Raw genomic sequence first — 288,358 nt, forward strand, 5'->3', positions numbered from 1 at the left:
CGCTATATTATGGTACCCTCTGTATGCACTGTTTCCCTCCCCCTCCCCCCGGTGAAACGCACGCCGCGCTCCGAGCTGCATCCAATCAGAGCTGCAGCAATGAGCGCGTCATCCTGTTCTTCCCCAGTGATTTGCTTGCTGGCGCCATTGAGAGCAGTGCCGCGGAGGAGAGCTGAGGCAGGACAACATAAAAACCCGGTATATAAGCGGGAGTGAGGGGGCATGATGGAGGATAAAAGGGGCACTCAGGGAGCATTGCTGTCAATGTTCATTAAAATAAGCCCTCCCCTGAAAATAAGCCTTCTGGTGTTTTTCTGTCCAAAAAAATAATAAGACAGTGTCTTATTATCGGGGAAACATGGTAAGAGTCACGCAATGCTATGGGGTTTCACAAAGGCAGAAGGCAAGGGACATGTTATACGATACCTAGATATGGGACGACCGCTCGCCACCATTGGCCAGCGGGTTATTGGGATGACTTGGGTTAAAAAGTCTGTGTCATTGTGGAGATTGTGGAAGTACGTGGTATGTTTCCCAGCTTACAATGTGGTAGTAGCTTCAGAGGCCCTGGAAAGGGACTTAGCATACTGCATTCTACCTCTACTGACTCATGGAGGCAATCATCAAATAAATAGCTCAGGAAATATTGCTAAAGATCAGGACAGCTCGGGCAGTAAACTGAAGACTTTGGGGGTACAGGAGGTACTTTCATTATTGCTGCTGGTGGAAAATCAGTGCTTTGAAAGAGAAAGGAAGAGCTGGGAAGTGAATAATTGGTTAACAAGGTGGTGTTTGAGAAATCAGATTTGGGGACCACAGCTTAATATATAGGAATGATGGCCTCCGGGGCCAGGAGAGAGTACACCTAACAAGTTAAGGCAACTAAGAAAGTATCTGCCTAGAGTTTGGTAAACCCAATTTTTTAAAAAAGAGCTTTAAGCTAAAAGGAAAGGAAGAGGGAGAAAAAGGCCCACATATTTCAACCAAGTTAGCCAACACAGGGAATTGCTACAATATAGGAAGAAGGAAAGCAGGACATATCCAGAAATCCACAGGAGACAAAAACCAATAAAGGACCCCGCAATAAAAGCATGACCTCAGATGTCAATCAATCAACAAGTACCTATTAAGTATCTATAGGCCAGGCACTATATGGGGAGGGGGAATATGCATACAAAGGACAGACCAATCCCCACACATAAGGAGTTTATGGTATTTACATATATATATATATATACATATATATATATACATATATCTATATATACATATATCTATATACATATAAAATATGTAGCACAAATATCAAGTGAATAAATATAAATATATATAGTAGTTAAATACAGAGGGAAAGCAATAGCAGTTGGGAAGTACAGGAAAAGGCTTCATACAGAAGACTTTGTGCTCTTAAAGAAAGAGAGGATTGTATGAGGACATATTTTGATGGAAGTGGATTTCTTTGACAAAGAGACCTGAGTTTCAATTGATAAATGACGGACAAAAGCAGCTACACCCAAAGAAAGAACACTGGGAAACGAATGTGAACTATCTGCATTTTTGTTTTTCTTCCTGGGTTATTTATACCTTCTGAATCCAATTCTCCCTATGCAACAAGAGAACTGTTCGGTTCTGCAAACATATATTGTATCTAGGATATACTGCAACATATCCAACATATAAAGGACTGCTTGCCATCTAGGGGAGGGGGTGGAGGGAGGGAGGGAAAAAAAATCGGAACAGAAACGAGTGTCAATATAAAGTAATCATTAAATAAAAATTAAAAAAAAAAAAAGAGAGGGACTCTATAAGGGCCAGTATGGAGAAAATGTATTCCAGATACATGGGATAGTCAGTAGAAAGTTATAGAGATGGAAATGGTGGGTGAGGTATGAGGAGTAGAGAGAAAGTCAGTGAAGGAGGAATAACGTCCAAGGAGAATGCCGACATAGGCCGTGTGGGGCTTTAACAGCTAAAGAGAGAAGCTTATATTATATCATGAAGGCCAGAGAAAGCCACTGGAAATGACTGGGTAGGGGAGTCCCATAGTGAGATATGTGTTTAAGGAAAATCACTTTGCTGGCAGAATGTAGGAGAGAGGAGAATACCTGGAGCAGGGAAACCAATTGGGAGGCTAAGGCAATGAGCTGGGGAAAAAGTGATCAGGCCTAAACTAAGATGGCACTTGGAGAGAGAAATAGGATCACATCTGAGAGATGCGGTAGAGGAAGAAATGGCCAAATATGACAAGTGATTGGATATGGGATGAAAGAGGATGAGAAGCCAAGGAGAACACCAAAGTTATGCATATGGAACACCAAAAAAATAGTGGTGTCTTTGACAGAAATAGGAAGTTTGAAGTATGAAAGGTCTAAGGGAAGGAGGGAAGAGACGATTTCAGTCTTGGACATGTTGGATTTAAAATGTCTTAAAGGATATCCAGTTCTAAGTGTTTAGTAGGCAAGCTGGGATGTGGGCCTACAGCTCAGGGGAGAGACAGAGGCTGAAAACCATATATATTGAGATGATCGTTGATCCCGTGGGAGGTGATGAGATCACCAAGTTAGACAGTATAAAAGGAGAAGAGGGTCAAAAATAGAGCCTTGAAGGATGTTTAAGGTTAGCATGATGAAGAAGAAGATCCAGCCTAGGGGACTTAGAAGGTGTGGGCAGACAGGTGAGTAGAGAACCATGTTTAAAAAAAAACCTCCAGGAGAAGAGGCTCATCAACAGTGCCAAAGATTCAGCAAGGGAGGTCAAGGTTGACGATTGAGACAAAACTTTGAGACTTGGTGGACTAAGATCCCACTGGTAACTTTGAAGGGAGAGTAGAAGCTTGTAAGCCAGATTACAGAGGGTGAAGGAATGAATGACAGAAGTGGGGGCAGAGCACAGGCTCCCAACAACAGTCTTTGGGAACGTGGGGTCATCTTCAGTCCAGAGAAGGGCTTTGTAGTGATCAGCCTGATAATGACTGAAAGTGGTATCAATGCCACAAGTCACTTATGTGGGATGGATTCTTCCTTTCAAACTACATAAAATTTACAAGCCTCTGAAGCCATCTATTGTTATTCCTATCACAGTTTTTTCCCTTAATAATATGTATTTATATTTTTCTATTTATGTATTACTTATGATATATTGTTAATTATATAATATATATTTCTATTATATATAATATTTCTATGGAGTCCCATTGATATGTATCACTCCAGTGTTTGAAGATCTTCGGTCTCCTGTCTCGAATCTGTATCTATTCACTGGTTTTCTAACTTACTTTATTTTATTTTTTTAAACATGACTTGGATTTGATTTGATTTGATTTTTTGTTTTTTATTATAGCTTTTTATTTACAAGATATATGCCTGGGTAATTTTTCAGCATTGACAATTGCAAAACCTTTTATTACAATTTCCCCCTCCTTCCCCCCACCCCCTTCCCCAGATGGCAGGTTGACCAATACATGTTATATATAGTAAAGTATATGTCTAACTTATTTTACAAGGAAATTTCAAGGTCCTCGAATTAAGGGTGGCATTTAAGTAGTAATGCATTGGATAAAGCGCCAGGCCTGGAATCTAGGCACTCCTAAGTTCAAAATAGCCCATTGCCTGGCATATAGTATCTTAATAAATGCCTGTTGTAGTAGCTGTGTGACCCTGAACAAGTCACAACCCTATTTGCCTGTCGTCCCATTTATAAAATGAGCTGGAGAAGGAAATGGCAAACTACTCCATATCTTTGCCAAGAAAACCCCAAGTGGGATCACCAAGACGCAACTGAAAAACAGTTGAACAACCACAACTACAACAACATACAAGTGTGAGATGAGGTCACTGAAGGACTAGCAGATGATTTACTGAAGGAAGTAGCATTTATGCTAGGCTGAAAAGGCTGTATAGGAATTAAGGAAGAGAAGGCACAGAGAACAGAGTGAGCATAAGAGAGCGTAACACATGTTTGCCAATTGGTGAAGGGGAGTAACACAAGCTAAGGCTGAAAGGTGTGATGGGACTACACTGTGGAAAGTATGGATGTCAAGCAAGGGGATTTAAACTTTACTTGGCAGGCAATGGGGAGCCACTGAAGATGTCTGAACAGATCAGGAGAGGAATGATTTGACCCAATCTATCCATGAGAAAGATTCTTCTGTCAGTGGCTTGAAGAAAGGGTATGAAAGAATATAAAGAACACCTGCACAAAGGCTACTGCAGCAACCCAGATGAATGACAAGGAGGGCCAGACAAGATTGGTGACAGGAGAAAGAAAGATGCAAGAGATGTTGAAGATGTAAAACCAACAGAACCAGGTAAATGAATGGCAACGAATGGTAAGGGAGGAAAAAAGTCACAATCAATCCCAATGTTTCAAGTGTAAGAAAGGCAGATTGTGGGTATAAATACACATGTCAGAGGGGGTGAAGGTGAATAAAGAGGAAGAGACTATGAATATGGGATGAGCTGAGTTTGAAGGGTCAATGAGACATCCAAGACAAGATGGTCTCAGTGCAGCTGAAGATGAAACTATAAGTTCCAGACTTGGAGACTGATAGGGGACAGACTAGGAATATGTTCAAACTAGACCAAAGAATAATGGCCAGTTAATAATGACTGTGACATGGACTAGGAATCTGTTAAGACCCAAATCATCTTGCCCACAGTCCAGTAAGTGGACTAGAATTGTGTATGCCTCACATGCCTCAATGCCTCAGTGCCAGGTCCAATACCCTTTCCATGATGGCAAGCTGTCCCCCTGCTGTCTGCCACTGAGAGGCACCCAAGGCCCAAAAAGAACAATTCTCAAAACAATCAGATTTTAGAGGATTTTAGAGGATGAAGAGTAATTTGGAGCAATTGTTTAGGTGGCTCACTGTTTAGGTGGCATTCAGAGTGAAGCTTTGGGAGGCCAGGGAGCAGTTAAGGGGTCTCTGAGGTTCTGTAAAATAGATGAAGATCTGCAAAACCAACCAGATCTGTTGAAGAATTTTGCCAAGGGTTAGCCCTGGCTAGGTTGAAAGCTGCCCGAGAAGGAATCTTAGTATTAAATGTAACCAACTCATCAAACTGGACCTGTTTATTCCCTCACTTCCCAAACCATTGGAAGAGCTGACTTGACCTTGCTCATCCCATCCTACCATTGCCCTTCCCCTGATCAATAGTGAAAAGAGTTCCCCCTTAACAGAATCCAACCTACTGAGAGGTTATAGTCAAAATAAGTAGAGAGTCCATAGAAAGCTCTTAGCTGTCTTTGACAAATGCCAGGAGGCCGATCCAGATGAATTCTATCACGGGGTGCCGAAAGAAACTGGCAATACGATTTCTAAGTCACTTCAACTGATCTTTGAAAGCTTGAGGAGAAGTAAAGAGGCATCATGGGAATGGAGGAGCACAATGCTGATCTGCTGTTTCCAAAAAAGATGATCCAAGTATATAGACTCTAGGCCAGTGGGCTAGACTTCAATTCCTAGCAAAACTGTAGAGCACATTATTAAAAGGATGGTTAGATATCAAGAAGATAAGGAAGCAGGGATCTCTCAGAGCCAGCAGGGCTTTACAGCCAGCAGATAATGCCAGACTAATCTCATTTTTTAAAACTGGGAATACTAGACTGGTAGATCAAAAGAATGCTATAAATGGAGTTAACCTAGCTCTCCGCAAAGAATTTAATGAAGATTTTCATGCTATTCTTGAGAAGAAGATGAAGAGATACATACTAACGTATAGCACAAATAAGGAGAATCATAACCTACTAAGTGACTAGATGCAAAGAATAGTTGTTACCGGTTCAATGAAAACCGAGAGACCTCCAAGGAGCTGTGCTTTGCTTTGTGCTATTTTCTAAAAATCAATGAGCAAGCCATAGATGAATTTATCAAATTTACAGATGACATGAAGCTAAGGGTGCAGCTAACAAGTTAAATGACTGAGTTAGGATTCCAAAAGACCTCAAGGTAGAATACTGAACAGAATGTAATAAAACGAAAGCTAATGGAGCTAATTAAAAGTCTTGCTTTGGGGTTTACAAAAATCCGTTTCACGAGTACAAAATGAAAGAGACATTCATTTGAAAGGACCCAGAGGTCTTAGTGGTACTGTAAGCTCAATCTGAGTACAATGTGGCAGCCAGAAAAGCTGATATCACTTTGAGCTTTATCAAGAGAGGAATTCTAACTGGGAATAGGACAGTGAGAGTACCAATGTTCTCTGATCATCTTTGGAGTGTTGAGCTCGGTTCTGGGCACAAATGTGAATAAGGAATGGGACCAGGCACTGATCCTATGATCATTAGGATAGGAAATTTCTGGGCCAGGAAATTTCATTCATCAATTGAAATTTCATTCAAACACCAGATTGGTAGCTTTTCTGAAACTTCTCCCTCCTATTTCTTAAGAGGTTAAGGGATTTGTCCAGTGTCACCCACCCATGTATATGAATCAAGTTCTTGCTGGTTTGAAGATCAGCTTTCTATTATGGGATATTGATGCCAATGCTCTGATTTTGAAAGAAGAAGCATGTTGATAAGCTGAAGTATATCCACTGAAAGGCAACTGGAATGATGAACAATATCTAGAAAAGATCTTATTTTAGCCTGGAGAAGAGGCAACTTGGGGCAGAGGAACAAGATGGTTGGCTTCGAGTGTTTGGAGGATATCAAGTAGAAAAGGGATTGAACTTGTTCTGTTGGGCCCCAAAGCAGAAAGAAAGGGGGTAGAAGGGGCAGGAAAAAAGATACAATAAGGATTGATGTAAGGCAGAGAATTCTAAACAATTGGGAATTTCCAAAAGGGAAGGGCCTGCTTTGGCAGGCATTGTGTAGAGAGGTTCCTATTCAGGTACAGGTTGGACTACATGGGCTCTGATATCTCTGCTAACTTGGAGGTGCTAGAATTCTGTTATGGAGCCAGAGTATTTGGAGTTTGAAAAAAACAGTGCTTAATCCTATGGAATGAACCTTATACTTTGCTCATATTCATCCCAGGGCTTGGCACAGTGCCTGGCACATAGTAGGCACTTAATAAATGCTTCTTTTCTGACTGTTTCCAGCAAGGCTCAGAGGCAGAGGGATACACAAAGGGCTTCTTCAACTTTTTCCATTCACAGCCCCTTTTTGCTGGAGAAATTTTTACTCGACCCAAATATAGAGGGATATAAAATGGGGGCACAAGTTAAACATCTACTGATAATAAATTGTAATTTGGTGACTTCCACATTCAGTTATGGGACCCTCATATAGGGTGGTGACCCACAATTTAAGAAGCTGAGATATAAAGCACTGGCTTTCTATGTGTGGGGAGTTAGGGGGTGGGGAGAGGCAGTGTTAAAACAAGTAGTCAACAAAGCAATTCAATTAAATAAGCATTTATCAAGTGTCTGTCACACGCAAGGTGCCAAATGGTCTTGGGGTTACAAAGACAGCTGAAAGGGCTCTTTTCTTCGAGGAGCACTGCTTCTTCTCCCAGAAGGGAAAGGAAGAGCTGGGGTGAAGATATGACCTTGTACAGAAACGAGTATAATACAAGGAAAACTAGGGAGAGAAGATTTATTAACAAGTAGAGGACCAGAGAAGGCTTATGGAAGGGGCACCTAAACAGAACATTTGGCACACTGGGGCAAATGGATACTCTGCTACTTGGAGGAAGGTATTTTGGAAAAAGTCCACAAGTCCTTGAAATCACATCCCAAAGGTGACTACCTACTCTGCCTATACCAAAGCTACCTCTAGAATAGTGCTTTCCTGATCCCCTCACCACAGAATTTAACATTCTCTGGCTATTTATCTGTATGCAACTTTGCAAGAGAGCTGCACTAATCAGAGTACTTAGGGGCCCAATTTATAGTTAAGCTCCTTCCCTCCTCACCTAAATCCCAATTCCTAAACATCCACAACACATTAATTTCTTTATAAAGCTCAGATACCTGTCCAGGATTTCCCCTTTCACCCAAATTGGCTCCATGAACTGCCAGGGGATAACATGAAACTCGGGGTGGGGGTGGGAAGGAGGCCTGGAAAGACAAGGGGGTAGAAGGAAGATGGGGAAGCAAGGAGGATGTTTTTCTTTTCAATCAAACATGGAGGATGAGACTACACAGGATAAAATATTTGAGGAAATGGTTTTAAATAGAACCCATCTGCAGCTCAGGTTTTCTTCCTCAAGAAATAAAATATTTCTAAATGAAGGCACATTCATTCTCCAAAACAGTTTCCTGTGAAATATTTTCATAGCAGTCATCACCCATAGAGAAGCAAGCGAGACCAAGACGATAACAGGAACTGATTTTTAGGGGAAAATATGAATAAATAGCGAAACTAGGGGATATTGCAGAGAATAGAGTGCCAGGCCAGGGGTCAGAAAGATTCTCCTTTCTGAGTTGAAATCTGGTTTCTCATACTTAGTAACTGTGTGACCCTGGACAAATCACTTCACCTTGCATGCCTCAGTTCCCTTATCTAGAAAATGAACTGGAGCAGGAAATGGCAAACTGATCCAGTATCTTGCCAAGAAAACCCCACATGGGTCACGAAGAGTCAGACGTGATTGACCAACAACACGACTTTAGAGTAGATTAATAAACTTGTTTTGTTTTGAACATCGGAATCACTATTTCAATCTAATTGGTTTCCTTTGTAATCTTCTATATTTTTAATGCATTTAAAAGCATGATCCAGAGAAGAGCTCCCTAGGCTTCTTTCTGTGTCTGACACAGAAAACAGAAAGCCCTGATTTATCAAATGTTGTCTTCTCAAATAGTTTCCATTGGCCGTTTTTAGATAGAACTTTAAAAACCATACTGGAACAAAATAGAAAAGTCTTCACAATCAGCATTGTGGGGATAGTAGAATAAATATAATCTCCATTTTACAGATAAGGATGCTAAAGCTCTGAGAAGTATCCAGACTTGCTCAGAGTTGTCCATACTTGTGCCAAGTCAGTCTTCAGACTCCAATGGCACTGGCTTGAGGGTCCTGAAGCTGTGGCTTCAAGTCCCGGCTTATTAAACGAAGTGACGTTAAATAGGCCACTTCTCTCTCTGGGTCCCACTTTTCTCACCTGTAAAAGGAGGGGATTGGCCTAGGTGATTTCTCAGGTCCTATCTGGCTCCAAGACAGTCAGCAATTCGGGGGAGTTTAGAGCTTGCTTCACTAAAAAAAATGTTATTTCATTAAGAAAGGCAACTTTCCTTCCTTTCATCTCTGTCTTCAAACAAGTAATAACCCTGATCAAAGCAACTCGTTGTGCAAAGCATTATCTTGTCCAAAGAAATGGGTCTTAAAGAGCCCATCCCCTAAAGCTGCAGCAAAGCTCTTGGCTACAGGCAGCCCTTATGAGTATCTGAAAGATCTGCCCCAAGAGCCAGCTGCCCTGGGCTAGCTATGGAGGGGCCTTCCAGTAGGAGGGGCCCTCCAGTATGGGAGGGAGGGCAAAAGCTTCCTTTTCCATATACTCCTTATTAAAATGCCAAATCCCAAATCCTCACCTATGTCTAGCGCTAAGCTGGTCCCCCAGCACACTGGCAGGCGAGGTGAGCAAGTCGATGGGAACATGGCAACCACGGGCCTGCCGAGCACCCTGTTCAATCCGTTGGTGCTTTAGTCTGGGGCAACACACTCTCGCCTAAGGCTCTGAGCGGCTGCCCCTCCAGTAGAGTGTGATGCAGTGCAGACGGCTCCGGCTCCTTTTCAGCCAAGATCTTGGCAGTGAGAAACAGAGTGTTAATCATAATGAACTATCAGAAAAAGCTCCCTTTAAAAAGCTGGTGGGTGTTCCATGGTGCTTAAGAGGTAGTAGCCACCAGTGAAAAGAAAATGGCAATTAGAACCCAGGAGATCTAGGCCCTAGTGCCAACTGTGTGACTCTAAGGCCCCTTCTCTTCTTCCTCTTGAAAAATGGGAGATTTCGATTCCACTGTGTCTAAGGTTGCTATGATTCTATGACTCAAGGGCAGCCTCAAGGCCCACAGATATCACAATACATCCAGTTGTATCTGAGAGAGGTCATTCAGAATGCCCAGGTTAGGACTCTGTCCCTTGCTAGATGTAGTGACAGTTTGGGGAAGGGAGGAAGAGTCGTATCCAAATAGCCATTTGGAATCCCCACCAGACTGACTGGGAGGGGCTGGATGAGTGGGAAGTATGGGGCTCAGTTAACCAGGAAAAGAAATAAAATGAAGAGAGGCTTGGTTGGTGTCTCTGGATCTGGATGATTAGGTACTGGAAGTACTCATATCAACCTAAGAAGACCCTTTATATAGAACAAGAGTTGGGAACCTTTCTTCTGCCAAGGGCTATTGGATATTTATAACATTGTTTGTGGGCCATATGAAATTATCTACTTATAAAACTCAAACGGGGGAAGTTGCCATACCCAGCTTTCAGCTCGTCATTGCCTGAATTTGCCTTGGTAGGGCCAGACCAAATGATTTTGAGGATCCAGGCATCTCCCACTCTGATACTGAAGGTGGGACTGTAGAACCCACGTGTTAAAAAAAAAAGTACGGGAGGGAGACATTAGTATTCCAGAACCATCATGCCAGCAGACATTTGAAAAAACAACTAGAAATCAGGGGGGAAAAAAACCACCATCTGAGATTCCAGAATATTTTACCAAGGGACTCAAGTCAGTATCTCCAAACAGTAGGAAATCAAGAAGCCAAACCATGAGAACATTAGTGAAAAAGACTCATGTCTTCTAGGAAAGAAAGTCAGATGCATCAAGACTGGATGACAGCCAGGAAGGGAGGATTACAAAGGGGAGCTTCAGATGCTTTGCAGGAATAGCGCTACACTGGTGAATGGAGGGGAGAAGCAATGTGTGGTCCTTCCGAGTCATAACTCCACCCAAGGTGGTACTATGAGTGACATGGATTAGAGAGCTCCGGGGGAGAGCTGGCCTATGAGAAGACGAGCAGTAGCTTGACTTTCTTGAGAAGTGCTAGTACATAGTTGAGCTAGGATTAGTACCAGATTTTCCTGCTATTCAGCTTTCTTCAAATAGAGCCCCTCCCTGAAAAGGGGAAAGAGGAAGTTCTGAAAGGGAGTCAATGATATATAGTTATCCTGATGGTGAGAAGTAAAGGAATAGGTATGGATGGACAACAGGGATTTGTAATGGCAAGAACACAAGATTCGGATGGAATCAAAAGATAGGTTTGCAGTTTCACTTGTTCAGCGATGAAGAGAGCCACCTACACTCAAAGAGAGGACCATGGGAGCTGAGTGTGGACCACAACAGCATTTTCACTCTTTCTGTTATTGTTTACTTGCATTTTTGTTTTCCTTCTCAGGTTGTTTTCTTTCTTTCTAGATCCATTTGTGTGTGTGTGTGTGTGTGTGTGTGTGTGTGTGTGTGTGCGTGCGCAGCAAGATAATTGTATAAATATATATACATATTAAAAAAACGATGGATTTGAATCCTGATCTACTAATTTTGTGATCTTAGTCATCATTTAACTCTTTGCAAGTCAGCTTCTTCCTCAGTTAAATGAGGTGTTCAAATAGATTCTAAGATCCCTCCTGAAGTTCAATTCAAAGATACCCATGATTCCTGTCTGGTTGCTTTTCTTGGTCACAATTTCCAAACCAGAGAAAAGGATGTGGTCAGTGGCCAATAATCTACCCACCCTACCAGGTAGAGAAGAGATTTTGGGAGGTTCAGGAAGAAGAATTTTCCCATCTAGCTATTGCAAGGCAAACGGTCTATGTAAATCAGAGAACCCAGCTAAATAAACCATTCATGCCCAATATGATATGTAGCCAGAAAAGAGAAAAAATCACAGCACAGTGAAAGAAAGCTGATCTTAGAGTTAGACATATCTGAGTTCAAGTGTGATCCCTGACCCAAATTAGACTGTATAATCCTGGAAAATTCATTTGACCCCATGACAAACTGCAGAACAGCCAGGAATTTCATTGGGAGTTCCCTATACCAATGGAATCATAGCTCTAGAGTACCATCACTGCCCTATATACACAGAAGATGTCTTGAGCTGTGACGAGGGCCAGCAGAGGTAGAATGAATGGTTTCTATTTGAGAAGTGCTAGGAAGGCTCTCAAACATAGTCACCATTAATCTAGGAGTAGGGTGACATGTTCTAATCCTAGCTCTTTGACTATCTTCCTGTGTACCATCAAACATTTTCCATTTCTGTGCCTCATTTTCCTTATTTATAAAATTAAGGGGTTGGATTAGATAATTGCCAAGGTCCCTTACACTTCTAAGACTATAGGATCTTCTTCAGAATATTGCTGAATTTGTCACTTAGCGTGGCAGTTTTCAAAGAGAGAAATCCAAGCTATAAACGGGCATATGAAAAAATGCTTCAAATCACTAATAATTAGAGAAAACCAACTCTGAGATTACGTCTCTCATTCATCAGGTTGGCAAAGATGACAGAAGAAGAAAATGACAAATGTTGGAAGGACTTTGGGAAAAAAGGACACTAATGCATTGTTAGTGGAGCTGTGGATTCGTCCAGGCATTCTGGGAAACAAATCATAAAATCTGGCCACATCTTCTGAGCCAGCAATATCACTATGAGGCCCATAAGCCAAGAAGATCAAATAAAGAGGAGAAGGAGCCACATATATGAGAATAATAATCACAGCTCTTGTCTTACGGTCAAAAACCGTAAACTCAGGACACATCCTTTTTGGGGGGAATGGCTAAGCAAGTTATGGAATCTGAATGTTAGGAAATATAATTATGTCATAAGAGATCACAAAATGGATAGTTTCAGAGAAACCTGGAAGACTTTTGTGAACCGATGAATGAAGTAGGAAAACAATGTATACAATGACATAGAGAAAAACACTCTGACAGGGGGCAGAACTCTGATCACAGTTTCAGAAGGCTGAAGATGAAACAGGCTGTCCACATCCTTGCCGGTGCAGTTATGGAGCTAAAACACAACATGAAACATGGCCAATACGGACATTTGTTTTGCTGAACTAAATACAGTTGTCATGAGGTGTTTTTTGTAGTTGAAAAAAGTATTCAAAGGGGGGATGGGGCAGTGGGAAAAATGGGAATAAATGCTTACAAAACATACATACATTTCCAAAGAATTTGTAACTGAGGCTAGGCCCACCTGCCCAGCATGATATAAAATGTATTTCCTAATTTTTGCCTTCCTTTACCATCTGAGCTTCTGTCATACAAGGAAGGTGGGGCATCTAGTGCTAACCATGAGGCAGAGCCCAGCACAGTGATTCCTGGGAATATGAAAAAAGAAAAGAGAAAAAAAAAGGAATAAAAGGAGGGGGGAAGCAACTGGCAAAACCCCAAATTAGGCCAAATTTGTCTGTGGTTGACTCACCTTTCACTCTCTTTCTGCTCTCCTAGGTGATCAATTCATTTCAACAAACATTCAGCTTTAATCAACTAGGTGTTAATTCGGTGCTTATCTAATTAAGGTAATTCACACTAAGGTGTGAATGGATTGGGGCTCCAAAGAAGTCTATTTGTGCATTTTTGAAAAACACAGCTTTTATGGGTTAACCCAAATTAATCTAATTGCCAGAATGTGGAGGGGATGGAAAGAGGAATTTAAATGGGGGGCAAACTAGCCCCTCAATTACTGAGAAGTAGCTTCCTTCATTTCCTTCAGAAATAGAACAGTATATCCCTTCTGAAAGACTGCAAAACCCTCTAGCTACAGATTGCTCCAGAAATGTTGTAGACTCCAGTGTTTAAAGTAAAAGGTGAGGGAGAGAAAAAAACTGTCTTGTGGGTAAGCACAGGAAACCCCTGGGGAGAGAAAGGCTCTTGAAAAGCACCTTACAAGCAGCTTTGTTGACTTTAGCATCCAGGTCTCATACTAGGAAAGTGGATGGAAAAATTCAGCCTAATGGCTCTACTGATAATTGGGCCTGATTCCTCTCTCAAATGACCCCGGCAGAACTACGTGCCTCCCATGCAGGTTACACTGCATTTGAGAATTTGATAATTCATTCATTTGATAAATATGTATTGAGCCTACTATGTATATTATCAGCAATGAATTAGGCCTAGAACTGGATAGAAGATGGCCATAGCTCATTTGGAGCACCTTGGGGGATTCTACTCTGCTGCCTTCCCTAAGCCTGTATTCCCAGGGATATTATGTGGCTTTGAATTATAGACCACCCCTATCTCTGGTGGAATCAAAACCGCAGGTGAACGAAAGGACACTGGAGAGATACCCAGTGGGTGTGTAAGAAGGCAGCAGCATATTGCCAATGACAAATGAGGAAATAAATGTATTATCCAAAGGGGAGGTGGAGTGAAAGCAAGAGATAAAAGCCTGACAGCTCCAGGCCTACGCTGGTTTCCAGGGAATATGAAAAAAAGAAAAGAAAAAAAGAAAATCCAAAGACCTTGAGCAAGGCTTCCTTACCTTACCTATGCTGTGCAATCTGCTCACGCCCACGGATCGCCTTTGCAAAATAATGGTTTGTTTGGTTGTTTACGTTAATAATCGAAGGAAATGCTAAATTTCAGTTAGAGGTTCGTACATCTTTCCCCATCTGAGGTTATAGGCAAACCCCTTGGGTTCCCGGGGACCCCAAGTTAAGAAATCCTGGCCAAGAGGAAGGCTTCTGGCCTGTTACATGAATTGCTTCTGGAGGATGGCTGAGAGAATATGGACCAGAATCACCCAAGATGAGAAGGCCCGCACTGTTAGAGTGATGGGGAGTCTTATCAATATCTAGCCACATGGAGCTCGGATAAGCGTGCTTCCAGAAATAGAGAATGGAAAAGCCCTGCTCCCTGATTGAGAGCAAGCTCAGTTATTTTTGTTCACTTACCCTGTATTAAAGAAAAGCCTTTCGGATGGTTGCTAAGCCTAAACCCAAGGAGGTGTTAAACGCAATAGTAGATGAGCAATGGTGAAGAGTCAGAGTGGCCCTGAGAAGGGACATGAATGAGCCAGCCAGTCCAAAAACCAAAATGGAAGTGAGGGAACAATTCATCGGTTAGCTAAGCTGCTTTTGGAAGTAAACTTGGCAGCAAATGGCAACCATGGAAGTCAGATATCCACAAGGACCTAGATTTAGTGTTTTCCCCCCCCCCCCGGGGGGGGGAGCTCTTATTCAGGTCTTACTATATCTTCTCAGTCAATATCCCTTTGTAAAACTGAATGGGTTTTAATTCCTTATTGATGACACAGGAAATGCTTACTGATTAAATGACGTCTGGGGCATGCTAACTGGCTCTTGCAAAGGATACTAGGGCAATAATTATCACTGGTGATTGATATTGAGGGAAAAGATAACAGTACAGGGGTTTAAGTTATTAGCTCCTAAGTCCTAGGAGCTTTCCCTAGAACCCTGAGGGGCAACTGTAGCTGAGCTCTGGAGAGCTGACTTTGCAGTTCAAGGGTCAGATCCCCATCTTTTTCTGCCACCCCCTCTATAAGGCTACAAGAGGATTCGTGGGGATGGGAAAACCAAACTCCCCCCAATATAGGGGGCTGAGATTCTGACCCATTCTTTGGTTCGACATATTTAAAGACAAGGAAGCATAAAGCAGCTCGTTCAAGGACAGATCCGTGTGTATTAAAAGAAGGACCTTGTAAATTTGACAGTACCAACCTCAAACTGCAGGCATCATTGACTATGAGAGCACTGGGGTTTTATGCAAGAATGCTGTACTAATGGAAGCCCAGAAAGAGTGATGGGGCACATAACAGCTAAGCGCCTGGGGTGAGGTGCAGCGAAATATTCCATTGTGGTTAAGGCTTGACTGGCACTCAATCAACAAGTATCTATTAAGCATCTACTATGTGCTCTGTACCATACTAGGTGATAAGGATACAAATAGAAGAATGAAACAACCTCCTGCTCCCAAGGAAGTTACATTATAATAGGAAAATGACAAGTACATAAATAAGCATATACAGAATAAACAGAAGGTTGTTCAGGGAGGGAGGGCCGGAGCAACTGGAGGGGGACCAGCCAGGGAATGAGGAGAGGCTTTTTTTTTTTCATAGATGGTGGCACTTGAAAGAAGGGAGAGATTCTAGGAGGTAGCGGCGAGGAAGAAAGGCATTCCAGCCACGGGGCCGGCCAACGCCAAAGAACCAGGACAGAAGATGAAATGCAGGACGGAAAGCTGTGATGCGAGCTGGCACACAGAGTACAAGGGAGAACAGCGCATGTGTGTGCACCAAGTACACCGAGGCTTTTGGGACATCCTCTATAACGAGACGGGAAAACGAGCTTGAGACCATGTGGTGGTACTGTTTTACAAGCTAAACAGAAGGGTTTGTGGTTGATCCTAGAGGCAGCGGGGAGCCATGGCAGGCTATGATTAGGGAACAATACGGGAATTTGGTAGGAAAATTCTTCCTGTAGTTGTGTGGAGGACTCATTGAAGAGAGGAAAATCTGGGGGCAGGGAGGCCATTACAATAGTCCAGAAGAAAGGCCATGAGGGCTTGAACTAGGGTGAGGACTATGGGAGTTATAAGGGGAAAGGTATGAGATGCCGTGGAGGAAGAAACGATAAGCTTTGGTGAATTATTTGGTGACGTGGAATGAAAATGAGGAGTCAAAGAAATTGGAGGCCACCTAGTGAGCTCTCCATCTCCTCCCCTATCCCACACTTTCAAACCTTTGAGCCGGCATCCATTCTCTCCTTTCTTCCTCCCATACCAGAGGCTGAAATGATTCTCCTTCTTGCTAAGGCTATCTCCATCATTTGTGCCTAAATTGGGCACTCTTCCCCCTGTGACCCCTTTTAGACTGAGAAATGTTTCTGTGATCCGGAGCATAGAAGTAGAGAAAATTGGCATACAAATCAAACATTGGCCAAGTAGAAATCCAAATTTCGTGACTTCCACATTCGAGGATTTTGACCCATAATTTAAGAAGCTGGATTATAGATCACATCTCCTCCAGAACCTTGCTCCACTGATCATCTTGCTCTTCATCTTGGGTCCCTCCCCATTCACTTAGTGCTCTTCAACATCACACTCACCACCTCCATGCCTACAAACTTGCTCAGGCATCCCTTAGCCTGTGCACACGTTCATCGAGCGTGCTTATGTCTCTCCTGTTCTTCCCGGTCAAAGTCCCCGACCGGTCATCTACATTCTCTGCCTCTACTTTCTCACCATCCCTGGAGCCTGGATTTTCATCTACTATCACTTTTGGTCTTGTGGTCACCAATGGTGTCTCAGTTTTAAATCTTTTGATTGTTCTGAGTTCTTACACTTCCCCCTTCCTTGCTGCAGTTTTGATACTGATGTCCGCTTCCTCCTTCTGGACCGTTCCTCTCCAAATTCTCCTTCTACCTGTCTGCTCACTACTGCTCAGTCTCTTTCAGCCTCTTCTCCTCACCCTATGAATACTTCCCATGGTTCTATGCTGGGCCCTTTTCTCTTCTCCTCAGAAAGAAAAAAGATCCCAGGATTGCAGAGTAAGAGTTGTTAGGGGCTTTAGAGCTCAGCAAGTTCAACTCCGTCATTTTATAGATGGGAAAATTGAGGCTCAGAGCTGGGAAGTGACTGACAAGTTCACGCAAATACAAGCAGCAGCTTCTCTGACTGAAGATCCACTGAACGTCCATCTCTCATGCAATCTCCCCGAGACTTTGGAGATTCAGAAAATGATACTCTGATTTTCATAAAGGCCTTTGGAGACAAGCTGCTAGCCAGACGCCTTGATAATGAAGAACTCAGATGATGGAAAACCACGGATCTGAATCTCTCGAACTTGTTAGCAGCTAAGTCAGGCGCATCACATTGGTGCCATCTAGCGGCCATTTTACCACATTGCAGGCGCAACGCATTCGTCTAAGGCTTCTGTTATTGGTGGCTGTGCCAGGGAGGGAGAGGATGAAGCATCTGGCTAATGAACTGAAAGGTCAGGACTTCAGGCTTTCTAGGAGCCCTGGAGACTGACTCACTCACAGTCGGCAGTGTTCCAGCTGTGCCACTGCCTGGCTGTATGACCCTGGGCAAGTCACTGTGCACCTGTTTCCTCATCTGAAAAATGCTAATCAGGCTGAATTCAACCCAGGGTTACCCACCTGGCAGATCTGTTGTGAGAAAAACACCTCGGAAACATAAAAAACACCATAGCACTGTGTTCCTTCTGACCGTTCCCTAGTCCAGAATATTTTTCACTTAGATTATCACCCTAAGGTTTTAGTTATCTGAAAGCTCAACTCCATGTGAGTGCTGACGTGTCTTTTCTTCTGTTCCACGAACCACTTCCCGAATGTTCTCAGACAGAAACCTCCTTCCCCTTCCACCCCACTGGAGTTACAGAGAGCCTTACATAAGGATTTGCAAGATGGGGCCATCAACTTTTGACGCCTGTATTTAGGAAGAAAAAAGAGTCCAATGAGAGAGCCCCAGGACCTCTTGTTGGTATCCCATCGGGAGCCTGTTCATGTCCACCAGCCCCCTTTTTTGCTTCCTCTCCTCTGTAGATTTTGTCTTTATTAATGCCTTTAAAAAGTTGTATCTCGCATATCTCTTTAATGCCTGAGATCAGTGTTCAGAAAAGAATGGTGAGTGGAGCATGTCAACAAAGGCAAGCCAAAACTGAAAGCGGATGAGAGAAACATGGTAGGACAGAAAGAAGAAATGTGTTGATTCCGATTCTTGTGAATCAGTGTGAATTTTTGTGTGTGTTTTTTAAAGTGTATTCTCCATAAGAAAAAAGATTTAAGTACTTGGATGGAATGACCAGCCTATAGGCTGCCTGTAGGAAAAGATGATCACTCTGGAATGTTTTCAGCCTTGAAATGGACTCTTCTGTGATTCCAGCTGAGGGGGAAAGCTTGGAAAGCAGACCCAAGGCCATGAGAGCTAAGTAGCCTGATAAGGTAAAGGGTGAAGACTGCAGATTTTCCAGGTGCCGTTTCCAAAGAAAGAGCTAGGAGAGAGTTGGGAAATTACATCTGGGACCTCGAGCCCTCAGACCAAGTAAAAGAACAGAGGTAGCTTGGTGCAAAAGCCATCTTCACTATCAGAAAGGAAACTCCAAGAAGAGATCCTGCTGCTGCTGAGGCTGAGCATTAACTTTTGTGGCATCAGAGTGCCATGTAGCACATGGCTGGGGAGGAATATCATCCAATTTTCTCCTCAGATATCCAATATCTCAGCTAGTCAGATATACCTCAGAAAACCACTTTCCTTTTATACTAATCATTCCGTTAATATATTAATATATTTATGAACCGATTTTTTAAGTGTTAAGAATATTCCTAGTTCCTCCAAGCAGCCATCTAGGGCTCCATGAACCTGTCCAGCTTGTTCCGGATCCAGTTTGACCATCTACACTGCCCCAAATCCAGACAAAACCCATTAAGAACTTTCAAATGTTTAATGCTGAACTGCGGCATTATCCTATAGGACAAGTTCAGGGTTTGCAAAAGATCAGAAGTGCAAGAAAAGATATCACACTGAGTCTATCCTTGAAATATCTCTCTAGCCATCTGTGGTCATAGCGCTGATCAGTAGCAAATGCAGAACGTGAGGAAAACACCCATGACCCTACTAATAAAACGCATGGATAGGTAGGAGATATGCCCCAAAAGCCAAAAGGCTCTTACTTTCAATTAATGGGTTTGCAGCAGGACCCCGAGATGTTTCTCAATTGTAAGTTTCAGCATTACTGTTCCAACTAGAACTAGAAAATCCTGAAACCCTCAGAGAGCATGAAGGAACCAGAATCTGGGTACTTCTGACAGCAGCATTCATGCTTACATGCTGAGGATGCAAATCAGCAGGTACCCACAAGATTATTACCGTGGCAAATGTTTGTCTTCAAGGTTGACATTAGATTTAATCAAGGTTCTATCTTTGAACTGTCAAAAAAAGGCCAACTTAATGAAGTGAAGATGAGAGCCAGAGATCTGCAGGATAGTGCGCTCGTGCTCTCTCTCTCTCTCTCTGTATATATATATCTTTTTTATACATATATGCTCTCTCTCTATATATATATAAATTATCTTATATATAAGTATATATCTATATATCTTTTATCTATATATGCTCTCTTTCTATATATAAATTATCTTTTATATATATATACACTCTCTCTCTCTCTCTCTCTCTCTCTCTCTCTCTCTCTCTATATATATATATATATATATAGAGAGAGAGAGAGAGAGAGAGAGAGAAAGCTATAAAGCTATATATCACAGACATTAACCAGTAAGAATTACAACTCACCTGTCTCTAGGATGGGGCTCCTCCGCCTTTTCTGTCTTGAATTCCAGTCTTGAAGCCAATGGACACCTTCTCACAATCATGCTATTAAATGAAGAAAATAAAACATGATTACAAAGAAAAATGATTGTTGAAACAATTCTCAAAATATTAAAAAATAATTCCTGATTTCAGTTGTAAAACCCTGCTCTAGCACATGAAGATTTTTGTTGTGTTCCCCTTACAACAATCCAATAAGACAAGCAATATAGATTCTATCCCCCAACCTTCGTAGGGTATTGGATGTGAATGGAGGGAAAACAAGACTTTTAAGGGAGCTGTGAAGAGGGAACTCTCAACTATTAGGTCCCTTGAGATCCAACTCTTTCATTTTATATATGTGGAAAACGGGGTCCCAAGAGGATATGAGCCTCCCCCAAGACCACACAGCTAGTAAGTGGCAGAGCTGGAACTACAGCCCAGGTCTAATGGTCCACTGCTTTCTCCCCTCATAATAACTCCCATGAACATAGTAATTTGGGTTTACAAAATGCTTTGCTCACAATACTCTTCTGACCTGGGTTAGGGAAGGATCTCTATTCTTAGATAAAGTGAGGCTCAAAAGGTCAAAGAAGATTAATAAGTGTTAGAAATGAGACAAACTCAAATCTTTTGATTCCTGGGCCTGTGCTCTTTCCATCCTACCATATGTTGCTTCATTCAACTCTGTGTAGCATACCATCAGCGTTCTCAATTTCCATGAGCTACAAATAACTGTTTTTGTTTTTTAATGCTGTCATTTCAAGTTAAAAGAAACCTTAGGGTTCATCTAGTTCAAACATCTCATTCAGAGCTGAGAAAATGGAGAGTGTCCGGTTAAGGGACTTCATTAAGACCCCACCATCCCATTGGTGGCAGAGCTGGGATTGGCACCCAGGCCTAGTTTAAGGCTCAACCCACCATACCAAGCATAGGACACACTCAGAGGCCCAAAGAAGGAACAGCAAAACCTTGACTGGCAGGGGGACTCTGGGGCTCCTAAGACTAGAGCTGAAAGAGATCCCTGAGGCCATCAAGCCTAGTTTACACTGGTTTTACAGAGGAGAAAATATAAAGGAACCAGAAATGCTACTGAAATGTGGCTGTATTTATTACAGTCCTTAACCATGGAAAACAGCAAATTTTGGCTAAAGTCAGATTCTTACCTGTGGAAATTCTAAGAGAAAAGAATCTCTACATGGAAATGGGAAGATCTGGGACTTCATCAAAGACCTTACAAGTTTTTAGGCATATTCTCTTGTTTCACAGATGAGAAAACTGAGGCCCTGGAAGTTAATTTGCGTTAAGGTCAGACAAGTAAAAAGGAGCAAATCTAGGATAGAAGCATCCCATCTCTGATTTAGTAGGCACCAAAAAAGGGGTAGCCTAAGGCACACAGAGATTAAGTGACTTGTTCAGGGTCATTAACTTAGAAGTGTAAAAGACAGGATATGAAGCCAGGTTTTCCTGGTTTGCAGTCCATTGGATCCATTATGCCATTATGGCTCCAAAGAAATCATTTGTCAAAGGTGCACAGTAAAGAGGATTTCTAAGCATATTGGATCTGGGTGGATAGCTCAATCTTTTCATGTCAAAGATGCCTATCTCATGAAGGGCCCAAGACACTTTTAGGGGATGTCTCACTTTAAATTGCCTCTTGTACTCTCCCAGAGGTAATGGTGAGAAAGGGGCCCTACCAGATAGGCTGGTACTTTCCAGAATGCAAGCCCGGTATCCACAAGGTGCCCTTTCCCAAATAATAATGTAATAATATACGTAATGATATATAATAATAAAAATAACAGAGAGGAAATCCAAGGTGACACTAGCAATGATGACATGTAAACATTTTGCCCTTCAATGTGGCCAAATCATTTACACCTTTCCCGGAAAACCAGGTTGCAGCAGGAGGGCTCAAAAGGATTGTAGAATACATTTAGTCCAACACTTCAATTTGCAGATGAAGAGAAGAAAATCAGAGAGGTAAGGGACTTGGCTGCAGCCATGAAGCTAGGAAGGGTGAGGAGTCCCATCCATGCTCACCGATTCCAAATTCAGCACCCTGTCCACTCACCCCAATGCTGCATCCATCCTGAAGCTGCTCTGATGGAGTCAGTACCATTGGCCTCTGCTGGTGGCCTCGGGTTTCACCCAGTCTTTTGCCTTCTCTTGCCTTCCTAAAGCTTGCAAGTCTTCCCTAGCGTTCTTGTGATTAACAGGAAAACAACCAGAATTACCCCCCCCCCCTTTTTTTAGCAGAATATACGGTTCCTAGCAAAGGATTCCACTCCCTCCCTCACCACGCACGGGGGGCTTCCAATGCAGCTCACTGGACTGCACCTTGATCGTCTGTAGGGGTCTCATGCTGATCATGTTAAATTCAAGGCCTTTTTGTCTATCCAAAAGCAAGAGGTACCCCTCTCCTGGAATCTTCTGTACTGACTTGGTTATGGGGAAAGGGAATGTGGGTCACTGACCCTATCTATATTCAAGTAACTGTTGTCTCGTCCAGTTCTGGAATCCTTCCGATGTCCCTGAGGATAGGGTGGGGTGTCCTTCCCTAAGGGAACATATCCTAACTATTCAGGGATCAGTCACTCCACCTCTTCTTCAGTTCTTTCCCATAGTTTAGGAACACTTTGCAAATAACTCCCCCCCTCCCAGCCAAATAAGAACAACTCCAGATCACCTAACGTAAGAAATCACCCTTATCCACATCCCTAGGCTACGTCTAATAAATCTGCCATTTCGGCAGAACTGAAAGTTGGTTCGATTTAATAAGTTGTCACTTCCATCCCCAGATATTAGAAAAACGATTCTTCTCTCCACATCTAAGCTTTCAGGCCCTTTTAAAAGTCCAGCTATACAACAAAGTAACCGTGATCAAAGCAGGGATATAGGCTTCCCTCCCTGATTTTAGAGAACTCCCAGAATGGGATTCTCTCTACAGACATTTTCAGCAGCAAAGACTTATTAGAGAATAACAGCTTCCATTTATATAACACTTGAAGGCCTGCAAAGCACTTGTCCCACCACAATACAAGAGAGGTAGGTAGCACCATCCCCTTTGACAGATGATGAAAGCGATTTGCCAATAGTTACACAGTTGGGAAGCGTGGGAGCCAGGATGTGAAGTGAGGTGCCTCGACTCAAGATCTAGCGCTCTATCCATAATACCACTTTTCCTAAATTATGAGAATCTGGCTCAACACAAGGGTTCTAAGTCTCTAGGGCAAAGAATGCCACTGAGAAAGAACATTCTAGAAGAAAAAGGCTTCCCCCCCCCCTCCTTCTATCTCTGGGCATCTGCCTCTTGGACCAATGGGAGATTAACATCCAAATACTGTGAGAAAGTCCTAACTAATCTACTTTCTACAATAGAAGGTGAAAAAAGTCCCATGGTATCATGGGAGAGGGAAGCCAAGGAAAAAAATGAGGCAAGTAGGAGAGGACAGAGCTTTTCCCTTCACTTTCTACTCTGAATTAAAAATAAACCCTTAACTATCATCCATACATTCATGTCTCAAATGAGCTTTTTAGAAAAGTATATCTCCAACCCCTCCCCAAAAAATCTCTTAACTAGAGACTTCAAGTTATAAATGGAAAATAATCATTTCAATTATTTCACGTCAAAGAGGATGAAAAGGGAAAGAGTTTTTTTCAAGATATTCAAATGTTGTTTGGGTAATAAAGAGGACGTCTTAACTTATGAATGAGAATCTTCATGAAAAGGATATTTTGAATACTTATTATTTGGAGGTTAGGGGTAAGCACAGCCCTTTCTTTGTGAGCACTGGCCAATGTTTTTGAAATTACACATTGGGAATCATCTCAGAGACACAGTTTCACAATATTTTGCATTCATTTAAAACTGAAGGGTATTTTATTTGTCTACTTGCCAACATTTTGAAGTTTCCCTCCCAGGCTCCTGTCCTTCTTTAAGAGCCCCTTAGGATTGCTTTGACGCTCCTGGAATGAAAGATTCCACACCCCAGAAACACAAGAGATTGTCGGAATTGGACTGCTTCCCAGAGTGAAGGAGATGGCTGGAGAGGGAACCATTTAAATTGAAATATATCCACCTCATCCTGAGCTGGTGTTTCAAACCATCAATATTTCTTAAAAAGTGCTTGGAAAGGACAATATTTATCAGTACCCAACTTGTATTATTATAGCTCCCATGAAGGAAAACATCTCGTTCTTTTAAACAAATCCTTCCCCCATCCCTGGCCCCCACACTGGGAGTGGCACACTTATGTCCCAGGCCTATTAGTGAAGATATATAATGCACGAGGTGGTAATTAGATATTTTTTTACAATGCCCCAGGGCCAGGGAAAACTCCAATTTTGTATGTGTTTTTTTTTTTAACGTGTGCCATGTAAATGTCAAACGCCCATTGTTCGTCCTTTAAGGCTGAGGTAGCTCAAACATCAGAGGATTCAGAGCTGCAAGGGAGCTGGGAGATCGTCTAGTCCAAACCACTCCCCCACCCCCATCCTCGTTTTCTAGCTGAGTACACTGAAGTGATCTGTCCAACATCACAGAGCCCCAGTGTGAGCCTTAAGCTGGCGCCAAAGACAGTGGTCGTCTTACTCGGCTCTACTCCCAACAAACACCTCACCAGAGGACAACTTCAAAGAAGACAAGGAATATGCAAAATGGTTGGCGGAGCTTCCCACCCAATGCAACTGACTTTCATCCTCTAAGGAGGCCCAGGGAAGGAAAGGTTTAGGCTATTCCTGCAGGACTCTGCAACAACCTACTTGAAAGTGAAAAAGTGAGGTGACCCACTTATACAGGAAATCCAAAGTCCTCTGGTTGGTCCTCAGAGCAGTGGTTGCTTGTGTGCAAATGATGCCATAAAACCAGGTGGAAGAGATCAAATACAATATACTGATGTGGTGGAAAGGAAACTGGATGGAAATCTTGACTCTGCCACATTCTGTCACTGATTAACCCCGTTTTTTCAGAGCCTGCACTCAGTAAAGCACCAAGGGTGTTTCACATTAATATGTTTGGCTGAGATCTCTCAGGCCCATTCCAGCACAACAGCTAAGATCCTACCTATGATGCCAAAGAAGAAACGTGATGGATTTCCTCCCTTATTTATGTTCTAGGCTACCTCTGGTGTTCCTTTTCCTCTCCCCAGCTTCCTATGTGTATTGTCTTTCTCCACGAAATTGGAAGCTCCTAGAGAACCAGAACTATCTCCCTTTTTGAAACTTGTATCACACAACAAGGAACACACAAGATAGATTAAATATAGGGCCATCACAGAGGAAAGACATCAGCATTGAAGGAAACTGGGAAAGAGCTCATTCAGAGGAGTGATTTGGCACTAGTGGCTGGTCAGATCAAGTGTGGATTTGAGCAGTCAGTAGATAGAGACAACATTAGTGAAAGAATAAAAATTATAATGGGCAATGTGTTAGAGAAGAGAGGATGGAATAAGTTCAAGAGTGAAGATTTTGAAGGATGCTAGTGAAGCTAAGAAGCAGAGTGAAGAGATAGAGTATTCTAGGAGAAAAACAATAGCCAAGAAAAAGAAACACAGCTAGTAAGGAGCATTGTGGGGGAGGAATAGCCAGGCCAGTATCACTAGTTCCCAGAATATGTGTAGCTCAGTAAAGAGTAAGAAGACCGGATAGATAGGAAAGGGTCAGGTTGTGAAGGGCTTTCTGTGGCAAAAGAGATGATTTTATATTTGATCCTGAAGGTAATAGAGAGCCACTAAAGTTTAATGAGTTGGGGCTGGGGAAAGGAGAATGAAATAGTCCAAAAATACATTTTTAATGACTTTGGCAACTGAGTAAAGGATAGGCTAGAGAGGGGGAGACCACCCAGAAGGCCATTGCAAGAGTTCAGGTGTGAGTTGGTGAGGGCCACACTGGAATGCAGATTCGTCAATGAAGAGAAGGGAATATCTACAATGTAGTGTACAGTACAGAAATGTTGTGAAGATAGAATTCGTGGGACTTACTAACACACTGGATATTGGGGCAGGAGCTGCCATTGGATACTGGGGGGAGTGAGGATTTGAGGGTGACACCTGGGTTGCAAGCCCGTGTATCTGGGGAGATGATGCAGAAATAGGAACGTTCAGAAGAGGGAAACAATTAGGGAGCAAGATTGTGAGTTCTACTTTGGATTGTGTGAGTTTAAATTGTCTAGAGGACATCCACTTAGGATGTCTAAAAAGTAGTTGATGAGAAAAGATACATGTTAAGAAAGAGTTTAGGGTTGAGTAAACAGATCAGGGAATCGTGTGAATAGAGGTGATCCCCCCCATGAGGGAGTATAGAAGAAACAAAGAATGTGCGGGACAGTCTTGGGACAGACCCACGGTCAGTGGGTGCAGAGGAGGCTGGATGAGAAGAGAGAAAAGGTCATTAGATCGGCAATTAAGAGATCTTCCGTCACGTTGGAGAGAGGTGTTTCAGTTGAATGACTGCAACTGGAAGTCAGAGCTGAGAGGAAAGGAAATAGAGGCAGCAAGTGGAGTGGGCTTTCTTATGGAGTTTAACCATGAAAGGGGAGGAGATCTAGAACTAGTGAGTTGGTCAGATCAAGAATGGATTTGAGCAGTCAGTAGATATTGAACATTAGTGAAAGAATGAAAATTATAATGGGTGATCTGTTAGAGAAGAGAGGGTGGAATAGGCTCAAGAGTGATGGTGGTACAGGAGAAATGGACAGGAAAGAGGTTATGACTCCCCTGCAGCGACCCAGGGAGATGAGTACAAGTTCAACTTGTACTGAAAAGGGCAGCCAGGAGTGCTGTGTTTTTAGGAGGAGTCATGGCTCAGAGATATGGGAGGGATAGGAAAGAAAAAAGTTTACGATGAAAGTCAGTTTGTTCACTAGGAAGCAGGCCTACTGGAGAGCACAGTGGAAGGGGAGGAGAAATTCTGAGAGGGGTCTGGCATTGTGGGGAGGGACATGCCTCAAAGGGGATGGGAGCTGACTTAGAAGAGATGGAAAATGGGGTTTGTAATTAACAAGCAGGAGTTCAGAAGAACATAACCAGGTGGTTTATGCTAAACACTGAGGAATTAATGCAGGAAGAGTATCGGGGCTGGAGAAGATGCCATTGAGAGAGGCAATCTGGAACGGTGACCACCTGAAATCACCAAACAACTAAGAAGGGATCCAGAGAAATTTCACCGACAGGCCCGTACCCAAGGAGTTCAGTAATGAACATAAGAAAGGCCTCACGTATGCCCCAAATACTTACAAGAGCACTCTGGGACAGCTATTGCTGGAAAGAAAGTAGATGCGTGGGCTGGAAGAAACGGCTGACCAAACTGGGTTTAGGAATATGTTTCTTACTCTAAGAAACAATGAATATGATGGATGTAGAGAGGCACAGAGAGACTCAAACGAACTGATACATAATGAAGCCAAACTAGAAAACAATGTACACAATGACAACAATGTAAAGGGGAACGACCACAAAATAACTGAAAATAAAGGTTAGAAAACAACAAAGGACAAACTGGCTCTCAAACAGATGCCAGTTCATTTGTGGAGGGAGGTATTTTCCATAAGTGTGGAACATAGCATACATTGTCAGATTTTTAGAAAAATGTTATTGATCACTTATGCTGATTTTTTTCTTTTCCTCTTTTTCCTCTCTTTTTCAAATTTGTTTGTAATATGAAATGGCTCTCTGGGAGGGTGGGAAAGAAGAGATACATGGGATGGAGGTAGATTTAGTAGATGCAAAAAACAAAAGATAATGATAAAATGTATTTTGAAAAACTGATTCATTTAATCAGTGCTCTGGGAGTGTTCCAAATGGAGAGTAAGTTTGAAGAGCATTTTCAAAATTAATCATTGTTACCATTTTGTAGACAAAGGCTTAGATTATTATTTATAATGCATTTTACAATTTTTTCCAATTCTCAGCTTTCTTTTTTCATGCAAAATAAACTGACAAAGTGTTAGAATGCCATCTACAGTTCACAGGCTGGTATCACATGTAGATGATTCCTTACAAACAGGAAAATTTCTCTCTCTGTGTCTCTGTCTCTGTCTCTTTGTCTCTCTCTTTCTCTCTGTCTTTCTCTCTCTGTCTGTCTCTGTCTCTGTCTCTCTCTGTCTCTCTGTCTCTCTGTCTCTCTCTCTCTCTCTCTCTCTCTCTGTGTGTGTGTGTGTGTGTGTATTAGAGAAATCTATTTGAATTAAACCCTGGAAAAATGGCATGGGCCAATTCAGAGGATTAAGCATTTGTTACCCACCTTTTCACAGAGCTTCATACACATAGAAGGTACATGATTCAATATTAAACAGCAATATCTTTTCTACTTTAAGATCAAGAAAATCTGCTTCAATTTCTGCTAGTTTGCTTTGAAACCTCAAAATAAGCAGACTATTTGCTTTATACCCTCAAGTAAAAGAATCAGGATTGTCTTGATTTTGTATTTATACAGTACTTGGTATATAATCAGGGTTTGGTAAGTGTTTCTTAATTGATTAGAACTAGAAGAGGCTCCAAGAAATCATCTGGCTCAGCTCCTTTCTCTTCAGATCAGTACAGTATTACATCTACTTTACAATTATTTTAATTATTTTTACAGTTATCGTTATGCTTATAAGTGAAGCAACTGAGTCTCACGGAAGTTAAAATGACTTGTCTGGTTCAATTCAGTTTAATTTGACAACTACTTCTAGGACACCTACTCTGTGTGAGGCCCTTCTCCCACACTCACAACAGCTAGCTGGTGGGAAAGCGAGATCCTCAGCCTAGAGATCTTTCCATTATACTATATTGACTCTGTTTGATTAAACAGGATATTAGGGAAATATTTATTAAATGTTAAGATAGGTATACCAAACTGTCTGTTGTAACCTGACAGTAACTGCAGGCAAAATATAGTACATTATAGAGTGAAGCACTTCATATATATTATTTCATTTGCTCCCCAAATTATAGTCCCCATTTTACAGGTGAGAACAAAGAGATTCAGAGAAATTAAGGAACATGTCCAAAGTCATATACCTAGTAAATATCTGAAGTGGGATAATACGTCTAGGGTCCTCTATGCTATATCACACAAGAGATTAATAAAATCAAAAGTTTTTAAACCCAAGAATCCTAGTTCAATTTTTTAAAGTCATTATTCACTTAAAATCAGGAAATTTAAAGAAGAATGATTTGCTCTGTTCGTATTTATTGGGCTAAGGTCAAAGGAAGTTACAAAATCTAGTAAGTTCCTAAACCTATTATCACACTATTTTAAAGGAAGAAAAACTCATTCATTCAACATCAACAAGCATTCTTAAATGCTTCCTATGAGTAGACATAATGGGGTCCAGAATCCCAGAGTTTCCAAGTTGGAAAGGACCTTGTAGACCCCTACTCCATTCAGAAAGATCCCTCCTTCAACATTTTAGGGTAGTAATCACTTAGTCTCTCTACTTCAAAATCTCCAAGAAGACTGGGTAACTCCAAAAGCAGTCCATCCCATGGATGGATACTTCTAACCATTCACAAATAGAATCAGTAGCCCCCACCCCCGCCAAAGATTCATACTTCCCCTTTCACTTTCTCTCCACCCTCCATGACTCTAACATATTTGCAAAAATGTTTTTCTTTATAAGTGTGAACTTAACCTAAAATATGATATAGATTAGGAAGGAAGGGCTAAATATGGAGCTTGTCTTTCTGACGCTCTTGCCATTTAGGGATTCATTCAACAAACGTTAGTCATAAGATAATCAAGTGATTAGCACATTTTAACAAATCTCTGATATATACATTATAATATATTGAAATGAAAGGCTCTTTGCCATTGGCTTTCTTTACATAAAAAAGGTCTCCAGGATCAAAAATCAAGGACTTATAAATGAAGGCCTCTATCATAGCCACTAGGTACAGACCCACTTTCCATGTTGGAGTCCAGTTTCATTTTATTGAATTCACTGTCATTTAAAAGCGAATCTGTCAGGGGCAGGGGGAAATGAAGAAATGTCTAGTAGCATTAAATATGTCACAAATGGGAAACATCTGTATCACTGAATACACAAGATTGGGAAACGAAAAGAACAAAGCCCACCTCTCCTCAGAAGTGTTAGCTGGGCAAGTAAAAAGAATTGAAAACAATTTGGCTTTCAGTTTTGGTGATTCCTAATGAAAGCACTCCTTCTCAGTTCACCATAATTACCACCCTCTTTTTGATAAAAGAATATCCTAATTGATCCTGGTGAGAGGATAAATGTTGGTTCAGGGTTTCTTGGAGGCAGGGCGAGTGGAAAGGATTGCAGGTTAAGATTCCCCAAATTTTCCTTCCCATACCAACTTAGGAGCACTCACCTGTTTCATGTAGAAGAGGACCACTTAATGAATATCATTCTTATTATTCTTAATGATTTCATGAAATTTCCTTAGGAGGGCCAGGAAATCTCATTTTTGTGTTTGACTAATCAGTGGTACCTCTCTGCCTCATTGTGCAATCCCCAGATAGCAAAAAACAAAACAAAACAAACAAAAAAACCTGGGGTCACAGGAATCACACTGGGACTTGCGAAGGTAAAGTCTCCCATCAGTCCTCACTGCCAAGTGAGTAGTCAAAGAAATGAGTACATTTGCATAAAGAATCAATCTGTCAACAAGCATTTGTAAGCACTGTGAGCCAATCACTATTAAATTGGGAATATAAAGAAAAGCCAAGATGCTGCACACGCCCTGAAGGAGCTGACATCTCGATGGAGGAGATGACATGGGAACAACTTTATGGGCATGAGGTAAACACAGTATAAAAAGGAAGGATTGTCAAAAGGGAAGGCCATCTGGAAAGATGGAGAAAGGCCTCCCACAGAAGGTAACATTTGAAATGAATCTTGAATAAAGTCAGGAAAGCCAAGAAACTGAGGCAAGAAGGAAGAACCTTTCCAGCATAGGGAACAGCTGTGCAAATGCATGGAGATGGGAAATGGAATGTGTTGCATGCAAGGAACATCAAGTTGACCCAGGTACCTCGATTTCAGAGCTAGACTGGTAAGGTAGAAGGACATTAAATGCCCAACAAGTCTTTATATTTGATCATGTAGTTAACACAGAGTCACTGGATCTTACTGAGCATGGGGTGGGGGAAAGGGTGTCATTGTCAGACCTATGCTTTAGGACTGAGGTTGAGAGAGACTTGAATCAGGAAAATAAATCAGAAGATTTCTGCAACAGTCAAAGTAAGAGGTGAAGGAAGGCCTGAATAAGAATGTTGGCTGGATGAAGGGAGACCACGGGACATATACATAAGAAGTTGGGAAAATAGAAGCAACAAGATTTGACAACAGATTGGATATGTGCAATGAGAGGGTGAGAAGGTAAGGGTGACACTGAGAGTATGAGCCTGAGTGATTGGGAGGATGGTGGTGCCTTTGACAGAGATAGGAAAGCTGGGAAGAGAAGAGTTTAGAGGGAAACATGAGCCATTTGGGGACTGCTGTGGCTGAGATACCTATGATACATTCAATTTGAGATATTCCCAACAAAGTTGGTGATACAAGACTGGATAAACAAACAGATCTGGCAATCATCTTTAGTGAAATCCTAATTGAACCCAAGGGGGGTGAGATGACAAAGCTAGATGATATAGAAGGGGGCCCACAACAAAGCCTTGGGGGACAGTTAGTAGGCATGACCCAAATGTAGATCTACAAAGGAGATTGACTAAAGCATCAATTTTTTAAATGACACACAAGGTGTACTTCTCAGACTAGAGGGAGGCTAGAGAGGCATAGTGGGAGGCTTGAAGAGGAATGAAAAGATTTGAAACAGTTTGCTAATAATTAACAGTGAATGGATTAGAAAGATTAGACCAGAGTTGCTTTGCTGAAGTGAGGGCTCAGTTGAGATTATGTACTATAAATTTGTAATGGATTCAAACTATGTGATTTCATAATTTTCTCCAGTTCTGTGCAACACTGCATCAAAAGAAGCAAAAGAAGTGGAAGATGGGAACAATCCGGAGTTGAGGTTTAGCAAGGCATGACTGGCGAGAGAACAAGGGATTGAGGGATTTAATAATAGAACACAGTACATATACAACTGAATCAGCTCATGAAGGGGTCCAGGGGAGAGAGAGCAGCAAGTACAAAGGTAATGGTCTGAGAAAAAAAAATCAAAGCGTGAAGAGAGAATAGAGATCCCAGTGAAGAGAAAGAACACAGTTAAGACCATTTGGTATTGGATAAGAAATAGAGTGATGGATCAGTGGAATAGGTTAGGTAGACACAATAGTCAACAGCTATGGTAATTTGCTGTTTGATAAACCATAAACTCCTGCTTCTGGGATAGGACTCACTATTTGATGAAAATTGCTGGGAAAACTGGAAAATAGTATGGCAGAAACTAGGCGCAGACCAACATCTTTCACCCTATACCAAGATAAGGTCGAAATGGGCTCATGATTTAGACATAAAGGGCGATACTATGAGCCAATTAGGAGAACAAGGGATAGTTTACCTCTCAGATCTTTAGAGAACAAAGGAATTTATGACGAAACAAGAAATAGAGAACATTATGAAAAAAGCAAGTTGGATAATTTTGATTACATTAAATTAAAAGTTTTTGCACAAACAAAACAATGCAGCTAAGATTAGAAGGGAAGTAGAAATCTGGGAAACAATTTTGACAGCCAGTGTTTCTGATAGAGTACTCTTTTCTAAAATACAGAGAGAAGTGAGTCAAATTTATAAGAAAACAAGTCATATCCCAATTGAAACATAATCAAAGGACATGAACAGATAATTTTCAGATGAAGAAATTAAGGCCAACTTCAGTCATGAAAAATGCTCTAAATCACTCTTGATTAGAGAAATGCAAATTAAAATAACTCTGAGGTACCATCTCACACCTATCAGATTGGTTAAAATGACAAGAAAAAATAACGATAAATGTTGGAGTGTATGTGGGAAAACTGGGACACTAATGCATTGTTAGTGGATTTGTGAACTGATCCAGCCATTCTGGAGAGGACTTTGGAGCCATGCCCCAGGAGAATATTGTATACAGTAACAAGATGAAGTGATGATCATCTATGACAGACTAAGCTTTTCTCAGCAATACAATGATCCAAGACAATTCCAATAGACCTGGGATGGGAAATGCTATTCACATGCAGAGAAAGAACTATGGAGATTGAATGCAGATTGAAGCATACTTTATTTTTTGTCTTTTATTTCTTGTGGTGTCCCCCTTTTGTTCTGATTTTTCTTTCTCAACATGACTCATATGGAAATATGTTTAACATGATTGTACATACATAACCTATATCAGATTGCTTTCTGTCTTGGGAAGGAGGAAGGGAAGGAAGAGAGGGAGAAACAAAATTTGGAACTCAAAATTTTAGAAAAGTGAATGTTGAAAATTATCTTTACATATAATTGGGAAAAAATACTGTTAAGTGAAAAAAGAACATGGTTAAGGAGTACAGGCATAGGGAGAAAATACTATGATCTAATAAAGGGATATCAGAGTTCATAACATAGAAATAGAATACCTTTAGCTCACAGAAAGATCAAGAATGTGATCATCTCTAGGTATACCTGAGGTGGGTGGGGCAATGGATCACAGGAAATGAGCAACTTGAGGAACTGGGAAGTTGGGGTGTTTGAAGGAGTGTCAATTTGTCTGTACTTATTAGTTAAGAGAAAGGGCTTTCATTTTGTGGGAGAGGGAGGAAGCCATGCATGAGAGGAGGAATAGTGATAGTGATGTCTTCCAAAATGAATAAAAGAAAAAAGCATCAATAAAAAATTAAAAAATACAAAAGAGGAGAGTAAGAGGAAGTTCATAAAGGAATATAGATGAGCAAAGTGGAAAATACAAAATTAAAGTTAACATATACTTTTTTAAAATTCAATTTTATTTTATTTTCAGTTTCAAATCCTCTCCTTTCCACCTTCCCTCCCCCAACCCAGTGAGAAAGCAAGAAAAACCAAACTTGCTAACAATTATGTCAGACAATACAAATTCCCATATTCGTCATGTCCAAAATGAAATATGCTTCAATCTGCACTGTGTCTAGCACCTCTGTCTCTGGAGGTGGAGAACAACAACAAATTTTTCTAAAAATCTTTGCATAACAGAGATTCTCATATACGATATTTTTTCCTATACTTCTTAGTTTACGGAAATACTTATGGTTGTTAATGTTTGTCAAGATCAAAATGGGAAAAAATGATAAAAAAAAGAAAAGTGGTTGCATTAGCCATAATCACTAACTTAGCATTTCCACCTATGGATCATGTGCATGAATTGCTTCTCTATACAGTGTAATGGGGAACTGAAATTCTCCTTTCCCCGCCACCCAGCCCCATCTTCACCATTGCAATATGGCAGTCTGACACAGGAAGAAACATTCAGGGATATAACACCATAATGAGTCTGCATAGCTTTCTCCTGGCACTTCTTATTTTGGTACTTGCCATAGACTTCCATGGGAATCATTCACTAGTAAAAAGTAGGGCAAGTAGGATAGTGGCCACCAAAAACACTCCATTATTTTCTCTTAAAATTCTCCTCTGCAGAGCTACAAAGAATTCCCTGATGAAGAATGAGAAGGCTGCATTTAACTGTAGGAAATGTCTTTTCATCTGGTACAACTTCATAGATATTGTTGTTCAGAGAATTCTAAGAAATGACCTTTGAGATTTATTACTGGGCCAATGGGACTTCTCGGTAGGTTCCTTCCTTCCTCAACAAAAATATTTCCCGGGGTGCAGGTCATGGTGTCAGTCAATCAATCAGCAGGTATCTAAACTGTGTCAGGCACTGTGCTAGGCAATGGGTTAAACAAAATACATACACAGGTATAGAAATATATGTATATTTCAAAAAGTTAAAAATGAGTCCCTGCCCTTAAGGAGCTTATTTTCATTCCACTGGGGAAAAAAAATAAAACTAGCTTCAAGATAAAATTAAACAAAATTAATAGGATAGGGCTGGTTAGAGACTAGACTTAAGTACCCTCATTAGCATAAGAAATCTCAAATAAGCAAATGACCTGATATCCTAGAACACTGAAAAGGTTAAGTGTCCAGGTTCACAAAGCCAGGAGGTTTCCGAGGCAGAACTTGAACCCAGAGCTTCTTGGCTCACTCTACCCACGAGACAAAGTTACCACTCAGAATACACAAAAGACAATCTTTTTGGTGGGAAGCGTTAGTATCTGGGTAGGGGATGGGTCAGGAAATGTCTCATTTGAGCTGAGCTTTGAATAAAACTACAGATTGTAAACAAAGAATTTTAAGCAACTGAAGTAAGAAGGCAGTGTATTCTAAATATAGGGAACAGCTTGTACAAGAGCATGGAGGTGTGGATAGAGTATAATTTATGAGAGAAAACCAGTTTGGATAAAAACCATAGAGTACACAATAGGGAATAATGAATAACAAACTTGAAAAAGTAGCACTAGGACTGATTTAAAGCAGTCTATATTTGACCTTAGAGGAAAATGGAGGGACATGGTTAGATCTACACTTTAAGAAAATCCCTCAAAAGGACCCATATGTACAAAAATATTTATAACAGCTCTTTTTGAGGGGACAAAGAATTGAAAAAGGAGATGTCCATCCACTGTAATAGAATACTAATGTGCTATGAGAAATGATGAGCCCGCAGATTTCAGAAAAACCTGGAAAGACTTACATGAACCGATGCTGAATGAAATAAGCAGAACCAGGAAAATATCATACACACTAATGGCAAGACTGTGTAATAAGCAACTATGACAGACTTAGTTCTTCTCAGTTCATTAGTTCAGGAAAATTCCAAAAGACTCATGATAGAAAATGCTATCCACATCGAGAAAAAGAACTATGCAGTCGGAATGCAGATTGAAGCCTACTCTTTTTACTTTTTGTTTGTTTTTGCGGTTCGTCCCTTTTATTCTGATTTTTCTTTCAAAATATGATTAATATGATTGTACACGTATAACTTGTATCATACTGCTTACTGTTTTGGGGAGGGGGGAAGAGAGAACAATTTGGAACTCAAAATAATATAAAAATGAATGTTGAAAACTCTCTTTACATGTAAATGAAAAAATAAAATATTATTGGTGGGGAGAGAAAAGCCCTCTGGAAATTCTGTGGAGAATGGAGTGTAAAAGGGCAGGGATTAGGGCAGGGAGACCACTTAGGGCAATTTCAAAAAGTACTGCAATAATCCAAGCAAGAGTGACAAGAGTTATAGACACATACAGGGATGGAAAAAAGAGATGTCACGGAGGGAGAATCAACGAGGTTTGTCAACTGATCGGCTGTGTCCGAGGAGGTCGAGGTAGAACTAGGGTTGTAAAACGGCACTGGGCTAAGTGTGGGGGATACAAAGAAAGATGAAAACAGAACCTAATCTAAAGAAGCCTTCACTATAATGAGGTAGACACTATGCAACCAACTAGGTTAATGCAAGCTACCTACATGGCAAATGGAAATCACTAGGAGTCAATGGAAGGTACAGAGGGGGCCCAAGAAAGGGCCAAGTGGGGTTTGAACTGAATCTTGAAGGGAGGCAGGAGACAGAGGGGAAGAAGGAGCAAATTCTAGCAGTTAAAAGGCAGTCAGGAGAGAGAGTGCTGCCAAGTGTAAGGAACAGTTAAAGGCCAGTTTTGCCATATAGTAGAGGATGGGGAGCAGTGTGGATGATAAGAAGCCCAGGAAGAAAGGAGGGCGAGCAGATTGTCAAGGGCTTTAAAAAGGCAAACGGTGGGGTTCATATGTGATCCTGGAACTAACAGGGAGCCAATGGATTTGCTGAGTAGGTGAGGGACAGGGTAGTACTGGTATTTAACAGGTTCACTTTGGTAACTGAGTGAAGGGTGGACTGAAATGGAAGGGACTTAAGATGGGAAGACCAAAAGAAGGCTAATGTAGTAGTCTAGGCTTGAGATGATAAGGCGGGAGATGTGTGAGTGAAGAAGGAGACATAGGAAAGATGGCGTAAAGGCAGAATCAATTACACCTAGCAACAGACTAGCTATGTGGTACGAGTGTAAAGATTTGAAAATGACGCTGAGGTTCCAAGCCTGGCTGTCTACAAGGATGGTGATGTCCTCAGGAGTAACAGGGAACTTGGAAGAGGGGACAATTTGGGGGGAGAAATGATTGAGTTCTATTTTGGATATATTGAGTTTGATACATTTACAGGTTATCTAGTCTTAGCGGCAGTTTCAAGACTGGAGGTCAAGTAGAGGTAAGGGCTAAGTAAAAAGATCTGCTAATAATTATCTGAGAAATGATCATTGAAGCCATGGGAACTGATGATAGAGGAATGAGAGAAAAGAGCCACGTAGACCCTTGAGGGATTTCCACGGTTAGTGGGCACGACCTGAAGGAGACGCAGCAAAGGAAAATGGAAGGATGGTGGGGGCCAAGATAGACACAGAGCGGTTTAGAAGAAAGTGAGTTTAAAGAGAGGTAAAGAGCCTGTGTTACATTCTGAACATACTGAGTTTGAGATAACCATGAGATCTCCATTATAAAATATCTAACACGCAGTTGATGATGCTGGACGAGGGCTTGGGAAAAGAATAGGACCAAAAAGAAAGATCAGTGAATTATCTTCATAAGATAATTAAATTCCATGAGTTCTCATAGAGAGCAAAGAGGAGTAGAGAGGAGATAAGACAATCCACTGGGTAGTAAAGGGTTGAAATAAGGAACATAATCCAGCAAAGGAGAATGAAAAGAAATGTAATGAAAACCAGGGAGGTAATGCTGCCAAGAGGTCAAAAAGGATAAGGATGGAGAAAGAGATCACGATTAAGAGATCGGTGGTAATTGGCAATAGTTTTAGTTGAGTGAGGATGTGAGAAGCCATACTGTAATAGGTTGAAAAGTGAGTAGGAAGAAAGAAAGGTGAAGCACCTTGTAGGACAGTTCCCCCCACCCTAGGTATTTGGGAGAAAAAGGGAAGATAGGTACCATTTGATAAGTTGAGGGGATGGCAGGGTCTAGTTGTTGTTGTTTGCCCTTCCTTTGGAAAAGGATCAATGATATCAAGGGATAATGCCTTAATTTGCCCGTGAATTAGATTTAAGTGAGGCAGAAATGCACAAAGTCATCAGCCTCGCTCATTCTCTCTTCCAAAGTCATCAAAGTCCAATGGCAGGATAAAAGTCAAGAAGACTGGCATCGGCATGATCGTAGCATCTTCCATGTCTGACTAGGCTCCAACCCCCTCCCTCCCCAAGCCTGCTTCAGCTACCTTGGTGGCTATTGGAGCAAAATGTTCTCATCTGCCCATCATGTGCAAACATCCCTCTATGGTAGACATCCCCCTAACTCACTGACAGCTTTGAGGACTGCTGGTTACCCTCACCCTGCATTATTTAGCCCATCTGCTAAGATGGTTTTGCTGGGGTGTGGCTACTGCACGTGCTACAGCTTCTTGGAGCCCCAAGTGGGAGATGGGTGCCAGGCGGACATCCAAAGGTAGATGAGCAATCTGAGAGGGTCCAGGCAAGCCCTCCCACAGAGGCTGGTCTAGTGATGGATTAAGGATACAGAAGACTTAGATGTGCTTGTTTGCAGGAGAGAAGAAGCCTACTAAAAGAAAGATTAGGAAGAATTGAAGATAAAAGGAAAGATAACAGTAGAGAGGAGATACATAAGGGGATTGTCTTCCAAAGAAGACCAGAGGCACAAAATCAAAAGTACACGAATGAATGAAATATTTGCACTGCCTACTTTGTGTAAAGCACTAGGTTTATAAATAGAAAAGTCAGACAGTCTGCTCTCAAGGAGCTCCCATGCTAATGGAAGGAACAACACATATGAAAGCTCCCAGATGCACGTCAGACGGAAAAGCTACCAAAGCAGCTGCCAATACCTCATTTGAAAGGCCATTTCCATTGATAAAATGGTATTAACTGCTGATGCCGAAGCATGAGACAGTACCAGACTTTGGTGCTACGAACTTTTTCTCTGGGTCTTTAGAAGGTGCAGCCGTAACACATGCAGGGATGTGGCCAGGCTGTGTTTTCACAGACCCTGCTCACCACAGGGATGGCTGAAGGCAACAAGCTGGAGGCATTGCTATTTCAAAGGTTCTTGGCTTCAGGGTCTTGGGTGGTCTCCATCAGGATCTGAGATGAAGTTGTCAAGGTGATGGTCACGGCCAGGCTTCACTTGGCACATGTCACCTCCCATCTCTCCCTTAGGGCACATTGCTGTCCTGTGGGTGAGAGTTGGTTGGCAGTAGTTGGGGATGGCTGACCCCTTCTTCATAGGAGTTGTTTTCTTGCATGATGGTTGGCTGTGAGGGCTGGTAATCTTGACTCTTGCTAGATTTTCAAAGGTCTTAAGATCTGGCTCCAACCTTATACATACTTTTTCTTTTCCCATCAAGCAGGACTAAAGGCTATTCCCCCTTCTATCATGACCTTTTGTTGTAACTATGTACACTGTCTCCCCCAGAAGCTGCTAGGTGGCACATAAGACAGAACATGGGTTTTATTTTATTTTTCCCAATAGTGAAGGGAGGAGAGAGAGAGACAGGTGGGAAAAAAAACTCCATATTTGTTCATTTAAAACAAATTTTAATTTTAAAAAGTTATTTTATTTTTAGAATTAAAAGGTGATGTATATAATAGTGCTTAATGTTTGTTGGATCTAAGCTGAATCAAAGAGAAGGAACTGGATTTGAATAAAAATGAATTATTTATGACTCCTTGCCAGACAAAGTATTTATTAAGCATTTGTTATGCATCAGTTACTGTGCAAAGTGCTGAGAATAAGAATATAAGTAAGGAAACCAATTCATTTCAACACAGATCATAGTCTAGTCACACTTAAAGGATGGGCAGAAAATAAAACAATGGCATTGAAGAATAAGAAAAAAGGAAATCCCAAAAGGAGCACGTTTACCTAGAATATTCTTTTACAATCTTATTCATAAATGAAGATAAAAGATAGCTACGTAGCGCTGCAGTGGATAGAGCACCAGTCTTGGAGTCAGGAGGACCCAAGTTCAAATCTGGTTTCAGACACTTAACACCAGGCTTTGCACCCACCAACAATGACTTCCCAGCAAAATGTGAAGATGGCTTCACTGACAAATGGTCAACATCGGTAACCCTGGGCAAGTCGCTTAACCCTGCTCGCCTTGCAAAAATAGACAATTCTATTTCTATACTGTGCATAGATGGACCCATGAACTTGAAGTTACATAACCCATATTAAAATCCTAGATTTACTACTTATTATCTTTTGGACCTAGGCGAGTTATTTTACTTCAATGGGCCTTGGTTTCCTTGTCTGAAAGACTGTTGACCTAGATGACTTGCAAGGGTTATTCTAGCTCCAGGTCTGCGATGCTATTATAATAGCTAGTCATCTCCCAGTGCTCCATGCAGATGGGAAGAAATATAAAGTCACATCATCAAAAAGAGCAGATAATCTAAAAAGAGTTTTTATTTGACTTTTAGAATGGACAGTGAGGTCTCTGCAAAAGGTAACTGAGTATACAAAGCATCCAAAGGGTTTTTCTATCAAGAGCATTTTTTCACATTTTAAGAACAAAAAAGCATTTATACCTTTAGCAAAGTGGCAGAATACAAAATAAATGCCCATACATCCTCAGCATTTTTATACATCACCACCAAAATCCAACCACAAGAGATACAAAGAGAAATTCCATTCAAAATAACTGTTGACCCCATACAATATTTGGGAATCTATCTACCAAAGGCAAGTCAGCAATTACATGAGCAAAATTACAAAAAAAAAACTTTCCACACAAATAAAGTCAGATTTAAATAATTGGAAAAATATTAAGTGCTCTTGGATAGGCTGAGCGAATATAATAAAGATGGCAATACTCCCTAAACTAATCTATTTACTTAGTGCTATACCAATCGGATTTCCAGGAAAATATTTTAATGATCTAGAAAAAATAGCCACAAAATTCTTATGGAAGAACAAAAGGTCGAGAATCTCAAGGGAATTAATGAAAAAAAAAATCAAATGAAGGTGGCCTAGCTGTACCTGATCTAAAACTATATTATAAAGCAACAGTCACCAAAACCATTCGCTAGTGGCTAAGAAATAGACTAGTTGATCAGTGGAATAGGTTAGGTTCACAAGACAGAATAGTCCACTATAGCAATCTAGTGTTTGACAAACCCAAAGATCCTAACTTTTGGGATAAGAATTCATTATTTGACAAAAACTGCTGGGATAACTAGAAATTAGTACGGCAGAAATTAGGCATGGACCCACACTTAACACCGTATACCAAGATAAGATCAAAATGGGTCCATGATTTAGGCATAAAGAATGAGATGATAAATAAATTGGAAGAGCATAGGATAGTTTATCTCTCAGACTTGTGGAGGAGGAAGAAATCTGTGACCCAAGATGAACTAGAGACCATTATTGATCACAAAATAAAGTTTTGGATTATATCAAATTAAAAAGTCTTTGTACAAACAAAAGTAATGTGAACAAGATCAGAAGGGAAGCGACAGACTGGGAAAACATCTTCACAGGTAAAGGTCCTGATCAAGGCCTCATTTCCAAAATATATAGAGAATTGACTCTAATTTATAAGAAATCAAGCCATCCTCCAGTTGATAAATGGTCAAAGGATATGCATAAACAGACAATTTTCAGATGATGAAATTGAAACCATTTCCATTCATATGGAAGAATCTTCCAAATCACTATTGATCAGAGAAATGCAGATTAAGACAACTCTGAGATACCACTCCACACCTGTCAGACTGGCTAAGATGACAGGAAAAAAATAATGATGAATGTCGGAGGGGATGCGGGAAAACTGGGACACTGATGCACCGTTGCTGGAGTTGTGAACGAATCCAACCATTCTAGAGAACAATCTGGAATTATGCCCCAAGAGTTATCAAACTCTGCACACCCTTTGATCCGGCAGTGCTACTACTAGGCTCATACCCCAAAGCGATACTAAAGAAGGGAAAGGGACCTGTACGTGCCAAAATGTTTGTGGCGGCCCTGTTTGTAGTGGCTAGAAACTGGAAAACGAATGGATGCCCATCAGTTGGAGAATGGTTGGGTAAATTGTGGTATAGCAATGTTATGGAATATTACTGTTGTGTAAGAAACGACCAACAGGATGAATACAGAGAGGCTTGGAGAGATTTACAGGAATTGATGCTGAGGCAAAAGAGCAGGACCAGGAGGTCATTATATACTTCAACAACTGTATGAGGATCTATTCTGACGCAAGTGGATTTCTTTGACACAGAGAAGATCTAACTCAGTTTCAACTGATCAAGGATGGACAGAAGCAGCTACACCCAAAGAAAGAACACTGGGGAATGAATGGAAACGGTTTGCATGTTTGTTTTTTTCTCCCCGGGTTATTTTTACCTTCTGAATCCAATTCTTCCTGTGCGCCAAGAGAACTGTTCGGTTCTGCACACATATATTGTATCTAGGATATATTGTGACATATTTAACACGTATAGGACTGCTTGCCATCTGGGGTAGGGGGTGGAGGGAGGGAGGGGAAAAATCGGAACAGAAGTGCGTGCAAGGGATAATGTAAAAAATTACCCTGGCATGGGTTCTGTCAATAAAAAGTTATAATCATTAAAACAAACAAACAAACAATGCACCCAAGATAAAAAAGGAAAGGAAAAAAAAATTCCTATGCCACAATTTATTCAGCCATTCTCCAATTGATGGGCATCCACTCAGTTTCCAGTTTCTGGCCACTACCAAGAGGGCTGCCACAAACATCCTTTGTGCCAGGCATTTTGAAACAAAACAAAACAAAACAAAACTTTCCAGATATTTAGAGTAAGGGCTAACAGTTATAGTCCCAATTACGTTCCAGTCATTGATCCAAGCATTGTACGCAATTTAGTGATCACAGCTACCCTGTTATAGCACCTACTATGTGCCATTCGCCATGTGAAAAACACTATATTAGTAATAGTTAGTATTTCCATGTTGCCAAATAGGTGCCTGTCCCAGTTCTAAGCTCTTTCCATAGAGCTGACATTTGCAAACTGCCTACTTTGTGAAAGTCACCATCCTAAGTTAGGCTGCATATTTATTAATAACAATAAGTAGCCTTCATCGTACCTATTTTGTGCTAGTCATTGTAGAAAGGAACTCACCAAAATTCCTAAAAAGAGTCTGCAGTTATACCACCTGCGTGTGTGAAGGTCATCGTACAAGACACTATACTTTTACTGATCATGGCTGGGATTTATGGCCCCTACTCTGTGCCAACCCTTATTCTAGGCAAAGTCCATATATTAATAGTAATCCTTTGCATTTCTTAACACCTACTATGTGCCAGTCATTTTGCAAAAAAATTTTCCAGATTTTAATAATATGAGTTAGCCTTTATAGCCCCTATTATGTTCCAGTCCCGGATCCAAGCAATATACACCACTTAAAATTCATAGCTACCACTTTATACCCCCTACTATGTGTCGCTCACCATGGGAAACACTCTCTCTATTAGTAATGACTAGTATTTACATCCTGCCAGGTAGGTGCCTGTCCTAATTCTAAGCAATTTCCATCGGTAAATAAGAGCTGACATGTATATGCTGCCTACTGTGGGAAAGTTGCAGTACTATGGGCTGTCTATTGATTAATATGAATAAGCAGCACTGATGGTACCTCTTATGGACCAGTCCATGTAGAAAGGAATTCACAGAAAGTCCTAAAACATATGAACATGTCTACACCTGCTGTAGGCCAGTCACTGTGTAAAGCACTTTCCATTGATTGGTCATCACTGGGATTTATGGCCCCTACTGTGTGCCAGTCATTGTCCTACTCAGTATACTTTTATTAATAGGAACAGATTCCTGTTCTACTCCATACTCTGGGCCATTCTTTTTACAAAATCTTTCCAGATATGAATAATAACAGCTAGCATACAGCCCCTACTACGTTCCAGTTACTCTTGCAAGTAATCTGCAGAAAGGACTACTGGGAGGTAGCATTGGATACCCCCTGCTGTGTGCCAGGAAGCATGGGAAACGCTCTCTCTCTAGTCCAAGAGCTAGTAGTTCCATCCTGCCAAGTAGGTGCTTGTGCCTCTTGGAAGGCCTTTCCCTAGAAAAAGAAGAGCTAACCTTGACATCCTGCTGTGGTGGTCCGGGAGCCTCCTGCCAGTGGCTGCTGGAGGTGGAACTCGGCCTGTAGAATGGACCTCTTGCTTTGAGGGGATGATGATGATGCAAGGAGCCTGAGAGGCAGTGGCTGTTCTCTGAAGTCTCCACACAGCGGCAGTTGCGGTCTCTCTGACCTCCCGACCCGGGGGCAGTTGCCCTTCTCTCCCCTCTCCACGAGGCGGCAGGTGTGGTCTCTCTGCCCTCTACGCCCTCTCCGACCTCCCCACCCCGGGGGTAGTTGCCCATCTCCTACCTCTCCACAAGGCGGCAGTTGCGGTCTCTCCCACCTCCCCCCCACCCCCGGGGGCAGTTGCCCTTCTCTCCCCTCCCCACAGAGCCGCAGCTGTGTTCAATCACCTCCCCACTGGGAGGCAGCTCCACTTCTCTGACCCCTTCCCAGAGAGTCCCTTGCATTCCCTTAGCTCCCCACCGAGAGACCTTTGCGTTCTCTCGCCTCTCTCCTCTTCTCTCTGCCTCCACTGGATTTCCTTCCCAGGCCACAAGCCCCACTGCCTCAGGAAAGGCTGCCCCACAGCTCCCTCAAGGCTCACACCCCACAGCTGCTGAGGCTCTCGGGGAACTGACCTGCTCTTTCCTCCAGCTAGGGCCCAGGACATTCATAGCCTTTTTGATTTTCTGGGCACTCTTCCAATCGTTGTACACAACTGACTCCTCACACCTAGCACTCTCTCCTCCCTACTATGTGCCAGTAACCCCGTGAAACCATATGCCTAGATTCCCAGATCTAGTCTTTCCCTACTGCCCCATTTGTGCCTGTCACTCTTCTCAAGACTTTCCTTAGAGAAATAATAGCTCACATGGACATCCTGCCTCCCGTGTGGCAGTCCTTGTGCCACGGGCTCGCTATTTAGGAATGATAATCACTACCTTTTAGGGTACCTACTATGTGCGGTCCCTCTAGAAGGGAATTCAGAGAAAGTCGTGGAAAGAGTTGGCCTTTATACCACCTGCTGTGAGCATTTTCAGACATTTTCAATGTGTTGCTTAAGACTGGGATTGATGGCACCAACTGTGTGCCAACAAATGTCCTTGGAAATGGATGTTTATTCATACAAATGGTTTACATTTATAGCACCTACTAAGTGCCAACCATTTTGCAACAAACATTCCAGATATTAATCAAAATAGCTAGCAACTGTAGCCATTATTTCCAGTGATTGTGCCAAGCATTATACAGAAAAGAAAAATCATAACTAGAATTTGATACCACCTACTATAGGAAAGGCACCACGTGAAACACACTCTCTCTATTTGTGATACCTAGTCTTTATATACTGCCAAAGAGGTGCCTTTCCCTGTTCCAAGCAATTTCCATAGAGAAATAATGCCTTACATTGAAATACTGCCTACGGTGTGCCAGTCATGGGGCTAATGGCTTTCTATTGATTAATAATAATAACTAGCATTTATGGTCCCTACTAGGGACATTGTAGTCTTTGTAGAAGGGAATTCACAGAAATTCATCAAAAAGGTTAGCATTTATGCCCCCTGCTGTGAGCCATTCACTGCGTAAAGCTCTTTACATTGATGGATCATAACTGGGATTTATGGCACCTACTATGTGCCAATAATTGTCCTACTCTACAGACATTCACCACAGTAACAGTTTGCAATGATCACACCTAGTATGTGCCAGTCATTTTGTTTTTTTCTTTTGTTTTTATAGTTCTGTGTGTGTGTGTGTGGGGGGGGTTATAGTTTTTCTTTTTTATTTACAAGATATATGCATAGGTAGTTTTTCAGCACTGACAGTTGCAAATCCTGTTGTCCCAACTTTTTCCCTCCTTCCCCCACCCCTTCCCCCAGACGGCAGGTTGACCAATACACGTTAAATATGTTAAAGTAGAAGTTAAATACAATCTATGTATACATGTCCAAACAGTTATTTTGCTGTAGAAAAAGAGTCGGACTTTGAAACAGTGTACAATTAGCCCGTGAAGGAAATCAGAAATGCAGGCGGACAGAAATAGAGGGATTGGGAATTCTGTGTAGTGGTTCCTAGTCAGCTCCCAGAGTTCTTTCCCTGGGTGTAGCTGGTTCAGTTCATTACTGCTCTATTGGAACTGATTTGGTTCATCTCATTGTTGAAGAAGGCCATGTCCATCAGAATGGATCATCATATAGTCTTGTTGTTGAAGTACATAATGATCTTCTGGTCCTGCTCATTTCACTCAGCATCAGTTCATGTAAGTCTCTGCAGGCCTTTCTGAAATCATCCTGCTGGTCATTTCTTCCAGAACAATAATATTCCATAATATTCATATGCCACATTTGATAAAATCCAACATCCATTCCTAATAAAAACACTTGAGAGGATGGGAATGAATGGACTTTCCCTTAAAATAGTCAGGAGCATGTATTTAAAACCGTCAGTAAGCATCCTATGCAATGGGGAAAACCGGGAACCTTTCCCAGCAAGATCTGGAGTGAAGCAAGGTCGCCCCCTATCACCATTATTATTCAATATTGCATTAGAAACGCTGGCCTCGGCAATAAGAGTCGAGAAAGAGAGTAAAGGAGAGATTTAGAGTAGGCAATGAGGAAACCAAATTATCACTCTTTGCGGATGATACGATGGTATACTTAGAGAACCCTAGAGACTCTACTAAAAAGCTATTAGAAATAATTCATAACTTTAGCAAAGTTGCAGGATATAAAATAAATGCCCATACATCCTCAGCATTTTCATACATCACCACCAAAATCCAACCGCAAGAGATACAAAGAGAAATTCCATTCAAAATAACTGTTGACCCCATACAATATTTGGGAATCTATCTACCAAAGGCAAGTCAGCAATTACATGTGCAAAATTACAAAAAAAAAAAAAAAAAAAAAAAAAAAAAACAACAACTTTCCACACAAATAAAGTCAGATTTAAATAATTGGAAAAATATAAAGTGCTCTTGGATAGGCCGAGCGAATATAATAAAGATGGCAATGCTCCCTAAACTAATCTATTTATTTAGTGCTATACCAATCGGACTGCCAGGAAAACATTTTAATGATCTAGAAAAAATAGCCACAAAATTTTTATGGAAGAACAAAAGATCGAGAATCTCAAGGGAATTAATGAAAAAAAAATCAAATGAAGGTGGCCTAGCTGTACCTGATCTAAAACTATATTATAAAGCAGCAGTCACCAAAACCATTCACTAGTGGCTAAGAAATAGATTAGTTGATCAGTGGAATAGGTTAGGTTCACAAGACAGAATAGTCCACTGTAGCAATCTGGCGTTTGACAAACCCAAAGATCCTAACTTTTGGGATAAGAATTCATTATTTGACAAAAACTGCTGGGATAACTAGAAATTAGTACGGCAGAAATTAGGCTCTGACCCACACTTAACACCGTACACCAAGATAAGATCAAAATGGGTCCATGATTTAGGCATACAGAACTAGGTTATAAATAAATTAAAGGAACATAGGATAGTTTATCTCTCAGACTTGTGGAGGAGGAAGAAATCTGTGACCCAAGATGAACTAGAGACCATTATTGATCACAAAATAGAAAGTTTGTGATTACATCAAATTAAAAAGCCTTTGTACAAACAAAAGTAATGCGAACAAGATCAGAAGGAAAGCGACAGACTGGGAAAACATCTTCACAGGTAAAGGTCCTGATCAAGGCCTCATTTCCAAAATATATAGAGAATTGACTCTAATTTATAAGAAATCAAGCCATCCTCCAGTTGATAAATGGTCAAAGGATATGCATAAACAGACAATTTTCAGATGATGAAATTGAAACCATTTCCACTCATATGAAAGAATCTTCCAAATCACTATTGATCAGAGAAATGCAGATTAAGACAACTCTGAGATACCACTCCACACCTGTCAGACTGGCTAAGATGACAGGAAAAAAATAATGATGAATGTCGGAGGGGATGCGGGAAAACTGGGACACTGATGCACCGTTGCTGGAGTTGTGAACGAATCCAACCATTCTAGAGAGCAATCTGGAATTATGCCCCAAGAGTTATCAAACTCTGCACACCCTTTGATCCGGCAGTGCTACTACTGGGCTCATACCCCAAAGCGATACTAAAGAAGTGAAAGGGTCCTGTATATGCCAAAATGTTTGTGGCGGCCCTCTTTGTAGTGGCTAGAAACTGGAAAACGAATGGATGCCCATCAGTTGGAGAATGGTTGGGTAAATTGTGGTATAGCAATGTTATGGAATATTACTGTTGTGTAAGAAACGACCAACAGGATGAATACAGAGAGGCATGGAGAGATTTATAGGAACTGATGCTGAGGCAAAAGAGCAGGACCAGGAGATCATTATATACTTCAACAACTGTATGAGGATCTATTCTGACGCAAGTGGATTTCTTTGACACAGAGAAGATCTAACTCAGTTTCAACTGATCAAGGATGGACAGAAGCAGCTACACCCAAAGAAAGAACCCTGGGAAATGAATGGAAACGGTTTGCATGTTTGTTTTTTTCTCCCCAGGTTATTTTTCCTTCTGAATCCAATTCTTCCTGTGCGCCAAGAGAACTGCTCGGTTCTGCACACATATATTGTATCTAGGATATACTGTGACATATTTAACACGTATACGACTGCTTGCCATCTGGGGTAGGGGGTGGAGGGAGGGAGGGGAAAAATCGGAACAGAAGTGTGTGCAAGGGATAATGTTGTAAAAAATTACCCTGGCATGGGTTTTGTCAATAAAAAGTCATAATTATTAAAACAAACAAACAAACAAACAAAAAATGCATCCAAGATAAAAAAGGAAAGGAAAAAAAATCCTATGCCACAATTTATTCAGCCATTCTCCAATTGATGGGCATCCACTCAGTTTCCAGTTTCTGGCCACTACCAAGAAGGCTGCCACAAACATCCTTTGTGCCAGGCATTTTGAAACAAAACAAAACAAAACAAAACTTTCCAGATATTAAGAGTAAGGGCTAGCAGTTATAGTCCCAATTACGTTCCAGTCACTGATCCAAGCATTGTACACAATTTAGTGATCACAGCTACCCTTTTATGGCACCTACAATGTGCCACTCGCCATGTGAAAAACATTATATTAGTAATAGCTAGTATTTCCATGTTGCCAAATAGGTGCCTGTCCCAGTTCTAAGCTCTGTCCATAGAGCTGACATTTGCAAACTGCCTACTTTGTGAAAGTCACCGTCCTAAGTTAGGCTGCATATTTATTAATAATAATAAGTAGCCTTCATCGTACCTATTTTGTGCTAGTCATTGTAGAAAGGAACTCACCAAAATTCCTAAAAAGAGTCTGCAGTTACACCACCTGCGTGTGTGAAGGTCATCGTACAAGACACTATACTTTTACTGATCATGGCTGGGACTTATGGCCCCTACTCTGTGCCGACCCTTATTCTAGGCAAAGTCCATATATTAATAGTAATCCTTTGCATTTCTTAACACCTACTATGTGCCAGTCATTTTGCAAAAAATTTTCCAGATTTTAATAATATGAGTTAGCCTTTATAGTCCCTATTATGTTCCAGTCCCGGATCCAAGCAATATACACCACTTAAAATTCATAGCTACCACTTTATACCCCCTACTATGTGTCGCTCACCATGGGAAACACTCTATTAGTAATGACTAGTATTTACATCCTGCCAAGTAGGTGCCTGTCCTAATTCTAAGCAATTTCCGTTGGTAAATAAGAGCTGACATGTATATGCTGCCTACTGTGGGAAAGTCGCAGTACTATGGGCTGTCTATTGATTAATATGAGTAAGCAGCATTGATGGTCCCTCTTATGGACCAGTCCGTGTAGAACGGAATTCACAGAAAGTCCTAAAACATGTGAACATGTCTACACCTGCTGTAGGCCAGTCACTGTGTAAAGCACTTTCCATTGATTGGTCATCACTGGGATTTATGGCCCCTGCTGTGTGCCAGTCATTGTCCTACTCCATGTACTTTTATTAATAGGAACAGATTCCTGTTCTACTCCATACTCTGGGCCATTCCTTTTACAAAATCTTTCCAGATATGAATAATAATAGCTAGCGTACAGCCCCTACTATGTTCCAGTTACTCTTGCAAGTAACCTGCAGAAAGGACTACTGGGAGGTAGCATTGGATACTCCCTGCTGTGTGCCAGGAAGCATGGGAAACGCTCTCTCTCTGGTCCAAGAGCTAGTAGTTCCATCCTGCCAAGTAGGTGCTTGTGCCTCTTGGAAGGCCTTTCCCTAGAAGAAGAAGAGCTAACCTTGACATCCTGCTGTGGTGGTCCGGGAGCCTCCTGCCAGTGGCTGCTGGAGGTGGAACTCGGGCCCGTAGAATGGACCTCTTGCTTTGAGGGGATGATGATGATGCAAGGAGCCTGAGAGGCAGTGGCTGTTCTCTGAAGTCTCCACACAGCGGCGGTTGCGGTCTCTCTGACCTCCCGACCCGGGGGTAAGTTGCCGTTCTCTCCCCGCTCCACAAGGCGGCAGGTGTGGACTCTCTGCCCTCTCCGACCTCCCCACCCCGGGGGCAGTTGCCCATCTCCTACCTCTCCACAAGGCGGCAGTTGCGGTCTCTCCCACCTCCCCCCACCCCCGGGGGCAGTTGCCCTTCTCTCCCCTCCCCACAGAGCCGCAGCTGTGTTCAATCACCTCCCCACTGGGAGGCAGCTCCACTTCTCTGACCTCTTCCCAGAGAGTCCCTTGCGTTCCCTTAGCTCCCCACCGAGAGGCCTTTGCGTTCTCTCGCCTCTCTCCTCTTCTCTCTGCCTCCACAGGATTCCCTTCCCAGGCCACAAGCCCCACTGCCTCAGGAAAGGCTGCCCCACAGCTCCCTCAAGGCTCACACCCCACAGCTGCTGAGCCTCTCGGGGAATTGACCTGCTCTTTCCTCCAGCTAGGGCCCAGGACATTGATAGCCTTTTTGATTTTCCGGGCACTCTTCCAATCGTTGTACACAACTGACTCCTCATACCTAGCACTCTCTCCTCCCTACTATGTGCCAGTAACCCCGTGAAACCCTATGCCTAGATTCCCAGATCTAGTCTTTCCCTACTGCCCCATTTGTGCCTGTCACTCTTCTCAAGACTTTCCTTAGAGAAATAATAGCTCACATGGACATCCTGCCTCCCGTGTGGCAGTCCTTGTGCCACGGGCTCGCTATTTAGGAATGATAATCACTACCGTTTAGGGTACCTACTATGTGCGGTCCTTCTAGAAGGGAATTCAGAGAAAGTCGTGGAAAGAGTTGGCCTTTATACCACCTGCTGTGAGCATTTTCAGACATTTTCAATGTGTTGCTTATGACTGGGATTGATGGCACCAACTGTGTGCCAACAAATGTCCTTGGAAATGGATGTTTATTCATACAAATGGTTTACATTTATAGCACCTACTAAGTGCCAACCTTTTTGCAACAAACATTCCAGATATTAATCAAAATAGCTAGCATCTGTAGCCATTATTTTCAGTGATTGTGCCAAGCGTTATACAGAAAAGAAAAATCATAACTAGAATTTGATACCACCTACTATAGGAAAGGCACCACGTGAAATACTCTCTCTCTCTATTTGTGATACCTAGTCTTTATATACTGTCAAAGAGGTGCCTTTCCCTGTTCCAAGCAATTTCCATAGAGAAATAATGCCTTACATTGAAATACTGCCTACTGTGCGCCAGTCATGGGGCTAACGGCTTTCTACTGATTAATAATAATAACTAGCATTTATCGTCCCTACTAGGGACCTTGTAGTCCTTGTAGAAGGGAATTCACAGAAATTCATCAAAAAGGTTAGCTTTTATGCCCCCTGCTGTGAGCCATTCATTGCACAAAGCTCTTTACATTGATGGATCATAACTGGGATTTATGGCACCTACTATGTGCGAATAATTGTCCTACTCTACGGACATTCATTCACAGTAACAGTTTGCAATGATCACACCTAGTATGTGCCAGTCATTTTGTTTTTTTCTTTTGTTTTTATAGTTCTGTGTGTGTGTGTGTGGGGGGGGGTGTTAAAATTTTTTTTTTATTTACAAGATATATGTATAGGTAGTTTTTCAGCACTGACAGTTGCAAATCCTGTTGTTCCAACTTTTTCCCTCCTTCCCCCCACCCCTTCCCCCAGACGGCAGGTTGACCAATACACGTTAAATATGTTAAAGTAGAAGTTAAATACAATCTATGTATACATGTCCAAACAGTTATTTTGCTGTAGAAAAAGAGTCGGACTTTGAAACAGTGTACAATTAGCCCGTGAAGGAAATCAGAAATGCAGGCGGACAGAAATAGAGGGATTGGGAATTCTGTGTAGTGGTTCCTAGTCAGCTCCCAGAGTTCTTTCACTGGGTGTAGCTGGTTCAGTTCATTACTGCTCTATTGGAACTGATTTGGTTCATCTCATTGTTGAAGAGGGCCACGTCCATCAGAATTGATCATCATATAGTATTGTTGTTGAAGTACATAATGATCTTCTGGTCCTGCTCATTTCACTCAGCATCAGTTCATGTAAGTCTCTGCAGGCCTTTCTGAAATCATCCTGCTGGTCATTTCTTCCAGAACAATAATATTCCATAATATTCATATGCCACATTTGATAAAATCCAACATCCATTCCTAATAAAAACACTTGAGAGGATGGGAATGAATGGACTTTCCCTTAAAATAGTCAGGAGCATGTATTTAAAACCGTCAGTAAGCATCCTATGCAATGGGGAAAACCGGGAACCTTTCCCAGCAAGATCTGGAGTGAAGCAAGGTCGCCCCCTATCACCATTATTATTCAATATTGCATTAGAAATGCTGGCCTCGGCAATAAGAGTCGAGAAAGAGAGTAAAGGAGAGATTCAGAGTAGGCAATGAGGAAACCAAACTAGCACTCTTTGCGGATGATATGATGGTATACTTAGAGAATGCCAGAGATTCTACTAAAAAGCTATTAGAAATAATTCATAACTTTAGCAAAGTTGCAGGATACAAAATAAATGCCCATACATCCTCAGCATTTTCATACATCACCACCAAAATCCAACCGCAAGAGATACAAAGAGAAATTCCATTCAAAATAACTGTTGACCCCATACAATATTTGGGAATCTATCTACCAAAGGCAAGACAGCAATTACATGTGCAAAATTACAAAAAAAAAAAAAAAACTTTCCACACAAATAAAGTCAGATTTAAATAATTGGAAAAATATAAAGTGCTCTTGGATAGGCCGAGCGAATATAATAAAGATGGCAATGCTCCCTAAACTAATCTATTTATTTAGTGCTATACCAATCAGACTTCCAAGAAAATATTTTAATGATTTAGAAAAAATAACAACAAAATTCATATGGAACAATAAAAAGTCGAGAATCTCAAGGGAATTAATGAAAAAAAATCAAATGAAGGTGGTCTAGCTGTACCTCATCTAAAATTATATTATAAAGCAGCAGTCACCAAAACCATTTGGTATTGGCTTAGAAATAGATTAGTGGATCAGTGGAAAAGGTTAGGTTCACAAGACAGAATAGTCAACTATAGCAATCTAGTGTTTGACAAACCCAAAGATTCTAAATTTTGGGATAAGATTTCATTATTTGATAAAAACTGCTGGGATAGCTGGAAATTAATATGGCAGAAATTAGGCAAGGACCCACACTTAACACCACATACCAAGGTAAGATCAAAATGGGTCCATGACCTAGGCATAAAGAACGAGATTATAAATAAATTAGAGGAACATAGGATAGTTTATCTCTCAGACTTGTGGAGGAGAAAGAAATTTGTGACCAAAGATGAACTAGAGACCATTACTGATCACAAAATAGAAAATTTTGATTATATCAAATTAAAAAGCCTTTGTACAAACAGAACGAATGCAAACAAGATTAGTAGGGAAGCAACAAACTGGGAAAACATCTTTACAATTAAAGGTTCTGATAAAGGCCTCATTTCCAAAATATATAGAGAACTGACTCAAATTTATAAAAAATCAAGCCATTCTCCAATTGATAAATGGTCAAAGGATATGAACAGACAATTTTCAGATGAAGAAATTGAAACTATTACCACTCACATGAAAGAGTGTTCCAAATCACTATTGATCAGAGAAATGCAAATTAAGACAACTCTGAGATATCACTACACACCCGTCAGATTGGCTAAGATAACAGGAAATAATAATGATGAATGTTGGAGGGGATGCGGGAAAACTGGGACACTGATGCATTGTTGGTGGAGTTGTGAACGAATCCAGCCATTCTGGAGAGCAATCTGGAATTATGCCCAAAAAGTTATCAAACTGTGCATACCCTTTGATCCAGCAGTGTTTCTATTGGGCTTATACCCCAAAGAGATACTAAAAAAGGAAAAGGACCTGTATGTGCCAAAATGTTTGTAGCAGCCCTGTTTGTAGTGGCTAGAAACTGGAAAATGAATGGATGCCCATCAATTGGAGAATGGCTGGGTAAATTGTGGTATATGAATGTTATGGAATATTATTGCTCTGTAAGGAATGACCAGCAGGATGAATACAGAGAGGCTTGGAGAGACCTACATGGACTGATGCTAAGTGAGATGAGCAGAACCAGGAGATCATTATACACTTCGACAACGATATTGTATGAGGATGTATTCTGATGGAAGTGGATTTCTCTGACAAAGAGACTTAACTGAGTTTCATTGGATAAATGATGGACAGAAACAGCTACACCCAAAGAAGGAATACTGGGAAATGAATGTGAACTATTTGATTTTTGATTTTCTTCCCGAGTTATTTTTACCTTCTGAATCCAATTATCCCGGTGCAGCGGGAGAACTGTTCGGTTCTGCAAATATGTATTGTATCTAGGATATACTGCAACATATTTAACATATATAGGACTGCTTGCCATCTTGGGGGGGGGAGGAGGGAGGGAGGGGAAAAAAACGAAACATAAGTGATTGCAAGGGATAATGCTGTGTAAAAATTATCCTGGCATGGATTCTGTCAATACAAAGTTATTATTAAATAAAATTAAATTAAAAAAAAAAGAGAGAGAAACAATGCCTTACATTGAAATACTGCCTACTGTGCGCCAGTCATGGGGCTAACGGCTTTCTACTGATTAATAATAATAACTAGCATTTATGGTCCCTACTAGGGACCTTGTAGTCCTTGTAGAAGGGAATTCACAGAAATTCATCAAAAAGGTTAGCTTTTATACCCCCTGCTGTGAGCCATTCATTGCGCAAAGCTCTTTACATTGATGGATCATAACTGGGATTTATGGCACCTACTATGTGCCAATAATTGTCCTACTCTACGGACATTCATTCACAGTAACAGTTTGCAATGATCACACCTAGTATGTGCCAGTCATTTTGTTTTTTTCTTTTGTTTTTATAGTTCTGTATGTGTGTGGGGGGGTGTTAAAAATTTTTTTTTTTACAAGATATATGTATAGGTAGTTTTTCAGCACTGACAGTTGCAAATCCTGTTGTTCCAACTTTTTCCCTCCTTCCCCCACCCCTTCCCCCAGACGGCAGGTTGACCAATACACGTTAAATATGTTAAAGTAGAAGTTAAATACAATCTATGTATACATGTCCAAACAGTTATTTTGCTGTAGAAAAAGAGTCGGACTTTGAAACAGTGTACAATTAGCCCGTGAAGGAAATCAGAAATGCAGGCGGACAGAAATAGAGGGATTGGGAATTCTGTGTAGTGGTTCCTAGTCAGCTCCCAGAGTTCTTTCCCTGGGTGTAGCTGGTTCAGTTCATTACTGCTCTATTGGAACTGATTTGGTTCATCTCATTGTTGAAGAGGGCCACCTCCATCAGAATGGATCATCATATAGTCTTGTTGTTGAAGTACATAATGATCTTCTGATCCTGCTCATTTCACTCAGCATCAGTTCATGTAAGTCTCTGCAGGCCTTTCTGAAATCATCCTGCTGGTCATTTCTTCCAGAACAATAATATTCCATAATATTCATATGCCACATTTGATAAAATCCAACATCCATTCCTAATAAAAACACTTGAGAGGATGGGAATGAATGGACTTTCCCTTAAAATAGTCAGGAGCATGTATTTAAAACCGTCAGTAAGCATCCTATGCAATGGGGAAAACCGGGAACCTTTCCCAGCAAGATCTGGAGTGAAGCAAGGTCGCCCCCTATCACCATTATTATTCAATATTGCATTAGAAACGCTGGCCTCGGCAATAAGAGTCGAGAAAGAGAGTAAAGGAGAGATTTAGAGTAGGCAATGAGGAAACCAAACTAGCACTCTTTGCGGATGATACGATGGTATACTTAGAGAACCCCAGAGACTCTACTAAAAAGCTATTAGAAATAATTCATAACTTTAGCAAAGTTGCAGGATACAAAATAAATGCCCATACATCCTCAGCATTTTCATACATCACCACCAAAATCCAACCGCAAGAGATACAAAGAGAAATTCCATTCAAAATAACTGTTGACCCCATACAATATTTGGGAATCTATCTACCAAAGGCAAGTCAGCAATTACATGTGCAAAATTACAAAAAAAAAAAAAAAACAACTTTCCACACAAATAAAGTCAGATTTAAATAATTGGAAAAATATAAAGTGCTCTTGGATAGGCCGAGCAAATATAATAAAGATGGCAATGCTCCCTAAACTAATCTATTTATTTAGTGCTATACCAATCGGACTGCCAGGAAAATATTTTAATGATCTAGAAAAAATAGCCACAAAATTTTTATGGAAGAACAAAAGATCGAGAATCTCAAGGGAATTAATGAAAAAAAATCAAATGAAGGTGGCCTAGCTGTATCTGATCTAAAACTATTATAAAGCAGCAGTCACCAAAACCATTCACTAGTGGCTAAGAAATAGATTAGTTGATCAGTGGAATAGGTTAGGTTCACAAGACAGAATAGTCCATTATAGCAATCTGGCGTTTGACAAACCCAAAGATCCTAACTTTTGGGATAAGAATTCATTATTTGACAAAAACTGCTGGGATAACTAGAAATTAGTATAGCAGAAATTAGGCACTGACCCACACTTAACACCGTACACCAAGATAAGATCAAAATGGGTCCATGATTTAGGCATACAGAACGAGGTTATAAATAAATTAAAGGAACATAGGATAGTTTATCTCTCAGACTTGTGGAGGAGGAAGAAATCTGTGACCCAAGATGAACTAGAGACCATTATTGATCACAAAATAGAAAGTTTGTGATTACATCAAATTAAAAAGCCTTTGTACAAACAAAAGTAATGCAAACAAGATCAGAAGGGAAGCGACAGACTGGGAAACCATCTTCACAGGTAAAGGTCCTGATCAAGGCCTCATTTCCAAAATATATAGAGAATTGACTCTAATTTATAAGAAATCAAGCCATCCTCCAGTTGATAAATGGTCAAAGGATATGCATAAACAGACAATTTTCAGATGATGAAATTGAAACAATTTCCACTCATATGAAAGAATCTTCCAAATCACTATTGATCAGAGAAATGCAGATTAAGACAACTCTGAGATACCACTCCACACCTGTCAGACTGGCTAAGATGACAGGAAAAAAATAATGATGAATGTCGGAGGGGATGCGGGAAAACTGGGACACTGATGCACCGTTGTTGGAGTTGTGAACGAATCCAACCATTCTGGAGAGCAATCTGGAATTATGCCCCAAGAGTTATCAAACTCTGCACACCCTTTGATCCGGCAGTGCTACTACTAGGCTCATACCCCAAAGAGATACTAAAGAAGGGAAAGGGACCTGTAGGTGCCAAAATGTTTGTGGCGGCCCTGTTTGTAGTGGCTAGAAACTGGAAAACGAATGGATGCCCATCAGTTGGAGAATGGCTGAATAAATTGTGGTATAGCAATGTTATGGAATATTACTGTTGTGTAAGAAACGACCAACAGGATAAATACAGAGAGGCTTGGAGAGATTTATAGGAACTGATGCTGAGGCAAAAGAGCAGGACCAGGAGATCATTATATACTTCAACAACTGTATGAGGATCTATTCTGACGCAAGTGGATTTCTTTGACACAGAGAAGATCTAACTCAGTTTCAACTGATCAAGGATGGACAGAAGCAGCTACACCCAAAGAAAGAACCCTGGGAAAAGAATGGAAACGGTTTGCATGTTTGTTTTTTTCTCCCCGGGTTATTTTTACCTTCTGAATCCAATTCTTCCTGTGCGCCAAGAGAATGGTTCGGTTCTGCACACATATATTGTATCTAGGATATACTGTGACATATTTAACACGTATAGGACTGCTTGCCATCTGGGGCAGGGGGTGGAGGGAGGGAGGGGAAAAATCGGAACAGAAGTGTGTGCAAGGGATAATGTTGTAAAAAATTACCCTGGCATGGGTTTTGTCAATAAAAAGTCATAATTATTAAAACAAACAAACAAACAAACAAACAATGCATCCAAGATAAAAAAGGAAAGGAAAAAAAATTCCTATGCCACAATTTATTCAGCCATTCTCCAATTGATGGGCATCCACTCAGTTTCCAGTTTCTGGCCACTACCAAGAAGGCTGCCACAAACATCTTTTGTGCCAGTCATTTTGAAACAAAACAAAACAAAACAAAACAAAACAAAACAAAACAAAACTTTCCAGATATTAAGAGTAAGGGCTAGCAGTTATAGTCCCAATTACCTTCCAGTCATTGATCCAAGCATTGTACACAATTTAGTGATCACAGCTACCCTGTTACAGCACCTACTATGTGCCACTCGCCATGTGAAAAACATTATATTAGTAATAGCTAGTATTTACATGTTGCCAAATAGGTGCCTGTCCCAGTTCTAAGCTCTGTCCATAGAGCTGACATTTGCAAACTGCCTACTTTGTGAAAGTCACCGTCCTAAGTTAGGCTGCATATTTATTAATAATAATAAGTAGCCTTCATCGTACCTACTTTGTGCTAGTCATTGTAGAAAGGAACTCACCAAAATTCCTAAAAAGAGTCTGCAGTTACACCACCTGCGTGTGTGAAGGTCATCGTACAAGACTCTATACTTTTACTGATCATGGCTGGGACTTATGGCCCCTACTCTGTGCCAACCCTTATTCTAGGCAATGTCCATATATTAATAGTAATCCTTTGCATTTCTTAACACCTACTATGTGCCAGTCATTTTGCAAAATATGTTCCAGATTTTAATAATACGAGTTAGCCTTTATAGCCCCTATTATGTTCCAGTCCCGGATCCAAGCAATATACACCACTCAAAATTCATAACTACCACTTTATACCCCCTACTATGTGTCGCTCACCATGGGAAACACTCTCTCTATTAGTAATGACTAGTATTTACATCCTGCCAATTATGTGCTTGTCCTAATTCTAAGCAATTTCCATCAGTAAATAAGATCTGACATGTACATACTGCCTCCTGTGTGAAAGTCGCAATACTATAGTCTGTATATTGATTAATATGAATAAGCAGCATTGGTGGTACCACTTATGGACCAGTCCGTGTAGAATGGAATTCACAGAAAGTCCTGAAACATGTGAGCATTTCTACACCTGCTGTAGGCCAGTCACTGTGTAAAGCACTTTCCATTGATTGGTCATAACTGGCATTTATGGCCCCTATTATGTGCTAGTCATTGTCCTACTCAATGTACATTTATTAATAGCAACAGTTTCCAATTATACCCCATACTATGTGCAGTTCTTTTGACAAAATCTTTCTAGATATTAACCCATCTTGGGGTTGCGGATCACTTTGGGAAGGCCCATCTTGGTGTTCCAGGCCGCCCCCTGCCTACTGTCTGGTGTCTTCGTGTCCTAGGTGCCAGGGCCTGGTGTCCTGTGTGAGCTCGTCATCTGCGGCCTGTTTTCCTGTGTTGCCTCGTGACTTTGAAAAGCTAGCCCAAAGGCGTTTCCCCTTCAGACGGGACAAGCGCCAGCCGGGGGTCTTTCTTCAGAGAGTCTCTTCTATGAGGTAAACCCCTCTTCTGCCCCAAGGCCTCTAGATTTGTTAGAAGTCTGTGTTCAGCCTGAGGTAGAAATTTGATCTCGATGTCGGGGAAGTCCAGGGGAGCTTGGAACTTACCCATCTTCTCCGCCATCTTTCCAGAATCCTCCCCTGGTCCTGTGTGATAAAGAACATTTGAGACACAATGGTCCCTATTCTCTAGGAATTCATTGCCTACAACCCCAAAGCCACCAAAATACTCTTCCACAGTTTTACGTCTACCGTGTTTCCCCGATAATAAGACCTATCCCGAAAATAAGCCCTCACCTTACTGTGTAAGATTCTTCTAAAATAAGCCTTCCCCCGAAAATAAGCCCTATTGAGATTGCTACTGTAGTGAAGGTGATCCCCTGCGCTACACGCTACATTATGGTACCCTCTGTATGCACCGCCCCCCCCCCCCCGTTCCCCCTGGTGAAATGCCCGCCGCGCTCCAAACTGCATCCAATCAGAGCTGCAGCAGTGAGCGCGTCATCCTGTTCTTCCCCAGTGATTTGCTTGCTGGCGCCATTGAGAGCAGTGCCGCGGAGGAGAGCTGAGGCAGGACAACATAAAAACCCGGTATGTAAGCGGGAGTGAGGGGGCATGATGGAGGATAAAAGGGGCATCATGGAGGATAAAAGAACTCAGGGGGCATGATGGAGGATAAAAGAAGAACTCAGCCAGCACTCACCGCGCTAAAGAAATGAAGAACTTCCTTGCAGAGAGAAGAATAGATCAAGTAATGATTCCTGCAGGAATGACTGCCTATCTCCAGACCCTTGATATTGCAATAAACAAGCCATTCAAGGACCATTTGCGCATGGAAGTCAATGACTACATTGAAAATAGAATGGAAAGAAATCAGCGTGGAAACTTTGTGAAGCCCTGTCTGCAAGAAGTCGTGACTTGGGTGAAGAAGTCATGGGATAAAATTGCTGACAGCTGTGTCGCCAAGGCACTACGAGCAGGTTACCCGGACAAGACGTGTTCATTTAAGGAGAGCTATATTGCTGGACATGACAGATTGGGTCCACTTCTTCTGAAGGAAATAGAGGTGCAAGATATCCAGGACGGAATTCAGGGTATGGACACTTATGACAATGTTGTTGAAGAAGATGACATGATCATTATTGAATAAAGGTACTTTTTTTTGTTCACATTTACCTGTTTATTAAAATTGCTGTCAATATTCATTAAAATAAGCCCCTCCCCCCGAAAATAAGCCCTCTGGTGTTTTTCTGTCCAAAAAATTAATAAGACAGTGTCTTATTATCGGGGAAACACGGTATGTCATTTCATTATCACCCCACACCCCTCCCCCCCAATTTCCCAAACTGTTCACGATCCTCTTCTTCCTCAATGGTAAATGCCAATCTGTATACATTGCATTTAAAGCTATCTAGAATGGGGCTCAAATATAGCTCCCCAAACTTATTTGCTATACATTGCTAATAATAAGAATGCCTCGTATGTTCTTTACTAATGTTCAACATTGCCAATAATCACAGTACTTGAGAGGTCACAGCCCAAGCTCAAAACCCAGACACAGAGATTCCAGGGTCTTGGTGTCCTGTTTGGGATGGCCTGGTATCAGGTGTGGCCTCGTGATCTGGGACACTTCTCCACACTTTTGGGGTTGCAGATCCCTTGGTGCCCCCCCACCTTGGAGTTCTGGATCACTGTGGAGCCCCCCCATCTTGGAGTTCCGGACCACTGTAGAGACCCCCCCATCTTGGAGTTCCGGATCACTTTGGAGACCTCCGTCTTGGGGGGGCCTGAACTCTGAATATGAAACAAAGATGCTTTCAAGGTACTAAGTGGAATCGAGGAGATGATGGTTATCTAGTTGAGCATGGTTCGGTAGGACTGATTTAATCTGACAACAAATCCTGGTTCCCTAGTGATAGAATGATTGGTTTATACTCAGGGTAGAGCATAGAAGTGAGGAGTCTTAACCAGGATGCAGTCGGAGAGATTCAGGGAGCCAGAGAAGATGAGCAGATAGAAGGCTGTAGCCCTTGGACTGAAACCCATTCATCCCATCTCACGGCACCTTGGGGGCAGGCTCTCCTCCTCCATTTCTCCACAAAGACCGAGGCCAGACTGAAAGGCTCTCCAGAAAGCTGCCCAGCCCCAGCAAGGAGATAACAAAGGATTTGCACTTGACACCCTGGCTACTCTTCTGGCGATGACTGAACTGAAAGGAAGGCTGCCTCAAAGACCCCCAAGAAACAGAAACAAAGAACACTACAAGTACATACTGTCTGACGTGTACATACTGCCTACTGTGTGAAAGTCGCCGTACTAAGGGCCATGTGTTGATTAATAATAATAAGTAGCATTTATCATACCTACTATGTACCAGTCAGTGTAGTATTAAATTTAGAGAAATTCATCAAAAATGTTAGCATTTCTACCACCTGCTGTAAGCCAGTCGTTGTGTAAAGGTCTTTACATATATTGATTACAACTGGCATTTATGGCACCTACTATGTCCCAGTAATTGTCCTACTCAGTGTTCATTTATTAATAGGAACAGTTTCTAATTATACCACATATTATGTGCTGTTCATTTCACAAAATCTTTCCAGATATGAATAATAATAACATATAGCCCCTATTCCTTTTATAGTTATTCTTGCAAATATTAGACAGAAATGACTACTTGCGGGTTGGTAGATAAGGTTCTTTCAGTTAACCATAAGCAGACTGGAGGCCGAGGAGCACGTCTTCTCCAGGTTGTGCTGAACTCCATATTCTCCCTCAACCATCCCATAGGCGGCTCAAGGTCTCAGGTGCTGGATTCTGCCCTGAAATATTTGCCAGCTACAAGATCCTGGGCGGGTCCCTTTACTGCTCTCATCCTCAATTTCCTCATCTATAAAGTGCGGGTAATTATGGCACTTACTTGCCAGGGTTGCTCTCAGGATCAAATGCGATCATTTGTTTGGCCAACCTTAAAGCGCTATATAAAAAGTAGCTGTTAATGATGAGGAAAAGGGGGAAGAAGGTCAGTAGTAATACTGTTGAACAAGTCATTCCCCCTCAGCGGGCCTCGGAGCTCATAAGAGTAGCAGCTCCTGCACTACAGGACCACTGCGAGGTGTGGAAAGCACTTAGCAAGCTGGTGTCAGTTAGTATTGGTAAGAGGAAACTGGGATGTCCATGTGGCACATCCCCCCTTTTCCTCCTACTTTCTTCAGGAGAAGGCACCCCCTGAGGTGACAAGTGTGGATCCCATCAACATACATGCAGCCTCAAGGGGTGATAGAGCCAAAATTGTGGGAACTATTGCCGCAAAGTCAGCACTGAGCAGTGGATTGAGGCCTCACAGAGCCAGCTAATTCAATTAACAATAACGACAACTAACCTTCACTGGGGGACTAGAGGCTGCAAAGGACTTACAGAACTTGTCTCATTTGGGCCTCATGACAACCCTGTTAAGCTGTTAGGCTAGAGGTTTATTCCCATTTTACAGATGAGGGGGCAGCTAGGTGGCACTGAGGTTAACAGAGCACCAGCCCTGAGGCAGGAGGACAGGAGTTCAAATCCAGCCTCAGAAACTCAACACTTACTAGCTGTGCGACCTTGGACAAGTCACTTAATCCCAACTGTCTTGCCAAAAAAAACCCAAAAGACAGAAAAAAAAAAAGAAAAGCAACAACACAAACCCATTTTATAGATGAGGAAACAGAGGCTGAGAGATGCTGAGGAACTTGCACAGCGACCAGGGAGCCCCTCACACAGCCCTGGGCAAACCCCCTCACTTCTCAGGGTTCTGAGCAGCTCTCTAAGGCTGGAAGTTAGAAGAAAGGTGCCTAACAGCATTGGAGGACGGTGTTTGTTCACTTGGGAGCTCTCTATACTAACTAAATCACGGGCCCGGTTCCTGGGACTATCCCCTCAATCACTGCTACCGGTGCTGCTTAGGTAGGCTATCCAGAATATGCTTCACTCTCTCTACTGAAAGTGTAGAATTGTAATATTCAGAATAACAGGCTGCATTTATATAGGATTTTGAGGTTTGTTAAGACCTTTACAAATATTATTTCATTTGATCTTCACAACAACCTGGGTGGGGGCGTGCTATTATCATCCTCACATTACAGATGAAGAAACTGAGGAAGCCAGGGGCTAAGTGCCTTGCCCAGGGTCCCCCAGCCAATCAGGGTCTGAGACTGCATTTGAACTCAGAGCTTCCCGAATCTTGACCTGGAGTTCTGCCCGCTGGGTCACCTGACTTGGAGTTAGGATTCTGGGCTTTCAGTCCTGACTGTGCCATCTAGGAGAGAAGTAACCATGGACACATGACATGATTTGCCAGCTGGAGCTTCCGCAACTCGTGTGGAAAGTATTTCATCAACTTTAAATGGTTCCATGCGGCGACCGCTTCCTTTTGGGGCCAGCTCCGACATAGGAAAGATCTTCCTTGTTCTCAAGTCCAAATCTGCCATATGTAACATTCCCCAGGGCACCGGTCTCCCCTGTTCCCTTTCTAGGATACACTGAAGCATGGCACCCAGTAGGTATGATGAGCACCACTCTTCTCAGAAACCCAATGGAGAAGGCGCAGGAAGTGTAGCTCTGGACCTGAGTGAAAAGCACATATGCCAGTTAGCAGTTTCCTGATGAGGGGTATGGAGCAAATATGGGAGGATGTCATTGGTCTTGCCAGTGTGAACGATGGGAAGGAGCTGCAGGGATTTACTGCCCCCATTCTCAATCATACCCCAAAACCACAGGGAGGAGCCTGGGCAAAGCTCCCAGGGAGGAGGGCAGCAAAGGCAAATGATTCCACCGCTGCCATCATAGCAGCCTGCCCTCCTCCCAAAATCTTCCATGGCTGTCCACTGCCCCCAGGACAGGCCCCAAACTTTTAATGAGGCTAGCCTTCTCGCTGGCTCCAACACACCTCACCGAGTTTACCCTCCTCCCACTGCTCTGTTGTATGCAGCATGGCCAGGGGAGGCATCAACTCTTTTTGCTCCGCTCTGCACAGTCCCCAGTACCCAGCATCAAGTGGGTAGACTCAGTATCCAGCACCCAGCACCCAGAATCTCAGCCCCAAGCACCTACCACCCGGGACCCAGAGCCCAGTGCCCAACACCCAAAGTTCAGCACCTAGGCCCCTAGGAGTAGGGCCTAGCACCCAGCAGTCCAAACTCAGCCCCCAGAGCGGAGCAACCACTATGTAAAGGATTGTGGGAGTGAACCTGCCATGCAAATTTTTTATGCCAATCTCACCACCCCATTCTGTCCATCTACCACTTTTCACTGATCTTTCCCTAATCGTCCTTCAAGGACTAGCTTGACGTCTGTTCCGAGAAGTCTCACTCCTTCTCTCCGGTCACAGATGAACTCCCCCTCATCTAGATGGCAACAAGAGTAGATATTAAAATGGGCCGAAGGCCAACAGAACCCTTTACACACATTGTTTCATAAATGCTCACGAGGATGACACTGATAGGAACTGTCATTCTAGGAATAAAGAAACTGAGACTCAGAGAGGTTGACTTTGTCTTGGTCATACCACCAGTCAATGTAAGAAGAAAGATTTCCATCCCGGGTCTAAAGGCCACCCTCAATGTCTTTCTTATCGCCTGGCCCACTTATTGACCCACCTAGCCACACAGGCGGCAGTTTGCCCTTTGCTGGCCTCTCGATGCCCAGGGCCTAGCACACACTCAAAGGCTCTCGGGGTATTGCTCTTGGTGCTACTTCCCTCACAGAAGCACAAAGGGAGAAGAGCACCAAGGTCACGGCAGACACTCAGCCTATAGGGGTCTGTGACTCCTCAGGGGATCATTTCTGCCCACTTTCCTACAGAAGCCCAGACCCCGGAGCTAAACCATGAAGTGTCCAGAGGCACGGGAGGTGGCACAGAGGTTTGGAAGTTGGCCTTTGATCAGAATTCTGCCCTTGATGGCCTTGCAGGCTGTGGGTAAGCCTTCCCCTCTCTGGTCCTATAACATGAAAGTTCCTCTTCTAGCTCTCTCCCCCACTGCCCTTGGCAAAGCTCAACATCCTCCCTTGGCAGCATAATGGGTGGATTTCAAGCCCCCTGCCAGGTGTCCTGCATAAGAGGCCACATCACATGTGCTCCAGATGCCGGGTGGCACCCCCAGCTCATTCACTGATCAGAGGAGGAGGAGCCAGCAAAGCTGAAGCCTGCGCCTGATGAGGCGAATGGCCTCCCCCTCAGCTTTCATTTCTCAAAGGACTTTCAAATCCCTTTCCCAAGCACCACGGACATTCAGAGATATCCGTTTCGTTTCCTGTACTTGGAAGGTCATGTGGCACGGTGGTTAAGCCAGGCCTGGTGAGGCCTGAGGCCAAATCTGGCGTCCGACATTTACTAGCTGTGTGACCCTGGGTGAGTCGCTTAACCCTGTCTGCCTCAGTTTCTCCTTCTGTAAAATGAGCCCCAAACAGGGGTCACAGAGAGGTGAATACAAACACAAAATGACTGGCCAACAGCACCGCTCGGAAATCAGATGTTCCCTGGAGAATTTGAGATCAGTTCTACTGATGTGGGGGAGGGGGGAAGAAGGGGGTGGCATGCCAAACCTGCCAGGCCGGGCCGGATATTACAGAGTGACAGTAGCTAAATTATCTCTTCTTGGTCTCTTGCACTCTTAGTCCTGACTTGGCCGCTGCGTGGCTTTAGGCTAAGAGCCGCCTCAGCTTCCTGACTTTCTGGAATGTTCAAGCAGGACCCCCACTGCCCAGACAGGGCATTCCGAAGAATTACTGGTCAGGCCTTGATGGGGACTCAGGCCTCCTGGCTTCCTGCACAGCACCCTCACTGTACCACTGCCTTCAGGTAGGAAGCTGTTTTCATTCTGCTTTGTTTGCTTCTTTAGACCGTTTCCTTAAGCTGAACACCATTCCCGAGTCTGGGAATCTGGCACCACACTCAAGGCACGGACCCGTAGTCTTATCTCACCCCTTCACATGCCACTCCAGCCCATTTTCCTCTTTATATATTCAAGGACTCTCTATCTTTCAAAGATTATCCCAAGGTCCATGTTCCGAGAAATCTTATCTACCTCCTCTCAGGTCCAGTGAACTCTCCCTTTTCTCAATCCCTGTGGCCCTTAGCATCCGTCCTGCTCCCTGACCCGTTACTGTACACTGGCTGCTCTGGGAACTCAGTGGGGAGTGTGGCCATATCAGGGAGGAGAAGAGTTAACTGTAAACATCTTATCTTCCAGACATGAAAAACTCCTTTAAAAAGTAGCCGCAGATGTGACACCTTTGCTTTGTGACTCTAAATGGCATCCTATCATCCCCACATCAGAGATTTTTAGGAAGGAAATCTTTAATGTTGGAAATGAGGACAGTTCCATCAGATGCCAGAAAGGGGCAAATTCCCTATTTCCAGGTACCAGACTGACCTCAGGAACTTAGCCTTAGGTATAAAAAATCCCTGCAGAGAACAGGTTTTTGGTGGCCCTGCCTCAGCCAGACAGAATCTTTCTCACTTGATTCCAACTGGAGTAATGAATCTAGCAATAGCACTAGGGAGAAAACCATCAACCAATCAAATGAGGCTGGGGGAGGGGGCAAGCCCAAGGACCACAGCCTCCTGATGTAATAATGGTGATCAGAAGCAATAAAACCCCACCCAAACAGACAGCTGGTGGTATCAGAGCCAAGATAACTAACTCAGTAGGTTCAAAGGCCATGGATAATACCGGAGAGTATGAAGAATATCGAGGGTGCCGAGGATACCGATGGTATGGAGGCTTTCAAAGGTATCACGGGTACCAAAGGTACCGAATATTTGAAGGACAAGATGGGCTTGAAGTATTTGAAGTGTTTGATGGCTATGAAAGGTAAGGACAGTCTAAAGACAGAAATAACTATACAAAGAGATAGAGATATACATAGTATGTATAAGTATACATATATGTATACTTATGCATATATATGTATACTTATACATATATATATATGTAAAATAAGCATATATATAGTCAGATGGCCTGAGTTCCTGGCCCTAGGTATGGGGATAAAGTGAAAAGGATTTAGGACCTGGATTGAATTTCATTTACCAGGTATACAACCTCTCATCTTAACTCTAGGCCTCTGTTTCCTTGGATCTCTGTACATTACAAGGGTTATTTCTAGGATCTATTATTCAAGGACCTGTTTATCCTTAAAAACTATCATTATAGCTGCTAGTGTTAATTTCCTCAATTGAAATAGGGGTCACAGTCTTTGTAATGCTTCCACCACCACCCCCCGCTCCCCCCAACCATGGTACGAGGACTAAATTGGAAGAAGTCCTCAATGAAGTATTTTACTAGCCTACTCATCCTACTTCCCTACAGATTTGTACAAAGAGCTTCCTTTGGGAGAGAAGTCAGGACGCTGTTCATTAGGTTCAAAGACACAGGAACCAAGAAAGCCTTAGGGAAAGACTGAAATGTAATGAAACAAATCCATCAGGAGCATACTCTTTTAACCTCCTTTTTCTAGATCTGAAGACAAAATGTCTGAAAAGGGGGAACAAGTTTATATTTCAGAAGCAGAAGTTCCTGAGCCTGCAGAGGAATTTGAGGAGGAAGAGGAGGAGGTGGTAGAGGAGGAGGAGGAGGAGGAGGAGGAGGAGGAAGAAGAAGAAGAGGAGGAGGAGGAGGAGGAGGAGGAGGAGGAGGAAGAGGAGGAGGAATACTTCGAAGGGACAGCCATCTTAGACAATGAAGAGGCAACTGACTTTCTGAACACAAAGAACAACCTTCCAGAAAAGAACGAAAGCACAGCATGTATATGCACCAACCCTCTATAATATAGTATTTAAAGACACTTGAAGAGTTGGGGGGGCAATATTTCTTCCATCTTATCATGCTAGAAATCCGATTCAAATCATTAAAGGTCATAGTTGAACATTAAGACAGAGGGAAGTAATTATGAAATGGTGTGAGACTGTCCAAACATCATGTCACTGCATGTGATGATTGATTTCTAAGGGCTAAATTCCAAATATCTGATTATCCTTATCTTGCCATATTTTGGGGGCTAAATTGTACCAGCCACGATGGTACAAATAAAGAGAAACTGATAACCAGAGGGAAGGGGTAGGCTATTAGCTGATTTTTAAACATGCGCATCTCCTAATCTCAGTTTCCCCAAAGATGGAATCAAATATCCTATCTGAATGGCTATATGTGGCCTTTGATAATCATTGCCACTAATTTCAGTCACCAACTGTTCTATACAAAACATCTGCTGTTAGGCCGATGAGTTTCTGGACCTCCCAGCAACAAGCAAAAAATATTGCCTGTAATGATGGGAAAAGACCACCAAATCCTAATGTATGCTTATTCCTATTCCTTCTTTTTAGTTCTAGATTCCATATTTGGTGAGTTGCCTCCCAAATCCATAATCAAGGTAAAACTCCTCTTCGAAAAACCTGCATATCCCAATCGAAGAGCAAAGTCCAACAAAAAATGCTTCGAATGTACTGAAGTAAGTAACTGAATTCACCTAAGACACTGTATGTTCCCGCAGTTAAGCTCTAAAACATTCTGAAATCCAGGGAAAATTATTCTGAGCCACTTCTCTAATACTCTTTTTCTGTCTTTCAAGGAAAATGAAGAAAGATGCTGATTTAAGAAAGCCACAGCTGTACATTCAACATCATCCACCTTACAATTCTGGACAACTTGCCAGTGAAACTGTTTCACATTCCTCCGTACCTTTAAAATGAGGATCAAAACCTGACATCCTGACCTTATGTATTTTACCCAATGTTTTGCTGAAATATAATCTAGTCTAGCAAAGCTCTTTGTGTGTGTGTTACCTCTCTGCTACCCATCTGTCAGTTACCCAAAACTCCTTTTCCACTTCGTATCAACCCTTGGCTCCGGTCTTAAGGGGTGTCAAGGCCACTAGCGTCCCCCATCCTTTGCTTTTTCTTCCTTTCATCTCCTCTGCCTTTTCTATGAATCGGGTACTTCCTGCATCTTACACTTCACCAAGGTTCAAGAGTAGTTGCCCTAAAAGAGTAGGAGAAGAAGAAGGTCCTCTGGATCCCATTGGCACCTTCTCACATGTATGTGTGTGAAGGGAAACTCAAATTTCACTATTAAAAAACAATGATAGGGTCACTTGGGAGAAAAGAGGTTCTGAGGTCTTCTGGGAAAGTATAAGGTCAACTGGGATCAATCCCACTTTACTCTGGTTTGTTACCCAGGGCAAGTAACTTACTTGGCTTCTCAAGTTCTTCACTAAAAATGGAATAATCCTCCTACCCTGATATATATCACCACGTTCGGCTCAAATGATAAAGTGCTCTGTATAGCAATTCGGCTTCTTCTCCCAGCTATCTTGTTTTTGAAGCATTAAGAAAATTCACTGAGCAAGTACTATTCTCATATGATGCTAACAACTCTTTGAGGGAATCGGTACCACAGAGGGGGTCAGTATTATTTCCATTTTAGGCATGGAAAGAGACAAGATTTGAAGCTAGATCTGACTTCAAAACTTTTTTTTTTTCTACTTCTCATAGTACTTTTAAAACAGCATAGCAGTAACATTTATTTCCAGGTTGCTAGGAGATGGATGGCTTGATCCTTGCATTTGTCCTATGCCCAGATAAAGGCTTCTCCATCTCAATTGATGGTTTCCCCTCCCTCTTAGCATGGGGAAAGGGGCTGTCTGGACCCCTGAATTCTGGAACACCCAACTGTAACTCTATGAGAGGCAGGCACATTGTTCTTCTCCCTTTTTCCGCACTTAAAACTCCGTTAATTCCATCTCAGATCATTTCTTTTACAACAGCAACTTACATTATTTTTCTCCCAATTCTTGCCCAATTACTTCAGGAAACTCTCTCCCTCCCCTTCCATCTTCATTCCATTTGTAAGCCAAAACAATGACCCTAATCATGGCTACGGAACATAAGTAGTTGGAGCTGGATACACCTGTTGAAGGAAAAGAGGCGGAACGGAGACAATGCTTTGAAGTGAAATGAAACATACTATGTAACTAGGGCCATTAGTCTCTAAAGCCCTTGAAATGTCCAGTGACTAGAGTCCTTCACAATCTCCATTAAAACCTCTCTCTCTCTCTGTCTCTCTCTCTCTGTCTCTCTCTCTCTCTCTCTCCATCTCTCCATCCTCCTCTAATTAAACTTGCTTTCCAGGAGCACTAGCAATCAAGATAAATTAAACCCTATTTTTTATTCAACATTGTTTCCTGTTTTGTGTAATTACTAGGACTGAACACAGTATTTTCTACATTTCATTGCAAATGCAAAGTATTTCAACTATATTATGGGTTAAATAGGTTTTGTGGGCCGGCCTGGGAATCAAGCCACCAATTTAGATATCATCTTTTCTATGGGGAATGCAAGTGAGTTCCAAACATGCCAACCCACAAATGAACTTTGGGAACCTGACCTATTTGCAATCTGGGGCCTGCCTCTCTATATGGCTGCTTTGTAAGGCCTCTAAATGGGACGCCAGATTTTCCCAGGTCATTATCACTAAGCTAGGCAGGCAACCTTCCAGATTCAGCATTAGGGCTTTCAGGTTACTTACTAAAGAGGAGCCGGGAAGGGGAGGGTTCTCTCTAGGTGGCCCAATTAGGGCAGCTTCTGATGCCCTGGAAGAATCCATGCCAATGGGGCTGATTTTCTTGCCTTGCTTGCTCAAAGGCAGACATTTCCGTCTCCCCAGTGACTTCCGGGATTTCTTCTGACTTTTGGTTTCCTCCATCAAATAAGGGAACTGGATGACAATCTCGTCAATCCGAGTGACGGCTAAGGGCCGTGGCATCCCATCCAGCTCTAATGGAAGATGCGGCGATGCTACGGACTGTCGGAAAGGGCCCATCCATCGGACGAGAGTGCCACCCAGGGAGGTCTGAGATTACAATCCAGAGCGACGGGATCCAGGGAGGTGCACGGAGGGGGTGGGGGACACAAACCGGGGAGCCCAGCCCCGGTGGGCTCAGAACGTCAGGCCGCTGGGTGACTTGAGGCAGAAATGCCTCCCTCTCTGGCCCGGAGGCCTCAGAAGCTAAGGCGGAGCAGAGAGCGCGAGCCAAGCAGACAGAAGGGAGAAGCGGAGGTACTGACGTCACTTACGGGGCAGGCCTCGAGAAGGTCCATGGCCGCTCCAGCCGCGGAAGTTCCAAGGCGTTACTCACTCTTTCTAGGTGGCGGTTAGCCGCGAGCGCGCGCCCTGCGCAGACGCAGAAGCGAGAGAACTCTGGCCCCGCCCCCCCCGCCCGGGGAAGCGCTTCCTCCAGCCCCGCCCGGGAGCGGCTCGCGACAATTTTGTAGGCTTGGCGGCGGCGGAAGTAACCCTCCCTCTTGCCCTCATGGAGCTTACGTTCCGTGCCGCCTTCAACGCCCCCTGGCACCCGGAACTGGCCATTCGATCCGTTGAGTTCCTTGCAGATTTTTGCATTTACTTTCCTTGCACGTTGTAAACTGGGACTAGGCCTTTGGGTTCCTCGGGCAAAATGCCACTCCTGAACCCCACAATGGAAAAGGCTAAATGACAAATGATCGCCAGTAGGTCTGCCCGACCCAATCACTGGGCAGATTCCTGAAAGTCCCAGATCGGTTAGCCACCCCAGGATCTCTTTGATGAATAAGCAATAAAGAATTTTCTTTTTGGCATACATACCCCCTCAACCCTTCTTCCTTCTCCAAGTACCCAGGGCTACCTAGGTTCTGTGTGATCTCATGCAAGTCTCCTCTCTCCTTGGACCTCAGTTTCCTTTTCTGCAAAATCAGGAGGTTTGACTCTCCAAAGTCCTTTTCAGCTTGAAATTGGACTTGTTCTGATCCTGTCTACTTGCTCAATTGAACCAGTTCCTTTCTTTTAGACATCTTCCTTCTTCCCAACTATGGTCCTGGATGTATAATTGCATTTGTAAATATCCAGGTGTCCTTCAGATACTCGGCCCAAGAATATTAAAGGCCAAAGGAACCGAACACCCCAGATAGTATTCATTACCAAAAATATTGTCGACTCACATGCAATAGGCTTGACCTTTAAATTAACATGAGAAATGAGAGTGAACATAAAAGCTCTCATCAGTTGGAAAAATGATTCATTATGAATGAGTCTCCATGGACATAACCTTCTAAATTAAAACTGCAGCGGTTTGCCTGCAAAACCCAATTCGTCTGTGAAAATATCACAGTGGTATTGCCAAGATGATTGAAAATGGTGAGTTTTTATATCACACTCTGCCATTTGCAGGGACAGGGGAAACATGAATTTTCAAGTTAAAAAAAAATTTGAAAAGATACAGGGAGAAAAAAAGTAGAAGGAAAAACTATGAGATTCAAACAAGAGGAAAAAAACAACAAATATTACACTCAGATTGCATATATGTAGTGACTCTTCCCAGAGTAGTAAATGGGGAACCTAATCTATTACTCTATAAGCAGTTCGCTAAGCTGGCCACATGGTACAGAACTAATGAGGCCCAAGGCTAGCTTTCAATCCCCCATGGGCCACTGTTTCACCCATAGTCCCATTTGCCTTCTGTTCCAACACTGCAACCCAGACACCAGGGGGCTGGGGGTGGGGTAGGGGAAGGGAGGACAGGAAGTAGAAAAAGGTTTTTTTCCCTTTAAGAATCACTTAGCAGGCTAGGGTCCTTTGTGATATCACATCTTACATCATTTGTTTGACCTAACGATGTCAATGCCTTGGCTGTAGCTAGGTTGAAAAATGTCCGTCCCTCGCTTGTAAGTTGTCTTTTAATAAGAAAATTTGTCATATTGATAAGGGTCTATTACAGAGAAACTTTTTAAGGTTATTTACCTTAGGTTGTCCAGCAGAGGGAATGGTTTGAAGCACCATTTTGCTGTTTTGGTCAGAAAACAAAATCTGAGTCCTTTTCAGTATTTGGGGGAGTAAGCTGGGTGATCTTGATCAGTTATTAGGGACTTTGGGCCTCAGTTTCCCTTTCTGTTAAATGAGGTCCATTAATCCTCAGTAGTTTTTGAGAGTAACAATATATTGTTTTTAAAAAGTGTTTTGAAAAAGTACAAAGTATACAAAGGTTCCAGAGAGGTGAGGTTGAATTATAATTCTCTGACCTTTAACAGTCACAGTGTTCATTTCATGTTAAAATAGATATGGGGGGTGGGAGGAACAATTATAAAATGAACTGTTTTGATTGGATATTCTCTATTAGTACTTCTTAGGGAGCTGATTAATAGCTTGTTTTATTTCCTTTTCAAAAAATGGGGCAATTAAGTGATTTATTTCCTCTTCCACTAACCTGGGCAATCTATATTTTATAGGTATTTCTCCAGTCCACTTAGATTATCAAATTTATTGGCATAAAGTTGGGCAATCTATTAGTACTTCTTAAGGCATATTTGGCATTTGTATAAAATGATAGATGATCTAGGCAATAAGCTGTTGGGTCAAGTGTTTAATAGAAGAAACCAATGTGATCTTTTCTGACCAAAAGTGGAAGAGAAAAAACATCTGAGGACATAAATGGCTGGTCTGGGTGTGGGGATGTATTGCCAGGGAAAGAAATGGTTTCACATTGTTTCAATATAGCAAAAAAGGACATAAAAAGGAAGCCAAAGGTTATGTGATTGTAAAAACGAATCTTGGTATACATAAAAGTTAAAAAATTTATTGGTTTTTTCCCCTTTATCTTGAGTTAGAGGGGGAATGTAGGTATAGAATGTTACATACACTGACAGGCAACGGTTGCTATGTTGGATTCAGCTGTTTTTGTTGCCCAGAGGGATTGAGGAAATAGAACCTTCAGAAGTAACTACGTTGTGAAAACAAAAGGCAGACCAATAAATGTTTCTGAAAGGATTCAAATCGAGGGGGGCCCCAACTGAACTTCCCACTTGTCATAAAAATATATTTGCCATTCCCCTAAACCTTAAATACCTCAGATTCTTGCTATGCCACTCAGAAATATTACAGAGGTGACAAAGGCTGGGCATATGCCCAGGGTTAGCCCTTCAAGGCCTCAGAGACATGGCACCTTTAGCCTTTCTATCAAAAATGCTTTTCTAGTGGCTTTTCAGGAATTGATTCCACAAAGGCCTAATATAAGTAGTACAGAGGCTACGAGGAATTATGAGCAAGCTGAGGCTAGTATAAGAAAGAAGAGGGCTTCTTTCGCCAGTCACCGGGAGGGCAAAGGACATTCAGTATATGGGTAACGGAGATCATGAAGGATCAAGCTCAGCGCTAATGGGGCCAGGAAGATGGAACCATGGTTTGTCAGAAGTGAGGCCTAGTGAGAGCAAGGCAGAAGATGGGGTTGGACTTCAGTTTAGTGAGTAACCCTTGACTGACTATAAAACATGACCTGAGGGTGAAAAGAACTTGGCAAATAGAGGGAAAAACCAGGCCAGGCAATCATTCTAAGGTGGCCTTAAATCCTGAAAGAACCCCTGGAGCTTTCAGAAGTACAGATGGTACTCCTTCTACCTAGCACCAAGCATTCAGTTCCCCCAGAGAGACCTCTGCTCCTCTGGACGGGCTTTCTCTCTCTCCCCTTTCCCAAATCAGGGCAGATCTTAAAGACTTTGTGTATGTTCAGTTTCGAAGACATGGGCCCATACAGGAAGATACCACACAAGCAGAAAGTTAGGAGAATGTCAATGAAGGCCATATCTAAGAGGAACAATAGCTTGTTCCAGAAGACAGGTATGAGGTACTCTTAGCAGCAGGACCAGAGTGTGCCTTAGTATTCATATTCCTAAGGGGCTAGAGTTAGAACCAGACTAGAATCTTCTAGGCCCAACTACTCAGAATGGTCCGAATGGGCTTATGGCCCTTTGGATGATAGAACTCGGAACTTAATGTTCCACAGGAAGCCTGGAACTTTGCACTAAGGCAACTCATCAACTGAATCCACACAGTTGGCTGTTTTGGGATTCATCCTATACTTGTGTAGTAGGTTTTTTTTTTTAATCAATTGCAGGATCAGACCTTTACCTTTCTTAAATATCAACTCATTAAATTCCAGTCTACTTAATTTGTTTGGGATGCTAATTCTGACATGTCATGTGTTAATGATCCCTCTCAGCTTTTTGTCACCTACACATCTGTCTGACAGACATCTATTGTGTTCATCTAAATCATTCATTAAAACGTTGATCAAATGTTGCCTAAGACCAGCCTAAGGGGAGAGTATAGTACAAAGAGTGGTGGATCTGGATCTAGACAACCTTGGCGGGCCCACCTCTGCCACTTCCGAGTTCAGCGAGCTGGGAGAAAGCCATTTAACTGCTTTGCATCTCAGCTCCCTCCTTGGTCAAATGGGATCTCTTCCAGCCATAGGCCTTTGATCCCATGATCCCCTGGCATGGTATTAGAGTTCTTTCTCCAGATTGATACTGAAACATTGAGTCAACATCCTTTGGATACAGTTATTCAGCCACATATTAATCCCTGGAACTGCACTAACATCCAGACCGTTTCTCCAACTTCAAGTCAGTAACAGTGCCTATTTTGACATCTGTATGTATACAGTGGCAGTTGGAACACTAGGTAGAACCATGGGCTGGAAACCATGGTGGAACCATGTAACAGGGGCTGACAACCTGGTACACATAACCTCAAAGGGGTATGAGAAACCTGGCAAAGGGGATTATTGCTAACTATATTTATTTCTTCTGGACATCTATAGGGTAACCATATTGAATAGAGAGTATGGGAATATTTACTTAAAGCTAAGTGGTACAGGGACTGAAAGTTGAAAACCTCTCCTCTAAAAGGAAAAAAAAGGCAAAGTAGGCCATGGAGGAGAAGAGGAAACAAACAAACAAAAAACAAATCAGATTAGAGAAAAGAGGGAGGAAGGAAAGCCAATTGCAGCTTTTTGTTCCTAAGTTGCTGAGACTTTGGACTAAATTTCTGGGCCTCAGTCTAGGGCTACTCCCTTCCCTACCTCTACTTCCTAAAGTATAGTTTAACTCAAAAATTCCAGGGCCAGAATTCTGGTAGCCAACTATGACCTATTTGGCTAGGCCAGTCCTAGGACTGGTCCTCTAATTCAAATCCTTTTCAACTTGGCTCAACGGTATTTTAAATTATCTGAGGTTAGAGCCAATTCAAATTGGTTCTTTAAAAAGTACTTGGGTTCTTCTCAAGCTTTCCTAAAATAATTACCTTTAGGGTTCAGTTCAGAAGTTGGCAAATTCATCTACTTGTAGCAAATTTATGGTATACACAGGTTTGGATTAAGGGTTTAGTAAAACCTCACAAATATTGATCCCTAGCTTAGTCATAATGGAGAAGAGGTAGACTCAATGAAATAGAATGCTGGTTTGCTGGAGATCTGGCCATCAACAGCAAAACATAACGGCAAGAAGTTACTGTTGGACAAATGTAATTTTTTTAAAATTTCTTTTTCTTTTATAGTCGAAGAGTGAACTTTGGAGCCTACGATAATTATGTTCCAGGTAAGAATTTGAACAAAGTTCATAGGATCATACAAATCTAGAGTTGGTCACATCATCAGAAACCAAATCTTTTCCCCAATATGTGATTATTTGCTATAATAAGTTCAACAAGTGATTATCCATCCTCTACTTGGACACTTCCAGTGGTAAGAAACTCACTATCTCCCAAGAGCACCCTTCTTTATCATAATCCCTTTTTGCCTTTTTTTGCTTTAATTTTTTTTGGGGGGAATTGGGGTTAACAGACTTGCCCAGGATTACACAGCTAGTCAGTATTAAGTATCTGAGGCCGAATTTGAAGGTCTCCTGACTCCAGGGACGCTGCTCTATTTACTATGCCATCTAGCTTCCCCTCTTTATGACAATCTCAAACCTGTCTCAATGTAACTTCCACCCATCAAAAAAAAAATTCTAGATTGTCCCTCTGAAGCTACGGAGCACTAGTCTAACTAACCCCTTTTCTGTGTGAGAGTCTTTTAAATATTTGAAGACAGCTCTCATGTCTCTCCCTTTCTTATTATCCCTGGCTGCCCAAACTACCCAGGGGGTGTGCTGGACCTGTCTTCAATCTACTAGCAAAAGTAAATTGAAGAAGATGTCAATAATGGAAATTAAAAAGTGTGTTGTGGGTACTTTTTTGCAGGGGAGGGCTGGTTTTTAAAACATTCACCAGCATGTACCTCTGAAGCTATCAGCAAGTCTCTTCTTTAGATTAAATATCCCCCTTGCCTTCCTTTATTATATTTAACTATTTAGATATACTGTAATATAATACATAAATAGCATATATTTATTAACAATTTAATATTTTACTATTAATCAATTAATATATTGATTAGATTATTTATAAATATAAAATTAAAATAAATATTAAATGTATTAATTAAAAATAAATGTTATATATTATATATAAAATATACATAATGTTACATTATATAGAATATACAAATAATATTTATATCTTCTTGCCTCAAATTACATGACATGATTTTGAATGCCCTCGTCGTCTTGGTCACTCTCCTCTGAGCAGTCTGTTAGCTTGTCAATATCTTTAAAACAAGGCCCCAAGTGAGTTAAGCAACAGTTTCCAGATGTGCTCTCACTAGAGGAGAATCCAGTGGTGCGAGGGCCTTCCTCATTCTCGATGTTGTGTTTCTTAGCAAGGCAATGGAAGACTTCATTTGTTTTTCAGTAGACATATTAGATGTTTCTGAATCACAAGAACTAATTGCAGATACTCTCTGTGGTGTGAAGGATCGTGAAGGACATATGGTCCAAGCCACCTTTGAGCAGGAGGTCAACTACCAGTCCAGAAGTCCACTCCATTTTCCTTAAAAACCTCCCGGGGTGGGGGGTGGGGGTGGGAGAGAAAGGGGGGAGGGGTCTAATCCACGCTCCAAGGCAGTAACTGCCTGTATTAATGGGTAGCAGTGGGAATGAGAGGAGGGGCCAAATTGCCACCTACTGTGAAGTTAGAACATGTAAGCCATTTGGATGGGAAATGAGAGGGAAGAGACAAAAGTCACTCCAGGGCTTGGAACATGGCAGACTAGATGAATGGGGGTGCTACTTGCAGAAATACTTAGGTCAGAATGAGGAGTAGGATAAGGGAGCAGGAAGTTGAGCTCAGTTTCAGAAGGACTGGTTTTGAGGTGCTAGTGAGATACCCAGGTAGAGAAGGTCCTTTTCCTACTAGAGATGCAAGGATGAAGCTTGGAAGAAAGGTCTAGGCTGAAGTTTGGAAGTCAGATTCCCTACTGAAGCTATTGGAGTGCAATATGGTATAACGGAAAATATGGTGGATTTGAAATCAGGATCTGGGTTTGGATACTACCTCTGTTATCTACAACCCATATGTCCTTGGTAAGTAAGTCACTTAACCTCTCTGGGCCTCAGTTTCCCCATCTGTAAAATGAGGAGATTAGACTAGATGACCACTAAGGGCTCTTCTAGTTCTTGCCCAGGGTCCCACAGCTAGGAATGTTAAGTATTTGAACTAAAGTCCTCCTGACTTCAGGACTGATCCTTTCTTAATACAGACTAAGATAACGTTAATGTCTTTGTCTACTCTGTCACACTGATGTCAATCAATGCATATTGAACTTTGGAGCAGTAAAACCCCCACATCAATTTCAGAAAAAGCTTCCTTGGATAGAGTACCAGGCCTGGAATCAGGAGAACCTAAGTTCAAATCTGGCCTCAGATGCTTAACCCTGATTGCCTACCGCCCCCCCCCCCCCAAAAAAAAAGAAAAGAAATAAAAAGAGCTTTCAGGCCATAGCTTTACCATCTCATATATATCAGACAACCCCTTCCATTGTTGAACATCTCTATTAGGAAATGCCTTACCTTTGAGTAAATCCAAATCTGTGTGCTTGTAACATCTTGATCTTAGTTCTCACAGAATTTCAGTCTCTGAAGCTATGGAGAATAAATTCATTCTCTCAGATGACAGCCCTTTAGATATTTAAATACAAAAGGCATGCTTTCCTTCTTAAGGTAAGGAAATTCCTCATATGATCTAGGTCCCAATAAAGGTGAATAATGAATCCTGTTGAAGTTGCTGCATTATCTAAATTTGTACTGCAGATTTTCATTGGGCTGGAACTCCTTATTACATTTGACATAATTATAACTTGAAATTGGGTCAATTCAAACACACACACCACCACTACAGGAGATTCACAGATCACATTTGAGACCTTGCACCACGTGGGCCCCCTTCTTCTCCATGAGCTCTAGCTGTTTAACATATCTCCTACCATGTAGCAGATAGTACCAGCAGCCTGTATGCAAGCCAAATTATTTCAACTACATTAGTAAATGTAAAAAAATAAAATAAAAAAAGAGAAGTTCCTCTTATAGTTACCATTTGTTAAATCGTTAGTTTTTCTGGACTTCACGTACCTCATCCATTAAAGGGTTTGCCCCCGATGGCCTTTTGGGTTCCTTCCAGTTCAAGATCTGTGATTCTCTGGTCCTTTTAGCCTATGGTAGTACTATAGGACTATTCCATGCTCATATATATATATATATATATATATAATATATATATATATATATATATATATATATATACACACACACACACACACACACACACATATAAGGTCATCATATCATACTGTTAGTCATCTTTCTATCTCAAGTACCTGAGAAGCAGTGTACCCTTGTGGATAGAGAGCTGTTGCCCTTGTGGATAGAGAGCTGTCCTTGTAAGAAAAACCAGGATTCAAGTGAGACTGTAGTATCACTGCCTTCCGGCCCCAGGCAACTCTTTAAGATTGGATGTATAAAATAGTAATAACAGTCATTTATAGAGCAACTTTCAAGCACATTAAATCCATTACCTCACTCAAATCTGTTCCAGAAGAGAGACTTTACATCTCTGGAGCTCCCCAAATCAGTTAAACCACAGTTCCCAACAATAACAACAACAAAATATGAATCCCAGTACCTTGCCCAATGTAGGTACTTTATCTATCTATCTATCTATGTATCTATCTATCTATCTTCTGAAATGAACAGATTTGAACTTGACCCAGTGCTTAGTTCTGGCTCCTGTTTCCCAGAGTTTAAAGTAAATGGAAATTTAAGCACTTAAAATCAGTATTTCCTAAGTACTTACTATATGTTAGATGGCTGTCAGGGTTATGGAATTGTCAGACTTGATTCCTATCTTCAGAGATCTAATAGTCAAACTGAAAGGCAAATGAAGTCCCCAAAGGGAGCTTAAGGAGCTAAACAAGAATGTGTGTGTGTGTGTGTGTGTGTGTGTGTGTGTGTGTGTGTGTGTGTGAGAGAGAGAGAGAGAGAGAGAGAGAGAGAGAGAGAGAAGGAGAGAGACAAAGACAGAGACAGAGACAGAGAGAGAAATCAGAGGTCTGATTGTTGTATCTAGCTATCATGCTAAAATTCACTGACTAAAGAAAGATTAATGCCAACTTCCATCTTTGACCGATTTTTAGTGATTGATTTTTAGACCACAGGAATTCTTGAAGACCACTGAGCTATGGAGGGGTGATCTGCATCTGTAGAGAGAGCTCCCACACACATAGAATTACACATAGTGAAATTGGCTAGCTCCCTCAGGGTCACTTCCACTTTGATTCAGATTTAAATTTTGATTCCAAAGTATGTGATTTTTTTTTTCAGTTGAGGATGTTAGCAAAAAATCCTGGAATCAACAACACTTTTCTTTGATGTTTTCTAAACCAAATCGACCAGGGAAAAAATGGAGATCAACCCCTTCCGAATTAAGAGAAAATTCTGCTGTAAGTACTGATATTGATTTTAAGCTAATGATAAAAGGCCACATTAAGCAAATGAGTATTTACTAGGTACCTAATATGTGCTGGGCACTGTTTTAAGCACTGCGGATACCAAGAAAGGCAAATCCAGTCCTTGCTCTCAAGGTGCTTACAATTTAATTGGGGAGACACCATACAAACAGCTAAGTCCATATGAGATACAGAGATTTAGCTCTATGTACATCTATGTGTGTGTATGGATAGAAATAGTCATATATTGGAAGTGATTGTGAAAGGAAAGCACTAGTACTAAGGAGGTTTGAGAAAGACTTCTTTCAGAGAGTGGGATTTTAGCTGAACCTTTCAAGAAGCCAAGGAAGGTAGAACATAGGCATGAAGAGCAAGGGCATTTCAGGCTTAAGGGGCAGCCAATGAAAATGGAAAGTTGGGAGAGGGAGGGTCTTGTGAAAAGAATAGAAAGGAGGCCAGTGCCATTGCATAGAAGTGTAAGAAGACAGGAAAGGTGGGAAAAGGTTAGCTTGTGAAGGGCTTGGTGAACCAGAGGATTTTATGTTTGATCGTGCAGCTAATAAAGCGCCACCAGAGTTTTTTGAAGAGGGGGAAGAGCTGCCGTGGTTAGGTAGCTGAGTGTAAGAAAGATGAGTGGTGAGAAAATTGAGGCAGGAACAACAACCAGCTATTGTGATAGTCCAGATGGGAGGCGATGGACAAATATATAAGCCAGCTGTGGGGCATTCCTGCCTGATCTCAGCTGAAAGACAATCTGTTCCATTTATAATTCACTGGATGGCAGACTGGGTCACCTATTGCCAGAAGATCATTCAGGAAAAATGTCCAACAGCTGCAGAAATAGCTCAAGTTGTAACTTTGGAGGCGCAAGAGTGAGTGTTAGGGCAGACTTTCATCTCCTTTAGTGTGAGATTTAAGAAGTGTACACTGTGACAGATTCATGCCCTCTTTTGCTCTCCAAAGGCAGGATTATGATATGTCACTTAATGGGATTTCCTAGCTCTGGTAAAGAGAGAATCTGTCAAAATTGACCCAAGAGACTCAGACAATGTTACTTACTGTTTTCCATAAAGACTTCCTCTAGATCCAAGACTATTTGTTATTCCAGAACTGATTACCTAGTGTAAGTTATACCCTAAGTATCTTGCTTCTTCTAGTGTGCCTTCCTATTACACAGAGTGTCGAGCTCAGCTCTGCCAGGAGGTGAACAATAGAAAGGAGAGGTGGTGAAACTTCAGTCTGGTAGTGTGGCTCTTTAGGAATTTCAGTACTCCCCATGTAGTTCCCAGTCTCTCTCCACCTATGTTGATCGCTCCTCGGGGGACTCAAAGAATCACCATCTCGGGGCTCACATCCTAATAGCTCCTGTGTGAAGTGTAGTTCCTATCGTGGCTCGGTTCGTCCTCAGCAAGTAGGCAGAGTTGAGGTTCCTGGACTGTGCACTTAAATGTGTACTTAAAATCTTTTCAAATCAGTAGGCCCCACCAGAATTTATAATCTCTGAGTATAGTTTGAGAACTCTGAATTATACCTACTCACCAGGGCAGGATTTCAGAGGAAATCTATAGTTACATTTCTACCCAAAGGCGTCCCTTAGTTGGACCATGCTGGGGATTGAAGGGAATAGTTCAAGAACTAAAGTACCATGAAGGTGTATGAATCAGTGTGTGTACCCATTATGTTTATTGGTTGTTATTTTCCGTACCTATTGGGCGCATAATCATTTTGTCTTCCAGAAGTTGTCAGTTCGGGGCAGCTCCAGTTCTTGGCCTTTACCGGGAATTCCAAGATAGCTCTGGAGACAGAGTTAGAAATAGGATAGCATGGGTTTGGAAATCTCGAATTCCTCTTTAGGGATGGGCCTTGTGCTTGGGCCAGCATATCGGGCAGACGTACCTCTATAGAGATGAATTTCTTCAGACTCAGAGTGGGACTGTGGGGAGTGTGTGACAGGGAGCATCATCCAGACAGAGGTCCCCAAATTGCCCATTCTCGGATTTTCAGGACCAGCCCAGCTATCTGATAGAACGGTACAACCGGGGCAAGGTTAATGGCCTATCCTAATCCTCATCTGGATTCCCAGAGAGTAATGATATCAGAGGCACCTAAAGCCAACCTACGCTTTAGAGTATTCGATCTTCTGAATTCTCAGAATTATCATCATTTCATTTCAAAATAGTGACCTTGAAAGAGGAAGGTAAAATTAAGAATGAGCTTCAGTTACAGCTGTGCTCTATATCAATGCACAGAACTCTTTTTCATGCTGCAGAATAAAAAGTACTTAACTTTTCAGAATTATGACAAATTAAACAACTCTGAGTCTTTGTATTGTTTGAATTAATTTCTCAGATGGGGGATGTAGTCAAAGATGAACAGAAAGCGACTCCTATGTGGATGACACGTTCTTTACTAAAAATTTCTGAGAAACCTTCTGCTTATTTAGCTGCCAGAAGAAGACCCCCATTTTTCACAGGCCCACAAAAAACATCAGAATCTACCGAACTATCCCCTGGAGAGAAAAATCAAATGTACAAGAAAGAGAGAAATCAAGCGGAGAAAACAACAAAGAAGAAGGTGGCAGGCTTACCCAGAGGGTCCAAAACGAAACAACCAGATACAGCCGACATTTCATCCAGAGAATCTGACAGCGAGTCCAAAGGTTCAGGAGAGTCAAAACCAAAGGAGGGCAAGGATTCACATGAAGACAAGGAGCCAGATGCTGAAACCAAGGATAGTGATGTCAGTGAGAAAGACACAGAGAAGAAGAGAAAGCCGAAGGAGTCTGATGCTGAATCTACTGATTCCAAGAATGAAAAGAAGAGCGATAAGGATTCAAGAAAAAAACCTGGGGATTTAGACAAGACTTTCAAGAGAAAGACCAAGAGCTCAGACTTTGAATTTAAGGATATTCTGAAGAAAGACAAGGATATAAAGAAAAAAACCAAGGATTTAGTCATTGAAGCCACAGGTTTAAAGAAATCAGACAAAGATCTAAGGAAAAAATGCAAGGATTTCAGTATTGACTACAAGAATGAAAAGAGAGAAAAGGCCTTAAAGAAGAAATCCAAAGATTCTGTTGTCGAATTCAAGGACACAAAGAAGAAAGATGAAAGTTCAAAGAAGAGATCCAAGGACTTGAACAATAAGTCCCAGAATCTAAAAACAGAAGACAAGAAACCTAATGAAGGGGATGTCGAGTCTGAGTATTCATATGATTCTAAGATGAAATCCCAAAAGGCAAATATACCCAAAGATTCAAAGAAGTCCAAGGATGGGAAGATAACTTTCAAAGGATCCGACACCGAACCCACCAAGAGAGAATCGGAATTGGATTTGGAAACACCTAAAATTTCACGTGGTGCGGCCTCCATAAAGTCCCCTATGGCTCCACAGGCACTGCCTCAGCTTGTAAAGTCTGAGATAAGAAAGGCCCCTCTGGTAAGTTAATTTCCTTGTTTGTAGTTCAACTAGCTAAGATGGAATTACAAGCAATAAGGTCAAAGTCAGAGTTTCCCTTTCCCAAGGATCCTATAACTTGGTGTGATAGAAAGACAGCTGGACTGAGTCAGGAGCAAGGGATTTGAACTCTGTCTCTGTCTCTTTGCCACGTCCTAGCCAGGTGAGCATGAGCAAGCTGTTGAAGCTCTCAAAGACCATTTCCTCCTTACATTTCCATGTAAAATGGAGGTGTACAGGGTCTTACGGTGAGGGTTCAATGGGATGATTTCTCTAGTGCCTTACAAGCCTAAAATTCTATACTTACAAATTATTTCTATAATCATATTCTATATTCATTCCATAATCACAATCATCATCAAGGAGCATTATTAAGCCCCTATTATATACCAGGCACTGTGCTAAGCGTGGGAAATGCAAAGAAAGGCAAAAACACTATCCCTGCCCTCAGTGGGGGAGATAGCATACGGACACCCATGTATATATTATCTGGGGAATGAAAGGGAACGAATTTCCGAGGGAAGTCACTAGCAATGAGGAGCGTAAAAGTTAGAATCTGAACAGTCTTAAAGGAAGCCAGAGGAGCCAAGAGTCAGGCCACCAGGATTCTTCATCAGTGTTCTGCTCCTAATTAACAAAAAGGACAACACATCATTTTGATCCCTTGAACTGCCCCCTTTCCTACCCTTCCCCTCCTTTCTATTCAGACTTGGGTCAAACTTAGGTTGAAGTTCATTCATTCAGAAAAACCCAGGCTCACTCTCAAACAATCAGGAATCCTTCTGGTTAATGGGTGTGTGTGTGTGGGGACCTTAGAGATCTCATACCTTGTGATCTTTTCCTTTTTCTTTTTCCTGCAGCCGGAAGCCCAATGGATCCAGAAACTGATCTGAAGAACTGTGAGTTTGGTCCTACTGGATAGCTTTAGCCCAGATAGGACAACCAGTAGGTAGCTACTTTCAAAAAATGTTTCTAATTGTAATAAAGAAAACCTTTTGTCCTCGTTGAATCCCAGTGACTTGATTTCATGATGTGCAGGGGGGGCTAGTTGATTCAAGATTGATTAGGTGGCAGGGGCAATAGCACACTGCACTTGGAGTCAGGAAAATCTGAGTTTAATTCCCGCTTCAGACACTAGCTGGATGACTCTGGGCAAGTCATTTTGTTTCTTTTTGCCTCAGTTTTTCTCTCTGTAAAATAGAGATCATAATAGTATCTACATACCAGGCTTGTGAGGAAATATAAATCCCTTTGCCAGCCTTAAAGCAATTATTATTTGGTTCTTGCTAGAAAGGCTCCAGAAAGGTCAGAAATGGAGGATCAATTGACATACATATGTCCCAGGCATTCCATCATGGAGGATGATGGAGGAATATGTGAGTGAGACCTGTTCGCTAAAGCCAAATATTTCTAGTTTCCATCTAGGACAAAAGGACTATGTAGGGGAGTGGAAATTAAAAAGTTTCCAAGGTAATCCCAATAGACTTTGGATAGAAAACGCCATCTGCATCCAGAAAGAGAACCCTGGAGCTTGAACGTAAATCGACATGTGCTACATTCACTTCTTTTGTTGTTGTTGTTGTTTTTCTCCCTGGTGATTTTTTTCCTTATGTTCTGATTTTTCCCTCTCAACATAAACAAATATGTATCAACAAGTATATATGTATGTATGTATGTATGTATATATATATATATATATATATATATATATATATATATATATATATATATGTAACTAGAAAAAAAAAGACTGGTAAAAAGGACATCAGCTAGGGACCCAAAAGACTTATGTTTTAATCCCATGTTCAGCTCCTTACTACTTGTAGGATCTTTGCCACGATTCCTGATCTATGTGGGTTTTAGTTTTCCCACCTGGAAACTTAGATGGATATACCGGACATTCTCCAAGGTCCCTTCTGGCTCTGAGATGACCAGACCCATGTCCTCTCACCCCCCCCCCCCCCCAGTCTCCCTTAACCTCACATAGAGGCTATAGAGAGGTAAATAGAGAACAGTGAATTACTTGAGCATCATTATTCCCAGCATGCACGTTTAGGCTTGATCAGGTGCCCTGACAGCCAAGCACCAGCAGACTAAGCTAAGGTCTAGGCGTCATTAAGGTTTCAGAGTGCTCTGCTCGGCTAACATCATTTTCCAGGCTAAAGCTGTCTCTGGAGCACGCTCAACAAAGCCACAAAGGCCTCTTGGGTCCATACCATCGACGCCTACTCACCCCTGCTCCCTCCTTACAACCAGGTTCATTATGCCCTTGACCTGGCCTGATGTACCTTCCATCTCCTAGCCAATTCCAGTTTGTTTGTTGGGATTGTGTGCCCTTCTCAGCGTGAGCTCTGCCGGCAAATATGGATCTATTTACTTGGAAATAAATTACTTATGTTATAAAGCAAAACTAGAAATCAAAACAGGTTGTAATAAAGGTGAAATGTTTAATCTGAGAGTAATAGGGAGCCACAGGAGTTTATTGAGTAGAGAGTGGACGTGGGCAGATCTAGACTTTAGGCATTGGGGCAGACAATAGAATGGAATGAGGAGAGACTGGAGTGAGAGCAGCCAATTCCATGGCTGTGTGGGGAAGGGGGCGGGCAAGAGAGACTGGAAAGGCACAGACGAAGGAGATCTGACCACTGAGCCAGTCAGCATCGCCTTGAAGACTGGAAGACTCCATCCCACAGAGGCAAAAGCTCCTCTCCTATCCTGTCCTATCCTGTCCTGTGCTGTGCTCTGTGTTGTCCTGTCCTATGCTGTGCTGTACTGTGTGCTGTGTTCTCTCCTGTCTTGTGCCGGGCTGTGTGCTGTCCCATCTGCCAGGCACTGTGCTGAACACTGGCAATGCAAAGAAAAGCAAAAGTACCATCCTTGCTCCCGAGGGCCTTCTGTTCTAATGGGAGATAGGACACACAGACGCCCGCGGACGCCCAAGTTATCTGTGGCAGAAATGGGCTGTGGTCTTAGGGGAAAGTCTCCAGCAGGAGGGAGGGACAGGGACAGGTGGAATGCCTGGAGGCTTTCACTAAGATTCCCACCTTTGACAACTGCTGGCTGTAGGTCTGGAGGCGAGTCACTTAACCACTGAAAACCTTGCTTTACCCATCTGAAAAGTGAGGGGCTGTGACTAGATGACCTTTGGGGTCCCTTCCAGCAGGAAATCCCTTATCCTCTGAGGCTGCTACTGAGAGTGAGCTTCCTCAGCTGGTGACCCTGCCTGACCAGCAGGCTAGACATTCCCTGGAGATAATGGGCCCAAGCCGTAGTAAGGCTGGCTCGCTTGAGGCGTGGGGACAAGCCGACGAGATCTGCCTCACAGAGTGGTCCGTCAAGCTAGCTCATCTGGGCAGAATGGGCCCCAGTGGGGCCTCCGTTTGTATGAGGGCCGGGGGCAGAAAAACAAGTCATCATAGCCCACCGGGTTGGGGGAGCCACAGGGGGTTTGGGTTGTGGGAAACGGGAAGCAGGCGCAAGGATGACAGGATGCCAGGAAGCTTGGGCCCTGCTACGTGTTTCTATGCCTTGTTTTTCTCCAAATTTGGCCAGTGGTTAAGAAGCAAATATCTTCCTTGAGAGGGTTTAACCAATGAGCAGAGAGCATCTTCCCCCCTCCCCCATATTTCCTTTTAAAATACCCATCTGGAACCAAGAGAACTGTTGTATGGAGCAACAAGATCACGTGCAGCTCAACTCTGATGGCCGTGGCTCTTCGCAGCAAGAAGGTGATTCAGGCCAACTCCAGAGGGCTCCTGCTGGAGAGAGCCATCTGTCCCCAGAGAGAGGACCGTGGGGACTGAGCGTGGCCCACAATGCAGCATTTTTACCTTGTTCGCAGTTTTTCTTTTTCTCGTTTTTTTCCCTTTTTGATCGGGTTTTTCTTGTGCAGCATGCTTGACGTGGAGGTATGTTTGGATGAGCTGCACATGTTTAGCCTATATTGGATCACTTGCTTTCTGGGGGAAGGGGGAGAAAGATATGGAGCATGGGGTTTTGAAGGGGTAGATGTTGAAGGCTACCTTTGCATGTAATTTTTAAAATTTATTCTTTATTTTTAAAACTTTTTTCTTTACATGTATTTTGAAAGCTATTTTTTACATTTTATTTTTATCTTATTTTGAAAGCTATTATAAAAAAAATAAAAATACCCAGCCTAGAGAACCACCTTAGACCAACCGGTCCCCTGACGCTGCAACAATAAAGGCTTTTCCTTTGAGAAAGCAGTCTGGCCTCCACGTAATTCTTATCTATTGAACCTGCTCTCCCCTGCAATGGGAGACCAACTCTGTCCCATTAAAAAATAAAGGAGGAGGGAAGGAGCAGGATCTCAGCCTCCAGCTCCCCCCTAGGGGGGCAAATGACAATGACAAGGTCATCTTGTCACTAAGTGTGGCTAGGCTTTGGGAGTAGGCGAGAGTTAGGACAAATTAGGTCAGGTGCCAACCTTGCACTTATGGATACTGCTGACTGTGTAGTTAGGAAGCCTCAGAAACTCCCTAGTGATGTGATTTTAAGCAAGTCACAACCTCCATTTCTTCAGCTCTAAAATGAGGCTAGCAAGAGCAGCCCTTCCCCATCTCCACCTCGATATAAGGCTCAAAGAAGGTAATGCACGTAAAACCCTTAAAAGGTCAGAAACTCCATTATGCTAGCTGTTCCTATTAATACTGGTGGCACTAGCAGGGGGCCTGACACATAAATAGCCTAGGAAGAAGCCTTACAACCAGGTGGCAGATTCTAGGTCTGTCTGTGTGACTCTAGGCAAGTCAACATTTCTAGTGACAATTTCTTCATCAGGGTTTGACTAGAGGGTTCCTAATGTCCCCAGGATGCATGGGGGTTCAGGACAAGCAACTCTGGCTGAGGATTACTGAGCCTTTTCGGAGCTCTTGATTCACCTCTGGTTCCAGAAGTTGTAGCATGTTCAGTGGCCACATCCAAGTAAGACCATCTCAGTAAGGAAATGTCTAACCCCCCCCCCAAAAAAATACTCCAGAGGAATGGGTGGATGAAAAGTTTGTTCTGATGGTCATCAAGGCAGGTGAATTAGGTTCTGTGGAGCTCTTAAAGCTTGGTCAGACATTGAACTTTTTTTTTTTTTTGACTGAGGCAATTGGGGTTAAGTGACTTGCCCAGGGTCAGCTAGTAAGTGTTAAATGTCTGAAGCCAGATTTGAACTCAACTCCTCCTGACTCCAGAGATGCCATTGCCAATCCCCTTGACTTTTGTCCTGACACTGAACTTGAATGAGTCAGGAAGAGAGTGTGAGGGTGATGACTTTGTGCAATTCTATCTCACTTGAATCTAATTCATGTGGAAGTGAAGATAGCCCCCCCCCCAATGATGTCACTGGCCCTCTCTAAAAAATCAAATACAAACAAGGCCCCCGCCAAGGCTCTAGATCTATGTCCCCAAATCCCCCCACCCTGGTTCTTGTTTCACAAAATCTAACTATTAGAGAATCGTTACTTTGTCGGTATCTGTTAAAATGCAGAGTTAACATATTTAATCTTATCATAGACTTATACCTCAGTGTGAGTGATTTTATTAGATCCTTTTCTGAGAGAAGGTGTTGATGTTGGGTAGCAGGATCCCAGATCTTTAATATAGATACACCCAAAGGTTCCACTGACCCGGTGATACTAATTTATCGTAGTCAAGTCCCTTTGTCGATCTTCATGCCAGAACTCCAGGAACACGTATTGTTCTATTTCTGTGAATCTCTGCCTGGCTAGCTCTTTCTCCCTTCTCAAGCACTCGAACTTCTCCAGGGGCAATGTAATGAAGGTTACTTTCAAAAGACAGGAAATTATCTACTCAGGATATTGCGTGCAATCAGCCTCAATTCAAGAATGAGAAAGAGAAACTTCGGAGAAACTGTGCCAAGGGGAAGGTGGTTCAGGATGAGAACCAAATCGGGGCCTTTGGGAATATCTGGATCCCTGAGCTAGAAGTTCCCAACACCAAGATCCCAGCCTCCTTCCACCTGCTAGTTATAAAGATCCCTTTCCAGCTATCCTTTTTTCTTTCTTTTTGAGGTAGAAGTGGAAGCAGAGGATGGAATATAGAATTATTTAATAAAAAAAAAATCATTGAACTGGAATTTTGGAGATGCAGGTTCTAGCTGCAAAACCGGGCAAATCGCTTCCTTCCATTCAGCCTTACTCTCCTACTAGACAACATTGAAGGTCCCTTCTAGTTCTCCATGGCTTCACATGGTTCTGGGTTCTTGAAGCCTGTTCTTAGGGCTACCCAGTGAGTCCATTACTGGTGCCATGTGACATTCCAAGGACACTGATTCTGTTAATTTGATTTTTCAAGAACTCCTTTTCCTGGGATGCAGAGAATACACACACACACACACACACACACACACATGCGCACACACACACACACACGCACACATGCATATATATAGTACAGACACTGGTTGATGTCACTTAGTGACAAGGAAAACTGGAAGAAGTGAGGAGCATTAAGGAGAGGGAAACAATGGTGGCTGGCCAGGAGCCACAGAAAGGCAAGTCAGTGTTGGGGAAGGGAAGATGGCAAAGAAAAAGAGGAAAGATAAGTGAAGACTGAGAAAAGGGAATGGTTAAAGGGAGAAGTCCGAGGAATAGTCATAATTCACATTTCTATAACTGTGGTTTTCCAAATGGTTTCTTTATAACATTAACACTATACAAGAACAAAGATTACCATTTCTGTTTTTACAGAAAAACAAAGTGAGATTCAGAAGAGTTGTGCCTTACGGATGGTCACATGGCTAGTGTCATTTCAAGAACTCCAACCTAGACTTCCTGACTCTTTTTACACTATAATAAGCCATTTCACGGGTACTACAAACATGTGGTCTATAAGCCAAATTCAATTTTAGTACAGTTAGATTTTGCACCCAGTTTTCAAGGCGGAACATAGTTGGGCCTGTTCATACAGTGTAGCTTTTGAGTTGGATAGGGTGTCTCTGGAGAAAAATGAAGAGCTTGATTTCCCAGGTTACCTCTGCTGTCCTTGAATCTTCCTCGAGTGAGCCCACCACAATGAACTGGCCTCACTGGGAAATGCTTGCAATATGGGGAGCAGAGTAAAAAAAGCTTGGGAGATTTTTTTTTCCAGCTCTAATTAAACTAAAGCTAAACAAAATAAGCTGTTAGCCCTTCACTTTGTTTAAATGGCTCACTTTTCCATGTTGAATGAGTATGTGTGCACTCATTATAGAACAAGTCTTCCATTCACATAGACCTGACACGATGATTTTGGCTAAATGCCTGCAGATTGTTCAATGTCTGTCTGCCCGCCTATACATCAAGACCGGAGCTCTACGCCATACTTAGTTATTTGAATTGAGAGCAAGTATGTGAAGTGGCCTGTTGTTTGTGTGATAGGAAGAAAATGAAAAGGTAAGAGAATGCAATGTTTTGTAATGAATGTAACTTCAATGGTCGGGGTAATTTCACATCGGAGGCCCGAGCACATCTGCGGGCAAGTGACCTCCCTGTCCTCCAGCCCCAACGCTAGTTCCAGACTTGAGTGTAGGCATCTGTCAGGAGATGCGCTTTACTAATCTATATTCCTGTGAAGGTCCACATTCAAGAGGGCTCAAGCTTCCTTTCTTCCTCTTTTGAGGATTTCTATGGATGGCACCAGCACCTGACTAGAGAGCCTGGGCTTTTGACCAAGGCATAAGAATTTAGAGGGCAGCCGGTACTTACACTGAATATAAACTGAGCTCGGCACCTAGTTATCAGAAAGGTAGCTACAAGAGGAAATAATTGGCTGCCTGGGTCTGGCATTTTTACTTCTCTAATTCTATTTCATCTGACCAGTTCTGCCACCGGACTAGGTCAGGGATTCGTCTCATTTCACTTAGGTAGCTTTCTAACTGATGTTTAGATGAAAGGAGTTAGAGCTATTAGTGACTTTAAAGCACCTTCATTTTCCAGGATAAAAAGACGACCCAGAGAAGTGAAATACTTAGCTCGGGAATAAACATCTGGTTAAGTGGCAGAGCTGAAACTAGGTTTTTTCTCTCCAAGTTGTTGATCATGAAATTTCTATGCTGTATTTTATAAACTTAATTTTCTATCCTCAGTTATACATTATTCCCAGTGCCAGTTCTTTGTTCTTACTATCCCATACGCCTGAAATGGTTCCTCCCCATGCTGAAGTACCTACTTACCTTCAAGTCCCAACCCAGGTCCCATCTATTCCCCAAAGCCAGTCCTGTATGATCACCATACCACTGGTGGGACCTTTTTGCACTTCATTTCCCCCAACCTTCCCCTATTTCGATCGAAACGTCCCAATACACAGAACCTTTACCCCCCGATTTCATTTTCCTTCCAAGCCCTACCACTCAAATCCATCTCATTGTAACCACAGTACCTCCTACTAGCCCACCCTCCTATCTCCACAGTAGACTAAAGTAAAATCAGTCTTATTTTTAACTTTATATTTTTTTATTTCTTAAACATTGCAAGAAAAAACATGACATCAAGAGTCATTTAACTTTATCAATCAGAGAACTGAAGCGACTGGATCATTTACTGTAAGATGAACTGATGCTAAGATAACTAAGCTTGATGCTCGAGAGACTGTGTTACTGATGAGAATATACTAATCTCAAGAAATGCTACTGCCAAACAGAAATCGCTTAAAAGTTTTCCAAGATGTCACTGATACTGTATTTGGATTTAGCTTCTAGGTCTTTCACTTGTTGCTGAATCTTCTCTAACTCTTTCAGCAGCTCACTCGTTTTTTCAGATTCTTTTTCTACTTCTAATATGTTTTCGGTGATCTTGGTTTCCATGGCACTAAGTCTTTCGTTGGCTACATCAATTAGTTCTTTCACAGTTTCGATTCTGCATTCCATATCTGTCATCTTTGAAAGAAGTTCTTGATGACCTTTCTTGGCATCTTCAAATTCAAGCACCAGTTCTTCCCGGGACTCTTTCATTTCTGCCAGCTCTTCTTTTATTTGCACGTGGCATTTTCTCACTAATTTCAATTCTTGCTCAAATTCCTTCACTGAATCCTTTATCCAGGTGATGCCATCTCTTGAGATCTCGGGTCTTATTTCTTCTTCCACATGAGCTACTGCCTGCATGTCAGCAGCTGCTTCGGCCACTTGAGGATGATTCTGTGGCTCTTCAATGGTGCTGGTTACAAATTCACTCGGCTGGATTGTTCCGCTCATGTTCTGTTTTTGCTGCTTTGAATTATGTTGTATAATTTCGGGGTTTCTTCTTTTTGGTTCTTCTCTTGCTGTTTTTCTTGGGTGGCAGATTAGGCTCTCCTCTCCCTTGGAACCACTGGCTACTTCACCCAGTCTGCAAAACAATATGCACAACATAAGTAAATATTAACCTTCGATAACCCAGGGAAGGCGGAATGGAAAACAACAGATTTTGATATACAAAAGGAATGAAGAATAAAACAACCCTAATCATCCCGGGTGCAAACAATACTCCTGGATGATAAGTATCCTTCAATGTGCTGCTGAAAAATCAACCACAGAGAGTATATATTGCCATCTTCTACCATCCCCGTTTCTTCCCCCTGCCTTCCCTACTTCCTTCAGAGCATAGAGGGTTTCCATCTGGATTTTATAAGGGCTTTCATGTACAAGACTTCAGTCTTTACTGAAGACCACAAGGAAGGGAAGGGGAATGGACTAGGAGTTTGGGTGAGTTCAAGTAGGTTTTTTTTTTTTTTTTCTGGGAGAAAATGGGTCCCTTCCTCCTAATCTTCCCCTCCCCAACATCTTCAAAATGGCCACAGTCTCAAAATGGCTGCACAGTTCTATCAGATCCCTTAAGCCAAGAGCTTGTGGGGAAGAAACAAAAGGTACAAAGACTCAGCCTTGCATTGTGCAAAGGATCACTATAACTCTAGGAGTAGCGATAGAACCATGAGGGAGAAGGAGTCTTTCTGAGTCTCTGGATTGCTTGGGATCCCAGAGAATTATCTAAAATTTGCAGAGTTGTATCAAAGAAGGGACTTTGTACACTCTACAGTGTAACCTACAACCAAGAAATCACAGCACAGATCATCAGAAACAAGCACACAAAGAGATAATTAAAGAAACACACAGGTAAATGAACAAATAAATCAATATAGAGGTCTATGGTCAGAAGGAACTTTTGAGATCACTTTACTCCAAGCCAATCCTCCATGCTACCCTCCATATTGTTCTCTGCCTCTGACCCTCAGTGAAACTCCCAGCATACTAGGGACTAACCTAGTTGTCTGGGCAGTAAGTACCAAAGGGCTGGAACTTCCCCTTAGCAGGCCAGGTCAGGCTAGGCCAGGGGGAATGACAGCTAACCTCAAAAAAGCTACCCGAAGCCTTGCCCCAGCTAAGCTAAGAGATTTCCTGACTTGAAGTAAGGCTCCCTGTGCCCTTCCTTACTTCTTTGCGCTCGGCTTGCTTGACTGAAAGTAGGACTCCCGTCCCTCCCCCATCTTCTACCTCAATCTTTTGGGCCCAGCTAAAATCAAGGGTCCTGACCAGACCCTACTAAGGAGCTGTGCCTAACTCCATTTGAACAAGATTCTAGCATTTTCTCTCTGCCCTCCTAATTGAAAAGGAGGCTCTTTTCCCTCCTCATTGCACCACTCCAACCTCCAGTTTGAAAGTAAAGTCCATTACCACCTCCAAGAATTTGGGGGTACTGCTTCAACCTGCTATAGAAAATTCCAGAAGGAGTAGTGAATTCATTAGAAAATATTATCAAGTCTGCAGTAAAAACCATGTAATGTTTAATAATTGTGGTTTAGGGCAGTTCTCATTCAAAAAAATTTCAAACAGCCCTGAGCTCAAAAAAAAAATCATAATAAAACTTCCCTCCCCTTCTTGTTTAGACATGATAGGTGCACACCAGGAATAAAAAAAAATCATAGTATGGTAAAATGCTGTCAAGTTATGATTATATCATCGGTGGAAAGCAATGAAAACAAAGTCTCTGCTGCAACTACTTATTTCTGCCACGGTAGTGGGAAAGCAGTCTTAAGCACACTTAAATGAATAAGTTGTTGTATTCCAATAAAATTTTGCTTAAAAATATAAAAGCCATTCTTAGTTCACGGGCTATACAAAAACTGGTGCCTGCAGGCCACAGTTTGTCAATCCTTGAACTAGATGAGTTCGGAGGTCCCTTCCAGTTCTAGAAGTATCCAATGATATGTTTATATCGAACTGCCAAAGTAATTTTCCTAAAGCACGGATCTGATCATGCTATCCCCTTGATCAAACAGCTTTACCCCTAGACTAAAGTATGAACTATTCACCATGGCTTTTGAAACCCCTCATGATCTGGCTCCACCTTCTCTTTCTAAGCTTATTCACTCTATATTCCCTGACATATTCCAGTAAATATTTCTTTTGTATCTGTAAGTATCTAACTCTGTGCAAAGGAGTCATCAAAGGTACAGGAAGTCTAAGACAGTCTCTGACAATCAAAGTAAAGAAATTATTCTACACACATGAAAAGATACATAATAATCGACTCGCAGAATTGGAGAGATGAAATGGACCTATGGTGTCCTTCTAGACCAGGAGTTCATAAACTTATTATGTCATATCCCCTAAAGGTTCTACTAATGCTGGATTCAAATCCTACATTGGATATGACCAAAAAGCCATCTGGATTTCCATATGGAATATGCAAAGCTATAGCCCAAGATGACTAATGTCTAAGCCAGGGCAAATTGTAGGAAGGCTATTTCTTTACTGTCTTGTACACAGCCTTCTCTTCCCTTTTTGGATGTTGGAACACTGGACACTCCCTAGACCTGGAACACCTCTCTTATTCTTCTGGGCCTTTCAGATAGCCATAAGAGAGACATGGCTGTCATCTACCAGAAAGTGACTGGCTGGGTCTTGGTGACCTAAGTTTATCAGGAACAGCTAGCCAGGGGCTCTTTTACCAGTTCCCTAATTATCTTGGATTCCTGCTTCCTAGTAGTCATTACTGTTTTGTTCTGTCCCAGAAGATCGTTTTCCCTAGAAGAGACACCAGAGACAAAATGAAGGGGGGTACATTTTTTCTCTTCTGCATATACCATTGGATCCATGTGCAAAATTTTAACAGGCAAGGGAGGATGGGGTGCCTAGAGGCTGCTTCTCTGGGTACCCGTTCACATGTCTATAGCACTTAGAAAGCTTATAAGGCCTTTTGTATATGGGAATACTTTGAGGCATTATCAACTCCCTTCCCCATTTTACAGTTGAGTCTTTTCCCAAGGTCGCAGGAGTGATCTTTGCACCTGTGGTCAGAGACTTGAGCCAAGTCACGGGGATTGTTTAACCTTTCCTATGTCGTGGACTACTCTGACAGTCTGATGAAGCCTATGGACCCATTCTCAAAAATAATAGTTTTTCAAATGCAGACAATAAAGTGCACAGGCTTACAAAGGAAGCAAATTATATTGATATATCATGAATGATCAAAATTAAAAAAAAAAACCAAACTACAATCCTCTCTCCACTAAGTTTATGAACTCCTGGTCTAGAAGAACAGCTCAGGTCCATTTCATCTCTCCGGTTCTGTGAATCTATGAATCTATAAATTATTTTGCACCTTTTTATGTGTGTATAGACTCTCCACTTTGATTGTAAGAGACTATTTAAGGCTTTTTGTACCTCTGACAGCTCCTTTACATAGGATTAGATATAGGTACAAGAGAAATATTTACTAAATGAATGAAGAGAATTGAACCAGTTACAGGTCTACTGAAATAGACCAGAGGGATGCATTTTCCAAAGGCAGTGTTCTTAGCATCTCTGTGGCACTAAAACGCAGATGCTAAATGACAAATTAACAAGCGCATTCAGAATCGACCACAGAAGATGTTTTGTTTCTCTCTTAATTATATACAATGCATTATGAGGGCCAAAGAAAAGAGGAGAAAGGAGATGGTGAACTCTGTTTAGTAAGGGGAACAGGGGGAGGGAAGAACCATGGAAGAAGCTTCCCCGTCTTTCTTAGTACTTGGGAAAAATGAACAAGATAAGCCATTTTCCTCTCTCTGCAGCAGCCAATTCTGTATTATGGGAGATAAGTTTTTTTTTTTTTTCTTTGTACTCAGAAATGAATGGGAGATAAGTTTTTTTTTTTCTTTGTCCTCAGAAATGAACCTCATTCAGGTCAAGGTGTACCCTTGAAAAACGAAGCATTGAGTATATTGTGCCCCCAGATTCATGAAAACATCTTTCTGAAGTCCTGTTACTCAACAAAGAGCTCACTGAGAGCCTGCTGCTAGTCTAGATTTCAATAGAGTCATAAACCCATTAATGATTTAATAAGAGTTAATCAAATCTTTGGTTGAATCATTTTGTTATACTTTCAAATGATTTAGGGCCACATTTTGAACAAAACACAGCAAACACAACTACGTGTTTTAGAAAATAAATTATATCCTGGCACTTATTGGCATTTCTTTTTAAGAAACATTGTATAATTCATGAAACTTTCAAAAAAAGGTGTTATTTTTTCTTCTCTAAAGCTTATAATGTGTTTGGGTAAGAAAATTATGCTCCCTATGAAATGCTGATGTATCAGGAAATATGTATGTGGCCATGGGGTTTTCTTGGCAGAAATATGGCAGTGGTTTGCCATTTCCTTCTCCAGCTGATTTTACAAATGAGGAAACTGAGGCAAACAGGGTAAAGTGACCTGGTCAACGTCACACAACTAACAGCTGTCTCAGGCCAGAACTCCGGTCCTCCTGACTCTAGGCCTGAAGTTCTAACGTGCCCCTAGCTGTGAATGTTTATCTTCACACACACTGTTATGTCTGGTACTATATACACTCATGTATGTGTATATGTATATGTTGTTTTGGACTGAGTTTTATCTGCCTAGTAGAGTATAAGCTCTGTGACAGCAAGGATTGTGTATCATGTAAATTCGCTAAGTCCTTATCAAAGAATCCTGGGCCCAGTTACCCCTCACTAAAAGTTGGTTTACTGTACCACTACAGCATAGAGAGGTATTCACTAAGGAATGAGAAGTGATTTTATCTTGGTCACCTGGAGGAAACTCAATCATTACTCAAATTACTCCCAATCTTCCTTGTATTTGTTTTTGGAGACAGCTTGCTGGGTGAAGTGGAAAGAGCTTCAGATTTAGTCAGTGGGCCTGGATCTGACTCCCTCCTCTGTCAGCCGCTACTTTCATCCCTCTTGGTGCCTCAATTCCTTCATGTATAAACTGAAGGGGGACTGACTTGGACGGTGTCCAAAGCGCTTTCCTGCTATTCTATCCTGGCTATTCCCACGTCTTCTGAGGCCCCTTTTCATGGAAGAAAAAAGCTTTTAGCTGGATACATTCTGGAGCTGATTGGTGAGAAATCAATCACGCAACATGTTTGATGAGAATAACATGACTTACTTACATGATCTTCACTGATGATAAGCCCATTTCCTTTCCTGGACATACCCATCATGGAAGAGAACCTTGATGCTACTTCTTGCCCTTAAGTCATCACTGGTCACTGGCTGCCACCCGCTGCCACTCCCGCACAGCTCAATATCGACTTTTGTGTTCCTTGCAATTTTTGATTCTTGGCAGATTATGGTAATTACTATGATTTGCACAAGTGTAGCATCACTAGGAGAAGATCAGCATTAAAATGATGGGCTTTGGGGGCCAATAAGTAACTGAAGATCAGTGAAAATAAAATACTAGGCAAGTTTCCAAGTAAGATTTGGCCTAACTTTTTCCTCCTATTGGAATCTGGGCCCAGCTCATTGTGCCCCTGCAGTGCTGATAAAATGATTAACATAATGATGATGATGATGATGATGATGATGATAACAGTAACTAGCACTGATGTGGAGCTTTAAGGCTTGTGAATCACTTTACAAATATTATCTCCTTTGATTTCACAACAATCCTATGAGGCAGCTGCTGTGATTACCTCCATTTTATAGATGTTGAAATTGAGGCAGAAGTTAAGTAACTTGCCCAATCACACAGCTAGTAAGTATCCGAGGCTGAATTTGAACTCAGGTCTTTTCAGGTTTATTGCTGAAGCACATATATACACACATATATGAAGCACACATACTTTATTTATATATGTATATATATATATATATACACATATACATATATATATATATATAAAAACAGACACATGGAAATATACTTATCTACCGCACCACACACACACAGATAAATTAACTCTGTAAATTGGCTAAGTGAATGTCATAATTGGACAATATGAATGTTTTGATGCTCTTGCTTTTCTACATGTGCATTCCCAGGCCGATTTCTTTGGAGCGGCCACGGACTATCCCATCAGAGTGGCTTGGCAACATCCCAGAGCTTGATGTAATCTGCACGATGGTATCCACAAACAGGGACAACTGAAGGACCTCCACCATCTACAGGAATCCCTCTTTCATGGGTTCAGATGCTCTTTGTTCAGACCATCTCTTGTGATGGGACAAACACCTTTGGCCTATTTTATTCCTTACTCGATAACATTAGAATAGAACCGAACAAAGTTATGTTTGACTTTGGACCTCTGAAAGAGTCTGGTGTATTTTGAACACACTCATGGAAGCCAGCTAGTTGCAGGAGAAGCATGAGAGACATCTCCCATTCGTCCATGCCACAACGTAGGCGTCGTCCCCTGTGCCTCACTTGCCCTGGTTCGCTACATCCAGTGTCCTGCCGAGACTCGTTGCACTTACCTTCGTCACATCTCTCGTCTGCGTGCCCTTCTGTCCTCTGTCACCGCCACCACCGTGTCACAAGGCTTCATCACCTCATATATGGACAAACGCAATATTCGGCCGGTTGGTCTCCTTGACTCAACTCTTCCCCTGTTCCCGTCCATCCTCCTCTAAGCCACCAAGTAATCTTTCTAAAGCATGTGACTGTGACCACGACTCCCCTGCCCTTTCCCTCATTCAGTAAAGTACATTGGCTTCCCATTGCCTCTGGGATCAAACACAAGCCCTTCTATTTGGCATTCAAAGCCATTCGTGACTGGCCGCCCCTTACCTTTGCACTCTTCTGACATATCACACTCCTCAGCAAGTCTGGACTCCTTTATTGTTCCTTCCATCATACACCCAATCTCTCTATAGCAGGAATTTTTTTAATGTAACTTTTATATTACAAGTACAGGTCTGACCATGTCACTCCCTTACCCAATAAAAACTTCAGGGACTCCCTAACATCTCCAGAATTGAATATAAGTTCCTCTAACATTCAAAGCCCTTCACAATTTATACATACACATCCCCCCTTCCCCTTTCTAATTTTCTCCCACTTGATTTTCCTCTCCACCCTTATTCTGGGTTCCAGTTATACTGACCTCCTTCCGGTTCCTCATCCAGGATACTCCACCTTTCTACTGTAGACATTTCGACTGGTGGTTGCCATGTCTGAAATTCTCTCCCTCCCAATCTCTGCTTCCTAGTTCCCCTGATTTTCTTCAAGTCCCAGCTAAAATTCAACCTCCAAGAGTAGGTTCTTGTCATCCCTTACCTCTAGTGCCTCCCCCTCTGCTGATTACCTCCAGTTTAACTTGTGTGTGTTTTGTGTTTGTCTCTCATTAGACCATGAGCTCCTTGGGAGCAGGGATAATTTTTGCCTTTCTTTGTATCCCCCAAAGTTTAGCAGTGTCTGGAATGTACATAGTGAATACATAATAAATGTTTCTTGAGTGCCAAACTGAAAACTGCAGTTTTCTCTAAGAGACAAACACATCTTTACAATCAACAGTCTATAGAATAGGAGACTGCATTCTCTAGTTTTGGCAAGCTGCGTGGTAGGGAAGACAAGGCCTGCTGTTGAGCAGCGTCTGGGAAAGGCTACCTGTTTCCTTCTCAGATTTCTATCAGGGATACCTTAAATGTGTACATAGACCACTGCAAGGATTTCAGAGAAATGAAAAAGTAGGCATAGCTTATGGGTCAGTAGGTGCTCAGTTTTCCTGGGTCACGCCTTTTATTTGTGATTTTTTTCTTGATATTTTTTGAAATCTTCTCTTCGAGATATCTTGAAAACCAATCAGTGTGCACCAAGTACTAGTAATGCCTTTTGTTTTTACAGTGCTGTCATTTCTGGAAGTTCCTCAACTCCCTAGCAATTACAACAAAATCAAGCAAAACAACACCATCACTGCATCTGACAGTGATTCTGCCCTATGTGAGATAACATGTGAAGTACCTGGCATACGGTAGACACTTAAAAATGCTTTTTCCCTTCCCTTTCCTAGGAGACCCCTAGCTCCCTCCATTGTCACAATCCCTTAACCAGACTCGTTATTGGTTTTTTAATTACTCAGAGTTCAGCTCCCCTTTAACAATCTTTTTCATTTACCTTTCTGTTGTCATCAGTTCCAATTTTCCATAACTGGATTGCACACCCTTTCTTGCTTCTTCCCTGCTTCTCTCTTAGTCTTTCTGAGTTATATTACTTACTAAACAGCCTCCTGTTGTTTGGGGGTTAATTGGGGACAGAGTGGAATTCATGGAGCCCAACATTAGCAGAAGCATCTGTGCCATTAGGGAAAAAGGAGGAGGCCTTGGGCTTGACTCCAGTTCCACCACTCCCTTACTTGTGCTCCTTCTAGGTCAATTTCTCCCCATGGTCCTTCATTTTCTTCTCTGTAAAATGAAGGGATCAGACTAAATAATCTCTAAGGTCTCTTTCCGATAGAAAATTCCAAAGAAAGGGAGATGTGCAAAGAGCACTGTATTTGGCATCAGGAGACCAGCCTTTAAATCCTAGTTCCAGCTGTGTGATCTTGAGGAAATGATTTACAGCATCATCTCCATGATAAAGAAAATAAAACTTGTACCACCTACATTACAGGGGCATTATGGGGAAAAATGAAGAATGACCTTTTCCCTATAGTTTCAAAGTTATCATATGCTTTGCAAAACCATTAAGAATTACTCTCATTTCTTAAATGTTACTGTTCCATGACACTTCTAACTGGTCCTACATGTCTCTGCTAATTTTCTGCCATCTCCTTGGTCGGGCTCCAACCAACTTTACTATGCCAGACTTCCCAAACTTGATTCTATTTCCTCTGTCACTATGTCACTATGCCCCCATGTTCACATCCAAAGTGTCAGAATGGAGTTCAGCTGTTTGTTCTACCAGGTTTCAGCTTTACTATAGAGTCTTGGGGCCTTATTAGTTTTGTATACAAACTTAGCAGATGTTAGTGACAAAAACTTAGCAGATGCTAGTGACAAAAGCCGGTGGCCTTCACCCATAACAGCTATCCTTTTCCTGGTTCCATTTACTCAATCGATTAATCAGTTAGTAAATGGCTGCTTTGTGCCGGGCACCCTGACAGATGCTGAAGGTACTCCCTGCCTTTTTAATGTAGCCAGGGGAGAGAGACAACATGAACCTACCTCCAGATATACATACATAGCTACATATCTATCTATAGCTATCTCCATCTAGTTATCATCTATGGATCTACTCGAGACCTATAGTTGAAACAAGATGATGATGGAGGAAAGACCCCAGCACCTGGAGAGATCAGGAAAATCTCCATGAAAAAGGTTATGCTCAGGCTGACCTTTAAAAGGAACTAGGGAATCTAAGTGGCTCAAGTGAGGAAAGAGTAGATTCAAGGAACGGAGACGACTAGCATGAGAGCCTGCAAATGGAAGATGGGAGGCTACACGTGAGAAAGAGCAGAAAGGTCAGATTGGCTAAACCCCTGTGTGTACAAAGGGAGTAATGGGTAACAAGGTTGGAAAGGTAGGTTGAGATCAAATTATAAGGATGTCAACTGTCGTTGTTGTTTAGTGATTAATCATGTACTGTTCTTGAGGTTTTCTTAGCAGATACTTGAGAGGTTAGCCATTTCTCCAGCTCATTTGACAGAAGATGGGGTTTAAAGACTTGCCCAGAGTCATACAGCTAGGAAGTCACTGAGGCTGGATTTGAACTCAGGAGTTTTCCTGACTCCAGGTCTGGCGCTCTATCCACTACTGTACCTAGCTGCCCTAGATGTCAAGTAGAAGAATTTATTTATATTTGCTATGAGAGGTAATGGGAAGTTGCCGAAATAGTCACAATCATTCATTTGTATGAATTTTAGAGTTTGATGGAAACTTCAAGGCCTGATTTCTTTCCAAATTATATTAATCATTTAGTCCTAAAATTGAAACATCATGAATGATTTCTGATGCAAAAGGAAAAGGCTGTCAATGTTTTTTTTTTTTAATTCTACCTTATTCCTGCTTCATTCAATTAACCTTTGAAAGAAAACAGAATGCTGACTCACTTCCACCTCATTTCCTAGTAATCAATCCTAGTCCTAAGGAACTAAGATAATGACAAATTCAGTCTTTTTCTGACTTAGAAAAGTGAACAAGCTGGGGTCATTTTGACCTAAGTATACTAAGAAATTTCATGCCTTGTTATTCCTGGGGGGGTTACCTCGGGTCTTTCTATAATGAAGTCTCTTTGCTCTCAAGTCTCCTGTTACTTTGGAGAAGACTTCTTTGACTCTGGATAGGGAGGGTTGGGGGAAGTGGTGGGAGGGGAGGCCAGATAAACAAATACATGTGAGAGAGAGCAAGGTTTGAGTAGCTTTTCACCAGGAAATCTAGCTGGCTCCAGGGTTCCCGCCTTTCCTCCTACTCTCTGATTCTATCTTTTATAGGGTGTGGTGGTGAAGAAAGAGCCCTAGATTTGCATCTGATGCTCAACTCAATGTAATCCAACTCAATGAACATTTATTAAGTTCCTATATATATTAGTCACCGTGCTAGAATCTAGAGATGCAAAAAGAAGAAACTGTCCCTGATTACATTCTATTAGGGAGATACAGCATATGCTTAGACAAGTAGATGCAAGGTAGAGAATGACAAGTGCAAGGCGGGGAATAAATTAAATATTCTACAAAAACTTGAAGTGGCAAAGAACACTAATATGGAGGTGATGGTGGGTAAAATCAAGGGAGGCTTCATGGGGGAGCTGAGTCTGAGATGAAGATAAGTTTTCTGAATCACAGATGAGAAGGAAGTACTTTCCGAGCATGGAAAAGAGATTCTGCAAATGTACAGAAGTAGGAAATATAGTATTAAGTCCAATTTGACTGGAAAGTAGTTTTATAATTTAGGAGTAGTATGAAATAAGGAATAAAGGTAGATGGAAAACAGGTTGTACCTGAAATGCCAGGCTAAGAAATTGCTATTTTATCTTATTGGCAGTGGAGAACCACTGACAATTTTTGAGCAAAGGAGTTCCATGGTTGGATCTTTGCCTTAAGAAGATCTATGTTGAGGGTAGATTGGAGAAAAAGGAGGGATTTATGAGAGGAAAGGAGGGAATGGATTCGAGATAAAATGTGTAAACAGCATTGACAAAACTTAGCAACGATTGGATGTACAGAGTGAGAAAGAGGAAGAAGGAAGAAGTAAAGATGAGCCTGGATAACCGGAAAGATGCCGGTGCTCTCGACACAGACAGGGAAATTCAAGATAGAGCAGGTTTCCAAATCGAGTTGAGTTTGGGACCCTCTTGGTTTGAAGTGACAGCAAATATAAAAGTGAAGATAGCTATGGATCACTAAGTATTTATTGTTTACCGTGGACCTGACGCTGCGCTTGGAGACAAAGAGCACCATAGGGTGCTCTTTGGAAGGCCTGGGGGCAGAGATGGGTATGTGAGAGTGCCAGAATTTCTAAGCTGTAAGTGATCTCGACACACTCCGTTATTTCATCCAATTGCTTTCCAGGCTAAGGTACCCTGGCCTGCCTTCTCTCTCTTTTGGAAATCTCATCATCTTTCATGGGTTCACTTACTAACTCTGCTTAAAGGATTCCCAAATCTCCACAGCACAAGAGAATCTGGATCTTTCTCTTGAGCTCCCATCCCAAATCTCCAACTTCCTGCTAGAATCTCCACGGGGGGCCTCAAGGGCACCTCAATATGTTTAGAACAAAACCCATCCTTTCTAAGCCCGCTGCTCCTCTTAACTTCCCAATTTCACTTAAAGGCAACAAAATCCTTCTAGTGAAGCAGGTTCACATCCTCGAAGTTATCTTGGACTCGACTAGCTCTTACTTCCACCCTATTTCTAATCTGTTGCCAAATCTTGTCATTTTTACCACTTTCTCATGCTCATCCCTTTTTTTCTCCTGACAAGGTCACTCTCCTAATTGGGCACCTTCTCATGGCTCACCTGAATTTCTGTAATATTCTTCTTCACTGCCCAGCCCATCTTCCTCTAAACTATTACCTTGCTTGTCAATAGCAAAGACACTCAATTGTTTCATGTGTCTTCTCTCTCCAAGTGGAGGCTGGGTGGAGATGGGACCTGCATTGTCCCCTTCCTCTCTAGCCTCCACATGGCCTAGCACGGAGTTGGAAACTTTGAGAGATGCTTAAAATCTGTTTGTTGCTCAATTCATAAAGGAGCATCATTTTTTTTTTACTTTGTGTGTGAGACAGCTGAAGAGAGAAAGAGGGAAAGGGAGGGGGGAGGAAAGAAGTGGGGAAGAGAGAAGGGGGGAGGGAGGAGAGACAGAGACAGAAGAAGAAGAGAGGAGGAAGAGGAAGAGGAAGGGAGAGAGACAGAGAAAGCAGCAGTAGCAGCAGCAGCAGGAAGAAGAGGAGGGACAGAGGCAGAGAGAGAAAAAGGAGGAGAGGGAGAAGAAAGAAGGAGGAAGGGAGAGAGACAGAGACAAAGACAAAGACAGACAGAAAGAGAAAAAGGAGGAGGAGAAGAAAGAGGAGAAGAGGAAGAAAGGAGGAAGATGAAGAGAGACAGAGATCGAGAGACAAAGAGAGGCAGGGAGAAAAAGGAGAAGAAAGAAGACAAGGAGCATGGGCAGAGACAGAGAAGAGAAGAAGAAAAAGGGGAAGGAGGAGGAGGAAGAAGAAAAGGAAGGGGATATAGAGAAAAAAAGACAAAAAGAAAGAAGAGAGGAAGAGGAGGAGGAAGGAGGAAAGAGAGAGTAGAAGAAGAAAAAAGAGGAGGAGGAAGGGCAGAGACAAAGAGAGACAGAGAGTCAGACACAGAGACAGAGAAAGACAGAGAGACTTCCTGGGGACCAAGGCAGGTTGAAAAACTTGCTCAGTCTCTTGGTTGTTTCTGATGAGCTAAGAGGCAGATGGTGTTTCTACCAGTTCTGCCAGCTGGCTTCCATTTTAAAAAAGGTTTTATTAATGTCTTTCATTTTTATATCAATCATTTCCGAAATTACTCCTTCCCTTGTGCCCCTCCTCTCCTTCCAATTGATCCTACTCTGATTACAAAGAAAAACAGAGACAAGCCAAGCAGTGACCGAGGTGGACACCTCCCCGCCTCTCACCCCAGCAGAATCCCATCTCTCTGGTGATGGGAGGGAATCTTGTTTCATTATCTGTTCTCTGGGACCTTCCCAGCCCAAAGTGAGTTAAGGGTTGATGGCTATATTTCTTTCTCTGTAAAACGAGGGAGGACTTTCAGCCCGGACAGTCCGATGCTACTAAAACAGTACCCAGGAATCCTGGCTCTTGGGAGGTGAGGGGTTGGTTAGCTTTGGGTACCACCCAGAGACTAGTCAATGTTTGGTGAATGAATGAATGGATGGAAACGTACTGAAATTTTCAATTTTACCTAATGGCTGCTAAGAGTGTGGCAAAGCTTGTTCCAATTACGCGTGGCTTGGGAAATTAATATCCCTGGGGCTCCATAAGGAGAGATGTCAGAAATATGTGGGTGTCAAAGGGATGGAAACTAGTTCTGTTCTTAGAGTACCTTTAGGCTTTTAGTGTTTTTCTGATAATTACTCTCTGAGGACAAAGATTACAGATTATGAAACAGACTCACAGAACAGAGAAGACCCAGGTCACCTGGTAGAACAAGGATTAGTATCCCCATGTTTACAGAGGAGGAAACAGAAGCTTAGAAGAGGGAAATGCCTTGCCTAGGGTCACCGAGCCAATCTGTGCCAGTGGGTAAGGTGTGAAGAAGATCTCGTTTCCTCCTGCCACCCCAGACTATGGGGAAGACACTGGCCCACTCTAAGGCCCTGGAGATGGGACAGCCCCCTGTCCAGGGCCACAGTGATAGGCAGGGATGGAGCAAATGGCAACGTTTTCAACCCACTTATTCCTATTGTAATCGCATTCCAATTACAATTAGCTTTAGAATCCGGCCTTTTGCTCCAGCCCCATTCCCCAGGAGCTCTATGTCCCCCTTCGTTAAGGAAACATTCAGAGACAATGGGCTAATTTAGCTGGGAAAGAGGGTCTGTGGGGACCCCATATGCCTTGCTGGCCCTTGGTGCGTTTCCCAAACACTCCAGGAATTTGGAGGTACAGGAGAGCAAATCCCAGGAATAGCATCTAAATCTGGACATTGTCTCAAGGGAGCCTCTGCACTGCCCTGGAGGCTTTGCCCAGACCCAGAGCCACAGCAGGGAAGCCTCTGTCCAACTTTAGAACTGGAGGAAAAGAGGTCCAAGCTTTCCCAGAAGTCCATCTGTAAAGCTTTCCTAGTTTAGACAGGTCCTCCAAATGCCAGGCCTTCTACGTTCCTAAGCCAATCTGGAAAAGTCTCAGGAGGGGTCAGCTATGGGAAAATGCAAACCATACAAACTTTTGTACAAGAATTGTCCTGGGCATCCCAAGCTTGCCCTGGGAATCTGTGAGGAAATGCTACCATCTTATGGCCAACGAGGGGAAGGCACATACAGGGAAAGGGATGAAGGGATATAGGGAGGAAAGAAATGTGTTTGGGCATTCGCTGTAGAAGAAAGAGGTCCAAAGGAAGGAAGTTGGGGATGGGTCACGGGGAGAGGAAGAGCAGGGCAAAGAACAAAGTCATGGTTGGGGAGAACAGTCTCGGTCCGGCCCCTGAATTTTTAAACTTGCTCTATTTCCCAGGAATATTCCAGTCAGTAGAAACAATATAGATCCAAGTCCAGCTCTGCCATACTCTGCCTGTGTGACCCTGGGTAAGTCATCTAAACTCTCTCTGCCTCAGTTTCCTCACCTGTCTAATAAGGGAGTTGCACTCAACGGGGATCTAAGATACACTGGGAACCAGTTGGGCAAGCATCAGGGGATCATTTATAACCTATGGCATCAGGTTGTCCAGTATAGAGGTCAGCTGACTCCCGAGGGCTCCATTAGAACCAAGATATTTTATACAGAATCTAGACAACAGCTCTAACCTGGACTCTATCCGCATTACTGTTCGAATCACCTGGTGGAGCCTCTTCCCAGAAGGCATAAAATGGCCATTCCCATACTCCTTCCCATCAGGAGCTGGCACTATTCTCCTTACCACAAACCATGAATGTGAATAGCCCTGGCAGATGGACAAATCCCTTTAAGGACATTTCTCCTCTGATCTTTACAACAGCCTTGTGAGGATGTTGCTATCATTGGACCCATTTTACCAGGGATGTTAGGTGATTTGCCTAAGACCACCCAGCCGGAACCGGAATGCAGGCCTATGGCTCTGAGTACCGGTCCCAGCAGCTATACTTTGTCCTCTTGGATTCTCTAACTCAATTGCCACCAAACGGGACGGCTCACCTTTCTCTTAATGCTGCCCCTCAACCTTCCCCCTCTGCCCATACTCCCTGCCAATAGCACCGCAACGTTCTTCCTTCCTGTTTTGATTTGTTGAAATACTACCCCTCCTTCCAAGCCAGGTCCGGATGCCTTTACTGATCTTTCTAGCCAAAAATCAGGGCTCCCTCCTTTAGTACTTCAATTAGCCTTGACAGCATCCTATCTTTCAGGAGTTATTTGTGCATCTTGAGTCTCTTACTAGATTGCAAGCTCACTGAGGACAGGGACTAAGTTTTATTTATCTATCTCTAATGGCACCTAGCACAAGGCCTTGAAATGGGGACATCTAGTTCCCAACAACCATGTCTAAGTTCCCCTCTTTTCAGTATGACTAGAGGGAGGAGGAAGATCAGAATAACGCTCTGAGACTTCGAGTCTTTGTCTTGTGATGTTCACAGTGAGAGGATGGGAAAAAGACCAGGTTGTGTGGAATATTAGTAATGAATAGAAGGAAAAGGTGTCTAAAATAGAAAATCTCAGTGGAGGTGCTCATCAAAGCATATTCGGAACCATAAAAAATATAACTTATAAACAAAAGAAACTTTCAGAGAATGACAAGCACAATTAATTAGTAGACAGTCTCTAGGCAAGAGAAACAGCTAAGAATATCAGAAATGCCACAATAGGCTCATCGTCCAATTAATTTAACTAATAGGATCATAGATTTTGAGCTGGAATGGGGCCTCTGACATCATCCCATCCGACCTTCTCATTTGATAGATAAGGAAACTGAAGGCCAGAGAGGTGAAGTCATCTAAGACCACTCGGGTAGTTAAAGGGCTCAAGGAAGTATTTGAACCCAGATCTCACAGACGGCAATCTAGTTCTCTTCCTGTTGTGCTAATGCTGCCAACGGTTATCGAGCTTGATACCTATCACCCAACTACCCTATCAGACACTGTGCTAGGTGTTGGCAATACGACACAATGACAAAAAATTGGGACCATCCCTGCCTGCACAAAGGTTTCGTTCTACTGGCCTTACTCTATGTAAGACACAGGTTTCACAGCCTCATTGAGCTACTCGTTTTGTCTCTGGCAAAGGCACTGAGGTGTTTACTGTGGACTATGGAGAGAGCTGCACTGCATGACAGAGAGCTCTCATACGGTGGCTGTGCCCTCACTATCCCCATCGACTATAGACTTACAGCTGCCCCGGCAGTATCATAGCTGGAGCCACAATTCATCAGTCTCAAGATAAAGGTTGAATTAAAAAAAAACAACAACAACTCTAAAGCATCATAGAAAATCCCAGCTCCTCAAATCAGCTTTCTTTTGGAGAAAGCTAGTCCTGCCCTGGTATCTCTGTTAGTGGTTTAGTGCTAAGGGCAGCAACTGACTCCCCGTGCCATCACTTTTGGTGCCAAGCACCAAGTATGAGAGAGAAATGGGGCCGACTAATAACTAGAGGGCAAAGGAGACGTCCTTGGCAAATGAATAATGTGACGGGGAATAAAGTACCTTATTTTCCTAGGGCACAAGGGTAATTCTGTCCTTGGACACTGCAACTCTGGAGGGTAAGTTGGCTCTGCCTTCGTCACTGTCTGGAAGGAAGGCAAGATGCAGATGATACATCCCTATGGCAACCCAGCACAGGGAGTTTGGCTTGAATGGTCTGGTAATGAGGGAAGAAATGGGTTTGAAATCAGAGGAGAGGGAGAAGACCCCCCATCCAGGATCCCTGCCTCAGTCCTGAAGGGAGCAAAATGCAGAGGATGATGAGTCTGACATGACTTTCAAAGAATCAGGAGCCCTTGCCCAATGCCTGACTCAGTTTCTTAGTTTCTAGAGAACAGAGACCCCACTTCTAGTCATCGGATATGTGGTTCCTTTCAGATAAGCAGCATTTTACTTCTGTGAAATACTTTACAATTTTCAAAGCTCACAGTATTTGAGGTAGGCAGGGCCAATGTTGTTAAACGTCATTTTACAAATTTGGAAATTGAGTCTACCGAAGTAAAAATGATACAAATTGTTATTGGGATAGAAATGTTGGGAACTTTGCAGCGAAGCAACAGTTCTCTTTTTGAGTTTGGGAGCGGGGGAGGAAGTGGGCATCATTTGCAAAGCACTCTGGGTTTGGGAAAAGCAAATTCCAAAGGGTTCAGAGAAAGGCTAAGGAGAATCCCATGCAATAAAAAGCCATTGCTTAAGTCAGCCCAGAAGAGATGTATTTTCCAGAATGGAAATATAAGGGGGAAAAACAGTTTTTTTTTTTCGGGGGGGGGGGGCGGAACATGAATTGCTTGAAGTAGGGAGTCTATTCTTCTTTTATGTCCTGGACCCTTAAAATAAAATCCTATAGACCTCTCCCTACTTTTTCTGAAAAATGTTTTTAAATGTACAAAATAAAACATGGAGGATTACAAAGGAACATGATTATATGGAAATACAATTAACAAAATATTTTTGTAAAGGGCTGGTGATCCCAGGTGAGGAAAACCTAGACTCTAAAAAGGATTGTTATGGATGCACAGGAAATTCAACAAGATAAATGTGAAAGGAGGTGTTCAGAAGATGGAAGCAAGCATTGACCTAAAAGCATGACAGCTGAGAAAAAGGAGCATCAGGAGTGCCAAAGAGTGCTAAAGCTTGGAATAAGTTTAGTGAAGAAGATAATGGAAAGGGGCTTTCAGAAGTATCTGGGGAAAACAGGAAGATCCAAGAAAAGAGAGGATCACTCACTGTGCAGGGTCCTCAAGTTCCATGGCATTTGATGACAGAGAGAAGGCAAGGTGGTTTTTTATCCATCATGAGCTGTTGTTTCCTATGCCAATTTACAGACTCATGCTTGGGATGGAAAGGATCAAACAAGAATGGCTGATGGACTTGAAACCCAAGGTAAAAAGGGAAAGAATAAGAGAGAACTAAGTTTCCCTTGGTAATTTCAAGGCCTCAGGCCCAGATGAACCATATCCCAAGGTAGTAGGGAAACTGGCAGACAAGAAAGCTGAGCCCCTGTCTGTGGTCTCTGAGAGAACATGGAGAAAGAGGTTCTATTGAAATGGAAAGGTCAAAAGAGTGTCTCCATTGTCAAAAAAAAGGAAAAGCAGAGGAGTGTACAAATTATAGGCCAAAAAACTTGAAGAATTCGTGGCAAAATCCTCTAACACATTATTTATTCTGGAAAGGCAGTTGGGGTTAAGTGCTCTACCCACTGCACTACCTAACTGCCCCTGTGATCTGTTCTTAATGAAGTCATCCCTTTCATAATATATTAGAGGGGCAGCTAGATGGCGTAGTGGATAGAGCACTAGCCCTGAAGTCAAGAGGACCCGAGTTTGAATCCAGCCTTAGATGTGTAACACATCCTGCCTGTGTGATCCTGGGCAAGTCACTTAACCCCAGTTGCCTGGGGTGGGGGTGGGGGGACCAGATCATGCTAGGATCTCATTTTCTTTTCTTTTTTACAGTTTTAGTGCATTAATAGAGTAGAGGATGCTACAGATATGGGTTTCTTTAATTTTAGACAGGATTTGCCATTTCTCATGATGTTCTCTCAGATAACCTGGCAGATTTGGAACTACCTATTAACTTGGATGGCAGTCTCTAATGGAGTGCCTCAGGATCTCTACTTGTCTGAGTGCTGTTTATCATTTTGATTAATGATCTAGGTAAAAGAATCGATAGTATTCTTATCATATAGGAAGATGACACAAAGACAGAGAGGATAACTAACTCTGACATCTGTCAGGATCCAAAAGATCAACAAGGTTGACCAATAGACTGAATCTAATACCCTTAAATCTAATCTGGACCAAGTAAAGTTCAGAAAAATCACCTTCAAAAGTACAATATGAAGAAAGCATGCTCAACAATTAGTTCATCTAAAGAAGGTCTGAAGATTTTCTAATAATCATAACTAGCATTTAGTTTTCAACACATTACAAATCTCATTTTATCCTCATGAGTCTGAGAAGAAAGTGCTACCATTATTCTTATTTTTATAGATGAAAAACTGAGACAAACAGATGGCTAAGTCATTTGCCCAGGTCATATCACCAGTTAAGTGCCTGAGGTTGGATTTGAACCCAGGTCCAGCGCCTGATCCATTGTGACATTTCACTGCCTTGAATATGAGGGAGCTAAAAGCTTATTGTATATTTTTTGTTTTGTTTTTGGATCTCATTAGCACGGGGAACACAGTAAGGAAACTCCCTTTGCACTTAATTTGCAACTTTTTTAGAGAGTTCCTGGGGTTAAAGGACTTGTCCAGAGTCACATCCTAGTACCAAATGTGTCGTGCTTCCTCTGGAGCTAGCTCTGTATTCCTTATGCTACGCTGCCTCTTGAGAGAAGTTAGGCAGCCAAAATCCTAAAGTGAACTCGGGCCACGCTGAGAGACATCCTTTCCAGAAACAAGATGGGGAGTTGTCTGCCCTGGTCAGACAACATATGGAGTACTCAAGTAAGGATTTCGGGGAAGGGGTACCAAATTTTAGGTAAGCATATCAATAGCCTGCAGCGATCGGGAGAATGATAGACATTATTCTGTCATAGGAAGATTGGCTGGAAGAACTGGACCTGTTTCGTATGGAGAAGAGAAGAACTAAGAGGGATGTGAGAGCTGTGTCCACGTATACAAAGGACTATCATTGGAAAGAAGGATTTAAATGATTCTGTTTGACTCCAGGAAGCAGTAGAAGAAAGCTTCCAAGAGGCAGCTTTCAGCACAATTCTGAGAAAACCTAAACTCTGAGTATCCAAAAGTAGAAGGGCCTGCTCTGGAAGAGATGACCTCCCCGGAGATCTTCAAGCAAGAAACAGAGGACTGCTGTCTAGAGGGGATTCTGTTAGAGAAGGTCCTCCTTCGGGTACAGGGTGGACTAAATCACTTAGGCACTCTCCTCTCAGATGTGACACGTCTTTGTTAAGCTAAGAAACTTGCTCACGATGAATCAGAGAATAAGTGTCAGAACCGGGATTCAAACTCAGACCTAACTCCGCTTTTAAAAACTAAGAAGCTGATTACATAAGAGGCTACGTATCTCGCCGCAGGAGCACACATCTCCTACAAATAAGTTGTTGTTTTATCATCACAACAAGCCCTTCAAGTCGGTATTGCTGTTATTCATATTTTACAGAAGAGAAAATGGAGGCCTCAAAAGGTTAGGTAATTTGCTCAAGATCCTATGGTTAGTAAGGGCCAGAAGGGGGATGTGAATCCCACCTAGCCCCTTAATATAAACCCAGTGCTTTGGTCACTAGACTAGCCTGAGTTTGCTCAAATAAAATCAGCCATGAAAAGCAACAGTTCCTTCAGATGGCTGCCAGGTGGCATACTTGACCCAGCAGAAGCTTGCTGATCCAAGCCTCCCAGAGCCTAAATCTCACCTAGCTGTCTGCCAGTATGAGCTGGGTAGCCCTGCCTCTAACCCATCAACCTTTGCTAGCGTGATCCTGCCTCACACCACACCCTGTGTTGCCCAAGGCATGCTGGCCCTATAGAACTTTGGTTCTGCTCAGTCTCTGCTTATACACTGATCTGTGCCCCCGTGGCAGCAGCAGGACAAGGCTGGTATAGGGGGAGGGAGGGCGGAGAGAGGCCACCAGACACACTTCTCTGGAAGGCTCTGAAAGCCTCATTATCTTTCATTTTAAATTGTTGCCTCAGGCATATGTATCTGGGACTGGGGATAACTGAGACCCATTTTAGAGCCGCTTTAATTCGATTCTCTTAGGGACAAATTTACTAACGTGAGGCCCTGAAGAGCTACAGGGATGAAAAATGACTTGGCTCCTGTTTTGGCTTCTTTATTTCTAGCCAACTTCCAGCTAAGGAGACAGTCGACATGTAATGTCCCATGGCTGAAGTCTGCCCGTGAGCTATCCAGAAAGGAAGGGGGAAAAATGGGTCTGCTAGCTTAGGAATGGTGGGGCAGACTTACAAAGCACAGCGCTGCTTGGCAGGCACCTGCTGCCGGCCATGGGGTGGGGCTGGCCCGCCCAGGGAATATTCTGGCTGCAACTTTCTGCCCTCTCGCAAACCACAGGCATTTGTGGTAACCCATCCTTTGAGGGAAGGCCTTGGCTCGGCTTGTTTTTCATCAGGGAGAGTCTGGAAGCACAGGCTCTGCTCTCGGAACTAATTGGGAGGGAGACCTCGGGCAAAGCCGGTACCTCCCTGGGCCTCAACTCCCTCCTCTGTCAAACCAGAGGAGACGGGTTCCCTCCACCATCATCTCCTTTGGCCAAACCATACATCTCTCTAGGGTTCAGAAGGTATCATCCTCATTATTCCTCCTGAGGAAGCTGCGGTGGTTAAAGCCGTGCTGAACAACTGCCCTGACAGTCCTTTCCCTCCCCCCTGCCAGGATTGATTTCCTAATAGAATGGGAAATGAGTCAAACCTGCTGCTGTTGCTAATTAAAATGATCTTCAAGCTGAAGGAACACAGTGGCCACCCATGGTTGGGGGCGGTATGTGTGAGGGGGGAGAGTGTCAATTCATTGTGCAGAAAAAAAAGCAATTTCCTGGAACTCCTGAAGCCTCTGAGGCTCCTTTTGTCCCAGCAGTGGTGCAACTTACTTCTGGTTTGCAAAGGTTGTCACTTAAGAACTCAGGGGAGAAGAATTTTCAGAACTTTATAGCATAAAGATGTCTGCAGGGGATCTCCTTGCAGATCAATCAATGCACTGGGGTTCGAAATTCTTCACTGGCCAGGAAACCAGAACAAGAATGTCCCCACCTTAGTTTTAACTCCCTCTAATCTGAATGGGGACTCAGCATGGAGGTAGATGGGCAAATTTTCATGTATTCCCTTTCCACCCTTCTTTTGTGAGGGAAAAGGAATAAAAATTCCCAATATAATTACTCCCTAGCCTCACCCTTATTCTCTTTACCAGTAGCAGCTTCTATATCCTCTCAGTACCTTAGCTAAGAGCCCACCTGCCTTGGGACCAGGAGAATTTGTAAGGAGAATGAAAAAAAAATGGCCCACTTTGCATCTGATGGGGTGTGGGTAGAGGGGTGGAACTAAGGCAGGTCATTGGGAGAGAAGCCGCAAGTGTCACTAATGACGGAAGGGGAGTACTTTAGGAGAAGGGAGGAGAGAGAAGAGAAGAGGAGAGAAGAAAAGAGACGCAGCGCTGGAGGTGGAGGCTGAGGACCCAAAAAGTGATGGATGGGGACAGAGATGTGTGAATGGCTGTGGTCCAAATAAAACAAAAGTCCAAAATGTGGGTGTTTAATTTTCCCATATCCATTCTGGAGCAAAAATGGGGAAAGTTTTTGGCTAAAGACGATGTGATTGGATATTTTATTTAAATTGTTCCCATCTCGTAACTGACAGCAAGGAAAGGGTGAAGGAGAAAGACAGCCTCTCTCCATGACAGGGGGAAACACAAATAAACATGGCAGATCTCACTTTTTCTAAGGGCAGCTGACTACCTCGAACTGAGTTAGGAGGAACTTAAGTGGTATATGTAACCACGAACATCTGTTACTCAATTTTTTGGTGTCTTAATTTTTTTTTGAAAGGTTGGATGTACAGGGGAAGGAATGATGACTGTTTTAATATGGAGAACCTTATTTGTTCTCTGGGGATTCTTTCTATACAACTGCAGATCACAGGGTACCACAGTATCCAAAGAATTAAAACTACGGGTCATCTAAAGGGCAGTGGAAAAGATATGGTAGCTGTGAGTAGGCTACAGCACATTACCAACAGTGACTCACACACAGGAGGGGCATAAAATCCATCATCCAGAAAATGCACAATCAAAAAAGGTGTCAAATCAGGAATAAGTTATGAACAGTCTGATTATTGCACCTATGCCCATAGACTATTAAAGGATACAGAAGAAGGACTGCAGCACATCGGGCACATCCGTCATAGAGAATTTATGGATAAGGCCAAAGTAGACATGCTCGGCCCTACTGTAGAGAGTACTCACGCTGAGATCACAGATCCAATATGGTAGAGAATTCCAAGATTTGAATGAATGCAATGCGAATTCTTCACTGACTATTAACAGAGCCCTTAAGGAATGCTCAATTTCTAGGAGGATACTTGATTCAAAGCTTTAAAGAACACAAACAGATGCCTCAACATTAACTTAATTAGTATTTACTGCAGAAAAGACCAATCCTCCAACACAAAGGCCCATTGATGCCCCCCACCTAAGTCCTAAACATTTTTATATGGTCTCGCACTCAAAACTCAGTAATTTGAGTTTTCTTGCTTTACCAAAAAAAAAAAAAAAAAAAAAAAAAAAAAAAAAAAAAAAAAAAAAAAAAAAAGGAAATCAGCGGAACGATCTTACAGCAGAAAGATCTTTAAGAATGAGAGTAAACAGATATATTCTGAAACACTTTCACAATTAAAATTTGAACACAGTGAAAAGTAGAGAATCATACAATAAGTAGTACAAGGTTAATAAAAACAGCCATCTCAAAGTTTTATACCCATACACCCCATAAATGATCGAGTGTGGTCAATTATAAGGTATTATAAAGTTACAGCCTTTTTATTCTAGTACCCAGAGAATGCCAGTTATTGAACATGGTATCTCCATAACTGTTGATCACAGAGTTTCAACAAGAACAAAAATAAATACAATTTCTATGTTGTCTTTGGCATGTTGTAGATTCAAAGTGAGAGCTGTTTATCAGCAGCACTGCACAAGGAAACACAAACTGTAGAATGCACTACTGGAGTCAGCCTTACAAGGAGAAGAAGGTAGTACAATGCAAACTTGAATGTCAACATGTACAGTGCTTTAAAGAAAACATTTAAAAATTAAGCAAAATAAATATGATATTAAACGCCACCATATATTTATCAAACGAAATAAGTACTACAATATCTAAACACTGGGGACCTTTTATTCCATAGCAGTTTTTAAGTACCATAGCATGTACATTAAATTGCATACAACTTCCACTTAATGCCCTTTACTGTATTGAGAATTGCAGTAAGAACATGCTAGTACAATACTTAGTCGAATCAGAGGATCGGTGCAAAAATGCCAAAGTGCCCATCAACAAAGCAACATAAAGATACTAATGTGGTTAGAGAGCCTACTGAACTCCTGGATAACAGAATGCTTCCTCTGGCAAAGAACACATTCTCCTTAAACTTTTGTACTCTGTGATTTAGCTGAAAAATCATTTTTGTTTTGGAAAGGTCAGCATGAAAACATTTACTTGAAGGTTTGTAAAATAATGCAAGTGACATCCTTAAAACTTGTTTCTGTGGAGAATTATTTTCATCAATTTCGGGTGCCCAATAAAGATTTGCTAAATTAGGTGAATTCCTGAGGTTTAAAAACAACAAGATGTCACACGATGCAAAAAACTCACACTTCTGTTCGACTTTTTTTTTTTAAAACTTTGGAAGGATGATTGGAGAAAAGACTCAAATGTTCAGAACACAATCTAAATAATACTAACATAGAGGGTAGAAAGAGGCAATTACATCTAAAAGGCCATCGGATATGACAGATACTTGATTTTAAGATGTTAATATACATTAGCAGTTAGTACAATGCTTACTAGTATGACATCACACAATTAGCTACTTAATAAATGTCTTCGATTACTGAATTAGTTCATGTAATTAGACTAGAAGGGAAGAACCATAGTCACCAAAATAAGCCTTGTGTGTGTGTTTGCATGGGTATCTGCTTCTTGGGGTTAGTGAGCTTAGTGCATAATCCTAACTAGGACATTACATAAATATTTATAAGCATTTAGCTAAAAACCTGCTTGCTCTCAAGTAAACTTGGAGGGGACATCTTGCATATATGATGAAAGCAAACTTAACTTTCAGAGGATTTTGGTTTTGTCTTAATTGTGTTTTGTTTCAAGTCTAGGAAATCCTATGACATTAAGTTGAAGTGTCAGGAACACTTCATATATTGAGGAAACACTATTTCTTTAATATCCATGGTAATCAGTCACCCCATGGAATTTGGGTGGTCAAAGTCACAGGATGGTGTTAAGCATCATCACTTTATTTTTAATTATATAATGCACTTTTATAAATTATATTAACACTAAAACCAGAAACAGTGCATCCTCAAAAGTATGTTGTGGGCTAACATTCTCCTGCAAGGGCTGGCAAGTACCACTACACATATATACACATATGTAATGTGTATAATATATAATTAAATGTGGCATTTAATTATTTTATATATATATATATATATATATATATATATATATATATCAAATCAAAAATATATGCATATATATATAGTTATTCCACAAATGCATGAATCAACTGAAATTTAGGATGCATTTTTAAAATGGTAGTTGGTCCACCTAGGCTTAATATTGTTTGTAACCTCACTGAAAAAATACTATCATCATAATAGGACCTCTATGGCCCACAGAATCACTTAGAGGACAGAGCATTACACTCAAGAAAATAAAAAGATGAGAGCCTACACTAAAGTTTAAGAAGCACTTCTGGAAACTTAAGCCTTCAGTGCCAATTCACGATGGTGTAACCTCTCCGGCCTGTTTGTAAAATAGGAAGCATTGTAAGGAATCAGAACACGAGCAATCTTCAGCTTACATTTCTCTAATCACAGAAAAGCTCTCAAATAATCTGTAGGTTCAAAAACAGAAGAAGGGAAGAAGCTGACAAAAGGAAAAGAACCTTAGGGCAGCTGACTAGGGACACACTCCCATGTAAGGCTGGCCTTCTCTGTGGGGCAAGCCTTTATACTGAAAAACATCTCCCTCTTCTCAAGCAATATTTTTTGATTTTCACTCGAGAGTTAAATGATCTAATAAGTTTTTTTTTAATCATTTAAAAATGCAAATTCTTTGTGATGGTTAGTCACTCACATACTAATGTGAATTTGTTCAAAAAGATTGCATGCCTCCCACTATTGGCTGCATTGCTAGAATGGTAATTTTGACTGAGGGGATGGGAAGTAGAAAATTTTGCACCGTGGAACCCTTTTTAGGGGTAAGGTAAACCCAAATAGGGGCATCCCTAAGGGAATATGTTGGACCACATGAGAACACCAGCAGAAAAGCACTCAGAGGTGGTTGAGAAGTACAGACAGTGAAATGGATGACAAAGGTAACCTTTGTCGATTTATTTATTTATTTTTTTTGCCTAAAACTTAGCTTGTGTCCAGAAAAGGAGGCAGAGAGGAGGGACAGGAAGAAGATGATTCTTTTCTTTTGCCATCTCACCGTGTCACATGGCCTTCTGCTCCTAGAATGTAAAACTCAAGACCAGTACTGTAATTCAACTACATTAGAAGTTAAAGAGACTTTTGAGAGCTAGTCTGGGGATCTAACTACCATCTACAGAATACTGTGTGGATGGAAAATGTATTTGAATCTTTAACTACCTTATAAATGAACTCTGGGAGCACAACCTGGTTTTTAGGCTGGGGAATACTTGTACATGTGAAAGCTCTTTGATCTCAGTAGAAGAAAGCTGCTATCAAATCTACATGTAAACTGTGGAAAATGTTTTACTGTTTTGATATCGACCATAAGAAAGTATAGGAATTCAATGCATAAGCATTCCTGGGTCTAACAAAAGAGGCTGAAGCTTAATCTTCACAGAAGGACAGAAGTTGTCATTTCTCCCCCCCCTTACAAACTGACTATCACCAGCACTAGACTTACATACAATTTAACTTGTAAATGTTTTCCTGAGACTTTCATGGGAAGATGTGCTTTAGGACTTAAAGATAGTTGTTTTGAGCAAACCTGATCGTCTTGGTTTGAGAAAGATGAATTAAATGTTTACTCTATATATCACTTCACCCACTCCAGTAACTAAGCTGTCATTAAATACTGTCAAGAACTTGTATTTTTGTTGACTTGAAGGAAAATCTCACAAAAAGTGAATCCATCAAAGATATCGCAAAAGATATCACAAGAGGATCACAGTGAATTTTGTAGAAGATTAGTTCAACAACAACAACAGAAACCATGTCCTGTCAAACCCATACCAGTCAAGTGCCATCTTTCAATTCCTATTTGTGGAAGTAAAATAAATGATATCCCTGCCTGGCTCTCCTTCTACAAAATGAGTTCTGTTTTAAGTGAAATCTTAGCTCAGACTTCATACTGTGAGGCTAGCATGTCTGAATTGACAAGGAAACTTTTGGCAATCTAACGGGTAGAAAATGGCACATCCATCAGGTTATCTTTCTGTCCTTTACAAAGTGTCAACAGGGATTGTGTACCTTAAAAAACAGAAGGATTGTATGACATGGTCCTTCTGGATATGAAATAAAATTTCATAAAGTCACATTTTTCCCCTTTTCCTTTTGAAAGAAAAGAATGCCTATGGAAAACTGACAAGTTTTAACACAATTTCCATTCCTTTCCCAATCTCACTTCCCCAGATTTTATTACTAGAGAAATATGTATGACAACAGATCTTGAAAAGTTCTGAAAATCCAACACCAAAACTGTACTTTTGAATTTTTGTTATCAATTCTGACAGGACGATGACCTAACAGGACAAATAAGATGATGACAAGGTAGATAATAAGTCGGAAGATATGAACAGACAGTTGTCACATGCAAGCACTTCCAGTAACAAAACAAAATGAGAGAAGAAAAAGCCAAAGTGGGACAGGAAAAGCCACCAGATAAGACACCAGTATAACTATTTCTAAATGATGTATTCCATGTGGCATTAGATGCTCTTTAATGTCTTTCAAGTATTTCAAATAGACAATTCAATATAAGAGATACAAACGTTCACACATCACACTCAAGAAAGAGATCTTGGTGCACTGGGTATATATCAATTATATAATGAAAAGAATATGTTTTCTTTTATTAAATACCAAACCTCCGAGTCTCCCAACCTAAATGGCATATTTCTGCACGCAGAAATAGATTTCCTGCTCTCAACTGAATAAAATTAACACACACAGCAAACAGTACTCCTAGCACACACGAGTAGTTCACAGATATTCACAAAGCAAAATCTGAATATCCCCCAGTTTACATTCATGAGTTCCTTCTGCCAGTAGTTTATAGTAATTATGGCATTACCTTAAAATGTTTCTTTTAATTATTTTTTCCATTATTTATAGAGTCCATCACTTAGAGAAAACAATACCTACTATAGAAGTGGTTCTGAATCACCAATTCAATGATCTCAGACTAGTTTGGCTTTTTGATGAAATCTGACTTTAAAATATGCTCAAATTTAGATGTTGACCGTTAATGTTATTTCTTATTTAATATGCTATTCACCCTACTAAATTTAAACGATTACATAATATTTTCTAAAGTTTACTGAAATGCACACTATATCACATGTGCTCAGTGCACAAGTACTACACTAAAATGTCAGTTCAATTACCATACATTTCAGGGGAGATCCCCATGGAGTACAGCAATCCAAAGCACAGGGCCGTCAGAAGAACAGCAGTGTGATTCATGTGTAAAGGGGGCAGGTAATGATTGAATCTGACTGGTTAAGAAGGAGTGACATATAACCAAGTCAATGGCAATATTAGACTCATATTCTCAAAGTGTGAATCGTATTTAATATATTACACTATGGATGACAGACTCTGGGTAGGGGGAGGAGAAAAGGAGGAGAGGGAAAGAAAAGGAGTCTCTGATTTTCCTAGAAAGCCCCCAATTAGATTTAAATTTGACAAAAATCTGATGGACACCCTTACATCTAGATGAAATCATTCACCGACTTGACTTGACCAGATAACATGCAGAGATCTAAACTGCATGTCCTGTCTTAGCTGATCCTTGTGTTAAGCCTTCGCACTGGGTCTACTGGGAGATTCTCACACTAGCACTAATGTGGTTTGAGCAGGCACCAAATTGCCAAGTCTATACTTTGGCAGCTACAGAGAGTTAAATGGAGCCCATTGATTATGGAAAATGACAAGTTTCTATACTTGTTTAAAATGACTTGTTTAAAATAAATCCATATATATGGATACTGCCTGGCATTATACATCTTTAAGTGCAACCTGGTCACTGGAAATGGTTGCCCCCAAACCAGAGAAGTCATTAATAACATATCCACAGCTGGAACAAATTTTTAAGCGGTCAGTTTGCAGGGATTCTTTAGGGTCTCATCATACCCTAGTGTTTAAGGTAAACACACAGACACTGCTGCAAAACAACATCGTATGAATTTTGTGGACCTGTGGTGATTTTTAAAAATTTTTTTCTAAAAAAAGGACTCATACAGAATTTTCAAGTAGTGTAGCAGAAAACTATATATATGCTTTTGATCACTGATTAGGTAGAGAGAAGAGAGAGCCATTCCTCAGATTTTCCCTTCCTCCAGTTTGGCAATCTTACAAGTCTGTGGATGTTAGCTTTTTCATGCTCCTCCGTTGAGCTAAACTCGAAGCGGCGACAGGCTCTAAGACTGGCTGAAAGGTCTTGTGATTCAATGCAGAGTATGTAGCAGCCATCGCTCCCTGAAATAACAGAAAAACATCACAATCTGAAAGAATGCTGAGACAAAGAAGTAACTTTTGTATTAGATTATTTATGATACTTGAGTGAGAACAATAGCTCTTCCATTGCCCTGGTCTGCTCTTTCCCTCCATCTCCTGCTGTTATCCTCACCAAGTCTGACACTTGCACATTGGTCACCCACCCCACATGAATTCCACCATTTTTTGGCTAACGTCCCTATTTGACTTTAGTTGCCCACCAACCAGCACTTAGGTACCTTCGGTCTCATCACTTCTTCACCTCCAACATCCTGAGTTGTCAAAAATTTCCTCTCTGACCACATCATTTCCCTTTATTCTTCTGAACTTGCTCTTCCATCTCCCCCACGACCGTTCAGTCCCTCCACATTGCCCTGTTAACTTAATCACCACCGTTCTTGCTTCACTTAGATTCCTATTTAATAGCAATCCCACAGTTAAATAATTTCAGTGATATGCACCCTATCACCTCAGAATCCTGTGACATCTTGATCTACAGTCATCCTCAACTTGCTAAAGCACAACTTTGCTCTTTCTCCCCTCATTCTCCCAAGAGTTGTACAAAGTTCACATACTTTGCTGGGACCATTACAAATTCATGCTAATAACTTCAGATACCGAACATTTGTTTTATTCCTATCTCCTACACAGCAATTATTCCAAGCCTGTTCTCTACTTTTCTTTAAGAACCTCATCATGCTGCTGAATGAAATGAGCAGGGCCAGGAGATCATTATATACTTCAACAACAATATTATATGATGATCAATTCTGATGGAATTGGCCATCCTCAGCCATGAGATGAACCAAATCAGTTCCAACGGAGCAGTAATGAACTGAACCAGCTACACCCAGTGAAAGAACTCTGGGAGCTGACTAAGAACCATTACATTGAATTCCCAATCCCTCTATTTTTGCCCGCCTGCATTTTGGATTTCCTTCACAGGCTAATTGTACAATATTTCAGTGTCCGACTCTTTATACAGCAAAATAACGGTTTGGTCATGTATACTTATTATGTATCTAATTTATACTTTAAAATATTTAACATCTACTGGTCATCCTGCCATCTAGGGGAGGAGATGGGGGGAAGGAGGGGAAAAATTGAAACAAAAGGTTTGGCAATTATCAATGCTGTAAAATTACCCATGCACATAACTCGTAAATAAAAAGCTATTAAAAATAATAAAATAAAATAAAATAAAATGCAAAAATAAAAAATAAAAAAAAGTTTCTCTTAAAAAAAAAAAAGAACCTCATCATACTCCTCTCGCTCTGGTAATAACCTCACTGGCTCTGAGGAGATCGACCTCCCTCAACTTCACTCTGTCTCACAATTTTTCCATGTCTTTACTAACTCCCTCCTCTTTTCAACATATCTCTGAAAATGTTTCCTTCATTGTCAAGGCTACTCCCTCTTTCCACCCGAGCTCTTGATCACATTCCCTATTACCTTGTCAAGTCGGTTTCTCTTTCATCACTCTAACCTCAAAGGCAACTTCATTCTCATGACTTCAGTGACCATTTCCATTTGTATGACTACCCCAAATACTGATCTTGTGAATTGTGCTTTCTCCTAAGCCTTGAATTTCGTTCTGCTTGCTGAATGTCATCCTCTAGATGTCTTGTCACTCTTGCAAACTTAATATGTCCAAAGCTGAAATAATTCTTTTTTTTTAATTTAATTTTTAAATTTTTCCTTTCTTCCCCACATTGCTCTAGAGAAGGCCATCATTTGAGACACGGATTTATAACTATATATAAAACCATATCATGTATACTTCTACTACTTATCAGTTCTATCTTGGGAAGTGGACAGCATCTTCTTTCATAGGTACTCAAGTATTTATAATACTCAAAAAAGTTCATATTTACAATATTCAGAATTACTTGGTCATTCACAATTGTTCTTTGACTACTTTTGTTATTGTATACAACATTCTCTTGGTTCTGTTTATTTTACTTTTCATTATTCAATGAAAGACTCTCTATGTCTTTCTAAAATCAACCAGCTCATGATTTCTTATAGCACAGTAGTATTCTATAGCACAATAATATATCACAACTTGTTTAGTCATCACTCAAATGATGGGCCTCTCAATTCCCAGTTCTTTGCCACCACAAAGGGAACTGCTAAAAATATTTTAGAAAATATAGGTTCTTTTCTTTTTTAATTTTTTTTGGGGAAACACAACTAATAGTGGTATTGCTGAGTCAAAGGGTATATACACAGTTTTAAGACTGTAATTATAACTATAATTTCAGATTGTTCTCCAAAGTAGTTGGATAAATTTACAGTTCCACATCCCTTCCAAAACTGTTTTTTTCTCTCCTTTTTCTTACATAGCATGATGAATAGGAAAATATGTTTAAAAGAACTGCTCATGTTCTAACTATATTGGATTGCTTGTGGTCTGGGAGAGGGGTGAAGGAAGAAGGAAGAAAAATTTGAAATACAAAACTTTGCAAAGGCAAAGATTGAAAGCTATAACTATTAAAAAAAGACAGTTCTATTATGTCATTTGTCCATTCTGATCCCTTCCATTTATCTTTTCTTATATTGTTATTGTTTGCATTTCTAATATAATACTGAATAATACTGATAATGGGCATCCTAAGGGTTTCCCTCCTGTTTGGGAAGACTACTAGCTTACAAATAATGCTTTCTGATGGTTTTGAGTAGACTATCATCTTAAGGAAAAATCCATTTATACTGATTCTTTCAAGTGTTTTAAGGAGTGATGTACTTTGTCAAAAGTTTTTTGTGCATCTATTGATATAATCCTTTAATTTTTGTTACATGGTCAAATATGCTTTTCTTATATAAAACCACCCCTTAATTCCTGATATAAATCCCACTTGATTACCATGTATAATCTTTGTGATATATTACTGTAGTTTCCTAGCTAGCACTTTTTATTTAGGAATTTTGCATACGTGTACATTAATGAAACTGGTTTATAATTTTCTTTCTCTGTTTTTTTTTTCTTCCTGGATCAGGCATCAGTATCATATTTATTTTATAAAAGGACTTTGGAAGAACTCAGTCTTTGCCTATTATTCCAAATAATTTAATACTGGAAATAGTCGATCTTTAAATTTTTGGTAGAATTTACTTGTAAATTTATCTGGTCTTGGTACTTTTTTCTTAGGTAGCTCATTTGTGGCTTTTTTAATTTCTTTTTTCTAAAATAAGTCTATTTAGATATTCTATTTTCTCTTTTATTAATATAGGCAGTTTATATTTTTGTAAGTATTGTTCCATTCCACTTAGATTGCTAAATTTATTGGCATATAATTAGGTAAAATAATCCCTATGAATTGCTTTGATTTCATCCTCCCTTAGTGCTATATTTACCCTTTTTATTTTTGATACTAGTAATTTCGTTCCCTCCTTACCTTTTTTAATTATATTAATCAATGGTTTATCTATTTTATTCTTTTTTTCCCATAAAGCCAACTTCTAGTTGTATTTATTATTCAATAGTTTTCTTACATTCAGTTTTATTAATCTTATCTTTAATTTTTCTGCTTTCCAATTTGGTGTATAATTGGAAGCTTTTAATTTATTCTTTTTCCAGTTTTCCTAACTGCATACCCAATTTATTGTTCTGCTGAAACTAAAATAATTCAATTTAATTCAATAAGCAATAGCCTATTATATGAAAAGTAAACCATATCCTCCTTTGACATCTCTATTTCTGTTAATTCATCAAAACTCTAGTTATCTTAGGTTCCTTCTTTCCCTTTATCCTAACATCCAATAAATTTATCAAGTCCTGTCAAATCCACCTTTACAATGTTTCTCAAATTAATTCCCTCTTATCCATTCCCACTTTTTGACTCTAGGATTGGCCTTCAACTCTTGTATAGGACTACTGCCATCATTTTTTCTGAAAAGAAAGAAATAAAGTTATCAAACTTTTTAAAATCACAGTTTCCAGGTTAGGAACCCAAGCCCTGGTGATGATCTTATAAATTGAATTAAGATGGTGCTAACACTATCTGTTATCAAGCCTGTATTTGAACCCTTGGAATGGAATCTAACCTTAGTGTACATGAACAGAAATATAATATCCAAAAGAATTCAATTCAACAAGCACTTAATAAGCACCTACTGCATGTAAAGAACCAAAAGATGCTGGGAGAAAAACTATATAAAGAATTGGAATGATGGAAAGGACGATTTAATCTGGTGAAAAGAACCCTGGGAACATGAACATTGTTTTAAACGTTTGAAAGATTGCTTTTTGGAAGAGGAATTAGGTATTTTCTTTGCTGCTACACAGCAAAAAATTAGGAACAGTTAGTGTTAACAGGAAGGTTTATTTAAAACTCATGTAAATGGTCAAAAGATATGAACAATTTTCAGATGAAGAACTTGAAACCATTTCTAGTCATATAAAAAGGTGCTCTAAATCACTATTGATCAGAGAAATGCAAATTAAGACAACTCATGAGAAACCACTACACACCTCTCAGAATAGCTAAGAATAGCAGGAAAAGATAATGATGAATGTTGGCGGGGATATAGGAAAACTGGGACGCTGATGCATTGTTGGTGGAACTGTGAATGGATCCAACCATTCTGGAGAGAAGTATGGAACTATGCTCAAAAGGTTATCAAATTGTGCATACCCTTTGATCCAGCAGTGTTACTACTGGGCTTATATCCCAAAGAGATCTTAAAGGAGGGAAAGGGACCCACATGTGCAAGAATGTTTGTGGCGGCCCTTTTTATAGTGGCAAGAAACTGGAAACTGAGCGGATGCCCATCAGCTAGGGAATGGCTGAATAAGTTATGGTATATGAAGGTTATAGAATATTGTTGTTCTGTAAGAAATGACCAGCAGGATGATTTCAGAAAGGCCTGGAGAGACTTACAGGAACTGATGCTGAGTGAAATGAGCAGGACCAGGAGATAATTGTACACGGCAACAGCAAGACTATATGAGGATCAATTCTGATGGACATGGCCCTCTTCAACAATGAGGTGATTCAGGCCAGTTCCAATGATCTTGTGATGATGAGAGCCATCTCCACCCAGAGAGAGAACTGTGGGAATGGAGTGTGGGTCACAACATAGCATTTTCACTCTTTTTGTTGTGGTTTGCTTGAATTTTATTTTCTTTCTCATTTTTTTTCTTTTTGATCTGATTCTTCTTGCACAGCATGATAACTGTATAATTCTGTATGCATATACTGTATTTACATATATTTTTATCATGCTTAACATATATTGGATTACTTTCCATCTAGGGGAAGGGGTAGAGGGAAAAGTGGGATTGGAATACAAGGTTTTGCAAGAGTCAATAGTGAAAAATTATCCCTGCATATGTTTTGAAAATAAAAAGCTTCAATTAAAAAACCTGTACTTCATAAACTCTGAAATTCTCCTTTCTGAACACAATCTATTGTCATCCTACTTCTCTCTCTGCCTTGCAACCACTAATTCTGTTATTCGTCCTCACTGTGACCTCCAATCCTTTCAGTCCTTAATTCTTTTCCAGGCCATCATTCTTAGTCTCTTCCTCATTATGGCCTATTGATGACCCATTCAACTCTACTCTGTCCTCTTAAGTTCTGTGTCCCCTTATCCTACTACAGATCTTGCCAAATTTCGGCCTTAGATTATTACCACTGTCCTCTGCGTACGTTACTTCTCATGTACTGCTGGATAAAGCTGGCAAGAAAAAAATCACAAACAATATTGCTTTGAATCCATTATGGAGGCTCTTCCAAACTTTTTCCTCCCCCCTCAAATGTCCTTTGGTTCCTTCCCACCCTGTCAGTGGACAACCCTGCCTAACATATTTTTAAAATTTCATTTATTTTAAAAAATATTCAACATTTTTATTTTCCCCAATTACATATAAAAGAGGCTCCCTTTCATCTCCAGGATCAAATCTATCTTCTGTTTGGCATTCAAAGCATTTCATAATCTGGGTCCCTTCTACTTTTCTAGTCTTTTTATACCTTACTCCCCTCATGTATTCGGTGATCTAGTGATATGGGCCTCCTTACGGCTCCTGGCCCAAAATACCTGTATTTCCTGGCTGAGTATTTTCACTGGCTGTCCTTCATGCCTGAATTCTCTCCCTCTTCATCTCCGCCTCCAGGATTCATGTCCCAGCTAAAATCTCCCCTTCTGGAAGACACCTTTCCTGATTCCCCTTAATACTTGTGTCTTCTCTCCATTGATTATATTCAATTTATCCTGTGCATATCATGTTTCTATATAGTTGTACACATGTTGTCTACCCATTAGACTGTTAGTTCAAGGGTAGGAAATGTTTTGCCTTTCTTTGGATCCCTGGAACTTAGCAGAGTAATTGGCACATAGTAAGCACTTAATAAATGCTTGCTGATGGAGTATATAGCAGCAATTCCTAATCATGGAATTATCTAAAAATGTAACGTGATACTCAAGAAGGTATTAAGCTCCCCATTACTGGAGATCTTCAAATAGAAACTGATCTACTCCAAGGGATTTTTTAGAAAAGATTTACTCACTGGGTAGGAGGAAGGAGGCAGGTTACAGTTGAACTCAGTAGACTTGGGTTCCTATCAAATTTTGAAATTATAAGATTCTATGACCTTAGAGACAATATAACACAAGCCCTTAATTTTACAGATGAGATAACTGAGGTACAGAGAAATTAAATAATTTATTCAAGTTTCCACAAACACTGGAGGTTTTCTGATTCTCAGTCTACAATTGTTTCCATTACATCATCCTTCATCAAACATTTGAAGACCTATTATGTGGGAAAGGACTTAGTGGGCTTCTTTGTGGCTCAACAGAACAAAACTAGACTGAACATAATAGAAGGAAGTACATTTCATTTTAAGATAAAGAAGAACTTACCAATATTTAGGGTTATCTCTTAAGATGAGTGAATCTTTTTTGCACTTTTTCAAGGAGAGATGAGATGGTCAAGCTTTGTAGAGGGATGCAAATGTTTAATGGGAGTGAGATTGAATGACTCCTAAGGTTTGTTTTTTCCCCACAATCCTTAAAATGGATTATTTGCTTAAATGAAGCCCAAAACTTGTAAAAATAATTTCTCCAGCATTTCAAGAAAGTTTTGATTTTTGTAGCTACCTAAATCCAATAATTTGTGATCAAGATTAATCAAGCGCAGCATTTATTTCCACTGGGTTTACAGAGAATTGATTCTGTGTCTTTATTACAGTCTGACTTCGATAAATATATTTTACTAGTCTTAAGAGCAGTTTCACGTTTTTATGATGAGACACCTAGTCTTTGGGAGAATCAGATTTTAAAAATCTGCTTCCTCTGTATATTTCTGCGGTTCTTTAATTCCTTTTTATTCTTCTACTGACTCCTCCTGGGTTTGCATGTAAATTTTCTACTCAACTCTTGTCTTTGCATCAAGAATGCTTGGAAGTCCTTTCATTGTTAAAGGCCCATTTTTTCCTCTGTAGAATTAGCAATAAGTTTTCTAGATAAATTACTGTTGGTTTTGAGCCTAGATCTTTTTGTCTTTTGAAATATTGATGTGAGTGAACTCTGTAAAAATTGTGTATAATAATCACTGAAACTATGTCCCCTTTGACCTGCAAAAGAAGAGAGATTGGGGTCTCCCAGGCTCCAGAGAGTCTAAGAAGAGGCATATTTGCCAGACCGGTATCATTCAATTGGAAATCTTGGGCAAAACACTTCCCCACTGATCTTTTGGGGAGTTGCATCCTCATTCAGGAAACCCTAAAACCTTCAAAGTGATTTTCATTCAATTGCGAGATCTGGGCCTGATATTGATAAATATCTAGCCCTGGGGACATTGGCTTTCTTTTAAACTGGGTACTTCAGGGTCAGATTTCCTATTAAAGGGCAATTTTAAACTCATTTCTTTGCAGAATGTCCAAAGCTGGACTATGCCTTGCCTTGGCATAGCTGTCTGCCAGGACTCCTGCCCGCTGTGAAGACATCCTCTTCTCAGTGAATAACCTTTTGTTATTTCTCTGCTAGGACCTTGCCACTGAGGAAGTCAGTCTCCTAGCAAAGCTGACTTCTGCAATGCCAATAAACTTCCCTTTGCCACAAACAGATTTCGGGTTCATGAATTCTTTCACGAAGGACCTGCGCCTCCAACCAAAAGGGGATTTCCACAACTCTATTCTGCCACTAGAATATCATCAGTATCGTATCCCAACTTCCCAACTGATACCTAGGCTGAGCAGTATACTTCAAAAGGCATGACAAGACACAAAAACAGAGTCAAAATGAAGAGTGATTTTTGAAAAAAACAAAACAACAAGCTAAAAATAAAGTTCAATTTTGGAACAAATACATAAAAGAATCATAGGGAAGATTTTTTTGTTTTTAGGCAGGTCACTCCACTACTTTTGTGTCATTAACACTGTAGATTTTTGCCATGACATCCTTTATTCTAATACTGTATTCAATGGAAGATAGTCTACAATTATACTAGAAGGAAGAAGCACTAGATGTCAGTTGTGTCAATAACAGTGTTACCATTCTGTCACTACCACCAATGATATATTTAAAATAAAACAAAAGCATATTTTTTTTAGGTGAGGCAGGGGAAGATAGGAAATTTTGCTTTCATCATATGGAAAAGCAAAACTAAAGAATGTTAGGAAGTAGCTAAGGTTTATGGTTTGAAAATAACAGTGTGAAATTTTTAAAATTTCTCAATTTTTTGTTTAGCTATTTTAGTTATTAAAATATCAATTTAAGATAATTACCTTACTGTATAGTCAGTGTGTTGACAGTACAGATATCAAATATTAAAAGTTTTAAAATAGTTATTTTACCTTTACTAGATGGGGTGCATCTTGTCTGTTGAGCTGATAATGCGGTAGCTGGTCCCTACAGGCTATCCATGAGTGTTTTAATACTTGTTCAGCAGTATACCGTTGATGTGGGTCGACGTGAAGCATGTGGGATAGCAAATCCTAAATAAAAATGAAAAAAATTTAGTTAAATCAAATATGAAGTAAAAGATATTTCATATTTTGCTTAGATATAAATATCTGTAATTTTATCTGTAATTTCTTTGGACATCAGCTCGGTGAATTATCACATATTGAAAATAGTAAAATGGTAAAAGAAACAATTTCCAAAAATATACCAATTTTGACTATTCCCATTAATTAGGAAAATCCATATGTGTGAAGTTACAACATAGTAAGGAAGAAGAATGGAAAGAAGTTTTCAGAAAATGGCTATAAAGCAGCAATAACCTACTCTGAAACATGGAAAGTAGTCAAGAAGAAAGGAACTATAGAACTATACTATTACTATGACTCTAAAAGTAAATGCCTAAACCATTTGGGGATAAGGGAGAAGAAGTGTTCCATGTGGCTAATTTAGTTGACAAGTGGATATTACAGTATGAAACACTTAAGAAAGAAATAGAAGCAGATATCTCAATCTAATATCTATTCTCCTGATCACTCTGTTATAATGTTTGAACTGCTGCAATGCTAAGGACCCCAAGGTGACAAAATCCAGCTGCTCTTAAGCTTCTGACTATAAGTCTGAGGGCAAGATTATCAAGAAAGGGTTAGAAAGGACCCTGGCAGTCATTTAAACCATTCTTTAGATGAAGAAACAGAAGCTTTCTGCCACTCTCTTCTCCTTCACTCACCTCCCATAATGAGGTAGTCTTATTCATTACCAAGGAATGATGTCAGAAAATGTTTGTGGACTGCTGATGTTAAGTGACTTACACAAAGTCTATTCATTATACCATGTTACATCAAGAGAGATCTCGATGGTTTCAATGTATCTGTAACAGTAACAGATCCCCGAGCCTAACTAAAAATTGGACACTGAAATTTTTGTAGGTCAGAATGAAAATAAAAAGTCCCAAATCTAAGAAGAACCTGTCAGGAACAAACCAGTACCTCAGGGAAGAGCAGTTGCGTGCGCAGTCAAATTGCAGAATTTTCCTTACTACCCTAAAAGTAGTCTTATGGTTCTAACCATTGGTATACAGGATATTTTCATTCAAATGTCTCTCACTGACATAATACTCATTAAACTTGATAAGCACTGGTAAACGCTCATTGTTCTCTGTTTAAAGGCACTGATCATTTTGTACTTATTCAGAAAGTACTACCATGGGCCCTAGGGTTTTGCACAGGAAACAGTACTTGGTGTTATTGAGAGAAGAAACTAATAGTTAATGAAGGAAGGAAATAATTACTTTCAAGTCAAAATATAGTTAGGTGTCTAGGATTAATGTACTTTTATCAGTGTCCCACAGGAGCCTTGGGTGGGAGACAACGAACAGTCATAAAACCTAGTCAATTAATATCTGGAAATAAGGATTGATTTTTCAACACCAAAGGTTTCTCCTGAGGTGTGGAACAAAAAATAACTAATAAATAGTGCCATCCCAGTAACTGTTACATGATTCTATGGTCAATATTTGTTCACTTGGAAAGGTTTGAATAGAATGCTCTTTACTTTGTGATAAATGGCTTCACAGGAGAAATTTAATATAAAGTTTTATAACTTTCTTCTCAGAATTCACAGTATTTTATATGAGACCTCAATAATCTTATAATTCTTCAGAATTTCTTTCAAATAAGAGGTAAGTTTTCCTTGACAGTGGCAAGATGAAGACAGATAACAAATACAAGTGTCATTAACTTAATATTCGCTGAGTTTTCATAATAGCTGAGATTAGAGGGAAATGAGCTCATCGATGGGTCACAAAACAAAATCTCCTCACCTCCATCTGAATATTTTTAAGTTTTACAGAGTGGTCTTGGCAGATCTGATTATGAAAAAGAAAGGACCTAAAATTGTGCCACTGTAAGAAGATAATCAATGGGGAAGCCATTTGGAAGATACATTAAGGGGAAAAAAAAACATTATTAACTCGGTCATTAAACTTAATTCAACATGATTCTCAGAACTTTGTTATTCTTATATTCAATAAAAGTCAAGAAAACCCCAAGTATTTAGGCTGAATGTAAATTAGCATCCCCTTGGCTACACTGCTCAAAGTACTGAAAGAAGTATCATCTTATTTGCAAACAGGTACGATCAACTGGAAATTTAATCAATTAGGGTCCTAACACTTCTACTGCCTAATGCTAATAATTCTTTGACTTATTTATCATGATTCCAATTAGTGACGATGCATATGAGGACAGTATTTTTGAATTTTCACAAGGGCCATATAATTCTAGGTTTTAGCACTTGGGAACCAGGTGGAAATATTTTCACAGATTGACCATTTAAGCAAGACACTATGCCTCGATTGCAGACAAAAGTATGTGATCATTCTTCATAAATAGAAATCTAACATTAAAACTCTAATTAATACATTTTCTAAGCTAGCTTCCCAACTAGGCTCACCGAGAATCAAACTCAGAAGAAAAATACAGTATTCAGTAGAACCTGTTGAATGCTAGGGTTTCTGTAAACTTTAAGAGGTCTTCATAACAATCTATAAATGGCCAAGCAACAGGGACAATTCCAGAATAAGGCTTGTGAAAGTCTCTAATATATTCAAATTACACACTATAGAAACTAAATAGGACAATGTAAAAAGCTTTGCTTTGTTTCAGTCTTTTACTACTTGGCTATCAAAGTTGAAAATGTCTGAATGAGAAAAAAAAATTGGAACAAACTTTTAAAACTTGACTAACTTTGACTCCATTAATTTAGTCATTCAGACAAGGAAATGGACTGACATTTACCTTTCTTCTCATCTATGAAAAAGAGCACCAGGTACAAATGAAAATATAAACCAGACTTCAGGAAAGGTTTAAAGTGCTTAGGAAAAATATGTCCCAACACTTTTGAAGTATCATTTTCATACAGTTGATGGACTCATTGTAAATTATGCTCCCATGATGACTACTGGTAGACAATATTATGTATGTAATTGAAATAATAAGTATGCTTTTTAAAATCTTGTAAAGCTCCTTGAGAATAGGGACTGCTTCCTTTTTGGTGTCTGTATGTCAAGCATATCGCTTGGTACCCGGGAGGTGCTACAAATACAAAAAAATTAAACAGTTTCTGCTTTCAATGTCCTTATCTTCTAATGGGGGAGAAGATAAGTGCACATCAAATATACACAGCATAAATATAAGATAAATGCAAACTTATACAAAGTTACTGGGACTAACAGTTCTAGCAGGTGAGGGGAATGAGAAAAGACCATGCAGAAGGTGGTGCCTGAATTAGTCCAATTAGTGACGATCAACATGAGGACACCATATTTGAATTTTCACTAGGGCTGTACAATTCCAGGTTTTGGCATTTGGGAACAAGGAGGAAATATTTTCATAGACTGACCATTTAAGCAAGACACTATGCCTTGATTTCAGGTACAAATACATGATCATTCTTCATGAATAGTACACTCCAATAAAGTTTCTAAGCTAGCTTCCCAACTGGGCTGACCACTCTTACACTCCTGAATTCAACAGATTATACTGGATATCAAATTCTTCTTCTGAGTTTAAAGAAGAGGAGACATTTAAAGAGATACATTCTATGAGATAGAAGTGTGGAGGAAGAACATTCCAGGCATCAGGGATGGCCAGTAAGAAGAAAATAGAAAAAGAGGGGAAATAATAAGAGGGAAAACAAGAAGTAACTGAGAAGGGTGCCTCTGGAAGGAAAAGAGAGGCTATTTTGTCTGGATGGTAGAATGTGGCAAGAGGAATAATGTTCAATGAGGCTAAAATGCTAGATCAGAAACAGAGTATGAAACTTTAAAGGTTAAAGGGAGTTCATATTTTATCCTAGAATCGACGATACTGTCAATTAGGCTGACTGTATTGACTTGCATTTCTTCTGGATTAATACTGTTATTTTCATCCATTCTTCTGATTTCATGTTTTCCCTCCCTGACTTTATGAGAAGAATAAAAGTGGTAAGCTGCTTTGGGACTGGGGAAAAGAAATCAACAGCAATTAATCATGCAGATCCAAGTGGTGCTCTAGTCATTCCTGTCTGCGTCATCCACTCCACATTACTTTGTGGTTATGGCAGTTCGGGTCCAGAACTTCTCTCAATTTCTTAAGTCAGAAAAACTGCCAATTCGTACAGCTCTTATAGTCTAGTCTAAATGGTCACTATTCCTTTACTCTCCCCAAAACATGTCATCTTGTCAGAAAATCAGTTTCCATCTGTGCTCAAGTATGTTGTATAAAGCATTCTAGATCTTTTGGAAAAATCCATGAAGAATTCTCTTCTCAGAGGCAGATGATAAAAGATGCTTAAATAACTACAAGAGCATGGTGAAAAGAAATACTATTCTATGTTACTATATGTAAAATCACTTAAATCTGCTTGGAGATAAAAAGTTGAAGGCTGGAGAGCTGTATCATTTTTTAATTCACCCAACAAAGACTTGGTGAATGTCTAGCCTTTATGGAACAATCATTTCTTTAAAAAGAGAGATTTTCTTTATTCTGTTTGGAGAAACCCTAGTCGTCTTGGGATGGGTGAGAGTGGTGGGTTTTATACAGTGTTCCCTCCCTTCCCTGCTTCTTTCAGGAAGGGAGGGGAAATGTTGCTTAGAGAAAAGAGCTGGAAGCATCTTTCCTAACAGAGCAGTCCCAGAAATAATTTTCTAAGCTAAAGTATCTACATACTGTCTTTCAAGTTCATCATTTATAGCCTTCCTCACTTCCTTGCCATAACATCAACAAAAAAATCTAAAAAGAAATAGTGATGAAACTTATTTTTTTTAAAAAGAAAAAAAATGGTATCTGACTAGTTACTTCCCACTCAAAATTATTATAGTAATATAATAAATCTAGATTCGACTGACAAATGGGCCTGTATATTTTTAAACAATAAATCAACACTAGAAAAAACAACTAAGAAGGAACAGTAAAAACCAAATATAGAACAACTGATTGGCTTAAGATTGGAAAGGGAGTACAACAAGGATTTATATTGTCCCATTATTTAACTTATATGCAGAATCCATCCTACAGAATATCAAGCTGGATAAATCAAAAACTAGAATCAGGGTTGCTGAGAGAAATATCTCAGATATGCAGGTGATGCAATTCTGATGGCAGAAAAAGAAGAGGAATTAAGAAGCCTCTTGACAAGGGTGAAAGAGGGCAGAGTAAACAATGGCCTGAAGCTCAACACTAAATAATTAAGACCTTGGCAACTGATTCTATTACTTCTGGGAGAAGAGAAGGAAGCAGTGTTAGATTTTTATATTCTGTGCAAGGGACTCAAAGATGGGATGGTGCCCGCAGCCATGAAATTAAAGACATTTGCATCTTGGGAGGAAAGCTCTGACCAATCTGGACAACAGACTAAAAAGCAGAGACATCATCACCTTGCCAACAAAGGTCTATAAAGTCAAAGCTACGGTTCTGCCAGTTGCAATGTCTGGCTGTGAGAACTGGACTACAAGGAAAACTGAGTGAACCGATCCTTTCAAATAATGGTGCTGGAGTAGACTTTTGAGAGTCCCTTGCACAGTAAAGAGATCAAATCACTCAATACTTACAGAGATTAATTTATGCTCACTGGAAAGTCAAATACTGAATCTGAAGCTTAAATACTTTGGCCACATAATGAGAAAACAAGACTCAATGATGTTGAGAAAGACTGAAAACAATTCTGTCAATATAAAGTTATTATTAAATAAAAAAAAGACTGAAAACAAGAAGAAAAAGGGACAGCAGAGGATGAGAAGGATAGAAAGTGCCATGGGAGCAACAAATATGAGCTTAGACAGACTTCCAGAGACAGCAGAGGAAAAGGGCCTGGCGTGCTATGATCCATGGAGTTATGAAGAGTCCGATTTGACTCAACAATGACCACCGAGGCTAATAGAAGGAGCCAGGATGTGGGAAAATATCAATCCTATTTCCAAATGAGTTTTTCCCCAAGTTGATCTCTCTTGCTAATTACACTTGGCTTAGTTAGTATTGAAATCTGGTTACATTCCAGGAATAGATAGGATTTGGTTATTGGAGGACATAACCCAGAACTATGGCAGGGCAAAGTCAGCTTGGAATTAAGTGTAATTATTGATAATCCCCACATGGTTAATTGAATTATATGCATTCAATACTGAAATACAGGCAGAGAAAACATCAGATGCTCTGGAAATCCCTACTCTGCTAACTGAGTTAGTTTTCTATAAACATTTGATTCCACAAACATTTATGTGGTACCTACTAGGGGCAAGGCCTTGGTTATACAAAGACAACAAAATGGCCCGGGAGCTTAGCTTCAACTAGAGGGCTCCAACTCCTACAACATGACAGTTGCTTGCTAATAGAGGGTTAGTGCTAATAGGGATTAGTAAAGACTACATGGAGAAAGAAGACATGTGAGCGGGCTGGTGGAGAAAGTTAACTACAAAGAAGCAGGGTCAACAGGGGGTATTTGCAAGAGATAGCGAGCGTGTCTGTCCAAAGGCCCAGAAGTGACAGATGGGATACCTAGTTTAGGGAAAGGCTATAGGCCAGTTTGGTTTCAATGGAAGTGGGAGCCAGATTTTGGAGGCACTCAAGTTTCAGCGTGAGACATTTATATTTTATCCTGCAGGCAAACAAGGAGCCACTGAAGATTTTTGAGCAGGGAAATGATATGGCAACATCTGTCTTAGAAATATTAATTTGGCAGGTATGGGAAGTTTATATAGAGAGGTTAAGAGCCTAGAATTAGAAAGAAGTAGGAGACTCCCAAAACAGTCCAGGTGAAAGGAAATGAGGAAGCCTCAGAAGAGAGAAGGGAGAATATCTGGGAGGTGTTATATGCCTTGGCCATAGCTGGGACATGGAAGGGTGAGAGATAGCAAGAAGTCCAGGAAGGCTCTCAGACTGCAAGCTCCAGGGAACAGGATGCTACTGTTGCCTTCTGTAATAATTGGGAAGGTAGGAGGTGAGGAGAAGATTTAGAAGAATGACAATGAGATGTTTGGCGAATTTAAGTTATTTATTAAACACCTAATTTGAGATGTCTGAAAGGCAATTGGAGATGGGAGATTGGGGATCAACACAGAGCTTGGGGCATTATAGGTAGAATTGAGAATGTGAGCATAAAGATGGAAATGAACTAAAGTCCCTGGAAGTTGAGGATGTTTAGAGGGTGGAAGAGCCCGCAAAGGGGACTAGGAAGGAGTGGTCAAAGAAGTAAGAAGGGACCCGGGAGAGGGAAGGGGACTATTTTTCATTTGTATTTGTATCCTCAATGTTTAGTACAGTAGTACGGTGCTGGACACAGCACTTAATGAATGCTCATTCTGATATCCATTCATTTAAACAGTCCACACAATACATTTGCAGGCCTTAAGAATATTATAAAAAAACATATTTTTACCTTTGCCGTGTCTGAAACAGTATCCCAGTTGCCACCACTTAGAGAGAATTTTCCACTACCTATCCGTAACAAGATTTCTTCAGGAGTATCATTGGGACCATTAGCAAAAGGAGTATATCTATTAAAACACACACACCACACATACACAAAGAACATATTTTAGAAGCCCATAAAAGATTACATCCATAATAAATCTAAGATGACTAGATGACTTCAGGAAACTCTTCAGATTATCTTCCTAATATGCAATTTGGTACTATCCACATCTCTTTTTCCATCACAATTAACCAAACCCAACATCAGATCCATTACTAAAATATTCTGCACACTGTTTTCGTGGTAGTTGTTGCTCAGTCATTTCAATCACGTGTACTTCTCCATGACCCCATTTGAGGTTTTCTTCGCCAAGATATTAGAGTGGTTTGCCATTACCTTCTTACTAAATGTCTGTTGTACTGTCAAGTTAATAAGAATATTTAACCTGTACCTAGAAGAGCTAACTCATTTTGCGTTCACCAATCTAACTTTCAGTATATTACTCTTAGCTTAAAACCAAATCAGAAGACAATGCTAATATTGTAATTTTTCCCCAGGAACTTACTACCAAGTCACATATTCCTGACCAGAATAAAAGGCGCATTTTGCATATATTCGGTGATGTGTAAGATTTGATAAATGGATTCTCATTCAAGTAAAACATTTTAATGATAATTTGTGATAGTCACTATTTAAATTTAGAATTAAACTGTTTTAGAAACTGAAAAACAAGCTCTCTCAATTCAGTAGCTTTTTGCCCACACCTTTCAAAGGAAACATTATAAGAGATTGCATGCCTCAAGGGGGAAGCTAGTTTTTACATATGAATTGAAGACATAATACACAGGGCAGTTAGGTGGTGCAGTGGATAGAGCTCCATCCTCGAAGTCAGGAGGACCTGAATTTAAATCTGGCCTCAGACACTTAACCCTTCTTAGCTGTGTGACCCTGAGCAAGTCATTTAACCCCAAGTGCCTCAGGGAAAAAAAAAGACATAATACATACCCAGAGGAACAGAAATTTGCACACAGATTTGAGATTACTTGAATTTTAAGATCTCATAAATTAGTACTTTCATTTTTTGGAGAGGTAGAATGAATAGACAGTTGACCCTAGTGTTAAGAAGACCTGGATTTAAGGTTCACCTCTGTCCTATCCTGGTTGTGTGACCCTGGGCAGGTCACTTACCCTCTTGGTGCCTCAGGCAGCTCTCTAAGGAGGTAAATTGCAGAGAAGAGGCTTATCTGCATTGGAAAACTGAGCAAAAAATTGCTACATCAATGAAATCCCCAATCTTCTCAATCCTTCCCCTCCATCCATTCAATTCTTTGGAAGTTGCATTTCATAGGGAAAAGGAACAGCAAATGAGTATAATGCTGTGTGAGCAGATGGTAATCCATCCACTGTTGGCATTTGATAAAGCTGATTTATGTTTAAAAAAAATGGGGGAGAAGATTTTCTATAATTAGTGTTAAAAGATTTAATTAACTGATGTTCCATCTAATATCGGTCAATTATAGACAAATAAATTTAAACCTAGAATTTTTGCCCAACCACGGAGCAGATAACATGTTTGATTCTAACAAGCTAGAAATAGTATTCTAGGGATGGAAAACTTGAATGCTGATTCCTCATTCTGAACAGTTTGTCTTGGCACGGAGTCTAATATGCAGCCTTTAACTAACGCAACTATTAAATTTATTGATAAGCATTTTTACTGATGCTTGTATAAAGATTTTTATACAAATATACAATGATTTTTATATCAAAGTTCAGGATCTTATGGGACATCTACTATATCTTTAGCATTATATTCCAAATATACTTTTTCACACAAGCCACATTTCAATATATTATTTTGCTATTCACCTCTCTTTATACATTACAAATCTTGTGAGTTCCTCCATTAGACTAAGAGGTCCTCCAGGGCAGGGGCTGTCTTGCCTTTCTTTTTATCCAGTGTCTGGCACATAGTACAGTTTAACAAATGCTTGTTGACTGACTAAATTAGTGGTTATTTCCCCACTAAGATCGCTCAGAACAAACTTGACAGCAAGCAATAGTGTTTTCCCTTCTAAACACACCTACTCAAAAGAAGATTCATTGTTAAGGGCCACAAGACAACTGTGTTATCAGGTGCATATTGCGGACGTTAACATCAGCAATTGCTATCACACTTCAAATATTTCAGGCATTTTATTAAGTTCTTTTGAGGCAGGCACAGGTCTCAGTTGAAACCGATAGAGTTATTTGCTGATCTTAAAGTATTCCTTCTGTATTATTAAGAGTCATATTTCATTTCTAGCCCTTAAGGATGACTCAGTAGCAGTAAAATGGGTAACTTCATGCTTACACGTGAATATTATTTTACAAAGTTTTTAAAAACTACATCAAATTAAAATTAAATCCTAATAAGAATGGTAATTTGAAAATGTCTTTTTGTTCAAAGGCTGAAATTTTTGACTTGATGAAAGTTATCAGGAAATGACTATAAATGGACAAGTTACCTCAATATAGCTCTCTAATCAATAAGTTCTATTAGGACACGGTATTCATTTCAATTTTGAAAGAGAAAGAGCACAATCTTTGACAAATGAAAACCATACTTTTCCTTAGGACTATTTTCATCCTTCAAAATAATAGGGAATAAGGCCTGAATGTTTCTTACCCGGCCAGCATCGTGTAAAACAGGACACCCAAACTCCAAATATCACAAGCAGCATCATAACCTTGCCTCATGAGAACCTAAGAAACACAAATTTGAGGCACAGAGAAACAACATCACTATTAACTGTGGATTTGAAATTCAATACATTCGAGTATTTTTCTACCCCCAAATTAAGTTGAATGGCTTCCTAAATCAGATTCTCAAAGATATTAACGATCCAGAAGAGCCTGAGGAGGATGCAGAGATGCTTGGTTAGACTGATCTAGGCAAGTCCCTCAATTTCTGAAAGCCTTAGCCTCCTCCTTGCTTAAGAGATCTCTCATCCCAGCTAAGGGATGTGATATGGATGTGATAAGGGATAACTCTGTGATGACAGTCTTTAAAAAGTAAAGGCCTTTTCAATTTTGGTTATTCACTGAATGTTGTTTCAGGACATGTGTTGTGTGTGTGTGTGTGTGTGTGTGTGTGTGTGTGTGTATGTGCGCGTGCGCGCACACGTACACGTGCACTCACTGTGTGTGTCTGTACTTCCTTAAGGACTAAAGGGGGAGGTTGTAAAACTAAAAAAAAGGGGGTATAAGACATGGCCCTGCCTGAGGGAGCTGAGGTAAACCTACTTATGCAAGGTTAAACAATATAAAGAGTCAAATAATAAGGAAAGGCAATGCAAGAAATGGCACAAGACTGTATAAGATCAGTATGAAAGCATGAAGGAATTTGGTTTACATTTTGCAACAATTTCTTGAAAAAAAAATCTATTTAGGTCACAAAAACAGAGTGGGTTAATTGTGAATGTCTTAGATAATCTGTCACAATTTTTTGAAATTGGAGACAATGTTAATTCAATCAAATAATAACCAAACAGCATATTAAATTGCATGGTTCCTATGAAATGAATATAAGTTTAAAAGTGTGAGAGAAAAAACAAACAAACCGAGGAAATGAAATAGTCATATTCTTTTCATTAAGAAAAATTAGTCCACTGTTAAAGCCCCTAGGCACATGGATAAAATAGAAACATTATTAATGCATTAAACCAGAATTGCATAACAGCATAAAGTTTTCATAAAAAGACTAAAAAATCATATTTGGCTTTGACAGTTGCCAGACATGAGTAAGTATATAGCTAACAAGTAATCCAAGACTAAAGTGTTTTTTTTCAGCCAGAGAATTCAAAAACAAAAAGCAAAATTGACTAGCTGAAGAGGCTTTCAACTTGCATAATCGACTCCCACAAATTATACAAATGGCGCTCTCAAAATCCAGATAAGGAAGCTCTGGTAACTACCCTTCCTATCAGTTGTAACAGATCTCACCCCTCACTTATCTGAAGAAAGAAATTAAGAATGATACAGATTAAGGCACACAGAGTACATTGTAATCATATTAGGATTGTTAAAAGGTTAGAAGAGGATCTGGTCTATAATGGAGGCAATGGAGAAATATGAATAATAAAAGCTCTCATTTGCTTAAGGTTTTGCCAAGTGTTTCAACATACATCTTCTCATTTGGTCCTCACAACAATAACCCTGTGAAACAAGGGTCATTATTAACCCCACTTTATAGATGAGGAAACTGAGGTTCCAAGAGATTTAGGGACCTGTCTGGTTATAAAGTGTCTCAGGCAGGATATGAATTCAAGTCTTCCTCCTCTGAGCACAGAACTCTATCCCCTATTAAGTCTTTCCAATCAAGTTCTTTCCTTGACATAGTATTTTCAGATTTACAAAGTGTTTTCTTCACGGCAACCTGGTGAATTCTTACTGTTTTATAGCTTAAGGGAGAAGTAAGGCACAGAAAGGCCAAATGACTTGTTCAGAAGTGAAGCCCAACCTCTGGGCACTCGGTTCTCCATCCTGCCATGCTGTTTCCTCATTGCCGTCATGTCTTCCCTTGACCCTTTCCTAGTTTGCTGGATAGAAGGAGGGGAATCAGAAGGTCACCAGTGGGTTCTGTCACCCCCAGCATTTCCTTCATCTCACTCATACAGAAGAGAGGTTTATATCATCTCTTTGTTAGGGTAAAGAAGTTCAAACTTTTTTGCACATTAAGAAAGAAGGGCTGTGAAATTTAGCTCAACAATTATTTACGGAGTACCTTCTTGGACAATGTGGAACAGAAAAGGAGCTTAGAAAGCAGCACCCTCTGCTCTGTCTGTGCTCCCATTCATCAGGAAACAAGCTAAATGGACAAAGTGAGAGACTGAGGATGCTGGAGCCAGGCTCTACTAGCACTGCTGCCGCCACCCCTCTGCTCTAGCACATCTCATGCCTGCTGTCCCTATCCACTAGACAAAGGAAAAGTTTCAGGGCCTGGCCCGGTAGGGTAAACAGCGGTTAGGGTTTAATTCTAGGTAACCTGCAATAGATGCATATGGATTTACTCAACTAGCTACCTTGCTACTTCTTTTCCTGTTCTCCTTCCTAAGGTGTGAGAGGAAATGAAGACACAGTCATTCATATGTGAAAATCTTTATTTGGGAGACAAAATCCTTTGTGATGGAGTGCTAACTTTTATATTTACTTTTTTAAATCAAAAGTTAGACTGGGGATTTGGACACCTGGGTTCCAATTCCAAGTCTGCTACTGTAAGACTAGGAGGGCAATTCATTTAAACTTTCAGGATCTCACTTTCCTCTTCTGTTAAAAAAAAAAAAGGGAAGATGAAATTGCTAACATTCTCCCATTGGAAATGATAATCTGTGATTCTAGAAAATTGAAGAACTCATAATACATCCATAGTATAGTTGGTTTAGAAGACTGGAGATTTGTACTAGAAGATAACAGTATCTTTTCAGGTGGATAAAACAAGACTAAAAACAATTCTTACTGCATGTTATCTACCGTAAATTGATCATATATAACATAGTCAATTAATAGAAAAGAACAAAAAGCAGAAAGTGAACAAAATGCATCTCACCACCAAACACAATTTTATCACATGGCAAATTTGTAATTATAAAATAAAATATGATTTGAAGGCTACCTCAGGTGCTACAAAGTTGGCAGTATAGCATGGAGTTAAGAGAAGTCCATTTTCTCCTCGAAGTTGTTTAGCAAACCCAAAATCACAGATCCTAATAGAATCAGCATTAGTCGAGTCATCCATATATAAAATATTACTAGGCTTAAGGTCTCGATGAACCACCTTGAAAAGAAAACAAGACACTTTAAATATTAGCTTCTAATAAATGCATGCAAAACAAAAATTCATTTTAAGTGCTCTGAAAATTTAGAATTTCCCCATTTAAAAAACTTCTGAATTTCTTTTGATTATTGTGTGACTCTTTCACCTAGATGTCTCAAAACTGAATTATCTATAAGGTACCACGATTTACTAAGAGCTCTAAACTCTTTATACTATGCTATATACATCAGGTCCTGGCCTCTTCTGGCTAGCTCTGTTCTTAGAATATCATCCTTTGTCTTCTTTGTTTGGGCTACTGGTTAACCATTCTACTACAACAACTCACACCTTAAATCACAATTTAGGTGATGCCTTATGAAATGAAAATGTTTGAAAAACCACTTCTTTAGTGATATGCAATATTTAAAAGAGTAAAAAAAAAACTATTGAACTGCATTTTGTGCAGAGATACGGTGTGTCTCTGTGTGTGTGTGTGTGTGTGTGTGTGTAGTTTATGGGAAAAAAATCCTAATTTGACATCCATTATAGATTTTTTTAAAAGAACCTCATCCAAGAAAAGGCATATTTCTGATTAGAAGAATCAACTCTAGGTTACTCGCAAGTGAATTATTCATTGCAACTCAGAAATTCTTGTCTGCTATCAAATGAATAGAGTCCTAGGCTCAGGAGGGAGTGAGGTCTGGCAATAGAAAGGATGACTATGTATTTCTGTAGATATGGTTCTTCTGACTATTTCTAAGTTAGGTTTTTAAAAAATTAGCCATCTGTATCAGACAATTTTAGAGCTAGAAGAGGCCTCGGATGTCTTCTAGTTCAATCCCCTCATGTTACAGATGAAAATAAGAGAGTTTAACATGACAGAGCTAATTAGTGACAAAGCCAAGACTACAACTCGGGTCTCCTGATTTTTTAATCTAAATGCCCTCCACTGTAGAGTGCTGCTTCTGTTCAGTATTATTTCCCACACTACTTTCATACATCACTTTGTATTAATCAGTCAAATTTTGTACAATTTAAAGCATTTCATCCCCTGTCTTCCTTGTAAAAACTAAGCCATGATTTCTTCTTCATTTATTTCAGGATGTTCCCTATATAACTACTCCTTTCTTGATGGCAGACTTTTAATAAAATCCTTCACAAACCAAATTCCTTTAACTGACTGCACAATGGGAGGATAGGGACAGGATTCTAACCTCCTGCTGTCATTACTACAGACACCAGGAAGAGAGATGTGTAAAGAATGAAATAATACAGCTTCCCCACCAACAAGCCACGTGACTTCAGTCCCAATATTACTACACAAGATGGAAATGTGCCACATACGTGCTCATACAATTCTTTTCTATTTCACTTCTGAATTCAGAAGAGATTTAGGAAGGAATTTAAATAATAATTAGGTAAAAGCGTTATTTAACTGATTAAAAAAGGAGTTAAATTAGGGCCCTCAGGCACAAAGCTGAGAATTAATAAGGCATATATGGTTTTACTAATTCCTTAACCTTTCCAATATCATGAGCTCTGTGAATATGATGCTCATAAAGTATCTAAGTGACATAAAATGTGATTGAAATTTGAAGTCATATCATATTCTATACAACTAGGGAAAAATATAAATTTGATTCAGAACCGCGCTCCTTCAACACTGACCCCCCTCAAAAAAAAAAAAAAAACAAGAAAAAAAATGCTAAGGGAGCAGCATGATATAGGAGAAATACAGTGTAGCTGAAGTCCTAAAGCTCTGCTTTGCCATTTACCACCTGAATGATCTCAGGCAAGTCACTTAACAGTGCTAAGCTTCAGTTACCTCACCCGTAAAATGGGGTGGAGGGGGCAGGAAATGGGACATGGGACTAAATCATTTCTCAAGTCTCTTCCAATTCTAAAATCTTCTGATCCTATTTATACTAAGTCAATCCAACCATGTCACTCCCTTGGCTCAGAAAGCTTCTGTTGGCTCTTTATCTACCAAATAAAGTGCAAATTTTTCTCTGGTATTTAGGGCACTTCCTTATCTGACTCTACCTGCTTTTCCTAGTCACATCCCCTACCACTTTCTTCTAGATCTTATTCTCCAGTCAAATGGACCACTTATCATTCAAACTAACTCTCCCCACTGGGTCATCTCTGTGCCTCCTGCAGTTAGTTCCCTCCTCCAGCAATGTCTTTCCTACCATCTTCATCTCTGCTTGCTATAGTGCCATTGTTCAATACGCAGTTTCAATGCGACCTCTTAGGAAGCTGGAGTGAGGAATCTTTCTCTTTAGAGCATGTATAGATTATTATTTGCACTTCTCTTAGAACACTTACTAAACAGCATGTCATAGAATATTTATAAACACATTCCATCTTCCTTAGGAGACCAAAAGCTCTTTGAGAGTTAGAATTGTGTCCTATTCGGCTCCACATCCGATTCAATAGGTATTTTTTAAGTGCCTATCAGGTACCCGGCACTGTGCTAAGCACTACACATAGAAAAGGGGCAAAAGACAGCCCGCTATCTTTAGGGAGCTTACAACTGAGGAAAGAACTCTAGGCATAGAAGACAGAAAGAAAAAATGTTCAGAGCTGAGGGATGGAGTATCTCAGCAGTAGAATAGGAAGGAGGCCTTCATGGAACTGAAATGTTTGAGGAAGACTGGGAAAGTGTGTGTAGGGCAGGGGAACTTTGAAGAGCAAACAGAGAATTGTGGTTTTGGTCCTAGAGGGGGATAGGATAGGGAGACACTGGAGTTTTTTGAGCAGGGAGATGATACAGTTAAGATCTGAGCTTTTAAAAAAATAATTTTGGTGACCGAATAGAGGATGGACTGAGGTAAGAAGATGATCCAGGCAGGTGGACCCCCACTTTCGCCTGTTACAATAGTCCAGGCGTGATGAGAGCTTGCACTGGAGCAGTGGCAGTGTCAGAAGAGAGAAAAGGGAGTATTTGAGATATAATGGAAGGGGAAAATCAATAGATTTTGGCAATCGGCCAAGGATGGGAGCTGGGAGAGGGAAGAGAGATAATGAGGACTCTAGGATGACACTTAGTTGTGACCTTGAGGGAGGAACTGGGAGGATTATATTGTCCTTTGCAGCAAGAGGGAAAGGGGGCAGTGTTTATGGAGAAAGATAATGAGTTCTGTTTTGGACCTGTTAAGTTAAAGATATCTACTGGACGTCCAGTTCAAGATTTCTGAAAGGCAGTTGGAGATGGGAGATCAGAGGTCAAGAGAGCATGAGGCAGGAGAGGTAGATTTGAGAATCATCAGCATAGAGATGGTAAATCAATCCATGGCAATTCATGATGTGGTCACCGAGTGAATGAGTATAAAGGAAGAAGAGAAAAGGGCTGAGAACAGGACTCTGAGGGACAATTTCAGGACAGGGTATGACCTGAATGAGGGTCTAGCAAAAGAAACTGAGGAGTGGTCCAATGGGCAGAAGGAAAATATCCATCTCTAAAAGTGTAAGACGTAGAAATGGGCTAAATGTAGAAGAGATGTAAGCTGGACATAAATAACTTATTGATACTTGACATTGCAAAAGTAATCAAGCAAGTTGTAACATTGATTTTTGGGGGGTGACTAAGTGGTCCAGTGGATAGAACACTCATTGTGCCTGAAGTCAGAGAGATCTGAGTTCAAGCGAGGCCTCACATACTGTGTCACCCCAGACAAATCATGACACCTGTTTGCCTCACTTTTCTCATCTGTGAAATGAGGAAGATAATAGCCCTTTACTTCTTCTAGTGAAGATCAAATGAGATAAAAATTGTAAAGTGCCCAGCACAAATGCTCGGTACTTAGCATTGTGTAAATGTTAGCTATTATCAGCATTACTATTATTTATTGGATACAACCACCTTCCTGGGAAGGTTTTACAGACCAGTTTGCCACAGAGCCCTTCCATGCCTTTGAGTTTATTGTATAAATACAGTTTATTTATTTATTTGTTTATGAGCTTATTTGTATAAATACAGCTCCCAGAATTAAATTGAATAAAATAACTTTATGACTTACTCCTTGACAGTGAAGGTAGTCAACTGTCTTAGTTATTACATACAGGACATCACTAGCCTCCCGTTCTGAAAAAAATTTTTGTCTGAGGATACGATCAAGTAGTTCTCCTCCCTTCATCAGTTCAGTAACAAGGTAAACATATCTGCCGTCATCATAGACCTGTTAAAAAACGTGATTTAGATGTTTATACTTTTATCAATAATTTTTTTCTCTAAATGTTTTTCCATTAATGACAATCTGCTTCTCTCCATTCTAGTGAGAAAAAGAAAACTTTTGTTACATTCATGTTCAAGCAAAACAAATTACAGGAATGGCAATATCCACTAAAAATGCCTTAGTTTGCAACCTGAAGCCATCACCTTTCTATCAGGAGGCAAGTGCCATGTTTCATCGTGAGTCTTCTGAAACTATATTATTCTCTCACATTCATATAACTTGGTCAGCTACTCTTTGACATACTCTGTTTAAAGATTCCTTGACCTTAGTTCTAAAAGACTACCATTTAAACAAAACTGATTCATCCAAAGGCTTGTGAGCCCTGCTTTAGGAAACTCAATACTAGTCTATATCAATGATTTGTAGCGAGTTTGAACAGGGGAAGGGTACTGGTCAGGACCGGCTTTTATCACTATAATACTCAGATTCTTCCAAGAAGTTTGTATATGCTGTTTACAAAAATCAAGTATATTTATACATGATCTAATACAAAATAATTTATTATGCATTCATCAGATTCACCTAACTCACTTTCATCAGATTATTAAAAAATTAATACCTACATCCTTTAAAGTGATGATGTTGGGGTGCTGTCCATAACGCATCAAAATCTCAATTTCTTCAGAGGGGTCTCTTTTACTTTTGTCAATTATCTGAGAAATAACATGAGGGAGAATCTCAAGTAAATTAAAACATAATGTAATTAAGGTGTAAGCATATTCTGTATTCCAGAAATAGATCAAAATAAGATTAATCATAAAATATTTGTCTACATTTGAACAAAGAAATAAGGGTATAACTGTAGATGCAAACAGTAAATTAGAAGATATATTTTGACACATAATTTCCTACTTATTTAAATGCTGATCCAACAATTACTGAGTAATTGTAAGGATTACTTTTCAATCACAACATGTTATTTTTTGAAAATGCTGCATATTTTTAAAGCAAGAATGAAAAATATAAGAAAAAAAGAAAATGGGCCTGAAAAGGAAAAGCTAGGGGTCATTAAAAGAACCACATAGCTTCCCCTCGTCAAAAAATGAAAAATATGAAATTCATTATTGTTCAAAAGAAATTTTTGGTACAACCTATTCCAAAATGAGAATGTGGACTCAGATTCCCGTCTATTTTTTCTTCCTTTCCAATTGCCCTGTTCTAGTGAGAACATAATTAAAGCAGATCATTCCAACTTAAAATATATAAGAAATATAGAGACAAAATACCTTGACTGCAAATTCCATGTTGGTAGCTGTGTGTATACATCGTTTACAAACAGAATAGGAGCCAACACCAATATCCTCCTTTGGTTCATACACATCATTAAATTGTGCACTGCTTCCATGTAGTTGCTTTGAAAAAATAAGGGAAAAAATTGTAATGTATTAACATATTTGTCCATTGAGGAGAATAGAAATTTGACCTCCCACAATTTTCTGCATTTATTTCCAAATTTTGTGTTTAACAGAAACTTTTTAAAAACCATGCAAAAACCCCGAGTTTGAAGAAAACCTATGTACACAACATAACAACTTAAATAAATGATGAACCAAGTTTAAATTACAGACAAACAAGACCAATCAACAAACTTATAAAGCCCTAACTTTGCTTCAAGGCCAAAAATGAACAAGTCACAACCATCACATGGGTCATATTGCCATTTTTTAAAAGAATAATTTGTCCATTTTTCAAGTATGACCATTTTTTTGCTATTCTTTCCAATGTGAAATTGAAAAAAAACAAAACAAAATAAACCACTACTACAAATAGTGCCTATAATATAGATTGGTCACACACATGTTTTAAAACTTAAACTCAATTTTTTCTCCATCAAAATAATTAATCCTTTAACTGGAAAAACAATTAGATGTGATTTACCTGTACTATTGGCAATATATTTGTGAGGGGAGAAATTTTCTGATCTTCTATGGCAGAAGTTGCAACAAAGCTAAATCCTTTAAAAAGCTGATGCGCGTTAGCACTGGGTGGAACTCCAGGAGAATCTAGTTTTCAAACACAAAAATTTTATAAAAGTTAAAACAATTTCACAGCATGCGATTTAACTCTTTTTGGCTGAAGGCAAATCCTGATTTAAAAAATGCAACTCTCAAAATAAAATGTATTCCATTAAAAATATAAATCATTTATACTGTCCCATAGCAATGGTGGAGCAACAGTCATTGGTCTTGTTCTAAATAACTGGAAATTGACTTCTACTGTTACAATCCTCAGATTTTTTCAAGAAACTTGTACATGCTGTAGAGAAAAACCAGCCATGCTTACATATGACTTAACATAAAACAATTCAATAAGCATAATTATTTCACAGTTAAACTCAAATGTTTAACAAACAAAATCCTTTTATCTTTTATCTGGGGAGCAAAAAACTGGTTTATTAATTAGACCTAACTTAATCCATATAAATGTGTATTACCTTTGGGTGTTTTTGCAGTAAATTCAGGATCAAAACAAAAAGTATCTTCTGGTTTTCCAGAAGCAGGTTTGAATGGAGGTTGAATTTCTCTTCTATATAATTTCTAAAAGAAATAGTATTGAGTAATGCAAAAATGTGTTAACATGTACAGAACATTATTTTCCAAGTTAAAGAAGATAATAGTCATAGCCTAAACTTAACAAGCTACGCAAAAATGGCAATATAGTAAGAAGTACAAATGGAACACTGCAGGTTAGATTTACCAGACAAATTTCAAAAGACTTCAAATATCTGCTAATCAAATAAGTTCATTAAGCTTGGCAGATGATATAATGAATTCAGTGAGTAAGCCAAGGAACACAATGAACTGCTAAAGGTTACATTTTCAAGAGATGAGAATATTCAATTTCAAACTTTATTAAAAATTGGTTTAACTCCCTAGTGATGACAACACATATCCGTGTGGTTCATGCAGGAATAATTAGCAAAAATCAAGAATTCTGAAAACAGAGGCTATTAGACAAGTAGTATTTCTATAATATAAAATTCTTCTATGCTTTGTGATGCCTTTAAAAACTTCAAATACACTTAGAATCTCAAATATTTTCTGGGATTTTTTTATGACCTAGGAAATGTAAATGAAAACAGGCTGACTTGTTTTTAAGTGAGGCACATTAAAGAAATCTCAAATTTAATCTTGTCTATCAGTACAACTAAATAAAGTTTATTTTTCAGTGTAAGACACACATAAAATAGCCTGAGGGCAAGGTAGGAGACCTTTTTTTTTTTCTATTGAAGAACCACTGACTTGTAGAATAAACTCACAGGTCAGTAAGAATAAAGCCACTTTAATTTTATTTAGGGAGAAACAAATAACATTGTATTCATTTTCTTATAAAATCAGATAGTATATTAATCTTTTAAATGCATAAATAATAAAATACTTTTTGTTGTCTAAAGGAAGAACAAAATAGGAAAGGAGACAGAGAAATACAGACAGACAAAAACCAAGAGGGAAATTTTCATGCAATACAAGTCCTTTAATATATTATACTAAAGACTCTGGAACTATGTAACTTTTTTTTGGCCCCCTGCAGGTATAACTAGAGGCGCTGCACTCTGGTAGTTGACCTGCAAGGCAGATGTAATTAAACTAAAAGGGTAGGTGTTTTTCCTCATTTCCATTCTCATCCTAAAGAATTCACCAAAAATATCTTCAGAGTTTGACAAACAGGCCATTCCAGCACAAAATTATGTAAAATGCCTAAATGCTGCCGTGATAAATATTACAAACACATTTCAGTTCAAGGGACTGTGTTTTCAATGGAAGGACGACTCCTTCCATTTATGCAGACCACAACTCCTGTGGCAGTCTTTGAGTTGCTGCTGCCAAGAGTCATCCACTGGTGGCTGATACTCTCATGCTATGCCTTTCTAAACTTAGCTACGATGGTCCTTAGACAACAGGTACAAAGTTCATTCCTGGGCCTGTAAGTGAAGTCTGTCAAACTTGGTAGAACCTGCCAGAGCTTCTGCTCCACTGGCAGAGCCTTCAAGAACCCAGGGTCAGCTCCATGCTACAAAGAGGCAGCGGACTAGCACTCTAGTGGAGGACTACATACACAGAAAATGAAAAAAAGAGTTGAGAGACAAATAAAAACAATGAAAAGAGATTTTCTAAATGAAGACTGCACATTTGAGGGCCTTAACTTCTAAATAGAACATTTTAATCAAAACTCAAATTACTTTTTCATTTTCACCCCTTTTCTATTCATCCAAATAAGTAACAAATGTTAGGCTGGATTAATTTAAATAGCATCTCACAATCCTATTAGAGTAGTTTTCTTTACAAAATGTTTTCATCTCTTTTCCCCAGGGACCATTTACAGAAAGAGGGTCAAAATCTTTAAGAGATTTAGAACAGGGCAGAAATTCACCACCTGGAAGATATTATTTTAATACAATTTGTGCCCCATCTAAAAGAACTGCGACACAGAGAGCTTAAACCACTTACTCAAAGTCACCCAGTTAGTAAAGATCAGGGCTGGGATTTGAGCCGAGTTTCCCCCTCCCTCCATCCTAAATCTAACTTCCATTCTCTCTACTATACCACACTAGATATTGCTACAGATGGAAAATAAAATTTAAGACAAAAGATTTGCTCAAAGTCTATTAACCATGGATCTACTGACCTACAAGCTGAATAAAGCTGAAATGGTAAATATTAAAGCTAATAGTCATTTTATAATGTACCTCTAAGTTAAAATGTCACACTGGAATTTAAAGAGAGTTTGAATTTATTACTTGGCAATGCCCACACACAATCATTTTCTTTCAATCTCTTCTATTATAAAACTATTCTCTAACAAAACCTTATTAATTCAACTACGCTATACTGTACTTACATTCCAGTCAACAGTTGAAAAGAAAAGATGTCTTTTGATTTCTTCAACACCATCTGAACCAGCTCCTTTAAAAGCAGAAATATTTTTTTATTGGTATAACTTTGTTGTTCTTATTATTCCACTTCGAGCATCTATTCCTAAATCCCTCACTTGTAGGCAGCTATGGTGTGCATACTTTTATCTGTCAGCCTACCACCTAGAATTCCTCCATGTCTAGGTTACAATGATAATGGATATTCACAATCATTTTCCAGTGGCACTGCTGAAGATCCCAAAGTACCTTCTATATCAATAGGAGGACCAAATTATCCTTAGTATAGATTTGTCATTAAATAAATGTTATTTGTTCTAAACGAATACTCATGGTCAATGTACAGAATAAGGAAAATTTAAAAATCAACTTAAATTTAAATATAATTTCATACATATTACATTAGAATGGAAAGAACGGAGAACATTTTATTCTTTGTGCTTGTATTACTAGCACCTAGCACATTAACAGGTATATAATAAATACTTGTTGATCCAATGGATATAGAAATGATGACTAGAATGTAGAAATGAAATATTTCTCGTTCAAAAGAAACATCTAGCAGAAGGAAAAAGGAAGACACCTCTATGGAAAGAGATAAACTTTATATTTATGTATAAATGAGTGAGTAGCATTTGAGTGAAAGAAAGATTTAAAAAATGATGCTGGTTTTTTGTGGGGTGAATACTACAGACTACCTAAGAACATTTCCTTAATATGAATCCTGGCAAAAAGGCAAGGTATAGACAGGTCTTGGAAAGCTGATTCTACTAAAAATAGAGTTGAGATTTTTTTCTATTTGTTTTGTTATATCGACAATTTCGCCATGCAAAAGGACTGAAAGTCAACAACTCTTCTGGATTTAAGTCTAACCCACAAACTATCTGGAAAGGTAGAAGTGATAGGAATCTTAAAAGAAAATGCTCATGCCATTTTGAAGTTCATAATGAAAGAAAGAAGGGAACACAGGGCAATGTACCTTGGGCTTCAGGAAATCAGAAACATAAAAATTCAGAGAAAAGATGACTTCTGTCCAAATGAGCTATAAAAAGGAAACAGCTAGAGAGGAAATGTTTGTGAGCACTTAAAAAAAGGTCACCAGTAGTCATTCATGAGCTAAGAATAAATCATGTCATACTAGTTGATATTCCTTTTTCTGAAAGATAAAGTTCTTAAAACTGATAGAACAGCAAAGTGACAAAGACTAGCATATGATGATTTCAGCAAGATATATGAAAAACCTCAATCTTCAAAGACACGATAGAAAAATGTGGAGCATTTAATTATATGATTTTCTATCAGCTTGAAAAGGAGCATCCAAAAAGGTTGTTTACTGGATCAATCAGAATCTAAAAGAGCTCTTAAGTGAATTGCTACAAGGACCTATACTTTGACTTAAATTGACTCTAGTTACTAGTGACCTCTGAACTGTCAAATGCAATGGCCTCTTCTCTCTAAGACCTCTCTGAAGCACCTCATGTTCTTGATTATCCCCTCCTGCATGATACTCTCTTTTCTCTAGGTTTCTGAAAGTTTGTTCTTTTTCATTTCTCATCCTATTCATCTTATCATTTTTTAGTCTCCTTTGCTAATTATCCATGCTCTAACCCATTGACTGTGAGTGTTCTATAAGATTGTCTGGAGCCCTCTTCTATCTTCTCTTGACACTCACTTAGTGACTAAATAAGCTCCCCAAGAGTCAATTCTCATTTCTATGCTGATGACTCCCAGATTTACATATCCAGTCAGAGGCTCCTTCCTGAGCTGCAGTCCTTTATTACCAACTTCCAAATAAACCTACCATAATTCTGTAATTCAAACATATTGGATATAGTTATTACAGTCAGCAATGATTTCAATCCTGTTTCTGATTTTCTATTTTTGATTTTTCAAGTACTTATCATTTGTTTCAGTTGCTCACTATATTCTTTAATCATTATTTTTGTTATTTTTTTAAACTGGACCTGATCTTCTGACAAGTCAGTAGTCTGACTGATACAAATCCTTGGCTCCAGGATAATGTCTTTTCAGTAACACGTATTTTCCTTTCTGTAAAAACAAAATCAATTTCAATCTCTTATGGTGTTATTCTGTTCTCAACCTGTCTAGCACCTATCAATTTTTCTCCTGAAGAATATAATCTATAAGTCTTTGACCTCCCACATTCTTTCTTCCTGAGTCATATTTCCCTTTTTATTCCCCCCCCCCCTTTTTCCCTCCTTAGTAAGGAAACCATTAACTATCAGAGTACATGCTGATTTATTTTGGAGTGTTTTTCCAAGTTATTCATTTCAAGCCATTCTTCTATTTCATTCATAGCAACCATCTTGATGCAAAGGCTGCAATTATTTTCATGGTTGCATTTGTGTAGATACTTTTCATTAATACTAGATGATGGAAAATCCTATGAAATGTTTAGGTTTCCTTTGGACATACAACTGAATTTTTTTAAGACTTTGTTCATCCCTATTCAAGTTAACTTAGTCAATGGAATTTTCTGGCCTGTTGAGATTATTTTGGATTCAAGTATTTAAATTTTCGGCTGTCCCTGTAGAATTTATGTCATTTGCAAATCTGATACAGTCTCAATCATCAGTTCCTTTATGTTAGCCACTGATGAAGATGTTAACCCCAGAACAGGGTCAAAGCTAGATCCCTCGAGCATTCTACTGGTGACTTTCTTTTTCCAACTAGATATCCATCTACTGATGACTACTCTTTGCTTTCTAAAAATCACCTACCTACAATATTGACTGGCTCATATCTCTTAATCTTGCCCACAAGAATTGAATTGGTCAACTGGCACATTGCTAGCACTGTGCTAGGCAGCAGATATACAAATGCAAAAAGTACATGAGAGATTTGGTCACAGACTTTTCTAAAATCTAGATCAATGGTATTTGCAGCATATTTCAGATTTACCAAAGGACCTTGTCAAAAAAGGAAATGAAGCAAGTCTATCCTCACCCAGTCTTAATGTAGCCATGTGGGCTTTTTGTGATTGCTAATGTCTTTTCAAGATGTTCATTATCTCTTTGATAACATAGACTTTTCTTGGAAATCAAAGTCAAATTTACCCAACTAAAGTTTCTAGACTCTTTGCTTTTTTGAAAATAGGGGCCAATATTTGTCCTTCTCTAGTACTATAGTCTCTCTCTCCCCCATGATCCCTGGCAATGATACAGAAGTCAGAGAAGATATGTGAAAGAGAACTGAGAATTTCAGTGACAGGTAAGTTCAATAAGCTCATCCCAACTACTTGTAAACTAATATCATCTTAACCCCAGAGTTTAGGAGAAATCATTTTACTCTAATATGTGTAAGGACACATTTAAAAGACTGTGTTTGGTACAGATATTTCTTAAAAAAAAATTACAATGTGTATAGAGAATTACCAGTGTGGAAACTGTCATCTGAGGAATATTTGAAGGAACAAAAGACATTAAGCATGGAGAAGTAAAAAGGATATATGATTGTTGTCTTCAAATGTCTAAAGGGTTGCCATATGGAAAAGAGATATAATTGTTCTTTGTTATTCTGAGATCCAATAGGTAGAAATTACAGGATGAATGATAAGTTCTTTTGACTGAACAGCTGTCCAACAAAGCTTTCTAACAATAGCATTTGAGGGCACCGAAAGTGTTTCAAGAATGGCTGGATCATCATTTGTCAAGAACATTATAGAGAAGATTCTTATATTGTGAAGGAAATAAATTTCTAGATGATTTATAAGGTCTCTCTTATGACTTCTTAAAAAAACCTGATGATTGATGTATTATTGTATATACAGTAATTTCTTACTAGCCAAGACATTTTGATTAAACCAGAATATCCATTCTTCAACATTTCAAAATTCCAACAACTATTTTCTTAATAGTAAAATCTAGAATTCAAAGTGCTAATGAACACCATTAAATTCAAATAAATCAGAAAACTGAAAAATATTATTCACCTAGAAATAATATTCAGTACACTTTACTACAAAAACCATGAAACATAAGAATACCTAATCTATTTGAAGGATTTCTTTTGAATAGCATCCTTAGAAGACTTTGTGCTTCAGGGCTAAGAAACTGAGGCATTCCAAGTTTTGCTCTGGAAAATAAAATTTTAGGAAATTTAACTTAACAATCTTCATTTTAAAACTTATATACAAAAGATTTTTTTTTCAGGGCACTTTTTAAAATGGCAGGTAGAATCCTCCATTTATTGTACCAGCAACAAAGCTATACTTTTAAATTATTATTTTATTTCCATCTTAACTATTACAAATTTCTCAAAGCAAGGGCTTTTTGGTGTGTGTGTGTGTGTGCTTGCGTGCGCGCGCACATGTTTGTATGTTGGGAAAATAATGTATAAAAGATAAATTTAAGAGTTATACTTACTTTAATATCATATTCATGGTCTCATTTCTGTCTTTCCCTTGAAAAGGCAGAGTACCAGTGAGCATTTCAAACTAAAACAAAAAATACCAGAATTACATTAAATATGATTTAGGATGGATAACAGTTTTTTTCAAAGTATAATCATGGGCCAAACTAGGACCAAGAAAGCATACATGTCTGACTTTCTGGAAACCACTTAACGGTGGTGTTTTTAGCTTCTTATGGTATAACTCAACTGTGACAAATTAAACCTACTAAATATCCCAATCTTACTTTTGGAAGGTCCAAAGAAATCTGTAAAGCCTCAGAGATATATTATTTTTCCTCTAAAATAAAACTGAATTACTTCAAAGAATTTAATGACTAAGGGAAAATGATGAGTTAAATACGAAATTTACAGACATTTCCAAGAGGTTAAGAGAACTTATATCCTCCCTATCCAAAGATACTAGATAAAAGAGTATTTTAATCCTATTCAGTAAAAAAAAAAAAAAAAATGAAAAAAGGTTTAAAAAATTACAATTGGGCAAAATTTTAGAATACAATAAAATATTAAGATAAAAGATGTAAGGGAATAATATTTCATGATATTAAGGATATAAGTTTTCTAAAATGATATTTTGAGAATGAAGATAAACAGTCTAAATGGAGTAGACCCAACATTATGTAGCACCATAATTCATTAAAGAAGCTTTTCTTTTTTAATGCATATACAAATATTTTTCTTTTTTAATTTTAATAGCTATTTATTTTTATGAATAAATGTAAAGATAGTTTTCAACATTCATGTTTGCAAACTCTTTTGTCTTCCAAATTTTTCTCCTTCCCTCCCTTCCCTCCCCTCCCATAGACAGCAAGCAATCCAAGATAGGTTAAACATGTACAACTCTTCTAAACATATTTCCATATTTGTCATGCTCATATGCAAATATCTTAAAATTTCATTTACTCTTATCTAACTCTCAATAGAAGTCATTTTAATAATGGCTTTGGCCTCAATTCTATGTTTTTTCTCTCTCTAGATTTGGTAAACTCTTTTATTCTCCTGTTGTTGGGTCTTCTCTAAAGAGGATTCCTAATTCTAAATCTCAAACCTAGGCACCTCTCTCATTATGTTCCTGTTCTGTGTTACTCAGATCCCTTTTCTGGTTATTACTGCCACAAATTGAGTCCCAGATTATTCTAAAAGTCACATAGAAGGTTTCTTTGCCTCCAGTCTTCTCACCAATTAATCCAATTTACATAATGGTATAAGATCAACCTTTCAAAAAACAAAAGATTTTATTACATGTGTCACCTGCTTAACAATACTTAATAACTCCCAATACTTATAACACCCAGGTCAAATTCTTCTGGCTTGGCTTTCAAAGTCCTCTAGAACTTGATCCTACTTTCCACTTTCCCCAAGCCCCAACACACAGCTTCTGTGCCAGTCTGATCTTCCTCCCTGCTCCTAACCCCCAACCTGTGGTCATTCCCATTCTGATATTTCCTAATGCTATTCTTCTTTATAATAACATTCTCTATTTTTCCAAATTCTATTCCAATTTCAAAATGGTCTGCTCATTTCTCTTGATCTCCTCTTGAAGCTTTTTCCTACTACTTTAAGTCATGCTGATCTGAGCCTTCTCTAAATCTTGTTGTATCTATGGTGAATTCCAAACAGTTTTGCATTTTGTTGTTCCCAGTGCCTCATGTATATATGTGTGTTCATACACACATGCATACATATGTGTATGTATATTTATGTCATATCTTTCCAGCTACACTGTGGGTAAAGAGAACTTGGTTATGTCATGCATGTCCATCAATACTAGCTGTACAGTAGGTGTTTAAAATGTATTTCTAGGAACACGGAGATTATGATGTGTTGCTAAATGGATAATTAGAAGTTTAACAGCAAAATACCGCTAATATAAAGTGTTTTCATTAAAAAAAAAACTTTACTCTCATAAAATTTTATATAGAATTATATATCCAATTAATTAGTATGTATTTGTTATAATATGTGTGACTGGGGCTATGCTAAATATTATGGGGAATGGTAAGTGAAAGGAAAACAGTCTCTGTTCTACAGGAAATTATAAACATATTAGGGAGGTAAGATATTCACAGGTAACAGAAATATTTCTCTGTGTGTGTGTGTGTGTGTGTGTGTGTGTGTACACATGCATGTATGTGTGTGTGCACGCACTAAAATTTGTGATAGCAACTAGAAGTACAACAATTTACTATATAATGGTTAAATACTTTAGTTTCTAGTATAGAGTCTGACAGATTCTTTATAGACTAGGAACTTAAAATCTGCACAATAGTTTCACCAATTTTAACTAGCAAGATAAACATAAGATTAGAACAAAAAAGAACCCAATTTTCTTTTTAACATAAGTTAACACAACACCAGATTTTTGATAATCATAAAATGTCAAAACTTTCCTCCATCCCCACTCTCCATAAGACAACAAAGCATTTAAATAGCAAATGTTAAAAAATACAGCTTTACATTTTCTATTACCTTAACTCACAAAAGTAATGTCACAAAATAGATACTGAATAAGTATTTGTTGAGGGACTGAACATACAGCTTACCATTAACACGCCAAATGACCACCAATCGGCACTCTGGGAATGGCCTCGCCTGTTTACTACTTCAGGAGCCATGTATTCAACTGTACCACAAAATGAGTAGGCCTTCTTTTCTTGGTCTACAGATTCTTTACTGAGTCCAAAATCTAAAATAATAGTATTATAAAAAATTCATTTGAATATAGAATCCATTCTGTATTGATAGAATATTAAATCTAGAATATAGAAAAGCCCTGTACAAGTACAATATGGTATGGGGTTAAAGTTGTGTCTCTATGGTCACACACAGAATTGCTCTTAAAAGCAAGGTACTATCTAGGCATTACAGGAAAAGAGTTTATTTGGTAACACTAACACTACGAAACGCAACCTGATCAGTTACTACATAAACTACATATACTTAAAATTGTTTGGAAAAAGCATACATTTAAATCCTGAAATACTCAAAATATATGCTTCTTAGTCCTCCACTCACAACTATACATTTGTAAAAAGTGAGAAACTACACATTTCAAAGTCTATCATATTGAGCCAAGTTTTGTTTACTCAAACCAAAATGGAAGTAGACCACATCAATGTTTCCTTTGGGGGTGGGGGCTAAGGGGGCATTTAGAGGGAAGAAAGGAACAAACAAGATTTGCTTTACCATGCTTGGCTCTCCAGAAGAATTCGATGTCTTTGGATACTTCATAAGGATTTACTGACTCCACTTTCATTAAATAATTAGTGATCATATTCTCAATATCATTTTGCATATTTGTCTTTACAGTGAATTACTTTTGTTTTGTTCTAAGAAGTTTTTTTTTGAGAAGTTTTAATTATCATAGCTTCTATTTACAAAATGTATACATATTCAGGCTAACTCTCCCATTATCCACTTGAGCTCTTTTTTCTTGGGGGGAAGGAGGCAAAGCCAAAGGGAAAGAGGTGTGGAAGTAAAGAGAAGAGAATGTTTTTACTTCCTGTTAATCTTTAGAAGGTTTGTCCACAGAGCCTCACTCTCAGATTCTCATGACAGGGAAGGTCTCTGGTCAAACTGTCTAATCCTGACAAAACTAAGGTTTCTGATACTAATTTATGAAAGCAATAATCACACATAACAACAACACAGAAACAATAAAGACAATATGAAAAGTAAGCTACAGAAGCTTATAAACTATTAAGTTCATGTGTCTTTTCTAAAGTGTTCATGGGAGACTTTTCTCAAGTCTTATTTGCACTTTCTGTGTACACAGTCTTCCACTAGAGTGCTAGTCGGCTGCCTCATTGTAGCATGGAGCTGACCCTTTTGTTGTTCCCAGTGCCTCATGTATATATGTGTGTTCCTGGTCAAGTCACTTAACCCCAATTGCCTTGTAAAAACAAACAAACAAAAAAAACTGTAGTTGACTATAGCACTTTTACTAGTTTCTTCTAAAATGCTTTTTTTCTACACACATATTCAAAATGTAACTTTATGCTTCTTAATGGAAAAGGTTTAAAGACACAATTAATTTCTTATGTGTCCCAGAGAAAGAACACTGGGAAATGAGTATGGCCTACAACATAACACACGTATGGGACTACCTGCCCTCTAGGGGAGGGAGTAGGGGGAAATAGGGGAAAAGTTGGAACGGAAGGTTTTGCAAGGGTCAATGTTGAAAAATTACCCATGCATATGGGTAAAATAAAATAAAATTTAAAAACATTTCTTATGTGTCTATATATATATATATATATATATATATATATATATATATATATATATATATATTTTTTTTTTTTTTTTACCCGAAATCTTTGTAGAAAGTCTAGGACTCCAGGAGACACAGATTAAAAAAAAAAAAAAAGAGTGTTCCAGAAACCAGAGCTAGAGCCTTATATGAGAGGCTCATATAATTTTGGTTTGGCTGGACCTCCAAGAGAAGAGATTGGGCAATAAGGCTAGAAAGGTAAAAGGGGGCAGAGCACGAAGAACTTTAAAAGTCAAACAGAGGAGGTTCCATTTGATCCTGGAAGTATTATTGAATGTGTCTGAGTGGTGGTGCTGGTGATGTGGTCAGGTCTCCACTTTAATAAAATCCCTTAGGCAATTGTATTGTGATTAGGTTGGAAAGAACCAGAAATTTCATCCAGGTAGGGGGTCAATTAATATGTCATAAGACTATAGGAAGAAGCTACTTGATACCATTTATTTACTCAAATGACCTTAATGTAGTATAGAGAGATTTTAATGAAACCTGTCCCCCACGAACCTCCAACCCAAAATAAAAAATATTAACTTTGCAGATGGAGTTGTTAATTTCAAACACAAATTGCACCTATCCTATATCACTACACAGTCCTCACCTTGTACTGTTTCCTTTTTAATCCTCTCCCAAATATCCCATTCCCTATATGCTCTTTCTAGAGACACACACAAAAGAGAGACCAACGTTACAAATCAAAAGGACTCACTGAAGTGACTCTGAACCTCAGTATTGATGATATTAGTGTGGGCTGTTATCTCAGAGTAGTGTATTATCACACTGATGATTCTGTGGAAACTTACCTTTAAAGTGCACAGATCTCAAAAATTCTGCAAAGATCATCAAGACTTAATCTTTTAAAAATAATCTTCCTAAGTAAAAGAGAAACATATCTCTATATCTATATGCTACTTAAAATATGACTTAGGGTCAAACTGATTTCAAAACACCAGCAATCCTTCCCAGGAGAAATATACAAGTAGGTCTCAATAGGACAATATCAGCTCCCCCCCTACAAATACTATAATGAGGACAAGTCAAGAGGTAGCTTACCTAACATTTAAATGAGTTAATTAAATAGGTAAGATATAAATTAAAATCAAGAAATGGACAAAGGGAAAATAAACCTAGATAAATCAGTTACTGAGATAAGTGAAATATACAGTATAGAAAGATTAAGTGTATTGAGAATTTACACACCTGTTAACTTGATATGTCCTGCTTCGTCAAGCAAAATGCTGAAAATTAAAATTCACATTCACCAATGTATATAATAGCAAAACACTTATGCATAAGACATTTATTAAAATTATCACAAACTTAAGAAAAACCAATCTCTAATGGTTACGCTGACAAATTGGCAATTTATAAAAGTGACTAGCACAATTAGAATCAAGGCATTATTTGATTACTTATGAAATAATGTTTCTAGTTTATACTTTTTTACCTCTTTTTTCATAAAGTTAAGTCAAATATATACTAGAGAATATAGAAGGACACTTAGATAACAGAAACTATTCCCAGAGCCCAGAGGCTACTTTACTTTTCTGGCTTCAGGTCCCGGTACACAATCCCCAGACTGTGCAGATGATCCAAAGCAAGGGCAAGTTCTGCGAGGTAGAATTTCACATCTTCCTCTGTAAACATAACCTAATAAAAATTGGAAAGGTTTACCTTCTGATCTCTGCTTTGATGGCTAAAATCACATTTTACAATTTTATTCTTCAAAATCAAACAGTTGCAAACATTAGGGAGGAGTTATCTCACAGAAAAAATTGCTGGGAAAACTAAAGTCCACTCTTTTCCACACTAAATCTTGTTTCCTAGGAGCTCTTTTTACGAAGATGTTTGAAAAATGTCTCGGTGCTTTCCGAACTGAACTTTCTCTTTCTGTCTTTTTACTATGTTACATGTTACTATCATGAAGCTGAATTAATATAGTATGGAATAGTTATGAGAAACCCTCAGGGGCTTTGCTGCAAATGTGATGCTGCTGTGTTGTCTTTCTCTTCTAACTTTAATAATCCGCAGATAAGAACATTGTTTTTACTGGACTCAGAGTTTCACTGGAGTTGAGAGCTCCTAGTAAGTCAGATCAATGTAGATCAACAACTGCTCTGAAACTTACAAAAGCTGCCTGTGGATGCTCGAGTAAAGTGATTTGCCCAGGTTTACCTGTACTATACTGGCTCTCTGTGCAATCCTAAGGACATCACGGTCACTTCTTAGTTATTTGGGCAATGCTGCCTGAATATATTAAGAGTATGTAAGTTACTTATTTCATATGAGGAACAGTTTCAAGAATCTGAAAGTTTGTTAAAGATTACAAACTTTCATGGCAACTAGAAAGCATAATTTAGAGTTTAAAGAAGCTGCCTATTTGCATATCCTATTACCTTATTTAGAGAAAACTTAATCTCTTACAAACTCATCACAGCACTGCTCCTGTACTCTCAGATCTGCCTCTACTGCAGTCATTTCACCAATATCACTTGCCAGCCCCCTTTCTGGGAGAGTTTCTTAGGTAAGAAGAGACCAGGTTTATTTACTGTTTTTGTTTTTTTTTCTTTGCTTTTTTTTTGTGAGAGGGAGAAGGGTATCAATGGCCATTTAAAAATTGATCCATATAGAAATACGTCTCATAATGTTACATAACATCATCTGTAAGAAAACATGGCAACCAAGAATATCCTGAAACTTATCTTTTCTACAAAATGTAAACAACCATCTTTATAGCCTTAAAATATGCTTTTTATAAAAATAAATGTGGCATTGCTACTGAAAGGACTAATCACAAACAGGTCCTGTTTATACCATAGATCTAAGATTTCTATAATTTAGAAACCAAACAAACCCTGAGGCCACAGATCCCATTTTCCTCTTGCCAGATAGACAAATGGCCTGGTTACTGGTTTTCATGAGAATAATATTAAAAATATTAACTATTAATTATCCAATACTTTAAAGTGAGAATCATTCAAATTTTACTGACATAATCATGTTAGATCCTATACTTTGGAAATCTCTACCTCAAGAGTTTAGAGCAGGGCTTCTCCACTTTTTGTGTGTTGCTGATCCACTCTTGGCAGTCAGGCTGATGAAGGCTAGAGATGCTTTCTCAGAGTCATATGTTTCAATGCATACAGAGGCTCACAAAGAAAACCATTATACGGGATGCTCTCAAAGGCTTACTACAGTTTCAGGCTTTAACAGCTTAAAACCGCGCTAAGATTCTTAGAACATGCTAATGAACTACACTTACCAAAATGTTTTCAATACATGTACCCCAAGTTAAGAACCTCTGGTTTAGAAAAAAACTGAGATTGACTGCCAGAAAGAATTTCTTAAAGATTGCATTTTACCAGGGCCTTTTGATAGATAAATAAAGAGGGGCCTCCTCCTCCTCATTATTATTTTAATTGCTAACATTTACCAAATGTAATATGGTTTAAAAACATGGCATCCTTGACAGATTGTATCACATAACGGATTCTACTCAATATGCTCAGACTTACACCTGAGGTAGGAAGGTATAAAGAGGAGAACAAGGCCACCTAATAAATGCCCTTAATCCTGGCTCCATATTTGCTTCCTCTTGCCACCTCAGAAGTGCCAAAAGTCAAACAAACAGCAATGGTCCATACATATTCACCCCTTTGGAAATGTGGAGGTAAGACTGAGGCTACTCAGAGTGGTTCCTAGAGGGCACTTGAGTAGCTTGTACATATCCATACTCCTAACCTCATCCTAACTTACTCTGACCAGATACTTATGTTGTCTGACAGCCTATATGAAAATCATCTCACATAAATCATTAAGATATTCTCTAAGAAGGTCAAAGGCAAGACCCCATTAACAAGCTGGTGTCACGAGTAAAATACACGGAGACTTGCAAAATCATTTAAACTAAAATCTCCTATAAGAATGTTGTTAGCAGAAGAACTGGAGGTCTTTCCATTTTCTACATTAAGGTTACAGGTGGGTGCTTACCTCTTTGGATAATCTTGTAAATACATCTCCTCCCCTGAGAAAATCCAATATTAAATACAGCTTCCCTTCAGTCTGAAAGGCTAATCAAAAATTAGAAACTTAGTAAAGAATAAAATCTTAAAAGATGAAATATCTTACTACTGTTTCTAAGTGAAAATACTCAAGTATAGGAGTTCAATGACAAGACCCACTTTAAAGGAATGCCATCAACTAACGTTTCAAATTCGGAGCTAGGTTCAGTGTTGACAAGAGCTACCTTCCACCTCCCAGAAAATCAGGCCCTAACGGATAAGTGCCCACATCACTCTGGTTATACAGAGGGGATTACTTTCCAACATCAGCCCAGAGACTAAGAGGCAAGGAGCTTGGCAAACACTTAACTCCCCTTGTACGCAAACACTTAACTCCCCTTGTACACACAGTTCCACCAAGGACTCGTACAGTGAGAGATCCTAAATCTAGTGTCTTTTCTTAAGGCAGACTTAATAGCATATGGCTAAATTCATAAATGAATACTAACATAAATATATAATTTCTCAACAGAACACTGATAAGAATCAAATCAAGTTGAGGATGAAGTGGAGAGGAGAGGGGGTTATGTCAAGGCATTATACATTACTCACACCTGTTTCATTAGAAATTCAACTTAACTTCTTAAGCACCGCTTATGTCCATCACTGGGCTATTACTGACTTTATGTACTACTGCCATATGAAATTGGAACAACCTTTTGAAGTACCATAGCAGCTGAAGCAAGAATAAATATTTTTAGGCTGCTTTGAAGCTAATGGAGAAATCTTGCCAGGCTTTCCTTTTTTATTTTGCTCTCACCACACATTCCCCTGTACTATATTTAGCTGTGAGCATGGCAAATAGAATGGAGAATGTAGGTTCCTTGAGGGCAGGGACGGTCATTTTTCATCTTTGTGTCTCTAGCACCCAGGCACAATGCCTTAATATATTTATTCTCTATTTTAGAATTTTTGTCTACTAAGCCAGTAGCTCACCTCACAAAATGACAATGCTAGAAACATAATGTTTTCCTTTATTCTCAAGAAAAAGGTGAAACACTAACCAATCATAATTGGCAAGTAGCATATTTCAATGAGTTAGAATTATATTCACTAACTAGAGAAGATAAGGAGAACAATGCAGATGAGAAAATGGTAATTAAAAAAAAAAAAGGAAAAAAAGGCAATCTTTACCATAGTGCAATTTGACAATAAATGGATGATTTACTTCTACAAGTATATCCCTCTCCATCTTTGTACGAACTCTATCTCGAACTGAAAAGAAAAGATAGTAACAGCATTACTTGACATAAGTTTACAAAAAAAGACATCAAATACTACTAAAATGTAAAAGTAAATAATTTCTTTTACTTAAACATTCAGGATATATTTGTGTAGAGAAGCATATATAAAAAGCTGGCCTTAAAGAAAAGACAATGTGGATTCAATTCCTCTCTCTTACACATGCTGACTATGTGACCTTGGGCACATCAATGACCTGTGAAATGACCTCACAACTCTCTAGGCTTATGAGATCCAGTGAAGGTGCTGACCTGCTAATAGAGGTGGAAGGAATCCTCTCACAAAGGAGTTCTCTGGACAGATGAAATCACAGGCTCAGTCCACATCCCTATAAATTTTTCACATCCATATACAGCTAGAATTCACAGTTACCAATATGTAGTCCGATTAAAATTGAAAAAGCTACCAGCAAAATAGCCTACACATAAAATGTATATTTTATGTGATTAGTGAAACATTTCCCAATTTTTACTGTGTAGGGTAATGGCATATTTAGCCCTCAAAAAGTTATAAAATTTGGTGAAATGGGAGAAATCTCATTGAAAACCATAACATATTAGCTTTAATCCATCTCATAGAATGGACTAAAGCAGTACAAACAAGTGATCAATCAACAAGTATTTAGCAATATACATTAATGAATGTTTAAATAAGTTGGTGAAAGAAACACCAAATAAAATCTTTCCCCTTGAGAACTGGGAACAGACAAATGAGTATATTTAAGTGTGGACCAAAAGAGATGTATACTACTGTTTGCAAATGCTTTTGTATTCATGACTTCTAAAAAATTTATCCAAGAAGATGGAAGAGCAAAAACAAGAACAATGAAAGAATAACTAGGGGGTGGGAAGAGAAATAATTATGTTATTATATGCATAAGTCACATTTATATAGCATTTTAGAATACACAAAGCACTTTGCATTCACCAGTTCTTCTGATTCTCACAACAAACCTGCATTAGGTAGCACAGACGTCATTAAACAATTTTAGAAATGAGGAAACTGAGACCTGAACAAATAAAGTAACCTGCCCAAGATCCCACAGCTCTTTATTCCCAAGAGTCCACACCTGAACCCTGGTTCTCTGACTACCCAATCCAATACTGTCTCACGCTGCATGGCTCCTCAAATTCCAAGTCATTAAATGGTAATTACATGATTTTGCCTGCTGAAAATTCCCAACAGGAAAAACATACATACTAACAGAATGTTTCAGATAAATATTAGCAAGCATGCATTTTATACGACTTGCTGGAAAATCATGATAGTTGCTAAAAGATGCAACTATATGCAATATAAGCACTAGAAAAGACATTTGAAAAGGATCTTTTTCAAGTCATAGTTTGATAAATGTTCTACCTTTTAAAGATGCTTTTTTCAATACTTTCATTGCATAAAGCTGCCCAGCATCGGGACCGATGATCTTCTTTACAAGAAAAACCTGGACAGGGAGGTAAGACAGCGGAGAAAAAGAACATTTCATTCAAATTAGTGTTACTACACACACACACACACACACACACACACACACACATTTACAGATTCCCAATTTTAAAGATATCTGTTCCTCTCATAAGTTACATTAAGATCTTTAGCTACATGAATATTTCAGATTCTTCATTAATTCTAAAGGACCTGCATGGAGTGTATTGTGGTCAATTCCACAGTAAGCATTTCCAAAGGGCTGACTATGTGCCAGGCATGGTTCTTTACTGTGTTACCACCTGGGGTTGTAGGGAAAGACAAAGGACAGACTGGACCCTGCTGTCAAGGAACTCACATTCTAATAGGGAGACAAGATGCAAACATCTATGTCCAAACAAACTCTGGACAGGATAAACTGGCAATCATCAGCAGAGGGAAGGAGTGCCTTAAAGGAGATCAGGAAAGCTGGTAGTATAGAAGGGCAGATTTGAGCTGGCTCTTGAAGGAAGCCAGGAGAGCCAGGAGCCACAGAAAGGGAGGTTATCAGGACCAACCACTGAAAACGCTGGAAACCGGACAGAGGTCTTGTGCAAAGAGGATCCGGGAAGCAGGGTCACTGGATCACAGAACACCTGAGGGAAGGAGGACCTAAGACTGGAGGCAGGAGGGAGCCAGGCTGTGAGGAACTCGCAATGCCAGACAGAGGATGTTGTGTTTGATCCTGCAGGTCACAGAAAGCTGGAGGCACTTATTCCACTGGGGAAGGAGGACTGGATGAGTGGAGTCGAGGATGATACCTCTGTGACTCTGGTTTGCTCATCTCTGGAGGAGGATGATAATTCCTGGAGTATCTACCTCAAAGAGTTGTTTGCCCACATAAAGTATGTAAACCTTAAAGCATGTTGTCACTATTTGCTTATAATTACAGGTGAGGTGTTATTATTAACAGAGCTTATTCATGGCCTGAAGTAATTATTTGTTATTTTTAAGACCTAGAATTATTAATTCAGGTCTTAGATAGGGGCTCATGTGAGCAAGATAGTTCACTGGAAAGAACACTGACTCTGGATTTCAAGTGCCTGCCACATACTAGGCACTGGAGAAATCGACAATTGCTACCTGTATTGACCTTGGACAAATCACTTAAGCTCCTCGGGCTCTACTTTCCCCAAACGGAAAATGAGAGAACTGGAACAAATGTTCTTTGAGATCCCTTCCAACTCTATATCGATGATCCTATGAATATTATCATCCCATTCCCCCAGATCAGCTACAGGAGGAAGAAGAAACTGTATGGTTTCAAATCCTCATCCTTAAAGATGAGCCTATGTACCCTATAAGTTCTTGCACTTGTTCATTAGGGACCCAGTTTAGCAGTCAAGATTAAAAGGAAACCAGAAAACTGGGGGAAAATTTTTACAGCAAGTTGCTCTGATAAAGGCTTCTTTTCTCAAACTGAGTCAAATGTATAGGAAAACAAGTCACTCTCCAATTGATAAATGCTCAAAGGATATAGAAGAAGAAATTTAAACTATTTATAGTCACATAAAAATGTGATTAAAGAAATGCAAATAAAAACAAATTTGAGGTAATACCTGCACGTAACAGATTAGCTAATACAAAAGAAAAGGAAAATAACAAATACTGAAGAGAAGGCAGAAAAATCAAGACACTAACGCACTGTTGGAGTACTTATGGACTGATACAACCATCTTGGAGAACGATGTGAAACTATGCACAAAGGACTATCAAACTGCATCTCCTTTGACCCAGTAAAGCCACTACTAGGTCTGTACCCCAAAGGGATCAAGGAAAAATGAAAAGGACCTTTATGTACAAAAATTTTTCTAGCAGCTCTTTTTTGTGGTGGGAAAGAACTGGAAATTGAGAGGATGCTTGTCAATCAGGGAATAGTTGAATAGATTGTGGCATATGATAATGATGGAATACTACTGTGGTACAAGAAATGAGGAGAGTAGTTTCAGAAAAACTTGGAAAGATTCACACGAACTGATGCAAAGTGAAGTGAGAAGAATCTCACTTCAGGAGAACTGCGTACACAGTAATATTGTACGATGACCAACTGTGAGTGATTTAGCTGTTCTTGGCATCACAATGATCCAAGGCAATTCTGGAGGAGATGATGCAAAAATGTTATTCCCCTTCAGAAAAAAAACCTGATGGAGTCTGAATGCAGATCAAAGCATACTTTTAAAAAATTCTTTATTTTTCTTAGGGTATTTTTTGGTCTGTTTTCTTTTACAACATGGGTAATATGGAAACTATTTTACATGACTTAACACATAGGGTCCATATAAAATTGCTTACCTTCTCAAGAAGAAGACAGGGGAAGGAGGCAGGGAGAAAATATGAAAGTCAAAAAAAATTTTAATGAATGTTAAAGATTGTTATTCCATGGAATTGGAAATTCCGTTTACAATTTTCACTGAAAAGGGAACACAATTTAAATAGAATGAAGGCCATAGGATATGATTTAAAGAGAATTAGTGTTTTGGGTAAATATATGTCTGAAAAATAACTAAGGCAGAGAGATTAAAGAGCATTTTTAACAATGGGCATGGATGACTTAGGTTGGTGGATTCCAATCCATACTAATCCAATGAGTCCTATCAACAGTATTAAAGTCATGCTTAATACAAGTCCCCAAAGTCAAATCTAACATTGAAGGGAAGAATCAAATCCTCTGTGACTCACCTCAGGTGCTTTTGTATAAAGGGTTACTACCTCAAGACTTTGTTATATGCTCTCCAATCCCATTTGTAGCATTTTCACAATGGAGCGTTCCAAGCAAAACCTAAATCAAGACTCAGCAACCCAAAGTTTCTTGGAATCGCTCCTACACCGATCTGATTCATAGCTTTGGCCAGATTTCTGCTTAGGTTCAGTATATAACAAGTCACACCTACACAATGCCTACACAAATGATGAAATACTGATAACCAAGCATATTCTCATACTGACATATACACATGACATATACAGGAGGCAAAAATGAAACCACCCCCATAATAGTTCAACTTCCAAGACAGCAACAGAAATGAAGCAGGCATCAGATGGACTTAACAATTATTCCTAGGGCCTATCCTGTTCAATCTGCTCCCTTCTGTATGCGTCTATGTTCGTCCTTCCTTGCATACAACAGTGCCTCTAAGGCAGTTACAAAACCTGTTCTTGCCTGAAGATGATTTCAAATCTTGAAAGGTAGCAGTTCACAAGTTCAGTTCTGTATAACGGAATGCTAAAGTAAATTTCCTTTTCTAAGAATTAAAACAGGATTCTGTGTATCATGAAAGAAGTATCAGTCCATTATTGATATAAAAACCTTCAAGTACTTAAAACGATAATTGTTCCTATGAAATTCTAAAGTTCCAAGTAAGACTCTTGAGGGTAAGAGTGGCAATGTTTTTAATACCAGCAGTGGGGGAAGGAAGGAAGAGGTGAGAATATTAAGAAGTAAAAGTTAGGATTAAATCATGTGGGTGAATAAGAATAATGAATAGCTTTTTTAGAGCAGCTTAGACTGTCAAAGTCTGTCCATCATAAACACAGTTTAAGAAAGGGCCAACTGCAGGACACATTTAAATAATGTTTTTCATAACAATCATTTGTGAACCAAAGTGCTTATAAAGCATGAGGTTTTAATCTTTTTGAAAGTTCATTTTTAAATCCTACAGTTAAAAGCTTTATATTTACAAAAGCAGCATATTAACACCTATCATTCAGGCCAAGAAGTATGCTCTACACATTACTTCTGTTGAAACACAAAGAACCCGATCTCCTTTTTGACTAGATTGTTGATAAACTGGATTGGAATCACAATTCCATATTCTGGTCTTGAAATAAGATTTTAAAAGGCTTCACTGATAAATCCTGCACCAACATGGCTTTAAACAAAATATCTCTTCTCCAAAGTAACTAATGATCTTTTACTTGCCACACTTACCTCTGATGTTTTCTCAGTCATCCTTCTTGACCTAACTTTAGCCTCTAATAGTGTTGTTCACTCTCTTCTCCCTAGAATTCTCTCTCTATGCTATTTTATACTTTACTACATGATTTTCAATACTTATCTCTATGTAGATATGTCTCGCATCTACTTTTCTAACCCTAACCCTAACTTTCCTCACCTCTCATTTTGAACCTCTAACTGCCTATTAGCCATATTTAAACAGATGTCCGGTAGATGCCTTAACTTGACTTGTACAAAACTGAACTAATCTCCTTTCTCCTCAAACCTTCTCCTCTTCCTAAAACTTCCCTATTATTTTTTCAGGGTATAACCATCCTCCCAGTCACCTACATTCATAACCTAGGTATCATCCTAGATTCCCTATTCCCTCTCACCTCCTATATCCAATCTAATGAAAAATAAAAATAAGTTTATCTCTGTAATATCTTTCATAAACGCTCCCTTTTCTCCTCTGACACAGTCAAATGCAGTGTCAGATGCGGACGACATCACCTCATGACTGGGCTAATGTAATAGCCTGCTGGTTGGTATCTCTCTCTTCCCACTGTGGTCCGTCCTAGATTCCACTTTCAAACTGAACTTCCTAAGGTGCACATCTGTCCATATCACCACCTATTTAACAAACTCAAGTGGCTCCCCACCGTCTATCTCACGGATCAAATATAAAATCCTTCTGACTTCCTTGGCTTCAAATCACAGAAAAAATCCCACCTTCTTTAAGAAACCTTAATACTAGTGCCTTCCCTCTGAGATTATCTCCAATTTATGCCATATATATCACTTGCTCAGAGTTCTCTATTTATCACCTCTCCCATAACATTCTGAGCTACTGAAAGGTGAAAACTGTTTTTATTTTTCTTTGTATTCCCAGCACTTATTCAAGTAATAGAGAACCACTGGAGTTTATTGAACAGGGGTGGTGACATAGTCAGACTTGCCCTTTATGAAGATCAATAAGAGCTGAGTGGAGAATGGAACAGAGTAGGGGGAGAGTTGAGTTTTCCCAATAGTTCTTAACAAAAACTTCCCATAAAAATTATATTTTTGGTTACTTTGAATACAGGGTGACTGAATTTCATTATTTGTGTGACCTTTATCTAATCTACTTCGCTGCTTTTTTGATCCATCTGATTGAGTTTTTTGATCCATCTGATTGATGCATAGGAAATTCCATTCTAGCCTCTTATTTTTATTCCTGAGCTTCCTCTTCTAACCAATTTCCAAGTTATTGCCTCTGTAGACCTTTGTCCCTTTTTTCTCTTATGATTCACTCTTAGAAGCATCAATTCATGGAATAAAATCAATGCTCTGAAACAGAAATTTCCATGCGTCTCAAAAGATGTAATCTAATTTGAATCCTCTGACCCTACTTTCTCCATGATCAGTCTCCTTTCTATCTGCCATGTGATTTCATCTCTGAGATCCACAACTAGGCCCTGCCTTTTGGGTATTGCTTACCCCAAGAAGCTTTTAATTTTCCCTGTCTTGAGGCAAGGCACTGTCCAAGGCAGCACAGCATGCCCACAAGTAGTGCTCTCTGTGTATCAACCCCGCCAGATTAAAGCTACCAAAGGCCACAAAATAGAACAGTCTTACCCCGTGGGAGCACTCTTCAGTGGGATCCCTTGTTCCTTACAGACTTGAAGTCTCTGCCTCTGTTTCCTCGATTTCCATTCCTCTCTCCCACTACCTTGCTCATTCTCTTGCTAAAACTACAAACGCTATCTTTCCTTTATTTTTCACCCAAGGATTTTATAAGGGCACAGCACATTCCTCTTTGTACTTCATCTATCTTTCTCCCCATGTATATGCCCTCCTCTTTAGCACTATTCCAGAAAATACTCCCTTCTCCTCTAGGGAGGGTGGAATTAAATTAACAATGTTTCTTTTCTGTCTCTTCACCATCACTTCCATTTCTCTAAATTCTGCTTTCTTTTTTTGCCCTTGTGTACTTTTTAACCTATAAATTAGTCATATTCTTTCTCTTGTGAAAATAACAATCCTTGCACACATTTGACATATATTGGATCACTTGCTTTCTGAGGGAAGGGGACAGGGGAGAGAGAAAAAATTTTGAAATACTGAGTTTTGCAAGGGTGAATGTTGAAGACTGTGCATATGTTTTAAAAATAAAAAGCTTAAAAATTTTTTTAATTAAAAAAATAACCATTCTAGAGATGAGATGATTTATTTCTTTACTTATTCACAGATCATTGTATTTATTTACCATTTTTGTATCTCTATTGTTATGGTGTGATAATGACCATCTTTTGTTGACAATAGAGAAGAGAACACATGAACCTTAGTCTCACTGAAATGGGCACAAAAAGAGAATACACACACTAAGCTGGGTGTAGAAATCTACCTCACCATATAGGAAAGTAGGAAGAAAAGGAGGGGAGCTGACAGAAAGGAGGACAGTTTGGATGAGTAAAAGTCAAAAGAAAAACACTTGAAAGTGGACAGTATACAAGGAGAGAGACAGTATGATAAACAGAGAAAACAGGATGGAGGAAAATACATAGTTGATAATCATTACTGTGAAAATAAAATTGTATAGTGAGTTTCTCTGTTAGAATCAATTTCTCAAACACATAGAAAACTGAGTCAAATTTGTAGAAATAAGAGCTCTTTCTCAATTGATAAATGGTCAAAGGATATGAACAACTCTGAGCTACTACCTCACACAGGTCAGACTAATATGACAGAAAAGGAAAATGTGTGTGTGTGTGTGTGTGTGTGTGTGTGTGTGTGTGAGAGAGAGAGAGAGAGAGAGAGAGAGAGAGAGATAGAGAGAGAGAGAGACTGACTCTGAGACTCTAAGTGTATGGATGCTAGCTGTCCACACAGGATATTTCCAAAATTTTAGTGATTTAGAGTTTTTTGATACTTTAGAATATAGGAATCAAACTTGCAGAAGTGCAAAACTTTCAAGTGTGATCGGAACCACATTAAAATGTAATTGGGAAAAGTTTAACAAAATAACCAAAAACACAATAAAACACAAGGAACGTTAATTTGTGGTTTTCTAAATCAATACATAACCAGCAGGAATCAATTTCTATTTGGGTTCGACATCATTGCACTAAAAGGAAACTAAGACTTTTGGAACACCCAGTACATCTTAGATAATATACTCTTGTCTGAGAAATTTGGTACAAGGCATTCTGGAATATCATGTTGCTATTATATCCTCTCTTGGGATTCTACAGGGTTCTGTGCTTAATCAGACATTAGTTCAATTTCCTTTTACTTGCAATATTTGTTAAGAACATATTAATTTTTAAAAGGATTTAATGTTTAACTTAATACTGGGGTATGTGGAATGTTTAGGGAGGACTAGGAACTTTTCAGGGCTGCTCACCATCTTTGATGTCCACCTTCACAAACCTCTCACCTCTGGTTCCAAGCAGCTATAGCCCAGTGGCCACATCCCAGTAGAATGATCTCAACAGACTGGCTAAACCAAGCTGAGGGTAACCCAAAGGTCTCCAATCTGTGAGTGAGTTAGGGGGATGTCTACCTTGGGTGTGAAAACATCTCTCTCTAAATGAGTGGGTAAGAACAATTTGTTTCAATTGCTCTGGGCGAAGCAGGTATTATGGAGTTCTTAGAGTTTGGCAGACATAAAAGACACCAAGGTCCTCCACTGCAGCTCGGGCCATCAACACTAGTCCCGACTTTTGTCCTGTCACTGGACTTTGATGACTCGGGAAGAAAGAGTGAAGTTGATGGCTTTGTGCAACTCTGCCTCACTTAAATCCAATTCACATGAAAGACAAGACACCACAAGTCCTCTTTGAAAAAGAAGTACAGAAAAACAACTTAACTTCTATACTCCTTGTCTGCTTGGATCCAACTTTTATTATCTTCCAGTCTTTTTTTTCTTTATGTTTCTCTGTCACTCACTTTTTGAGTCTCCCCCTTTGATAGTCAGTATAATTTTGGAGGAACAGATTGCAAAATTATTTGTTTCCTCCCTTGTTAGGAGATTCACTTTTCATAGAATTGGTTCCTGTATAAGGAGGGACAGGATTGATCCTAGCTGAATTTCAGTCATCTTTCATTCAAGTTCAGTGTAACCACTCATACTTGCCCCCCTGTTCTAGTTTCGACTCTAGTTGGGCTAAATCAGATTTTTTTTCAGGGTTAGAGAAAGCCAGAGTGGACATTGTGAGCAGGTCCCTATAGCACTTGGATACCCTGACCAAAGTATCATTTCAGGCAGAAGGGAACCTGATTCCTCCCCCTTTTATGGCCTCATGCGACTGGGCTGAATCACTATTGCCTGTTACAATTAGGTAGTGGACAAGTAAAAGGTGGGATGTGCCTCCAAAGTCTATGCAACAGGGCACCTCTGTTGTATCCCCCAAGTACAAACTTGTGGGTTGGTATACTTCTCTGATGGAGCATGGAAGCTGGTGGGAGAGGGGTACACAGAGAGTACCTGAAGGATTAGCATTCTCCAGTTTTAACTCATAAGCCTTACTAGGATTTTTGTTTGCTAGTCTATCAATTCAGCTCTGGGAGAATTTCTGAGAATGAAGAAAGACTAGAGAAATTATCTAGTTTGGCATCTTAATAGACAGGTTGTTTCTTAACACTGGCATTTTCAGGTCTTTAAAGGTATACTTCCTGAAATAAGAACTCAAGTCTGTAAAGTTGTCTTTATATAGCACACAAGTAATTATGCACTAAACAAACCTTTAAATGACAAAGTTGGATAATTTTTTCACATATATAATATATAATGTGTATATATATATAGATAGATATATATGTATACACACACACACACACACACACACACACACCCTTTCCCTTTCAAGTCTGAACTCTTTGAATGCAAAATTCATTTAGTTTATTACCTAGCACCTTTGACAATGTTCTTCATACATTCTGATTAGCAAATAATATATGAATCATTTCTGCCTTTCACAATCTGGCTCCAGCCTATATTTCCAGGCCATACAATCTAGACAAACTGGCCTGACTGCTATTTTTCCTATGTGATATTCCATCTCCCACCTCTGTGACTTTGTATAGGCTGTCCTCAAGTCTTAACCATCTGTCTTCTTAGCTCTAACTTGACAAAATCATAGCTTCCTTAAGGGCTCAGGGGAATTACTGCCACCTAGAGGACACCTATTCAGATCTCTTCTACCCTATTTCCACTGTGCCCCCAAACCAAATAAAACTGATTTCTGCATATATGGCATTTTCTTATTCATGGTTTTCTCCTTATAGAACACAGATACTTGAAGACAAAGTCTTTTAAATATTTGTCTCTGTATCCCCTAGTGGTGTGATTGGCTCAGAGCGGAACTTGATATTTATTTGTGGAATGGGGAAAATCAACAAATAATTTCCCCTAATTTCTGTGATATAATTAAGGGAACAAAAGAAAGGAAACGGAGCAAAGAATGCATGTTAATATGTATATGGAGAGACAAAAAGGACCATTAAAAAATTAAATGACCTAAACCAGAAGCACACAGAATGTTTTATACGTTAGAAAGAGAAATTAGCAAAGATGGTAAGAGGTCATACATAGATTAATACAAATAAGTATAAAAACTAAGTGAAGATATAAGAAAAGAGGAAACATTATGGTGTTGTCTTTATAGGTGTGTCTTTTATGAAACTTGGAAGTAGGCTGTTCCTCTGCATTCTCTGCATGAATATATAGACTTTGCTTAAATGTCTAAAGTACAAATGAACGACACAATGATGTCCTTACCTTTCCAAATGATCCCTGACCAAGAACTTTGAGTAACTCAAACTGAGCAGGATCTGCCTTCTCACATCCTTCTTTTACATGGTGGGTAATAGGAATTTCTTTAATATTTTCTTCATCCTGCTAAAGGAAATTTAAAAGACAACTTCAATTAGAATACTCTAATTAGTTTCTTATACGATGAGAAAGATTACGCCCCATCCTCCACACAAATACCAAGTTCATTTCTGTCCTATTACTAATTTGTCCAAATTTCCATGAGATCATAGGAATCAAAATATAACAAGATTCAGGAGCCAGACATAATTGCCTGATGTACAGATATGATCCCGATCTATGTTGTCCCCTTAGATTTCCTCCCTCATGCCTCACATCTTTTCCTACTGAATGGTCTCATGCAAGTATAGCATGTATTCATGTTTCAGTATGTCTTTTTATTGATGTGGCATACAGAAGCAGCAATTGAGTCTTCCCATAGAGTTTATAAGAAGTATGATGTTGACTAGGTTAGAAATGAGCCTATACTCTTTTGGAAGTGGCAAAGAATTGGAAATTGAGGGCATACCCATTAGTTGGGGAATGGCTGAATAAGTTGTGGTATATGAATGTAATGGAATACTATTGTTCTATAAGAAATGATGAACAGGAAGATTTCAAAAAAGCTTGGGAAGACTTACATGAACTGATGCTGAGTGAAATGAGCAAAACCAGGAAAACATTGTATACACGGTAATAACAACATTATGTGATGATCAACTATGCTAGACTTAGTTCTTCTTAACAGTATAGTAATCCAAGACGATTCCAAAAGACTTATGATGGAAAATGCTATCCACTATGGAGACTGAATGCAGATTGAAGCATATTATTTTCATTTTTTAAATTTGTTTTTTTCTTTTCTGTGGTTTTTTTCTTTTGTTCTGATTCTTCTTTCACAACATAACTAATATGGAAATATGTTTTATATGATTGTACATATCTAGCCTATACTGGATTGCTTGCTCTCTGGGAAAAGTAGGAGGGAAAAAAAATTGGAACTCAAAAATCTTACAAAAATGAATGTCAAAAACTATCTAAAATACTAAAAAAGAAGTGAGCCTGTAACTATACTTAGAGAATGGGAATAGCTGCATATGAGGAGAACTGATGCATATTGTAAACCTCAAACTTAAAAACAAAACAAAACAAAACAAAAACCTACTGGTGAGAGAAGGAAAAACAATGGAATAGAGGAGAAATGTCAAACTTGTTGCCTATGGCCCATGCCACTCCCCAATATGGCCCAAACACATTACAATATAATTGGGAAATATTTAACAAAATAAATAATACAATAGGATATAGATAACATTAACATGTGATTTCCTAAGTAAAAATATGGTTCACAAAGTTCAGTACTGCCCTCCTTTATTTAAGTTTGACATCACAGACATGAGGAACAAAAATCTGTATATGCCCATATAGTTCCAAGCTAAGACCTTTATCTCTCATGAAACTGAGTAGATAAATATTCTAGTTCCTTTTAGCTGGGCCAAGGCATAACGGATGGCTCTCCAAGGAATATTGTGTATGAAAAATAACAAGCAGGCTACTATAACTGAACTTGGCAGGCTAACTATAACTGAATGCATGGTATAAAGAAATGCATAAAAAAATACTGAAAAGAACTTTAACTGTCCCTTCCATATTCAACATTACAATATTCTGATTCTCTGTTCTTATATACTAAATTTGCTTAAAGCCAGGTATTTTGTTCATACAATATTATAAGGTATGCAGTTAAGAATTTGGTCAGAGATTTTCCATGTAAAAATAGAGCGCAGAGTAAAATATCACAGCTTGAACTTTGAAGCCCAACCAACTCTTCTAGGATTTCCTAAAACATGTCTGGAAAAGTTTAGATTAACTGGCCCTAAAATTTACTATCTGTAGGGCTATGGTCTAGTTACTTAATGTAAATCCATGATCATATTATTATAAATAGGCAGAATGTAAAAAGGCAAAGAGTTTACATAGCCAGTTTCTAGAAAGAAATTCTACATATGGAAAATAGACTGTCCTTGCTATCATCCAGATGAGGAACCTCAGAGTCTTTTTTATATATTATTTTTTCCCAATTACATATAAAAACAATTTTAGCATTCAATTTTAAAAATTTTGAGTTCTAAATTCTCTCCCTCCCCACCCTCTCATAGAGAAGGCAAGAAATTTGATATATGTTACACATGTGCAGGCATGCAAAACATTATTTCCATATTACCTGTTATGAAAGAAAACAGATTCCTCAAAAAATACTCCAAGAAAAATAGAATTAAAAAAAACATGCTTTGATCTACATTCAGACCCGATCAGTTCTTTCTCTGAAGGTGGACAGCATTTTTCATAAGTTCTTCAGAATTGTCTTGGATCACGACACTGCTAGAATAGCTAAGTAGATCCTCATACAATATTGCCATTCATGTATACAATGTTCTCTTGGTTCTGCTCATTTCATTTTGTAACTACTCAGATAAGTCTTTCCAGGTTTTTATGAGAGCATTCTGCTTATCATTTCTTTAGAAAAAAAAATTCCATTACATCCATATACCATGAACTTATTCAGCCATTCCTCAGTCCATAGGCATCCCCTCAATTTATAATTCTTTGCCACCACATAAAGAGGTCCCCCCCCCTTTTTTTTTCCTTTGGGGGATAAAGACCCAGCAGGGTTATTTCTGGGTCAAAAGGTATGCAGTATTTTATAGCCTTTTGGGCATAGTTCCAAATTACCCTCCAAAATAGTTGGATCACTTTACAACTTCCCCAACAGTGCATTAGTGTCTTAATTTTCCCACATCCCTTCCAACATTTGTCATTTTCCTTTTCTGTCATATGAGCCAATCTGATATGTGTAGGATAGTACCTCAGAGGTATTTTAATTTACATTTCTCTAATCAGCAGTAATTTGGAGCATTTTTAAAAATAAGATTGTAGATAGGTTTGGTTACTTTGTCTGAAAACTACCTGTTTGTATCTTTTGATCATTTATAAATTGGGGAATGACTTACATGTTAAAAAAAAAAAGACTCAAATATCTTATGTTTAAGAAATGAGTTCTTTATCAGAGAAATTTGCTGTAATTTTCCCCCCACTGTTATAATTACTGTTTATTTCTTTCCATTCTATTCTCCCCTCATTAATCCTATTCTTTCTCCTTTCACCCTGTCCATCTTCAAAAGTGTTTTGTCTATACTTTCTCCCCAAATCTGTCCTCCCTTTTATTTCCCCCTTTCTCTTATCCCTTTCCCCTCCTATTTTACTGTAGGGTAAGATGGATATCTATACCCTACTGAATGTGCATACAATTGCCTCTTTAATCCAATTCCAATGAAAGTAAGATTGAAGCAACCCCCTCTTCCCCCGCCAGGCACTTCCTCACTTTTCCCTCTAATGTAAAGGCACTTTCACACCGCTTTCATGTGAGATAATATATTCCATTCTACATCTCCTTTCCCCTTTCTCCCAGTGCATTCCTCTTTCTAGTCCCTTACTTTTGTTTTTATATATACTATCAAATCATAGTAATCTGACAGTTATGTCCTCTGTCTATATGCACTCCTAAGTGCCTTAATATGATAAAACTCTTATAAGTATCATCTTCCCAGATAGGAATGTAAACATTACAGAGTCCTTATGATTTCATTTTCTTTTTATCTTTTTAATGCTTCTCTTTAATCTTCTATTTAAAAGTCAAATTTTTTATTCAGCTCTGGTCTTTTCATAGAGAATGTCTGAAAATCCTTTGTCACCAAATACCCATTTCCCCCCTGAAGCTTTGTTTGTAATTCTAGTTCCTTTGCTCTCCAGAATATCATATTCCAAGCCCTATGGTACTTTAATGTAGAAGATGCTAAATCTTGTATTATCCTGACTACGGCTCCACTATACTTGAATTGTTTCTTTCTGGGTGCTTGAAATATTTTCTTCCTGACCCAGGAGCTTTAGAATTTGACTGTAATATTCCTAAGAGTTATCATTGGGGGATCTCTTTCAGGAAGTGACTGGTAAGATTCTTTTGATTTCTATTTTATTCCCAGATTCTAGAATATCAATTTTCCTTAATTTGTTGAAAGATTATATTTAGTCTTGTTTTTAAGAAGTTCAATAATTATTAAATTATCCCTTCATGATCTATTTTCCATGTCAGCTATTTTTCCAATGAGATATTTCAGCTTTTCTTCTATTTTTTCATTCTTTTGATTTTATTTGTTCTTGATGTTTCATGGAGTCATTAGCTTCCACTTGCCCAACTCTAATTTTTTTTTTTGATGTATTGATAATTTTGATTATGGTTTTTATTAAGGGGTTTTTAAGTTAAAATTTTCTTTTCTAAATAACTTTTTATTGACATAATATGTGCATGGGTAATTTTTTACAACATTTTCCCTTGCACTCACTTCTGTTCCGACTTTTCCCTTCCCTCCCTTCACCCCCTCCCCTAGATGGCAGGCAGTCTTATATATGTTAAATATGTCACAGTATATCCTAGATACAATATATGTGTGCAGAATCATACAATTCTCTTCCAATTTTAATTTTTAAGGAATTATTTTCTTCAGCGAGCTTTTGCACCTCATCTTTCATTTGGCCAATTCTACTTTTTAAGCAGTTCTTGTTTTCAGTGAATTTTTGTACATCTTTTTCCAACTTAGATTGATATTCAAAGCTTTGTACAACATTATATAAACCTCTTTCCAAGCTAACTTCAGATCACTCCTCCTCGTACACTTTATTTTCCTACCAAATTGGTCTACTTGTTCCCTGTAATTTCAGCTCCCACTTCTGTGTCTATGCCCAGGCTGTCTTCCATGCCTTGAATTTTCTCTCTCCTCATTTTATCTCCACCTTTTATAATCAAGACTATGCTCAAAGGCTGCCTACTCAAAAGGAGTAAATGTCCCTTGTTTCCCTGAATTGTTAAGTGGGTACCTTTCCTTGACAACAAAATTACTTTGTATATCGTTTATGTCCCCTATTTGTGTATGTGTTGCTTCCCCTCAGTAGAATATAAGTTCCCTCAGGGTAAGAAGTGTTCCCCATCAAATGTCTAGCACAGTACTCTGTACACAGGATATATTTAATAAATGTTTGCTGAATTTAAAATTTAAAAATAAGTTCCTACAAATTTAATGCACTGAACCGGGAGAACATTATACATAACAACAGCAAGATTTTGTGACTTAGTTCTTTTCAGCAATACAGTGATACTAGACAATTCTAATGACTTGGGGATAGAAAATGCCATTTACACCCAAAGAGAGAACTATGGAGACTCAATGTGGATCAAAGCATAATATTTTCACTTTTTTTTTGTTTGTTTCTTTTTATTTTCTTGTGGGTTTTTTTCCCTTCTGGTCTGATTTTTCTTATACAACACAACAAATATGGAAATATGTTTAAAAGGATTGTCCATGTCTATCCTATATCAGATTAGTTGCTGCCTTGAGAAGGGGGCAACTGGGGAAGGGAGGGAGAGAAAAATTGGAAAACAAAAACAGAAAAGAATGTTGAAAACTATCTGTACATTTATTTGGAAAAACAAAATACTATTGGAGAAAAATTAATGCGCTTAAGATAAGAAGGGAAGCAATCAAATGCAAGAGAACAAAATCTTTCTATCAAATTTCTGTTAAGGACTTGGTATCCAAGATATGTGTGTGTGTGTGTGTGTGTGTGTGTGTGTGTGTGTGTGTATGTACATATAAAACCAAAAGCCATTCTCCAATAAATAATCAAAGGATATGAACAAATGGGTCTCAAAAAAATTTTACATTATTAATAACCATATGAAAGAATGCTACAAATTACTAATAAGAGAAATGCAAATGAAAAAAATTCTAAGGTGTTACCTTACACATAAACAAGTAAGGTTGATAAAAAGATGGAAAGAGTCAATGTTAGTGGAGTTGTGGCATTAATCCATTGCTGGTAAGGCTGTGAATCCATACAAGTTTAGAAAGCAAAATGAAATTATGCAAATAAAGTGAATAAGCTGTCCATATACTTTGGCTTCAAATTTCATTAGTAAGCTTATACCCTTAAAAGATCATTGTTATGAAGAAAATATACACCAAAAAATTTATAATATCACTTTTTGTGATAGCAAAGAATTGGAAACAAAGTAGATTCTCATCAATTGGGGGATGGCTACACAAACTGTGGTATGAGAATATAAGACTATTACTATCATAAAATTATGAATATTTTAAATACAGAGAAACATGGAATGGTTTACATGACTAAATGTATAGTGAAGTAACCGGAGCCAAGAAAATAGCATCCATAACAACTAAAACAATGTAAATGGGAAACACACACACATAAATCAAAAGTATAGGTTGCAAAATTACAAATAGTAAGTGTGGCTCCAAATAGACGTGAGAATAAATTCCCATGAAATTCCTTTGTAAAGATGGGAAGCCTACTGGTTTGAAACAATGCATATATTTTTATACTTTTTCAAATTACTGATCAGTTTTGCAAAATTTTTCTTTTCTTTTTCTTTAAAATAAATATTCTTTGTTATATGGAATAATTTTCTACAGGAGAAAGAGGGAGGATATTGGAGAAAAACTGGGTAATATAAAAAAATCCACAAAATTTTATTTTTAAAAATGGTCTTTGTTAATAGTGGATGAAAAAAGAGAATAGGTATGTTAGACAAACTAACAAAATTCGGAATTCATAAAGCTAAAGTCAATCAGTGACATGTCCTTGAGTTCAAGGTAAGTTTTCTCTTAAATTAGCTACCATGATTTATATATGCATGTACATACATAGTATACAGGCACCAAAAAGACTTGAAGCATAATAATGGAGATAATATAACTTCCAGACATAAAAATGCCCACTTAGGACTAGAAAATGTTGTCTCTTAGCCTGTGATTCACAACAGAATAACAGGTTCTCTAAGGATAAAGGGAGATCTCTAGTCATTTAGTCAAAACCCCCCACTTTAGAGAAACTGAAAACCAGAAATTTTAATGCAGTTAATTGCTTACAACCCCATATGTGAGGAATAGTAATTGTATATTTGAATCTAGAAAGTGTTTGAAGTCCAGTTCTCTTTTCAGTGTACCATACTGGATTACTATACAAGTTTCTCACTAGAAGAAATTTTTTAAATTCCAAATTTCACAGAATTCATTTCTAACATAATACTTGTTTTAAAAGATAACCTACAGAAAAAAATTGTCATTTTTACCATTTTGTCCTATTGACATAATAATGCACCCGAACTCAAAAGTGGTATAGTATCAATAAATACAAATATTCAAAGGAAGGTCTTTTTCACATTTATAAATAAGGGATAGGTTAGGTCAACTTGACAACATATATTAAGTACCTAATATGTGCAAAGCATTCTGCCAAGTACCTCAAATGAAAAACAGTATCTGCTCTCAAGAAATTTTTAGTCCAAAATGCAGATAACAGAAAAAGGATACATTTTAAGAGAGCCTATGTACCTCAATCTCCATAAGTATGTGTGTATGTATGTGTATGTGTGTGTGTGTGTGTGTGTGTGTGTGTGTGTGTGTGTGTGTATAAATGAAAATATTCAAATAAATTATTTCCCACTAAAAGGCTGCCAAAAATATCAGTTAACTAAATAGCAAAACTGCAATATGGCTGTTGAAGTCTTTCATAGTAATATTCAAAAAGTCTATGGGATGGGAATCTTATTTAGGGTAGAGAGGAATCCTTTCTTTATAAGTAATCACCTCATCAGAGGTGCCAAGCTTAGAGCCACAAAACATCCAAAGAACATCCCGAACCAGATTAAAATGGAAATGGAAAATGTTTAAGAAAATACAAAAATCCAATACAACATATATGATGTTAATTTGTGGTTTGCTAAATAGATATACTATCTACAAGGATATGTTTCTATCAGAGTATGCCAACACTAAAAAGAACTTTGGAATTGATTGTGTAACATGGGAGACACTAGCCTAGGATTGCCCAGCATAGCATGCCTGCATCAAAGAAGACACTGTGCTCTATGAGCAAAGCAGAATTGTAGTAGCTCAAAAGAAATGTGAGATACGCAAATTCAGAGACATCTTCACTCCCACTGTTCCCATGGTCAATCTGTGCCCAACCTATGGTAGAGCTTTCTAAGCTCATATTGGTCTGATTAACCACAGTCAGACACACTTTATCTTGACCCCAACATAGTGATGTCATTTTGGTCCTCTTCAAGAATGAAGGACAAGACTAACCATCATCACTGAATTATATAAGTTTTCAAAATATAATTAAAGTCAACATCCTGGTAGGAAAAAGAAAATCAAAGACATTTATCAAGTCATCAATTTTATTTAAAAGCTTCTGTATTTTCACTTTTTCTTTTTTTTATATCACTTTTGTTCCAAAATATATCCCTCTCCTCTCCTTACCCAAGGTATTCCTTTTAGCAAGGAACAATAATAAATGAGGAAAAAAGGAATTCAATAAAACCACTTTATCAACCGAGTCTGGTGGCATACACAGTGTCCTAAAGTTTCCCACCTCTAAAAAAAGGAGGAGGCATATTTCCTCATCTCTTCCTTAGAGACTAGCTGTTCAGATGGAGCTTTTGTTCTTTTCAACTATATTTTAGTCAAGTATTTTTTGAGAAGTCTTCATTTTGTTGAGATAAATCCAACAAAGTTGTTGTGGATATGTATACAATCTGCCCTTCTGGAAAAAAAAATGCATTTCCTTTTAATCCATGGTTATTTTTAAATTTAAAAAAATTAACCTAATATCAATTGGTTAAGGTATTTCCAATTCTTAGAATTTAATAACAATAGTTCAACTTCTTAAGAAAACTGTTCTACAGAAACCAGAGACTGACTAATGAAAAAGAACTTTGTATTGGGATTTCTCTGCTTCACAGAATCAAACATGTACCAGGGTCAAAGGAAAAGCTAAGGGATTGACAAGACAGCTTACACAAATAAGGTACAGTGACCAAAGAAGCTGTCACCAGTTATTCTTCCCACAGATCAACCTACTGCTATCACAAAAATGATGAGGCAATGATTTCTTATTGCTGATATAGCCAAAGTAAAAAGAGAGGTGTTCCAGAATTAACGATGCTTCAAAATACAAATCTGCATTTAGAAAACAGTTGATATATTTCCCTATGTTAGCTATACAGGAGAGAGGTAGACGGCAGTCATAAAGTATTACTAAGACTTTAAATTTCTTTCATTTTAAATTTTTCCACAACTGGTACCTTATTAGCTTTGGGTCTCTCCATTTCCAAAATGGTTTTTTTCAAATTATACTTCATCCTGTTTCTTTCAGTTTTGCCTTTAACTTCCTTGCTATATTCACTTTCTTTGAGGTTCCAAATATATCTCCCGCCTCCCTTTCCCAAAAAGCCACCTCTAGGTAACAAGGAATACAAAAATAAGGCAAAAAAAAATTTTCAGCAAAACCAGCACATTAACTGAGACTAATAGTATAAGTAAGGCTCTGTACCTGTTATCTCCCAATTTCACAACAGAGGCAGGGAGGTACTTTTCATCTCATCTTCAGAGCCAAGATTGGTCATTATAATTATACAGCCTCCAGTTCCTTTTTCTTTTACATTTGCCATGTTGTAGTCGTAGTATGTATTCTTTTCCTTGGTCTATTTACTTCCCTTTGTATCAGTTTACATAACTTTTTCCATGCTTCTTTATATTAAGTATTCCAGTGCCTGTATGTACAGTTTATTTAGCCATCTCTCAATAGAGAAGCTTCCATTGGTTTACTTGAAGCCCTCTTGAACTCTCACCTAGAATACTGCAACCCTTCCAATAACTTGTCTCCTAGCTTCAAGTCTTTCTGTACTCCAGTCTATGATTTCTGAAGTTGCCAATTTGACTTTCCTTAAAAGCAGATCTGACCATGTTACTTCCCCTACTCAATCAACTCTAGAGATTCACTATTGCATGTAAAGCTCAAATTTAGCTTTTAAAAGCCCTTTGCAACCTAGTCCCAGTTTATCTTTGCAGTCTGACCTTTACCCACCTCTCTGTACTCTGTACCAAACAGATCTCTCTTTCTGTTCCTCACACATGGACCTCTTAGCTCCTATCACTTGGTCTTTGTAGTGGCTGTCAACCAGGCAAGGAATCTTCTTTCCTCACCTCCGCATCATAGACTCCCTCTCTTCTTCAAGACACAGATCAAGCATCACCTTCTATATAAAACTTTTCTTGATCTCTTCAATTAATACTGCCCTACCTTTCTAATTTATTATTTCTTATTTTCTTTACATTTATTCAGTCCCCAGACACAGTGCTGGGCTTGGAGTCAGGGTGACCTAAATTAAAATCCTCAAATCCCACTTCAGACACATTAACTGTGTGACCTTGGGCAAGTCCTTTAACTGCCCTTAGCCTCAGTTTTGTCATCTGCAAAATGGGGATAATGGCATCTACCTCATAAGGTTGTTTGCAGATCTAAAGCACTATATACAAAATAACTATTATTATTATTACTTGCATATGTACTTGTTTCTCCATTGGAATGTAACTTTCTTGAAAGTAGAGATTGTTTTATTTTCTAAAATCATATTCCTAGCAGCTAGCACAGTGACCAATAACAGGCATTTATGTGAGGTGCAAGGAATACAAAGTCTAAAATGAAACATTCCCTGTCCTAGAGGAGCTTAGAGTCTAGCCGAGGTAGACAACAATTCCATATCTAGGTATATCCCTGACACATCCAAAAAAGATACAAGATCATTTGAAAGAAATGCACTAGTGGCTAGAGGACACGAGGAAAGGGTAGTGTGGAATAGGGGATTCTTAATTAGCCCAGATTCCACAGACCTCCAGGCAATCTATGAATATTAAAAAAGAAATGTGATAAAGTTTTCTTTATCAGTTTTTGAGATTAATTCATATACTACAAGTACTAATTATAATTACTTTTTAAATACTTGAAAGAATTTACCTGTAAATCCACCTGGACTAGATTTTTTTTCTTCAGGAATTCCTTTTCAGCTAATTCAATATAATTTTTCTGAGACAGAGTTAAATTTATTTTATGTTCTCTAAATATGGGCATCTTTTGGTAGGTCAGTTTGTTTACATGTATGTGTGTGCATGCATATACATATACATACATATATAATATGTACATATATATATATATATAATTCCTTTTTATCTTTCTGCTAGATTCCAATTCTTAGAGAGCATTAAAGTCTCTGTAATTTAGTTTACTTTTCTTTTATGAATTTACATCCCATGTTGTTTGGTACATACATGTATAGTATTAATGGGGGGTGGAGAAGAAAGAGTCAATAAGCTTAGGACTTTCCTATATATCACATAATAGGACATGGATACCAATGAAACATGGGTTTTCCATGATCTCTTGTTCTGGCTATATGACTGGCCCACAACCTTTTCTAAACATAAATCATCTCTCATGCTCTTTTCCTAACGGGGCACAGCCTCCTCACAACCACTGTGTGCTTTTCCATTGCCCTTTAGGTGATTCACAGTCTTAATTCTTTGAAGACTTATAATAGTCTATGAGTTTCAGCCAAAGAATATCACTAGAAGATTATTAATGTTAAAAAGATGAACTTTCCTTTCAAGGAGAAGCTTGGAGTCGTTAAGAACACAGCACAATTTCCCAAATGCACTCTAACCTACTTTCCTCCTATTTATTTCCACATCAGTAATCAGTTATTTTGTTAGATATATACACTTTCATTTGGGATCTATTTGGTGTTCACCATATCGCACACCTGCAGTCTCCTCTTAAAGAAAAGTACTCATGCATAGGCAGAAAGCATCTGGATATTCTAGCCATCTTTTGTGTCTCTCATTACTTTCTCCTAAACCATGTTTTCTAACACATTTTTGCCATTTTTCTCTAAGCCCACCTTTGCACTGAAATCACCAAGCGTTAAAGTACATGTTGATTTAATTTAGAGGATCTTCCCAAGTCCTGTGTAGAATTTCCCTAACTTCTTTACTCTCTGTAATGTATGCTGGCACAAAAGTTCCAATCTCATTCATGATAAACATTTGCAAAAATGCAACCAAAGGCACTGCAATACAACCAAGTATGTCATGAACTGTTTCTTAATGCCTTTGGACAAGATAAAACCAACTCCATTAACTTTTATTTCCCTCTCTAAGGAGGCCCTCTGAACAACTGCTCTATTTAGTTCTAACTTCCTTTATCTAGTCTTCTGATTTCGGAGAGAATGGCAATACTGATATGATTTTGTTTCTCCACTAATATATCTATTCAGTCACTGGATAAGTAGCTCATATTGAGAGTACTAAGAGCTAAATAAATCTTTATACATAGTTAAAAATAGTATGATTCTTAAGACACATTACTCCTATTCTACCGACCTGCACCTGGTATTACAGAAATGGAAGGGGGCTAAACAGAAAACTGAGGGCCATTTTGTATTTTACTCTCATGGGTCACCATCAAAAAATCATTACCAAGCAGTCAGCCTACTGGTAAGAGCTTCTCTGTACTTAGCTAAGCTGGTCCTCAAAAACTAGTCTGTTGGGACAGTACCCAGAGTCATTTCAGCAGGGTCAAGTCTGCTAGACTGCACTCTGCAGGCATCTATCCATATAATATGCTGAAAATTTCCACATTTAATGGATTTGGTAGATGTTACCCAAAGACAGGGTGTTAGAGATTTTTCAGGTTCTTAGGGTATCTTAGGGTAACAGATACTATATTCACTTTCTACATGATGGCATCTCAAAGGTAAATTGTACCAATAGGGGCAAGGGCTATAAAATTACCTGCATCACTATCACAAGGAAACTTTCTCCAACACTGCCAGCTCCATACCACCTCCCAAAAAGTTTGGACCCAATAAAACTGGGCAGAAGTTAGCTATATGCCTGAAACTGATAGTTTCAACTGAATTTCTAGATGAAGACATCTAATTAATCTAGCAGCTACCTAGAAAATATTATTCAGTATGCAAAATGTGAGAATCAACTTTTCAAGACCGCATCATTCACACAGACCCTGCAAGCTTTCTATATTTTCTAAGGGGTGTGATCCAGAACAGACTTTGCTTACCTCTTCTGTGGTCTGAGCAATAGTAGAATGCTGCTGAACTCGGCCTCTATCAGCTACCTGGGAAGCTCTGCTGGTTCAGAGAGACAGAACCATAAGCTCTCTGCAAACCAAACTAGATGCTGATAGTGAGACCCCCATTCTGCTCATGACATCTAAACTGCTGATCTCCTGACTCTCTCCCCAAGGCCTTCTTATCAGGGAACAACATCACTGCAGGTGGGTCCTCTTCTCAATCTGCCTTGGAACTATGACCTAAAACCGGGTAGTGGATGACAGATCTGCTCACTGACATGTGTGCAAATTCCAGTGCACAGTATGGCTCTGAGGCCTTCTCTGGCTCTGCTTCATAGCTTCTCTCCTTTGCCACTAGCATGCTGTTGGGACAATGAGCCCTTGGCTTGACCCTCTCTCTAATGTCTGCAGACTTCTCTATCTCCTCATGTAGATCTTGACTGGAAAAAGTTATTCACTGTGACTTTTCCTGGATTTCCCCCATCAGGTTCAATCCAGTGAACTTTTTAGGCACTGAGAGGAATTTGTCTTTTTTTTTTGAGGAGGCGGGCAGGATGGGGCTTTCTGCTACTCTACTATCACTGTTCATATGCAGATATTAAACTTCATAAGAAGCAAATGACTTGGAACAGTCTCCTAAGTATTCTCTCCATCTCTAGTCTTCTAGATCTGACCTTGTTACTTATTCTACTCAATCAACTTTAGTGACTTACCTCTAAAATATAACATAAACTCTTCCATTTATCAAAAAGTCCTCCACAACCTGGCTCCCAGTCATTTTGCCAACTTAATTTGGTTGGTAGATGTTACCCAAAGATAGGGTGTTACAGATTTTTCAGATTCTTAGGAATATCTTTGAATATCTTAGAAAGAATTTGGATATTACTTCCATTCTGCGATATAGTCCAACCAGCCTTCTGTCTGTTCTTGGGACATGATGGGCCATCTCTATATGTTTGCACTGTCTATGGCTCAAGCCTGGAATGCATCACTCCTTCTCCCTATTTTTCTTCAAGTTGCAGTTCAAGGACCACTCTCTATATAAAAGCCTTTCCCTATTCCTCAACTATAATAAGTTCCCTCCCTCCCAAAGTATCTTATATGTTCTTTCTATTTATTCTGCATGCACTTAGAAGTATCTAAGTCTTGCTATTTAGAGTATAGCCACCTTGAGAGTAGGGATTTTCTATTTGTATTCCCAGCACCAATGTCCTTAGTAAAAACTTATGGACTTTAATTGTCCAATGTTACACACATAGATAATGGCCCAGATAGAAAGTGACGCCTGGTCCGATGTCCTATTGTATTACAATTTCATATATGAATGGATAGTCCTATAATTTTTAATAAATTAAATGTGCCTAATAGTTTTGATCCCAATTCACTCCAAAACAATTTCTGAAAAAAAATGAAATTATGAGTCTATCTACTATGATATTTAGTCCTTCATTTTTGGCAATAAGACTATGCAGAAACATTCAGGATGTTACATGAAATAAGCAAGAGACCATTTTTTGATCAAATGTCTAATAATGACACCATGGAATGTAGGATAGAGACAGTTTGACTAAAACAAAAGTCGGAAGAAACAAGAACTTACAATTATTAATCTTTCAATAACTATTTTATGTTATAATATACACACTTGTTTTCATAATATAGAATAAAACTCTGCTTATAAACTGAATATTTTGGTGCACTTGCAGTAATGCAAATAAAGACCTAATGCAATTTATCTTAATGTGAAAACAATGTATTACTAAATTTGAAAACAGTAAGTTTTTAAAGTAATGAACATAAATTATCCTAAAACTACAAGAAATTTCATTTAGTCAAGTTAGCTAAGTATGTGTCCGAAAGCAATATTTGTGGTATGACGTGTGGTACTGACTCACAAAACCCAAAATATTTCATTGTTCTTTTTTGACTCAGTTTATTTTTTTTAAACCAAGATACCAAAGACATCCTAAAACAAACATATAATTTTCATGCTCTGATATGCACTATGGCATTAGGTACCAAAGAAATAGAATGGTCAAGCAGTAACCCAAACTGCTTTCAAGGAATACACTGAGGTTATATTTAGCTCCTCTATCATAGTCGATTTGTTACCTCCTCTCCCCAGTCCCCTCCCTGAAGATTTACAAACTTCAGGATAAGCTTATTCAGGAACAGGAAAATTTTCTACACTCAATTAAAAGAATATACAAATTTCAAACTACATAAACTAGTACTAGCATAGTATCTATCCTAGAGCTAAGGAATATAAGTGGTATTTTAAGCAGGAAACAGAAAAATATAAAGTAAATAGACTAAAACACTAGATATGCGAGACTAACAGATCAGGAGAGGAGAAAAAGAAGCAGAACAATATAGTTACTGCTCAGCAGAGTGAAATCATCACAAAAAACTGCACAGGGGGTAACAAGCCCTCCCACTCGAAAGCAACAAAGGGTCCTTCGGAAGGGATTTGGCACGTTTTGCTGTCCCTATGCTTTCAACATCAAAGATACAACATATGGAATAAGAGATGTAAGCCCATTTTACTAGCAGAAGCCTCTGACATATACTGGCTGTGTGACCCTAGTCAACTTACTGAATCTCTCAGTGCTTCCAGGCAACACTACAGTTCAGTTAAAAGCACAGGTCTAGTGCCAAAAAAGGCATAGAAAAGGTGGGCTTATCAAAAATCCAAATAAGAGCAAGGAAATAAGAATAGTGAAGGAATGGAAGTTCCGAACATTCAACTACACCATGTAGCATTTTAAACAAAACTAGCAATAAATCGGTCAAAAAGCATTTATTTAGCGTTTGCTATGTGCCAAGCACTCTGCTAAGTACTGGGAATACAAAGAGGAGCAGAAAGACAGTTCCTGCCTTCAAGGTGTTTAAATTCTATGAAAGAAGGCAAGGTATAAAAAGGAACTAAAAAGATAGTAGGAAGCATGGCTTGAAGGTGGGGGTTGGTAAGGCTTTAACTGGCCCACAACATGGCAGAGTAAGTCCCATGAAGGTGAGACAATAGTGCATCTGGAAAGGGAAGAAGACATTTTTGGCCTGGGCCTAGGTTTCCTTAAAATGGGAGTCCTGAGAGGCGCTAGCCAATCAGAAGATAAGACCTCAAGAGCAGAGAGTACTTCCAAAGTAAGGAGTACAGACTCAGAGCAGACCTCCAAGGTTAAAAACTTTCTATGGCATAGTATGGAAAAGTCCTGGAAAGATGAGTCAGCAGTACAGCCTGCGGATGGGCATCTTTGCCCTGGCCCTCTTCCTTAAATCTGAGGTTCCAGGAAGAATGAGCCAATCAAAAAGGGAAGCCACAGTGCCTGGCACATAGTCAATAACTGACCACACTGAAAATAGCATAGTGAAAAAGTTGTGTCTTAGAGGATAAAAGCATGATCTTTAACAAGGGCCCCCGCATTTTAAGCTTCTTTAAAGTGCCTAAAGTACCTGGACCTAAAATTTTAGCTTAGGGAATTCCCAGTCCTCACTGATGCACATCTGCAACTCTGAATGTGAAAGCGCTCTCTGAGACCTTGGGCTGAGAAGCAATTTGCCCAGAATCCCCTACAGCTACTATATGGCAAAGGGAAGACCTGAACTTACCCTTTCCCATTCTCAAGGTAAGTCGCTCTTTTCACTACATCCCTCATCATTGGATTCAGGTAGATTTGCCTTTTAGAACCATACAGTTCTGGATGACATTTAGCATTCAAATTTCTGGAGAGAAATCTAAGTTTATAATTATTAAAGCTATAAATCTATGTAGAACATTGTTTGTCAGCATGAACTGTGCTGCAGATCTGCAGAGACTATCGATCTTCGGCTGCTCTGTTCTCCAGAGCATTAGTGTTCAGTTCTCTATGGCTCGAGGGGTAAGGAATCAGAGGGTCCTGCAAGGACCAGGATGCTCATGTATGCACAAGTGTATGGTTGTATGGTCCACTCACATACCTGCCCATCTTTTTCCTTTGGGTCCAGCTTGAACTCTGTCTCCTCAATAAAACTTTGCTACATGCACCTGCTTGCTTCCTTCTTGAATCTGTCATCCCACTCCTGCTTACAGTATGCACAAGTGTATGTTTGGTATGCAGAGGTAGGTTTTATAAAGTAAGGACCTTTGATGGTAAGACTTGGCAGTTAGCTTCACAGGATCACACTTGGGAAATTGATTCAGAAACAAATATAACACTCACCTGGTATGAATGGAACACGACAATTTAATTGATAACTCGATCTTCTTAAGAAATGATTATGATTTTGGCATTTTGAAAACAGTCTTCTGTTAAGGCATAAAGCCTTTGACAAATAACATAAAAGCCACATAAATCACCAAATCATTAGGTATTATCAATGAGAGACAACTAGCATGCTTATCCTGGCAACTAAATTAAAAAAAAATCTACTCATGTCAGCTACAATTCCCACAAAAGCAGCATATCAAATAGCAGCTGAGTAGAATTAACTACCAAAACATCTCATTTGTTATTAGATGGTATCCCTATTTCATCAACTATGATAGAAAAGCAATATGGCATTTTCTCCCCTAACATTTATGCTACTATTCAATCATTAAATGGGAGAAGCAAAAGGTGACTGATGTGAAATATGACATTTCTTTATGATAAAGCAGCTTTTAGATAATTAGCAATGACTTTTAACTCATCACTTACCAAAATGGGAAGACATGTTTGAATATTTGTCAATGGTATATATAACAAAGGCATTCTTAACCTGAAGTCTGTGAACTTTTTTAAAAAAAATGTTTTGATAACAGTATTCCAATAGCATTGGTTTCTTTTTAATGCTATGTATTTTAGTTTGTGCATTTGAAACCATTATTTTCAAAAGGAGCATCCATACTCTTTTCAAGACTTCCAAAGGGATCTATGACACACAAAAAATGGTCCAGAGCCCTAATTTAGAGATATCGAGATAACTTTATGCTACATTTCAACCTAGTTAGCCATATGCTCAGAAAGAGAACAAAGTGTTAAAACATCCTTCTAAGCAACCGTGTTAATCTAGAAAATTAACAACCGAAGGTGGAGTGAACAATTTAACTAAAATAATCAATCACAAGGCTGAAAAGACTACAAAGCAGTATTAGATTGCAGAAGTACCAAAGTTCACATTCCCAGAACAGTATGGAATATTATTCAAAGCCTTACGTGACATAGCAGTGGATTATTATCATTAGGATTTCACATAGCAATCAGCAGCAGCACCACAGAATAGAATAAATGTACGGTGGAAATTATTAAATAAAAAGGTGAAAACTCATGTTTATTAGGCTATCTTATTAGTTTAGAATTTTGATAAAGCAAATTAATATTTTAAACTGAGACCTCAAATTGAAAGGTTAAATGACCAGACACTCCTCTCTCATGTTCCCTGCTGACAAGAGAAAATTACAAATTCTTAGACATCCAGCTAGGGATCTTCTATCGTTGATTTCCTCGTGTGACTTGGAATAAGTTCCTTCACCTCTTTGGACTTCAGTTTCTAAATCTATGGAAGTAGAGGCTGAGTGAGTTGACTACTAAAATATGTCTTTGAGCTTTGGCACGATGGCATTTCTATGATTTTGTTAAGGTTCAGAGCATCTCTCAATGTACACCAGAATTTAAATCAACCTAACATTTAGTAATTGCCTGTTATATGCATAGTACTGTGCAACTGAAAAAAGACATCGTATTTTCCCTGAAAGAGTTTATATTCCAGTAGAATAGATAAGACACAAACATGAATAAATCATGTTATAAACACACAGAAAGTAGGAGTGGGATGACAGATTCAAGAAGGAAGCAATCAAGTACATGTAGCAGTTTTATTGAAGTGATGGCACTCAAGCTGGACCCAAAGGAAAAAGATGGACAGGTATGTTAGTGGACCATTCAAGGACCAGGAAACACCACATGCAAAGAAACAGGAGTGAGGAAAATAGGAACAAAAGAGTGATGTGGTCCAATATGTGAATTAAATTACTTTGGCAGTCATGTAAAGGATGGACTGAGGAGAAGAAGCAGTCAATCAAGTTGGGAAGCTCTTACAATACTCCAGGGGAAAAGTAATAAGGGTTTGGGCTAGGGTGGCAAAAGTATGAGTTATTACCATTATGTGGTTCATTACAGTTTTTGTTTACCCAATCTCTTTGTTGAAATCTAAGTTCCAAATACATAACTACCCTCCACCCTTACAGATTATAAACATCAGTAGCATTCCATTTGCTTACTACCACATTATACTTTACTAAAGATCTTCGAGTTTGCCCTGTTTATTTCTTCATGCTTCCCAGAAGCAGATAAACAATGAAGCAAATTAATATTCTTATTAGCTCATGTCATGTAATACATCTTAGACAACCTTAGTTTTCATTCTACTCACACTTAAGGAAATCAAAGCAAGGGTAAGAATAGTTATAAATGTGTTATTTGTAAAAGCACAAACTTTACAAAGCTAAAATGTCAATGTTTTTACTTTTATTTTACTAGAACTGAGTGAACTGTCACAAGATTGTCAGTTGGCAAATTTTTACAAATGTTTATTTCAAAGAATAGTTTGGATTATTTACTTTAGTATTTTAAGGACCCATGATTGAATTACATTAGGTATTTTTTTCATTAATAGATCAGAACCACTGAACTGAGTAGATGGTCTTCATGACTTGTTATGGACAAAGCAAAGAATTGACTTGGTGATCAATCTTCTAGTGATAAGCCTTGCCCAAATTAGGTAGGTTGCTTTTCAGATGACAGATAATATAGTCCATGCTTTGCATTTTTTAAGCGTGATAGGATCCACACAATACACTCTGCTGGAACATTCTTCAAGAATCCAGTTTTACCTTCATGCCATGAATAAATAGTGAAGCCTTGGCAACAACCTAATATGAATTTCTTTACTGGTTCCCATCAGAGAAACATATTTGCAAACTGACTCCATGAGAAAGAAAAATAAGAATTCTAGCATCAAGGTTGATTTTGTCCTTATTTAATCTAGAAAATAGAGGTACTTCTCTGCTCCTTCTTTCTGAACGACAACTAAAAGCATCTGAAAAGAGACAACGTAGGGAAAGAGTCTGGTACAACAGAAAGAATGGTTGGGAGATCTGGAGTCAGAAACCCTGGGCTTCATCTTACTATCTAAGCAAGTCCCTCTTCCCTGGACCCCTGTTTCCTCATCTATATAACATGTGGATATTGTACTAGATTCATTCCAATGTTCATTCCAATTCTAAATCTATAACCTATAATCTTATGAATATGTCACATATAGAAATGAAAACTTCACAGGCATGATCACTGACAATTATACAGTATTCTGAATTTTGCTAAGTATTCTAAATATATAATCTCATTTAAGCTAATATTCTGCATGCAGACTCTTACCACATTAGGACTATGCTATGGATCTTAAATACAGAAGCATATTTAGAACTAACTCTTGAAAGAAAGAATCTGTATAGACTTAACACATAGACCTCCCAGCTTAGGTAACTTCATAATGCTCTCTACCTTTTGTCTAAGAGAAGGACAAGAGAAGAAGAAACTCTTAGCAAAAAGCCGCTGGGGGTCCACAGATACATTAGTGCTCTAGTACCAGATATGTGGCATATACTCTCTCACTATAGATCTTCCAGCAAAAGCAGGATACGAAATGTGTTATTAGAGAAAATTTCTCATCGGGTATAAGGTTGGATTGGATAGCCTATGAGGGTTCGTCTAACAATGAGATTCTAGAAAAAAAGGCAAATTAAGTGCCAGCATTTATCTGTATTTCTCAATCTATTCAATTCTAGGAATGATCAGTTGTTGTTCCAAAGAAACACAGATAATGGAACATCAATTACAATTGGAGGCATTGCTCTCTCTAGTAAACATAAACACAGAGACAGAGACATAGACACAACCTTACATCACCCAGAGAAGATATAAGACAAGAAATACAGTTCTCTACTTAGATTAATGTTGATTTAAAACAACAACAACAACAACAACAACAACAAAGGTGAGAAAAGACAGAAGTTATGGAACTTAACAATTGCAATATGACGTCAAAATTAAAATACTACTCTTTTAAAAACTAGATCTCAGGATAATACTGGATTAGAATCTAAAAGATTTTAATGTCTAAACTATTACTAAATTCAGTTTTACCATAGGATAAGCACTTTGCTTTCACAGCAACAGTTCTAGAACACTACCTTCAGTCTGAGAGGCTGGGAATGGATTGTAAAAAACTTTTTAAAGTCCTCCATTCATGAAATATTAAAACCTCATGAAAGATCTAACATGCTGGCTAGATCTTCTGAGGAGAATTTCTAGGAGGAGGATATGATCAAGATCATAGCATGACAACTCCAGAACTGACAAGGACTTTAGAAGCCAGCTGGTCTAACCCTCTTGTTTTATTAATGAAGTGGGGTCTCACAGTGTCAAGCTAACTTGCCTGAGATCAGAGAACCAGGAAGTAACAGAGTCCTGGCTCAAAATGAACTCCTCTATCTCCAAAATGAACCAGGAGGACAAGATGGGATGCAAGTGGACCACCAGCAGGAATGCCCACATCAGCAGAGTCTTGCTTTCAGTCAAATATCAAAGTATTCATGGTACATAGTTTTATTTCTACACTTGAAGAGAAAGCCACAAGATACTCTGGCATAAGAGAACCTCAACAGGCTAATATTCGGCCTATATTAATTACCAACTTAAAAAAAAATCTGTGCAAAAACTTTTGAGATAAGAAAAAACTTGAGTCATGAAGAATACTTACATGGTAGGAATATGGTTCCCCTTCTTCCATTGGTTCAACCATTTTAAGACCATTCAGCTGAAAAACATATTTTTAAAAATTGAAGTTTTGCAGTATTCATTTAAAAATAAAACACAAAGATATAATTCTCTGAGGCATTAAATTTTACAACTTAATGAGATGAATACCTATTAAAACACCAACAAAAGACCATGGAGCATAAAAAATTTATGAAAGCAACACTAATCAAAGATGCTGAGAAGTTTTACAGGAGAACTGATTTCAATGGCATTCTAATCCATTTTAAATCATACTGCGTAGATCTTTCCTATAAAAGCCAACAATATTTAATAAGTATCTAGAAATATATGACCTATGTTGTAAGAATTATAGCAAGATGTAGTTTTTTCAAACAACTAATCACTTGCTGAGTTCTATTCAAGAGTGCCAATAGTCAAATACCTGATTAGAAAGTGAAAATGGAAAATTTACCACAGAAGGTACCTATTCCAAAGTGGATTCAAAAGAAATTAGGTTAGAAAGTTGTATACACTTAAACTAGTCTGGATTCCTCCCTTTTCACTATACTCAATTAAATGTTATAAAGCATACCTAAACAAAGCATGGGAAATAGAAATAATTGTTTAGGTAAACAATACTTTACCTAAGACTTAATAGACACAAAGATCTTTATATTTGAAAAACAAAAGAAAATGATATCAGTTAGATAAACTCTGGAAAATGATTAGTCATAGTGGCTCTGACCGAAAGGGGAGTTATTTGGCTATTTTTTAGAAAAAAATTACTTTCTATATTTACTAAACATCTTTGTTTTAAAGGATCCAAGGTCCAATATATACCAAGAAAGATTTAACTACTTACTGTTAAATATTTTATTCTAGTTGTTAATTTAAAAATGAAAGCAAATTTGAAGTGTGATTTGTGCTATAGAAACTCCCACAATACAAAGGGACTAGAGACTTCCAGTTTTTTAACTAGCATACCTCCTTTTAGAATATCATGGCAAACCAAAGTCAAAGCAGATAATGTATTCAATTTACTATATTAATTAGAGCAAACATTTAAAAACAATTATCACAACACTGCTACTTCTATGCATTTTTATATACTTTCTTCAGTCAAACGATAAAATACTACCCAAGATACTGCCCCAATTCTTTCTTATCCCATCTTCCAAATGGAATAAGAAATGTTTTGGCCCCCAAAATATAATTTTCAAATAAGCTTTTCCGAAAAAACAAAGATTTCAAGTTTTAGTAAAAAGGCAGCCTAAAGATGACACAAACTAATATTGTATTCACTTCAAATTTCTTTACCCACCCTACAGAAGCTAATACAAAACACATGTGAATGAAGGAAAAACATCATCATTAGTAGGAATATTCCCGGAATAGTTACTTCAGTAAGCATTTCTAAAGGGTCTATAAACAGTTAACACATTATACCTGACTATAAGGGATACAAAGGAAGGTGACAAGTTCCAATTTTATCCACAAATCTTAGCAGAAAGGGGAATTACTCCATAACTTGATCTTGTCAGCTCTGCTGTACAATGAAATTCTTTTTTTAGACACGGCTTAGACTAAGATAGTCAAGTGAGGTCTCTTCCAATTCTGAAATTTTGATTTCTGTGAAAACTGTAATAGAAGGTCCAGATTAACTGAAATTGTATGATGTCATCAACTCTCTTCACTACCCACTAGGAGGGGCAATAAATAGTGCTTTCTTTTTTTTGTTGACAGAACTCCAACTGTCCTGTTCTTCAAACCCAGTGCTGACTTGTACTCAACATGAAGGTGCAGTTCTAAAAAACAGGAGCAAAATGAATCAGAGATTTGGGGAGGTCACTAGATTCTAGAACCATGTACAACACTCAAAACTGTAAAAAGTGTATAGAACACTATACTGGATAAGGGGGGGGGGAGGAGATTTTTGTAAAGGGGGGAGATAACATCTACTGATGGAGAGTTTAAATCTAGGTGATGGAACCCTCCTTTACCTTCTCCCCATCACACATTAACTCTACATAGCAAAACATAAATAAATACAATTGACCACAAAACTCCTGAGCTCTAGAGGAAAGGTTTTTTTTTTGTTTTGTTTTGTTTTGTTTTTTGCTTTTTTTTTTTTTGGTAGGAAGTGAAGTTATGTGAATTGGCAAAGAAGACCCAGACTGAATTATAATAGTATGAACACTGTTAAAGAGACAGAATGAGGCAAGGGATAACATAGTTTCTAAACTAAGACAAAGAGGGAAGAGCAGGAGAGAACATGAACATGTGAGGGCAACTCAGCCCAATCTAGGACTTTCCATTGTCTTATTTTGGGAAATGCTAGAATTGAGCGGAAAGAAGGAAACTATTCAGCTGGAAGGTAGGAAGAAATTGAATAGTTTTCAGGCTACTATTGAGTCACATTTGAAAATGAGGCTTTCTTTTTTCACTACAAGGAAAGTTATCATTAAATGTCATGTTCTTATTAAATATTCTGGCCAAATGAGTTCCTCTATAGGTTATACATATATTATTACCAATAGACTACCGACCTACATGATTCCCTTCACAAATTCTACGATTCAAAATAAATGGCCTTCTTACTGTGTTTTACATATGACCATAACACCCCCTCCCCCCTCCATCTCTCCTTCTTAGAATACCTCATTCCTTCCAAATATCAACTCAAGGTCCATCTTTAACATAAGCCCTTTTTTGATCCTCCTAGTTGCTGCTGTTTGTCCCCATCTACTGCAAATAACCTTGTATTTATTTTATATATAATTATATTTGGAGGGATAGAGGGAAGCTGGGTGGTATACTAGATAGAATGCCAGGCTTTGAGTCAGAAAGATTCATCTTCCTGTGTTCACATCTGGACTCAGGCACTCATTAGCTGTGTGATCCTGATCAAGTAACTTAACCCTGTTTTGCCTCAGTTTCCTCATCTGTAAAATGAGTTGCAGAAAGAATTGGCAAACCACTCCAGTATTTCTGCCAAGAAAACTACAGAGAAGGTCACAAAGATTCAGATGCAATTAAAAAATGACTAAACAACAAAAATCTTTAATAGAATACAAACTCCTTGTGGAGAAGGACTTTCTGTATTTCTAGTGTCTATCACAGTACTTGGCATATGGTAGGGACATGATTAATTACCCATATTATGTATATATAATCAAAAGCACTTAAACCATACTTTCATTCACATAATATTTATTAATAGCCCATAAGATACTGTTCAAGGTATAAATGAAAATATATAAATGAATAACAGCCTCTGCTTTTCAGGGAACTTATAATCTAGTAAAGGAGAAAACACATTTTATATTACATGATAATTATTTGTAAGTGATAACTGCCTTAAGAAAGGTGGTATAATTGTTGGTGGAGTTGTGAACTGATCCAACAATTCTGGAAAGCAATTTGAAATTATGCCTAAAGGGCTGTCAAACTGTGCATATCCTTTGATCCAGCAGTGTCTCGACTGGATCTTTATCCCAAAGAGATCATAAAAAGGAAAGTGCAAAAAATGTGCAAAAATATATGTATCGGCCCTTTTTGTTGTGGCAAGGAACTGGAAACTGAGTGGATGCCCATCAGTTGGGGAATGGCAGAATAAGTTATGGTATATGAAGGTAATGGAATATTACTGTTCTATAAGAAATGATCAGCACGATGATTTCAGAAAAATCTGGAGAGACATGAATTGATGCTAAGTGAAGGAATCAGAACCAAGAGAACACTGTATACTTCAACAACAAGATTATGCGATGATCAACTGTGAAGGATTTGGCTCTTTAACAATGAGGTGATATAGGCTAATTCCAATAGGCTTGTGATGAAGAGAGCCCATCTGCACCCAGAGAGAAGGCTGTGGGGACTGAGTGTGGATCACAACATAGCATTTTCACCTTTTTATTGTTGCTGCTGCTGTTGTTTGTTTGTTTATTTTTTTTCTTTCTCATTTCCCGTCCCCCCCCTTTTGATCTGATTTTTCTTGCATAGTACAATAAATGTGGAAATATATTTAGAAGAATTGCATATGTTTAACCTATATTGGATTACCTGCTGTCTAGGGAAGGAGGTGAGGGAAAGGAGAGAGAAAAATTTGGAACACAAGGTTTTTACAAGGTGAATGTTAAAACTATCTTTTCATGTATTTTAAAAAATAAAAAGCTATTATTATAGGAAAAAAAGAAAGGTAGCTCTTCTCATTCAGGAACAGAAGGGAAAAGAGTGAAGACAAGAAAGAATAAGACATCAGGAAAGTCTTCTTTGAAAATATGATATTTGAACTAGGCTTAGGATGACAAAGGCAAAATTTCAACATATGTTGATGGAGGGAAGAATAAACAGATGGACATAAAAAAGGTAGGTTGCATTTAATAAACCAGAAATAGTCCAGTTTAGTTAGAGCACGGATTACAAACAGGAAAATAATAGGAAATAAGGATGCAAAAGTAGGTGGGGGTCAGATTGAGGAATGATTTTATCTTTTAGACAGTGGGGAGCTACTTGCTCTTTTTTAAGCAAGAGAATGTCATGGTTATTGAGGGATTAATGCTGATAGTAGATATGCAGGACAAATTAGAGTGAAGAAAGATTAGAGTCAAGAATACCAATTAGAAAGCTATGCAACAGTGGAGGCAAGAAATAATGGGGCCTGAACTAGGGCAGTGACTCTAAGAATGAAATGAAGGGAATGAATGAAGATGTGACATAGAGTACAGTATAGAATTAGCGAGTTTATGGAGATAAAGGAGAGGAAGGAGTCACAGAATTTCAGAGTGGAAAGGGATCTCAATGGCCATCCAGACTGATGTAGGATCTCAATCACCCCATTTGAGCTTTCTGGATCTTAGTTTCCTCATCTGAAAAATAAGAGGTCTGTTCTTTGTGATCTATGAGGTTTTATCTCTCAATCCATGGTCCTATGACTCTATATAGAATGATGGATTAATCGGTCATGAATCCTCTAACATGGTTTATATAAGAGGAAAGAACAGGCGAGTTAGGTGGAATGTTCTTCAAGAAGCAGATGCCAAGAAAAAGCAAGTTGAGACACCCCCACAACAAATGGGCTCAAACTGAGAAGAATAAAGCTTAGCCAACCGGATTGTTGGTTTCCTGAAACATTGCCATTAAGTAAAGATAAAAGTAGTCATATATTGTGACGAGAAAATTCCCAGTAATGTGTCACAGATGACATGGGTAACGTAAACACAATACAAACAAGAACAATAACAGTTAAACATACCCAAAGTAATATGACCATTATGTACAACATGCATTATAGGTAGAGGGAGGGTGGCATAGTGAATGGAGAAAAGGCTTTGAAGTTCGGAAGAACCTCAGTTCAGATCTAGAACACAAATTGGCTTTGTGACCCTAGACAAATCCTCAGTAATCTAGACCAGAGGAGTGTTATACTCAGGACCCTGAAGAACCAGATGCAAATACAATGGGAAATATTTTTAAGATATGCAAAAAACCACAATGGAACATGGATAAGCTTCATGTATGGTTTTTCGAAGTCAAAATGCTTCCCAGAGGAATGTGGACAGTTCAAAGGCCCCATTTCTAAAACTAAAGTTGGAGAGAAGGGCCCAACAGAGACTGATATAGAGAGGTTCCTTGGCTTTCACAGGTTTATCCTAATCCTGGGATAAAATACACATATTTTCTCCAGACCATAAAAGGAAGGGTCTGGACTAGGTGACTTCTAGGGCTCCTAAGAATTCTAGTTCTATGATTGTATGATCCAGTTTAAAGAAAACATGGTGAGAGACTCAACTAAGGAAATTTATCACGAGGGGAGAGAGTGGGTGCAGAGAGGAAAATGGATGGACACTTAAAATGAACTGGGAATAAAAGGAATAGACAGATAAAAAGTAAGACGTGCAAAGTTTCTGGAACCAACTTTTTTCACTCTAAAAGTCAATGGAGTTCCTTGGAGAATCGACTCTCAGGGCCTCAGTTATGTTTACTAAGGAAGTATAAATGGCACTCAAGCAAGCAAAGATGTGAAAACCAGATGGCCTTGAGTAAAGTTATCCAAAACGTGCTTATTTGTAGGTGCTAATTTGAGGACAAAGAAGAAAGATGCATTCAAGGTACCTCAAAGAGGGAGAAAGTCAAGGCATAGAAAAAAATCTTGGACTTGATGATTTTTTTAAAAGGAAGGAAAAATATAACTATGAGCTCTAAGGCCTACTTACCCACTTACACAATATTTTGAAGAAAATGATCCCCACATGTATCCAAGGCATCCTTTGCTGAGGAAATCCAAAGAGAATAAGTAGCTTCTTCCAAATGACATTAAAGGGGAGAGTACATCTTTTTCATCCCATGAGTAGTTGAAAGACGTCAAGAATATAAGATTCTATCTGCCCTTAAGTGTTGTAGACTTTAAAAAAATATTTGATTCACACGTGGGTGACTAGAAGGCTTTAAGAGAAATGGGAAAATCAGAATAAGTACAGAGATGTTTAATAAATAAATGTGTGCTGAACAAAAGACAAAGTTTTGAGGGAAGCCAAATAGTGAATTAATTCTTGACCACATCGAGCACAGAAAAATCTAGGTATAGATGTCTATCAGTATTTGAAAATACAGGACATAGTGAAGATGGAAAACCTGAGATCTCAAAAGCAGAACAAGTTCTGAGTGCTAACAGTCAATGTTTTTTGAAGACACCAGATAATCCAACTTTTACCTGTTCATGAATACCTATATCATTCAACTACAGCCTTAATAAAAATAACTCTCTCAACTACTCAAATGTATCTGTAATCAATTTGAAAGTTCCCTCAAACAATGAACATCCATGCCTGATCATCCTGTGTGACTTTTGTCCATGTGCTCCCAGAAATTTACCACAAAAGGCCCACCCAAAGTGCTGATGACCTTCACTTTTTCTCAGTGTTACAAGAGTAATGATAAATCCCTTGTTCTCACTAAGTGACTAGCCCATCTTCTTTTCCTAACCTCTAATTTCTTTATAACAACTTTGTAACTACAAGGAGGTATCATCTAAAACTGCAATGTCCCTTTCCACTGCCCTCTGGGTGATGCTCATTTTTAGTTCTTTGGAGGCAAGGTGTTATAACACTAGTAAAATGTTTGTACTGAAAAAAACAGGCATCTACTCTTATGAGAAACTTGGTGTCAGTACAGGTACCCTGCAGTTTCCTGAAGGCAAGTCAATTTACACTCATTTTCAACTGTGGGCCCAGCTCATTGACTATCTGTATCATTTGTCCCAAATATATACATTGTTAGAAAGGCCCTAGAGAGTCATGCTGAAATCTGGGCAACTGACAGCCTTCATTGTTTTTGCCTTTCCTCTGTGGACCAATAAGCTAATCAGCCACCTTTGAATGATTGCAGATCTCTTTGAGGAGGCTCTGCAATGTCTTGGGTCTTAATGCAATCAATATAACATCATTTCAAAGTCATACAATGTGACTATAAAGTAATGAGACTACTTTCTATAAGGCAAACAAGAATATCAATTCCATTTCTTTCTAGTCATGCCTCACAATATTTTAAATTACATGCTATCATGTGTGTGTGTGTGTGTGTGTATTTATATTCATGGTTCCTACATGGGCTAATTTGGCTCATTATTACATAGCTGAAAACTACCCTGAGTTTCCTGAAAATTGGACACAAAGCAGACTGTGAAATAAGGCACATATTCTGATGTCAGTAGCTATGTCTTCATGTCTGACAGCATTATTACATCAGCATATTTAATGAAGTTATCCGTATCAACAATAATTCTTAGTGAAATTAATTATTTATCAAGAAATTATCATAAATACATCCAAAATATTGATTAATTCACCCATTAGCCTCTATTCTTCAGTGTATTGTGCTCTATAGCAATATTTCTGATAATTTAACCCTTATGTTGCAACTGACATAGAGGATAGAGAGCCAGGCCTTGAAGTTAGAAAGACTTGGTTGTTTAAGTTCCCTTTTGGCACACAAGAGCCAAGTCATCAAGGACACATCATTTCACTGTCAGTGTTCCTGGCAACTCTCTAAGATTGTAAATTACATATTTTTATCAGTAGAGGGAGTTTCTACACCCAGCATTCCCTACACAGATGAGATCACTGCTTCAACCAAAAATAAAATGGACAAAAACAATGTGTTATTTCTTAGACTTAAGTAGTATTTTAAAACACACTTCTGAAATACTATTTAATTAGAATTTGCATTTTATACACAAATGTAATACAAGGGCTAAGAGGAAAATGAAAGAGAACCTCTGGGGAGAAAATGATAGTCTAACCAAAAATTAAGAATATCTATTAAGAATAAAAAGACAAATACAAACCAAGAAATATTGTGAAAAATCAACATCTGTGCGAGGCCTATTAAATAACCTCTGTCAGCCTTAGTCTCCTCAGCAGGAGCACCTACCTCCCAGGATTATTGTGAGGATCAAATGAGATACTATTTGTAAAAAAGCACTTAGCAGAGTGCCTGGTGCAGGAGGCACTACATAAATGTTAGTTATTCTTCTTATTATTATCATCATGATTATTTTGCCTTAAGCATATAGGTTTCAGTGATCAGATCTACCGATTGAAACCCAAGTTACCCTGGATGGATAACAAATGGATAACAAATTTGAAACATTTATCCATGAAATTTTAATCTGCATTAAAAGGTTACAAATAGTAATCTAAACATCTCAACAAGATAACAGCCTACATTTATAAAAAGTACACAAAGTAGTTAATATACATTTCACACCTGATTCTTAAAAACAATCTGTATGGTGGATGTTCTAAGTAGGTTTATTCTCATTAAAAAGATGAGGAAACTGAGGCTAAGTGATTTGTCCAGGACCACAAAACTAGTAAAAGCAATGCCCCCCCTCAAAAAAAAATAATATCACACAATCCAGAGTTTCTGACTCTCAAGACCAGTACTCTTTCTATTATCCCAAAATTCTTCACAAGCGTTTTAATATTCAAAATGACCTGGAAATAGCTAGATAATATATAGGCTCACTATTCGGCTACCACATTTATTCACCTGACTTTTCCTCAAATATTTTTCTGTGAAAACCTGGCAAAGTTATATCCCACAACCATAAAAAGTTCCCTCTGACACTGCCAAGGTTACCCATCACCTCAGCTAAAGATGTGTGATTAGTGGTGAAGCCATTTATTCCAAAACTGTCTTTACTGAGTATTTTGTGGTTGCTTCCCCACTATGTTTCATTCTCAGTGTTAAACCATTTTGTGGGTCATCATAGCTGTAGAATTCATTACCTAGTGGCCAACCTTGTAATGATGCTATATGGCTCTGAATCATAGGGCATTATAATTTCCAAAGCACCAAAAATTGTGGATGACTTGAGACTGATAGAACGATCCATAATAGGTATATATGCAAGCTGAAGCACATTATCAATAATGATCTTCTGATTTTTCTTGTGCAGCATGATAAATGTGGAAACAGGTTTAGAAGAATAGCACATGTTCCACCTATATCATAGCATTACTTGCTATCTAGGGGAGGGGGGAGGGAGGGAGAAGAGAGGGAAGAAAGTATATCACACAAGGTTTTGCAGGGGTGGATACTGAAAACTGTCTTTGCATGTATTTTGAAAAATAAAAAGCTATTATAAAAAAGCAATAATTATCTTAAGAAGTAGAATAGAAGAAATCATAATATGCATAATTAGAAAAGAAGATGGGCCAGTCACATAATGAGAATGAAGGATATTAGATGGACAGCAGAAGTGTAGCACAGGTATTCACAAAATATTAAAAGACCTAGGGGAATGTCTCTAGCAACATGAGGTGGATTCTCAATGGAGAATTTATGGAAGGAAATAGGCAAGAATAACCCAAAAAAATCCACAGGTAACTTGTGATCTATACTAATGGAGGAAATATGTATTTTGAAAAACTCATGAATCCATTTAAGAAGTAAGGTAATAACTGAAACACATAAAATTCCATTTATGGAAAAATTTCAAAATACTCTGCACAAATGATCATTTCAAACAACAAAGACCGTAGAATGTAAACAGTTCATTTCTCATAGATTGTTTTTGAATATCAAAACAATATTCAGAACATAATCATATAAATTCAAGTCACTTCCAAAGTACATTTTGTTTAAAGCCATTGCAAGTCATATGAAAAAATGTTCTAAATCACTGTTGATTAGAGAAATGCAAATTAAGACAACTCTGAAGTACCATCTCACACCTCTTAGATTGGCTAGGATGAAAGGGAAAATATAATGAAAAATGAGGGAGGGAATGTAGGAAAACCGGGACACTAACACATTGTTGGTGGAGTTATGAAATGATCCAACCATTCTGGAAAGTAATTTGGAACTATGCCCAAAGAGCTACTGAACTGTGCATACCCTTTGATCCAGCAGATCCTCTACAGGGTCTATAACCCAAAGAGATCATAAAGGAGGGAAAGGGACCCACATGTGCAAAAATGTTTCTAGCAGCTGTTTGTAGTGGCAAGGAACAATTAACAAGATCGTATGATGATCAACTGTGATGGATTGATTCTTTTCAACAATGAGGTGATTCAAGACAGTTCCAATAGGCTTGGGATGGAAAATGTCTATCATATCTAGAGAACTTATGGAAACTGAATGTGGATCGAAACACAGTATTTTTACCTTTGTTTTTGCCCTTCTCGTGTTTTTGTTTTCCTTTTGGTCTAATTTTTCTTGCACAATATGAGGAATATGGAAATATGTTTAAAAGGATAGCACATATTTAACCTATATCAGATTGCTTGCTGTCTTGGAGAAAGAGGGAACTGAGGGAGAAAAATTTGTTTTATAAAAATGAATGTTGAAAACTATCTATAGATATATTTGGAAAAATAAAATACTTTTGAGAAAAAAAGACAACAAATACATACATACAAAACACATTAAAAAATCCAATAATAAATTTAAATTATTCTTTGATCCATCCTAGTAACTTTTCTCTTGATGTTCTCCAGCTTGTCACTGACCTTTTGAAAACATGGTGCCAAGAAGTGAACACAAGATTCCAGATGGAGTCCAAAATGGAGAATAACTCTTATTTCAAAAATAAACTTTTAAGGTGGAAAATAAAGTAATGCACTGTTGTCAAACTGATGTTGAAATCATATGAAAATAAACTTTCAAGAGAAGAAAATTCCTGAAGAACTGAAAAGCATTTCCGAAGTAGAGCCAATAGGTGATAGAAGAATAGTGTGTGTGTCACACTCACATGCATCAGTTTCCTGTAAGATTTTTGGAAATTGTCCTTTCAAAAGAACCAGGAAAAATAAATTATCAAGTGTTCATCTAGCTATACTATAAATTAAATTGCTATACTGGTTTAGTCTCAGAAAAGCATAGAGGTCACTTCAAATTTACTACTACTATATATTGTTCTGAATAGAGCTCACAAGTTTTTCCCTCAAATCTGTATGTGTGTATGTACAGATATGTATGTAGATATGGTTGTGGACGTACATACACATATAAAATAAACACCCACACCCACACCCACAGAGTTTTATATGATGACTTGTGATGCGTGCTCTTGTAAAGCACATACTTCTTTCCTTTTCAAAGTGATTCCATTTTATGGATGTCACCTATATTTAGATATTATACCACTGGCTTGTGGCTGTTACTACTGCTAATGGCAATCATCAAGGGAAAATCATATTGGGGGTGTGTGGAATCTTTATTTTCTTGAAACTGAAAAGAGAAAAACTTGAAAAAAAGAGAAAATATTTAAAAAGAGAAAATGCACAAGTATGGTTTTTAATTTGTGCTTTACTGATAGAGGAGTATTATAGGAAATTTACATACCTTATTTCATAATATTAGCTAAACAAAGAATCTGTGCAAAATTCTTAGTGAGAAGGTCATGGGAAGAGGTAGGGATAGAGGAGAGAACAGATAAACATAATATGGGAGAATGTAGGAGAGAACTAGTCCGGAAAGGGGGGAGTGTAAATAGATAAGAAGAAAAAGTAACCAGGGTCAACAGACCAAAACAATAGAAGAAAACCATTCTTTACCACAAACCTTTTAGAAGAAATTATTGAAAAATTCCCATATACCGTAAACTTCATCAGGTAAAAATATATACATTTCTCTGACTCACGTGAAAGGGAACATGGCCTAGAAGAGAAGAAGTGGGCTAAGAAGCCAAGGAAAGGTGGGCTTAAGTCCTGACCAGATATCTAACAGCTGAATGACCCCAGAGAAGTCACTTACTGTATCAGTGCCTCAGAGAACTCCGTAAGACCATCAATTACCAACAAGTTGCCAAATTGAGTTTCCAAAGCATGAATTCCCCAAATCTATGAAGTCACAGTTCTGGACCCCCTCTGTTCTTTCTTTATGACATATGGTAAGTTATATTTAAATATATGGAGTAGTAGGCACAGACAGAATGCCAGGCCTAGAGTTAGGAATCCCTGAATTCAAAACCAGCTTCAAGACACTTACTAGCTGAGACCCTGGGCAAGTCACATAACCACTGTCTGTCTCCGTTTCCTCATCTGTAAGATGGGGGTGATAATAACACCTACTTCCCATGACTGTTGTGAGGATAAAATGAAATAAGTGTAAAGTGCTTAACACAGAGTCTGGCTCACAATTAGTTCTATAAATGTTAGCTATTATCATTTTCATTATTGTTTTTAATTGTCATATTGTTGTTTAAAAAAATAATTTGCATAAAAAGTTGAAGTTCTTAAAAAAACCTACTGATCTTAAATAAATAACTTCCCAATTGTAATATATTAAACTCGACTAACTCGGTATCTTTCCAGTCTAAATAACTACTGAGAATTAAATCAAAAAGTATATTCCATATGAGCTTATTAGCACCTGGGAGTTTATATGCATCCTTATTAATTAAGCTCTGAAAAAGAAGCTCTGAGCAAGCCAAAACAAATATACCTGATTTAATAGTGTGGGGACAAAACTTTCCATAATTTTACATTTCCCAACAATCAACTAATTTTATCATTCTAGCTTCTCATAAAACCATCTTTGCTTGCTTGGATGGGCATAAAGCCATGTGATGAAGAACAACTGAGGAAGAAGACTAGGTACAGTAAAATTTAACTTAAACTTCCTCAAACCTATTAATCTGCTTTCCTAATTCACAAGTAGAGAATCCTGGACATGTCTATTTTGGAGAAGGATTCTGGATACTGCAATTATTTTATCATCTTCTGATACATAATAAATATAATTTATTAAATAAGACTATGGAAAGTATGTAGCATTGGGCAAAATCTACATTGAGTATAACACATAAGTTACAAGTAGTTTCAGTTTATTTTGTCATTTTTCAAGCTAACAATTTATAAAGTGTCTATTATGTGAAAGACTGTGCTAGGCATTGGGGATATAAATATAAAACATGACAGTAACTGCCTTCAAGGAGGGGGAGGGGCAGAGATATGGCGTTGGCACAGCTAAGCATAAAACAACATAAGGGCAAAGGAGAATCCAGAAAGCGATGGAAGAAAATGTTTTCTACAACTGGCATGTTAGGTGAAGGGAAGGAATTGAAGGTTCTAGTTAATCATGGTTTTACTGTATATAACTAATAAAACTCTCTCAAGGATCAAAACTTGTTGCTACACCATTAACAATCTAAAATCCTGATTTAACTTCAATCTGTCATACTATTCTGGGAAGGCTAAACAAATTACTTTTAAGACAGTGACACCTGCTTCATTTGGGGAAAGAATTTTAAAAGAATATTTTCTAAAGTATGTGTGCATGTACACAACACATACACACTTATCTTTACAAACCCAATGAAAAAGTCTTAAAACATATTTTCTTGTAGTAGCTTTTATATCAATTTCTTCAACATTCTCAGAGCGAGCAATTTGTTTTTTGTCTTTGAAAAGTTCTTGAGGAAATTAACTTAATTAGACTTTCCTTCACCTTGTTTCAACTGAAGTGTATAACTTGCTGACTTATTGGACAAATCTTGCTTTTAAATTCAACAGGACATACAGTAATTTTTTTTTCAAATGACTTGTTCAGGGGCTTCCTTTTTTTGCCCCAGGATTTCAGTTTATAGTTAACCAGTAGCCTGGACTCTCCAGCAGAGGAGCCTTTTTAACTCCAAGCATGTAACACTTATCCTGTTCCAAAGAGGGCTGAGGAAAAAAAAAAAAAGTTCTCTCTTTAGATCGGTGTTTCCAAATCTAGGGCAACTGGGAGTTTATGATCATTTGGCTTTTTGGCAGGGAAGGAGAATGAACCAAACTGCACAAAACACACTCAAGTTATAAAACACCTTGATCTTTGGAGTTAGACATTCTTGGTAACCTATGCTTGGTAACCATCAGTGCAAACTTCGAGAATCAATTTTATTAAGTTGATGACTTTATTAGATAGGTAATTTTCCTATCCAGAGTATTGGGAACTAAAATCTGAAAGTCTTTCATAAAATAAAATTTCACATAAGGGTTAATTTCCCAAAAATATTTTGCAGTTTTAATCCCAGGCATATAGGAATTCAAAAAACCCAAAAGGTCCTCATACCTAAGAGTTCCTTTTATTCACAAGGGCATATTCACCAAAATACATCTCTCTCTGAATTTTATGCTTCCTCTTTTCCTTCTTTAAAAGATTCTCTGCCCCACAAAGCTCTCCCCCCAACCCCCTCTGATGCCTAATTCTGCACCACAGAAGTACCAAGCCTTAACTTTTCAAAAGCATGCGTAGAACAATTGTCTACTGTGAGAAGAGAGTCCACTTTTTTGGTAATTAATACAAGTATAAATTAAAAATATGCACAAGAAAGTATACTGAGTTGCCTCAGCAACAGAAGAGCAATCTAAAAATAGATACTCTATGAATATATGGTTGTAAGCCACACAGTATGCATAGGACATTGCGATACACAGCACATATTCACAAACACCCCAAAACAGGAAGAGCATTGTCCTGCTTACCTCTTATCTCAGTGTCTCTAAGATCTTCATGAATGAAGGCACTGGAAGAAGAACACTTTATCTTTCCTACTTCGTGAAAGCCAATGAGGAAGCACCAGCACCCTTATTGGCAGAGATATGCAAAAACACCTCCCCAAGGGTAGGAGGATGCCTACGTTGAGATCTTAGAAGGTTTGAGTCCTAAAAATAAGTGACTGGTAAGAGGTGGGGGTAGGAGGCAGGGATATTTGGGAAGGGAAAAATCTCTGAATCACCTTCAGTGTTTCTGAGCACACGGACCATATACTAAGTCTATCAGGAAAGTAAAGAAATCAAGCTTTTTGATCACAAAGATTTTCTAATTTTAGAATTCACTAAACTGTAACACTGAGAATAAAACCATTTTCTTTTAAGTAAGCCAAAGTAATCAGCCTCAAGTTAAGCAACTGAACCCGATTCCAATAGTCTCACCAAGATCCACCCTGTTTCAAACATCCTACTGCCCCTTTGGATATGCTATTGTTTCTAGAAAATGGTCATACCGTGGCTTCCAAAGCAGTCTCATGCAACTCTCCAGACGCCCACATGAAGTCAGCCCTCTCAAAGCTAACTTCCTCCATGCTCCTGAGGGGGCACTGATATACAGGATATACACAGTTGACAGACAAGCGGTCACATAAGCTGGGGAGAGGCAGCTGTTACTCATCTTACTGTCTAGGTACTCAACACTGACATTATGATATACCTAGAAAAGGACGAGAAAAGATCGAAATACCAAATTCTATGCAGTTGCTACAACAAAGCAGTTTGGAGAATGAACATTATGTTCCCTGGCATACTCCCTGTTCACACCTCAGCAATTAGGAGGTAGTAGAGCCTAAATCTACTGAATTGAGAAATAGTACTAGCAACTTGCAGAGTTAGACTTGCTGACCCAGAAATTCAACTCCCAGAATGTGATTGCTCCTCATTCTAATAGGTATGTAACAATCCTAGGTCCCCAACACTAGCAAGCCTAAATACAAGGATGATTATGAAAGTGGCTTTTAGTCACTTAAAAAAATAGATAAATACAAGGACCACATATGCCTGATCATCAATTAGCTCTGACCTTCATGATCAACGGTTTGATCCATATTGACTTAAGTCAAACTGAATTGCTATGCACATCACTGCTCTTCTTACAAAACAGCTATCTGAATAAGAGACAAATAAGCTGCTGAGAGGAAAGATAAAAGAATGCAAATAATCAATGAACCTAAGATCATTGAATTAGAAAAATAAAGGGAAAGGTAGGAAAGTGGTGTTCAGCTGACTTGGAAATCAGTCTTAGAGTGTTTGCCTGGCCCAGGAGGTATTAAGTAATTTGCCCGGGTCATAAGCTAGTGTACATCAGGCATGACTTGGTCTCAGGTCTTTCTTGAACGACATCCTACTATCCACTATACCATATTGTCTTACTACCACAGAGAAGAGAAAAGGAGAAATTTTCTTGACAATTTAAATTTATTGGTCTACATAGCATAATGATACAAAATTCTTCTGCTCATCAGACATTTGCTTTATGTCTGTGACAGGCACAGGGTGACAGATGAAAAGATAATTGCTTCTGGGCATTTCATTCTATTAATTGTGTATGTTAGGAAGGTCCCCATGCAAAAGTCATATGGACTCTATTACTAGTTGCCACAGTAACATTTTTTTTCTTCACCTAGTAAGGCCTCAAAATTACTTGATGAATTAATTAAAATAGATTGTAAATGGTTGTATTTTATTAGAAGGCCTCTAGAGTTCCTTCTAGCCTTAAATCTCTAAGATTTAAAGTCACAGAAAATGAAGCAAATGTCAGCAAACTTTAAGAGAGATCTTGGTAATGCAAATGCCAAGTTACTTTTGAGCTGATCTAAGTAGATCAACATAATATACCATTAGAAAGTCCTTGTGGAACCTTTAGACATTCAGAAATTTAGTTTAATGACTTGAGAAAGGCAGCTAAACTATTTCCTACTAGGCAGGGGTAGGTTTATTCTGCTTAGCTCAAGTTAGTACTAATGACTTTAACGGTTCTCAAGGGCTCCAAAGAACTTCCCAAAAAAGGCCTGCTGCAACTTGCATCTTAAGATATACCTGTCACTAGTGAAGGATATTGCATATGGATTATCTATTTTTCACAAACGCTCTTACTGTATCAATCTATTTGAGCAATGGCTTTCACATTTCATCAAATGTTATATTGGGGAGGGTAGAAAGTAATTATGTACTGAAATATGTATCATGGTGAAAATTTTATCTGGGAACTCTAGATATGTAAGTTCTGAACAACACCATGATTTAGAAAGGATTCTGTTAAACTGAAACACCAATTTTAAGTGGATGCAAAAGGAGTGAATAAGACAGTAAGGGGACTGGAGGCCATGCCATTTAATGACTGGTTGAAGGAATTGAGGAAAAGCTCTCTAGCAGCTATGAGAAAAGGGGAAGAAAAACAACAACAACAACAAAAACACCTGCATTCTTCCCTTATTCCATATTGTTTCTATCATACTATAAAACCTAAAATTTTTACCATCACACCACTTTAAGGCATATATTTGTGCAATGCAGTTATTCAGAGAATGGCAATTAATTTGTATAATTCTCTGATTCTTTATTCTATACTCCTGAGTTCATCTTCTAGACTTGCTTGAAGCTACTTTTATTTGTCTTGCTAAGGTGGCTTTGTTGTTTCATGTTCATTCTTCATTAAAGAAGATGTTGCTTTTTTCACTTTTTGTTTTCTGCAGGCTATTGATTCATGAATTCCTTCAGCCGGCCTCCAATTAAGAAGTGTCTATTGTCAGAATAGCATATTATCAGGACTTGACACCAAACCCATAGTTAGTGTAACCACTGTCTCCTTTGGAGATTTTTTTCCAAGAAAACTCATTTCGTTTTTCTCCCACCTTTGCACTGCTTCCATTACTGCTGAAATGACTAAGGAATAGAGCAGTGTTGTAATAGGAAGCATTAAGGCCAAGCGGCTTGCTGCATCCAGGCAGATCCTCTCATGGTGCCTACAGGTATAACTTGTAGCAGTGGTCAAGTGTAGCATATAGTAGGCAATATTAATGAATGTTGAGATCAATTTGCTGAATGCATTCATTCATCAGATCCATGGGTGGGGTGGGGTGGGGGGTGGGGGAAACCCTAGTGTAAACCAGCAAAAAGCCAAAGGGTAGAGATCCCTGGGGCATTCCAGCAGAGACTTATTCCCAAATGGACACTACTTTTGGAGGATGGTCAAACAATTGTGAATTTACCTAATTGCATCCCACCCCATCTCTAACTTGTCTTCCAGAATTGCAATGACTGTCAACTGATTTCCTGAAATGTAAGTATACCTAATCTCTCCACAATATTCCCTAAATCTATCAATCTGGTAGTTACTCTATCTTAAAGGGAAATTAAGGAAATCTGGTATGACTGGTTATGGATGAAAACATGCTAGTATTTTGATCATTGTTTTTCTTTTGATAACGTTTCTAGAATTTTACAAGCAATAGAAGGGAAGCTCACTGGATGAAAGGAAGGAAACAAACATTTATCAAGTTCCTACTGTGTGATAGGCTCTATGCTAAACACTTTAAAATAGCTCATTGGATTTACAAAGATTATCTCCTTGAAGGATAATAAGCTAACCAGGAAATAATATGGAAACTTATCTCCCTACCATAACAGTTTCGATGATAAAAATTCTTTTCAAATTTCAATAAACTTACAATTAAGCTTCTGGAAAGCAACCTGTTAGGATTTGGGGAACTGCATATACTCAAAACATAGAATTACAAAGAACTGATAAAGGCTATAAAAAATGTAAATCTAATCCCATTATATTCTTTCCAGGATTCATCACATATATTTCAGTTCTATTTTCTGGAGTTTAAAAACTAAAGGGATCCTTATATTTTCTCTAAAGTCAGTAAAAAAACATTTTTTTAAAATACATGATCCACAGTTAAAAAAAAAAAAAAAACTCCAACACTCATTCGTTAGAGAATTATTTGAAAGAAACAAACTTCCTATACCAAAAACAGCACAATAGGACATAAATTATAAATAAGTAGAACAAAACAAAGAAGCAGGAAATCCATCTTTTTGTTATAAAAAAAAAAAACTCTAAGAAACAATCACATCAAAACACAAACTACCTATCCATTTGTTTTTCACTTAGCTGATTAGACTGACTTCAGTGCAAAATCTGGCCAACAATATATTATTTTAAACAAAAATTCATCTTCCCATTACTGGCTTTTTAACCTTATAGTTGAGTGGTTTAATCATTTCTATTTGAATGTGTGTTCAAAACACTGAGGCAACAAGACCATGATTAAGTGCTAAATAACAATAACCAAAAGGTAAATGTCATTAAAATGATCAGTTTTAAACCTACTTGGTATTTTAAAGGCTCTCTCTTTGACATATTCTCAAAATATCTTTAAACGTTAAATTCTCTGTATAAATTTCTTTTACATAAAAAAGCTGCTACTATAAACCCTTTAGTCATCGTTGAGAGAGAAAAACTTTGAATAGAAAGCAGAGCAATACCCCAGGAACAAATTAACCTCTACCACGTTTTCAGATGTAAAAGATAAAATGATTATTTCTGAACTGCCTACACTACGAAGAAACGCCATCTAGCAAAATATTTCCCAGGAACAGTGAAGCGCCAACTTTCCTCTACCTCTGTCTTCATTTCTAATATACAGACGTTCATTAAAAATGAACGTGGCAAACATCGTCTGACCTCCAGTTCAACTGGAATAAAAGAAAAAAGGAACGAACGTACTCTAGTCAAGCATTCGGGGTTGGCTGATTTGGTTTTTTTTTTTTTGGGAAAACGGAACTAATTCTTTAAAGTAAAGGTGATTGCTGGGCACCCGGGCTCCACGGAACCTCAAAATCCCCTATTGGAAGGCGCCTCGGTGGGAAGTGACTTTTTAAGGAGTAACGAGGTGGCCTCTGCTGTTCGTTCACTCGAAAAAATAGCAATTAGGAAAGTAAGATGAGAGAGCAGAGGCATCTGCCACCTTCCCAGGCACACACATTTCTTTGCACACCACATCACCCGCTCCTTGCCCATCATCGTCTAGTGAGCCCAGGCACAGCGAGAGCACCTCAGCTTTCCGTCTCGGGCAGTCAGCGACATAGAAGAGCTAGCCGGAAAGCCGCCTCTATTTTCTGAAAAGTACTTTTGCAAAATCCGAGACTGACTTTGGGGGATTCAGTACGGAGGAGAAGGACGGGGCGCATCGGCGGCTCGGCAGGGCAGCGCTCCGGGGAGGGTGGAGAAAGGGAAAGCAGGAGGGCTCGGCTGCTCGGCTGAGCCGCGCGCCCCGGGGCGCCACTGCCCCGAGCTCTTAGCAGCCCCGCGCCGGGCAGAGCTCGGTAAGGAAGTTGGAGAGGCGCGCGCGTCCCTAAGCGCCCGGGGCTCCTTGCCTAGCCGGCTTGCTGGTCGTTTTTCTACGCCGCTGTCAGCCGCGGCTGCTGCGGCTCCCCGGCTGCTGCTCACCCAAAGTGCCCGAGCTCGGGGCCCGGGTCTCCCCACTCCCGGGGAGTCGGGGGGGGGGGCAAAGTTAAAGCGAGCAGCAGCAGCAGCAGCAGCAGCAGCAGCAGCAGCAGCGTGAGCAGCAGGATCGGCGCGCCAGCCCGGCGCTTTCGGGCTCCAACCTCCAGCCGTCCCGCGCCCCGGTTCCCCTACCTCCGCCCCGGGGGTGCCTTCTAAAGAGGGGGAAGGGACCCGGGGCCACGAGTGGGCTCGCCTTGGGATCCCACTCCCCACAGGACAGGGGAAAGAGAGCGGGAGGCTCGCGCCGGCCCGGGTTCTTCACTCACCTCGTCGCTGCTCCCACCGCCACCGCCACCGCCGCCGCCGCCACCGCCGCCGCCGCCACCGCCACCACCACTGCCACCGCCACCGCCGCCGCCTCCTCCTCCTCCTGCTCCGCCGCCGCCACCTCCTCCTGCTCCGCCGCCGCCGCACACCTCCATTTTGTGGTGCCAGGGATCCTCCAGCGGAGCAAACGGCAGCATCGCCCCTTCACCAGCCGCCGAGGAGGAGCCGGCGGCCGCCGTCGCGGCCACACATCCCGTCGTCGCTGCTGTCGCTGCCGCCGCCGCCGCCGCGAGCCCAGCAACCGGCTCGCTTGCTTGCTCGCTTGCTCTCTCCCTCCTCCCCGAGCTCGCGCTCCCTCCTCCCGCGCTCCCTCCTCCCCGCGCTCCGCTCCGCTCCGCTCCGCGGGCGCGCGGACCCGCTGGGCTACCTCACGCGCGCGGAGTAAGGGCTGCCCTCTACCGCCCGCTGCCGCTTCCCATAGAGGGGGCGCACGGGGGTGGAAGTGCTGCTGCCGCCGCCGCTGCCGCCACCGCTAAGTGGGGCTGAGGCTGAGGCTGCTGCCGCGCGGTGCCCGCTCCCGCCGCTACTGCGACTGCTGCTCAGCCGCGACTCACACACCCCCCACCCCCCCGCGCGAGTCGGAGTCCCAACCCCCTCCCTCGCGCCCTCCCCCGCTCGCGGCTCAGCCAATATGGCGGCGGCGGCGGCGGCGGCGGCGGCAGCGGCGGCGGCGGCGTTACCTGTGCGGCCGGCGCCTGGAACCCCCTACGGCGGCAGCATAGCGGCGTCACCCGGACGTCAACGGAGATTCCCCAGCCTGGGGTGAAGCTATGGGAGGAGGAGGATGCTGAGGGAGGAATGGGGAGGGGAGGGGAGGGCAGGGGAAGAGAGGAGAGGAGAGGAAAGGAAAGGGGAGGGGAGGGGAAGGGAGGGGAAGAGAGGAGAGGAGAGGAAAGGAAAGGGGAGGGGAAGGGAGGAGAAAGGAGGGGAGGGGAGGGCAGGGGAAGAGAGGAGAGGAGAGGAAAGGAAAGGGGAGGGGAAGGGAGGAGAAAGGAGGGGAGGGGAGGGAAAGGGGAGGGGAAGGGAGGGAAAGGGGAGGGGGCTGGGGACGGGCCGAGAAGGCGGAGGAAGCCACTTGTACTAGGATCCGCGGCTAACCGCTTCAGTAAACCTGTACTACGCACCGAGCATGCGCGGCACTGTTCACACATGCTCAGCAGGCCCTCTCGGGACTTCAGAGTAGAGTAGCCAGAGGGAGGATTCCCGAAAGGGTAGCAGGAGTAACCCTTCGGAGGAGGAGAGGGAGAGAGGCCCAGTGTGGGCCCGTGAGAGGGTTGCGGAATATTTCCGTTTGCGGGACCCTCCAAAGCAACTTAGCGTTGAACTCACTAACACTCAGCCTCTGACTTTCTGACAGACCTAGCAAAAGATACGGACTTGAACATTCATTCTCCCCGTCAGCCATGTGCCTGCAGGCACGAGGAGAGCGCCCTTCCCCATAAAGTCCCTGCTTGTTTCTCTTCCTCCGTGAAAAAAGTCCCGTTCCGTGTACTGCCAGAGGCTGCCCTTTACTATCGCTCCCCAAACACACACACGCACACGCACGCACACGAGTAGCATTGCATCAGATAATTTCTACCCACAGAAACAACTTCGCTGATTGCTTTTTGTGCCCGGAGTGGGCTAACGGTCTACAACAGAAGCTCTTCGGTTTGAAGATTTTAATCGGTAGTGGTCTCGTAACTTCAGTTCTCTCCTCTCAACTCCACTTTTCAAACACCTCCGAGCTTAGAGCAGGCAAGTTCTCCTTGAAATTCTGCATATTTAAAATAGACGCTCAGTACCTTGGACAGGTTTTTGCGAACACACGTAACTAAAAGTCTTTTCTTCCCCTAAAACTTTAACCTGGTTCCCCGCCATCGTGGCTAAATTCCTCCCTGTATATCCTTTTCGTAGTCTTATCTCAAGTAGCGGCAAGGCAAATGAAAAGAAACGGAGTGTGTGTGGCAATGAATTTGAAAATAAGGAGTCCCATCAGTGATGCCAGGGGAAAGCATAGATGCACTCAGTCAGCTCCACCACAGTCCCGTGAATGAAGTGAGCTTAACTGATGTAATTTCCTACCAGAGGTAAAGTTCGTTGGAAAGAAAACCACAGTAAATAAAAGGGTAGAACTGCATCTAAAAAACTGAGGCGTGCACCGTGAAAAAGGTGCTTGTGTGTGAGGGCATGCTAATTTTGTGTTGAGAATCCCGACTTGTATTTTGAAAAGTTAAATTTTTTTTTTACATTCTGTATAATTAAAAGAATAGTGATTCCTCTCAAAATGTATTTATGATATGCTTATACCTCATGCTTTTAAAACTGAGTTAGTTATTTCCTCACTGACACATTTATAGAGTGTTACTCTATTTGCAAAGCATATTGCTAAGCTTTATACAGGATAAAACAATGCCTAAGAGTAGGGTTTTCCTTAAAAGAGTTCATCAGCTAGATATATGTACCATATATCTGTGCCAAAGTAATTTTATTGGTACTAGGTCCGAAGTCCCCCCGGGAGGCAGGGCATTTCTAAGTTGTTTTGTCTGAATCTCAGGTCTGTGACAGCTATTCTTGGGGAGAATGAGAAATAGCTTAAAAGTATTAAGAGATGATAGTTGTAAAAGTGCCTGGCACATAAGTGCTTAATAAATTCTTATTCCATTCATGTTAGCCCAAAGCTTCTTATTCATGATAACTGGTTTTCAAGTTATTCAGATCCTTCACAGAGTAAAGGCAATAAAGGCAGCTGCCTTTTTTAAGGTTAAATTTTATTTTTTTAAAGAAAAAAATCCACCTCTCCCTCTAACCTTCCTCCCCATTGAGAAAGATAAATAAAACCACTGTTATAAGTATGTATGGTCCAGCAAAACAAATTCCCCCATTGGCCTTGTCCAAAAAAAGTCTCAGTCTGCATACTGAATTCCTCTCTGTCAGGAGGTAGGTATCATGTTTCATCATGAGTCCTTTGGGATCGTGGCTGGTCATTGCATTGAAGAGAGTTTTAAAGTCTTTCAGTGTTGTTTGTCTTTACAAGAATGTTGTCATTGTATACATTTTTCTCCTTGTTCTGCTTATGCCACTCTGCAGGGACAGATAGCAATCTGTTTTTTTTCCCCTAGGTTTGGGGAAGATTTCTGCCTGAGCTAATCTACACAACATATAGCAGACTCTGGGACAGCAAGTAACTTCAGTGCAGCAGTGTGGTACAGTGGGAAGAGAACTGGCTTTAGAACCAGAGCAGCCAAGTTTGAATCTAAGCTCTTCGATTTAACTACCTGTGTGACCTTAAATGAGTCACTTTACTTCTCTGGGGCTCAATTTTCTTCTATTTAAAACCAAGGGGTTGGGCTATATAGTGTATTCCAGCTCTAAGTCAATGATGCTATGTTGCAACAAGTTGTGCAAATCCCTGTAGAATGTGGGCAATTCAAGGGCTGAGGTACATTAACCCTAGGATATAAATGAGTTGTTGTCCTTTGTATAGGATGATCATGGTGGTGCTGATGGAGGAGGAGGAGAAGGAGGAGAAGAAGAAACTAACTCACGGAGCTGGAGTTTTTCCAGTAGTTAGGATGGGTTACGTTAATACTCCACACTTTTTGAACTCTTTTCCCCACCACAGCAAATAACACACATCAGCCAGCTTTGGTTAAAGGTGAAATGGGCAGCTATCTAATTTAACAAAACCTTACTGGAAATACAATCAACCCACTTTGATCTCATTAAAGGATTGCTGAATATAAATAAGCTGGAACTTTGATCAGCAGATCAGATATCACATACAGTTCCTACACTGTGGTTCTGATTTCTGATGCTGATGAGCACAGAGAAAATGTATAAGCAAAAATATTATTACAGAAAGAGCCACCTGGCTTCAGCATATATCCATTGTAAATACTTGCCAAGAGTTTTTAACCTAACTCATTTTAAAATGGTGCTTCAACTACACACATAAATGCACTATACAGAAACTGTTATTTTGGAACTATTTTGATTACATCACCAAGTTTGGGCTAATGTCCAGAAACAGAGATGGTAATAGCAAATTCATTACTTACGGTCTTGTTAAGGTTCTATTGTGAAGGATAGTGATTTATTAGCTTAAGTAATACCAAGCATAGTGTAATGGAAAGACACTGGACTTGGAGTCAGAAAACCTTATATTAATAGCAGTAGTGTCCAGACAAGGGAGGTAATAGTCTCAATGTTCTCCCTTCTTGGACTACATGCCGAATACTGTGTTTCATTCTGGGCACCACCTTTCAGAAGGAAAATTGACAAACAGGGGTATGCCCTAAAGAGACGAACTAGGGTGCTAAGGGGAGTGAAAACCATGTCTTAGATTTAATTGAGGGAAATAGCAATGTTTAGAAGGATTGTGTTAGTAGTCTTCAAGTATCTGAAAGGCCATCATTTAGAAAAGATCTGAGCCTTGTTCTGCTTGGGCCCAGAGGGCAGAGCCTGGAGCAGCGAATGGCCACTTCAGAGGCCAGTTTAGGGGAAAACTTCCTCCCAATTTGAGTTCTATAAAACTTAGATCGATTTCTATGGGACATAGTGAGCTCCCCCACACTGAAGTTTTGAAGCAAAGATTGAATCAACACTTGTAACTTGTAAAAGGGATTCTTATTCAGATATGGGTATGATGAGTTGATCTCAGAAGTCTCTTCTGAGTGAGATGCTGTTTTTATTCAGCCAGGAGAAAACTTAAGGGAATATAATTGATTTTTAAATATTTGAAGGGCTTACATAAGGCAGAGTTTGTTTCACTTATATGGGAGAGCTTCCTAATAATTAGAAATGTTTCCAAGTGGTATTTCCTCCTATTCCCCCCCCCCCCCCCCGAAATACTAAAGGTTTTACCAGCGAATCCAGATGATTATTTTCTAAGGATTTTTATGGGGGAGATTCATGCTTTCAAATAGGGTTGGAGTGGATGATTTCTGAGGTCCCTTCCAACTCTGAGATTCTATGATTCTTTTATATCTGGATTAAATTCTTTTCTATCTGGTTTCAGTTCTTAGCTTGGCTGCTTGTGAGTTGTGTGACGTGTGAGCCTTGGTTCCCTAATCTGTAAAACTCATACTACCCATTGATATGGTGGTGATACATATGAAGTGATTTATAATCACAAAGCGCTATACAGAAGTGAACTCAACTCACACATACTTAATAGCTACCATTTATATTGCACTTATTATGTTCCAGGCACTATGCTAAGTACTTTACAATGATTATCTCATTTGATTCAATCCTTAGTAGTATCATTACAACCATGATTTCTTGCCAATCGAGATAAGGCGATGCTTTTATTTGCCAGTAGAATAAGGTAATATGGCCCTAATTAATTTTCTGCTAGCTATTTCCCTATATGGACCTTAGCCCAAGTATGTAATGTGTATGTATGTATATATATATGTGTATATATATATATATATATATATATATATATATATATATATAACACACACACACACACACACACACACATAATGGGATATACTTACTCTGTCACATGGTACCCATGTGACCTTGACCAGGCCTTTAACTTCTCTTTAGGCCTTTGGTTTCATCCATAAATGAGGGGAGTGGAACTAGATTACCCCTGAGCTTCCTTTCAAGTTAGAGCTATGATATCTTCTTAATGTTTGGCCTATGGGATTTTATTAACACTGACCATATAGGGTAACCACCACAATAATTAAATCCACTTAATTATGAGCCTTGTCACAAAATTTGATGTGAGCAAAATATTAACAAAATGTATTAATATATTTAACAAATTATTAACATGAACAAAAATAGACAATTTTTGATGCTCAAGGAGTTCCTGAAATCTCGTCAAGGTCTTTCTTTTGTAATAATGTCACTTTCTTAAAAAACTAACAAAATGCAATCGGTCTTACTGTTAGACTTACTAAAATGATGTAGTAATCAAGTAACTAAAAAGGCAGTAAATTGCAAGGATGCTGAAAAATGCAGTTATCAGAAATACTGAGCTATGATTTGGCAACCAAAATAATAAAGTATTTTTTCATGTGTCTAGTAGTTTGTCTAATTCTATACTGTCGTTTGAATATGTTACTACAAAGATATATATGTTGGTAGAACTCATAAACTCACAGACTGTTGGACCTGGAAAAGACCATCAAGATCATCCAAACCCTTCATTTTGCAGACGAGTAAACTGAAGACCAATGAAATCACTTGTACAAGATCACACATATAGATAGCAATCACACAGTATTGATCTGTATTGGCTCTAGATTGCATCAAGCTGTCCACACTTGCTCACTAGCTGCCTCTTTTGATTGGCCCAAGCATTTTAGCTGATGTTATGAGTTCTATTTATGGTTTAGAACAGTTTGGGTTTTGTTTTCCTGTGCAAAGCTGAGCCAGACAATGACAGAATTAAAACCACAGCCTTATTAACATTGAACTAAATTTCAAACAGTTCCTTATACAACAAAGCCTCATTAAACCACATTACACCTATCCCAAATTGGCCATGGTATGAATAGGGCTTCCCTTTGTACTATCCAGGAGGAGAAGGGGCTGAGAAAATTTAAATGTATTAGAGTTATAAGGGAAATATTTGCTCACATACAAGAAGAGAACGGTTTAGTTTCAAGAATTCTTTGAGTTACAATATTTTTTTGGAAATATATAGAGAATTGACTCTAATTTATAAGAAATCAAGCCATTCTCCAATTGATAAATGGTCAAAGGATATGAACAGACAATTTTCAGATGATGAAATTGAAACTATCTCCATCCATATGAAAGAGTGTTCCCAATCACTATTGATCAGAGAAATGCAAATTAAGACAACTCTGAGATAGCACTACACACCTGTCAGATTGGCTAAGATGACAGGAAAAAATAATGATGAATGTTGGAGGAGATGCGGGAAAACTGGGACACTGATGCATTGTTGGTGGAGTTGTGAACGAATCCAACCATTCTGGAGAGCAGTCTAGAATTATGCCCCAAGAGTTATCAAACTGTGCATCCCCCTTGATGGAGCAGTGTTTCTACTGGGCTTATACCCCAAAGAGATACTAAAGAAGGGAAAGGGACCTGTCTGTGCCAAAATGTTTGTGGCAGCCCTGTTTGTAGTGGCTAGAAATTGGAAATTGAATGGATGCCCATCAATTGGAGAATGGCTGAATAAATTGTGGTATATGAATGTTATGGAATATTACTGTTCTGTAAGAAATGACCAGCAGGATGAATACAGAGAGGCTTGGAGAGACTTACAGGAACTGATGCTGGGTGAAATGAACAGAACCAGGAGATCATTATATACTTCAATAATGATACTGTATGAGAATGTATTCTGATGGAAGTGGATTTATTTGACAGAGAGAAGATCTAACTCAGTTTCAATTGATCAATGATGGGCAGAAGCAGCTACACCCAAAGAAAGAACACTGGGAAATGAATCTAAACTGTTTGCATTTTTGTTTTTCTTCCTGGGTTATTTCTACCTTCTGAATCTAATTCTTCCTGTACGCCAAGAGAACTGTTCGGTTCTGTGTACATATATTATATCTAGGATATACTGTGACATATTTAACATATATAGGATTGCTTGCCATCGGGGGGGGGGGGGGTGGAGGGAGAGAGGGGAAAAATTGGAACAGAAGTGAGTGCAAGGAATAATGTTGTAAAAATTACTCTGGCATGGGTTCTGTCAATAAAAAGTTATAATAAAAAAATGTTTTTTGGAAAAGTAAACCTGTACTTTTATAAAGATTTAATTCAGACCTTTAGGTCAAAACATCTTTCTCTCTTGTTAGGTTTGACTGTGAACCACAGGCACATTATATCATGAGTAGAGGTGGGGAATGGTGACTCTGGTCTAGGGAATGGCTGGTACTTTAAGCAAGTCGCTTAACTGCTCTGGCTTCAGTTTCCTATTTTGTAGAAGATGAGGGTTGCACTAGGTGACTAATAGCCTTCCTTCTCAATCTATGAAACTGGGAAAACCTTCACCTGAATGTGCCACCACACCACAAACTCATCACATCACAAACAGCTTTTCTTTCTGCCTAAATCTGTTCTTCCTCAAGATTTTGTTATTTCTGTCAGTAGCGCCACCATTCACCCACTCTCCCGTGTTCTTTACCTTGAGATTACTTATCTTTGACTCTTCCCTCTCTCTCACTTTTCATACCATGTCTGTTATTAGATATGAGAAGAAAATCAAGCCCTGCTGAATCTACCTCTATAATATCATTCCTCTGATTCCTCTCTTCTCACTGCTATGTTAGTGGAGACCTTTAGTATTCAAGTAGGCTATTACAGCAGTCTTCTAATAGATTTTCCAGACCGCAATCTCGCTTCCCTTAAATCTGTCCTTCCAACAGGTTGGATCATATCACTCCTGTGCTCAAAAAGTTTCAATGACATTGTTTTATCTTTTGAATAAAGATCAGATTGTTATTTAAGGCTTTCTACAATCTGGCACCAATCTACCTTTCTAGCCTTGTCTCATATTACTCCTTCCCATATGCTCTGCACTTCAAGCAAACTAAACTACCAGATAATTCTCAGCCCTTCAAATATATTTCCCATATTAGTGCCTTTGCTCATCTTTTAATCTGTGCTTAAAGGTCTTCCCTCTCCCTTTTCATCTGTGTGATTCTTAACTCTCCTCTGAAGCCCACCCTAAATGCCCATTCTTACATAAAACCTTCCCTTAAACTCATCTTTTCACTCAGGCCTCAATTAAATTTTTACTTTCTGTTTTTCTAATAGACTTGTTAGGTGATATGGTATATTGTAATTATTCATATATATGTCTTATCCCTTAAAAGCTCCAGGAGATAGAGTGAAAAGAGTGTCAGAACTTGGAGTCAGGAGAGATTTTGATTCAAATCCTGTATCTGACACTAGCTATGCAACCACAGACAAGTCACAATCTCTGCCTCAGTTTTCTCTTCTGTAAAATGGAGATAACAATACCTGTAGTACCTACCACACTGGACTGTTGTGTGGGTCTCATAAAATTATATATATATATATATATATATATATATATTATATATATATATATATATATATATATATATATATATATATATATATATATAAAAAAATATATATTATATATATATATATATATATAAAATAAAACGCTTGGCAAACCTTAAGTGCCATGTAAATTTTTAACAATTGTCCACATTTTGTGTAATTCCTCATATAAAGTATAATGCCTGGTACACAGTGGGTGTTTAATTTTTTTAATTAAAAATTCACTGTAAAAGTTCATCTTCTTATTTTGTTTATTCTGGACTTAATGGAAATTAAATAAAGTGAATAATTTCATATACAAAGTAGAAGAGCAAAGGAGGGTTGTATATGAAGCCACGAATATTCTGTATAGCTTTCTTTTCCTTTAAAATAGATAATAAATTATACTTGTAACTTTCAAAGCTGTCCTGCTTATTTGTATTTCTTTTTGGACCTCCTCTGTGTAAAAATGTTTCAGTGACCCTTTTATCTTTTTCTTTTTTGGCAGCCCTACTGCTAGTTCCCTCACCTTCCTGACTGCCTCCCCCACAAAAAGAAAAAGAAAAGAAAAAGAAAACCCTTGTAGCATTTGTGCATAATCAAGCAAATTAAACTCCTTCATTTAATGTGTCCAAAAATGAACGTTTCATCCTGTTCCTTAAGTCTTTCCACTTCTTTTTCAGGAAGTGGGTGCCATGACTCATCATTGCTCCCCTGGAATCATGGTTGGTCATTGTCTTGAACACAATAATGAAGTCATTCAAAATTGTTTTGCTTTACAATACTGTTATTGTATAAAATTGTTCTCTGAATTCTGCTCCCAGTCTGAATCAGTTCATATAAGTCTTCCCAAATTTTTCTTTAAAAAGACCATTTCATCATTTACATGGCATTTAGCAGCCTGGAGTCAAGAAGACCAGAGTTCAAATTTAGCCTCAGATATTAATTAGCTATGTGAACTTTGAGCAAGAAACTTGACCTTCGTTTGCCTCAGTTTTTTTTTAATTGTAAAATGGAGATAATAACAGCATCTATTTCACTAGGTAGTTGTGAAGATCAAATGAAATAATATTTGTAAAGTGCTTAGCACAGTGCCTGGCATATAAGTGCTTTTTAAATGCTTATTCCCTTCCCCTTTCATTTCTTACAGCATATCGGTACACCATTATATTCATATACCATAATTTGTCCAGCCATTTCCCAATGGAATGCCACTCTCTGGGGTTCCAGTTCTTTGCTATAATAAACAGAGCTGCTATAAATATTATTGTACATATGGGTGCCTTTCTTTTTGATCTCTTTAAGGGTATAAGCTTAACAGTATTACTGAGTCAAAGGCCATGTACAATTTGGTGATTTGAAAGGTATAGTTCTAAATTTCTTTCTAAAATTATAGGACAAATTCACAGCTTGATCAACAAAGCCTGTGTTCTGGTTTTCTCACAACAATTGTCATTTTCCATTTTCGTCATTTTTGCCAGTATAATTGCTATGAGAGAGAATCTCAGAGTTGTTTTAATTTGCATTTCTCCAGTGATTTGGAACCTTTTTTGAGATGGCTGTTGATAGCTTGGATTTCTTACTTTGAAAACTGCCTGTTCGTATCATTTGGGCATCTATGTATTAAGGAATGGTTTTTATTCTGCTTAGTTGTGGGTTTTTTAATGAATTGAAACTATTTGAGGGTAGAGACTCTCTCACCTTTACCCTTGACTTCCCAGCACCTATCTTTACTCTACCTATCCAACTCTCCCCTCTTCCTAAGTTCCCTGTTATTGTTGAGGATACCACCTTCCCAGTTCACCAGTTTCACAACCCAGGTACCATCCTTGACTCTTTGTTCTGTTTCCTTCTTATCTGATCTGTTTCCAAGTCCCATTGATTTTATCTTTATAATATCTCTCATTCTTGCTCCCTTCTTCTTATATTACCATCATCCTGGTACAGCCTCATCACACCACTCCTTGACTATTACAGTAGCCCAATAGTTGTTCTCCCTGCCTTGAGTGTCTCCCAATTCTAAGCCACCCTCCATTCAGCTGTGAAATTAATCTTCATCTAATGCAGATGTGATCATGTCACACACACCCTCCTCTCCAATTCAATTGTTGTTCATTATTTGTTTTCAAAGAAAACCGATGACATCATGGCTCTTGCTCATGAATGGGATGTAAGTGAGGCTGAGTTTGTACAGTCATCAGCTTCATTCTCCCTTCCTAAGTCATCCAAGTCCAGTGGCAAAACAAAAGTTAGGACCACTGGTGATGACCCAGAATGCAGTGGAGGACTTTGGCGTCTTTGACGTCTGACCAAGCTCTAAGTGATCCATTAGGCTTCACGGTCTTTGAAATAAATTGTTTCACCTACCCGTTCTACTGGGAGAAGTCTTCACGTGCTTGGAATAGACATCCCCCCTAATTCATCCACAGATTTGAGGCCTGTCAGTTACCCTAACCTGGTTTAGCCTGTCCACCGAGTTGGTTTTACTGGGTTGTGGCCACTGAACAAGCTACAGTTTCTTGGAGCCACTGGTGAGAGTCATGTGGCAGATGAATAGGAAAGGAGTATGAGCATACTTGAGAGGGGCTCAGCAATCCCTTATATGAGAGGCGTTACTCCTCCTTGAACATCTCAATTCAATAGATTCCAGTGTCTCTTTATCACCTACAAGAATATATAAAACCTTCTGTTTGTCATTTAAAGACCTTCATGACCTACTCTCTTCCTACATTTCTAGCCTTACACCTGATTTCTCCCCCCCCCTTCCCCACCCTACCCTGCACCTGTAGTCTATGATCCCAGTGACATGGGGCCCCCTTCCTGTTTTTTTTTTTTAGTAACATACTCCATCTCCAGACTCTGGGAATTTTTTCAGACAATTCTCCATGTCTGTACTGTTATCCCTCTTTATCTTCCTAGCTTCTCTGGCTCCCTTCAAGTCTCAGCTAAAATTCTCTCTTCTATGAGAAGCCTTTCCTGGTTCCTCTTTAATGCCTTTCATCAGTTGATTATATCAAATTTATCTTGTCTAGATTTTGTTTGTACTTTTGTGTTTCCACATTGTCTTCTCGTGTGAGTTTCTAGAAAGAAATGACTGTCAAAAAATGGGGGAGTACTCTTGTCTATCTTTGTGTCGCCAGAGCTTAATGCACTGTCTTGCACACAATAGACATGTAAATGCTTATTGACTGGCTAAATTGTATATAGTGGACACTTAATTATTTTTTTGATTATCATCAGGTCAGGGAGACCAAAGAACAGACAAAGAACAGGAAGGCAGTTGGTATTTGGATAATCAAAATAAGGAAATCATTGTTGAAGACAAGCAGAGATAGTAAGTCTGACAGAGAAGATTGGTCAGATAGAACTTTAGGCTGAAGCTCTCTAGTACCCTGGATAGCTCCTTCAGAGAGTTTTGAGACCCTGTCCAGGCCTTTTAAACCTAAGAGCTGAAAGTCTACTTAGTTGTAGTCACCCCTTGGAAGAATTACTTAGTGAACAATGGAGTATCAACCATAAGTCCCCATCCTTCCCCAAGAGTTTACGATTTTTGTAGCAAATAAGAAATCACAGTGTTAGAAGGGTCATCATAGACCATTTAGTCTAACCTTGTTCTTGTTTGTCTTTACTACTCGAAGAGGATCTGTGTGTGACGTTGTGATGTTGGGGTCAGGGTGCAGTATGTTTGACTGTGGCTAATCAGTCCAATAAGAGTTCAAAAGGCTTTATCACAGGTCAGGCACAAATAGTTCATTTGAACATTTGGCATAGAAATGACTCTAGATTTGCTCATCTCATGTTTCTTTTGTGCTGCTGTGATTTTTTTTGTTCATGGAGCATAATGCCTTTTTTGAGATGGGCATGCCATGTTGGATATTTGCCAGAGTCTCTCATGTCTCACAATCAGTACGGAAGTTCTTCAGAGAGACCTTGAGAGTGCCTCCTCTTTTGACCTCTATGTGGGTGCTTACCTTGTGCAAGATCTCCACAAAATAGTCTTTTAAGTTAACATGCATTTTTGTTCATGTGGTCAGGCTACGTGGTCAGCTTTCAGAGACTTGATGTACAGTACGGCATTTGCTCATCTGGGCCAGAGCTCTTACAAACATCAGGATTGACTTGGTGGAAATAATGGGGAAATTCAGAAGCTGCTCAAAAAAAAAAAAAAAAAAAAAGAGACCTCCACAGGGTTTACCAGCAGAATAGTTTATCTGTCTCTAAGAAGGCAGGATTCAATTCCATGAAAAGTAAAGCACAGGCTTTACTTTTAAAGAGATGCAGTATTCTTGGCTCAGTAGGCAAGACGGCAATGTAGGCAGATGAATTCAGTTTTATGCTGATAGTAACTATCTAAAATGTTTCTACCATGCCCTGAAGTCTTTTCATGGGCTAAAGACTTTTGATGCATCTCAACTACTCAGTGCTGATGGAGCTACACGGATCAGTGAAAAGGAAACGAGCTAAAGAGATGGGCCATACACTTCCATAGTGTTCAACGGATCGTCATCAACCAATCCTGAAACCGATGACTATATTGCTCAGGTTGAAGCCAATCCCTCTCTAGCTGGAATTCTGACTGAAGAAGAGGTTTTTTTTATACCTTTAGGCTCCTCCCATGGGGCAAAGGACCTGGTGCCGATTCCATCCCAGCAGAGATCTCCAAGGCAGGGGGTCCACTGAAGTTGACTGAAATCTTCTGAATTATATGTCAAGAGAAGGTTAATCCCCAGGAGATCAAGGATGCCTCTACTGTTCATCTGTATAAAGGAAAAGGAAAAAGTTTGGTCTGTGACAATCACAAGCTCCTCAGTCATTGCCAACAAGATTCTTGCTAGAGTCCTCTTTAATCTAACCCTTATCTATATACAACATCATGAATAAGTGGTCATCCAGTCTCTTCAAGACCTCCAGTGAGTAGGTACCCACTCCCTCCCCATTATGAGGAAGTTTTCCCTTCCATCAGAGCTAACTCTGCTTCTCTGCAACTTTCACCATCTTCATTCTTCCTTGTGGCCTATGGAGGCAAACAGAACAAAGCCAATCCCTCTTCCATATGACGGACCTTCGAATAATTGAATATGGCTTTTATTCCTCCTCCAACCCCAAACAAGTTTTCTTTCCTCCAGATTAAAAATGATGTTCAGTTTCATCAGCTAATCCTCTTATGGTAGAATATTAAGGCCCCTCACCATTTTAATCACCTTTCTCTTGATGTTCTCCAGCTTGTCGTTGTCCTTTCTAAAACATGGTGCCTAAAAGTGAGCACAAGACTCCAGGTGTATCTTGTCTTGTCTACTATACCTATATCAACCAGTCTTTTCTGGTATTCCTATATCAGCTATTTAGCCAAAGGGAATACTAGCAGGCACCTTCTTGGCTAACTTGGGACTCTGTATTTGGCAGGGGAGGGGGAGGCAGAATGTGAAGGGAAGAAAGGAGTGGGGAAAGACAGCTTCCTGATTATTAAATGACTTGTCTTCACAGATCCCCATCTTTTGTGGTCCAGGCGTCAAGACAGAAGACCTGACAAACTGGAAAAAAGAAAGTAAGACTAATAAATCAGCAGCTATCAAAAATGGTTCTTCTCTCCTGAAGAGGTTTAAGAATTATTTTGATTATTATTCTTTTTAACATTCAATTTGAAACTCTAAACCTTAAGTAATAGGCATTCAGAATGCATTTAGCTCAGAGGATCAGAAGATCAAAAATTTAGAGCTAGAAGGGACCTTCTGAAACATTTCACTGAATTGACCTAAAGTATGATTTAGACAGCTTTTAAAATGAATTTTATATGAAAGAATCTCATAATTCATTTGAATTATTTTAGAAAACATATCCTATGTAACCAGAGAAAAGTCTTTCAAAAGTGTCAAAGCAACCGCCTCACTTCTCTGCTAGTTACTGCCCTGAGTATGATCTGGTATATTTGAATGGAAATTTAATTAAAGTCACATTGCAATATACTGTGAATCAGAAGTCCAGCAACACAATTTCCTTTCTAATGAATTTTAATCACTTTGAAGAATGGAACTTAAGCCAAATGTGTAATCTTTTCTTAAATCTATGTTTATTACAACCGAATCTAGCATGGTGCCATTGGATTGAGAAAAATAATCTGATTATAAGCATAAATGTTGCACCTTACCTCAGAGTCTTTTGTACTAAATGTTCGAATTAAAGCATCTTTCACAGGCCTTGAATGCCATAGTAAGGTATAGGATCCCATAAGAAATCATACTCTTGATTTCTCTCCTACTTCACCTTTTTTATACAGATCAAAATCTTGTGGGAAGGAACACCAAAGGGAACTTTGCTCAATGGAACCAAGAGTGTGAATGTTAGGAAAAACAATCAAGAGAAGTACTGCCAGAAGGATTGGCCAAAGATGCAGAAATATCCCAGAACTACAACATGCAGCTGGAGGGATGAGGAAGAAACAGAGAGAAGGATGCTATTGCAAGTTCTTCCCCCCACCCCAGTTGCCTTGGTGACAGGTAGAATCATTTAAGTGCTGGTTGTATAAGAACTTCCCAGCCATTTTTGAATACTGGCTGGTGGCACCATTTCCTTCTCCTCCTCCCACCTACTGCTATCCTGAGTCACTGTGTAACTCTGGCTTCCTGGTCTCTGCAGCAACGCAGGGTCCTGCAAAGCATAAGGCTCAGAGCACCTGCCCCAATTTGCTCTATCCTAGAGACTGTTCCTCCCTCACTACCAAGAGTAACTAATTTAGATGTTTTCGGAAATTTAATACACTTGTATTTTGGAATTTTATGTACATAGTCTTCTATGAATTTGAAGTCAGGAAGGCCTGAGTTCAAGCACCGTTTCAGTCATCTTTTATCACCTTGGCCAAATCACCTAAGTCATTCTTCAGACCATACTACCATGCCTCAGCTGCTTCCTGACTGCTCCTATGGGTCCCTTCTCCCATTGGTAAGTTTTTTCCTGAAATTCCATTTTGGGAATGGTCTGGACCAGCCACCCCTCCTTCTCTGGGTCTAACCTCCATACCCCATGAAGTGGGTACCTCCCTCTTCCTGGTTCTGCAGTGTCCCTTCTATCGTTATCTTTCTTTCCATTCCTTGAGGGCTGGAACTGTCCTTCTCTTTGCCTGTATCTGTATTCCCAATGTTTAGCCCAATACCTGGCATATAGCAAGTACTTAATAAATGCTTGTTATTAGTTGATTAACTAACTTAATCTTTCTGAGCTTCAGTTTTTTTTTCATCTGTAAAATGGGAATAATTGCAAAATTAACCTGGCACTCCAATAAAATAGTACATATAAAATATTTTGCAAACCTTAAGGTGCTATATAAAAATGAGTTATTATTATTCTTTTCCTTAGCATTTTAATAAAATAGAGAGATATTTGGAGAACATTGGGGGGGGGAGTTATAATTTCATTTTTCTACAAAAGGAATGGAAAATATTCATTTGCTCTTCATGGAGTTTTTTGTTGAAATGTGTTAGAAGGTAAATTTTAAGTTGTCTTGCTCTTCTTCTGTTCTTTGTGCATATATATGTAGATATACATCAAATTTGTGTTTGAAAAAATAAATTTCTTTAACACATAGTCCTTCATACTTAGAACTAAATAGTATATATGTAGGTGTATAAATGCAGATGTTTATTTTTTTATTAGCAAACACAGGTTGTTTGTAGTGTGATGTTTTCCCCTTATAACCGTATGTCCATTCGCCAGTAAGTCAACAAACATCTATTACTAGCCAGTATATCAAAAAATTGTATTCGGTGATGGGGAAGAGAAAAATGATAAATGAGACAGTCTTCACCCTCTAGGTGCCTGCAATGCAATAATACTGTAGGATGGGTTTATAGAGGAAGCATGCTGAATGTAGAGGATGAAGCACTGGCCTTGGAGTCAGAGAGATCCGAGTTCAAATTCTGCCTTAGGCAATTACTCACTGTGTGACCCTAGTCACAGAGTCACTTAACTCCATCTGTGCCTCAATTTCCTCATTAGAAAGATGAGGGAGGTTGTACTCCATAGCTTCTAAGCTAGCTCGTTTCCAGCTTGAAATCAATCGATGATCCTCTGATCTCTTCATGCAGTTGCCCTGAATTTATGCTAATCCCATAGATTCAGAGAGGCGTTATGGCATATAAAAAGAGTAGCAGCTCTTGGAATCTGAAGGCCTCAGTGGAATTCCCTGTTCTCAGTTATTAGCTGTGTGACCTTCAACAAGTCTCTTAATTCTTCTGATCCTCAGTTTCCTCATCCTCCCTACTTCATGGAGTTGTAAGATCAAATGAGATTGTGGACGTCAAAGTGCTTCACCCTTGTAAAGTGTAAATATTAGCTGTGACTTCAGGAAGAAAGGAAACAGTTTTAATTTTTTTTTTAGAGGTGAAAGAACAGTTAAAATTCTAGTTTGTTCAGTGCCCCCCTTTTCCCTCCCACCAGCTGGCTGCATGTCATTGCTAATTCTTCCATTACTTAATCTTAATTATACCTCCTCCATGTAAGGTAAGTGGTAAATTAGTGGAAGAGAAGTTTAAAATGACTTATCATTGCATTGTTTATATCCACTGGGACAGATACAAAATAGGAGTTAAATTAATAGGAGTTAAATTATCCACAATTACCATACACCCCCCTTTACTTAAAATCCATCAAAAATTAGTAACCATATGTTTTCTGATTACCACACTCCTTACGACTAAATACGAAAACTAAAACCATGGGACACCTTAGCATGCTTAAGAAAATGGAAGAAAAATTATTTCAAATAATACATTACATGTTAAGTACCTCGATTTCAGTATTGATTTCTTCAATGAACTGTGGAACTTTCTTTGACTTCTTGCTCTGTATAAGACACTGGACTGCATACTTGGAGGGAGAAGGGGAAAAAAGACACAGTGTGAGCCCTCAAGAAGCTTACTCTCGGGTATGACATGCATACAGATAACTGTAGCAACTATATATTAAGTGAAGAAGAGCGGTCTGGAAGGGGAAGACCCTCAATTTCTGGTTTCTGGGCAAAGCCCAAATGCCTCAATTTCCTCATTAGAAAGATGAGGGGGCTTGGACTCTATAGCTTCTAAGCTAGCTTGTTTCTATTTACATTCGATCTGAGTCAATCAGGACCCCAACAATGACCCAAATGGGGCTTGACCTAGGACCTCTTGGTGGCCAATTAGAATCAGATTGGTTTTGGTTTAAAGCATGGTCCTAAAGAAAGAAATTTAGCCTTTAATCCCCAAAATACATTGGGAAGGTTATTTAGATTTCTTTGGACTAAGTGAAAGAAGAAATTCTTTGTCTCCATTGCTACCCAGCCTTAATCACTGATTAGGTGTTACCTCAGTCAAATTGAGAGCTGCCGAAGACCTCAGTTTAAAAAGGTCTAGGTCTTCCACCTGCATCCAGGACCATCTCCAATCGTCCTGATCTATACCTGGCCACTGGACCCTGATGGCTCTGGAGGAGAAAGTGAGGCAGGTGACCTTGCCCAGCCCTCCCTCACTAATCCAATTCACTTGCATCACCGGATGTCATGATTGTCTTTAAGAACAAACAACAAACAAGAACAACAATGAATAAGAACAGTAGAGAGACAAAGTACTATGAGTATAAAGGGGACCTTGATCCTGAGAGACTGAAAGAAAACCATTGCTGAGAACATGCAGGAAAGACAAGAGGAATGGGGAACAGGTTCACGTGAGGAAGGTGATGAGCTCAGTTTCTAGAAGAGGTTAAAGGAATATTTCCTTAACATCACGAAAGAGGGTTTAAAAAAAACATTAAGTAAAAAGGTGTCGAACAAACCAAAGCTGGCCCCTCCAGTTTCCTTGGCCACTATTCTATTTTTTCCCACTAAGAAATGCTATAGTAGGTTGCTTCAATACATAATCCTCTCTATTCAACACACATAGCTCATGATAAAGAACTGTACTTCTTCAACAAGACAGGGCTATGAAACCTTAAAAAGAGATTCACCTCCTGCCCCGATGTGTAGATTTATGGAAGCTGAACTATGAGGGAGAGGTGAAAAGATCATTAGTAACTGTTTGTCAAAAGAGGAGTTGCTTAAAGCCACTCCTACCTAACCCCCCCCCCCGCCCAACATCAGTGACTAATGTGTCATTTAATAAATCATTTCTCTATGCCAAGAATAACCTCAAAGAGTTGACGCATTTGTCAGCATTTTTTTATTTACTGGCAGAATCTGGTTAACCAGAACAGCTATCTAGTACCATTTCAGATTCTCCCATCAGTGAGCAGATAGGTCAGAACCTCTTTGTGGATGATTTCGTCAGAGTGGCAACTCTCCACATTGACTACAGATGGGCAGCCTCTATATGATACAGAGTTGCCTGGAATCACTACAAGATTAAGTTACTTAGCCAGGCCTAGAAAACCACTCAGTGTGTATGTTTAGGGGGGCAATGTTTTGATTCGAATCTGGGTCTTCCTGCTGCTGAGACCTGTCTCGGGATCCTCTGTGTTATGTCGCCACTCCAAGTCTCATGCCCACGTAAGATCCTGTGAACCAAACTCATCTACCATTGGGCAGTAGGCTCATTTCATTCATCTACAAGAAGTGCTTTTTTCTTCCTGGCATTCGGAAGATTTACAAGCTCTTCTGTTTAAGTGGTTCTTATCAAATGACTAAATATATTAAAAAGATGTCACTTAACTTATCAGATGCTTGCTTTTTGATTAAACCCAAAAGGAAATTGATATTTATTAGTACTCACTGTCATGGTGGGTGATTTTGATACAGCTTTTCATCCCCCTCACCCCCCATGAGTTCAGACTACTCATTTATTTCACATAGGTCTTAGAAAGAAATATTGTCACTATTGGTTTCAAACTGATTCAAACCAATATTTAAACCATTATTATAACCAAATATGGCTACCTGGCTTTGCTAATCCCTATTCAAGAGGGTATTGAATGTTTGCAGTTTTTTAAGTTTACTTTTATCCTTCTTTATTATAATCTGCATTTAGATTTCTATACCTGATGGATAAAATACAACTCAATCCATTAAGTACAATGTGTCTTATTTGTCCGTAGATCCCAGTTTAGAAGTATTCATCAAGGTAAATAAAATGATGTTGTTTTCCCAGATAGAAATGAAGCTGTTGGAAAATGTTTAATCAACTTGACTTTATAACCATTATAGAAATGAACTGTGTATCATCCCTGCTACATGGTCTGGCAGGTCTTCTTTTTCAATCATTGGAAGAACTCCTTGTCTGGAGCTCTAATTTTTTTTTTTCCTTCCTGAATCATTCTACCCTAGAACTAAAAATAAAATTCATTTAAAAAACAGAGCATCCTGGTTAAAAGAATGTAATGCAAAATTTATTTGTACTAGTCGATGCAATTTCCCCCTCAAGTCCAAGACAGTGCTAGCTAGCAACAGTTCCTCCTGGGAACGGATTGAACAGGCGCAACCTCCATCCATTTCTGTATTCCCTTGGCTCTCTCTTCCCAGACTTACACCACACTCAAGCAGAAAATAGCTGCCACCAACTAGCATTGCTTTGATTGTGAAATAAAGGGACCTTCTACCACACTATGAGAGCGCATAGGTATGGGTATGTCTACCACTTAAACTCTGATTCTGTCCTTCTCGCCCGTGTTCCCTGAGGGGCTTCCATGCTCTGAACAATTTAGTCCCGCTTCTGCTGACAGAAATAGTGGCAAATCAGGCCCATGAAATCATCTAGTCCAATGTTTCTCAAATAACACTCCACTGAGTCTCAGCATTCTGTAAAGTATTCCTAGGTATTGTATGTGGGGAAAAGAAATTGTGATATAGGAAGAATACAGCAAATGCATTCACTTCGCTGTATCGCTCCCCTGTGCATTAAGTTAATTCTGAGGACTATTATAAATTGGCCAGAATCTTATCAAAGGTATAGGGTCAAATGAACAGATCTCAGAAATTCCTTCCAGTTCAGAGATGCTGTAAAATTGATCATATGAATGAGGATTTGTCTTACTGATCAAGAAACAAATATGGAATATGCTCGATAATGATGTGCAACCTGGTGAAATGTCAATCTGGTTCTTTTTATGCTATTATTGTTTAGCTAACAACTTTTTAGTGACAAATTTACAACCTGAGTGTTCCATTGGCACCTAAGAGATATAACCAGATGTGGAGAAGGACCCCTAATATATTGAAAGAACATGAACAGAAACTACACAGGATAAGAAGGCACGAGAGGATTGTAATCTGCACCAGCAGAAGAGGGAGCACCTATATTGATGAGATCACAGGTATTTAAGTATCAATGAAGTATTGTTTTGCTATCGAGAGGTAAAACTCATCCCCGAAGGAGACCACAAAACAGTAGCAATCCTGTACGGGGATTTTTAAAAAAATAGCATGTAATCAGCAATTAAAATGGAAAATGCTATCAATCTGAAGAAGAGTTGATATACCAGATGATATATTCAAAGTCATTATCACAATACTATGCAAATGCAGGCATTTGCAATGCCTTTGCTTTTGTTGATGGACACTGAATTTACTCTGGCAAGGAAAAATGCCATTAGGAGTGAACGTTAAGTCATTAGAGCCAGCTGGCAATTTTTTAAAGCAGTCCACTTATTCCTTCCCCTTGCAATTCTCCCCTGTCATTCCCATACTCCATTCAGTTACACAGGTAGTTAAATGGAATGGGCAATATTTGGTACCCTCCTAGTATAAATTGTTACTTGCTCAGGATAAAAGCCCATTTCCCAGCATAGAACATGTAAAAGGTGAATCTGGAATTAGATTCACAATTTAAAGACTCCAGACACCCGGAGATTAGAGATCTCATCATAGGAAAAAAGGCGCTATAAATGTTTATGCCAGATTGCTCATATAAAACACCCAGCAGATAATGCATTTCAGACTGTGTCTTTATGACTATAAAACATGGTTGGATTTGCCACAGTTCAGTATCATTCCCTTTTGCTTCTTAACTATACAATTCTGCTGCGTGGATGAGCCACACCCAGGTAGCTGACCACATGCTGGAATCCACACTTAACTAACAAAATGATCAATATATTTTAATTTTCTCTAGCATTAAAAAGTGTGTTTATCGAATTTGCATGTGTCTCAAAATTTGGAGGGGTTTCCGATATATTGGATGAGAAGAGCCAAATCGTCGTGAAGAGGCTAGAACTGTGTTGCTGAATCAGTAGGATGATTTGAGGGACAAGATGCAGAGGGAAGTCTAGATTCAGGATTCCATCGGTGTGGGAAATTTTCACTGTGGAAACTGATGCAGATCACAGACAAGCGACTCTGCCATAAGGTAGGGTTTTAAAGACATGCCTGGGGACGGGGCGACGAGGAGGAAACAGAACTAAAAGGTTACATGATTTGTCATAACTAGTATGCGTCAGAGACAGGACTTGAACTCAGATCTTTCTGGCTTCAAGACTGGCCCTCTAACTACTATACCATGCTGCTTTTTGACATATCATATAATAGGGATAAATGTTAAGTTTGGCACTTTGGTTCAAAAACATCAATTTCACATGTACGAGATGGAGGAGGCATGGTTTGATAATAGTTTGTCTGAGAAAGATCTGCGAGTTTTAGTGAACTCCAAGCTCAATGTGAATCAGGAATCATTATTAGAGATGGCAGCCAATTCAGTTCAATTCATATATTAAGTGCCCAAAAAACTATCATAACCTTAGGCTTCATTGAGAGGCATAATGTACAGAAAGAGAGAAATGACAGTTCTCAAGAAGATTTGGAATTAAAGTATTTAGATTTGGATTCTAGTCCTACTTCTTATTAGCTATGTGATGCCTTTATCTCTGTGCTTCAGTTTATATCTGTTAAATAATCAAAATTCAGAGCTTTAGCTTAATGAGATAAAGAGCTAGAAGAGACCTTAGATATCAGCCCAAGTCCCTGCTTTTACAGATAAAGAAACTGAGGTCCAATAAGTTGAAGTGTCTTGTTCGTGCTCACATAGCTAATAAGTAGCGGGGCTAGGATTCGTATCCTGTACACATTCTGACTCTAAATCCGATGGGCTTTAACACATATTATACCTGATTCCGACTACATCTGGAGTACTGTGTTTAGTCCTAGGTTCTAAGTTTAAGAAAGACAGGCTGCAGTACATACCAAAAAACGGTTGCTCAGGATGGAGAGGATACTAGCGCACCTGCCCAAATGGGGAGATTTAGCCTACTCTCATGGAGAGAGCCAGAACTCTGGAGAAGCATACTTGAAACAAGGTGCTAAGTCAGTGGAATTGATAAGACAATGGTTATCTAGTTTAGCATGGTGATTAATAGTTCTCTAGTTCAGCACATGTACTTAGTACTTAATATAATTCTACAGGATTCACACCTACTATGATGGAATTATAATAGAGTATATAAGCTGGGACAAACTCAGCCAGAGACATTCATTCCATCTCCCACTTTTGGGGTGCCTGGCCTGTCCTCCTTCACTTCTCCACTGAGACCAAGGCCCATCTGAAGGGCCTCCAGAAAGCTAGCCAAGTCCCAGGCAAGGAGACAGACTGTGAAGGAGACAGTAAAGAATTTGGACTTTATCCCTTTATCCCTGGCTATTACTCTGCTGAAATGAAGGCTGGTCCCAAGATCTCCAGAAAGCTAATCACAACATTACACTCTCAGGACTTAGAGGAGGTAGTAATTACCAATTCCATTCCTTTTGATGAGGTTGAGGACCACCAGGAATGAACTTATCACTTGCCTACCAGGATTTGTCCTACTGCTGCTTTCTAAGGTTCTTCTGTCCTGGCCGTCTACATACCCTGCAATCCCCTGATAATTTCATGACTTATTTATGTAACCTAAAGATCTCTGGAACTTACCATCCATCCCACTACTCCACCCTTAAACCTTCTGGGCCTTTCTATTTGCCCTGCAGTTTGATTTTTTTTTTAATGTATTATATCCTCAAATTAGAGCATAGGTTTCTTAAGAATAGGAACCATCTTGAGTTTTTTCTATTTGTACCCCTAGCTGTTAGAGCAGTGCTAGGTATATAGTAACTGCTTAATAAATGGTTTTTCAGTAATTCACTCCTTCATTCAAGGGAAACATGTTTGTTGTCTTTAATATTTAAAGGATTGCCTTGTGACTTATTTTCCTTGGTCCCAAAAGGTAGGATTATGAGTGATGGGTAAAAATTGCAGAGAGCTTGATTTAGGTTCTATATAATGAATAATTTACAAATAATCTGTGCTACCCCAAAGTAGAACGGGCTTCCCCGGAAGCCTTCCCCTTCATAGTGGATTCAAATAACTAATTGTCAGGTCTTGTCGGGGATTCTGGATCTGGGTTGGACTGGATGGTCTCCGAGTTTCTTTCCAATTCAGAGAGTCTATGATTCTTGGATGCTGCAAACTTGACTCTAACAAAGGCTATTTGTACTATGCCAACTTTTTTATTTTTCATATCTCTATAGGCTAGATAGGATTTAATTCCCTGATCTCTATGCCAAAGAGTTTTATAAAGAATGCATATTGATAGAGAATTAACTCTAATTCCTAAGAAATCAAGCCACTCTCCAATTGATAAATGGTCAAAGGATATGAACAGACAATTTTCAGATGATGAAATTGAAACTATTTCTACTCATATAAAAGGGTGTTCCAAATCACTATTGATCAGAGAAATGCAAATGAAGACAACTCTGAGATACCACTACACACCTGTCAGATTGGCTAGAATGACAGGAAAACATAATGAGGAATGCTGGAGGGGATGTGGGACACTGATACATTATTGGTGGAATTGTGAACACATCCAGCCATGCTGGAGAGTGATTTGGAACTATGCCCAAAAAGTTATCAAACTGTGCATACCCTTTGATCCAGCAGTGCTACTACTGGGCTTATATCCCAAAGAAATCTTAAAGAAGGGACCCACATGTGCAAAAATGTTTGTGGCAGCCATTTCTGTGGTGGCAAGGAACTGGAAACTGAGTGGATGCCCATCAGTTGGAGAACGGCTGAATAAATTGTGGCATATGAATATTATGGAATAGTATTGCTCTGTAAGAAATGACCAACAGGAGATTTCAGAAAAGCCTGGAGAGACTTACATGAAATGATGCTGAGTGAAATGAACAGAACCAGGAGATCATTATATACTTCAACAACAAGACTATATGATGATCTATTCTGATGGACCTGGCCCTCTTCAACAATGAGATAAACCAAATCAGTTCCAATAGAGCAGTAATGAACTGAACCAGCTACACCCAGGGAAAGAACTCTGGGAGATGACTAGGAACCACTACATAGAATTCCCAATCCCTCTATTTTTGTCTGTCTGCATTTTTGATTTCCTTCACAGATTAATTGTACACTATTTCAAAGTCTGACTCTTTTTCTACAGCAAAATAATTGTGGACATTTATATATATATATATGAGTGTGTGTGTGTGTGTGTGTATTATACATATATATATATATATATATATATATATATAGTATTTAACTTATACTTTAACATATTTAACATGTATTGGTTAACCTGCCATGTGGGGGAGGGGGGGGAAGGAGGGGAAAAATTGGAACAAAAGGCTTTACAATTGTCAATGCTGAAAAATTACCCATGCATATGTCTTGTAAATAAAAAGCTATAATAAGAAAAGAAAGACTTGTTGTTAGGTTGGTGGTGGGGTGCTGAATTTTTCTGACTATAGTAACTCTTCAAGACCTTCTCCTAATGTATAGATAGATTACAGTCTTTTTCAAAGAGTACCCACACCAACAAAATCACAGATTAGTAAGTAAGAAGAATTGAGTAGAAGCAATGGAACAAACATTGTGCAGAAAATCCAGATGAGGAAAGCCTCTGTTTCGAGAACTAAAACCTATTATCAATCAACAAATTAACATTTATTAAGCATTTGCTGTGTGCCAGGCACTGGGGGGAAACAAAGAAAAATAAAATAATCCCTGACCTCAAGGATATGACATTTTAATATAAATAACTTAGTACATATAAAATGTAGGTAGAGGGAAGATAACCTCAGGAAGGAAGAGTGTGTTGTTTTCAGAATTGAGTTACAGTATGTCTGACTGTAGTTGGTCAGATCAATACAAGCTCAGAGTGCTCTACCACTGGTCAGACAGAAATGATCCCTATGAACATGGGAGGGTGGATTGTCTAACTTTGCACATCTCGCGTTTCTTCCGAGCTAATTCAATTCTGTTTGTTCATAGAGCACAGCACCTTCTCTGATGAGGGCACACCATGCTGGGCATGGACACTGTCCCCGTGTCTCCCATGTCATATAATCAGTTCTAAAGTTCTTGAGAGCTTGGAGGTGTCCTTGCATCACTTTTACTGACCACCCTGTGAGTGCTTGCTATATGTGAGTTCTCCATAAAATAAAATTATCTTTTGGACAAGTATACATTTGGCATTCAAACAACAGATTTGTGCTCTCTGCGATAGAGTTGGAATACATGGTAGTTTAGTCCAAGCGAGGAGCTCAGTGTCTGTCTCATCCTGCCAGGGGATCTTCAGAATCTTCCTCAGACAATTCAGATGCAAGCGATTCAGTGTTCTGACATGGCGTTGCTAGACTGTCCAGGTTTCACAGGCACACAATGAAGTCAGCACAAAGGCTCTGTAGAGTCTCAGTTTGGTAGTCAGTCTAATACCTCTCTCCTCTCCCACCCTTTCCTTCCGAGCCTCCCAAACACTGAGCTAGCTCTGGAAGGAAGATACTAGGTAGGAGGAAACAAAGAAAAAGTGAAGTAATCCCTGCCCTCAAGTAGCTTACATTTTATTGGAAGAGACATATGTAAATAACTTGGTGCATACAAGAGACAGATAGGGTAGATGGAAGGTAACTAGGAAGGAAGATACTAGTAGCTAGAGGGAAAGGTCTTCTGTAGAAGGAGGATTTAAGCTGTCTTGAAGGAAGTTAGAAATTCTAAGACACAAAAGCAAAAAGAGAGAGCATTCTACATACTGGGAAAAGACAGTGAAAAATTCACAGCATGGAAGCTGGAACACCCTGTAAGGGGGATGGCAAGTAGTTTGGTGTAGCCACACTATAGAGTAGACAAAGAGGAATAAAGTGTGGACAAGAAGACTAAGAAGGGACAAGACTGTCAAGAGCTTTAAATTCCAAATAGAAGACTTTATAGCTCTGATTCTGGTGGTAAAAGGAAACGAGGGGAACTTATCGAGTAGATAGGTCACATAGTCAAATCTACACTTTAGAAAATCATTTTGATGCTTGTATCAAGAATGGATTAAAATGGAGAGAGAATTGAGGCAGAGACAACATTTAGAGGCTATTTAATTAATCTCAGTAAGTAGTGATGAGGGTCTGAACTAGAATGTTAGCTGTGTGAATGGAGAGAAAGAAGTGGAAAGGAGAGATGTGAAGGTGGTACTAGAAGATTTGGCAATAACTGGATATATGAAATGACAGAAAGTGAGAAGTCAAGCATAATATTGTGATTGAGAACTTGGATGACTAGTGGTATTTTCAAAGTAATAAAAAGTTCACAATAGGAGTGAGTTTGGAGAAAGAGATAATGAGTTCAATTTGGGGTGCTGAGTTTAAGGTGTTTATGGGTCATCCTTTTCAAAATGTCCAGTAGACCGTTGGTGACATAAGACCGGAGCTCCTAATGTGAAAATGTTTTATATGACTTCAGATGTATAATGGTTATCACATTTCTTCCCTTCTCAATGGGTGGGAGAATGGTAGAGGAAGGGAGAAAATTTGGAACTGAAAATAAAAATTTAAAAATGTTAGCTATTATTAGCTATTGTTTACATAGTGTTAAAAAAAAAAAAAACTGGTGCTCCAGGGAAAGAATGGGACTAGACATAGAAATATGAGAGTCATTAGCATAGAATTGATCATTGAATCCTTGGGAGTTGATAAGATCACCAAATGAGATAATGTACCAAAAAATTGAAAGAGGACCCGAGAGACCCTTGTGAGATTCCCATAATCGATGATCATGGAAAAAGATCTAGCAAAGGAGACTAAGAAGAAGCTGTCACATAGAAGAACCATGAGAGAGTAGTAAGAAAAGGTGATACAGTAGATAGTGTGCTGGATCTGGAGGCAGAAAGATTTCATCTTTCTGAGTCCAAGTCTGGCCTCAGACACTTACTAGCTATGTGACCCTGGGCAAGTCAATAAGGCAACCTTGTTTGCCCTTTAGTTTCTTTACTTGGAAAATGAACTGGAGAAGGAAAATGGCAAACCACTCTTGTATCTCTGCCAATAAAACACCAAATGGCCAGATGGATAATCAGATCTTTGGTAATTTTGGAGAAGTTTCCTTTTAACAATGAGTTCATAACCCAAAAAGGAGAGGAATTAAAAGAAAATGAAGTGGAAGGATGTAGTGTGGATGGTTTTTTAAAGTGTTTAGCTGAGAATGAGAAGAGAAAGTATAGGTTGATAGTGAGGATGATAAAATCTTGTGAGGAGACATGGGCATGTTTGCAAGCATCAGGGAAAGAGCGATAGGGAGAGATTAGAGATCAGAGAGTGTGGAAATGATAATTGGGGCAGTCTGTTGGAAAAGATAACAGAGTGTGGGATGAAGGATACATATAAGGGAGTGGATCTTCCTAAGGAGTAAGTCTACCCCTTCATTTGACTGCAAAGGGGCAAGAAGAGAGAACAGGGGATGATGTTGAGGAATGGAAGTTGAGGAGAAGAAGGAGCTTTTGAAGAATGGCCTCAATTATTATTATATATTCTTCCATTGAGAGATTAAAGGAGGCATGGTGAGAAATTGGAGGTGAGAAGAGGTTTTATTTTTTCTCCACAGTATTTTATTTTTCCAAATACATAGTTTTCAACATTCATTTTTGTAAGACTTTGTGTTCCAATTTTTTCTCCCTATCTCCCTCATCTCCTTCCTCTCCAAGACAACAAGGTTAAATATGTGCAATTCTTTTAAACATATTTCCATATTTTTCATGCAGTGCAAGAAAAATTAGACCAAACGGGGAAAAAACCCACGAGAAAGAAAAACTAAACAGAAAGGTAAAAATACTATGCTTCGATCCACATAAAGTCTCCGCAGTTCTCTTTCTGAATGTGATTGGCATTTTCCATCCCAAGTTTATTAGAATTGTCTCGAATCCCCACATTGTTGAAAAGAGCCGAATCCGTCACAGAGATGATCATCCCATAATCTTGTTTTTGCCATGTACAATATTCTCTTGGTTCCGTTCACTTCACTCTACATGAGTTCATGTAAGTCTTTCCAGGCTCTTCCGAAATCAGCCTGCTGCTCATCATTTCTTATAGAACAATATTCCATCCCATTTATATGCCACACCTTATTCAGCCATTTCCCAGCTCATGGGCATTCACTCAGTTATGGTCATAGGAGTTGAGTGGATTGAGGAATATGAAGGGTAGGGCATTTGACAGAACATCACTATGTATGCTGAAGATCCCGAGTATAAGGGCAAGAATTGGAACAGAGAGCTATCCAGGCATTGAGCCTCTTTATCATGATTCCTCCAAGCAAGGTTCTTTCCTGCTATCTATCTATCTATCCCAGTGGCAGGCTGAAGTCCTTAAAAACATTTTATCTACTTCCTAGATTGACCTCAATGAAAAGATTCCAGTCAAGAAGAGGCAGGGAATAGAATAGCATTGTTTCATTGACTCTTAAAGCCAAAAGAGAGTTCGGAGGCCATCTAGCCCAACCTATTTCTAATCAGACATTCCTTCTATAAGAGACATATCAAATGGATACCCAGTCTAAACTAGAAGTCCTTTTGTGAGTGGAACCCATTATGTCCCAAGGCAGCCCATTTCCTTTGGTGCAGCTTAAATGGTTAGAACAGCCTGTGCAAGGTTATAGAGCTCACATCTGAAGCTTCTGTCTACTAATCCTAATGTTTCCTTTGGACTAAGAGAAACAAATCAAATCCATGTTCCAAATAAGAACTCTTTGAAGACAAATATTTGAAGACAATTAGCAAGTCCCCTGTAAATCTTCTCTCTTCCAGGAAATAGTCCCAGTTACCTCAACTGATCTTTGTGGGACATAATTTGAAGCCTACTACACATCCTGAACATCCTTCCCTCGATAGTTTTCCAGTGTATCAAAATCCTTCCTAAAAAGTGGTGCCCAGAACTGAATACAATCCTCCATGTGTGATGTGATCAGGGCAGAGGACAGAAAAATAATCACTTCCTCCTCCTCCTCTGAACACTAGGCCTATCTTAGTGCAGCTTCATATCCCTTCAGCTTTTTGGGCTTAAGTGACACACTGCTGACTTAGATTGAACTTGCAGTCCATTAAAAGACTCGAGTCTTTTTTCCCATGAACTATTACATAGCCTCTAAACTTAAGTTTATATTTTAGAACCCACATTTGTATTAGACACACACACATATATATATATGTATATGTATGTATATGCATGTGTGTGTACTTCACTATACCTTCATTGTCTATGTCTTATATGTATGTATATAGATGTAGGTATGTTTGTGTGTGTGTGTATATGTGTATGTATGTATATATATATATATATATATACACCTATCAGAAAAATATATACATATATATGTATGTATTTTTAAACTTGGCCTTGCACGTAGGAAATGCTTAATAAATGTCTGTTGAATTAAATTGGATTGAATTGCCTCCCTCCTAGATGAAATTTATTCATCAACTCACCGTTCTTTGCATGTTGTCATTCAACCAATTCTGAGTCTACCCATGGTATTAGAGTTTTGTCCATCTTGGCCACAAGAAAATTGGAAAAGACTTTGTTAAAATCCAGGTACCTGATTTCTGTGACCCTATCCTGACTGCTCAGTCTTGTGACCATGGAAATTTTTCCGCTAGCCTTTGGGATCTTTCTGACTACATTGCTTCTCAGTCCATAACTTGGTCCTGTCCTCTACTCAAGTATAACTCTTGGCTTTGATCCCGGGATAGATCACTGGCCATTACTGCTTCATTGCCTGAGTCGATGCTGCAAACTTAGTTTACAGACCTATGTTCTAGGATTCTTCTTGGTCAAAGGCATCTTTCTCTTTCCAGAGTATCTCCTTCTCTGAAGTTTTTGCTTCCCTTCAGAAGCTATACAGCTCCAACTCAGTACATCTTGTTCCTTAGCCATCTAGAATTCCTAGGTCTCTGACTCTAAATTTTCCCTTCACACCTACACTACTTCCATCTGCCACCCACTAGGGTGATAGGCAGAGAGATGGGGAGGTGGATCATTTTTTTCTTTCATATTTGCAAAGCTGAGTTGGTTGGTAGTAACAAAGCGAACGTTTTGAGAAACTATAAAACTATTTCTAATATAGTCTGGAACATTGAAACAGAAGATCAGACCATATCTGGATTAGTGCATTCACATTTTATGAAAGACATAGACAAACAGAAACATTACAAAGGATGGTGAGTAGGCTAGTGAAGGGATTTAAAACCATGTCATATGAGAATTATTGAAGGGACTATGAATTTTTAGCCTGGAAAAAGAATACTTAGGGAACACTTCAGTTTATACTTTAATTCTTTGGTCAATCTGATTAATGGGCATATTCTTTCCAGTGATACAGAAAGGAACCTAACTTTGCCTTCTCATTTTCTGTTATTCTTTCCTATGGTTTCTAAATCCTCCATGGGGGACGGGGGAGATCTCTACCCATTGTTCCACAAGCATTCCTCCAGATCTCTTGATATTATGTGGGCACCAGTGAAACACATGGAATACCTATTATCTCTCATTCTCAGTAAGAGACTGGCCCAACTTCTCTTGTGATGACTTTTTTAATGAATTGCATACCTTTAGGGTACATAGTACTTCTTTGGATTAGAAATATAGAAAGGAAATATGCTGTAGCCCATTTATATTCACCAAAAAATCTCTTCATTTTCTAGTGGACAACTTCTTCAGGCACTACATATTCCATGAAAAATAATCATTTAGCATAGCTGAAGAATGTTGTGAAAAAGATAAGCCTTTCTTTCAAGACACTTAGGATAGCTTTCCAACAATGAGATGGCTGATGCTAGTTCTAATGATCTCGTGATGAAGAGAGCCATCTACACCCAGAGAGGGGACTGTGGAAACTGAGTGTGGTTCACAACATAGCATTCTAACTCTGTCTGTTATTGTTTGCTTGCATTTTGTTTTCTTACTCATTTTCTTTTTTTTTTTTTGATCTGATTTTTCTTATGCAGCAAGATAATTGAAATATGTTTATATATATTGAATTTAACATCTATTTTAATATGTATAATATATTCACTTGCTTGCCATCGAGGGGAGGGAGTGGGAGGAAGGTGGGGAAAATTAGGAACACAAGGCTATGCAAAGGTCAATGTTGAAAAATTATCCATTCATATATTTTGAAAATAAAAAGCTTTAATTAAAAAAAGAGAACCGTACACACACACACACGAAGCTTAGAGTAGAAGTCCTTAAAAGCATTTTGCAATTTACCAAATATTATCTAGGTGTTTTTCTTCCTTCTATTCAGTTCTGAAACCCATTTATTGTCCATCTGTAATGAACAGTAGAACAGTCTATCCTAGATATCCTAACTAGATAGAGCTGTATGCTAAAAACTGCTCTATGGGCTGGTCATTCACTTGTATATCATAATCTGAACAATAAGAATTCTTTATGGACTTGATTTTTTCCCCACAAAGATCATCCAAGTTAAATTCATTTGAGTGATTATGAATCTCTACAATATTCCAGGACCTATGCATCCAGCACAATATGATGTGCAAACAGGAAGAACTCGTCATCTATAGGCATCTCTCTTCCATTTGGATTCTACTCTGGAAATCTGTGACAATAGTCTCACTATCCACAAAGGAAAAGCAAGTGAATGAATAATGCATATTGTCCACACTATCCAGCTGGATAACCGATAGAACTGGTTCACGAGTACATATGTCTTGGGTGGGCACAATAAATTGTCTTACATACAGGAAATAGTTACTTCCCAGAACTGAATAAGATCAGGCTGGATTGTCTGAAAGTCTTAGGGTGCTTTTAATGACTATAAGCTTCTATCTAAAACAAAGGACCCCATTTATAAACACTAAGATTTTATGTCTGAATTTGTTATCAATCTGTGTTAGTAAAGAGAATATCCTTACTGTGAGTTCTCTATACCAATGAAATCCTAAGTCGTATCCAAATTTTTCTAGGGCTTTTGTATGTATGGCTTAGACTGATAGGATGTCCTAGTCTGTTTTTTTTTAAAAATAACTTTATATTGACAGAATCCATGCCAGGGTAATTTTTTACAGCATTATCCCTTGCACCCACTTCTGTTCCAATTTTTTCCCTCCCTCCCTCCACCCTCTCCCCCAGATGGCAAGCAGTCCTTTACATGTTAAATAGGTTATAGTATATAGGATGTCCTAGTCTGAAGGATGGCAGCTAGGCCGTCACTCAAAGGGCAATGTGAAAGTGCACAGTAGTTGTGAGTAGGTCGTAATCCATTATTAATTAAGAATTGCCTAAGAGAAGGAAAAATTTAAAGAATGTCATCACCGATATGAATGACTGGGAAACAAGGTAAGCCAGATAGAGCAAGGACGAAGGATGGATAATAACTTAGCGTTAGTGGGAGATCTGGTGAAAGGCCCCAGTGCAGTGGATGAAGCTTATGTGAAGGAATTCTGGGCAGAAATGGACTAGAGTGGTCCAGGAAAAGAGAAGCTGGGCCTGGCTTTGGCTCTATACCTTTAGAGGTAGTGCCACACTGCTGAGGTCACAGAGCCATTGGAATATCAGAGTGTGAACTACTCAGTTTGTCTCCAAACATGCTTACTTTTGTAGAAACACAGCCTCAGACTGACTCAGATTGAATGGTAGAGCTAGAAGGGACCTTAGAGAACATTTAGACCTATTCCTTAATTTTATAGTTAATTTTATATATAGTTATCATATAAGATTTATCTATATATTATACATAATAATTAGCATTAACATATACTAATTACCTACATGTACATGTGTATATACACACACACACACACACACACACACACACACACACACACACACACACATATATATATATATATATATATATATATATATATATATATATATATATATATCATATAGCTATATATTGTTAATTTTATAGTTAAACCTAGAGTGGGAAAGTGACTTACCCAAAATCATAGAATTAATTAGTAGTAGAGTTTGGATTAGAAGGCAGGTTTCTTAACTACAATCCAGTATTCTTCCTACTCCTCCATGCCACCAATGGATAGTTTTGATGCTGGCTGAGAGGAGGGGGAGCCCCGCTCGAGCCTAACTGCCCAATAATTCCATTGACGATCATCGACTGAATTGCCCTTCAAGAAGAGATCAAACAGCGCCAAAAAACTACCTTCTGATCAGCTACTTTAGATCTATCAGCAGCCTTGGTTTCAAGAACTCTAGATTCATTAAATCTACAGTATTATTCTGCTGCCACATTCTCTTAGTCAATTTGCTTCCCTGACATTGCTAATTAATGTAGATAAATTAATTATGCTACACTTTCTATTGCTCTATAACATTGTTGAGCAATAAAGACACTTTGGTTGCCTCATTTCTACTTGTAGTTTCAAATAATGACTGTGGGAGTAATGCACATTTTGGTAGTGCAGAAAATATCCTCTAATCATTCAACCATCATCTTTTAAAATTGCTTTTTACTATGCTCCATAGGAGTTGATTTGCCACCTTTTAAGCTTCATGCCTCCTTTCTCCATGTTGCTAGATAATGGGACAATACCACCAGCAGCTTTCAAGGTCATGACCGGAATCTCTATTTTTTTCTGCTCCGTCTCAAGTTTGACCTCACAAGGACAATCTCACGTTCCTATTTACCTTTGACCAGTGCTTTTCATAACAGGAGACTGTTTACAACACATTCCAGTACGTTCTCAATTGTAATGTACTGTACCGTTTTCCAGATAAACGAGGCCTTAGAACATTTTTGTTTGACGCATCTAGGTATGATAATTGAGGCCAAAATAGATCCTTCTTCCCTTCCTTTCCCTTTTCTTTTCTTCCTTCTTCCCCGCTCTGGACAATTATTCCAGTTCTCCATTTTTTCTGACTGAAGCATTCAATCAGCTGGTCAATCTGGCAAAACATACAACACAATTTTGATCAACTTTTCACCCCCAGAACTGACTAAAATTGCCAGTTGTTTGGATGTTTAAAGACATTGCCTTAGTGTGCTTGTTTATGTGCAGCTAGAAGGCTCAGTGGATAGAATGTTGGGCCTGGACTCAGGAAAACCCAAATTCAAATGTGGCCTCAGACACTTATTAGCTGCGTCAGCCTAGGCAAGTCGCATAAGGTCCATTGGTCTTAATCCCCTGAAGAAGGAAATGGCAAACCCAATGGACAGCCTCGGTATGCTATGGCCCACGTGGTCACAAAGAGTTGGATGTGGCAGAATAACAACAGTGAAAGAAAAAGTCATTCCCCCATGCCTCTAGAAGAAGATCTATTTTATCAGAGAATTTTAGAGTCTCAGAGTGGGAAGGGATCCTAGAGGACATTTAGACCAACCCACATATGAATGCCTCTCTTGATAATCTAGACTCTTCGGTTAATTAGTTATATCGTCCTCTGCCCTAGAACCCCTCGCCCCCTTGTTCTGTCGCGGACATCCCTGGATTGGCCCAAGAAGATCTTTTCCTACTCATATGCTGCTTTACATGCAATGAAGGAAGACTGGGGCCACACTCAATTTATGTATTCTAATTTCCAGTGGGACTTCTATTACTTTATGACTACCCTTTTATTTTGCCGAAGAGCTTACTTGTGCGTGAAACCAGACTGGCTCTCTGTGCCTGCTATGGCCCTTTCTCAGTGCATAGATTTTCGGGCAAAACAAAGTTGCTCAAGTTAAATCCTAAACCATCCTTGTGAGAATACATTTTAAAAATTTGCAAGGAATCAAAGTCAAGCTGACCTCCGATTTGCAAACTCTCATCTTAAAAAATACCAAGGTACAATTACTCCCTCTTTTGTACTGTCTTTGCCATTCTCTATACTATTTCAGATATCATTAGTAATTCTCAGCAATTCTAGCTGCTTGTTCTGTGAGAACCCTGGGATCCACTTCAGTGGGGCCTGGTGACCTTATCAAGGACAGTTCCTTTTCTAATCTTGAATAGCAACTCCTTGTCCCCATATTTGTTATTTTCTAATCTCGAAGGTCATTTTCCTTTGCAGAGAGAACAAAAGCATAACAAAAATGGAAAATTTCTGCTTTGTATCTGTAGTACATTGTGATCATCTCACTAATCTCTCTTATTTAACAGAGTAGCAAACCAAGGTCCAGCAGGGTAAAAAAACTTGGCTCAAGTCACACGGACAGTTACAAAGTCACATTGACCAAGTCAATGACAGAAACCACATCTCCTAACTCCCAGCCCAGTGTGCCTGCCATCATCCTCTGCTGCCCACTCGTAAGAGTTCCCACAAATTTTTCCTCACTCCCCCCAAATTTAATCTCTTGAAATAAGTTACTGTCAATCAAGAGAAAGAACTGGCTGTTTCTGACAGTTTTCCAGACTACTCTTAATTTCAGTCAATTATCAGAAACATCTGCATCGTTCATGAGGCAGCAAAGAGCAGAAGCTAAACCAAATAAGACTAACCATATTGGACAATTGGCTAGAGAATACTCGCACAAACACTCCATTTTCCTTGACTGGAAATATGTCTAGAAGGGCTGGGTAAACAAATGGCAAATGTGGAAGCTTGATGAAAACTTGAAAAACATTGGTGTCAAATATTTGCAAATGTAGAAGACATCTGGGAAATCTTAACAAAGTCTTCAAAACTGATCGTGGAATATGTACCCCCAGAGGGCAAACACTATCAAAATTATAATTGGAAGCAAAATTGATGATTTGTAGCAAAATCCTAGTTTTCAAACTTTGAATACCTCGAGGATAAAGCAGTTGCTTTCCCAGAAGCCCAGAGCTGCCAGGGAGCTCCAAAGGAGCGCCTCACATAGTGCCGCTCCCATTGCTACAAAGCCCCACAATAGCCCCGGGAAGCAGAGTGCAAGTTAACTCCTTTCTTTTGACAGAAGGGAGAAACTGAGCCTCAGAGAGTTCCAGAAGTCACACAGCTAGTAAGTGGCAGAAGTAGGACTTCCACTGCAATCTTCCGACTCCACGGCCCGTGCTCTTTCCACCATGCCTGCCACGTTGGCCCACCGGCACTGAAATTATTTCCTAGAGATATTTGTCTGCCCTATTCTTAGAGAACTCTAGGGAAGAAAATAACATCTTTACTCATAGCATATTTGAGTACCTCAGCATCTCAGAGAGTTGGGAAGTTTCTCTCTCTTTTCTCCTGCTGTAATTAAAGCCCATTTATTTTCTCTCCATTTGACTTTGGTGAACAGCTGGCCACCCTGCCCCCACTCCCCCTACACCCACCTAATATGATATCTCTTCAACTATTTGAAGCCTGTTGGTAAGCAAACACTCCAGAATAAATGTTCCCAAGTCTCCTAGCCTTCTTTCATAGACACAATGACTTTCAAATGAATAATTTGGGCTATTTTTCTCTGCTCTTCCTTTCGATCCTCTTTATCTTCCTTAAGCCATAGATGCAAAAACTGGATATTTTATTCAAAACAGTATTCTGAAGGAGGCCTAATCAATGCTTAGTATAGTAAAGAGGATTATCTCTAGGTCCCTTGGTGCTATTAATAAACGCTGGGATCATGTTCACTATTTTGCCCATGTAGCATTCCATTATTGGCATGTTCAACTTGTGGCCCTCTATGACCCCAAGATATTTTTCAGCTATGCTTTCACATAACCATTCCTTTTATTTATGTGTACAGTTTGATTTTCTTCCCTAAATGGACTTGTCTTGGATAAACAGAATCTGATTTATTTTTACCTATTTCAACTTGTGAATATCGTAGACTTTTAGAACTGGAAAGAATCTTGTAAATGATCCTGTCCTTATTTGACAACCCAGCAAACTGAGACTCAGAGAGCATCTTCTGCCCGAGGTCACGCTTGCAGTGTGTGGCAGAACTAAGACTAGAATTTAGGAGTCCGAACTAGTATGATTACAGATTTACAACCGATGGTCACCTCATTCGGGGTTTCACTGGAGCGGTTTGCCATTTCCTTCTCCAGCTCTTTTTACAGAGGAGGAAACTGAGGTAAACAGGATAAAGGGACTTGCCCAGGGTCACACAGCTAGGAAGTGTCAGAGGCCAGACTTGAACTCAGGAAACAAGCATCTTCCCGATGCTAGGCCCAGCACCCTATCCACTACAGCGCCACCTAGCTGCCCACACAATAGACCTTGCAGGGGTCTTCAGACTACGGCCTGCGGGCCACATGCGGCAGCTGAGGACGTTTATCCCCCTCACCCAGGGCTATGAAGTTTCTTTATTTAAAGGCCCACAAAACAAAGTTTTTGTTTTTACCATAGTCCAGCCCTCCAACAGTCTGAGGGACAGTGAACTGGCCCCTATTTAAAAAGTTTGAGGACCCCTCCTAGAGTCATCAAATATAGCAAATACATTTTTCTCATCAAATAAAAATTTCTCATTTTACAGAGGAGAAAACTGAGGCTGAGGAGTTAAGTGACTTCCCCATAGTCACAGAAGTAAGAGTGAAGAGAGCCAGGATCCAAAATTGGGTGAGGAAAGTGCCATATGTCAAGCTCGTCAAAACTGGTAACTCCATTCTATTTTTCCCCAAGTCAGGCTTCTCCAAGACTGGCCTTGAATAAAACCACAAGGAAAGCTTTCTACCACTATTGCTAGGGTGCCATATGTAACTTAGTTGGGGAACATTTCGGCTGTTCCTCTACTTTTCACTGCTTTGCGCATTTAATATTGCCTAAGTGGCACAGTGGATAGAGCGTTGGGCCTGGAGTCAGGAAGACCCGAGTTCAAATGTGGCCTTAGACACTTCCAGCTGTGGGGTCTTGGGCAAGTCATTTAGCCTTTGCCTTAATCCACTGGAGAAGGAAATGGCAAAGTACTCTGGTATCTTTGCGAAGAAAATCCTATATGGGGTCACAAGTAAGTAGAGAGAAAGAGGAAGAGTGTCTGCAGCAGAGGCTCAGAGAGGGATTTGCCACAAGAAAAACAAACCCAATACTTATAAGTAAAAGACAGAGATGATTAGAAAAAAAAAAGTAAGTGTGTAGGTTCTGGTGGAAATTAGGATTTAACATGTGACTTGGGGCTAATGGGGTAGGGGGAAAGGAAGATCTGATAGAAACACAAACTTCATCCTCATTAATGGGAATGGGAATAGGAGGAACTTGCTCATAAGTGTTAGAAGGGTCAAAGAATGGGTCAGAAAGCAAAACTCAACAATTTTGCTATGTGCAAAAAATATTATTTCAACATAAAGATTCATGCTTTTACGTTTCTAAGCATCTGTGACATTATCAATATGGGTGGGATCTCCCTCCAGTGATGCAGCTCACAACCCACCCACATCTGTCTATCCTCTGTGATTCTTGTCCACATTCTCCCGTGAATCTGCCACAGGGGGTCCACCTAATGTGCTAAGAAGCTTCTCCTAGATTTTAGCATTTTGTGCGGATACCAATGGCAGGTGTAGACTATCCAGTGCTTATCTCTCCATCACAGTCAGAAAGGAAATCAGATCAAAAAGCAAAATACAAAACGATTCCTGCACTTAAGAAACTTCTGCTCTATTCAGGTAGATGACATACATATATACATACACACATATAAATATGTGTAAAAATGATATAAAATCAGTATCAGGGAGTTTAGGGAAAGAGAAAGGGAGGACATTAGTCAGGAAAGGGTTCATGTAAAAGGTTGTGCTTGAACTGAGTCTTGAAGAAAATAGGAGATAAAGGTGAGGAAAAAGAGACTTTCAGATATGAAGGTGGCCAATGCAAAGGCAGAGGGAAGATGGAGGATGGAGTTGAGGAACCACAAAAGCTAAAAAAAAAAAAAAAAAAAAAAAAGCTAAAATTTAGCTGGTCTGTAGCATACAGGAAGTGGGGGGATGTATAATGAGTCTGGAAAAGGTAGGTTGTAGCTGCATTGTGAATGGTTTTAAATGCCAGGGTTTGTCTGGTCCTGGAGGCGATACAGGGCCACCGGAATATACGGAGTAGGGAAATAGCATGACCGGACTCGGACGTAAGGACAATCACTTCGGCGGTTGCATGGAGGATGAATTGGAGTAGAGAGAGACTTGGAGCAGGGAGATCAATTATGAGGCTATTGCGGTAGTCCAGGCAAGCAGTAAAAAGGGCGAATTAAGGTGTTGGCTGTATGAGTGGTGGGAAGGGGCGATGGTATGTAGGTACAAATTAATTGACTTGGCAATTGATTGGATTTGTGGAATAAGAGAGAGTGAGAAGTTAAGAACAGTGTGTAAACTATAACCTGGAACACTAGAAGGTGCCCTTGACAGAGACAGGGGAGTTCAAAGGGGAGAGAGCTATGTTTGTAGGGGAAAATAATGAGTAAAAATGTACAGAGAGGTAAAATGAGTAGTTGTACTAAAATATATTATACTTCAGCTGAATCCAAAAAAGCAGATCTCATAAAAGGCAGGATAAAAATAGATTTGGTCAAGAGAGATCAACAGGGATGTTGCATTATACTTAAAGACATTACAGATAATAAATCAATATCAAGATTAAACATTATGTGCTGGATGGCATAGCATTTAAGTACTTAAAGGAAAACGAAATGATTATAAGAAGACTCAGACTCTAATTGTTGGTGACTTCAATTTGCCTCTTTTAGATTTAGACAAATATAGAAACATAAACAGGAAAGAAATTAAAGATCTCAAGTGAATGTTAAAAAAAAAACAAAAAAACAACCTGGATATGAGAGATCTTTGGCAGTCATAGAATGGGAAATTTCAAGACCAATATGTGTTTTTCTGCATTGTGTGGCACTTCACAAAAAACTGATCATGTGTTATAGCATAAAGCTCTCAAATACATGTAAAAGCCAGAAGTACATCATGTATGTCATAGTCTATAATAGGATAGAGTTGAAACTAAAGCAATAAAAATTGAGATCAATAAAGGAAATATGAACATAGGACACAGAGAGACAAATAATGTTGCGTGGGACAGGTTGGATGCAAGACCCCCTTCCCAATGAATTAATCAGAGACATCATCATGTACAAAGAGAAAGTATTCATTTAATCCCTGCAGGGAGAGGCCCAGACACACCTGGGAGCTATCCCAACTCCCACCATGTGCTCCTGGAACCTGACCAGCTTCCTACTTGTCCAGGTTAAGTTTAAAAGCAAAAAACTCGAGCCTTCCCATTGGATAGACTAGAAGGACGTAACCATCCTTGACCAATGATCACTAGTGCTGGCTGCCTCCCACAGGTCATGTCACTTCCTGTGACTTCCTGTATCTCCAAGTTCAAAGTTCATCCCTCCAGAGATCAAATGACCTCCCCAAGGTCCCAGTTCTGGAAACGGGGATCATGTGACAATACTGAGAAATACTTCATCCAATCAGTCTCATTGAGGGTTATCCTGAATAATGAGTCGGTCAAAGAACACATTATAGAAATAATAAAAATTGTATCTGAGAAAATAATAGCATTGAAACAATATACCAAATCGTGAGGGACAAAACCTAAGACAGCCCTCAAGGAAAATGTATGTATATGAATACCCATATTAACAAAAGGGAGAAAATGACAACCAATAACTTATTCATGTAGCTACAAAATACCTAGAAAACGAGACTAAAAACCAAAACAAGCACAAAAGTGGACGTTTATAAAATCAGAGAAGACATTTAAAAATTGCATAAAGACTATTGACCTAGGAAATAAAACACAGAAAGCAAAATAGCTAAATTGTTACAATAAAAAAAAAAAAAAAAAACCTAAAAGGGGTAATTAGCAACTTCCAGGAGAAAGACTGCTAGAGTAGATCTAGAATTGACCTTGGAGTCCAGAAAACTTGGGTTCAAGTTTTTTCTCTTACACAGACCGGTTTATGACCCTGTGCAAGTCTCTTAACCTTTCACTGACCCAGGCAGCTCTCTAAGACTGTAAATTGCTGGTAAGGTACTAATCTGCATTGGTAGAAGTAATTATCTCATCAGGGAGTTCTCCATACTAATGAAATTACAGGCCTCTGCCTTCCCCTCCCCCACGACCCTGCAAACACACCCACAAAGTATATGGAAAAAAAGAAATTATCCAAAACTACTATATATATGTTCACACAAAAAAGGAACCCAAACTTTAATTAAACATATGAATATTCTTAAAATAAAACATCCAAACTAACAAAACAGGAAATAAAGAATCTAAACAATGGGACTTCAGAAAGAAGGAAAAAACCAAATCAAACCATCAATGAAGACCAAAGAAAAGACTCCTGGTCTAGGTGGATTTACAAATAAATTCCATCAAACATTGAAAGGACAAATTACTTCATGTCGCAACAACTGTTCCAAATAACAGAGAAAGATAGTACCTTGCCAGACTTCTTTTATGAAGCTATCTGGTCCCTACTCTCAAACTCAGGAGAGAGAGAAATCAGAATAAGATAACTTATATGAATGGCTGTCACTAATAAATATTTATACCAAAATACTGAATTCGATATTGTTAGCAAATTGACGATCACAATATAGTCAAATAAGAATGCAAATATAATGCAAAATCATAACAACAAAAATCATAATAAATGACATTAATAACAAAAATAATCATAAAATTATGCCAACACATGCAGTAAAGTCTATTAACAAGAGAATTCACTAAATACTAAGAAGCATAGATGTAAAAAGCCTTTATTTAATGAGAACAAATATATTGATTTAAAACCAGGAATTAGCAATAAATATAAGGAGAAATCAATACTGACAATTTTCTCAATTAAGTTGAGTGGTGAAGTAACAATGCTCACTATCTGCACTTTTATTGGATATTAAATATTTCCTAGAAAACTCCTAATTCTTGCAACAAAAATATGAAATTGAGGAAATAAGCAGGAGCAAAGAGGAGGAAATTTTTCTCCATTTTTAGGCAATATCTGATGGTTTATTTAGGGAACCCTAGAGGATCACTGAAAATTAATCAAAATAATTTATAGCTTCAGTGAAATATCAACATAAACAATAAACCTCCAAGTCATTAGCCTTTATTTCTAACAAACTCCAGAAGAAAGAGATAGAAAGAGAAATTCCATTTAAGACAACAACAGAATGCATTAAATGGCTGAAACCAACTGTAACCTCTCCCACTCCGAGGCTACCGATTGCCGGAGCCATACATACCAATCTTCCCCGGAAAGACGTGGAGAGGACACCGATGTTAAAGGGCCAAACAGCCTTTCTTTATTGGTATTCTCAGCAGGGGTTAGCAGGAAGCAAGAGCAAGTGTATGTATGTCTCTGCATCCCTGAATCTCTCTGCATCTCTGCTTCTCTCCACATCCTTCTTCTTCAGCCTATGGCAAAGCTGGTCTTTGATATTTACTCTCTTCTGGAATTACCCTGTGGCTAGCTCCCTCAGTACTGTGTAGGTGGATCCACAGAAGGGAGACACCTGGAGTCAGTGCTGCGGCCCTAAGAAAAGATCTAACACCTGTAAGACACAACCTCTTGCCTCAGAGGCCAAGCCCCCTTCTACCTCCTGGGTCCACCCTACCAGCTGACATGGCATACATGGCGATTCTCAGAAGGAAAGTCTCTAATAACCAACAACCTCACAAAACAATTTTAACAGAAAGAAAAGACCTAAATCAGAGAGACATTCTCTGATTTATATATATATTATATATTATATATATTATATATAAGCATAAAATTGCTTATGCTGGGCAATGCTAAAATGATTCTGAAAATACTGCCTCAGTTATTCCATTGATTTACAGCTGTTATAATCAAATTACCAAAGGACCCTTTATAGAATTCGAGAAAATAATGACATCATTCATTTGGAGGAATAAAAGATGAAGCAGGATTTATGAAGGAGTATAACGGTAAAAATTGGAAGGTGTGGAGCTTAGAGTTTATCAGATCTCAAATGAGGCCACAAATTGACAAAAAATGACATGGTGGAGGGGGGGAGAGGATGGAAAACTATATTTGTGAAATAGGGCAATATCTAAAAAAAAATACTATGGCGATCTAGATTTGTCTGTTTTGTTTTTTAACTCAAGAACCTCAATTAATTTGGAAGGAATTCTTTATTCCAACAGAACTGCTAGCTAAATTAGAAAGTCTGGTGGAAGGAAGGAAAGAAAGAAGAAAGGAAGGAAGGAAATGAACCTTTGTAAAGTACCTACTGTGGGCAACATGCTGTGCTAAGTGCTTTACAAATATTATTTCTTCTGTCAATAAAAAGTTATTATAAAATAAAGAAAACAAATATTATTTCTTTTGATTCTCACAATCCTGGGCAGAAAGAGCTATTATTTTACATTTTGCATTTTACAGTTGAGGAAACTTGAGAGAGAGACAGATGTTTTGACTTGCCCGAGTTCATATAGCTATTAAGGATCTGAGACGAGTGGAAGAGTGTAAAAAATAGATTTAGATCAGCTCTAAATACCTTGTACCACAGTACTTTGAAATGAATAAACTAAATGTAAATATAGCACCATGAAAAACATTGGAGGAGAATGGGAGATTAAACCTTTCACAATTATGGCTAGGGGAAAAATTAATAACCAGACAGGGGATAGAGAAGATCATAAAAGAGAAAATATGCTATCAAAAATCAACAAATACACAATCTAAAAATTAAAAGCTCTTTTTTTTTGTGAATAAAACCAGGGCATCCAGAATCAGAAGAAAAGACGTGATTTGGGAAACATTTTCTGTATTAAGTTGATAAAGGTCTGAGCTCCCAAATCTATGGGGAATTGACACGAATCTACAAAATGATGAATCATATTCCAACATACAAATGATCAAGTAATCTAAACATTTTTGAAAGAATAAATACACATTACCGATAGCCACCTGAAAAATTGTTCAAAGCCACTAAAAATCAGGAAGGTATACATCAACAAAATACTGGAGGCATCACCTCACGCTAATCAAGTTAGTAAAGTTAATAAAAGATGGGGGCTGGGGGGATTCACATTTGTTGGAGCGGCTGCTGGAAGACGGGCATTAGCATTAATTTGCTCTATCTTGAACTCTGAACTAGTCCAACTGTTCTAGAAAACAATTTGTAGTTATAAAAGAGAATTACTCAATTCGTACTCTGACTCAGAGATTGATTCCCTGCTTGTGACTCTTCCCGAGAAGGTTACAGTAGGAAGATCTGTATGGGGGAAAACATATAGCAGTTTTATTTTTTACAACAAATATCATAACCCGAGTCTATGCTCAACAATTGGGTAGGGACTGAACATTTGGTGTTGTATGCATGTAATGGAATAGTACTGAGCCATAAGGAGTGACACACATGAAGAATCAGAGAAACATGGGGAGCTTTATATAAGCATGATGCAGAGTAGGGAAGGCAAAACTAGGAAAAATGACTCCAACACGGAAATAAAATCAACCAGGAACAAGCACCAAAACTTAGTTTATTTACAAGGTCTCTGTTGTTGCTGTTCAGTGTTTTGTAAGGTGCGTCCAGCTCTCCGTGACCCCGTTTTTCTTGACAAAGATAGTGGATTGTTTTGTCATTTCCTTCCCCAGCTCATTTTCAGAAGACGAAACTGAGGCACACAGTTTTGAGGCCCACAGGGTCACACAGGGCTAGGAAGCGTCTGAGGTTGGATTTGAACTCGGGTCTTCCTGGCTCCATGCTCAGCACTCTATTTACTGTGCTACCTAGCTGCCTTTTGTTAACGTCATACTGTCTTCATTAAAAGAAATAGTCTTCTTTTTTGGTTAACCCATAATCAACTAACTGTTGGGGGAAGGAAGGAGAATGTACTTTCCAATGAGCCTTTGGTTATTTGTTGGATAGCATCTGTTGTGTCAAAATAAAATGTATCAATAATTATTTTTAAAAGATGATATCTCTAGGAATACCTTGTATCTAAAAGAAGGAACAACTCTGGCTTTTCTCTATTATCCAGATCAAAAAGAAGTCTGACTGGTGGTGGGTGAATCCCTAGCCTTCCTAGCTTTAACCCCAAACCTCTGCAAGGCGCAGGAGCAGATCTTTGTACGATTGTCTCCCAGAGTGAAGAAAAAAGTTGTCTGGGTCACTTCGGCCCACCTTGGTGCAGGTGTGACCTCATCCGCAAAGAGACTGCAGGAGGAAGAACGAAGGATGCTCTACTCCTTCCTAAGTACAGGAGACGCTTTTCCCCCAGATACAAGGAGGGAGATAATATGTTTTCCTTCTGTTTTCTCCTAGGATGTTCCCTTTCTGGTTCTTACTCATCTTCCTGGCATGCCCATCTCCAAACAGTCTTTCTCTTCCTCAGCAATTCCTGGCACCAAAAAAAACGCCCTCTACCTTAGGCCAGACCTCCTGGGCCCCGAGCCGATCAGCCATGTTCTTTCTGTCAATAGATTCGACTGTCCCTGATTCTGCAGAAGTTAGATGCCATAGATATCACTATAAGAAATTACCCTGAATCTCAGCTAAGGCAGTAGCATGGCATATGTCATTAACATTCAGTAGCATGTTAAATCATTAGAAATTCATATTATTATATGAAATTGTGGGAGAAGTTCAAATTGGTTATATTGAAGTATCAAGTATTTTAGGAGGTGAAATAGTAGGCTGGCTGTGTAATATGAGTTTGGGGAAACCTGGGTAGGAAGAAAGTCTTTCCAACATTAGGAAACAGGAACGGCCATCTTTGAAGTGAGTACTTGGTAAAACTATGGCCAGGTTGGCGTTTCTCACCCAAATATTGATAAAGGACAATCGGGAACCTTTTTGCTGTTCCCATTTTGTATCGTGTGACCCAGCCAGCAGCCAAACTGAAGAATTGGTTTTATCTTCTTTTCCTGGAGGGGAAAATGATAAGGTTGTTATGAGGCTCAGTATTTGTCAAGTGCAAAACTTAAAAGAATTCTATGGGGTGACCCAAAAAGGCTTAGTGAAGTGTAGTAAGAGAAAAGACATGGTTTCCAGGGCTTACCCCACAAGTTTATTCTGTATCGAGGAGGAAAGGAGAGGGGATATATATATAGTGGAAAGAATGCTGGGTTTGTTATCAGGAGAGATCTGTGTTCTAGTGTCACCAATTCCTAGTTTTAAGTTATTAAATAAGATGATGCAAAGCTGGGAAGGATCATTAACATACTCAAGGTCAGAATCCAAAAAGGCCATGATTAAGAACATTAGGCTGAATATTAAAAAAAAAAATACAGCCAATAGGGCTAAAGTTCCAGGCTGACCTTCAGAAAGTCAAATTTGTAAGTCTAAGATGTGAGAAACAGGGTTCAACAATGATTTGTTGACAAAAGATCTGGGGGCGGGGGAGGGGGTTAGGGACCCGCAACAGTAAGATGTGCCATCCGAGAAAGTGAGAGTTAAGATATATGACATTAAAAGAGGGTCCAGAACTAGGGAAGTGATTGTCCCCTTGTACCGTACTCTGCTCAGACCGTAGTCAGACTATTGTGTTAATTCCTGGGTGCCACATTTCAGAAGGGACGTCTGTAAGCTGGAGAGCATCTGGGGCAGGGGGGCAGCTGAGAGAGTGGAAGGCCATAATTGAATGCCATATGAGGATTAGTTGATGGCAGTGTGATGTTTAGGCTAGAGAATAGAAGACTCCATAAGAACATGATGATCATCTTCAAGGGTTCGAAGGGCCCCGTGCAAAGAAAGATCGTTGTCGTTCAATTGTCTTTTCAGTAGTGTCTGACTCTTCGTGACCCCGCTGGGAGTTTTCTTGGCAGAGATACTAGAGTGGTTTGCCATTTCCTTCTCCAGATCATTTTACCTATGAGGAAATTGAGGCAAACAGAATGGAGTGACTAGCGCAGGTTCACACAGCTAGGATATGTCAGGGATCGGATTTGAACTCGGGGCTTCCTGATTTCATGCCCACTATACATTGTCTCGTTGCTTCGCTGCCTCGGTGACCCAAAGTTAGCTTAGTGGGGAACACTAGGTGGATAATAGGGTCATTTCTCCTTCCCTCTACCCTTCTTCTTGAGTCTCAACTCTTAAGAATCCACAAAGTGAGGTCTGTAAACAGCCCCAGAAGATATCCATAGAGCTGACATGCCTCTAAATAGATAACGGTTTTCCATGTTGCTGGGAATTTGGGGCATCCCTGGATTGGGGATTGAAGAATCGGCCAATGAACCCCAGGGTAAAAGGCTTAAATCTGTCAGAAGTAAACACTAAATACTACTGGAATCAAACTCTCCCCGTTTGGTCCATCTGTTTGTAATCTAATCGTTTACATTGTCACACGAACTCTTGAGATTAGATTTTAAAAATTAAATTAAAAAAACACTATCTGGTAAATGATAATGATTAAACATAATTATCAGGTGTGAGAGGACATGACTGGCCCATTAATATCTGAGTACAATGCACAATGGACTCCGGGTTTTTTATTGGCTACATATATTGGCTGACAGCTTGATGGATGGTGAAGACTAGCATTTCTCCCAACCAGGGCATGCACATAATATTACGCCGGCAACCGTGACTTAGTTCTTGGAGGCCTTGGCCTGGCACGAAAAGTCAAGGTTTGAGTCCTTGCCCTTATCCTACCAGCTGTGTGACCTTGGGTACCAAAGTCCCTTCCCTTCCTCTCCGTTCCGGATCATCGCTGGGAAAAATGGAGGGAGTAATACCTGACCTGCCTTCCTCTTCACAAGTGGGGTGGGAGGGGGCGGTTCCCGAGGCTCAAAATGGGAAAGCACTTGTAAAAAAAAAGTCATGGGGAGTCTGTCTGCTCCTGGCTTTCTTTGCTTCCTTTTCCCCCTCAAGTTCCTGGAATAATGAACTGTCTCTAGCACTCCGATTAAACTAATTTGATGTGATCTTGTTTCACCAGCACAAGTCTAAATCTTCAACTTGTCAACGATCTCCTTGCTGCATACATCAGGATCTCCCTCAGTGCAGGGATGGGATGGGCGCACAGTAGGTTCTCACAGAAGCCTTATTGTCTGATTGATGAAAGCCTTACAGAAGAGCAGTTGTCACCCATGGAGTGAAATTGCATAAATTTGACACCCAAAAGGAGCTGCTCTTCAATCCCTTGACCACTTTTTGGCCAGGGAGTAAGTTTACTACTGTGAGAAATACATGGCTTCTTTTAGGAAAAAGGAGATAGTAGTTCTGAAAGAGTTCGTCAAAGTTAGGGGCAGGGTGGTATACTAGGAACCTGGATGATAAGGAAAGCTGAGCACCACAGAATAGGCCAGAGACCTGGGTCTGTATCCCAGCCAGACCATTATTTATCTGGACAACCTAGGGAAAGTCACAAATATTCCACAAACCTCAGTTTCCTAATTTGTCAAATGGGGACAAATACTTCTACTACATGCCTCGCTAGCTTGTTGTGAAGAAAGCTCTGTGCAAGGGCTAGAGAGATACTTTCAAGAAGCATCATCACCCCAAACTGTAATGGACCAGCAAGCTCTTGTCTCGACACTGGTGACTATCATGGGCCTAGGGGTGTGAGCTCCCTCAATGGATTTATAAAAGATCATGGAGAGAGCCTTGGGAAAGGAAATGGAGTGGGGGCTACAGAAAGAGAATGAATGATGACTCTTGGTTGAGTGAGTGGGGAGCAGGTGTTAAATGCTGGGGAGGAAGTGAGTAAGAAGAGCTAGGTGTGTAAGTCTGCACCTTCAAAGACGATTCTGAGTTCAGAGAGTGTGGGGAAGAACTGGTGTCCCCACGACCTGCCTCACAAGCCGATTCTGGGAAGCAGGGGGCAGGAAGAGGCAGGGCGCTGGAGTTGAAAGAATGCTGGGCTTGTACCAAGGAGAGGCTTTAGGTTGAAATTCTAGGAAACAAAGTGAGGTCGTCTATACAGCTCTGGGCCTGGAGTCAGGAAGGCCTGAATCGAAAGCCAGCCTCGGACACTTACTGAACATGGGGCCCTTGGCAAACCACATAACCTCTGTTCGCCTTAATCCACTGGAGAAGGGAACGGCCGACCTCTCCGATGTCTTTGGCAAGAAAGTATTGATGTGATATGGTCCACGGGGTGAGGAAGAGTGGGACATTACTGAACCAGGACAATGTTCAAATTTTGCTACTCCCTAGCTATGCGATTTTGAGAAAGTCACTCAACCTGTCGATACCTCAGTTTACTAGTTTATAAAATGGGAATTCTTAGATTTATTTAGAGGAAGAAGGGACTTCAGAGTTAATCTAGTCCAGGAGTGGGGAACCTTTTCTCTGCCAAGAGCCATAGGCATGTTTTTAAAATCATTCATGTGCCATACAAAATTATCAACTTAAAAACTCAAGCGGTGGGAGGTTGTCGTCACCTCCGGTGCCTCGGCAGGGCCAGACCGAGACTTCCAGGGCTTCGGGCTGCCCTTGGCTCGGACGTTCTCTGCCCCGATCTCGTCCAATTACTTTATTTCATAAGTGAAGAAACAAGCTTCAAGAAGCCGAGCTGGGATCCAAACCCAATGCTCCCCACTGCACTCCGCTGAACGCCATCCATTGCCATTTACTTCACTGGGCTGTCACGAGATTCCGATGAGAATGTATGGATGGTGTTTTATGAACCTTCAGAATAATAGCTAGCTATTATTTAGTGCTTTAAGATCTGCAAAATTCTTTACATGCGCTAGCCCTTTCGGCTCTCAAAACAACCCTGTAAAGTAAATGTTATTATTATCCCCGTTTTCCAGATGAGCAAACGAAGGTTCAGACAGGATAAGTGACTTGCTTATCCAGTATCGCCACTAGGCATCTCAGATGGATTTTGAACTTGGGTCTTTCTGACTGCAAGGCAAATACTGTGGCACGTAGGAAGAACAAGCGGTGTACCATAGTGGTCAGAAAAGTGGACTTGGTTATGGCAAGTTCCAGCTCAAATCCCTCCTCAGACACCTTCGTGTCCCTGGGCAAGCCATTTAACCTCCGAGCCTCAGTTTCTATATCTGTAAGATGGGCATAACAATGCCGTGCTCCCCACTTCATGGATTGGGAGCCTCGGGTCCCAGTGCCGATTCCCATGGAAGGAGCGGAGCGTTTTTGGAAGCCGTTAGGACCAAGGTCTAGCAGATGTGACCATCTAATCGGTGCAGAAATGAATGTTCTCGGGGAGAAGCCATGGCCCTGGCATGGACCAACCGGTGGCGAGAAGTATGTGCTTGGGGATGTGTGTGAGGGATTCTGGGCCACCTGCTGCCAGGAAGAAGGAGCCATCTCGGCACTGGTTGCTTCTCATTAAGGCAGGGGCCAAGGGCTAAGGCTTCCAGAAGGTTCTTACCAAAGAACATCTGGTTCTCCCCTCCCCCATCCCTTCCCCCAGACCTTGAATGGATCTCAACAGCTCCTGAGCCTGGCCCGGGTGCAGGGGAAGTTGGGAGGGGGAAGTGGGGCTGAGGGCAAGAGGTGAGCAGGGCAAAAACAAAGCTAGGAAAGATGTGGCCAAACATAGGGGCCCTTCGGGGGGAAAATGGAAACATCTGTTTCCTGAGTGCACACCTGCTTCTTACTGCCTTCGAGGCCTGACTTCTTGGACATTTGCTTAACACTTTGAAGTATCTCCTTTGACTGTTAACCTCCCAAACTCCCGAGATTCCCCCCAGGATACTCCAGACCCTGTCTTCAACCAGACGACTGCCTGAGCCGCTCAGCCCGATGTCTCGCATGCAATGGGTGCTTAATAAATGTTAGTTGAGTTCTTGAAGATGTCTGGGGCAGGAGGCCCCCAGACCTTCCTTGTGTACTCACCCATTGCCAGTACTTTTGACACTCCCAAGGCTCTTCCTGCTCCTCTTCCTCCCCACCACTTCCTTGAAGGTAGAGTTGAATGCTGCCTTCCCCTTGGGCCTCCTGTTCTCTAAGTCTTACAAGTCTCATGGCTTTGACCTTTTTTTTTTTTTTTTTTTTTTTTTTTTTCTGCCATCCCTTCAGTTCCTGGGCTTTGATTGTTTGGATCATTCTTTTCTGGATCTTCTCCAGTCCTCCCTAGTCTTCCACCATACAGTGAGTTAATTTCCCCAAAGAAAGGAAGTCCTTTGACTTTTTAATCATAATCATAATCACAATGATACTTTTTTGAAAAGCCCCGAAGCTTAAATGCTGAAAAAGGCACAGTTTCACCAAGCCGGGCCAATCCCGAGTCCAGGACAGCACCAAGGCGGCCTGTTTGCGCTTAATTTCCGGCTTCCAAATGGTGGTGTGCCTTGGAGTGCAGGGGACTAAAGCCCAGTAATGAATTACTCATGGTATACGATTTCCAGCTCCTTATCAGCTCCACTCCTCTTCACAGCCAGATGCCATGCAAAGGCACCATTTTACAGATTACTAATAAAGGATTTCGGCAGGCTGCTGGCTTCCTGCTGAATCACTCAGCCGGCCTCAGACGGATTTCTTCCAACTTCCACTGCCACCTACACCATGGAAACAAAGGCATTTCAAGTCAATTCTCTTCGCCCTCTAACTTAGCCCATCACAAGATAACTTGTAAAAGAAACCCCAAGACTGCAAAAAGAAACGGGGCAGTTCATTGGCATGGCACCCACCCGCAGGACGCTTTTTTCAGCCAAGGCCACAGGCTACGTCTCCTGCGGGGCCTAACCCAACCCATCTGAAAGGAGAGTGCCAGATGCCCGGAGGAAGAGGTGAGCAGCCTGTTGTCTTCCCTTCCATCGCTCCCTTCTGCTGCCTAAAGATCGAAGGAAGCTGACAGTGGGAGACGGAGGAGTTCACTGGACTGGCTGAGGGGCAGATGTTACGGAGCAGACATCTCTAGCAGATGTCTAGGGGGAACACCCAGGTTGCCACTGGTCAAAAGAAGTAGCTCCTTGAACAGGGGAGCTAGAAATAGCTGCAGGAGCTATGAGCAAAGGTAGAAACACAGTTTAGTTCTTGAAGATGCTCGGGGTTGGGCACCCCCAAACTTTCCTTACATAGTCACCCGCTGCCTCGTCGTTCCCAAGGCCATACCCGTTAGGCCCAGTGAGGACTGAAACTTAGGAGATGAAGGAAGGGAGTTTTCTAACGCTATGCTCAACTTTTCTAGAATGACTGGGTAATGTGTGTGTGTGTGTGTGTGGGGGTAGTCTCAGTCAGCAGCCTAAGCTTCCCCATTATTTACCCTGAAAGTGGCCTTCAGGGCCTAAGGGTGGAATCGCCTGCAGATATCGTGGGGCTATCGACTTGCCCACAGTAGACTGAGCCTACATTGTGCCTACCAGCTATGGCCCATCATTAAAGCGGTTAATCGGCAAACCCATATAAAGTCCCTACTATGTGGCAGGCACTGTTCTGGGAAATCAAGCACCAGAGAATTAAGACGGTGTCCTATACTATCTCAGCCCCTGCTTTGGTGCTCTGATACCCCCTGTTTTGTCAGGAAGTTAAGTGAGCAGACACAGATGCCTACTCTGCCCCCTTATTGGACATACCCCTCTTCCCAGCTGTCCATGTAGTTACGTTATCTCCAACTGTCTGGAGTATCCCATGGAATTGTCATGGAATACAGTGCCTCTTCCTGGCCACCTCTCCTGGGGCTATAACTTCCTTCCCCCCTTTCTTTTCTCTTTCAGAATCCAAACTGATGCCATTATCTGTGGGCCTTGCTTAGAACCTGAAGTCAGTCTGTTAAAGTAACCAATAAGAAGATGTTAACAGATGATAACAGCTTAACATAAAATAGCGTGACCTAGTAGAAGGCCTACTAGACTCGGAACCCATGTTGGCTACATACTAATTTGTCTCTGTGTCCTTGGACGAGTGGGTCCTCTCTCGGAGCCTCAGTACTGTCATCTGCAGAGTGGGGATCATTCTGCCTGCTTGGCCCATGTCAATCTTGTACAACGGTTGGGAGGGTCAGACGATAGTATTTCTGCTGAGTCCTTTATACTTGTAAAGCTATTTTTAGCAATGTGAGCTCAACAGCTCAAATATCTCAATGTTACCTCTCCCTGGTAACACATTTGCACTGGAAGATGTAGTCCGGCACTGGATAGAGTTTCTGACCTCAGTCAGGAAGAATTGGGTTCAAATCCCAGCTCGGTCGTGTACTAGCTGGGTGACCAAAGGCAAGCAAGGGTTTGTAAGGTCTCCGAGTCTGTAAATGTCCACAATTATGATCATGCCAGTAAGGGTCTTCAATGATTTAACTTCAAGAATTGAATGAGGTGGGAGTCCGAGGCTTGGTGGGGACAATGTATCCCCTCAGGGGACCTTTCCTGGTACTCCTCACGCCGTATTTGTCCACTGATGCCCAAGGCTGGCCAGCAGCCAAAGGAAGTCCTCTCTTCTTCTCCAGCCTGTGTTTCCTTTTGGTCTTTTTGGCCTCCTGTGGCCCCAGGACCACAGGGAACTTGCTGAGATCATAGTCAGAGAGAAGGTACCGCTCACATTGAGAGAGGGACTTCCCTTCCTGGGCAGTCTCCTGAAAGTCCAGGCTCAGTACCTCCTGCTCTCATCCCCACCTTACCTCAGAACCCTTCCTCCAACTCCTCCCACAGCACTCCAGCTCATCTGCAGCCCCCTTGGGACTGCTGCCTCTTTCCTTCCCCTCCCTTCTCCTATAATGTGATTCTCCCCGACTGGCAAGTGCTTAAGTGCTTGGACAGAAAGGGCCAGGTGATTAATTATGCAGGTATCCTCCGAGGCCTCCCTAGGCCCTGGATTCTCTTGGATAAACTGAAGGTTAAGGAAACCGGTAAAAGGAAGTCGTGGACTAGCACTTTGGGACAAATGGACACTGGGCTTCCAGTGCCCCTCCCTGCTCCCCACTACTGGCAGTGACAAGTTTGCTGGTGTCCCCGCTGCTCAAGACAAATGGAGACACTTAACTGGATCTCTGCAGGCAGCGGGGCCTTCTCCAGATGCATTCCCCACCCGGCTAATTGAATCATCCAGCTGCACTCTGGGGTTCAGAGAGGCCTGTTGGAGGGATGGCCTTGGAAAGTGCTGGCTGTGGATGAGGCCCCACCCACTAGAGAACTTCCCAAGTCTCCAATGGCAAGCTTTCTCTTCCTCTTAAAAATATTGAAAAACAAAACAAACACAAAAACCAAACCCTACTGGACAGTGAAAACACCGCTTAAAGCCTTCCTTTTGTTTTCCAGAGAAGAGGAACCATTGACTTGCTGTTACAAGTTGGGGAGCAAATCCCCAAGCCACGGTGGGCAATTCACTCAACCTATTTACAATTCTAAGATTGCATGAAGTAAAAGGGGTGCAATCTGTCTGGGAGAAGGAGCTGGATTCCACATCCCTCAAATCATGGGTCCCTGACAGGTTGGGTTTCAAGTCTTGGCTCTGCCAATGACTAAGCTGGATGGCCCTCTCTGAACCTCAGTTTTCTTATATCTGAAAGGATGGGTTTGATTCATGACTCAAGTTCCTTTAAGCCTTCATGACTGTCTGCCTCTAATAACATGAATGGTAGAAGGGAGGTTTCCCACTGATAGGACCCTATGTAGACAGAGGAAAGGAAAGGGAAAGAAGAAAGAAAGAAAGAAAGAAAGAAAGAAAGAAAGAAAGAAAGAAAGAAAGAAAGAAAGAAAGAAAGAAAGAAAGAAAGAAAGAAAGAAAGAAAGAAAGAAAGAAAGAAAGAAAGAAAGAAAGAAAGAAAGAAAGAAATGAAGAGAGGAAGAGAGGAAGAAAAAGAGAGGAAGAAAGAAAGAGAGAAAGAGAAGAAAAAGAGAGGAAGAAAGAAAGAGAGAAAGAGAGGAAGAAAGAAGAAGAAAGAAAGAAAAGAAGGATGAAACAAAGATAAAGGGAAGAAGAGAGGGAGGAAGGAAGAAAGAAAGAGGAAGGAAGGGAGGGAGGAAGAAAGGAAAACTGCAACAAGTGCCTAAAGAGTAAAAGGAAAGTGATTTTGCCCAAGATCACACAGCTAGTTAATGACAACTTTTGGAATGGATCCTAGCTGACTAAGTGGCAGAATCAATATTTGAACCCAGTTCTTCCTGATTCCGCATCTAACACTATGCATTACTTCATTTTGCCTCTATCCAGATCAGCCCCCTGGGAGGCCATCATCAAAAAGGGGATGGCCTTGTCATAATGGTCCGTCCGCTTAATTCTTTGTTGGCTCTACTCTCACGGAGCCATTGTCATGGCCGGGACCCTCTCCCCGGTCTGCTTTCCCCTATACTGTCACTGTAGCCCTGTTTGCCACCTTCTCCCCAAAATCCCCTCCTAGAATTGGAAGCTCAGAGTCATCTTAGGCTGTGCCATGGGAGCCCAGATTCTCTAAGGGCTGGACTTCCCTTTTCCTGTGACATTTCTCTTTCTTCATGCCTGACCATAGTGGACTGTCCTATTACCAAACCTTTCAAGAGAATGTCTCTCAAAGGAAAGCGGGCTCACCGGCTCCTTCCACAGAGCCATGTGTCTCAAGGGCTGTCCCCTTCTCAACTGAGTTGGGCCATGAACCTAAATTCCTATCTGTGGCTGATGCCACGCCTCAGCTTCTTCATTCTCTACAGCAAGAAGGCTGAATTAGCTGAACCCCGGCTCTAAATTCTCTGATCCCACGAAATGGAGTACAGCCATACTCCAATGGCTATAAATTGGAAAAACCTGACAGATGCTCCAAACGGGATTTTGTTGTTGCTGTGTGTTTTTTTTTTTTTAAGATAGAATGCTTCAGAACATTGAATATTCCAAGTACCCCTTTGTAAAAAAAAAGAAAAAAGAAAAAGAAAAAGAAAAAGAAAAAGAAAAAAAAAGAGTTCAAGGGGCACATAGTCAAATTCCCCTACTTATTTTCGAACTGCATCTGCTTTGCAAACTCTCCATGAATCACTCCTAGCTCTCCATCTCTGCTGACATCTCTTGGGCTCTCTCCTCCCTCTCTCCTCTACACCTCCACTTTCATTCACATAACACATTGTCTGAGTTGAAAGAATCATTCTTTTTCTCTGCTGGCCTACCCCGCCAGTTTTCTCTGAGTCATAGTCCCATCATACGGGAGGCCTTCCCAGCCTCTTGCTTCTAATTATGGGCCTGGCCGGGTCCCTTCCAGTGTCCCGGATGTGATAGTGGGTCCGTAGCCCTCTAGAGGCAGGGTGCCGATGGCAGGGTGATTAGCGAGGATGTCCCCCTCAGCAGTGTTCAGCTCCCTCCTTGGAGCTCAATGAGAAGCTTCTTCCAACTCTAGGCCAGAGCTGGGGCTTTCAATTGTGATGGGGAGGGACTGGGAACATCCAGAGCAAACTATGATGTATAGCCTCAGGAAGAATGGAAATGCTAATGAGCCCATGAGTAATGGTTTTCTGCTCTGAATGGTATATACTAACTCAAGCTATGCGGAATCACTCACTGAGCCTCGGACTGATTTAAGTCCAAATGTCTTTTAAAATTAATAACCTATTCAGCATTCCCGTGGCGGAACGCGGCCGTGAAGGTGAACGGCACTCGCTCACTTGGAGAAAGGGTCCCCCAGCTGGGGAAATCTTGGAGATTTGCGATCAAAATTAGAATTGGATTCAGACCTTGATACGACAAATACTTTACAAGACACAGAGTGTCTGTCTAGCTGCGGCCTTTCATCTCAATAAACTGGGCGCATTGACAAACCTGCAATCCCCAGCCTCTCTTCTGAGGCAAGCAATGAGATCCCTCTGTTCCTGCGGGGATGGGGAATGAGGGCTAGGGACGGTCAGGTGGTGAAGACCCAGATCCAGTCTGGCCGTAGGACTGGATTTTATAAGGAGCGTCTGTCCAGAGGCTCACTGGATAAAACTCCTGGCCTAAATCAAGTCAGAAAGACCCTAGTTCAAATCCTGTGTCAGATCTTCTCCGGGAAATCCCTTATCCTCTCTGAGCCACAGTTTCCTCATCTGTAAAATGAGGATAATGCTAGCAAACTGACTTCCAGGGTCTCCCTGAAGGCTGAGTGGGTATTCTAAAACCAGATGTTTCTGGCCTAGCTAAAAGGGGGTGTGGATGACATGAAGAACAGAGTAGGTTATTTCAGCAAAGAACTCTGGGGCTTCTCTGCCTTGCTGTGGTATAAAATCGCCCCTGGGACATAATGACAGGATTTTAAAAGATCTAGCTGCTTACACTTGGCATGGGATGGGGGAGAAGGTGTACGGATTCCCAGTTCATCAGTATAGGGAATGCAGTAACTCAGACCACAGATGCAGAGTGGGAACTTGCTTGTAATTTGTACTGTCCAAGAATTACCTGGAATAGAGGCATGAAACAGGCAGCCTGTAACACTCTGAGAGAAGCTAGAACCTGATTAAAACGTAACCGGGAAATATTTAATGAAATCCAAATAGATCTCTGTCAAATTCAGGAAGACATAGGTAATGCTAATATATGGTTTTCTGAGTCCATCTGGGTCCACGGGGATCCCGATATATGGTTTAGCATCTCCCTCTCCCATTTCTATTTGGGTTTGACGCCACTGGCCTGGAGCTTTTTGGGACCAAGTCTACTATATCCCACTGCCTCTTTCTTACTGCCATGTGCTCTCCAGATGCCTGCTGCCGATCTCCTGATTGTCAAAAGTTCCTTCCCAAATTGTTTCTAAATGGCCTTTAAGTTCAGAGAGTTGGGAGGTAAGTCAGAGATTACAAGCTTTGGAAATAGTATAAGGGGTACATGGAACGCCCTCATGGCCTCCTATTTCCTGACTACCTAAGAGGCAGCTGAACTAGGCCGAGACTGCTGACGGGGGACATGAGAGGGAGACATGGTACATAGGATGGAATGGAGAGCATACTGGCCATGGAGGCTATAGCCCGTGACTTTGACCCTGGCTCTGCCATTGACTAGCCTTGTAACTCTGGATGACTCATCACACTAGTAGCCTTTTGTGTCTATCAGATGGGGCTAGTGATCTTCACACTCCTCACCTTCCTGGCGTCTTCTTCTCCTGCTCTCTCCCACTTTCTTCATTTTTGTCCAATGAAGATCCCATCACCCAGTCACAGTGTGGAGGGGAGAGGAAGCATCATCCTATTCTTCCTCCTCCTTCTCTCTTCCTCCCTTCTTTCACTGCTTCTTTTCAATCACACACTTTTCTAACAGGTCTCTAATCCTTGAGTTCTGATGGCTCATTATCTTGATACTTCATTATCTTATTTTTTTTTTTTTAGTCTCTAGGGAATGGCATGATTGCCCCTTCGGTCTTTTAGGAAAATCCATCTCTTTGGAGGAGGCGTCTATCGCTTGGGTGTGGTTCCTTCTCCTATCCTCTGTGGACATCGAGGCAAAGAAACTGTGCTTTTCCTAAGAAGAGACCGTTTTCATTTTCTTTCTCTACTATCCCTTTCTGCTTCCTTATGTTCTTGGAAAATCTTTTGTTATTTATCTTTCTACTTTGTGCAACCATCCCTTCTTTCTTTTATTATTGCTTTGCTGTTCTCGAAATCCTCCCGTCAGTTTACTCCATTTTGTTATCTGTCATTTTATGCTCTTGGGTTCCTCTGGACCCCTTTTGCTGGCACGCTAAAGCTAGACAAAGCCTGTCTGGTTGAAATGAGAATTCATCTGTAAGCTTTAAAGTGAACATAAACGTTCACTGTCATTTTTGTTGTTTAAAAGGAGAGAGCAGGGGCAATCTTCTACATTGCATTTATTCTTTGAAATTTCAGGATGGGACTTGGATGAGCCTTTTGTCAGGGACAGAGTGACAAACACGTTTGGAGATACTGCATTAGTCTTCTATTTCAGAGACATAATCCACACTTTCCCCCGCATCATCAATCAGAATTCCTTGGGAGACCAACAGCTGGGAAAGAACCCAGAGTTACTGGGCTCTATTTCATAGTTCATACCCCTTCCTCCCCACTCCCCACACACACTTCCCCTTGTTTCTGTGTATATTAATCACTCTGTTGAATGACTGAGGAACGATCAATATGAGGGATTAGACGTGAGAAGCAAAAGATGTCATCGGTGAAAGGTAAGACCGGAAAGGAAGATGGAGTGGTCATATAGAGGGAGCAAAAAATGACCGATAGCCTGACTTTTCTACCGGTGTTCGTGTAATACCAAGACTTCTAAAAGAAGGTCCTCAGTGCAGAAGGGCATGGACGAGAGTGGAATGGAATGGGTGAATTGGAATGGGTCACAACCTGCATCACTGGAGGGAGGATCCACACCGACATGACCGCAGATCCAGTCGGAAGCATTACAGCCTTCATCATTGGTTAACGTTCTTGAATTCCAATTGAATATCCTATTATCCCTGGGTAGTTATACCCTGTTGTTCGATCTTTAAGCCTCACCTACTGAAACTCCAAGCCCTGAGAGTCAGGGGCGGGAAGTGACACTGGGCTTTCATCCCGTTCTCAGTTGCATCTGCTTACCAACCAAAACAGCTCCTTTTCAGAACATTGCAAAACCTTGTTCGAGGCAGTAAGTTGATCACGCCCTGCTACTAGGGCACCGATAGACCCACTGATATGACGGAAGCTCCTTCCAGTAAACATGTACGTGCGAGACCTCAATGAGACAAGGAGGTAAAGCAACACATGAGAACAATTATTTTCACCAGAGGCGAGTTTCACATTGTGGCCCATGGCGGGAAGGGATCTGCTTAGCGGTAAGCAGACATAAGACATTTCAGGAGTCCCCGAGACAGTTGTAATATTTCTGTTCACAGTGTTTTGGCAGATACAAGTGTATCGCCAAAGGCGTGTGAAATGGACAATAAGAATGAACAGGAATGTAATTATACTACTCGTACGAAGTCGCTCAACTAGAAAATGAGAGGCTAGGCAGGGAATGTATTAGCGATGTAGTCTCCACAATCCGGTACAGATAAGTAGTTGAAACAAACAAGTCGGGGCTGCTTAGTGCTTGGCCGTTTCAGAAAAAAAAAAAAAGTCTCTAGCTACACCTGTGAATGCCCTCAAATAAGTGGTCACAGAAGAAAGAGGAAATCTCTTAATAGCTAAGGAAATCTCTGGAGATGGGACTATTCCATGAAATAAAGAACAAGAGAATGGGGAGGGAATGCAGTGTGGGGAAGGAAGGGATTTTGGGAGAAGGGGGAAAGCGCTGAACTTGCTTTCAGAAGACCTGAGTCCTCCACTTGTCCCTTCTTCCTATGGGCCTCAGTTTCCTCATCTGTAAATGGAAGAGTTTGGAATAGAGATGATAGTCAAGATTCTTTTCAGCTCTAGCACACTGTGATTTTGAGTAACAGAAGAAAACCCAGTGATTGTGAATGAAAAGCACACAGACCATCAAATGCTTAATTTAATAAAAAACCATGTTTAAGAATACTTAATTTTTCACCGAGAAACGGATTGCAACTAAATATCCCCATGACTTCTGTCTATGGACCACTTTTTAGTGAAATCTATCAGCAGTGAGAGAAAAATCTGTCCATTTGAACCTTTTATTAGCCACCAAATTTTTCCATTATGGTAGACTCAACTGCCATAACTCAAAAGTTAATTTGAACTTAACGCCTATTTAGGTATCCTCTGGAGCAGCTAAGTGGAGCAGTGCCAGGCTTGGAGTGTGGAAGATTATCTTCCTGAGTTCAAATCTGGCCTCAGACACTTACCAGTTGTGTGACCCCGGGCAAGTCATTTCACCCTGCTTGCCTCAGTTTCCTCATCTGTCAAATGAGCCAGAGAAGGACATTTCAGCAATTATTCCAGTATCTCTGCCAAGAAAACCTCAAATGAGGTGACAGAGTCAGGCACAATTCAGCAACCACAAAGTATCTTTTAAGAGGATATCCTCTTAAAAGAGGATAGAAAATTCAGTCTTGTAAAGATTTTGTCATCGTTGTTCGGGATCTGTGATTTTATCAATTTAGGGAACTCCTTGTAAGGAAATCCTCTCCACTAGGGAAAATCAGCAACTATTTTGAAATTATATTCTCAGGGTTTTACCTAGAGAAATAAAAGGCTTGCCCAGGATCCTACAGTTGGCATATGTCAGAGACAGGACTTGAATCCAGCTCTGAAACAACTGTTTATCTACTATGCAAAATTGCCTCTCTCTCTCTCTCTCTCTCTCTCTCTCTCTCTCTCTCTCTCTCTGTCTCTCTCTGTCTCTCTGTGTCTCTTTCTCTCTGTCTCTCTCTGTCTCTCTGTGTCTCTTTCTCTCTCTCTCTCATCTGGAGCTCCTTGAGGAGAGGGACTCAATTTTGCCCCTTTTTTGTATCCTAGTACTTAGCACGGTGCCCGACACGTAATAGACACTTAATGTTTATCATCTTACTGACTCTAAAAATTATCAGGGAAAAGAGAAATGTGTAGCGCCGAGTTGTAAGATAGATTTCATTCATTCAGTCACCAAGCAACAGACCCTCAAACATGAACTGATAAGAGAAATTTAAAACCATTTCTAGATATAACCATTACAAGAACTTTTGGAAGAGAGTGATGAGAACAGTATAGTAAAACCTGGCCAAATGAGTCAATCTTTCTCAAGTTCTCCCAATATCCTGAGGGTACCGATAGAACACGAGGCCTGTCCACTGCCCTGCCCCGGCAACATGACCGATCTGTCTTCTTTTTCACTCCTGTACTTTTTATATCATCCTTTACTCTGCTTATTTGTCTTGTGTTGTAACCTTCCCGTGCCCCTCCGTGCATCTTTCCATTGCCCTGTGAATGATACTCATTCTCAGTTCTTTAGAAGCTGTAAACTCTCTATAAAAACCTAACAAAAACCTATACAGTGACTTATGTAGGCCTGGAAGAAGAGCTAAAGGGAGAATCAGTTGTCACCTCAACAACTGGAGTGTTTTCATTAGTGTCAATTAGACATCTGGTGGGTTTGGGGATCTATCATGTCTTAGTGACAATTCACATCAAAGGTTCTGCTTGACCTCTCACCAGGAGATGTCTAGCCCAACAACAGGTCACTGTGTGTTGTTAAGCAACAGGCACCATGTTGTTTTAAAGCATTGCTTCCAGGCTCACCTGCATTTTGAAAAACAAACAAAAACCAGCATCTTTATCCATCCTGATCCGTGGTATACACTGATGCATTCTTTGAGGCCCAGGTTCTCCAGTGGCTTCTCACATTCGGCCGTGGACAGGGATGAATTCCAGCGTGGTTCCAAAATCTAGTTGGAGAACTGGGAAGATTATCAGAGCCATAACTAGGAATTCTTGAACCCAACATAAGCACCCACAGTTGCATATGGAGCAAGCAACACGAAAGGGATGGCATAGGGGAGTTGGGAAAAGACAGGAACTTTAATACACTGGGGAGGAGCTCACCCCAGAAAGCCATCTCACAGGTTTCTATTTAACTATTTGGCCTTTTGAATTAGGTGCTAAGCTCTGTCGAATAATGACCAGAAAGACATTAATTAAGTGCTTTCTCTGGATGGGGAACTGGGCTGAGTGCTGTAGATACCAATAGCAAAGTAAGGTGGTTCCTGCTCTCATATTTAAGGCAGGAGGGGGCAGATGAGAACTCATGAGCAAAGTGGCACCATGAATTGCAGTTGCTTCCCCGGACTCCTTGGATTTGGGCTCCTATCATGAAGAAAATGCCCAGAATTGTTAAGGTTCTAGCAGTCTTGCGGAGCCCCAAGCTGTCACAGATTTAGATGAGGGAAGGAATGTAGAGGCCATCTCATCTGATGCCTTCAGTTTACAAAGGAGAAAACTGAGGTTCAGAAACTAGGAAAAATTTGTTCCAGCTCATCCATCGGGCAGAGTTGAAATCTGAACTCAGACCTCTGACTAAAATCAAGGCTTTCCCCCTCCACTTAGTATTTCTTCATCAGATTATCTTACTATATATATACATCTTTTTATTGACACCTTTTGTCTTTAGAGTCATTTCTGAACAAAAAGAACCCTTCCCAGATTGAATCCTTCATTTTAACAAAGAAAATAAACAAAATCACCCAATATGGTAACCACACATGACAATGTCTACACCATCCTGCCCGAGTGGCCCCAGTCTCTGTGCCGTGAGGAGAGCGGGATGCTTTATCACCTGTTCTCTAGGACTAGCCTTGGTTTTCCATGAATGTAAAGTCTGACTTTCTTGTCATTTATATTGCTGTATATCGTTCTCTCGGTTCTGTACCAGTTCATACAAATCATCCCAGGCTTCTCGGGATGCCTCGCCTTCATTATTTTTCATGGCACGATAAAATCCCATCACATTCATACCCTGTAGTTTTGAGGAGGTTTTTAGCCATTTCTTGAGTAAAGGCATCTATGACAAATCCAGTCTTTTATTAGCACAGAGAAAGCTACTATTGATATTCTGAGATATATATGGATGTGTGTATATTTTATATGTACACATATATGTAGATGTTTTCTATGTATACAAACATACATATGAACACATCAATGTAAAATCTTTTTGTTCCTATCTTTGTTTTCCTCAGGATGTCTCCTAAGAATTTGGGGATGAGCTAAATCGACTCGCCTTCCTAGCCTTCATTCTGGCCATCTTGTGAATAAGCCCCGTCCCCTACTTTGTACTATTACCCTGAAGAGAAGACAGTCCCACTCGAGTCCCTGGTTCTCCCTCTTCTGTATCTTCTCTGGTCTCAGTGAAGGCCAGTTTTAAGCCTATCATTCTCCTTAGCAGAAGGGAGCCCTTTGCATTCCCCAAGATAGGAGCTCTTTTGACAGGCACGGAGTGGGGAGAGATCCGTTCACGTGTCTCTAAAATGAACCCAGAAGAAGCTCAGCAGATCAATAGTGTAAAAGCTCGGTCAACTCGGTATATACCGAGCTGGAGCAGGAAGCCAGGGAGTCAGATAACTGAA

The 288,358-nt window shown here is 39.7% G+C and overlaps 2 protein-coding genes and 1 long non-coding RNA gene across 7 annotated transcripts; 2 read left to right on the forward strand and 1 right to left on the reverse strand.

The window, feature by feature from the left end:
• The first annotated feature begins 68,899 nt into the window (after window positions 1-68,899).
• On the forward strand, window positions 68,900-70,160 carry LOC127542651 (uncharacterized). The gene is made up of 3 exons (XR_007948771.1): window positions 68,900-68,997; window positions 69,576-69,700; window positions 69,821-70,160. It is a non-coding gene; the product is annotated as an uncharacterized LOC127542651 (long non-coding RNA).
• Window positions 70,161-73,874: 3,714 nt separating this feature from the next.
• CYLC1 (cylicin 1) lies at window positions 73,875-86,385 on the forward strand. The gene is made up of 5 exons (XM_051968488.1): window positions 73,875-73,946; window positions 77,611-77,651; window positions 81,807-81,925; window positions 84,281-85,369; window positions 86,248-86,385. The coding sequence occupies exons 1-5, from the start codon at window positions 73,930-73,932 to the stop codon at window positions 86,278-86,280; spliced, it is 1,299 nt and encodes a 432-aa protein (XP_051824448.1). The 5' UTR covers window positions 73,875-73,929; the 3' UTR covers window positions 86,281-86,385.
• A 7,442-nt stretch (window positions 86,386-93,827) lies between these two features.
• Window positions 93,828-223,561, reverse strand: RPS6KA6 (ribosomal protein S6 kinase A6). Of its 5 annotated transcripts, none has more exons than XM_051969060.1 (24): window positions 223,491-223,561; window positions 202,667-202,723; window positions 180,785-180,901; window positions 170,988-171,069; window positions 169,521-169,601; window positions 168,316-168,395; window positions 165,869-165,975; window positions 165,526-165,563; window positions 162,602-162,744; window positions 160,013-160,083; window positions 159,634-159,722; window positions 155,597-155,661; window positions 153,192-153,294; window positions 152,636-152,760; window positions 151,984-152,109; window positions 151,321-151,410; window positions 150,542-150,700; window positions 146,379-146,540; window positions 143,394-143,470; window positions 140,690-140,807; window positions 133,171-133,311; window positions 130,882-130,932; window positions 124,230-124,351; window positions 93,828-94,719 (listed from the first exon to the last, which is right to left on the reverse strand). In XM_051969060.1, the coding sequence occupies exons 2-24, from the start codon at window positions 202,706-202,708 to the stop codon at window positions 94,044-94,046; spliced, it is 2,865 nt and encodes a 954-aa protein (XP_051825020.1). In that variant the 5' UTR covers window positions 202,709-202,723; window positions 223,491-223,561; the 3' UTR covers window positions 93,828-94,043. The 5 variants fall into 5 exon arrangements, with proteins under 5 accessions (XP_051825020.1, XP_051825019.1, XP_051825021.1 ...); XM_051969059.1 differs by having other exon boundaries at window positions 180,785-180,904; XM_051969061.1 differs by lacking the exon at window positions 130,882-130,932 and having other exon boundaries at window positions 180,785-180,904.
• Window positions 223,562-288,358: the final 64,797 nt, after the last annotated feature.

This window comes from Antechinus flavipes, chromosome X (genome assembly GCF_016432865.1).
Source record: "Antechinus flavipes isolate AdamAnt ecotype Samford, QLD, Australia chromosome X, AdamAnt_v2, whole genome shotgun sequence".
Lineage (NCBI taxonomy): Eukaryota > Metazoa > Chordata > Mammalia > Dasyuromorphia > Dasyuridae > Antechinus > Antechinus flavipes.

Excerpts from the sequence above, each read along its gene's own strand:
- CYLC1 (XM_051968488.1), top strand. Across the intron at positions 77,652-81,806 it reads CTACGATAATTATGTTCCAG|TTGAGGATGTTAGCAAAAAA; the intron begins GTAAGAATTTGA and ends TTTTTTTTTCAG. Across the intron at positions 85,370-86,247 it reads AGATAAGAAAGGCCCCTCTG|CCGGAAGCCCAATGGATCCA; the intron begins GTAAGTTAATTT and ends TTTTTCCTGCAG.
- RPS6KA6 (XM_051969059.1), bottom strand. The coding sequence starts at position 202,708 with ATGGTTGAACCAATGGAAGAAGGGGAACCATATTCCTACCAT. Across the intron at positions 169,602-170,987 it reads GAAAAAAGCATCTTTAAAAG|TTCGAGATAGAGTTCGTACA; the intron begins GTAGAACATTTA and ends TTTTCTTTTCAG. Across the intron at positions 165,976-168,315 it reads TTACAAGATTATCCAAAGAG|GTTATGTTTACAGAGGAAGA; the intron begins GTAAGCACCCAC and ends AATTTTTATTAG.